Source organism: Pelophylax lessonae, assembly GCF_965119305.1.
Source record: "Pelophylax lessonae genome assembly, chromosome: 12".
NCBI lineage: Eukaryota > Metazoa > Chordata > Amphibia > Anura > Ranidae > Pelophylax > Pelophylax lessonae.
Window position 1 is genome coordinate 126,862,328 of NC_138779.1, and position 288,358 is coordinate 127,150,685.

At 42.6% G+C, this 288,358-nt stretch overlaps 3 protein-coding genes across 4 annotated transcripts in view; 2 read left to right on the plus strand and 1 right to left on the minus strand.

Moving 5' to 3' along the window:
• Positions 1-16,873: 16,873 nt before the first annotated feature.
• MCAM (melanoma cell adhesion molecule) lies at positions 16,874-165,162 on the plus strand. Its single transcript, XM_082274546.1, has 18 exons — positions 16,874-16,979; positions 63,383-63,504; positions 68,167-68,389; positions 84,735-84,802; positions 97,064-97,151; positions 106,736-106,915; positions 112,193-112,314; positions 118,509-118,650; positions 135,146-135,261; positions 135,401-135,542; positions 141,782-141,906; positions 145,200-145,353; positions 147,516-147,551; positions 151,102-151,146; positions 160,208-160,237; positions 161,045-161,186; positions 162,486-162,594; positions 164,700-165,162. Exons 1-18 carry the CDS (start codon positions 16,934-16,936, stop codon positions 164,724-164,726), a joined length of 1,917 nt encoding a protein of 638 aa, XP_082130672.1. The 5' UTR covers positions 16,874-16,933; the 3' UTR covers positions 164,727-165,162.
• A 35,429-nt stretch (positions 165,163-200,591) lies between these two features.
• On the plus strand, positions 200,592-202,091 carry RNF26 (ring finger protein 26). Its single transcript, XM_082273199.1, has one exon. It carries the CDS (start codon positions 200,696-200,698, stop codon positions 202,028-202,030), a length of 1,335 nt encoding a protein of 444 aa, XP_082129325.1. The 5' UTR covers positions 200,592-200,695; the 3' UTR covers positions 202,031-202,091.
• A 37,832-nt stretch (positions 202,092-239,923) lies between these two features.
• The window catches only part of MFRP (membrane frizzled-related protein), a 145,646-nt gene continuing 97,211 nt past the window's right edge, over positions 239,924-288,358 (minus strand). For both annotated transcript variants that reach the window (XM_082274065.1, XM_082274066.1), the window contains exons 8-13: positions 283,294-283,419; positions 266,545-266,770; positions 265,194-265,321; positions 244,532-244,666; positions 244,282-244,409; positions 239,924-240,226 (exon numbers count right to left, since the gene is read on the minus strand). In XM_082274065.1, coding sequence (XP_082130191.1) covers positions 240,002-240,226; positions 244,282-244,409; positions 244,532-244,666; positions 265,194-265,321; positions 266,545-266,770; positions 283,294-283,419 — 968 coding nt within the window. In that variant the 3' untranslated portion in view covers positions 239,924-240,001. The remainder of the gene's footprint in view (positions 240,227-244,281; positions 244,410-244,531; positions 244,667-265,193; positions 265,322-266,544; positions 266,771-283,293; positions 283,420-288,358) is intronic.

Genomic DNA, 288,358 nt, shown 5'->3' on the forward strand with positions numbered 1-288,358 from the left:
TTGTGAGGCAACTTATGTGCCCTCAAGTCGCCCCAAGTCGCTTGACTTAACAAAAGCAATGTTAATCAATGAGTGCCGTCCTAATTGGCACTACCGAAGTTGCTCCGACTTCAGAAAAGGGTCCTGTACGACTTTGAGGCGACTTGTAACCGACTTGTCCCATAGACTTCAATGGGAGTCGCCTCCTTATCTTATTTGAAGCGACTTGTGATCCGACTTTCCATTAAAATGGTCCTGAACCAGAAAAAAAGATAATTTTTCTTAGAATTTTTAGTAGCACAGGGATGGGACTCCGCTCCTTTCACACCTGGGCGTTTTTGTTGTAGGGCATGGGCATTTTTTGGGCGTCTTTGGAGGCAGGCATGACATCTGAACTTCTGTGTAGGGGTATATATACACACACACACACACACATATATGTATTTATATACACATACACACATATAGGTGTAATAGGAGCGGAGCCACATCCCTGTAAATAATTTCATTAGCGCATGGATGTGGCTCCGCTCCTATTACACCTATATGTGTGTATGTGTATATATACATATATGTGTGTGTGTGTGTATATATACCCCTACACAGAAGTTCAGATGTCATGCCTGCCTCCAAAGACGCCCAAAAAATGCCCGATAAACGTCTGCAACAAAAACGCCCAGGTGGAGCGGAGCCCCATCCCTGCGCTAATAAAAATTCTAAGAAAAATTCTCTTTTTTTTCTGGTTCTGGACATGCTACAGAGCTAAAACTTCACAGGTACACTTTTTAGACCCCCCAGACACTAATCCAAAGAAATCTCATTTTTTTTCAATAATTTTTTCAATAATTGGCTCTTTATCAAAAACGACAATTTTTAACAACTTTTTTTTGTGTGATTGAGCATGACCCAGAACCATCATATTCTGATTGGCCAAATACAAAGTCGCACAAAGTTGTCTATCATACAAGTCGCGCTGAATTCGCGCTGAAAGTCGCGCTAACAAGTCGCCCCTTATGAGGCGACTTTCTGGTCGCGGCAGTGTGAATGGGGTCTTAAGGTTTTGTTTTTAGGAATACTAAAGAGTTGAACTACCTAACAGTTTCTTATATCTCTCAGAAACACTAATGGTGGTATTGGTGACTTCCCTGCAGTGGAGTTCCTAGGTCTGAACACCATCTGTAGCCACTATGAGGGGTTTCCACACTCCCTGATGGATTTATTTTATAATATGAACGACACAGGAGAAGCTGGATGGTCGGGAACAGCAAGAACTGCCAAAAGAAAGGGAAAAGAATTGGGGATTTTTGCACAGAGATCTCATTGCTGGATTATCTAAGACAGCATTTCTCAACCTTTTTACCCCCAAAATATTTTTTAGGTCTCAGGAAACCTCTAGTAAAGTTAGTCCCTCAGGGTTTTTTGGGCAAATGCCCCTTACATTTGTGATGGTAAGTGGGAAGAATGACCTCTTACAGGAGTGGCCACAATGACACCCTTTCTGTCATGCTTCTGGCTCTGCCAAGTGACATTTTTGCTGGAACAATAGGCGGTCAGTTATCCGCAGCTCAAGGAACCCCTAGCCACCCATGGAGGAAGCCTGTTTGAGAATGGATGATCTATAACATTACAAAGCTAAGGACTGACTAACCTCATATTGCTCTACCTATAATTAAAATATCACCTCTGAGTGGACTGGCCAAATAGTCTAGGTTCAGACCGTGTTGAGAATGAATGCAAAATCTCACGATTTTGCAAAGAAATCCAATACTCTTTAGCAGACGTGTGGTAGTGCCAACAATTGCTAATGCCACCGCCACACATCTAATTGTACAACCTCCTTTAGATTTACCGACAATGATGTAGTGCAAAGATCTGTCTGGTTGGATATAAATGTATTGGATAGATTAAAGGATACGTTTAGGAAATAAAAAACAAACATACATACTAACCTATATGGCGTTGGCGGTGGCGGCGGCGGCGGGGGCAGCAGCAGCAGAAGACCACCCCCCCAGTTCTAACCTCTGTCCCCCCCTCCGCCTTGGCGTCCACCCGAGGTTGGGAGGGATCCTGTGATGGGCCTGAAGGGCTATAAATAGGAGGGCTCAGACACCAGCCTATGCAATGCCTCCCAGGTGATGGACACACGCTATTTTTGGTCAGCATTCTTTTGAGCTTGGTAGTTACAAAACCTCTCCCTCCCTTATTTGTCACAAATATTTACTTTTTTGACCCCATTTAATCTTGCACTACTGGGGCAATCCCATGCACTGGTGTCACTGCCTCACCAAGTTGCATTTTATACCTTATAACAAATACACTAACGCTGGCCATGCACTAGCCGAAAAATTGTTCAAAAATCTGTCATTTGGTCCGTTCGTTCGTTTTTCGTCCAGCTAATGGGCACAAATAAAAAAAATGTGTAACGAAGTTACAAAAGTGCGCTAATATGTGAACAAGAGAACAAAAATGTTCAAAGATAAAAATCAATTTGAAGTGTCCATAAATAGAAAAAACAAAAATCAACAATTGGAAATAAAGTCTTTTTCATCCAGAGAAAAGTGTTCCCAAGGTGATGAGTGTAGAACAACCAACTGAAGAATGATGGGTGATGTGAAATGGATGAATTAGCCTCTTACCAAAGGGTAATCCATTAACGTGACTTTAAACAAAAATACACTCTTATGATGACACCCAGTGATGTGAATGGACTCTTACCACAACTGAGAGAGGATGAAGCATGTACTGTGGTACCACGGAATCCAACAGATCAGCCAGATAAGATGGAATCTCAAGTGGGATGGATGGATGGATCAGCGGAGCTTCCCAGTTATGGGGGTCTAGAGGCTTCCAGAGATGGGGATGCCAATACGAAGACACTTCTTCAGTCCTGAGAACATCAGCAGCAGCAGGATCATCAGGAAAATAAGATGATCCTGCTGCTGCTGATGTTCTCAGGACTGAAGAAGTGTCTTCGTATTGGCATCCCCATCTCTGGAAGCCTCTAGACCCCAATACTGGGAAGCTCCGCTGATCCATCCATCCATCCCACTTGAGATTCCATCTTATCTGGCTGATCTGTTGGATTCCCTGGTACCACAGTACATGCTTCATCCTCTCTCAGTTATGGTAAGAGTCCATTCACATCACTGGGTGTCATCATAAGAGTGTATTTTTGTTTAAAGTCACGTTAATGGATTACCCTTTGGTAAGAGGCTAATTCCTCCATTTCACATCACCCATCATTCTTCAGTTGGTTGTTCTACACTCATCACCTTGGGAACACTTTTCTCTGGATGAAAAAGACTTTATTTCCAATTGTTGATTTTTGTTTTTTCTATTTATGGACACTTCAAATTGATTTTATCTATGAACATTTTTGTTCTCTTGTTCACATATTAGTGCACTTTTGTAACTTCGTTACACATTTTTTTCATTTTATATTTATCACAGTGCTGCTTTTACATGTATTTCATATTGGTACGCGCACCTTTTTCTTCATCACCAATGGGCACAAATAGAAAATGTTTTTTTTTACTTTTCAGAGCTGAAAAATCGAAGGTAAAGCTTGGAAAATTCTGCAGAATGAACGATAAATTAAAAAAAAGAAAACTTTTTTTGAAACCACAGCGCAAACCCAATATCAATAATCAAACCTTAATAATTAATAAAGGTGCACCCAATGTGCCTAAAAAACACAAATGTGTTAATTGTGCAACAACTGATTCACCTTACGTAAAAATACATATAATATAAAGTGCACCAAACATATACATTCAATGTGCAAATAATAGTCCAAAGTAGCCAGTGAAAGTCCTCAATTCAATTCAGAAAAGTGCTTTCGTGCCAAAATGATAACAAGCCTGTGGCCAGTGAAAGTACTTGATAATGCTCAAATAAGGTGCTTCCGTGCCAAAGTGCTAAAATTGTTAAATATCTCATGCAAGGCTCAATGTTATACTCCCTAGCAGCACTTACACTCACCAGATGATGTGGACCCCTTAGCAATATAGCATGTGGGTCTACCAAGCTTTTTCTGGTAAGTTAAACCTGGGTCAGTTCTTGTACGACCTTAGCAGGACCATGGCTCATAAATGGGAAAAAGAGGGTCCAAAAATAGTGTAATCCGTCCTTTTATTGTAAACTTAAACAGTAAAATTTGCATTTACAATAATGCAGAAATCAATTCACAAAGGTTCCAAATATATGCGAGGGCAAATGTGATGTTTGAATTAATTAAAAAGCCGGCGCCGGGATTGAAAGGTAGGGTCTTCAAACTATGGCCTTCCATCTGTTCGAGAACTACAATTCCCATCATGCCTAGTTATGTCTGTGAATGTCAGAGTTTTACAATGCCTCATGGGATGTGTAGTTCCGCAACAGCTGGAGGGCCGTAGTTTGAGGATCCCTGTTAATGTGTTTCTCATATGAACAGTTTGCACTAGTCATATGTGACAAAAAGAACGAAAAATGGATTCATTTATGTCCATTGAATGATTTATCAATCAAAATTCGGTCATTACATGATGGCATGATCGTTTGTTCTCATGGCCGAGTGTTCGTTATTTGAAAACGAGTTTAACCACTTTACCACCGCCCACAGTAATATTACTGCGGCAGATTGGCTCGTTATCGTCTGACGACGTAGTACTACGTCGTCAGACACTCCCCCTTCTGGGCGGTGCTTGCGCGCCGCCGGAGGCTCGATCCCGCTGTTTTCAGTCACAGCGGGAGTCGGGCCAGGGGAGGAGCCGCCGCTCTTCCCCCGATCGTCGGGGATCTAGTGTGGAGATCCGCCCGCCTGTGTAAACACAAGCGGGCGGATCTCCATAGTGACAGGGAGTGACAGATCGGACTGTTCAGCGTAGCTGGACATCCGATCTGTCCATGACTCACTCAGTCCCCTCCCCCCCCCACACGTCAGGAAGCACCAGGCATACATTAACCCCTCCCTCTCCAATAAAATTAACCCCTTCCCTGCCAGTGTCATTTTTACAGTAACAGTGCATATATATAGCACTGATTACTGCAGTAATGCCACTGGTACCCCCAAAAGTGTCAAAAATGTCAGTCAAGGGTCCGATCTGTCCGCCGCAATGTCGCAGTCCCGCAAAAAAAATCGCAGATCGCCGCCATTACGCGTTAAAAAAAAAACACCAAAAATGACAGAAATCTTTCCCTTTATTAGTCAACGCAATAACTTTTGCGCAAACCAATCAAAATACGCTTATTGTGATTTTTTTTACCAAACATAGGTAGCAGAAAACAAATTGGCCAAAAATTTAAAAAAAAAATTGGTTTTTACATTTTTTTGGGGGGGAATTTCATATAAAAAAATGTTAAAAATATTGTTATTTTTTCAAAATAAACGCTCTTTTTTTGTTTATAGCGCAAAAAGTAAAAATCGCACAGGTGATCAAATACCACCAAAAGAAAGCTCTGTTTGTGGGAAAAAAAGGACGTAAATTTTGTTTGGGTATGGCGTCGCACGACCGCGCAATTGTCAGTTAAATTCGCACAGCGCCGAATCGCAAAAAGTGGCCTGGACGGAAGACAGCAAAATCCTCCGGTGGTAAAGTGGTTAAACGATTTTTCGGGTAGTGTATGGCCAGCATTAGGTTTACATGTGGATTCTCATTTAGGTCAGCTGTGCAGGTCACTTTCACCACTCCTAATTGTACCTTGTGGTTGCTCTTGGCCATTCATCAATCATTGTTTTAATATTTTCTCACAGATTTTTTACTTTTCTATCATTTTTTATTTTAGTTTTAATTTATTGTGCACATCACCACCCATTTACACTCCTTTTTTTCTAGCCACCATCCTGGCAGGTCATGTTGGACGGTTCTGTTTTCCCGTTCTTCCATCTGTCCTGTTTTGCCCTTGTGGCCCATTTTGGATCCTTTACCCACAGCTCCCGGGTCAGACGTCTCCGGTGGCTGCTGGTGAGATTTTGGCATGTAGCATCCTGCATCTTTGTAAAAATGGTTCCCATAGTCGGATTCCTACATTGCAATCTACCTGATACATTTCCATGTTCATTACCATGTTTTTTTTTTTTTAAACTATTTTACTTTATAGATTATGTCTATTCATCAGCCCCTGAAGAGTGAGACTGAAGTCACGAAACGTGTTTGGTCACCACAGATGCCATGACACATTTACCATGGACTATTTGATTACTGTATGTACCCATGTCATGGATTTGTATACTTGAGCCAACTGTTTGGCATTATGACACCTTTTCTCAGTTCTATTGCTGGCATGTACTCAATAAACTTGTACTATGTTTTTATTACTGGTTGTGTGGTGCTTCATCTAAGTCTCAATGGATAAAACTCTGCAATTGTATGTACAATAGGGATGGAGGCGCCTTGCAGGGTACTACCAACCATATTTTGTTTCTTTTTTTTTCCATCACAATTTAAAATTTTATTCGATTTCAAACACGGAAAATACAAATACATTTCTATAATCTTACTAAAACCTTTACCCAAGAGACCCTCCTCCCAAGATCCGTCCCACTTCCCCTTCCACTCGGTATTACTTGTCTAATCGTCTATTTTACACCCTCCCTTTATTCTTAGTCTACCCATATTCCACCATCATACCCTAATCCATCCAGATTTCTAAATATTTACTCGTCTTCTTGAACTCTGCCCACTTAACCCATTTTTTTGAGGAACTCTCTGTCTGGCCTTTCTCTCTGCTTCCCAGGTATTCTATATTGTAGATATATTCAACCTTTACACCAGTCTCTAATTGTAGGACTTTCAAGTTCTAGCCATTTTCTTGGAATTCCCCCCTTTGATGCAGTCAATAAGTTAGGGACCTTTGTACTTTTATAATGTTTTTTTAATTACCAGTTTTGTGAAATAAGCAAACCCAAGGGTCATTAGCAATATCTACTCCTGAAATTCCCCCAATGTATTGTTGCCAATAATCTCGAATCTTTGAGCAGTCCCACCAAATGTGCCACAGCTCCTCCAACATAGAGGAAACTTTTCTGGTTGATATTTTTGTACCTTTACTGGTGTTATATACCATCTCAATAGACATTTATAGTTAATTTCAATGGTATTAACATCCACCGCATAATCATGAGCAGCTTTCAACATTTAATTCTTGTTCCTTTAATCGTGTTCCTAACTTCTTTTCCCATATCTATAAATGGAGGTCTCCCCAGTCCCACTATATCTGTAGCATTTTGTATATCTGGGATAGACTATGTTTGACTTTTATTTGTGGGTGACATAGTTTTTCCACTAGGTTCAGCTCCGTCTTGGATCTGATCGATTGTGGTAAGGATCCCCCAAAATGCTTTGAGGGTACCTCCATTCATGCAGGGATATGTTCCTCCCACTCATTCTAAGCTCATTATATGATTTCATCCTCCCTCCCTGTATTACATCTTTTAATTGTGTATTTTTAATCCAACTACCAAACTGTGTCTCGTTCCCCGGAGTGAAATATCTTGTGCCATCCAGTGATAATAGTGGTGAGTTGTATTCCCATCTAACCTGCTTATGGATCATGTCCCAAACTTTATATACTAGTTTAGTTATTTCGTGTGTACGGTCATGTGTTTCCCTATATTTTGGTGGAATCTAAATATTTTTATTTAACTGTGTGCCACTTATCGTGAATTCTATCTTAACCCATCTTTTATCTGAATTACATTTTGTCCATTCTATCATTTGAGATACTACTGCAGCATTATAGTATCTTTAAATATCTGATGCCGCTAACCCCCCCCCCCCCCCCCGTGTTTTCCCTTTGCTAAGTGTCATGTACTGTATTGTTGACTTCATTCCCTGCCAAATAAACTTTAGGATCATTGTTTTAACTATTTTAACGTATGCCTGTGGGATATCTATTGGTAACATTTGGAACTTATATAAAAATTTGGGTCGTATTACCATCTTGACCTTATTTATTCATCCCGGCCATGATAGGGGTCCCATTGACAGTTTTTTAATATCTGCTTTTATCACCATACTTTGTTTCTAATCCTGAGAACTAAATGATCACATGACCACTGACCACTCAGTCCTCAGTCTGCTCTGAGCAGAGACGGGTGAATTGCAGTCACTGCTCTCCACTCTGCCCCCCGCACTCACTGAAGCATGGGGCTCTTGAGGTTGGCTCATGGGGCTCTGGAGGGGGTGGGAGCTGCTGGCTCTTGAGGTTGGCTCATGGGGCTCTGGAGGGGGTGGGAGCTGCTGGCTCTTGAGGGTGGCTCATGGGGCTCTGGAGGGGGTGGGAGCTGCTGGCTCTTGAGGGTGGCTCATGGGGCTCTGGAGGGGGTGGGAGCTGCTGGCTCTTGAGGGTGGCTCATGGGGCTCTGGAGGGGGTGGGAGCTGCTGGCTCTTGAGGGTGGCTCATGGGGCTCTGGAGGGGGTGGGAGCTGCTGGCTCTTGAGGGTGGCTCATGGGGCTCTGGAGGGTGGATCTTGACATACTCTGGATCTTGACATACTATGTGATGTCAGCTGACAGCGGGTTTTGGTCCCCTGTCAGCTGATTCTGGGTCACAGATGAGCAAAATTAAATGCACTCCTGTGACCCTCAAGAGAGGTATAGACAAAAAAAGCTTTGGCAATACTTCTCTTTTATGTAAGTCCTCATAATACATACACAGATCAGCCATATCTTTATGACCATGACAGATGAAGTGAATAACATTGATTATCTCATTATAGTGGCATATGAAAGTTGGTGGAATATATATAGGCAGTAAGTGAACATGTTGTCCTTGAAGTTGATGTGTTAAAAGCAGAAAAAATGGGCATCACAGTTTTTGTATGGGGCTGCGTAGCGGCAGATTGGTCAGGGTGCCCATGCTGACCCGTATTCACAGCCAAAAGTGCCTGCAATGGCACATGAGCATCAGAACTGGACCATGGAGCAATGGAAGAAGGTGGCCTGGGATGCTTTGGGCAATGTTCTGCTGGGAGATTTTGGGTCCTGCCATTTACGTGGATGTTACTTTGACACGTACCACCTACCTAAACATTGTTGCTGACCAAGTACACCCCTTAATGGAAATGGTATTCCCTGATGGCAGTAGCCTCTTTCACCAGGATAATGCACCCTGCCAAACTGCAAAAAATGTTCAAGAATGGTTTGAGGAGTACAACAATAAGTTTGAGGCGTTGACTTGGTCCCAAAATTCTCCAGATCTCAACCCAATCAAGCATCTGTGGGATGTGCTGGAGAAACAAGTCCAATCCATGGAGGCCTCACCTTGCTACTTACAGGACTTAAAGGATCTGCTACTGACAACTTAGTGCCAGGTGCCACAGCGTACCTTCAGAGGTCCAGTGGTGTCCATGCCTTGAAGGGTCAGGGCTGTTTTGGTGGCAAAGGGGGGACCTACTCAATATTAGGTGGGTGGCCATAAAAATTTGGTAAATTTAAACTTGAATAGACAGCCAGATCGTAATGTGTATGGTGACCCTAATGGCCCATACACATGATCAGAAAATCGTATGAAAAATACCGCTTTTGGAGCGATCGTATGATAACCTGATCGTTAGTACAGAGCTTTCATGACAATTCATGCAAAATTTTTCTGATGGAACAGGCACGAAAATTTTTCTCGTATGATTTTCGATTAATCAGTACAGTTGTCGTTCAAAAATATAACAAAATGTGGGACATCTGATGCGCCTCGACTCTTAGACCCCATTCACACTAGCGCGACTTGTCAGGCGACTTGGTCGCCTGACAAGTCGCGGTGAGTCGCCTGCCATTGATTAGCACAGGACCCGTTCTAATAGGAGCGACACAAGTCGCTCCGACTTAGAAAAAGGGTCCTGTACTACTTTGGGGCAACCTCAAGGCGACTTGCATTGACTTCAATGATATGAAGTCCGTGCATGTCGCGCCGAGGTCGCGGTGCACAGCTTCACAGGTCGCCCCAGCAAGTCGTGTCGCCCCTGTGTGAATGGGCTCTTACCCATACTTGAGAGGTATATTGTATACACCAATTGTATGGGTATCATAACATTTTTGTTTGTATATTATGTGGACTTATACAGCTACTAACCTGGCTCTAAAAATACTGGGTCATTGTCTTATTTGCTTTGCCATATATGTTCAGTTTAAATAGTTCAAATGTAACGTGAATTTCACTTGATGTTTGTGTACTGGATGTTGTGTTCCTTCATGTTAATGTTGAGCGCAATGGTTGTTATACTAATTTGTCTTTTTTGTATCTTGTCAATAAAAATTTTTTTTTAAAAAAAAAATAAAAAAATACAATACAAACACACTACAACACATTACATCATTTCCGGAATTTTATTCTGTTGTACGAGAATTTTCGTAACTTTAGTAAATTCTTCATTTTAATCAGACTAGCATGCAAAAAGAAAAAAAAAAAATCATAATGATAATTTCTCGTCATAGGTGTGTGCAGTCTATTGCATTAGGGTGTGCACCCCAAAGCTTAAACACACATGGCTTTCTCTGCAGCCTCAGTTGCACTGGACAGTGAATGAATCGGAAGTCCTCTGTGCTGAGCGGCTTCATGTTCATTCACAAATAGAAGCATGGTAAACGCAATTTACTCTGCTTCAGTTATAATTGAACACAGTGAGTGTGTTTATTTGACATGCATATCCAGTGCCTTGCGAAATTATTCAGCCCCCTTGAACTTTGCGACCTTTTGCCACATTTCAGGCTCCAAACATAAAGATAGAAAACTGTAATTTTTTGTGAAGAATCAACAAGTGGAACACAATCATGAAGTGGAACGAAATTTATTGGATATTTCAAGTTTTGTTAACAAATAAAAAACTGAAAAATTGGGCGTGCAAAATTATTCAGCCCCCTTACTTTCAGTGCAGCAAACTCTCTCCAGAAGTTCAGTGAGGATCTCTGAATGATCCAATGTTGACCTAAATGACTAATGATGATAAATAGAATCCACCTGTGTGTAATCAAGTCTCTGTATAAATGCACCTGCACTGTGATAGTCTCAGAGGTCCGTTTAAAGCGCAGAGAGCATCATGAAGAACAAGGAACACACCAGGCAGGTCCGAGATACTGTTGTGGAGAAGTTTAAAGCCGGATTTGGATACAAAAAGATTTCTCAAGCTTTAAACATCCCAAGGAGCACTGTGCAAGCGATAATATTGAAATGGAAGGAGTATCAGACCACTGCAAATCTACGAAGACCTGACCGTCCCTCTAAACTTTCAGCTCATACAAAGAGAAGACTGATCAGAGATGCAGCCAAGAGGCCCATGATCACTCTGGATGAACTGCAGAGATCTACAGCTGAGGTGGGAGACTCTGTCCATAGGACAACAATCAGTCGTATACTGCACAAATCTGGCCTTTATGGAAGAGTGGCAAGAAGAAAGACATTTCTTAAAGACATCCATAAAAAGTGTCGTTTAAAGTTTGCCACAAGCCACCTGGGAGACACCAAACATGTGGAAGAAGGTGCTCTGGTCAGATGAAACCAAAATCAAACTTTTTGGCAACAATGAAAAAGGTTATGTTTGGCGTAAAAGCAACACAGCTCACCACCCTGAACACACCATCCCCACTGTCAAACATGGTGGTGGCAGCATCATGGTTTGGGCCTGCTTTTCTTCAGCAGGGACAGGGAAGATGGGTAAAATTGATGGGAAGATGGATGGAACCAAATACAGGACCATTCTGGAAGAAAACCTGATGGAGTCTGCAAAAGACCTGAGACTGGGAAGGAGATTTGTCTTCCAACAAGACAATGATCCAAAACATAAAGCAAAATCTACAATGGAATGGTTCACAAATAAACATATCCAGGTGTTAGAATGGCCAAGTCAAAGTCCAAACCTGAATCCAATCGAGAATCTGTGGAAAGAACTGAAAACTGCTGTTCACAAGCACTCTCCATCCAACCTCACTGAGCTCGAGCTGTTTTGCAAGGAGGAATGGGCAAAAATGTCAGTCTCTCGATGTGCAAAACTGATAGAGACATACCCCAAGCGACTTACAGCTGTAATCGCAGCAAAAGGTGGCACTACAAAGTATTAACTTAAGGGGGCTGAATAATTTTGCACGCCCAATTTTTCAGTTTTTTATTTGTTAACAAAGTTTGAAATATCCAATACATTTCGTTCCACTTCATGATTGTGTCCCACTTGTTGTTGATTCTTCACAAAAAATTACAGTTTTCTATCTTTATGTTTGAAGCCTGAAATGTGGCAAAAGGTCGCAAAGTTCAAGGGGGCCGAATACTTTTCCAAGACACTGTATATGACAGGCATTGATCAGAATACCATGCACAGCCTGTGCTGGGATCTGTACTGAGCCTGGTGTGTATTGTGTACATTGATGTGTATGGAGCCCGGTGTGCATTGTGTACAGTGATGTGTATGGATCCCGGTGTGCATTGTGTACAGTGATGTGTATGGATCCCGGTGTGCATTGTGTACAGTGATGTGTATAGAGCCCAGTGTGTATTGTGTACAATGATGTGTATGGATCCCGGTATGTATTGTGTACAATGATGTGTATGGAGCCTGATGTGTACTGTATTGTGTACAATGATGTGTATGGATTCCGGTGTGTATTGTGTACAGTGATGTGTATAGAGCCCGGTGTGTATTGTGTACAATGATGTGTATGGAACCCGGTGTGTAACAGACCAGATCACTGTACACAATACACACCGGATCACTGTACACAATGCATGTACACAATACACACACCTGGCTCCACACACATCACTGTACACAATACACAACACATGTACACAATACACATCGCATGTACACAATACCCATCACTGTACACAATACACAACGCATGTACACAATACACACACACACTGGGCACCATACACATCAATGTACACAATACACAACGCATGTACACAATACACACCACTGTCCACAATACACAGCACATTTACACAATACACATCACTGGAATCCATACACATCACTGTACATGTGTTGTGTATTGTGCATAGTGATGTGTATGGAGCCTGGTATGTATTGTGTACATGCGTTGTGTACAGTGATGTGTCCAGTGATCCGGTGTGTGTTGTGTCCTGCGATCTGTGTTGTTTACAGTGTTGCATACAGTGATCTGTGTTGTGTACAGTGATCCAGTGTGTATAGTATTGTGTACAGTGATGTGTGTTTTGTACAGTGATCCGCTGTGTATAATGTACAGTGATGTGTGTTTTGTACAGTGATCCGGTGTGTGTTGTGTACAGTGTTGTGTGTTTTGTACAGTGATCCGGTGTGTGTTGTGTACAGTGATGTGTGTTTTGTACAGTGATCCGGTGTGTGTTGTGTACAGTGATGTGTGTTTTGTACAGTGATCCATTGTGTGTTGTGTACAGTGTTGTGTGTTTTGTACAGTGATCCGGTGTGTGTTGTGTACAGTGATGTGTGTCTGGTACAGTGATCCGGTGTGTGTTGTGTACAGTGATGTGTGTTTTGTACAGTGATCCAGTGTGTGTTGTGTACAGTGTTGTGTGTTTTGTACAGTGATCCGGTGTGTGTTGTGTACAGTGATGTGTGTTTGGTACAGTGATCCGATGTGTGTTGTGTACAGTGTTGTGTGTTTTGTACAGTGATCCAGTGTGTTGTGTACAGTGATGTGTGTTTTGTACAGTGATCCGGTGTGTGTTGTGTACAGTGTTGTGTGTTTTGTACAGTGATCCGGTGTGTGTTGTGTACAGTGTTGTGTGTTTTGTACAGTGATCCGGTGTGTGTTGTGTACAGTGATGTGTGTTTTGTACAGTGACTGGGTGTGTGTTGTGTACAGTGGTGTGTGTTGTGTACAGTGATGTGTGTTTTGTACAGTGATCCGGTGTGTGTTGTGTACAGTGGTGTGTGTTGTGTACAGTGATGTGTAATGTGTGTTGTGTATAGTGTTGTGTACAGTGTTGTGTATAGTGTTGTGTACAGTGTTGTGTATAGCATTGTGTGTTGTGTACAGTGTTGTTTATAGTATTGTGTGTTGTGTACAGTGATATGTATAGTGTTGTGTACAGTGATGTGAATAGTGTTGTGTACAGTGATGTGTATAGTGATGTGTATAGTGTTGTGTACAGTGATGTGTATAGTGTTGTGTATAGTGTTGTGTACAGTGATGTGTATAGTATTGTGTACAGTGATGTGTATAGTGTTGTGTACAGTGATGTGTACAGTGTTGTGTACAGTGTTGTGCGTTGTGTACAGTGTTGTGTGTAGTGTTGTGTACAGTGTTGTGCGTTGTGTACAGTGTTGTGTGTTGTGTACAGTGTTGTGCGTTGTGTACAGTGTTGTGTACAGTGCTGTGCGTTGTGTACAGTGTTGTGTACAGTGATCCAGTGTGTACAGTGATGTGTACAGTGATCCGGTGTGTACAGTGTTGTGTACAGTGTTGTGTACAGTGTTGTGCGTTGTGTACAGTGTTGTGTGCAGTGTTGTGCGTTGTGTACATTGTTGTGTGTTGTGTACAGTGATCCAGTGTGTACAGTGATGTGTGATGTGTACAGTGATCCGGTGTGTACAGTGTTGTGTGTTGTGTACAGTATTGTGTATAGTGCTGTGTACAGTGTTGTGTACAGTGTTGTGTACAGTGTTGTGCGTTGTGTACAGTGTTGTGTACAGTGTTGTGCATTGTGTACAGTGTTGTGTGTTGTGTACAGTGTTGTGTATTGTGTACAGTGTTGTGAATTGTGTACAGTGTTGTGTACAGTGATGTGTACAGTGTTGTGTACAGTGTTGTGTATAGTGTTGTGTACAGTGTTGTGTATAGTGCTGTGTACAGTGTTGTGTACAGTGATGTGTGTTGTGTACAGTGATGTGTACAGTGTTGTGTGATGTGTACAGTGATTTGTGTTGTGTACAATGATGTGTGTTGTGTACAGTGTTATGTGTTGTGTACAGTGGTGTGTGTTGTGTACAGTGTTGTGTTGTGTACAGTGTTGTATACAGTGTTGTGAATTGTGTACAGTGTTGTGTACAGTGATGTGTACAGTGTTGTGTGTTGTGTACAGTGTTGTGTACATGTTGTGAATTGTGCACAGTGTTGTGAACAGTGTTGTGTATAGTGCTGTGTACAGTGTTGTGTACAGTGATGTGTGTTGTGTACAGTGATGTGTACAGTTTTGTGTGATGTGTACAGTGATGTGTGTTGTGTACAGTGATGTGTGTTGTGTACATTGTTGTGTGTTGTGTACAGTGATGTGAATTGTATACAGTGTTGTGTACAGTGATGTGTACAGTGTTGTGTGTTGTGTACAGTGTTGTGTACAGTGTTGTGAATTGGGTACAGTGTTGTGTACAGTGATGTGTACAGTGTTGTGTACAGTGTTGTGTATAGTGTTGTGTACAGTGTTGTGTACAGTGATGTGTGTTGTGTACAGTGATGTGTACAGTTTTGTGTGATGTGTACAGTGATGTGTGTTGTGTACATTGTTGTGTGTTGTGTACAGTGATGTGTGTTGTGTACAGTGTTGTGTACAGTGTTGTGTACAGTGTTGTGTGTTGTGTACAGTGTTGTGAATTGTATACAGTGTTGTGTACAGTGATGTGTACAGTGTTGTGTGTTGTGTACAGTGTTGTGTATAGTGTTGTGAATTGGGTACAGTGTTGTGTACAGTGATGTGTACAGTGTTGTGTACAGTGTTGTGTACAGTGATGTGTGTTGTGTACAGTGATGTGTACAGTGTTGTGTGATGTGTACAGTGATTTGTGTTGTGTACAGTGATGTGTGTTGTGTACAGTGTTGTGTACAGTGATGTGTACAGTGTTGTGTGATGTGTACAGTGATTTGTGTTGTGTACAGTGATGTGTGTTGTGTACAGTGTTGTGTACAGTGATGTGTGTTGTGTACAGTGTTGTGTACAGTGTTGTATATACAGTGTTGTGAATTGTGTACAGTGTTGTGTACAGTGTTGTATGTTGTGTACAGTGTTGTGTACAGTGTTGTATATACAGTGTTGTGAATTGTGTACAGTGTTGTGTACAGTGTTGTATGTTGTGTACAGTGTTGTGTACAGTGTTGTATGTTGTGTACAGTGTTGTGTACAGTGTTGTATGTTGTGTACAGTGTTGTGTACAGTGTTGTATGTTGTGTACAGTGTTGTATGTTGTGTACAGTGTTGAGTACAGTGTTGTATGTTGTGTACACTGTTGTGTGTTGTGTACAGTGATTCCGGTGTGTACAGTGTTGTGTTGTACAGTGATGTGTACAGTGTTGTGTACAGTGTTGTGTACAGTGTTGTGTACAGTGATGTGTGTTGTGTACAGTGTTGTGTACAGTGATGTGTGTTGTGTACAGTGTTGTGTACAGTGTTGTATATACAGTGTTGTGAATTGTGTACAGTGTTGTGTACAGTGTTGTATGTTGTGTACAGTGTTGTGTACAGTGTTGTATATACAGTGTTGTGAATTGTGTACAGTGTTGTGTACAGTGTTGTATGTTGTGTACAGTGTTGTGTACAGTGTTGTATGTTGTGTACAGTGTTGTGTACAGTGTTGTATGTTGTGTACAGTGTTGTATGTTGTGTACAGTGTTGTATGTTGTGTACAGTGTTGTGTACAGTGTTGTATGTTGTGTACAGTGTTGTATGTTGTGTACAGTGTTGTATGTTGTGTACAGTGTTGTGTACAGTGTTGTATGTTGTGTACACTGTTGTGTGTTGTGTACAGTGATTCCGGTGTGTACAGTGTTGTGTTGTACAGTGATGTGTACAGTGTTGTGTACAGTGTTGTGTACAGTGATGTGTGTTGTGTTGTACAGTGATATATCCCGGCGTCCTGTCATTCACACCTCTGCCCAGCACGCGGACCCGTCCCATCTGTCATCCTTCAGCGGAGGGAATTAACCAATAGCAACAGCTGAACTCTCAGGTTCTGTCCACACCCCCTCCCCGCCCCTCCCGTGACGTCACCCTTGCCTGTACTGTCAGTGTTGATCATCCTCTGCAGGGTGCTGTGTGCTGAGGTTGGACCATGCATCTCCTGCTGCTGATCTCCGGGTGTCTGCTGGGCTGGACAGGTAATGGGGGCGGGGGAGGGGGCTCCTTCTACTTCTCATCTCACCTTTATTTCCAGCAACTTCCCTCTGTACAGGAGATGTGACAACTACACAGGAATACACAGCATAAGGCATGGCTGAGAATGTGCAGTCCTGATCAGCAAGCAGAATATACTCTCTATATATCTAAAGAGTGTGCTGCTGGTTTATGTATACTGTATGTTGTTATGTGTTTTATAGAGAAGATAGAAAATCCCTCATTTATTGGGGATGATGAGTAGAGAAATAACAGATTTCCCTCTCCCATACATTTGGGTAAGATCAGGAGATTCCAGCAAAGTCTTCCCATTCCCAGCCAATGGGAAGGAGACATGAAGATGCTTTTAGTTGCTTTGAAGGTTGCAGTGGGATTTGAATGGCTCCTGAGGATTTAAAGAGCCCAATTCCTCTCTCCTGGACCTACTGGTGCTAGGAAGACAGGACTGCACTATTCTCATCACTTTACATCCTTCACATGGATTTTGCTTTGATCTCAGTGTAGGGGGGGGGGGGGGGGGACTTTTGCTGGCTTTTATTCTCAGTTGTATTATTTATTTGCAGTATAATGAGTTCTATCATTATAACATACAACAAATGTTGAAGCTTCTGTTATTATTATTTGTTTTCAGTAGAGTGACTAAACATTATCCTTATTTTCTAAATATATTCCCATACACATCCACTACCTAATGGCTATGTAGTCTGTTTCTCATGAAACCCTTTCCTTCTGTGTTTTTCTGCCTCCTTGTAAAATCCTCTGTGATCTCCTGAACCTTTCCTTTTCCCCCACACTCCCGTTTGTTTGGGAGAAGCAGTGCACAATAGTTGGGGTCATGTGTACTGCTCTATGCACACTACAAATTCCATGGTCCATAGTCTACATGAGGAGCAAACAAGAGAGGGTGACTACCTTCCTATATACAGTGGGACCACGGAGATCGAACGTAGCCACCCTCTAAGAGGAAGCCAGATCACAGCAGCAAAAAGAAGGAATTTGGAGATTTAGAGGAGGATAAGAACAATAGAAGGTGAATACATACTGGAATAGAATTTATTTTTTAACCCAGAGTTTAGTGTCATGAAATAAACGCACAGATAAATAACATTCAGTACATGGAGGCAATGTTACATGCCAAAGGGCTTGCATTTCTGTCCATTCAGCCTTGTGATTAACCAAACTGCCAAACAGTACAGCCAGGCTGGTGACAGATCCTCTTTCTTTCACTCTGATCTCTCCTGCTATCAGCATGTTCCTTGTCAGTGCATTTGCATAAAGCACACTTAACTAGCCCTTAATGTTGCCCTTTCCTGTCCCATCTTTTATGTACATAAGGATTACAATTGACTGACTCACCTTTATGTTTGCCTTCCTTCATCAACATCAGTCCCACACCACCTCTGTTTTGAAATACTTGTAATAATTCTGTCATGATGATCTAATGCCTCGTGTCCACTGAGTGGTACGCTACGGTTCGGTTCGGTACGCAATGTTTGCTGTTTCCATTGTCAAAAGTTGTAAATGGTACCCTAATTCCGAGCCGTACCGTACCACATTTTGTTGGGGTACCAAGCACATTAGTAGCGTACCAACAGGGTGGAGCAATACTGTTGAGCTGAGGTACTGTTGGCGGTGGAAATGCAAGCCTAATCAAGGTGTACCCTACCAATCCGTACCGTACTGCTCAGTGGAAACGAGGCATAAGAGATCTGTCTGTCTGTAGATCAAATAGAAAGAAAAAAAAAAGAAATACACACAAATACAAAAAAACTATAAATTAAATCAACTAAACTACCTTAAGCATGCACACAGGGTGTGCCGGGTGTGCTAATCACCCAATGTGGCACAGATTCCCCCTGCTGCCCGGGCACCAATGTAATTTACTGGCCCCCTTCTTTTTCTGAATGAGCACAGTGAGTGATCGGTACTGATCACTCACTGTGTTCATTCATAACTAAAGCATAGTAAAAAGTTTACTAGGCTTCAGTTTGTGAATGAACAGGAAGCTGCTCAGCACACAGCAGTTCCCATTCATTCACTGTCCAATGGCTGCAGAGAAAGGAAACGGAAGGAGTCTGTTTATACCCCTGACCCCTGATATTTCACTAAAGCCCCCCAATGGGGTTCCTAAAAAAGAAATTGTAAAAAAAAAAAATAATAGTTTTGTAAAAACCAATTTGAAAAAATAAGATTGTAAAAAATCTAAAAGAAATTATATAAAATGCATCTACTACCCTACTGTCACCATCCTCTTCTTTACTGACTGACTGACACCATCCATTACCCTACTGACACCATCCTCTTCTCTACTGACTGACTGACACCATCCACTACCCTGCTGACACCATCCTCTTCTCTACTGACTGACTGACACCATCCACTACCCTACTGACACCATCCTCTTCTCTACTGACTGACTGACACCATCCACTACCCTACTGACACCAACCGTTTCTTTACTGACTGACTGACACCATCCACTACCCTACTGTCACCATCCTCTTCTTTACTGACTGACTGACACCATCCATTACCCTACTGACACCATCCTCTTCTCTACTGACTGACTGACACCATCCACTACCCTGCTGACACCATCCTCTTCTCTACTGACTGACTGACACCATCCACTACCCTACTGACACCATCCTCTTCTCTACTGACTGACTGACACCATCCACTACCCTGCTGACACCATCCTCTTCTTTACTGACTGACTGACACCATCCATTACCCTACTGACACCATCCTCTTCTCTACTGACTGACTGACACCATCCATTCTCCTACTGACACCAACCTCTTCTTTACTGACTGACTGACACCATCCATTACCCTACTGACACCATCCTCTTCTCTACTGACTGACTGACACCATCCATTACCCTACTGACACCATCCTCTTCTCTACTGACTGACTGACACCATCCATTCTCCTACTGACACCAACCTCTTCTTTACTGACTGACTGACACCATCCACTACCCTACTGACACCATCCTCTTCTTTACTGACTGACTGACACCATCCATTACCCTACTGACACCATCCTCTTCTCTACTGACTGACTGACACCATCCATTCTCCTACTGACCCCAACCTCTTCTTTACTGACTGACTGACACCATCCACTACCCTACTGACACCAACCTCTTCTTTACTGACTGACTGACACCATCCACTACCCTACTGACACCAACCTCTTCTTTACTGACTGACTGACACCATTCATTATCCTACTGACACCATCCTCTTCTCTACTGACTGACTGACACCATCCACTACCCTGCTGACACCAACCTCTTCTCTACTGACTGGCTGACACCATCCACTACCCTACTGACACCAACCTCTTCTCTACTGACTGACTGACACCATCCACTAACCTACTGACACCATCCTCTCTCTACTGACTGACTGACACCATCCACTACCCTGCTGACACCATCCTCTTCTCTACTGACTGACTGACACCATCCACTACCCTACTGACACCAACCGTTTCTTTACTGACTGACTGACACCATTCATTATCCTACTGACACCATCCTCTTCCCTACTGACTGACTGACACCATCCATTATCCTACTGACACCATCCTCTTCTCTACTGACACCATCCTCTTCTCTACTGACTGGCTGACACCATCCATTATCCTACTTGCACCATCCTCTGCTCCACTGACACATCCACTGCTGTGCTGACACCATCCACCAAACCCTAGTGCAATGGGCTGCGCACCCCTTGGTAAACCTATGTAAACTAATTACACTTAGGCACCATTCACATATAGGCATCTCGGATGGCGATTCTGCCCGCGATTCTGCCCGCGATCCCGAATCATTGAAAATTGCGAGACGCCCTTGCGATTCCCTTCACTTGCAATGGCACCCCAAACACAGAGCAATTTTGCCGCGATTGTTGCGGGACCCCTGTCACCCCAAAAAAGTACAAGAACTTCTTTTGGGTGACAAGTGTCCCCGTCGGGCGACAATCGCAGCGAAATCGCGCGGCGTTTGGGCTGCCAGTGCAAAGGGAATCACACAGGCGTCCCACAATTTGCAATGATTCGGGATCGCGGGCGGAGTTGCGGCGATTTTGCCCGTGGTCCGAGACACCTATATGTGAATGGAGCCTTAGATGAGCAAAGCATAGAGTTCATGATTTGGTAATTAAGCAGCAAAATGAATTTTGCCCAAATATCTTCGTTCCTCCCTAGACACAAGTGGCTTTATTATATGAGATAAACTTTTTGTCTCCAAAAAAATAATGGGTAGAGAATTTAGTATTTTCTTTGACTAAATGAGAACAGAGCGCCAGGAATAGATTTGTAGATGTGACTATGATGTATGTACAGAGGGAAGCATCCTTGTCTGTCTGTCCAGGAGGATCTTCTTCTTGTGTTCTCCTGAAGAACAGATCTCTGTGTGTAGATCTTCCATGCTTCATTCTGTTTCCTTCTTCAGCCCGCTCTTATGTCTTTCATGGAAAGAACTATGCAAAAGCAGATCTGGCAACATGCCTTATTAAGTCAAGTCTGCAAAGAGCTCATTCTAAACAATTGGAAGGTCTTGAGAGAAAGTTTTAAACATGTGGATCTGTGTTATTGCTAAGCGTTGGGTTTGGAAGTCAGCTCCATGGCTGTGTGACTGTCACAGGGCTATTTATATACTCGCAGACCTCCTTCTGTCTGATAAGCTGGGATTTGTATATTGCAGTAGAGGAGTGTGTGTGATTTTGGGATGTTGGAAGGCATTTGTTACTCTGCTAGTGGCGGTGTTCCTAAAAATCTACATTATGCCCTTTCTCAGCTCACATACACACGCAGACCGCTCGAGGCTGGCATTTACTGGTTGACATTAGGAAACCCCCCAAATGCAAATCCAATTCATACACTGACCCTGCACCCCTTCTGTCGTCATCATTTCCAAACTGTTTGGGCTGAATGGTGACAGTCTTCCTACCCCTTCATTACATTTCCCCCAAACAATAGGTGCTTGTGGACGCCATATAATGAAGTTATTAACAGGGCACTTAATTTACTGAATGACTAAATTAGAGGAGGAATTCCAGTAATCTGCACTTAATAGGAGATAAAATTCGAAGTAAAATTTGTCTGATTTTTTTTTGAACGCTCTTACTGTTGTAAAAATGAGTAAAAAGCAGACGGACTGGTAAAATAGAGCTTCATAGAACAAGGACAACTTTTAGACGCTACTGTTTTGCCATTTGTCTGATTTTACACAATGCAGAATAATATTTACAAGCTCATACAACTGCCAAAAACAGGAATCTGGTCTTTTTTTAATAAAATCACATTTTATATAATTTTATATGACTATACTTGTATTTGGTTTTAGTATAGTAACGTAGGCTAGATTGTGGTGTGAATGAAATTGGAGGAAAAATTTATAGGGGAGGCAATATGGTCTTACCATGGCTATACTACTGCTTCATGAAATTCTTTATTTATAGGAACAAGGGATATATTGACACATATGTGAGCAAAGTTGTTACAAAGTGGCTCACACAATCCTAAATCAACACAATTGTACAATAAAACAGACCAGCCTTTCTGAACCTCTTCAATACAGAGGAACCTTTGAAATAAATTTATGGTCTTGGGGAACCCCTGCTAAAAATTAAAAATCTACAACTCATGACACATTAGTGGGAAGAATGCTCCTTACTCTTGTCATCATTGGGAAGAATTCCCCCTTACAGACAGCTAAAAGGAACAATGGTGTCATTGGGAACTTATCTGAGAGGCAGAAATTGCCCATTTCTCAAGGAACCCCCAGCAACCTCAGGAGGAATCCTAGGGTTCCACTTGAACCCTGGTTGAGAAACCCTGAAATAGACAATCCAACCTGCCAGCAAATATGTAAAGTAGCATCAGTTTTATAGTCAGTGTTAAGTGTTGTGAAATTAACATGGGTTGAATCTTCAGCTTTTATGTTAACCGGTTGCCGACCACTAGCCTGGGAGCCAATAGCGGGCAAGCGTACCGCCGGAGGCGCGCGCCCGCCTTGGCTCGTTCACGGAAACCTCCGTGCGTGTGACCGGCGGACCCGATGTCCGCAGGTCACTCGCGATCATCCGCTGTGAAGGGAGAAAGGCAGGCGGCTAATGTAAACAAAGCCGCCTGTCATTCTTCCCTGTGTAGAAGCACTGATCTAACGGTCCTGCTATGTAAGACTGTTAATCTGTGCTGTTACACACACAGCCACATCCCTGCACAGTTAGAAGCACATCCCTAGGGACACACTTAACCACTCCTTCTCCAATAAAGTTAACCCCTTCCCTGCCAGTGTCATTTTTACAGTAGCAGTTCATATGTATAGCACTGATTACTGTAGTAATGTCACTGGTCACAACAAAAATGACAAAAATCTTTCCCTTAGTTAGTAAACGCAATAACTTTTGCGCAAACCAATCAAAATACGCTTATTGTGATTTTTTTTCTTACTAAACATAGGTAGCAGAAAACAAATTGGCCAAAAATTGAAAAAAAATTAGATTTTTACATTTTTTTGGGGGGGGAATTTCATATAAAAAATGTGAAAATTATTGGTATTTTTTGCAAAATTGTCCCTCTTTTTTTGATTATAGCGCATGATCAAAAAATCGCACAGGTGATCAAATACCCCCAAAAGAAAGCTCTGTTTGTGGGAAAAAAAAGGACGCCAAATTCGTTTAGGTACAGTGTCGCACGACCGCGCAATTGTCCGTTAAAGTCACACAGTGCCGAATCACAAAATACCCCCTGGTAAGGGAAGTGGGTAAAATCTTCCGGGGCTTAAGTGGTTAAAAGAAGGGACGGAAAGGAACTGTAGAGAATGTCAGGCAAAACATAAAGGGAATAAAGAGGAAGAGAAAAAAGGAGGGGGTGAGAAGGATGGGTAGGATCTGGGAGGGAGAGGTGTGGGGAGTATGAGGGTGGAAAGTAGGACAAGGCTGTTCAAATGCCCTCACTGTTTGGATTTGGTCCAGTAGTTCAATATTTCCATATTCATGGCTAATCCCTCAATGTCATGGATCTAATACTCCTGGGAGTGAACGCTGTCTTGTAGTAACACGTCCTCCAAAATGTTTTCTCCTGAAGTTTTAAAAATGTTCCTAAATCTTCCAAAACTTTTATTTAATTAATTATGTAGGATCATAAGCCTACTGAAGGGGTAGTTCTTGTTTCTACAGAGGGGAGGTTGTTAGACAACAGATTCTGGCAGTGTAATGTGTAATAGGGTACCCTTAAGCCTCGTACACACGCGTCGAAAATCGGCAGGGAATTTTCGTCCGACGACCGATCTGCCAATTTTCGGCTTGTTAGTATGATGCTTCCGACAACCGACTCCGACTTTTCGGCCGAAAAAAATCTGGTGTGCAGGCTATCAAATTTTTGTCCGCCATCAAAACACGGCCGATTTTCGTGCAGTCAGTACAGATTTCGACAGGGAAAAATCGAATGAGCAAGCATGGGCATGCTCAGAGAAGAAAGAACACAAAGAAAGCAACCCAACACATGACATCACTTCTGAAGTAGAATTTTGTCGGGCGAAAAAATTCCTGTACAGTCTAGGCACATTCCAACCAACAAAACACAACTCCGACCGGTCGGCCGATAATCTTTGCATGTGTACTAGGCTTTAGATCCTTTGCAACACCATCAAAGCTTATTGATACTTGGGTAAATTGCATTGAGAACCGGTGGAACCCAGTACAGGCAGTCCTCGAATTACATACATCCGACTTACATATGACTCAAACTTACAAATGGAGGAAGACAACAGGAAGTGGGAGGAAATCTAGCCATAGGAAGGGAAATTCACTCCTGTAAGAGTTATCATGCGAAAAAGTTATCTCTACTGAAGCTTTATCACCAATCCTTGTTTCCATGACAACCCATCATTTTCAAAATCCGATTGTCACAGGGACAGTAAGTGAGGTAAAAGCATAACTAAAGGCAAAACATTTTTTTTGGGTAGAGTGGAGAGGGATTAGAACACCTCTCAGTTTTATTGCTGTCTGTGTCCCCATTAGAGAGATTCACCCTCTCTATTTGTACTGTTTACCATTATCATTGAAAGTAAAAGAAAATTCAAACTTTTTGGGTTGTCCCCAGAAAAGTCATAGAGTAGAAATCTTCCAATGGGGAAACTAGTTCTGGTGACCTGGGGATCCCCAAGGAAATCCCTTAATTTGCAGGTATTTTCTTTCACTTCCTGATTGGCTGTGGGACAGGAAGTGAATGGAAAGCTGCACAATGGGACACGGATGGCGAAAAAAAAAAAAATCTGACAGGGGTTAGAACCCTTCCTTGCTCTATCCAAAAGGAAAAAAAATCGTTTTACCTAATAGTTCTACTTGAAAACTTCTGAACAGTGGCACAGACAGCAAAACAAACCTTCCAGGAGTGCTAACCCTTCCCTATGCTATCCAAAAAAACTTAAAAATGAGAAAAAGTACCTCTTCTAACTTACATACAAATTCAAACTTAAGAACAAGCCTACAGAAACTAGTTTGTTTCTAACCTGGGGACTGCCCATACTAATGTGTCTTAAAGTGGAGTTCCACCCATTTTTAATAAATTGGATTACATAGATGTATGTAATCTCCTTTAAAACGACTTTTACCAATGGAAAGTTTTTTTTTTTTTTTGTTGCTAGTAAATACCTTATTTTCTGCTTTATTTATCCTCTTCTCACTTCCGGGTCCGGTTGGCGATTATGTCATTCGGCGATTCGCAGTGTGTGCTGGGATGTATATCAGGCCATTAAATCTCGTATTATTACACAGGAGATGAGCTGCACTGCGTGCTCTGCCCCGCCTCGCCTCCTCTCAGTGAGCTGTAAGTATGTATTGTATTGAGGCCGTGCTCCGCCCCGCCTCCTCTCAGTGAGCGAAGACTGAAAGCATTATATCCTCACTGAGCTCACTGAGAGGAGGCGGAGCACGGCCTCAATACAATACATACATACAGCTCACTGAGAGGAGGCGGGGCGGAGGCGGGGCAGAACACGCAGTACAGCTCATCTCCTGTGTAATAATGGGAGATTTCATGGCCTGATATACATCCCAGCACACACTGCAAATCGCTGAATGACGTAATCGCCGACCGGACCCGGAAGTGAGAAGAGGATAAATAAAGCAGAAAATAAGGTATTTACTAGCAAAAAAAAAAAAAACTTTCCATTGGTAAAAGTCATTTTAAAGGGGATTACATAGATCTAAAGTCACTAAAATGGGTGGAACTCCACTTTAAATTCAGAATCTTGAAATCTCCTAGCTATAGTGGAATGATCGGCAAAACAAGAATGTCTTCTATTTGCTGAGGGGTAAAGGACACCTTCAGATTCTTTTCCCATTTACAAATATGAGGTGGTGTATATTCTTCTATCAGTAAAGTAAGGTAACAATACCTTCTTGAAAGTGTGTCTACTGAATTCCGTACAAAAATGAGCTGATTTACTAAAAGCAAATAAGCTGTTCACTTTTCAAGGGAAGTTGCAATTTGCAACGGAATTTGAACCAGAAATGACTGAATGTGGTACAGTATCACTTTGCAAAGAATACCCAATCACATGCAAAAAAAAAAAAAGCATTTTTGCTTGCACATGATTGGATGATGGAAGGCAGAAGAGCTTCACCTCATTCACTAAGCTCTGGGGAAAATTCCCTTTCGAAGTGAACAGCCTATATGCCTTTAGTAAGTCCACTCTAAAGTATAGGAAACAATAGTTTCAGAGAGACATTTTAGTATTAGAAAGTACAAAGTGTGACAGTTGCATTGCTCCCCACGCGACCAAAGATCCATCATCCCCTGAATTTCTGATATTTGTAAGACACCCATAGAGATTAAAAAGCCTTTCAGCCTGATTTAATAGCTTTAGGGAGGGATGTGAGATGTTTATCGCTTGGAGGGAACGTCGGATTACCCATCATAAGAGTCGTTCCCGAAATGGCTTGCATGGAAAGAGGTAACACAGTCTGTAGCAGTATGGACTTTTATGATTGGGCCAACAGTGGGATGAGTTTTGAGTAGTTTTTTCCATGCTTGTGGTCAAGCCATGGTAGTTATCGATGGGGATTTCTTTCTTGTTTCAAGGGTATTCATTGTTTCGTGAGTGACAGTCTACTATGCTGGTTAAATGTGTCGCCTGATAGTATTTATTTGGGTCTGTGAAGCCTATGTCCCCATAGACCTTGGGCAGTGTCAATGAGTTGTAAGCTAATCTGGGTTCCTTGCTGACCCAGACGTGAGTGAGCGAATTCCAGACGGAGCGTATGGAGGAACGAGGCTGGTAGCTGTCGGTAGAGTCTGAAACAAATAAAGTATGGGGGGGAGGACGTGCAATTTAGGGATGGCATTTATACCAGACTATGTATAGATGTCTTTATGCCATTCTTGCAGTTCCTTTTTGATGCAGGGGAAGTTTGCTGCAAATATTCCATCTATCCTAGGGGTCATTTTTGTTCCAATGTAAGAAAAATGTTTTTCTGCTCATCAGTAGGTGAAATTAGAGATGAAGTAGTCTGGTTGGTAGGAATAAAATGTTTATTGCCTTTGGTTTGTGGAGATTTTTCTTTAAATTGGATAGTTTTTCATATTGCTGAGTTTCCACCAGTAGATTGGGAAAAGTTCAGGTTTGGTTATAAAGAATAAAAAGTCTTTGGCATAAGCTGCTACTTAATGTTGGTGTGTTCATGATCACAGTCCTGTTATATTCAAGAGAACAGAGGGCATCCATGTCTAGTTCTATTTTTTTAGGGGAAAGGGTGTCTTATCGGCCCTCAGTGCCCTTGTAGGATGCAAATAAATGGCATCCATTTAAATATGTTTCCTTGTAGGTATATACTGTATGTTGTAATGTCCTTTTCAGGAATGACCAATCCATCCTATTATATGCCTTTTCTTCAATCAGATGTTAGTACAGCGATCTCCCCTGCTGTCCTATTCTGCTCTGGCAGGGGGGTGGCCCCCCACCAGAACACTACGGTCAGCGCTCTCAGCCATTGGCTGAGAATGCTGAACGGGAGCTGGTCGGCAGACCTTTCTCGGGCAAGAGCCAAAAGGCCATCTTCTGTCTGACCGGCTGCCATACATATAGGCCTGCTGACATTTGACCCATGCGTACCAGACTTTTGGTGTAAATCCTGATTGATCCAGGTGAACTTGAGACTAAAGATGTGGTTGCAGGAGAGAGGGGAGAATTTTGGTGAAAATGTTCAAATTGACATTTCGGTGGGAAATTGGTTGATCAATTGTACAGATACCAACACCTAAAAAAAAAAGAAAACCATTTAGAAAGCACAATCTACCAATCTATTTCTGTACAACCAGCCTGTCAGTTTTTTTTCCGATTGATCAGTGGGAGGGATTCCTGTGGTTGCAGGAAAGAAAATTGCTCCGTCTATTGCCGGCTTAAAGAGGTAGTAAACCCCAAAAAAATGTTTTTTTTATTTTTGCAAGAGAAACACATAACGAGCTAGTATGCATCTCATACTAGCTCATTATGCAATACTTACCTTAGAACGAGCCCCTGCCGTGCCGTCCGCTTACCTGTATGACGGGCGACATGTCCAGTCGCCCGTCTTCCGGGATCGCGGCATCCGGCCATCTGATTGGCTGGAGCCGCGGTGACGTCACTCCCGCGCACGCGCGCGGGAGCCAACAGTCACGGCACGGAACTCTGAAAGAACGGCACCAGCGGCCGTTCCTTCAGAGCGAATGCGCCAGTGACGTCACTGGATGCATCTAAGGTAAATATCTCCTAAACGGTGCATGTTTAGGAGATATTTACACTACCTATAGGTAAACCTTATCATAGGCTTACCTATAGGTACAAGTTACAGAGGAGGGTTTACTTACTTTTTAAGGCTACATTCGCACTGGCTATTAAGGATAAGAGAGGCTAGGTGCAGCCGTCGACCCCATTCACTCTAGTGACAGGTCGCCGGAGGCTGCAGCTACACTATATTACCAAAAGTATTGGGACGCCTGCCATTACACGCACATGAACTTTAATGGCCTCCCTGTCTTAGTCCGTAGGGTTCAATATTGAGATGGCCTACCCTTGGCAGTTATAACTGCTTCAACTATTCTGGGAAGGCTGTCCACAAGTTTTAACAGTGTGTCTATGGGAATGTTTGACCATTCTTCCAGAAGTGCATTTGTAAAGTCAGGCACTGATGTTGGGCAAGAAGGCCTGGCTCACAGTCTCTGCTCTAATTCATCCCAAAGGTGTCCTAATGGGTTAAGGTCAGGACTCTGTGCAGGCCAGTCAAGTTTTCCACCCCAAACTCGCTCAAAAATGCATTACAGTGAGCTGCAGCATTGCAGCTAATAAGTCAGGTATTGGCAGTGTGAAGGAGTGCTGTTAGGGTGAGACTATTTTCTGCCATTTAAAAGAATAATCACTTTTACCTATGGTGCACCTATTACTATTGTAACGGATGCCGGTACTCAGGTTGAGTAGATCCTCCGCTACTGCTGCCTTGCTTCAGAAACCCTGTAACCCAATGATTATATGCTCCCAGCCCACCAAGTCACTAGCCGTAACTCAGTTTAGGGTGGTAGGAGACAGACACAAGTATATATCTCTAGGGCAACCCCCCCCTCCTTGGTGGCATAGAGACACAGGGTGGGGTAAACTGAACATCCAATAACATGAGGCACAGGTACATTCAAACATTTCAACAAATCTTATAAATGAAAACTGGGCGCACAGCCAACTTTGTCAAAGGGAAGGACACTTGAGGAAACTTTCCCCTTTCTTAAGCCCCGTACACACGTACCGATTGTTGGCCGTGAATTTTCGGCCGCCGCCCGATCGGCCGATTATCGGCTTGTTAGTATGATGATTCCGACAACCGACTGCGACTTTTCGGCCGAACAAAATCTGGTGTGCATGCTATAAAATTTCTGTTGGCCGTCACCAGAACGGCCCATTGTTTGTCAGTCAGTACAGATTTCGGCCGACAAAAGTCAGATGAGCAAGACTGGGCATGCTCAGAGGAGAAAAAACACACGAAAAGTAGACCAGAACATGACATCACTTCTGCAGTTGGTTGTTGTTGGCCGACAAAATTCGTGTGCAGTCTAGAGCACATTTCAACCAACACAACAACACTGGACAAAAGACGGCCGATCGGTCGGCCAACAATCGGTATAACTCCACCTCTGGTCTTCAGGCTTGGAACATGCATAATACACACAATAAAGAGGGTGGGGTAGCGTTAGTGACCGGCATTAAATCCAAAGGCCCGGCTGGAAGAAGTGTGGCTGCCCCGTACCTTAGGAACATGGTTGGGTGGTCACACTTTATATCTAAGCAACAAAATACTGTATGGCCAGTGACAGCAATGTTATGTCCAATGTACGTGTTCCAAACATAGGCAACCTGGCTGGTTCAGGAGCCGGTATTCCAGTGAAGAAAAGGGAGTTGGGACAGATGCTAAATGGGACTGGTACTGTCACAATATTGTTGATAAATATTACTGTGCCAAGTGAAGGAGCCTCTCCAACTTTCAATACAAACCACACATATAGGACCCAGGATAACAGGGGTAAAATAAAATGCTGAGTCCAGTGTGGTTATACTGGGAGTCTGGTTTGGGCATACCAGAATGGGCTTCTCTGTCACACAGTGCCCCTAATACACACGGGGGGACTTACACGTAAGAGGGGCCTGGGGAGCTAAAAAAGGAGTTTCCTGACCTCTCTAAGGTAAGCTGGGTCCCCCCCCCCCCCACCACCAAAAGTGACTCCTGTCACAACTATGGTGCATGTGGATGATACTCATGCATGAGTACTCTAGTCTCTAGTGCGTCACAGGGCGTCCATATCCCTCTACAGCAGGGGTCTCAAACTGGAGGCCCTCCAGCTGTTGCAGAACTACTATTCTCATGAGGCATTGCAAGTCTGACAGTTACAGGCATGACTCCCATAGGCAGAGACATGATGGGACTTGCCGTTCCGCAACAGCTGGAGGGCCGCCAGTTTGAGACCCCTGCTCTACAACATGTCCAATGGTCAGGATCCCTTGTGCTACCTGCAGGATTAAGACGAGCGGCGGATACTGCCTATTCATGATGAGTGTTCTTACTACTTATTTCTTGTGAGTGTTTTTAATCTGTTGCTAACAAACTGCCTTACAACTAGTACTGCACTTAGGTGGCGCTTCCCCCCTTTCTTCTTTCCTTGACAGGAAATAAAAATGACACTGCTAGGGGCATCTGGCATTTTATTTTTATTTTTGTTATGCCTATGAGCACACCTGCATGTTATTTAATGTACCTATGCACTTTCAGGTGTTTATGTGCGTATTTGTTGATAGCGTTCAGGACCAATAAAAAAGGCCCCAAAACTGTGTTTGGTAAGGTGCTTCTGAGCACAATTTGCACACCTACACGAAAAACATGTAAAAATGTGTAGGTATGCACATAAATGTATTCTAGTGGCTAGACTAAAATTGATATTCTTGCCAGTAGAAAGGATTTCTGGTCATACGCCTATAAACACCATAAATGCTCATAAATATGTGCAAAAACAGGACATTAGAGGCATTTTTTCTGCTAACTTCTGGCAGCATATTTGGAGCATGCCCACGTGCATGAGGCCTTTGGCCGCAACATATGGCTAGAAAAAAAGTCTTAAGAGGCATTTTTTATTTCATCTTTTTAGCCTCTGAATGCAGCTCTATTTTTATTTATTTTTTTAAGTACTCTTTATTTAGAAAAATACGAATCCAGCAGAGACATAGCAACTTTGTCATATACCAAGAACAAATACAAACAACAGTATTAATTGTAATGCGCATGTGCTAGGACAATTTTCATCTGAATTTAGAACTTTTGTGGTCAAGAATATTTGTTCTTTTAAATGGCGATGTAAGGTCTAGAATTGTATGAAAGAACAATAGTAGACTCTAGTATATATACAGTGGTGATCGAAAGTTTGGGCACCCCAGGTAAAAATGTGTATTAATGTGCATAAAGAAGCCAAGGAAAGATGGAAACATCTCCAAAAGGCATCAAATTGCAGATTAGACATTCTTATAATATGTCAACAAAAGTTTGATTTTATTTCCTAATTGACACTTTCAAAATTACAGAAAACAAAAAAATGGCGTCTGCAAAAGTTTTGCCACCCTGCAGAATTTATAGCATGCACTTTGCAAGGCTGAGACCTGCCAGTGTCATGGATTGTTCTCAATCATCGTCTGGGAAGACCAGGTGATGTCAGTCTCAAAGGTTTTAAATGCCCAGACTCATCTGACCTTGCCCCAACAATCAGCACCATGGGATCTTCTAAGCAGTTGTCTAGAAAACTGAAACTGAAAATAGTTGACGCTCACAAAGCTGGAGAAGGCTATAAGAAGATAGCAAAGCGTTTTCAGATGTCAATATCCTCGGTTCGGAATGTAATTAAGAAATGGCAGTCATCAGGAACAGTGGAAGTTAAAGCAAGATCTGGAAGACCAAGAAAAATATCAGACAGAACAGCTCGCAGGATTGTGAGAAAAACAATTCAAAACCCACGTTTGACTGCAAGATCCCTCCAGAAAGATCTGGCAGACACTGGAGTTGTGGTACACTATTCTACTATAAAGACATACTTGTACAAATATGGTCTTCATGGAAGAGTCATCAGAAGAAAACCTCTTCTACGTCCTCACCACAAAAATCAGCGTTTGAACTTTGCACATGAACATATAGACAAGCCTGATGCATTTTGGAAACAAGTTCTGTGGACCGATGAGGTTAAAACTGAACTTTTTAGCCAGAATGAGCAAAGGTACGTTTGGAAAAGAAGGGGCACAGAATTTAATGAAAAGAACCTCTGTCCAACTGTTAAGCATGGGGGTGGATGAATCATGCTTTGGGGTTTAATTGCAGCCAGTGGCACAGGGAACATCTCACGAGTAGAAGGAAAAATGGATTCAATAAAATTTCACCAAATTTTGGATGGTAACTTGATGCCATCTGTGAAAAAGCTGAAGTTAAAGAGAGGATGGCTTCTACAAATGGATAATGATCCTAAACACACCTCGAAATCCCCGGGGGATTACATCAAGAGGCATAAACTGAAGGTTTTGCCATGGCCTTCACAATCTCCTGACCTCAAAATAATTGAAAATCTATGGATAGACCTTAAAAGAGCAGTGCGTGACAGACAGCCCAGAAATCTCAAAGAACTGGAAGACTTTTGTAAGGAAGAATGGGCAAAGATACCTCAAACAAGAATTGAAAGACTCTTGGCTGGCTACAAAAAGCGGTTACAAGCTGTGATACTTGCCAAAGGGGGCAGTACAAGATATTAACTCTGCAGGGTGGCAAAAACTTTTGTTTTCTGTAATTTTGAAAGTGTAAATGATGGAAATAAAATCTAACTTTAGTTGACATATTTTAAGAATGTCTATTCTGTAATTTGATGCCGTTTGGAGATTTTTCCATCTTTCCTTGGCTTCTTTATGCACATTAATACAAATTTTTACCTGGGGTGCCCAAACCTTCGATCACCACTGTACATATATACTGTATATACCCACAGTATATGTAGTAAAGAAGAAAGGAAATCCCCCTTGGTGCTGGGACTTTTAAGGCATTGTATATTAGATCATAACAAGTGTAAATAAAACAAAGATATAAAAAAATGCATAAGATACATAACAGTGTAGATAGAGCACAATAGCAATGAACTGAAAATGCACCAACTGTGGAGGGTGCAGTGATGAAATTGTGACTTCCTCCACCCAACGCGTTTCCGAGAAGGAGCTCTCCTTCATAAGGGGGTATGGGAGGTATCACTGCAAGTCAATCACAGAGCAAGACATGTGGATATTCTATGTATCTTCTTAAAAACAAGGTCTGGTATTTCTGCCTGTCCACCCAATATATGACACGCTGTATGGAGGATCATTAAGAAAGAAGACAATGGCATAGAGTTATGATCTTATAATGTTCCTCTGATTTTCTGTGGAAAAGCCACAAATCAGGAAAATAGGTATCACTGAGAGCCAATAGGACTCCGTCCATGGAAGTCCCAAATACTGATGTAGATGTACCGAAATTGGTACACCTATAAAATTCAACGGAAACCTGCTGATGTCAAAATTTTATACAATGCGGTTTCAACTGATGGTTGACAGGTGTCTTTTATTACATCTGGGAATTAATTCAAGTAACAGATCTGGAAGAAATGTTTAAAGCAGGTCTTCACCCTCCAAAACTCCAAAACTTTATCCCTCTGCTCCACACCCCTCTGGTCCTCTACACGAATAGCAAGCTTTATTTTTTTTTTAATTATCGTCTCCCCCTCACCCCCCAAAATATGCTGAACACACCACTAGGTAAGCAGGGGTTTTAAAAACTGAAAATGGGAGGGGGAGATCTGCTTTAAAGTGTTTGTAAACCTCAGACATGAAATATGAACAGAGCATATCCCTCTATAGTGTGTACTTGTCTCAATCCAGAGCACTAAGTGTTATCTCTGTCGGCTGCTTCCTTCCTCTGCTGTCAGCATGAACCACTTCTGACAAGTTTTTCTGACACCACAAGAAAAAAGGTGACTGGGGAGAGAGGCTTCAGCTCTGTTCCTGTGTGTTGTGTGAAGGGGAGAGGGGGTGTCCTTTCCTCCAATCAGATCCAAGAGCTCTCCTTACTGAGCCCTGCAGAGTGTAACTTAACCACTTGTCGACTGCCGCACGACTATTTACGTCGGCAGTCAGCCCCTCACAGGCAGAGCGACGTAGGGCTACGTCGCTAGCCTGTGAGGGTCTAGGGAGCGAGCGCGCTCCTAGGGACACACATAACCCCTCCCTCTCAAAAAAAGTTAACCCCTTCACTGCCAGTGTCATTTTACAGTAACAGTGTATATGTATAGCACTGATTACTGCAGTAATGTCACTGGTAACCCCAAAAGTGTCAAAAGTGTCAGTCAAGGGTCCGATTTGTCTGCCGCAAAGTCGCAGTACCGCAAAAAAAATCTCAGATTGCCGCCATTACGCGTTAAAAAAAAACAACAAAAATTACAAAAATCTTTCCCTTAGTTAGTAAACGCAATAACTTTTGCGCAAACCAATCAAAATACGCTTTTTGCTATTTTTTTACCAAACATATGTAGCAGAAAACAAATTGGCCTAAAATGTTAAAAAATTTTGATTTTTACATTTTTTTTTGTGAATTTCATATAAAAAAAATGTGAAAAATATTGTTATTTTTGCAAAATTGATGCTCTTTTTTTGTTTATAGCGCAAAAAGTAAAAATCGCACAGGTGATCAAATACCACCAAAAGAAAGCTCTGTTTGTGGGGAAAAAAAGGATGTCAAATTAGTTTGGGTACATCGTCGCACGACCACGCAATTGTCCATTAAATTCACGCAGTGCCGAATCGCAAAATAGGCCCTGGTCAGAAAGGGGGTAAAATCTTCCGGGGCTTAAGTGGTTAAGCTCTCCTCCCCCTTTTTTCTGAACCCTCAGGCAAGCTTTACAAATTTCTACAAAACTCAACAAAATTCTGGCCTTTGAATAGGTGTAGGGAGGAGAAGACTGCAGAATAACATGTACAACTTATGTGGGAGGATCTGTGTATCACCTGAGGCCAGTCACTTCACTGAGTATATGTAAGGGCTTACAACCACTTAAGGGACTTTTAGATGAAATTAATTGAATCAATGATGGGGTCATTGAATGTTCTGACAAAGGATTTTTCAAAACTTGATACAGACGTTGGAACGAAAAGCAAACCATGTATGGTTTGCCTGTTGGAAGTTTAGATTAGGAGGAAGTATTCTACGCTCTGCCTATGGTGACGATTGGACCGTGGTTTGTGTTTTCACATCGTGTCCTTTAATCTTCCAGGCACTGTATTTGAAAACACACTCTCCATTGTAATAAGGGTTTTCCGAACCTGTTGTAGTGACAGATGCCATAAAGACTTTCATGATTAATTCAACATATGCATTAGTTATATCATAGTAACACAGGAAAAAGGCAAATGTAAACATTAATGAAAGTGGTTGCCAGGAAATGATTGTTGGTTTAAAGTGATTTTGCTATATATTAAAGGGATTTTTCATCTGTAATTTGTAGCCACTTCTCTTTTCATTAGAACTTAACAAAAGCTGTTGATGGACATGCGGACGAGACCATTAATACACAACGCATATAATATGCGCTCTGTGTTTTTTTCTGTTTGTAAATGACCCTGTTTGAGCGTTTTTCTTCCTTAGGGTATACCATTGCATATTATTAAATAAATAAATGAATGAATGAATGAAGTGAGTGATTTTGGTACTTTTGTGATAAAAGTTATACTCCCTAGGATGCTTTCGCACCATACTAAACATAAAAATTGACTGACAATGCCTGTGCAGTAACCTGCATTTGCATGCATTTTTATGCCTTATTGAGGAGTTAACGAGACTCATAGAAAACCACCTTTGAAAAATGCAGGTCACTGGACATGGTATGTACATAATTCCTGGGTTATCAAGGGCCTTTCTCAAACATAACTTCATTAAAGAGGAATTCTAGGTATGGATATTTTATACATAGGAAGAGAATTTTTGTCTGGAAAAAGACCCAAAGGTACCACATCCCAATTACAGAGATAGGAAAACTCAACCACCTGTACATTTGACGAGGGGGAGAGAAAAATGGGTTAGGGATCTTTTTAGGTGCCAGTAAACAAGTAAATGGTTTAAAATGTGCAAAATGTATTATTAAATTTGGTTATTATTTAATAATACATTTTATACATTTTAAATGATTTACTTGTTTATTGGCACCTAAAAAATCCCCAACCCATTTTTCTCTTCCCCTCGTCAAATTTACGGGTGGTTGAGTTTTCCTATCTATTTATTTTTTACATAGTTACATTGGTGCAGTTTGGTTCTAAGCAAATATGTATATTTTTTTTTTTTTTTTAAGCCCGAAGCGTGTGAAATCACACTCAAAAAAGACTTAGCACCCGGTGCATAAAAAAGTGCACACACGCAAACGTGAACACACAAAAACTGCACAGGGTGTGCGAAAATGGTCTGGCCTCCGAAGAGGTTGGACCTATACCTTGATCCCCCGGGGCGCAAGACTCCTGACAGGGACTGAGGTACTTCCTATGGTTTGCCTGGCCGAAACCTGGCAAACCCCGTTCTCCAGGGGGACTGCCGAAACAGCCCACCCCAAGTACTGGGTGGGGCTCCCCCGAAGGGAGACCCCCATGAGAGAGGGCGAACTAAGCCAAAAGGCCATGTCCACCCCCTCCCAAGACTTTCAAGGTAGGCCCAGAGACCCACACCGTACTCGTCGTGCAGGAAGAGAAGAGTGATAGTGAAGTGACACACCACAAAGAAAAATACACACAAACAAAAAAGTGGGGAAGGGGAGGTGAAGGAGTGAATTAGTGCCTAAGTGAAAAACAAAGGCAGGCCTTCCGGCCGGAATAAAAATTCCTCTGGTCGAAGCCAAAAGGCCTTGCCCAAGAGGCAGGTGCTTAAAAAAAGTGTGTAGGTGCAGTGACCATGGTGCCGAAAAACTCAAGGCGAGCTGCCCCTCACCAGTGAGAATTAAGGCACCCCTGGGCTGCCACCCCAGGGGCACATACACTACGGGCTTTTTTCTACCCCGGCCCAATAGCCAGACCCAGTGTAGCCCTTACCTACCAGGAGGTTTGGAACGTGGACAGCTTAGGGTGAGCCTGCCTTCAACTGGGGACAAGCCTTTTGCAAGGCCAGATTCAACCCAGGAGGAAAGGCCCTCCCACCACCATCCTAATTCCTCACCAATTACATCCAGGAGCAATACAGACCGGCCTCCACGACGAACCAGCCCTCTTGCTCCCTTCAAACTGGTAGGGGCGGACCCATTCAAATCAGAAGGCAACGGACCCATCCGGCTTTCTCTGACAGTGCCTACTTCCCGGTCCCCCAGTGACGTCTGGAGCGCCCCGGTTCATTTCAGCCCCTGCCAATACTAACCCTCAGGGTCCATACCAACTGATAAGAACAGATACTACACTTGATCTTAGCCAAAAGGCCGAGAAGCGAAGCAAATATGTATATATCATACCTGCCCAATGCCCTTAGAAGCTGGAAATCATTGAGGTAGACAACTCTACTCCAGAGATCTTCATTTTCTTCTGTGTCCCATGTCAAGCGTCTGCCCTATTGCTTACTGAACGCAAAAATTTGTCAGCTCGACATGCGAGCCATTCAGAGAGTGCTTTGCATTTTCTGAATAATTTATGCAAAGTGTTCTCTGAAAGGAAGAGGGGGAGAGTGTGATGTCACTGCCCCACCTTTCCACCCAGACCAATCAGAGAACACTTTGCATTCACTCAGGAAATGCAAAGCACTCTCTGAATGGCACCTGTGCTGAGCAGCCGACCTCCTTTGCCCATAGTGCAGCAGGACATCCGCTCAGTGCAGGACTCAGAAGCAAGTAGAGATCACTGTAGTAGCTGCAGGGCTGGGACAAGGGGTGGGCAGGAGGGGTGGCTGCCCTGGGGGTGGTGGTATCATGTGAGCTGGTAGGGCGCTGCTTGGAGAGTTTCTACCTACTTTTTTCATTATAAATATTTTATTAATTTTCCAAACTACTATTAACCATAAAGACGAGAGAAATAAGCACACATTCACATAATACTGCCAACCAGGGCCCCTGAAGGCGTCATTTGCGTATGATGAAACGCGTTGCGCCATTGGTTGACGCCTGTGACGCACATGCGCAGTAGAGGACGATCGTGGCCATCTTGTTGGTGGGATTGGAACCACGCTGACTGGTGGTTTTCATGCTTGTTTGTACCAACCAAAATGTGAGTTTTATTTCATTATGCTTATTAAACCTTCTGGAAACTTACATACTGCACTATGAGGGATTATTTCTTTCCATATGCATGGTTCTCGACCGGATATTTTGACCATTTCCTTATGAGGTCCCCCCTCTTTTGAAAAGTGGATTGGGATAGTGATTCTCTGACTGCTACCTACAGCTTACGTTTTTATTGATTTGCCTATAATTTATATATGATAAGCACTACATATCTTTTATTTGTCTTCCACATATGGTCAGTATATGTTCAGTGTAGCTGCTATCTTGCTATTATAACATATATATATATTATATATTTTAAGAAAAAAATTTTACTCAGCGCAGCTACCTATATATTTTTTCCTATATATAAAATATCTATACCTGGAATTCTTCCTAAAAAGCTGAGCTCAGGCAGATATAAAAGACACAAATGATTGCAGCTCTTTATCCATTACCTACCTGTATAGTTGTGCTCCTAACAGGAAAACAGCTTCCTTTCATGCATTATAATTATGTATTTAGCAGTTTCCCTGTAGTCAGCGAGAGCGCTACCTGTAAGGCGACCTAGGCAGCCGCCTTTGCGCAAATTAGCAGGGGTTGCCGGCATCCTGCACCCTGAATCAGGATGAGGACCTCCAGTGTCACTGAAATCCCCATAGGAAAGCATTAAATAATGCTTTCCTATGGGGAGGTCTAATGCGCGTGCCCGGCCATTGCCGAGCATGCGCATTAGGTCTCCCACGTCGGCTGACGTCGACAGGGGAGGAGAGTAGGCGGAGCCTGACCCAGTGCTGAGGTAAGTCAATGAAGGGGTTTTAACCCCTTCAGCAATTTGGGATAGGGGTGGGAGGGAGATGGGCACTACAGGGTCCTGCAGTGCCAGGAAAACTAATATGTTATCCAGGGGGCGGCAATTTTTATTTTGCCTAGGGCAGCAAAAATCTGTGCACGGCCCTGCCTGTAGTTCACTTTTAAGGGTACAGGGTTACCTTTTTTTTTTTGTTTTTTTAATAAGTGGCCCAGATTAGGTGATATGTGGGCAGCTTACAATGCAGAGCAGGGTTTAATTCAGTTCAGGGCCAGTTTTCATCCAGGGATAGTTTTAATTCACTAGCGGTTGCCTGTGCATTAAAAATTGTCATACTTCCATATAATATTTTCCTACTATTGATCTTGAGTAGATCAAGTGATAACAGCCTGATAATTCAGAAGACTAGAAATGCATTTTGTGGTCTCTGGACTGATGCATGCTAAAAGCAAGATAAGGACATGGTCCAAACATTATGAGTCATCTCATTCTTACTGAACATCCACAGTTCATGCAGGTGAATGCAGGGTAAAAGTATTAGTATTTATTTTTATTTTTATTTTTTTACAAAATTCTTGAAATGGCATGCAAGTCATTTTAACGTAACAGATACATACAGTCGCTGCCAACCTGACCGCCCATACAGTGGGGATCGAAAGTTTGGGCACCCCAGGTAAAAATTTGTATTAATGTGCATAAAGAAGCCAAGGAAAGATGGAAAAATCTCCAAAAGGCATCAAATTACAGATTACACATTTTTATAATACATCAATAAAAGTTAGATTTTATTTCCATCATTGGCACTTTCAAAATTACAGAAAACAAAAAAATGGCGTCTGCAAAAGTTTGGGCACCCTGCAGAATTTAGAGCATGCACTGCCCCCTTTGCCAGTGTCATGGATTGTTCTCAATCATCGTCTGGGAAAGACCAGGTGATGTCAATTTCAAAGGTTTTAAATGCCCAGACTCATCTGACCTTGCCCCAACAATCAGCACCATGGGATCTTCTAAGCAGTTGTCTAGAAAACTGAAACTGAAAATAGTTGACGCTCGCAAAGCTGGAGAAGGCTATAAGACGATAGCAAAGCGTTTTCAGATGTCAATATCCTCTGTTCGGAATGTAATTAAGAAATGGTAGTCATCAGGAACAGTGGAAGTTAAAGCAAGATCTGCAAGACCAGAAAAATATCAGAGAACAGCTCGCAGGATTGTGAGAAAAACAATTCAAAACCCACGTTTGACTGCACGATCCCTCCAGAAAGATCTGGCAGACACTGGAGTTGTGGTACACTATTCCACTATAAACAGATACTTATACAAATATGGTCTTCATGGAAGAGTCATCAGAAGAAAAACTCTTCTACGTCCTCACCACAAAAATCAGCGTTTGAACTTTGCACATGAACATATAGACAAGCCTGATGCATTTTGGAAACAAGTTCTGTGGGCCGATGAGGTTAAAATTGAACTTTTTGGCCAGAATGAGCAAAGGTACGTTTGGAGAAGAAGGGGCACAGAATTTGATGAAAAGAACCTCTGTCCAATTGTTAAGCATGGGGGTGGATCAATCATGCTTTGGGGTTGTATTGCAGCCAGTGACACAGGGAACATCTCACGAGTAGAAGAAAAAATGGATTCAATAAAATTTCAGCAAATTTTGGATGGTAACTTGATGCCATCTGTGAAAAAGCTGAAGTTAAAGAGAGGATGGCTTCTACAAATAGATAATGATCCTAAACACACCTCGAAATGCATGGGGGATTACATCAAGAGGCGTAAACTGAAGGTTTTGCCATGGCCTTCACAATCTCCTGACCTCAACATAATTGAAAATCTATGGATAGACCTTAAAAGAGCAGTGCGTGACAGACAGCCCAGAAATCTCAAAGAACTGGAAGACTTTTGTAAGGAAGAATGGGCAAAGATACCTCAAACAAGAATTGGAAGACTCTTGGCTGGCTACAAAAAGCGTTTACAAGCTGTGATACTTGCCAAAGGGGGCAGTACAAGATATTAACTCTGCAGGGTGCCCAAACTTTTGCAGACGCCATTTTTTGTTTTCTGTTATTTTGAAAGTGTCAATGATGGAAATAAAATCGAACTTTTGTTGACATATTATAAGAATGTCTAATCTGTAATTTGATGCCTTTTGGAGATTTTTCCATCTTTCCTTGGCTTCTTTATGTACATTAATACAAATTTTTACCTGGGGTGCCCAAACTTTCGATCACCACTGTACTATATTATTGTAGTATGCTGCATTAGCAAAGAAGCCTCAGGTGTGCTGCTGCAACGCAACGTGCCGCAATGCACAGGGCCCCTGGTAAGGCAGTATAACCAGTCCTGTTGTACTGGGCCCAGGCCCCATTAGCTAAACAGGGGGGCCCAGGGTAGCTTTATTACAGGGGGGCCCAGGGTACAGGGTGTTCAGGGGCCATCAGGAAGGCTGTATGGGGCCCCATAAATTCTAACAGCGGCCCTGGCAATGCATGAAAACATGTGCGTTAGGTCCTATGCATTTCAGCAAATGTTTATTCCTACAAACATGAATATTTCACCGATATATGTTATTTGCCATGCAGTATCTTCATGTTTTTGTAACCTTTTTAATATCATGTAATTTTACCAGACACTTCCTGTGCTGGAAAGTGTTCCTTTAAATTTCTGCTAATTGCAGATAATCAGTTTAGTAACCTATTTAAAGGTTTGTAGGACATGGTTCTGTTTCACATTCTATTAACTGCTGCGTATTGATGTTCTGCAGATCCCCCTTTGAATTAGCTAGGACTAGCTCAGACGCTACATTGTTTCTTTTTTTTCTTCCTGGCAATCATACCATTTCTAATCATTCAGATTCCGGCTCTGCGATCTCTTCATAACAGAGATGCTGTACATACTATAGCCTGCTACTCCTGACCGGAGCTTCAAGAAACCTTCGAATGCAAACAATATACAGTATCTCACAAAAGTGAGTACACCCCTCACATTTTTGTAAATATTTTATAATATCTTTTTATGTGACAACACTGAAGAAATGACACTTTGCTACAATGAAAAGTAGTGAGTGTACAGATTGTATAACAGTGTAAATTTGCTGTACCCTCAAAATAACTCAACACACAGCCATTAATGTCTAAACCGCTGGCAACAAAAGTGAGTACACCCCTAAGTAAAAAGGTCCAAATTGAGCCCAATTAGCCATTTTCCTTCCCTGGTGTCATGTGACTCGTTAGTGTTAAAAGGTCTCAGGTGTGAATGGGGAGCAGGTGTGTTAAATTTGATGTTATCGCTCTCACTCATACTGGTCACTGGAAGTTCAACATGGCACCTCATGGCAAAAAAACTCTCTGGGGATCCGAAAAAAATAATAGTTGCTCTACATAAAGATGGCGTAGGCTATAAGAAGATTGCCAAGGCCCTGAAACTGAGCTGCAGCACAGTGGCCAAGATCATACAGCGGTTTAACAATACAGGTTCCACTCAGAACAGGCTTCGCCATGGTCAACCAAAGAAGTTAAGTGCACGTGCTCAGCATCATATCCAGAGGTTGTCCAGAGGAGCCCAAACACACCTCCAAGACGACCACTGCCTTGCTAAAGAAGCTGAGGGTAAAAGTGATGGACTGGCCAGGCATGTCTCCAGACCTAAACCCTATTGAGCATCTGTGGGGCATCCTCAAACGGAAGGTGGAGGAGCGCAAGGTCTCTAACATCCACCAGCTCCGTGATGTCATGGAGGAGTGGAAGAGGACTCCAGTGGCAGCCTGTGAAGCTCTGGTGAACTCCATGACCGAGAGGGTTAAGGCAGTGCTAGAAAAATTGGACATTTTGATTGAGGGATGTACTCACCTTTGTTGCCAGTGGTTTAGACATTAATGGCTGTGTGCTGAGCTATTTTGAGGGGACAGCAAATTTACACTGTTATACAAGCTGTACACTCACTATGATACATTGTAGCAAAGTGCCATTTCTTCAGTGTTGTCACATGAAAATATATAATAAAATATTTACAAAATGTGAGGGGTGTACTCACTTTTGTGAGATACTGTATTCTGTATCTACATTTTGTATAGCTGGGGATATGTAATGCATAGTAGAGCTGAAATAGACATCTGCACTGTGCAAAGCCACAGTGTCTCCTGCAATGCACTATACTGTATGTGTGCTTGTGCATTATCTCTCTGCACATTGGCTCGGGATCTGACTGAAGGACAGAGAGTTCTTCCAGAGGAGGAGGTGAGCATAGAGTAGATTCAGAAAAGCTGAAGGACAAAGAGCAGGTATAGAAGAAGAGGACTATGAGAACAAGAAGAAATTGAATGGAGAGCATGCACAGAGGCAAAAGAGGGCAAGCTTTAAGACACATACGGCTTGATTTACATGAGCAAATAGGCTGTTCATGTTGCAAGGAAAGTTGCACTTTGCAAGGGAATTTTTCCCAAACCTTGGGGAACGTGATGAAACTTCACTGTGCAAGGAATACCCAATCACACGCAAAGAAAAAAAAAAGACAACATGTTTGCTTGCACATGATTGGATGATGAACTTAGTGGAGCTTCTGTTATGGAAAAATCACTTCGCGCCTATGGTATGTTGGTGGCTGGTGGTAAGCTGCACGTTATATAACAGTTAACCGTTATTACAAATGGATAAATGAAGTAACTGCGCTAGGCCCCCCACATAAGCATATAAATATACAAATGTGTCTATATATGCATTAAAACCGGCTATTCAATACTGTTGATACACAATAAAAATATCTACTTAAAACCATCATATTGCCAAAATAATAATAAAACAGTATCAATAGTGAAGCATCAGCTGAAAACCATCAGGGTGCCAGAACAATAATATACAATATTGATGGTATCAAAAACGGTGTAAATGGTGAAAGAGGCTTCTAGTAGATAACCATCTGGAGAAGAGAAAGTGCAATAGTGCTGGGAAAAAAAGTCTCTAGTGTTATGATGACTGTGTTGTGTCCCTTCGCCGATCACCACGGGTGTTCAAATGGTAAGAAAACTCACTTACCAGATACAGTGGATTCCTTCTGGCATACGCCAACAGGAATCAAAAACGCTTGATTTTTATTCCTCCAAGGCTCCTGGTGCAAACCGGGGTCCTCTGGATGGTGACGGACATAGGGTTCTTTTTCCACTAGAGCTTGGTGGTTTAAAAGTGTTGGAATATAAAAAACACAAAGAACTTCTCCTCGTGTAGAGTGTTAAAACTCCTTTTATTTATCCACACACATAAAAATCAATAAAACCACTGCAAATTCCATAAAAACATTCCGGAAATAGGCATGCACTGTAGTTTAAAACTCCACTTCAAAATCGTGAGCAAGTATAAAAACCAGAAAAAGACAGTCTCTGCAATCACATAAAATGCTCCTGCCCTTTGCTCTGGTGTATATCCAGCGTCTCGGCTTGGTTTTACCGTGTATATTGGTGGCTCCGCCGAACCCGGAAGTGTGGTCCCGGCGTGCGTTCCACCAGCGGGCTTCAGAGCGAGGCAGCGTGCGGATCAACTTGACGCGTTTCGTCAGAGATGTGACGTCTTTAGAAGTTGTACGCACGTTAGTGGAGCTTCACCTCATTTGCTAAGCTCTAGGGAAAATCTACTTGCAATAGAACAGTCTAATTGCCTTTAGTAAATCATCCCACATTATCCTCCTATGCACACCCAGTCTTCTCTCCCCCCGTTTAGGTTTGTTTCACTATACTGTATATATACCCACTTCCTTTCCTGTGCTCGCTCTGTTCCCTTTGTCCCCTCCTTTCTACCCACTCTTCAGCTCTAGTTGGCCTTCTCTGAAATTGATCACTGGTTTTATTTCTCCTCTAAAGCTGGCCATATATGGATTTTTTTTTTTGATCCGCCAGTGGGTCGATCGAATAAAATTAATGCATTCCCTCACCCACAGAAGCGAGGTGGATGGAGGAAACCTCCCTGCTGCGCTATTGTATTCTGACTGAGGGGACTCCTCCACTGTCAAAATAGACTCACAGTGCTACAGCTGGTTGGCTGGAGGCACTGATCAAACTAACATTTACCAACAGTCCCGTTTGAGAGGAGTCAAGTACTAGATTGACTCCTCTCAAATGGGCACCGCCCTAGATACATCAAAATTTGTCTGGTTCCTTCTGAACTGACCAAATTTCAATCCATCTATGGCCAGCTTTGCTTTGTATCCACTCTATTTCTATATGCCTTATTTATAGGTTTCCGGCTCTCCACTTTCCACAAGCCTGTGCCTCACATTCTGACAATGATGTCACTTTTTTAGGAACATTGCAAACCAGAGTTAACTGAAGGGTTCTTTGTAAAGAACAGCCTAGTTGGAGTTGATGTTGTGCACTTCTGTATCTGAAAGCTAGTTGAACAGCTGGGTCTGTCTACGCAAAAATATCTCCACTTCAACACAAGTGAAGTTCAAAGAAGACCCAGACACATCTGACACGAAATATCATTGTAAAGTCAACTGTAAAGTGCACACTTCCATTTCCTTGAGTTGACAGATCATTTATCCATGGGAGACCTCTAGAAGAACTCTATGCTTTTCTAACCTTTGCATGGAGGTAGGTTTTCCCTTCATGGATTCCTTATATTTTGAATGCACCAAACAAACTTTTCATGTAGTAAGAACATACAATGCTATTAAATACTATTTAAATATTTAGTCCATGATCCTATGGCTTAGGTAGTGGAACTGCCTTCTCATTTGACTATATAATGTAATTTTACTTTGTATCTTTCAGAGGTTTACTAACACTATATTACCAAAAGTATTGGGGCACCTGCCTTTACACACTCGTGAACTTTAATGGCATCCCAGTCTTAGTCGTGGGGTTCAATATTGAGTTGACCCACCCTTTGCAGCTATAACAGCTTCAACTCTTCTGGGAAGGCTGTCCACAAGGTTTAGGAGTGTGTCTATGGGAATGTTTGATCATTCTTCCAGAAGCGCTTTTGTGAAGTCGATCACTGATGTTGGAGAGAAGGGCTGGCTCGCAGTCTGTGCGCTAATTCATCCCAAAGGTGTTCTATTGGGTTGAGGTCAGAACTCTGTGCAGGCCAGTCAAGTTCCCCCACCCCAAACTCGCTCATCCATGTCTTTATTGACCTTGCTTTGTGCACTGGTACGCAGTCATTTTGGAATAGGAAGGGGCCATCCCCAAACTGTTCCCACAAAGTTGGGAGCATGAAATTGTCCAAAATATCTTGGTATGCTGATGCCTTAAGAGTTCCCTTCATTGGAACTAAGGGGCCAAGCCTAACCCCTGAAAAACAACCCCACACCATAATCCCCCCTCCACCAAATGATTTGGATCAATGCACAAAGCAAGGTCCATAAAGACATGGATGAGCGACTTTGGGGTTGAGGAACTTGACTGACCTGCACAGAGTCCTGACCTCAACCCTATAGAACACCTTTGGGATTAATTAGAGCGGAGACTATGAGCCAGGCCTTCTCATCCAACATCAGTGCCTGATCTCACAAATGCGCTTCTGGAAGCATGGTCAAACATTCCCATAGACATGCTCTTAAACCTTGTGGACAGCCTTCCAGAAGAGTTAAAGCTGTCATAGCTGCAAAGGGTGGGCCAACTCAATTTTGAACCCTATGGACTAAGACAGGGATGCCATTAAAGTCAATGTGCGTGTAAAGGCAGGCATCCCAATACTTTTGGTGATATAGTGTATATTCCCCAATCACTTGTTGCCTACCAAACCTGCAGCGCTGCAGTTTTTTTTTTTGTATATAATTAATAATCATCAATGGAAAATTGCAACATACATCTTAGAATGGTAATGAGTATGATATTCCATATTTTTGGTGTAGTAGAGAAAAAAAAACTATTTACCATTATGTCAAGTAAAGTATACTACAGCCAACCAAACAGAAAATAAAATGCCTATTTTCTGTGCAACAAGTCAGCTGTTTCATCAGTGTCCCACATGGGTGAATTAGATTATATACTTTTTTTGTTTGGAATTTGGAGTCAATTAACTGTCTTCCTACCAAGTAATGTGACTCTTATACGACTCGAGGTCTAATGACTTGTAGATGCCTAGACCAAAGAAAGCAGTATCAGTATGCAACAGTTATTTGTCAATAAGTTTATGAATAAATTACCCACCTCCATATTTACTTTTTATTTTTTGTAAGGACAAATTAGGCTTTTGTTTGGTACACTGTTTGAAAACATACCATGTTCATGTTTTTCATTACAGGCATACAAATGGACAAATATAGATATAATGTTTTTTTTTTTTTAATAATGTAATTGTATCTAACAATTATAGTACTAAGCAGAGATGCACTGACAGCTTTTGGCTGCAGTAGCATCTTTTGTTAACAGACCTCCAGCTTGTATGTGATCAGCATGATTGACTGGAGTATTAATTACCGTTCTCATGACATGGGGACCTGTGCATAAGAATGCTATTATTCAGATTGCAAACACCTTATGGATTGTACTTATGTTATTGTGTGCCAGACTCCAATACCCTTCAGCTAGCTGCATCAGCCAAATCAGAGTAAGCCAATTGTTGAAACGCATTAAACTTCCAGGCCTGGCATTTCTGCATACCATACCTTCTTCCAAAAGAGACTTGGAATCATACCAGATTTGCAAGCCTAACATTAGAAACACCAACAAGATAAACCAATCTCACATTCCATCATTGCCAGCTAAAATAGGGAGCCCTCTTCCAGCATAAAATAAATAAATATAAGTAGTTTATGATAAAACCTTTTTATAATGCGTTGACATTTTCAGTTCATTCTGCAAGTACAAGCCTTCCTTTTCCTGCTTATCTAAGGACAGATTTCATATAGACATTTAAGTGGTTTTACTTGGGCTCTCTACCCTTTCACTGTGAACTTTTTGGGGCATTCATGAAAAAAAAAAAACAAGGTTGCGATTTACTAGTGAAAGCTCTGTTGTATGAATTAAAATACATGGTGTTGTAAAGCAGTACGACAGCTGGAAGGGTTCTGAGAGGAGCTATTGCTGAATGCAGCACTTGTTTTATACAAGAGGGGAAGGGAGGAGGGAGAACAGAATGAATAAGAGGGAAAGATGAGAGTGGTGAGACTGGTGTTTTAGAGGGTAGTATGGTTGACAGCCTAGGATTGTATACAGAATAAAATAGTATTTCTGCAAAAAAAACAGCATGAGGTTAGGACGTAGAAGTGATAGGAGTGGAGATTAGTGTATAGGGATAATGCAGTAAATGGTTTATTGCACCCATACACAAGAGGGCCATTTCTCTATCATATGTCTACCCTCAAGTTGTAAAGCGCTGCGTAAACTATCGGCGCTATATAAACACTATATAATAATAATATTCATACTGTAAGCTTGATCTCACTGTGTCTACATGATTAAATCACCACAGGGTAGTACTGTGAATGTATGCACTGTATTAGAAACAGAGTGCCCCATCCTATTCAATCTAAAGAGCGTATGGTGAAAATCATGAACTTTTTAGGCACCAAAGAACAAAGGATATTTTACAAAAGTAACAAACTTTTATTGCATATATACATCACATAGAAAAACTCTCTAAAAATTCATGGATAAAACTGAATACTCAAAGCAAGCTACAAGTGGGGTCAAAAGCCCGAACCAATCCCTAGAGGGTTTGAAGCTGCCAAAGTCCACAGGGGATTGACAAGGGTTAACGTATTTTGTTGAAGCTCAACATGTTTTGTGACAAAGCGCTTCCTCGGGAGCTTCAGTATACATCAATTCTGTATAGAATTATTCTATATTATATTTATTATTATAAATAAATAATTATATTAATAATAATAATTATAATATAATAATATAATATAATATATATATATATATATATATATTAATATAATTAATTAATTATAATTAATAATTAATTAATTATATATATATATGTAATATAATAATAATAATAATAATAATAATTATTATAAATAAATAATTTATTATTATATTATATTATTATTTTATATTTATTCTATGTATTCTGTGTAGAGCTTCAATTCTTAATTAAAAACAGCTGATGGGGCAAATCCTGATGGAGACATCAACCAAGGTGAGAATGAGTGAAAGGTGATGATGATGGAAGTAGTAGTGTGCAATCCCAGCACAGAAATAAGTTATGGGCTGTAAACCAACACAACTTCCAATATCCCACCTCCGAAGGTTAAGATACACGCATGGTCACAATGGGTGACATTTAAGGCTGGCAGGGTAATCTTTTGTGGACCTCTTGATGATTGCTATTATTGGTTTTTATATATATATATGGAGGGCTGCTTACAGACCTGACAACCTTAACCTTAGGAGGTGGGATATTAGGAGATGTGTTGGTTTACAGTCTATAACTTATTTCTGTGCTGAGATTGCATACTACTACTTCCGGCATCATCACCTTTCAGATTTTTAAACACCTGGTAGCTGTCCCCATCAGGATTTGCCACATCAGCTGTTTTTAATTTGGAATTGAAGCTCTACAGCCTGCTATTCAGAATTAATGTATACTCAAGCTCTTGAGGAAGCGCTTTGTCCTGAAACATGTTGGGCTTCAACAAGCTACGTGAACCCTTGTCAATCCCCTGTGGACTTTGGCAGCCTCACACCCTCTGGCTGGTCTAGCGATACCTCTTCAGGATTGGTTCGGCCTTTTGGCCCCTACTAGTAGCTTGCTTTGAGTATTCAATTTTATCCATGAATTTTTAGAGAGTTTTTTCTGTGTGATGTATATATGTAATAAAAGTTTTTTACTTTTGTAAAATATCCTTTGTTTGCTTCCTAAAAAGTCCATGTTTTTCATTATATTCTGTTTGTAAATATTACATTTTAAATATTTTAGTTACCGTTCCTTCTTCATATAAGTATGTTTAAGTGGTTGTAACCAAATAGAAAAAAGCTCCTGTCCCATTAAGGGACACGTAGCTCTGAAGGGACGGCGCGGTATACCTTTCTTTCAGAGCACATGCGCCGGTGACGTCACGGACTGCATGCAGTGTGAATATTTCCTTTACAGTGTTCACTGTACCTACAGGTACTGTAAGCCTTATTATAGGCTTACCTGTAGGTACAAGTAAAAAAAAAAAAAAAGACTTTCTTACCACTTTAATATAGGAAAAAACATAAAGGTATGTGAAATAAAAAAATGAATTATATAGTGAGTTTTATCAATAAAGTTATTAACCCTATAAAGTTATCAGAATACATTATTTTTTATATAGTTGTCCTTTAACCAGTTCCGGCCTGGCCTATAGTACAGTGATAATCGTGCAAGATCGCTCCAGCTCTGGGTGGACATCATATGACGTCCTCCCCAGAACGTGCCTCACGCACACCCCACAGGCCATGCTGCTGCGTATTCTGTCATTCGCTGTGTCCGCCGGACACAGTGGATGACAGATGGGTGTACCGGCCCTCTACTAGTACCATGTAATTGCTGTGACCAATGACAGCAGTTTACATGATAATTGTACACAATAAATGGCTTCCATTCATTCCATTCAGTGTTTACTATTATGTTGAATGATTGGTCTCACAGTAATCACATGGTACAGATAGGGCCAATCACAGCCCATCTGTACCATATGATTAGCTGTGGCCAATCACAGCTAATCACAATAGTAAATACCGAATGAATCAGTAAAAATGGTTGTTTATAACACTGATAACTGTTATAAGCAATCACGGTGTGCAAAAAAAAAAAAAAAAAAAAAATGGTAATGAAAAAAAAATACTATGGTAACACTGTGTTTCTCTGGTCACAGTATGAAAAAACAAAATCATTAAAAAAAAGATATAAAAAAAAAATTGAAAAAAAAATGTTTACTGTCACCACTCACCAGTCAATGTCCCTGCTCACCACCACACCAGTTATGACGATCTGAAATCTTTACAAATGTATTAAAAATAAAAAAAATGAAAAAAATCAGATGTACATAAGCATTCATAGCCTTTGTCATGGCACTCAAAATTGAGCTCAGGTTCATACTGTTTCCACTGATCATCCTTGTGATGTTTGTACAACTTGATTGGAGTCTGCCTGTAGTAAATTCAGTTGATTGGACATGATTTGGAAAGGAGCACACCTGTCTACATAAGGTCCCACAGTTAACAGTGAATGTCAGAGCGCAAATCAAGCCATGAAGTCCACGAAATTGTCTGTAGACCTCCGAGACAGGATTGTATCGAGGCACAGATCTGGAGAAGGGTACAGAAAAATTTCTGCAGCATTGAACGTCCCAATGAGCACAGTGGCCTCATCATCCGTAAATGGAAGAAGTTTGGAACCACCAGGACTCTTACTAGAGCGGGCCGCCCGGCCAAACTGAGCGAACGGGGGAGAAGAACCTTAGTCAGGGAGGTGACCAAGAACCCGATGGTCACTCTGACAGAGCTCCAGCATTTCTCAGTGGAGAGAGGAGAAGCTTCCAGAAGAACAACCATCTCTACAGCACTCCACCAATCAGGCCTGTATGGTAGAGTGACCAGACGGAAGCCACTCCTTAGTAAAATGCACATGACAGCCCGCCTGGACTTTGCCAAAAGGCACCAAAATTCTCTGGTCTGATGAAACAAAGATTGAACTCTTTGGCCTGACTGGTAAGCCTCATATCTGGAGGAAACCAGGCACCGCTCATCACCTGGCCAATACCATCCCTACAGTGAAGCATGGTGGTGGCAGCATCATGCTGTGGGGGTGTTTTTCAGCCGCAGGAACTGGGAGAATAGTCAGGATTGCAGGAAAGATGAATGCAGCAATGTACAAAGACGTCCTTGATGAAAATCTGCTCCAGAGCTCTGTGGACCTCAGACTGGGGTTAAGATTCATCTTCCAACAGGACAACAACCCTAAGCACAAAGCCAAGATAACAGGCTACAGGACAACTCTGTGAATGTCCTTGAGTGGCCCAGCCAGAACCCCAGAACTCAATTGAACATCTCTGGAGAGATCTGAAAATGGCTGTGCACTGAAACTCCCCATCCAACCTGATGGAGCTTGAGAGGTCCTGCAAAGAAGAATGGGAAAAACTGCCCAAAAATAGGTGTGCCCAGCTTGTATCATCATACTCAAAAAGTCTCGAGGCTGTAATTAGTGCCAAAGGTGCTTCAACAAAGTATTGAGCAAAGGCTGTGAATACTTATGTACATGGGATTTTTCTGTTTTTTTTATTTTTAATAAATTTGCAAAGATTTCAAACAAACTTCTTTCACTTTGTCATTATTGGGTATTGTTTGTAGAATGTTGAGGAACATAATGAATTTAATCTATTTTGGAAAAAGGCTGTAACAACCCAAAATGTGGAAGAAGTAAAATGCTGTGAATACTTTCCAGATGCACTGTATACCATAGCTTGTGGGCTCTATACCTTTCCTACATATTAAATAATAAATACTGATTGGGGTTATTTTCACCAAAGAAATGTAGCAGAATACATTTTGGCCTAAATTTACAAGGAAAGATTATTTATTTGCAACATTTTATAACAGAAACAAAGAAAAGCGCATTTTTCTTTCAAAATTTTTGGACTTTTTTCATTTATTTAGAAAAGAAAATGAAAAAACCCCATTAAATATCACCAAATAAAGCTCTAGTTGTGTGTAAAAAGATAAAAAAACTTAATATGGGTACAGTGTTGCATCAGTGTAGCACTGAAAATTGTCCTGGGCAGGAAGGGGGTGAAAGAGCCCAGTATTGAAGTGGTTAAAGAACACATTGGTTCTATCAGTGAATTTGCAAATTAAGCATTTGCCACTTTTACCTAGTATTTATCTTACCCATGGAAGTCATGGATTTGCATGTTGGGGTGTGCAGATTTTATTCCCATTATTCAACAGTGCAGCTTTGTGTGTTCTGAAAACATCCAGTTAAATCTTATCTACCAGTGATCAACTTCTCTCCTGCTCAGGCTGAGGTCATTGTGACTTCCCATATATGGCACAAAGTGGCCGTCTCTGGGATATTGGTAATAAAGAAGGTTCCTTCCTGGTTTCTAGATGCTAAGAAGGAAGCCAGTTATGGTAATTACAGCTCTGCAAACCTCTGTAGAACCTGTGAGGCGCTCCCACAAAACATTTTGTAATTCTTAATTAACAGAAAAAAATAAAGTTATATCAACTGAAGATATGAAAATCATAACCTGGAAAGCCAATGACTGTGTATTAGCTTAGTTTATATATATATATATATATATATATATATATATATATATATATATATATATATATATATATATATATATATATATATGTACTGTATACACTGCTCAAAAAAATTAAAGGAACACTTTGAAAACACATCAGATTTCAATGGGGAACAATCTCATGCTGGATATCTATACTGATAGGGACTGGGTAATGTGTTAGGAACAAAAGGATGCCACATCGTTTAATGGAAATGAAAATGATCAACCTACAGAGGGCTGAATTCAAAGGCACACAAAAATCAAAGTGAAAAAATTATGCAGCAGGTTAGTTCATTTTTGCTGAAATTTCATTGCAGCAACTCAAAATGGTACTCAGTAGTTTATATGGCCCCATGTGCTTGTATGCATGACTGATAACATCGGGGCTTACTCCTAATGAGATGACGGATGGTGTCCTGGGGTTTTTCCTCCCAGATCTGGACCAGGGCATCACTGAGCTGAACAGACTGTGGTACAACCTGATGGCGTCAGATGGACCAAAACCTATTGTCCCAAAGGTGTTCTATTGGATTTAGGTCAGGTGAGTGTGGGGGCCGTTTATTGGTATCAATTCCTTCATCCTCCAGAAACTGGCTGCATACCTTTGTCACATGAGGATGAGCATTGTTGTGCACCAAGAGGAACCCAGGACCCACTGCACCAGTGTAGGGTCCGACAATAGGTCCAAGGATTTTATCCCAATACCGAATGGCAGTCAGGGTGCCATAGTCTAGCCTGTAGAGGTCTTTGCATCCCTCCATGGATATGCCTCTCCAGACCATCACTGACCCACCACCAAACCGGTCATGCTGAACAATGTTACAGGCAGCATAATGTTCTCTATGGCTTCTCCAGACCTTTTTGCGTCTGTCACACATGCTCAGGGTGAACCTGCTCTCATCTGTGAAAAGCACAGGGCGCCAGTGGCGGACCTACCAATTCTGGTGTTCAATGGCAAATGTTAATTGAGATCCACGGTACCGGGCAGTGAGTACAGGACCCACCAGAGGACGTTGGGCCCTCAGGCCACCCTCATGAAGTTTGCTTCTGGATGTTTGGTCAGAGACATTCACACCAGTGGTCTGCTGGAGGTCATTTTTTAGGGCTCTGGCACTGCTCATCCTGTTCCTCCTTGCACAAAGGAGTAGATACCGGTCCTTATGATGGTTTAAGGACCTTCTTTGGCCCTGTCCATCTCTCCTAGAATAACTTCCTATCTTCTGGAAGCTTCTTCATGCTCCTGAGACTGTGCTGGGAGACACAGCAAACTTTCTGGCAATGGCACGTATTAATGTGCCATCCTGGAGGAGTTGGAATGCCTATGCACCCTCTATAGGTATCCCCCCCATGCTACCAGTAGTGACACTGACCGTAGCCTCATGCTACCAATAGTGACACTGACCCTAGTCCCTAGTTAAAAACAGTCAGATGAGTAGGGAAACAAAATTCAGTGCCCCTGTTGTTAATTTTATTAACACCCAAGCAGCTGAAACTGATTAACAACCCCCTCTGCTACTTAACTGACCAGATCAATATCCCAGGAGTTTAATTAACTTGATGCTATACTCTGATTAAAAAGCGTTCCTTTAATTTTTTTGAGCAGTGTACATTCACTGGCTACTTTATTAGGTACACCTTGCTAGTACCGGGTTGGACCCCTTTTTGCCCTCAGAACTGCCTTAATTCTTTGTGGCATAGATTCAACCAGGTGTTGGAAACATTCCTCTAAGATTTTGGTCCATATTGACATGATAACATCACGCAGTTGCTGCAGATTTGAAGGCTGCACATCCAAGATGCAAATCTCTCGTTCCACCACATCCCAAATGTGCTCTATTAGATTGCGATCTGCTGCTTGTTGAGTACAGTGACCTCATTGTCATGTTCAAGAAACCAGTTTAAGATGATATGAGCTTTGTGACATGGTGCATTATCCTGCTGGAAGGAGCCATCAGAAGATGGGTACACTGTAGTCATAAAGGGATGGACATGGTCAGCAACAATAATCAGGTAGGCCGTGGTATTTAACCACTTCTGGACCAGGAGGTTTTACCCCCCTAATGACCAGGCCACATATTGCAATACGGCACTGCGTTAGGTTAACTGACAATTGCGTGGTCATGCGATGCTGTACCCAAATAAAATTGATGTCCTTTTTTTCCCACAAATAGAGCTTTCTTTTGGAGGTATTTGATCACCTGTGCGATTTTTATTTTTTGCGCAATAAACAAAAAAAGAGCAACAATTCTGAAAAAAAAACTAATATTTTTTACTTTCTGCTATAAAACACAGCCAATAAAAAAAAAATTAAAAATCTAATTTTTTCATCATTTTAGGCCAATTTGTATTCTGTGTGAGAAATATACTACAGTATATACCCCGCGCCTGGTAAGTATAAATAAATAAATAGATAAATAAATAAATAAATGAATGTGCGTTTAAAGCAGCTGCTATAGAATAAATATAAAAGAGATGTAGGGAAGTAGTCTATTTAAGGCTACCTATAGCGCTTGCTCTTTAAATTATATATCTTAGTGGTAAATATCTGTGGCTAGTGATCAATAAATAAACCAATATAAAATTAATACTCCTCTGTTGATATAATAAATAAAAAATGAGTATCAATAAATAGTGAAATACATAAATTGTGATTCATATGATAAAGTCCATATTAAGTGACTGTAGTGAAAAATTCAAAAAGTTCAAATAAATAGTGAGTCTCTTGTGCAAATGATGCTTATTCACAAAAAAATGTGCAGGTGCTCAGCATGGAAATTTCCGCTTGACTCTGTGACATCAGTGCAGCTCAGGTTCCTTTTTCACCATGATAAATGGTAAGAGTGAATCACTTACTAAATGATGTGGGTCATGTATGCCTTATAGCAGTGTTCCCCAACCCCCGATCCGTGGATCAAACAGTACCGGGCCGCCCAAGGAGCTTTAAACTTTTTTTCTGTGGCGGCTGGGGCGCAGAGCACTCTGCGCCCGAGCCAGCCCATTGTGTGACAATAGCGAATGAAAATTCGCTATTGTCACACGGATCCTCCTCCTGGCCAATCAGGGAGCGGGTCCTCCCACTTCCTGATTGGCCGAAAGGTAAAACTCATGCCATTGGCCGAGGAGGAGGCAGGAGGACTGAGGACTCTAGGACACCCGGGGACTGAAGAGAAGCTGCCGTGAGGTAAGTGCACTGGTCTCGCGGGGAGAACGCTGGCATCTCTGCATTGATTGGGGGCATCCTGTGGGCACTGTGCATTGATTGGGGGCATGCTGTGGGCCCTGTGCATTGATTGGGGGCATGCTGTGGGCACTGTGCATTGATTGGGGGCATGCTGTGGGCACTGTGCATTGATTGGGGGCATGCTGTGGCCACTGTGCATTGATTGGGGGCATGCTGTGGGCACTGTGCATTGATTGGAGGCATGCTGTGGGCACTGTACATTGATGGGGGGCATGCTGTGGCCACTGTGCATTGATTGGGGCATGCTGTGACCACTGTGCATTGATTGGGGGCATGCTGTGGGCACTGTGCATTGATTGGGGGCATGCTGTGGGCACTCTGCATTGATTGGGGCATGCTGTGGGCACTGTGAATTGATTGGGGGCACGTTGTGGGCACTCTGCATTGACGTCGCCCCCTCCTCAGCGGGCCACAGAAAAATGATCAAACGTTGACTGGTCCGCAGCGATAAAAAGGTTGGGGAGCACTGCCTTTGTAGCATCAAGACCAACCAGGCATAGATAGCCTCCAGGCTAAAATAGGGGTCTCCTCGTGGCTCACTTTGGGTAGATAGGATGGCGGGCTCCCCCTCTCTCTCCTCTCACCTCAGGCCAAATAGGAAGACAAAAATGCTCCGGATAGTGTATTATTTAGATTTAAAATTTTATTCCCAAATTATGGGTTAAAAGACATTGTGGCAATAATACAAAAGAAGATAGCCAAATATCAGAAATAATTTCAGTAAAAAAGGCCACTAACGGCCGCTGGTGAGCGTGTGTATCAGCGCAAACTGTATGCAGGGTGGCGAGCGGGAGAACTTCCGGCTTGCGCTCCACCTGCGTCCCACGTGTGCCTTCCTACCTTTTGATAACGTCACAGGAAGTGACGAAACGCGTCAAGGTCTTGTCACTTATTTTCACTTTACAGCTGCTGCTATACTCTATTTATTTATTTAATATATGACCCATTTATACTGATTTTTAGCAACCATTTTTTCCTAGGCACGGGGAGATATACACTTTTAGCTTTGTGTTATCTTTTTTTCTATTTACACAGGTGTTAAGGTTGACAACCCTGGCAGGTGACACAGACTCACCCAAGGTGTATATTGTGACAACTTGGTCTTCAGCAGAGCACAACACAAGGAGTCATGGACCAGTGACCCTAGTGGCCTTGGGCTTCTTTGCTACAAGCTGACACCAGTTTGCAGTCCTCAGGTTCATCCCACCAATGGGGTTCTAAGAAGACAATGGCTACACTGTAGAGACAGGGTGTGATATAAAGAAAGGTCTAATTCAGAGCAGAGGTTGAGTCAGGCAGGAGGCAAGGGAATAGTCTGAGTCCGGGCAGAGGCCAAACCAGGCAGCAGACAACAGAATAACAGGAAGGGGCAGAGTAAGCAATGAGGGCATGGGACACAAGTAGGGTCAGGCAATCCAAGTCAGCAATGGTAAAGAAGAAACAATAGCAATCTGAGGTACAAGGTTGCTGGTAAGAAGACACAGCACTGGCTGACATAGGGGAAGATATTTACTGTATATACCCTCCAGGACATGTGTGCATGCCCAGCATCAGGGGCGCATGCCAATGCACACTAAGACACACACACCGACACATTAATGGATGTGCACCAACACTTGGACACTAAAGCCTAGGCCCCAACTAGTCATAGCCAAAATGGACACAAATCTGGTGTATACCCATGCACAGAGTTGTATAAAGTACTCGAAACCCATACTTGAGTAAAAGTACAAGTGCTCAATCAAAAAGTGACTTGAGTAGAAGTGGAAGTGCTCGATCAAAAAGTGACTTGAGTAGAAGTACTAAAGTATTTAACATTTTTTGTACTTAAGTATTGCAAGTAGTTTTTTTTTTAAATTTTGCTACTCAAGTACTGAAAGTAAAAGTACCAGTAGTTTTGAAAAAAAAATTGCTACTCAAGTACTGAAAGTAAAAGTACAAGTACTGTGTTATGTAGTTATTAAAAAAGGAGTCAAAAGTTTGAACATCATATTGTTTTTTATTATTTCGAATGCAGCTTTTATTTATACTTACAGTAGCATTTATTTTCGTATGCGCTGATAATACACATATTTTGAGCTTCATGAAACCTGCCATCTACTGTTCTGGCAGTGGTAATTTTTATAATTGTAACGAGTAACTATGCAGCACAAAAAATAAATATCTGAGTAGAAGTATTGAAATCATCGAAAAAATGTAGTGAAGTAAAAGTGGAAGTAGGAGAAAAAAATTCTACTCTAGGAAAGTACAGATACCGCCTTTCGGTACTTAAGTACAGTAGTGAAGTAGTTCTACTTAGTTACTATACATCTCTGCCCATGCATGAAACAATACATGCATACAGGACTGACCAGGTCCTGGAATAAACAGGCTTGGACCCTGTAGGTACTGTAACAGATTAGACCATACCCATTATTATATTTTGAATTTGACCCATTATTATATTTTGACTTGAGACAGATTGTACTTCATTATTTACACAATTTTAATAGTGATGCATTGGCTATGAAACATGTCTACAGCGAGGTTGATTTCTTAAGAGTTCAGTTTTCCTGTAAAAAGCAAAATTCATGTTTATTTATTTCATCTGCACATCATTGGGCATTCAAAATGGACACAGCTACAATCTATTGAGTGAATATTCTCAACTCCTTTAGTAAATCAACCCCATTGAATAACCCATGAAATGATCTCTACTGACTTAAAAAAATTAAAGGATACAAAAACACTTCCAAAGCAAGTTCTAAATCCACTAATCATACTGGTCATCCTTGGTAGCTTGTCACATGTTCTGCCTATATTTAGGCGCATCATTCATAGAGATCTACAAATCAATGACTTAGGGTCTTTTCACATGGGTGACAGGTTTATCTCCTATTACTTTGCAGAGACAGACCTGTCAGAACCCCGCTCCCCTCTATGGGACACCGTATGAAAACGGACCGCCTGTCAGTTTTCATCTGATCCGATCCTCCAGACAAAAGGAAAATAGGGTTTTCCATCCGTCTGGATTTCACGGACAGGATCAGATCGCATAGTGGCAGGTGTCAGCGCTGACTACTCCATAGGGATGCATGAAGCCTCTGATCAGGTCCACCTGAACTACTGACAGGCGGACCTGATCGGAAAGCCCGTGTGAAAGGGGCTCACAAGTCACGGAAGACAACTTGCTCATCAATGGCCACTTGTTCACTGACACTGCCTGCAGCTGAGTAACGGTCTGCCCATACGGAGGGTCTGTAGGAACCTGACACTGCACCTGCAATCCGCTCCAAGGTGAACAAAAATTATGAATCTACTTTTTTTATCTGCAAAATCATATGCAGTAATTATTATTTTTTTTACTACTGAAGGTAAACTTAGCCTTAGAAGAGCCTATAAAAATTAGACTCAATGGTTTGGAAATGACATTCTCATCTGTATAAACTTTCTGCTCCAGGTTTCTGAACCATAAACTAGATATTTATAAAATCTGTGTTCTGCTTGTCTTCAGCAAGCTACTCAGTCTTGTCATTTGTTTGAGTTCCACATTCTCATGCCTTGTCTTTTACTACTAATATTTCTAAAGATTTATTTGGATTTTTATTTTTTACTGTGTTTAACAGCCTGCATTTCATGTTAATTGTTTTCCAACCCCTTTTTCTTTTTTTTTTGGCAGATCTTGCTGTATTCTTTGTTACTTTTGAGTGACGTTTTTAAATGTTTACTTTTTTAAAATGATTTATGATATTTTAAATCTTGTAGAAATCCACTTAAATGAGTTTATAGTCCTTTATATGTTTCCATAAAATTGGTATGAAACATTTTCCATTACTATTCTGTAAAATTTTCTTCACTGTCTCTGTGTTGGCGGTTTAGCGCTGAGAAACTGTTGCTTTCAAAATTAAGTTCTTTTGTCTTTTGAGTATGTACTATTTCTGTTCCCTAGATTTGAGTAGAACTGTGGCCTCCTATTAAAAATATATGCCCTTAACTCCTAATTATACGTACATCTGCACTTAGGAGTGGTTTACACTTGGGGGCGGGTGTTAGTAAAAACAGGCAGTTGAGCTGTGTTTTAACCTTCCTCTAACTGCCCCATATGCTGCAAAGGCAGCTTGATGGGGGTGTTCATATACCACATCAAATATTATACCCAGTTTGCCTTTAACGGTTTATTAGATTTAAAAAATAAATATATTGCAGCGTACCATTCCTTTAGATAGAGTGGTATTCGTTTTTTTTTTTTTTTAGGTGTTTTATTCTTTTTTTTTTTTAACCTGGTGATCCTTCCAGTAACACACTTCCTGTCCTAGGGGGACAGCGCTCACTAAGGCCCCTTTCACATAGAGAGAACTCTGTTTTGATCAGCAGGGGAGCAACCCGCTGATCCCCTGCTGATCAGAGTAGATCGGGCAGATGACGGGTCCATGTCCACTCAGTATTCACAGAGAAGACACAGACAGAACTCGCTCTGCTCTATGGGCAGCAGGGTGTAAACAGACTCCCCTGTCCATCCCACTCCTCCCATCTGCCTAGACAGAGGAGGACAGATCACCTTCTGACTGGATCAGAAGTAGGCAGATGTAAATGGACACAAGTCTGTATACACTCACCAATATATAGACCATTCTGTCTGGTTCACCTGAAAAACTGACAGGCAGACCTGATTGGACCCTTTGTGTAAAAGGGGCCTAACTGTACTGTATTATAGGGTCACCCACAATTTGTTTAGTGTGCCGCTCGGGCTCCATTACTATGGGGAGTAGTGTGGGTGATGCTGCATGCAGACTCACTCATATATGTCTTTATGGACCTTGCTTTGCGCACTGGTGAGCAGTCATGTTGGAACAGGAAGGGGCCAACCCCAAATTGTTTGCATAAAGTTGGAAGCATAAAATTGATCAAATTGTCTCTATATGCTGACGCCCCAAGAGTTCCCTTCACTGGAACTAAGGGGCCAAGCCCAACCCCTGAAAAACAACCCCACACCATAATTACCCCTCCACCAAATGATTTGGACCAGTGCAAAAAGAAAGGTCCATAAAGACGTGCATGAGCAAGTCTGGGTTGGAGGAACTTGACTGGCCTGCACAGTCTTGACCTCAACCCAATAGAACACCTTTAGGATGAATTAGAACAAGGACTGAAAGCCAAGCCTTCTAATCCAACAGCATTGCCTGACCTCACAAATGGGCATTCCCATAAAGACACCCTTTAACCTTGTGCTCAGTCTTCCCAGAAGAGTTGAAGCTGTTATAGCTGCAAAGGGGGGGGGGGGGGGGGTCAACTCAATTTAGAACCCTACAGACTAAGACTGGGATGCCATTAAAGTTCATGTGCGTGTAAAGGCAGGCGTCCCAATACTTTTGATAATATAGTGTATTTTGTAGTCTTCTGGCTTGAGGAGATTGTAGCCGTATTAGTGCACTTGTGACAGAGACCTTTGAGTACTGTCCGTCATCACGTACATCATCATCATGTCCATCATCTTGTAAACACGGATACGGACAGTACTCAATTGTCTCTGTAGTCTTCTGGGATATCTGAGATATAATTAATAACAGCTCACATGCTTCTGATAGGTTAACAGGTATTTTGTGCTTTTTGAACTGATGTAACAAAACCCTTCCAAAAGCATGTTTACCAGACCAAGAATCAGAGAATTTCATTGTTAGGGTTTACATATTTATTTAATAAGACAGCTAAAAAAAAATAACTAAGCATTGGGTTTTGAACGATTAAAGGGACATTTCCACAATTAACACAATAATGCATATAGGTTTCATAAAAGTAAAAAGGAGTTTGAAAAAGATACTACTTGACCAGCTTGTGTGCGAATAGTTCACTAACTGTGCATAGACAGTCATTGATGGTGCGGAACATCCAGCCATGGGAAGGTCTTAAACGATCTGACCAATACTAGATTGGCGATGGTAGGAGTATGGGGGGATCATAGAAATGATGTCTCTATGAGCTGGACTTTGATACAGACTATCCAGAGGGAATGGGTAGTATGAAATGTTGCGATTTTATTAAATGCATGTATGGTAAACTCTCTTTCAGCTAACAGATTGTGAGGCACCTACCATCAAATTTATATTACATTCTTGTTCCTTTTCATGTGTTTTAATTCTGAACAAAATAAGATATTGTTGATTCTTTCATGCACTACTTCCACAAGTCAGTATGAAGTTTGCTGTGTCTTGCAATGCTTCTGCAGAAAGCCTAAGGACAGGCAGGTCTTCTGTCCAATCATGCGATGTCACATGTCTACTGCTAGTATTATGTTTTGGCCATCTTTGCTTGCATTTAGTTATATTTGACTGCATTTCTTGTAGGGGTATGGGGGCAACATGATCATCATGTGACCAAAGAAGAAAAAGTCTTACTGGGTAACAAAGTGGTTCTTCCGTGTGAAGTTTTAAAGCCTGAAGAATCGGCCACAGTACATTGGTTGTATGTAAGTGTCTGTAACTAGTATTATCATTGATTATCATGTTTTATATAATATTGGAAAAGTAATGGTAGATGCATGGCTAAATGTAATTTTTAGTATTGTTACTGTATACCAAAAAAATAAATAAAAATAAAATAACCCTACAATGTAATATCTGACTTCCGAATGACTAAATACACATTTGAAAAACACACGTGTGAAAGGTGTTATTGGACAGCGTTAAATTTGAACTCTGGGCCAATATGGAAATACACCAATGAAGGCAATGATTTATGCATTAAAATGAATTTTAAAAATTACATGTATTTTGGCAACACAGTGGCTTAGTAATTACCACTAGGGCCATTGGTTCGAATTCCAAACACAACACTACCTGCATGGAGTTTGCATGTTCTCCCTGTGCTTGTGTGGGTTTCATCCCACACTCCAAAGCAATGTTGGTGTGTTGATTGGCTCATGTTTAAATTGGCCCTAGTAGGTGTATGTATGCATGCAAAGTAGGGACCTTAGATTGCAAGCTCCTTGGTAAGCAGGGACTGATGTGAATGTACAATGTCTGTAAATTGCTACAAAAATTGCCAGCCCTATAAAAAAGCCTGAAATTATTTTGTGAAGACATCTAGAACTTAGACTGGGAGAGGGAGCAGAGGAATGAGCTCATTGGTGCGCTGCTGCTTCTTCACAGTCAGAGTAGTTTATGGATTCAGGCACATCCCATTCTTCAGGTTACAACACAGGTAAAAAACCAAAATTATTAGTATTATTATTATATGAATTACATTTCGTTTTTACTTGTAGTCCTGATTACGAGGAAGTGCAGAAACCCCTGAAACTTGTTGGATTGTTGTTCCACCCTAAAATGAACTCAATAAAGTCTTCCTAGGTGCTCTTATTGCTTTTTGTATGTTTTGGATGTTGAGGGGTAGCCTTCATTACCCACCCCAAAAATACAATTAAATAAAAGATGAGCAAAAAAATAAATATTAATGAAAAATTGAATATTTTTTAACATATACCATGTGTCCATGCTGCATAGACCATGTTCCCCAACTTAGACTAATGCCCCATACACACGCATCGAAAACTGGCAGGGAATTTTCGGCCAACGTCCGATCTGCCGATTTTCGGCTTGTTAGTATGATGCTTCCGACAACCGACTCCGACTTTTCGGCCGAAAAAAATCTGGTGTGCAGGCTATAAAATTTTTGTTGGCCGTCAACACAATGGCCGATTTTCGTGCAGTCAGTACAGATTTTGACAGGGAAAAATCTGATGAGCAAGACTGGGCATGCTCAGAGAAGAAAAAACACAAAGAAAACAAACCAACACATGACATCACTTCTGAAGTAGATTTTTGTTGGCCGAGAAAATTTGCGTGCAGTCTAGGCACATTCCAACCAACAAAACACAACTTGGACAAAAGTTGGACGATCGGTCGGCCGATAATCGTTGCATGTGTACGGGGCTTAAGTTTTGCACTTGAATAACCACTGAATGCCCTGAAGAAATCAAAGGTATCTTGAAAGCTTGCCTTTTTATAAATTGAGTTTGACAATAAGTGGTATTATTTAACTGCAAACATTCTTCAATTATGAGTTCCTAAAAAGGTACAATACTCGACTACAGTTGAACACCTAAAACTCATTGATAAATCAGTTGCAGAATGTACAAGACATATCTGCACTTAGCTCATGCTAATTTGCAAGCTCATACATTTCATGCACAAAAACAAAATAAACATTTATGAAACTGGTTTAAATACATTTTAAAATGTAAAGAATAGCACAACAATGAATGGGCTTCTCATAGTAATGAGTGAAAAATCTACACTGCATGTGTGGACAGACCAGCCAGTAAACCAGTAAAGGGACTGTGCTGTAACACATCTAGCGTCCCCACACCAAAGTTCTACACACCAAAGTTCTACAGGAACCATGAACAGGTAACTGTACTAACTGTATAGTACCAACTGCATAGTACTAAAATGTTATTAAAGCATCAGATTTTTAAAATAAAATAATAAACATGCCGTACTTACCTGCTCTGTGCAATGGCACATAACAGCCCCGATTCTCTGCTTCTGTGGGTCCCTACTGGCGCTTCTGGCCCCTCCTCTTTGGCGAGTGCCCCCCTAGAAAGCCGAATGCCTTATGGGGACACCTACGCGGGCTCGCTTTTCAGCTACCCTGTCTATAGACATAGACAGGGCTGCTCGGCCCCACTACCTCGTCACTGGGTTTAATTGACAGCAGCAGCGGCCATTCGCTGTCAGTGCTATCAATCTGCTCAGAAAGACCAAGCTCCGGCTCAGGTAAGTATAAGGCTGGGGGGTTTCTGCAGCATGGAATATTTTTTACCTTAATGCATAGAATGTAATAGGGTAAACAAAATCTTAAGGCTTTAGAACCACCTAACTGTACCATAATGTAACACAGTAAAAATTATATTAGATAGTTGTATTCAACTATACTTGTTATGTTGAAGACATTTTGCTTGCTATTCAAGCTGCTTCTAACTGCTGGTTCACACTGATCCGACTTGTCAGGCGACTTGGTCGCCTGACAAGTAGCTTCCAATGCTGTGCAAGGGAACCGTTCTAATCAGAGCGACTGAAGTTGCTCCGACTTAGAAAAAGGTTCCTGCACTATTTTTTTGCAAAGTCGGAGCGACTTGCATTGACTTCTATTATGAGAAGTCGTTCCAAGCCGCGCTGAAGTCGTACTGCACGGGCAACTTCATTAGTCGCCCAAAGTCGGGGCGACTTTGAGTCGGATTAGTGTGAACCGACTCTTAATGATAAATTCCAGGTATGGATGATTTTACATAGTTACATTGTTCCAGTTTGGACCAATGTAATTATGCATATAATATACCTATGGGATCCCTAGAAGCTCAAAATCACTGTCCTAAGCACTGCTACTATAGTAATCTCCACTAGCTTATGGGTCCCATGCCAAGCAGCTGCCCTACTGCTTTGTGAACACAGGAGGTCACCCGCTCAGCACGGGAGCCCTTTAGAGAACACTTTCAGTTTTGTCAATAAATGCACAGCGGTCTCAGATTGGATGAAGTGAAGATCGTGACATCATCACCTTGCCTCTCCAACTCTTCCAATCAAAGAACATTTTGCAAGCATTGATATAATGCAAAGTGTTTTTTATGAATGTCGTCCGTGCCAAGCGAGCAACCTGCTTTGTTTACAATGCAGCAGGGCAGCCGCTCAGTGCAAGATCCAAAAGCTTGTGGAGACCACTGAAGTTGCCGTGCCTACCACAGTGATTTCTAGTTTCTTGGGGGATCCCACAGGTATGGTAAATGCATAGTTACATTAGCCCAAGCTCGGCCATTGTGACTGCACTATATTACCAAAAGTATTGGGACGCCTGCCTTTACATGTGCATGAACTTTAATGGCATCTCAGTCTTAAGCCTCGTACACACGATCAGATTATCGAAAGATCTGTCGTCCGTTTTTTATGACATGCTAGTCTTATGTGGAAAGTGAAGAGGTTATTTTCATACGAATTTTCCCGTACGACAGAATTCTACTTCAGAAGTGATGTCATGTGTTGGATTGCTTTGTATGTGTTCTTTCGTCTCTGAGCATGCCTAGTCTTGCTCTTAAGATTTTTTTCCGTCGAAATCTGTACTAATGAGACGAAAATCGGACATTGTATTATGGACGACAAAAATCTTATAGCCTGCACATCAGGATTTGGCCAGCCGAAAAGTCAGAGTTGGCTGTCGAAAGCACCATACTAACAATCTGAAAATCAGCAGATCGGTCGTCGGACGAATTTTCCCTATAGATTTTCTTATCGTGTGTACGGGCCTTAAGTCTGTAGGGTTCTCTCCAACATCAGCGCCTGACCTAATAAATGCTCTTCTGAAAGAATGGTCAAACATTCCCATAGAAACCTTGTGGACAGCCTTCCCAGAAGGGTTGAAGCTGTTATAGCTGCAAAGTGTGGGCCAACTCAATATTGAACCCTACAGACTAAGACTGGGATGCCATTAAAGTTCACGTGCGTGTAAAGGCAGGCATCCCAATACTTTTGGTAATATAGTGTATGTAAAAATATCCATACCTGAAAGTCATCTTTAAATTCAAATGAGTGTCAGGGACATTCCCCATTATTTATAAGCACATGGGTAACCATGGAATGTTTCATAACAGATGTTGATTGTCCATGAACATGATGGAAGGTGTAACCTTTTGTCAAACTTATATATTATGCTATTTTAACATCCCTACCACAGAGATTTGACATCAATTTACACCTTTAGTCATGTAACTTGGATGATTACCACCTATCCCAGACTCCATGGGTTTGGTTTTATATAATTAGTGCAGTGTGGTTTCACAAACTTTCATTCCTGCCATTATGTCCTTGGACAAACAGTATTTACCTGTGTGATTATAAATACTGGCGTATGTTCCTAACATTCATTATTGCTGAAGGAGCTGCTTAGATAAGCTGAAAAATGTTCACCAATACAGAACAAGCCCAGTTGAATGTGACCAACTACTAGTAGCTATACCATGACCTTGTTAAATGAGAACTGTCTTAGACATAACACAGGTACAGCACTAAAGGAGTGACCGAGCTGACACGCAAGCTGGTTTCTGTTGGCTACTCCTTAACAATGTTTCGATTCCAAACAGGTAATTCCTGAGGACAAGGAAGAAAAAGTACAAAATATTTGGACTGCTGGACCAAAAGGAATAAACTTTGGAGAATCTGAATTGAAAAGTCGCATTAATGTAAAAAACAATTCCGAACTAGAAATTGTCAACTTACAAGTTCAGGATAACAAGCAGTTTATCTGCAAAGTGGAGTCCCAGAATGGCGTAACAAAAGAAAGCAGAATACAGCTTCGTGTCTACAGTAAGTTCAAAGCATGAGCTTTACATGCCATAGATGTCTAATGCCGCAAATTGTATGATACCCAGCAAATGGAACAGTAAATGATGTTCTTATATCTGTGTTATGTTACAAGTTCTAAGATTAGGCAAATCTAAATACACACAACAAAAGCTCATCAAATACTGAACCACTATTTTTATTTAGTGCCTACATTTCTTGGAAGGACAGCAAAGTTTCTGATGCGGGAGGAAAACAAAACTTTTGTCTGCTGAGGATAGATCTAACCCCTTGGACTTTCTCTGATCTACAAACCTTTTGTAAGACAGCTTAGCTTGGTCCATGTTTTCTGTAACCTTTTAATGGAGGGCTGTTATTTGGATAGAGAGTTTGCCATAGTTCCTAAACCACAGACGGACTTTTTTTCTGTAAGTATCTTGGACAATAAGCTAGGAAGGAAGTTGGAATGGTGATAATTAGGTTGAGAGATTGAAGGAGTAATGGGATCCACCATAACCATATTCTGGGAGAAGTAACAAGAAAAGTTTTTCCGTGGAAGGCCATAAACATCTGACATGTTTTAGCATTTGTCTAAAGCCTAGTACACATGGGCCAAATGGCTGCATTGGCCGGTTCCTATTGAACATTCAGCCCATTTGTCCAAAGACGCATAGCCAAAAAAGGTCTACTGATTGGCTCCCGATCAGGGCTCTCATCCAGTGACTAGGGTGTTGTAGTGGGGGGGGGGGGGGGGAATCCCCCTGTCAGAGCACAATACACAGCAGGGGAGATCGCTGTACTAACATCGCATAGTTAGTACAGCAGCTTCTCCTGAGCTGTCTGTTTTTTTTCATTCAGCCCTGCTAGGTTGAATGAAAAAAAAACTAGTAGTGTGTACCAGGTTTAAGGATGGGAGCAGAAGTTTCTGACTATTTGGTACCTCCAAACTAAAAACATTCTTATAAAGGTAAATTAAAAAGTTGTTCTTCTACTTAATGAATCCCTAAGCATAGCCTCAAACACAGGCTAAAGATGGTTCAAATCTCAGCCTGTTCAGCAGGGATCGGCTGAGATTCAAACCATCTATGGGCAGGCTGAATGTACCCAAGTCAATCCATTGATCGACTTGGATACAACAAGAATGTTGGATTTTCGGCATGTGATTATTGGCAGCAGCTATAACCTGTAGCAATAATCATATAATTACTATATTCTTCCGGCAGGGACAGCTCCCTGCTCCCCCCAGCTGGCATACCACAGTAGCTCTGTGGGAGGGATTCCATGTTAATTGGGGGATCTAGCAATTTGCAGGCTGCAGGAAAGAAAATTGCAACATCTAAGGCCTGCCTAAGGCCAAGTACACACAGGCCAAATATCAGCTGAAATCAACCGGTACAGTAGAAACCGGCAACTTTCGGCCCATGCGTACAGCTGCCTGTCCTACAGAAGGCGATCTCATGACCCGCTTCTGTTGAACAAGCATGCTAAAAAATCGTACAATGGTAAAAACGATCAGACGCCTTAGAAATTTTAAGGTAAGATCAATTAATTATACTTTGATGGAACACTCAGAAATGCTGCTGATCAGCTATAGATGAACTATGCATAGATAAAGGAATTGTAAAAATTCAGCGCAATATCTGTTGGTTCACCAATACTAAGATAAGTTATTATAGTACAATCCATGGGGCTCTGTGTAGAAGGTGCTATACCAATAAATAAAATTAAAAATATTGAATAAATCCGAAAAAATATATATATATATATAGTGCAGAATAGAAAAGTGCAAATGCAATATAACAATATAACACTGTTGCTGTGTCATATATTGTGCAAGAGGCAAAAAATATATGATAAATAGTAATCACAACCACAGCCCTCTGAAAACCTGCACAGCTAAAAAGTGCTAGTGCAATAAAATAATTTATGCTGTAATCACACCTGAAATAAATACAATGATTATTGAAAAGTGTGAATATATCAAAAATAAATAGTGTAGTAAAAAATGTGAATTATATTCCAAAGTTTATCATAAAAAAGTCCATTGAATAAATGACTATTTTATTAAATCAATAAAAATGTTACACTCACAAAGATGGTGTCTGCCTGACACTAGGAATCTGGACCTGTATGCTCCTCCAGGAGACACCATCTTTGTGAGTGTAAGATTTTTATTGACAAAGGAAAAGGAATTGGCAGCACTCCAGGTTGAGTCAAAATCCAGATTTATTGACTGGACATCCAAATATGACAATCGTGACATGGTAGACGCGTTTCACACACTGACTGTGTGCTTAATCATTAGAGTAATGATTAAGCACACAGTCAGTGTGTGAAACGCGTCTACCTTGTCACGATTGTCATATTTGGATGTCCAGTCAATAAATCTGGATTTTGACTCAGCCTGGAGTGCTGCCAATTCCTTTTCCTTTGTCAAGTTTTCACGGAGGCGAGCCGGGGCATGCACCGGTGTGAGTCATCAGGCAATAACACCACCTTGAGCAGTGAGTTCTTGTCTTTTCAATAACATTTTTTTTGATTTAATAAAATAGTCATATGGAATTACGCTATTGTGGGCATTCCTGTTTTCTTTCCTCCCTCATTTACACCATCCTTGATCCATCCGTTGTGAGCACAAATAATTGAAGAAGATTTATATATGTCTGGCCTCTGTTTTGGATGAGCGTTTCTGCTGGTTTTATAATTTTACCAGCTCCGCTTCTGGTGAGTTCTATCTAGCAGAATTAGTGGAGCACAGATGGTGGAAGTCGCTCACGCGTGGACACTGTGAACACCGATTTGGATTTCAGCACTATTTGCACTTTGTCACTGGATTTTTCTTTTTATATATGAACCTTTTTTATGATGAACTTTGGAATATAATTCACATCTTTTACTACACTATTTATTTTTGATATATTCACACTTTTTAATAAGCATTGTATTTATTTCAGGTGTGATTACAGCATAAATTATTTTATTGCACTAGCACTTTTTTGCTGTGCAGGTTTTCAGAGGGCTGTTTTTGTGATTGCTATTTATCATATATTTTTTGTCTCTTGCACAATATATGACACAGCAACAGTGTTATTTTAACATATTGGAATTTATGCACTAGCACTTTTTTGGTAATTATTGTCAGAATACCAGGTGATGTATTCGAACATATAGGAGTGGTATTTTGCATTTGCACTTTTTTATTCTGCACTATATATATATATATATATATATATTTTTTTTTTTTCGGATTTATTAGATATTTTTTATTTTATTTATTTGTATAGCACCTTATAAACAGAGCCCCACAGATTGTACTATAATAACTTATTATTGGTGAACCAACAGATATTGCGCTGAATTTTTACAATTCCTTTATGCTAGAAAAGCAGCATCTAACCGGCATCCGACCAGCAATTGCAGACAATAGTTGCGATTGCTGACCAGTATGTTTTTTTTGTTCATCCTGCTGGGTTGAACAAGTATTAGATAGACACATTGCTATCTTGCTTTTTAGTTGACCTTATTGCGAGCTGGAGGAATACTCTGACTTGCACTGCTATTTTCAGAGAATATTCTGAGTTGATTGATGAAGAGGTAACAAGCTAGATAGTTAAGCTTCACAAAGGCAGACAGTTTAGTCAGCGAGCCAAAAACAGATATCAGTACAAAAACAAGCACATGAGCAGTACGTTCATAACAATCATTCATCACTAGGCACATGCACTGACATCTCAAAATCTTGGGGGTGCCTGAAACCGCACACACTGACATTTGAGATCATGTGCATGGGTTATAGTGACAGATTGGCATAAATTCCCATGGACGTCATGGACGTCAGACCAATGCAACCCATCCTGCCATGTTTCTAACACAAAGCAAGGAGATATTTTCGTCCCATGCTGTATGGACAACATGAAGATTTTCCCTGAGCCCTTATCCTGTATTGCAGTTCTGACACTTTTGAAAAATCCTGCAAAGTGTTTTGCTGAGGTCAGTATAATCTGAGCCATCATGAGATGCAATATAAATAATAGGGTCAATAGGGATACATTATAGTGTCATACTAAGTTTTCTTTATTGACTAAGTCAGTGGTTTCCAAACCTTTTCCGTCGTGCCTCTTTTTGAAAGCAGTTGAAGGTTAATTTTTCCCCTGCATCCAGCTACAGCATATACGTAACATGAACATTAAAAACAAAAAAAAGGTTAAATGTTATTTTATTAAATTATAATACCACAAACAGCAACTACATGTTTCCTTTCACCTTTGTTTTTGTAACTTTTTATGTGCAGATAGAAAAGCAGGAGAACTCTAACAGACATGGGGACCAATTCCTATAACAGATACCTGATTTCTTTCCCCATCAACAGGCTTCCTATCAGTGGTGCATTTATCTTTTATTTATAGGGTTCAGACACCTGTCATCATAACTAACTCCGTGCAAGAACATCAAGTTCAAATAGAATTTGGGCTCACCTAAAATTGCTGCTAGAATCCACAGATGAAGGCACCTTTGGTATATGCTGTAACTGTAGTGGATGACAGCTCAACACTCGAGCACTACCCTGTTAGATTGCTACAGGACGCTGATACCTCTTTGACCATGCTACTTGCATTGGCACCACTGGACCAGGGACATGTCATGTACATCTACATATGCCCCCCCCCCCCACCCCCACAAGTTCCACTTTACCCATCAGCAGGGCTTCTGTTAGAAATCATGGGGGGGGGGGTCATTAAGCAGCCCGCCCAGGGCTGGGACAAGGGGTGGGCAGGAGGAGCGGTTGCCCTGGGTGCAATGGTTTATTGCAGGAAAGGAGGGGTGCCTTGACACTAACCCTAAGGGAAGGGGGGGGGCGCAGTTTGGCATCCTTGCCCTGGGCGCTGGATGACTTTGTCCTGGCACTGAGCCCACCTTACATATATTAAGACAATATTTACCCTAAAATCATTATTAGCAGACACAATCATAACATACCTTACAAAGATTAAACTGTATTGAGTTAAGAAATAAAGTTCTGTGTGTAAATGAGATCTTGGGGCTCATTCACTTAGGCGCTGTGAGTAAATCAGTGTGTTTTTTTCTTTTTTTAATGTGGCTTTTGCTGTGTGCAGGCAGCCTATGAGGATGCAATAGCTGTACCAACACAGCCGCAGGTCCTAATTTGACAGTCATGCACATGCAGGTGTATGGCCCCAAACACTGACAGTGTGCATTCGGGGCCATTCAGCCAATGCCTGCACACCTGTCAATGGAGGACCTGCGGTTGTGTTCATACAGCCGCTGCATTCTCATAGAGCAACAGATGGTTCCACCCACACTAACAAACCAATCTTTCACACTATATGGTCCAGAGAACCCATGTGAATTAGCCCTTAATTTTTTAAATTATTTTTTTACTATTTTATTAATGCTTTTTTACAATTTTTTAAATTATTTTTTACAATTTTTAAAAATTATTTTTTACAATTTGGTACTATTTTTTTTTCTACATTTTTTTCATGTTTTTTTTTTCACAAAGCTTTTGGTGGGGCTTGGGTGACCTTTGAGACAAAGAAAATAATTGAGGACACAGGTTCTTCAATTCCATTCACAATCTGAAACATAGAAAACACAGTTTACTATCCTTCAATTATGAATTTTTTACAATTTTATAATATTTTTTTACAATTTTTTACTTTTTTTTTTACATTATTTCATGTTTTTTTGTTTTTACAAAGCTTTTGGTGGGGCTTGGGTGACCTTTGAGACAAAGAAAAGAATTGAGGAAACAGGTTCTTCAATTCCTTTCTCTGGAGCCTTAGCTGCACTGAAGATGAATGAACAGGAGGCTCTTGTTCATTCACAATCTGAAACATAGAAAACACAGTTTACTATCCTTTAATTATGAATATACACAGAAGCAATCGATAACGATCACTCACTGTGTTCAATCACTAAATGAGGGGGCTGCTAAATGACATATTAACCAGCCCCTTCCCCCGCTCTCCATCTTTAACATTCTCCTGTGCACCCGCATCAGGCGCTGGGAGAGGGAAGCCGCAGTGCTGCAGGGGAGCACACAGGGGGGGCACACAGCGGGGGGAATCAGATGTGGACAGAACAGGGAGAGGGATCGGTATGACTGGGGGGACACTTACCAGAACAATGACCTGTGTGTCTCTCCCTGCAGCAGCTGAATGTCAGCGGGAAGGAGAGGGGGAGAAACCTGCTTTCAGCTTCAACAGAAAGCCACGCAGGGCACCGATCCTGTAATTGCCCCCGCTGCACCGGTTCCCCTCTTTGTATTGCCCACATCTGATTCCCCCTGCTGTCCCGGCTCCCCTCTGTGCCTAGCCTCCCTACAGGAGGGCCGGTAGTATCCCCTTATCGGTGGCCCTGCTCACCAGTATAAGATTGGCTGGCCTATATTTATATGAAATTTGACTTAATTAATGTAATTCATACAATAAAAAATATAGATATCCACAAATGAATGGGAGAACAAAGAGAGGACTGGGAGAAGCCATAAAGTTCTATACAGTGATGCTCTCTATAAATATAAGAGCATCTTGACATATTATTTTAAAGGGGCGTGTGGAAAGCCCATGAGCTCTAAGCAGTTAAACCAGCAGAGCTGAAGCCAAGAGGTCATAGAGAGTCCCAGGTTCTAAGCTGTGCCTGCACAACAGCTGGAATAACTTCTGGAAAAGCCATGAGACGTATTGTTTTGGAAGTGTGCACACTGGCACTATTTTTAACATGCAAATTTAGAGTGTTTTCATTAAAAAAGAAAAAATTAGTTCTACTTTAGTATTGAAGAAAGAATTCCGCGCTAATGGATCTAATTGTGTGGTTGGCTGCAGCCTACCCCAAAAATATAGTAAAACTATATCTGAAAGTGGAGAAGATATTAGGGTAATTGGCGCTGCCAAATGCTAAATTAAAATGTAAAAGTGTGTCTCATAGATCTAGGTACATTAAAATGTAACTAATGGTCTTGATGGTAAGCCACAATGAATATTTGAAGATGTCAATAAATTAATAATAAAAATTGACCATTCATCAATAAATATCACAAATAAATACTTGGTAGCAATACATTAATAAGGCAACCCAATCAATAAAAGCAGTGAAGTATCTCAAAGTTCAAAGGGTAGTGACTCTTAAAACAATTGGTGTGAACACTAGGTGGCAGTGTTGATCAAAATTAAGTAGAGATGTCTGAGTGACTGGAAAGTGCCAGGTGCTATAATTAAGTCACAAATCTAAGTGAAGTGCCAAAAAATGGGTGTCTAAGTGAAATCAAATAAATATAGAAACAAGCCAAGTAGTATAAAAATGCATATGATGTGCCAAGTGGATGATAAAAAACAATTAAATAGGTGAATTTATAGTGGTTGAATAAATATTAATATAAATAATAATAAATTAGTCCATGTTAAAAATGAAAAAAAGTCCAAAGCAAAATATATGCTCAATATAATAGTCCAAAAACGTGCAATATGGTGATAGGACGTGCCAAAGAAAATCGCATGGATAGAGGGGGTGTCTCCTGGTGTGGATCAGGATGTGGGTGCTGGGTGAGGGAATTCCGTGCTCCCCTTCCTAAAAAGCCCGCACTCACCAGAGAGCGGCACCCCTACAGGGGTAACCAGCGTTGGATAATTGGGGTAAACCCCGATGAACCTCGGTGAGCCTCTCCTTTCCTGGTGGGACCAGTGGTATTTCCTCCCTCAAATGGTAGGTAATGGGGATGAGCGATGTACAAATAGGGTAATGAGCAGCGCTCCAGCAAGGATGATGTCCGGGATTATATGGGTAAAGAAACACTCATATAGTGAAGTACCGTAATGTATATTCTTTTATTAAACAGATAAAATCAAGTACTCACATTTAAAAACCGGATAAAACGTCTGTAAGAAAGTAGGGACCGCGAACCCCTCGTATAGCGGTATATCCGGACGCCGTGCGCCTCAACGGCCGGATGTGCGTCTCAAGGTGCGGAACTGACGTGCCTACGCTCTACGCGTTTCGTCATAAGACTGACGTCATCAGGAGCAGCGTGAGGCTACGTGAGTCCCGCTAGTATAAATCCTAAAACGTTGCCCGGCAACCGGAACAAGCGCCCAATCAGAAAAAGTATACTAGCGCGTCATCAGTTGGTGGGCAGATGTGGTTAATGCAAAACTGCATAGAACTTGAAGCTCCACCCGAATTGGATTTTTCGACCAATGGGTTTTTAAATAGAGCCATAATCAGCAGTTGCTATGTAAAAGAGGAAAAACTGTTTATTTATTTACCGATAATTTAAATAGGTGACAGAGGAATATGTCGGGACCGTCCGAATTAGTGGTTGAGTATTAAGTGATAAATATGAGGAATTAAAATAAAAGAACCATTAAAAGATAAAAGATATAATCGGGAAGATAAAAACTTTGTCATATGTGTTTTGAATCTAATTAAAACCTATGATACAAATGGTAAGTATTAAGGAGAAAGGTAAAAAATTGTCTATATGTATATATATGTTATAAGACTAAGTATACGGTAAAAGTGGGCATATATAAAGAGAATAAAATGTGAAATTGATGTAATATTGTGGCTTAAAATATGATAATATAATTACAATATAGTTCCAATGGCCTAATTAGTCTGGTGATGGCACTAATGACAAGGGGAATATTACAACTTTTCTAATTCTCTAAATACAAAAGCCAAGTTGAGTAAGTGTATATACTATTATAATACAGTATATTAGCGGGAATAAATATATTAAATAATGAGTCTTATAAAAGGGATAATATAGACCTCTAGCTATGTATAAACAACTAATAATAACATATTAAATGTAAAATGACCCAAATGATGTTTAAAAATGGTAATGGTGTTAGAAATACAAGGGATCTTGTATATGCATCGGGATACCATGAGTATCACGGTGTAATGTATATTATTATTAATGAGATATTGGAAGGCAATTGTGTTCCTGTGGACAGGCAACTGTGATACATACTATATAAAACAAATAGCAGAAAAAATGATAACAGGATATCATATAAGTATGCATAAAGGCATATATATCATTATTAAATATCTCATGTGCTAATACCTAGGTGACATGTGGTATACCATAAAGACCAAACCATAAATAACAATTAAATTGGTTCAAAGGGTGTGTCAAAAAATAAAATAAAATAAAAATAATAAGCTGTAGTGTGTTGCACTGTATAGTGTTAATCTCTGTTTTATCTAAATGTGCTCGATGGTGAGACCAAGATAAAGTGGATTATTGACAAGTATATTAGTGAATGATTCTATAGTGATGGGTGTATCTATATTAAGATATTAGTATGTGAAAGGAGTGGTATATAAAAAATATGTATAAGTGTTGCCATATAGTGATGTTAGTCCAATTGGAGCTTAAGACCACTGATATTGGTAAATTAAGAACATAGAAAAACTTTATTAAAAAGACTAAAAACGTGTAGCTGCACTAAAAATCAGAGATAAAGCAATTCAAGTCAATATCAAGGTTAAGTCCTCCGGGTTGAAGAGATTCGAGCAAGTAAATCCACTTAGTTTCGTTTTGTGAGATTTTTCTAGTTTTATTCTCACCTCTCCAATGTTCCTTTATACTGTCTATACCATAGAAAATCAGCCCTCTAGGGTTCCGATTGTGAACCTCCTTAAAATGTCTTGATAAACTGTGTTTGGGAAAACCCCTCTTTATATTTCCAATATGTTCTCTGATACGAACCATTAAAGGCCTAGTGGTCCTCCCTATATATTGAAGTTTACAAGGACATTCGACAATATAAGTTACATGTGTACTATGGCATGTGATCAGATTTTTTATTTTAAAAGTTTTCTTGTTTACATTGGACTTAAATTGTGTGATCTTCTTTTTCTGTGCTGTGTTATTTCTGCAGGCTAAACAATTACGACAGCGAACGAATCCTTTCATATCTGGAAAGAGTTTCACTTCCTTTGGGGGATTAATGACATTATGAACAAGTCTGTTTCTCAGTGTAGGTGCCCTACGATATATAAATTTCGGCCTACTTGGTAATATTTTGGAGAAGACTTTGTCCGATTTTAAAATAGGCCAGTACTTTTTAAAAATCTTTTCTAATGACTTATATTGTTTATTAAAACCAGTTATAAAAGCATATTCCAAGTTGTTGTCATTATTTCGAATTTTCGTTTTTAATAGTTCGTCTCTAGGCATATTTTTAATATTATCTATTGTTTTCTCCAAAATCAGTCTGTCGTATCCTTTTTCCTCAAATCGTTTAGTTAGTTTTTCTGCTTGTGTCTCGAAATCCTCAATATTAGTGCAATTTCTTCTAATCCTCATGTATTGTCCTTTGGGTATGTTTTGTTTCCATTTTGGATGGTGGCAGCTGGAGGTCGGGATATAACCATTTTTATCCGTGGGCTTAAAAAAGGTTCTGGTCTGTATTCTGTCTTCCTTTTTGAAAATCTGTAAATCCAAAAAATCGATTTGTTGTTGGTCATAATTGGCTGTAAATTTAATCCCATAGGGGTTATTATTAAGTTGTTCTATAAAATTGTCTAAAGTGTCTTGTGCTCCTTCCCATACTAAAAAAATGTCATCTATGTATCTACGGTAAAACTGTAATTGTGGAATATTTTTTCCGTAGACCATCCTCTCCTCTAGCATATTCATAAAAATGTTGGCCACGCTGGGGGCATAACGTGCCCCCATGGCCACACCTTTTGTTTGTAGATAAAATGTCTTGTTATACCAGAAATAGTTTTTCTCCATGGCAAGTTGTAGTCCTTCTAAAATGTAGTTGATCTGTACTTGTCTTAGGTCTGTTTCCTCCGATAAAGCCTTTCTAACACTCTCAATTCCATCCTTCTGGTCTATGCTGGTGTAAAGTGAATTTGCGTCAATAGTCACCAGGATCTGTGTTTCTGTTGTTGTAAATCCTTGCAATTCTTTGATCAGTTGGGTGCTATCTTTTAAATATGATGTTCCGTTACTAACTAGTGGTTGAAGAAATGTATCCAAATATTCACCAAGTCGTGAGAAAAGTGACTCGATCCCGCTAACTATTGGCCTCCCTGGTGGTTTGTCCAACCTTTTGTGAAGTTTGGGGAGATAGTAGATGACGGGTGTCTTTGCTGCTTTTGGGAGTAGGTATGTGGCTTCCTTTTCTGTTAGTATTCCCAATTTCGTGCCTTTCTTGATGTAGGCTTCTAATTTTTTCTTGTATTCCCTCTTTGGGTTCTTGGATAATTGTTTATATGTACCAGGAACACTCAAGAGATTATGCATCTCATTTTCATAATCCTGTTTTCTAATAATCACAAGACCCCCTCCCTTGTCGGCTGGGCGTATAATCACATTTTTCTTCTTTTCAATTTCTGCTATGGTATTCCAGATTTTATTTTCTTTATTGTTATATGTTTTTAGGTTCTTAATATCATGTTCTACCATCTTCTTGAATGCCTGCATGCATTCATTATTTGGAACTTTGGGGTTGAAAGTGGAGCGGTTCCTTAATTTGGTATGTTTAAAAGAGTCGTTGTTGTCGGTGGCCCTCTGAGTTCCATTCATGTTAATGAACTTTTTAATATTTAATTTCCTTAAAAATCTCTGTACATCAATATATGCTTCAAATTTGTCTAAATTCTTGTTGGGGGCATACTTTAATCCTAAATCTAAAATTTCTAATTCCTCTTGTGTAAAAACAGTGTCAGTGAGATTAAAAATTCCTTCTCCTAATATTCTCTTCTTCGTTTTCTTTCTCCCCCCACGTTTCCCTCTGGTCCGTTTCCTCCTTCCCATCGGTTGTTCCAAGTATTCGGCCTCCCAATATTCTGTTGGAAAGAGTTGGGATTCCTCCAACCTCTCTGGTATGGTATTCCTTGGTGGTAGGTGTTGCCTATAGGTCTGTTGTAATCCATGGGTCTTGGGGGTCCTCTCCAGTTTTGTACTCGTGGTTGGTTGTACCAACCTCCCTGTCTGGGGGGTCTCCCTCTGTTTCTTCCTTGAAAAAAATTCCCTTGTTCATAGGGTCCTTCATTCCTCCTGAATCCTCGGGGTGGGTAGGATCCCCTCTCCATCAAGGGAGAGAATCTATTTGAAGTGGGAATCTGATATCTTGGAGACTCGTAATTTTGGGGGTGTTGATATCTTGGAGATTCATATCTTTGGGGGTATTGGTATCTTGGAGATTCGTATCTCTGGTTGAACGGTCTCCTTGGTTGGTTTCCACGGGGTGTTCTAGGGGGTTCATAGTTTTCCCTGGTTCTCGGTGTTTCCTCTACACGGCTCTCTACGTCCCTCATTGGTCTGAAGGAAAATTCTCTCGGAGTTCTGGGAGTAGGTGCTTCAGATTCGTCCTCTTCTTCGTCTTCATCGGGTGTAGTTTCTCTAGATCCGGTAGGTGGTAAGGTGTTATCTGTAACTTCCATATTCTCATCCACTATGGAGCTTTGCCATTTATAGACCTTGTTATTTTTATAGTCCAGAATATCTCTATTAAATTTCTTCTGTTTTTTCGCTTGTAAGTCTTTATCATACTTGGCTATAATTGTGGATAGTTCTTTCTCTTTTTCTTTATATTCATTTTGTGTCGAAAAAGGCGTGAGGAGGGTCTTTAGTCTGGTGATGTTGGTTTCTACTTCCTTTAATTTAAATTTTCTTCTTCCAATGATTTGTGTCAATAATTCTGACTCACATCTGTTAAAAACTTGGAACCATTCTTCCATTAGGCCTGGATCGTATATACCGCTATACGAGGGGTTCGCGGTCCCTACTTTCTTACAGACGTTTTATCCGGTTTTTAAATGTGAGTACTTGATTTTATCTGTTTAATAAAAGAATATACATTACGGTACTTCACTATATGAGTGTTTCTTTACCCATATAATCCCGGACATCATCCTTGCTGGAGCGCTGCTCATTACCCTATTTGTACATCGCTCATCCCCATTACCTACCATTTGAGGGAGGAAATACCACTGGTCCCACCAGGAAAGGAGAGGCTCACCGAGGTTCATCGGGGTTTACCCCAATTATCCAACGCTGGTTACCCCTGTAGGGGTGCCGCTCTCTGGTGAGTGCGGGCTTTTTAGGAAGGGGAGCACGGAATTCCCTCACCCAGCACCCACATCCTGATCCACACCAGGAGACACCCCCTCTATCCATGCGATTTTCTTTGGCACGTCCTATCACCATATTGCACGTTTTTGGACTATTATATTGAGCATATATTTTGCTTTGGACTTTTTTTCATTTTTAACATGGACTAATTTATTATTATTTATATTAATATTTATTCAACCACTATAAATTCACCTATTTAATTGTTTTTTATCATCCACTTGGCACATCATATGCATTTTTATACTACTTGGCTTGTTTCTATATTTATTTGATTTCACTTAGACACCCATTTTTTGGCACTTCACTTAGATTTGTGACTTAATTATAGCACCTGGCACTTTCCAGTCACTCAGACATCTCTACTTAATTTTGATCAACACTGCCACCTAGTGTTCACACCAATTGTTTTAAGAGTCACTACCCTTTGAACTTTGAGATACTTCACTGCTTTTATTGATTGGGTTGCCTTATTAATGTATTGCTACCAAGTATTTATTTGTGATATTTATTGATGAATGGTCAATTTTTATTATTAATTTATTGACATCTTCAAATATTCATTGTGGCTTACCATCAAGACCATTAGTTACATTTTAATGTACCTAGATCTATGAGACACACTTTTACATTTTAATTTAGCATTTGGCAGCGCCAATTACCCTAATATCTTCTCCACTAGTTCTACTTTAGGGTCGTAATTTCAGGGGTGGGAAGTTCTGCAGTGGGATTTGTCCCCTGGCAGCTGGTGGAATGACTGCTGCAGTGAGAATAGTAGGACAAGGAAGGCAAGGCTGGTGAAGGGAATCTATTATTAGGACAGATAGGGCGAGCTATCATCCAGACTGTGAAAGTGAAACATTGTGTTGTGTCCAAATGAAGCATATCAAGGATTGTCAGATTGTTGAGTAGGGCTGGGAAGGACACAGTATCAAATTAAGGAAAAAGAGAAAGTCCTCAAAAAAATTTTAGGTAAAAAGGATATACTGTATACCAGGGGTCTCCAAACTTTCTAAACAAAGGGCCGGTTTATTGTTCTTCAGACTTTAAGAGGGCTGGACTGTGACCAGTGGAAGTTTTCCTGGCATCAGTGGGAGTAAACATCACCACATTTGGCATTAGGGGAAGGAATAGTTCCCCATCATTGGTATCATAGGGATAAATAGTGCCCCATTATTGGTGTCAGTGGGAGAAATGATGTCCTATTGTTGTCAGATGGCAGAAAAGTGTCTCATATACATGAGAGGAATAGCGCCCCAAGGGCCGGATAAGGGCAAGCAAAGGGCCAGATCTGGCCCTCGGGCCACAGTTGGGAGATCACTGCTGTATACTCATATTTTGGACTTCCTAGGTAGGTATTTTGGGTTTGTTACAAGCCAACTCATATAAAGAATACTGGAGATGTTCAAAAGCTGCTACTAGTTGAAAAGACATCAGACAGAAATGTAGCCCTTATGAACGATTTCCTAATTTCAGACACCAACTGGGAGATTGAAGCTGGGGACTTAGGCATATGATGTGCATTTTAGGGAACAAAAGAAACCATGAATGCAATATGGCAACATTTGAGTTAATATTAAATAAAAAGAGGGTTACAAAAATGTATCATCTGTTGGAAAGTGAATTCTAATCAACTCAGAGAAGCACTTTTGTTGGCTGAGAACGTACTGTTAGAGACATGGAAACCAAAAGAGAATTTTTAAAGAATATTTGGAGAAAATACTGTAAAAACTACACTGCTGTGGGAAAAAAATCTCTAGGAATAAAAGAAAACATGTTTGACTTAGTAGGGCAGCTTTAGATATGATAAGGCAGAAAAGGAAACCATTTTAATTCCTCAGGGTTGAGGTTACTAATATTTAATTAATGAAACATAAGGAATGCAATGACAACGACATAAAGGGAAACAATGAATGCAGACTGAATTTAGAAAAAAAAAAAAAAATGATTGCCTAGGATAATAAAATAAAGCTGAACTCTGAAAAATGCATCTCCCGTCTATGACCTTAAGCATTCACTAAATGTTAATTGTAGTCCTTTAGTTTTGTTAGAGGCTGCACTTGAGGCCTGCTAGATCAAGAAAGTTCACCAACATTGATCCAGACTGTATGAAAAACATTCTCTCCTATGAATTATATAGAATATATAGTAAATTGCAGCCTTTAATGGGTTTTAAAAAAATGATTGCCTAGGATATTAAAATAAAGCCGAACTATATATATATTTTAGATACCATACTGGATAAGTAAGATAGCCCTAAAATATGTATACTGTGTGTCGATGGCTGCTGCATAATATAAAAATCATACCTTGCTGCAATCTGGCTCCTACACACAGCACAGGATTTTCAGGGGGTACAGGAAGTAGAGATGCAGCTACCGCAATGAAGGGCTCCAGTTGTATCTTCACATCCTCATTTTTCCTCATCCATTCACAAAAAGCTTGCTTTATTTTTCACAAAATACAAGGAGTTCTGTGAATGAAGGACGGGAGGGGAGTGAAGGGGCGGGCATGCATCATGATCTCTACAATATATATTTAAGGGCTTATGCAATGATCTGTAGCAGTAAGGTAAATGCATCTCCCATCTATGAATATCTGCTAAAGCTATTTACTAAATGTTACTTGGGGTCCTTTAGCAATGTTAGAGGCCGCACTTGAGCCCTGCTTTATCAAGAAGGTTGACCAACGTTGATCCAGACTGTATAAAAAAGCATTGTCTCCTATAAATGAAATGAAATATATAGAAATAAATTGCAACCTTTAATGGGGAAAAAAAAATCACTTTATGGTGTAATTGTACCTTCATCTACTATGTACACATGTGGAAATGTGTGGCTATTCCCATTTTTGCCATAAAAATCTAAATTAAACAATGTTTGCCTGCTCTGCTTATGTATGAGCTGTGTGATATAGTGGAAGACTGTGGCACAGGTTTAGTTTATAGGTTTTTGTTCAAAGTGTTAAAGGCTGGAAAGTTGCTATTTTACGTAATAGTCACATTACCCTGGAAAAAAAGTAAATGGTATTGTTAATTGTCTTTTTTTTTTTAAATTAATTATCTTAAATAAAACAGTTTGCGTTAATGAAATTGTATTTGTATTGTATAAGATATTCAGTAAGTGTGTATTTCAGTTCATAGTATCTGGTCTTGGTTAGTTGATTTGGTAAGTATGTATTTATTTAAATATGTTGTAAACACATGCTTTATTATGTTGCATGTTTTATTTTGTTTCTTTCTTTATTTAGAGAGTCCATCAGTACCAGAACTAAAAATGGAACAGAATGGAATATCAGTGACAAATGAATCTGTCCAGGTAAATGTAAAAGCAAAAATGTATTAGTATTTTATATTTATAAGAAGAGAGGTAAATAGGGTCACAAGAAATCCTGTCTGAACAGTAAGAGCCGGTTCACACTGGGGCGACCTGTCAGGCGACCTGTCAGGCGATCTGGTCGCCTGACAGGTCGCCATAGGTCGCCTGCCATAGAGAAGCTGTGGACCCGTTCTAATAGGAGCGACACAAGTCGCTCCGACTTAGAAAAAGGGTCCGTAGCTTCTTTGGGGCCACCCGGAGCGACCTGCATTGACTTCAATGTTATGAAGTCCGTGCCGGCCGCTCCGAGGTCGCGGTGCGAGCTGCGCGCCGTGACCTGTGAGGTCGCCCTGGCAAGTCGGATTGCTCTAATGTGAACCGGCTCTTAAAGAAAATCACAAGGCAAAAAAGACCAACACAAAGGGGTTGATTTACTGAAGGCAAACAAACTGTGCACTTTGCAACGTGCAGTTGAACTCGGCATGGGCAATTGCTCCACATCTTAGTAAATGAGGTAAAACTTAATTTTACAAAGAATACCCAATCACGTGCAAGGAAAAAAAAAAAACAAACCTGCATTTTTGCTTGCACCTGATTGGATGATGGAAGTCAGCAAAGCTTCTGCTCATTTACTAAGCTCTGGAGCAACTGTACTTGCGGAGTGCAACTCCATTTTACAACGTGCACAGTCTATTTGCCTTTAGTAAATCAACCCCAAAGTGTTATCACAGAGTGATGTATACAGCCTTCAGGTATCCTTCAGAACTGTCAAAAATAATTAACAAGCAACAAAAAAGAGTATGGGTTGATTTGCTGAAGGCAAATAAGCTTTTCACTTTGCAAGGGATGTTGCACTTTGCAAGTGAATTTTCTCAAGAGTTTACTATATATAGATATTATATATCCATCATGTAGCCATCATACTGTACCCTGAGCCTCACAACTCTCATCATAAATAGCCAGCCTTCAACGTACAAGGCTCACTAGCTACAAAAGCTTTGCAATTCGCCAGTTCTTTACCCAAAAATGTGGCCACAGAAGCAACCCTTGGGCATTCTGTTGTATATTATATTATATTATATTATATTATATTATATTATATTATATTATATTATATTATATTATATTATATTATAATATATTCATTTATTTATTTATTTTATGGATTGTACTTGATGAACACCAGTTTGATAGATATGCCCATCTACCTTTTATGTCCATCATGCTATTCAGACTTCACACATTCTTTCCCAGAATGACACTATGAATTAGGTAAATGTAGAGCGGATCCTCCTCACTAAGCTGAACAGTGGTAGTGTGTCACAGTCCCTGGAAGCATCATAGAAGTATTCTGGCACAGTCCCCATTTGGTGATTCATACAGAGGAAATGTTCTTCTGGCAAGCACTCAGTGGGGGTCCCATAACTGGTAGCAACTGCTGACAAACCACAGCGATGAGACAAGATGGGTAGATAAGATAAATAGGAGCATACTGGCCTTCACTTGGAAACATTACAGATATAACAAAATTGTTTATAGGTTATTTAAGTACAGAAATCTTGACTTGAGATCACTAGTACTCTCTCAGTTCACTTTCCCTTCGATAATATATTTTGTTTTACCATTCTAAAACAATGCAGTATTATGTAGCAAAGCTTAATAAATGGGACATACTTGTGTTCCCTCCAGTCACCAAACCTATAGCAAGGAGAAGATGTAAAAATTAGAATGTGTTTCAAAGTGTCCCCAACATCTTATCTGTGTGAAGTGTATCTAAGCCCCATTTTTTTTTAGTTTTGGATTGAGTAGGGCAGGATTAAAATCTGTCTGTGTCCCCGCTAGAAATACTTACTCTGTTTGTCCTGGGGACCACCAACAATGGGACTGCAATTAATGGATGCTGAGTTGTTACCAAAACAGCAATAAAAGGGAGATCTAATGGGGACACTTGATTCAATGACAACTGTCTAATGGGATACTTTCCCTTTACCTTAGAGAGATTTCCTCCCACTTTCTGTTGCATTTACAGGGGAGAATGTAAAGAACAGTTTCTACAATTGGACACAGATGGCAAAAAACAGGGGTTTTAAAAATTGTATCTTACTCTATCCAACATGAATCCTACATGAATCCTCGATCCTAACTAGATACATTCACAAGCATAAAACCTAATACGACCCTTAAGATCAACCCTTAACTCTTATGCCCCGTACACACGTGCAGATTATCTGAAGACTTTTGTCTGTAGACTTACCAAAACCATATAATATGAGGTCAAACCTAAACACTTTCAATTTGTATGCAATCCGGCAGGCCCTTGCACTACATAGAAAAGGTAAATCTGCAGACAAAAGTCTTCAGATAATCTGCACGTGTGTACGGGGCATAAATCTTCACCCTACCAAAAAATCTTAAACTGGTTCTAAAGTTACGAGGTTTTTTACCTAAGTGCATTCTATGCATTATGGTAAAAAACCTTCTGCACTCCCCCCCCCTCCCCTCAGCCCTCCCTAAATAGTTACCTGAGCCACGTCTTGATCCAGCGAAGTGCTGGATCAAGTCTGTTGCTGGATCAAGTCCATTGGCTCCTGCTGCTGTCAATCACAGCCAGTGAGTGAGTAGGGTACTGGGGAGTCAAATTCTGCATGTCTTATGGACTCAGTAGCGAGCACCCATAATTGCCTCTATAGCAAGTGGCTTGCCAGGGGGGCACTTGGCAATGGGGGAGGGGCAGGAGGTTCCGGCTGGGGACCTGAGAAGAGGAGGATGTGGGCTTCCCTGCACAAAACCATTGCAGCCCTGATGCAAGTGGTAGGCTGTCTATTGGGAGTTATGAAATTATCAAAAGAATCTTCGGCCATTGCCTAATATTATGGTTTTTTTTTTATGTATATTTCAGCCTGGATGATGGAAATGCTATTGGTGTGATATGTCTAAGTTTAGCAAAATCATATGATCGGTCCCTCATAATATCTCTGTGTATCAAATGTTGAGAATTTTAGGAATAGTGGGGATCGTATAAATCTCCTTATTAGAGTGACCGAACAAAATGGTTTTGTTGTTTCTTTTCTAGCAATGTTTCTAAGCTGCATTCTAGACACACCTAGTGTAACCTAACTCTGTGAGCATATTGATTTTATAATGGACAATAATATACACTAGAATGTACTGTTCTATACTGCTATTGACTACATGTCATCTTACTTTAAATACTGTGGTGCATACACATATTTTTATAAGAAGTAAAATTAGTTAAGGAACAAAAATTGCAGCAGTTTGCTAGAAGCTGAACATGATGGACATGTGTCTTTTTCAGCCTGGTCAGCTATTCTTATTATTTTAGTCTTAAAAAGTGTCTAAATATGAAACAATGTTGTACTTCAACTAAAGTACTAATGAACGGGTACAATTACAATCTCCAGACTAACACATTCAGATACAAGAAACGGGAGATGAGGGACCTGCCCAAACGAGTGTAAAATCTAAGACGGAAGAAATTTAGCAGCTTCAGTATGTGTTGGTCAACTTGGCTATAACATTGTTCTTAAAGTCCAGACCATACACTTAATATTTAGATAATGACATGACTAGTATCTCCGGCCCCTTTGCATTTAGCTTTTGGCCAGAGAATCTCTTGGCTGCCAGGTGAATGAAGCCAAGGATAGAGCCCTGTTCAGGAAGGTCTAACATTAATGAAGGCTTCCCGCACAGACATGCCCCACTTTAATCACTGTCATCTCTCTGTATGCCAGCTCAGAGCTGGTCTTAATTACTGATAGCTTGCTTACTTACAAATTAATGTTAATACTTATTGAATCTGTCAAAGCTATAGTGACAATTTTCCAAAGTGACAGCACCTGAATTTGTTGTACGTGATAGTACTGCTACTGAAACTGGTGCAAGTACATAGTTACATAGTAGTTGAGGTTGAATAAAGACTATAGTCCATAAAGTTCAACCTGTGTAGGTGTGTGTGGATGCAATCATCTCACATACCCTTGTATGTTATGATCCTTGAGATGTACGTCCAAGAGTCTTTTAAAAATAGCCATACTCCCTGCAGTTACTACCACTTGTGATAGAGAATTCCACAATCTTGTAGCCCTTACTGTAAAAAACCCTCCACGCAGCCTAAGGTTAAATCTCTTCTCCTCTAATCGCATTGAATTGCCACGTGTCCTCATGCATTCGTTGAGACTGAACAGTTTTTTTTCTATGCTGAGATCACCGTTGAGGTACTTGTATATCGCTATCATGTCCCCTCTCAGGCGTCTCCTTTCCAGGGGGAATAAATCAAGTGCTTGTAAGCGCGCTTCATAACTAAGATCCTCCAATCCCCTAATTAGTTTCGTTGCTCTCCTCTGGACTCTCTCGAGCTCCAACACATCCCTTCTGAGTACCGGCGGCCAGAACTGGACAGAATACTCCAGATGTGGTCGGACCAGTGATATATAAAGTGGTAGGATTATAGATTTATCTCTGGAATACATCCCCTCCTTATGCAAGCTAATATTCTGCCAGCTTTGGCAGCTGCAGCTTGACATTGCATGCTATTACTAAGTCTATCTTCCACTAAGACTACCAGATCTTTCTCCATTTTTGATTCCCCAGGGGTTCCCCCCCAAAGTGTATTGGGCATTTATGTTATTAGTCCCCAAGTGCAATACCTTACACTTCTCCACATTAAACCTCATTTTCCATGTCGTTGCCCACTCTGTTATTTTGTTCAGGTCATTCTGTAAGATTTCTGCCTCACTATGTGAAGTTAAGTACCTGCCTGACTTAAGCTTGAGTAGTTTTGAAGGGACCTACCACTAGCAAACTGTTGTAAAAGGTTTATGGAGATCCCCAGTAAGTGTCATCTGTAAGCAGGAGAGGTTTCTTCATAAGCAAACTTCTAGCTTGCATGTGATCACCGCATAGTCTGAGAGCTATGGATGTCAGTTCAGTTTCTCAACTAGCAGCATGCAAGGTGTGCACTTGTAGTTCACAGCTGCAATTTAAGTTAAAAGAGAAGTATGTCTAAAGCTTTTTTTGACCATACTTCTCTTGTGGGTCACAGGAATACACTTAGTTTCATTATCCTGTGACCCAGAACTAGCTGATAGCTAGTTGTTTCCTGCATTAACTGGCAGGGCAGAGCCGAGGCAGACTCTGGAAGGATCTGGACAATATTGTCGGGATCCACCCATCTGCCTGACCAATAGCGGGCTCCATATTTAATTGTGCAGCTGAGAGGCAAGGCCAGCCACGCCCACCTGGCAGAGCTGGAGGAGCAGAGAAGAGAGCAGTAACTGACAGTCACTGCTCTCTGCTTGGAGCAAACCAAGAACAGAGCTGTCAGCGGTCATGTGATCGATCAATTCTTGATCTTAGAGCCAGTGTAGGACAGCTGCATCTAAACAGTGATGCTGCACCATGGAAGTAGGTATGAAGGATTGTTTTTTCACATGCCACATTTCTGCTTTAATGTCCTCTCAGCATGAGGATCTGCGCCTGAGAACATTAATCTAAAGACTGCAGTACATGAATAAATAAAATGGATAGCATGAGAAAGGGAAAACCAGAAAAAAGAAGTTGTAGGAGAGAAATCTTGTAGTAATTCTTCAGATGGGAATTATATTATTATTGGAATGATGGTGTAGTGGTGTCAGGAAAGATTTCACCTGCTGGTGGCACTGTAGCTCCCAGATCTATAGGCTGCAGTTCCGGTATCCACCAGCGGGTGTCCCTCAGAAGCCAGAAGCTGACATCATCTTATGCAATCAGTCATCACCTGATGCTGGTTGCAGGAAGTGTATTTAGGCCCGGTGCATGCACCTCCTTGGTGTTGTCACCATGACCTGCGTTCCAGTGTTCCTGTATCCTGCATCCCGTTTCCTGTTCCTGGACCCTGATCCCGACCCTGCAGCCTGATACCTTCCGACCTGCTCTCTCCGTCTCCTGTTACCATCTCCCTGTCCTGTTTTGCTCTCAGCACCTTCTGCTTGAGCTCCTGTGTATGACCCTGGCTCTGTTACAATTATGCCTTGCATTCCCCATTTGTTGTATACATTTGGTTTAGGCAGTTATTCATTTTGTGTTTCTATTTGTTTGGTTATCTGGTTTGTTTTACTCAGTTTGGTATTTTGGAGGTACATTTACATTTATGTTGTTCATTTATCTTTTAAATTATTCTTTTACACTGTATTTGTGCCTGATATTCTCTGTGGTAGTCCACACATTTCTGGTCACACCTGTTACTGACACGTGGAGAACACTGCTTGGAATGTATTCATGGATAAGGTCAGGGTCAGAATGAGTTGGAAAGTGACTTGAAGGCAAATATACTCATTTAGATTTAAAACCTAGTTGCCGACTCAGTCTAGGAGCAAGGGAGACAGTGGGATTCCAGTGTTCCAGGAGAAGCAAGAGCTAAAGGACACCTACACCTCAAAGCATTTTGTGCCTCTTCTCAATTTGAAGTCAGTCAAGATGATTTTTGCCTGAAGATCTGTTAAAGAGGATAAGAAACAACATACTTGGCTAAGACATACAAAAAGATACTTGAGTTCATGACACAATAGAGGAGACACAATGTGATGAAAGAGATGGTGACAGCTTTCCAGAGACTACTGCCTTAACTGTGGTTTCAATACCCCTATGCTTGAACGACTCTTTGCCACTGGCAGTTGAGTCCAGTGATTCTGGAAAGCGTTTTGACTCTCTTTCTTGGGTGGTGGATACACACCTGTCCTGGTGGCCCTTTAATTGGAGTACGGAACTTTCCTTAATGCCCCATACACACGTGCAGATTATCTGCAGACTTTTGTCTGCAGACTTACCTTTTCTATGTAGTGCAAGGGCCTGCCAGATTGCATACAAATTGAAAATGTTTAGGTTTGACCTCATATTATATGGTTTTGGTAAGTCTGCAGACAAAAGTCTGCAGATAATCTGCATGTGTGTATGGGGCATTAGAATTGGACTCTATCCTCCTCTTGTATTCCTGTCTGAACACACAGGGGTTGGTTTACTAAAGGGAAATAGACTGTGCACTTGGCAAAGTGCAGTTGCATTCTGCAAGTGCAGTTGCTCCAGAGCTTAGTAAATATGCAGAAGCTCTGCTGACTTCCATCATCCAATCCTGTGCAAGCGAAAATGCTGTTTTTTTTTTGTTTTTTTTTCCTTGCATGTGTGATTGGCTATTCTCTGCTAAGTGAAGCCTTACCTCATTTACTAAGCCCTGGAGCAACTGCACTTTGCAAAATGCACAATCTATTTCCCTTTAGTAAATCAACCCCACAGTATGAGCTTGGTATTCACTTCTCTGTGGACTTTGTTTCAATTTTCGTTTTTGCATTTGATTTATTTATTTTTTGCACATTTGCATTTTGCACTTTTGTGTGGCTATGAAATATGAATTTCTTTACATATTTATGTATTGAACACAATATGTTTATTGCATGTTGCACTTTATTGTGTGACATTATATACTGTATATATTTTTTATGTAAACTTGCATATACACGAGGTACACTTCTTTGAGCGTGACACTTTTCCCCCTTATAGTCTCTGAGCAGACTGTGAACCAGTCTGCGACAGGCCTCAATGGACATCCTGTCCCTCTGGTAGATAGGGCGCTTTTCTGGCGCACCATAAAGCGTTTTTAAAGCAGCACAACACCCGCCAGGCGTTGTCAAAATCCTCCTTGGAAAAAGTTCCACCAATGTGTGATGGCAGTCTGTTGTACAAAGTCTTTGGGTTCTGGTTCCAAGGCCCTCAACAGGCCCTGAGTGCAGGAGCACTCCCTTTACTCTGATGCAGTAGATGAGAGAGATAGATAAGTCTTTAAGCAGAATACGTGATTGGTTCTCAAGTTAAGGCCACTTTCACACTAGCGGACTGTTCAGACCCGCCTGTTAGTTTTTCAGGCAGATCGGAACGGATGCCCCATGCATCTCTATGGGGCATCGGATGTCAGTGGAGACATGTCCGCTGACATCCGGTCCGTTAAATCTGGACGGATGGAAACCGATGGACCCTAAGTTTGAAAGGGGCCTCAGAGTGTAGTTAGAAGAGCAGGCTTTGCCATTATTGAGAGTTGTGTTATTGATGAGTAAACATCCTGGCCTGGTCATAATTGGCTTTGAGTATGTATTATTGTTTTAGATTAAATGAAATAGCTTCTTGATTGACAGAGAATGATGTGACTGGTTCTTTGTGCTCTGTTTTGTTTTATGTAATATGGTAAAACTTTCTAAATGCAATAAAGAAATATAAATAAGAAATTAATTAAGTAGTTGTACCAATTTTATCTAGTGAATATATGGAGAGAGAAGAACCCCTTTATAAAGGATTTTTTATTTAGCTGTACATAAGTAGTACCCTACAATAAATCATTTTTTCACCCATACTCTTAATCCCTTTGGTAACCAGTGCACAAATACTATCTTTGCCGCGGTCAGATCATAACCTGGTTATGATTTGTCTTTCAGGTTTGTACTTAAAGCTAGCTCCATTTAGTTGCAGACCACAAGTCCCTTTTGGGAAATGAAACATTCTGTATCCATATCTCCATCTACATCACAGAATATTTTTGTACAAATAAAGCAGAGTTTATATCCTCTCTTATTAACTGCTCTGCACAGTAGCCTACGTGCATATACTGTATATTACAACTATTGTCTAGATTTAAAAAGAAATAATAATAAAGATTTAATAGTGAGTAAATCTTAAGAATATCAGACGACTCAGGCAGAATGCACTTTGAGAGCAAACTTAGAATTTTTTTCACCCAAGGGGATAGGCCTGGCTGGAACTTTGTTGGCTTGTAACAGGAATCCCAATACTACCTTGACAGCTTTACCCAAAATTAGGCTGTTTTGGGGTGTAGTTTTTCTAAATCCTCAATCTCAAGAAATTTTTATATTTTTATACTAATATTTACCAGTGCTCTCCATTATAGAAAGAGGAGTTTCCCCAGGGCTTACATTATATGACTATCTAAAAAGAATGTATAGATTTATAAGATGAGGATTTGCACAAACTAAGATCCTTATATTTATAAAAAAAAAAAGTTGAAAAGCAAGAAAGTGCCAGGTACAGACTGTTTTTCTAATGTCTATTACAAAAATATGCAAATTTTCTGGTTCCCGATCTAGAGGGCAATCGGTTGAATCAGATTGATTATATTGTATATATAAATGCGGTTGGTACCTAAGCCAGCTAAAGACAGATGTGGCTAACTTTGGACACATATCTCTTTTTAATTGTGATATTAAAGTATGAATAGTATTTTACTCGTGTGCTTGAACTCCTTTCTAGTGGAATATATCCACCCTGTCTAGGTTGGCTTTGTAAGTAATAGACAGGTACCAGATCAGACAAGGAGGCGATTGATCTTGTTTCTGTCATTTACACCAAGTGGAATGCTCTGTCAATTGACCCACATAAGGCTTTTGATATTCCTTCCTGGGATTACATTTTAGCCCTTCCAAAATCCTATGGCTTTGGCAAATAAAATATTTTTTGTGGGTTATTTATGATGCCCCAGGGCCTCAGATTTCCATGAAGGGATTTTTCTTGTCATTTTTAGATATACAGTATGTAGAGGAGCTAGGCAGGGGTGTCCACTGTCCTCCTATTATTTGAATTAGCTATAGAGCCTTTGGAAATACTTTACATAAAGGTCCTTGTATATAGGTAGTGCAGCATGGTCCTGTTGAACATAAGTGTGTATTTCTTGCAGATGACATATTACTGTTTATAATGTCACCTATCACCACACTCCCTAACTTGATCATCCTGTCTCTGTATTCTCTGGGCTACAAGTAAATAAGTCCAAATCTCAAGTGCTAAAACTTTCTTAAGCTACAGAGACTGTGGACAATCCTAAAACCAATTATGATTTTCAATAGGCAAAAACCTACCTTTCCTTATCTGGGCATTAACCTGATGCCTAATGTGCAATCCTTCTATTCATTAAATTATCTGACGATCATTAAACTATTAACACAAGACTGTTTGAGGTGATCAGTTTTGATGCCCTGTTTTGCAGAATTTATGCCATAAAGATTAATCTCCTTCCATGGATTTTGTCCTTTTTATCTTCAATTGTTTTTTATTAACTTTTAAGAAACATACAGTAACAAACATGACACTGTAATAAGTACACAATTAACAATATAACAGGTGGGGATTACAATAATGAGGCATGCAATGAAAAGTCCATCCAAGAGAGGGAGATCGTATCTACCTCAGATTGTTCATAGGATCCCTCACTGGTCTCTCACAATAGCCAGGTGGACTTGCTGTGCTGGAGTTAGGAAAGATCAATCTGGTCTCTTAGAGAATTGGAGTAAGCAGGTAATTGAACTTCGTCTCTTGTGTAATATGTGTACTATGTCTTAATGATACCCATGGTACCGATATAACTAATAGAAAGGAGGAACAATAGGTTTGGGTGATTGGGATACAGCACCAGAGGAAATTGAGTGTATCGTCCAGGGATGGAAGATCTGCGGTAAGTAGATTGAGCCTTATTGAGTAGTGCTATAGTGGAGGTAAAGCTTATTTCAGTCAATCCAGTTGGGAGTTATATTTGTATGAGCCAGGTCGACACGTGTGTTTATTGGCAATCATGGATTATAGGTGGAGTGGGAGGTATGTGAGATCCACAGGGACCATGCGGATAGAAAGTTCTAGAGATTGTCATTTTGTTGAGCGTATAGACATTCTAGGGAGCATATATGGTTCAAGTCTGATATAACGTCAGAAACATTAGGGGTAGATATCGAATTCCGATTTTGTCCTTTTTAATGGTGCTCACTAGCACTTTGAGACAGATTCAATACTAGCTAGAGTTTGGAGTCCTCCTTGCTACCATAAGCTCCATTATTTGGGAACCCAAGCTTTATAGCAGCGATGAATGTGAGTTTTTTGCAGTTGTGGAACAACAAAAGTTACTACACAAAAATGTGCTTTTTTGCAAAGGCATTTGTGATTTTAGCTATTTTAGGACAAAGCATCACTTATCCCCTCAAGAGATATTTAGATTTATGCAGATACATGACATGAAATTGTCGCAGATATAGCCAAGATTTCAATCAACATCACATTAATAGAAGGAAATTACAAGCTGATTTTTTAATGGTATTATAATCCTCATGAGGGTACTAGGGTAGGGTGCTGTGATGTTTTCAGAAAGTTATATACAGCACCATGCTTGCCTTTTCCACCACACTTGATCTGCCTGCATTGAACGGAAATGCTCTGGGTCTAAAATAAATTATGCAATGAAAATGGAAAGGTTTTATTTAAAAAAATGTATTACCATTTCGATGATGGGGGAAAACAAGGAACCAGGGAAGGCAAAATATAAGTGAGCAATAGTCAGAAAGAGGTGCAGTGCCTAAAATCTCCAGTATTGTAGGTGGCAAAAAAGGAATAATTTCGCTAGTTCCATATATTAAAATTTATACTAGGTGCTTATATACATGTCCTACATTGAAGCGGACTTTCACCAAAAATTACACCTTATTCCTCCCTCCAGCTTCTAACACATTAGCAGTTTTTTGGGGGGGGAGAGGGGGCACCCACTTCCTTAATCCTTGCCTAGGTAAGAATGACATGCATGCGTTTGCAGCCTCCTAGAACATGTCACTTGTCCCAGTAGACTGCAGGACCAGTCTCACTGCACTGTCAGGCCATGTGGATCCATAGTGGGGAGCCAGTGGTGGATATCAAAAAGTCACATCTGGCTCCAAACTGCACAAATGCGGCACCAGAAAGCCGAAGCCCAGTAAAGAATCAGTTGCAGGGCAAGACAGTGCTGGACTCCATGGACTAGTGAGTATCTGTATTTTTTTTAAAAGTAAGTAGCGGCTGCTATCTGCTAGCTTTTTTTTTTTTTTTTTTTTTTTACAGCTTCACTGAAGTGCCTATTTAGATTTGAAAAAACATAATTTGCAGTGATGCACTTATTTTGCATGAAAATAATAAATTGGAGATAGAAAACCCTTTTTTTTATCAGATAGATATTTCATAGAACAAAACATTACAAATGGTGAAAACAGGCAGTACTCTTTAGCCTTGTAGGTGAGTATAATAGCTTCACTAGTTCCCTATATGAAACTATACAATTGTGTGCCTATGTATACACGTCATACATTGTAAAGTATAAAAAAAAACATAATTTGCAGCTATAAATCAAAGTGACATTTTGTAAATGTGGATACATAAAAAGTATACCGTTCCTCTAACACAGTTCTTTTGTTGCAGATCGGTACATGTGAAAGTAAGAATGGTTTCCCAACTCCAGCTATCAAATGGTATAAGAATGACAAACCTCTAAGAGATGGAGAAGACGGTATGAACTACAATAATGATGCAGTCATGTGTGCAGTTTTAAAACATAACTCTGGGCAAACAGTGAAATAGAAATATAAAATGCATACTGTATATGGGAACTGTTTTATTTCCCAAAGGATTTGGAAAGTATTCCTGTCCATTCACTCTTGATATTTATACAGCCCTACCAGACAATATAGCCAGCCTGGGGAGCTGACATTTCGCTGCTAAGTAATATATTGTGGCCTTGTCCATGGCCACAGCCCGTGATTGGACAGTAAAGGAGAGACAGCAGACTGGTGAGCTCATTTCTTTGTCACTGTGCTCTCTCTCCTCCTATCAATATGTCCCTTGTTAGCAAATGAGCATGACTGATTGGTTCCTTGTGCTGCTTATCTCTCTCCAAGGCTTATCTCTGCTTTACAGGGGATTGTAATAGACTGATACCAAGTTGGACTCAATGCTACTGCTTGAACTGGTTGCATATCTGCATTAATATTTTTAAATTTAAAAGAGAAGTTCTGGATTTAGAAAAAAAAATCATACTCACCTAGGTGGATGTAGCATCAATCTGCCCCCTGCTGGCTCTGCACTGAAAACTAAGCGACTCCCTTACAGACAGCCTTTATCTGCACACTGTGTATCCGCTGCTATGCAGCAGTTATGACCTGTGCAGCATAGAATCCAGCTACACAGTGTGAGAATAAAGGGAGTCTGTAAGAGAACCCGATTTGAGCTGTGTATCGTGAAACAAGGAGGAGGTAGGGGGAGAGGAACTGTGCTGTGCGAAGTCTCTGGAGAGCAGAGAGCCCAGAACTGAGACGGAAATGGGGGTGAATACCGACAAGATTGTCAGCATGAGAATCCAGAGAAGACTATAGTCCTCCCACTGGTAATTACCTGTATTTTAACAGGAAGGGTGCACTGCTCAGAGGACTGGAAATATTTGTATGTACTATCTGCTCACAAGCAATAGGATAAAGCTAAAAAAGTAAACCCACACTTCTCTTCTATTGCCAGTGGCAATTGTTTTAGTTAGGCTTAAGCTACACGGGTGTTTTTCTAGTTAAATCACGTTACTATATCTGCTAATGAATAGGTGGAAAGAGTAGACAGTAAATTGAACCGTGTTGTGCTAGTGAATCATCTAAAACCCAATCTCAGACTTTTGCTTAAAGCTCAATAAAAGCCTGTGTATAAAAGTCTAATCAAGTGCCAAATTCTGTGATGTACAATCCTCATAAAGAGACCTTCCCTGACTGAGCCAAATCTTCTTTTATTTGTGTCTCACATGCCTCCCCTTCCAGATACTGTCGCTCATAGTGGGAGGGTTTCTGCAACAGTGGCAGTTCCACCAATCCAGAAAGCAATGGGCAGGACTAGGTGTGGCCAGGTGATGATTGACAAGCTTGTGATTTAGCTGATACCGGTAGTCATGTCCTGGCAACATTTTTTTCATCCCACTGTAGGGCAGCCAGCCCCAGTCTAGTGGTTGAATTCCCTAGCTAGTTTTTGTCCCATTTCAGGATTTAAAAAAAAAATTGTTTAAGAGAAAAAAATGGAAGTCATTTTAAAATTTTTCTGTTCATTTATCATTTTTTTTAACCACGTCCCGCAAATCGACGTAACTATACATAGGTTTGAAGAAGTGGTTGTACCAGGGTGATGCCTGCAGCTAGAGGCATCACCCCGGTAGCATTTTTTATAACTACCGGTCGGCTTTCTAGGGATAACAACGGATGTGGCTCAGCAGCCACTTGGCTATTATCACAAGGAGTGGGAGGGGACGTCCCCCCCTTCCACTGCTCCCCTCCAGGTCTCCCATCCCACCGGCTGCCTGGAGTCCCGAACGAAGCCAGATTTGGCTTTGATTAGGCCTCCGGTGTAGTAACCTGGAAATGACTACACGTTGTCATTTCCGGTTTACTAGGCTGGCAATGACGCAGATTAAAAAAAATTACAGTATTCAAAAACCCAGATTTGGGCATTTTGAATACTTTTGAGTGCAAAGGTGGTATTTGGGATTTTTTGGACCACAGATCCTTCCATAAAGAATACCTGTCACTGCCTATTACTGTCACAAGGGATGTTTACATTCCTTGTGAGATGAATAAAAGTGATCCGATTATTATTTTTTTTAAAGGGACAGTGAAAAAATAAATAGATAAAAACAAAATTTTTAAAGCGCCCCCGTCCCAGCATGCACCCGCAAATGTAAATGGTGTTCAAATCACACATGTGAGGTATTGCCGTGACCATCAGAGCGGGAACAATAATTCTAGTAAAAGACCTCCTCTGTTACTCAGAACTGGTTACCGTTGAAAATTTTTAAAGCGTTACCTATGGAAATTTTTAGGTATTGTAGTTTGACGCCATTCCATGAGTGTGCGCAATTTTAACCACTTGCCTACAGTGCACTTTCACCCCCTTCCTGCCAAGACCGATTTTCAGCTTTCAGCACTCTCACACTTTGACTGAGAATTACTCAGTCATGCAACACTGTACCCATACAAAAATTGTGTCCTTTTTTTCACACAAATAGAGCTTTCTTTTGATGGTATTTGATCAATACTGGGTTTTTTATTTTTTGTGCTATAAATAAAAAAAGACTGAAAATATTGTGAAAAAAAGCATTTTTCTTTGTTTCTGTCATAAAATTTTGAAAAATAGTCATTTTTCTTCACAAATTTTGGCCAAAATTTATACTGCTACTTATCTTTGGTAAAAATAACCCAAGTAAGTGTATATTATTTGGTCTTTGTGAAAGTTATAGAGTCCACAAGCTATGGTGCGAATCATTGAAAATTGATCACACTTGATCACACCTGATGTACTGAAGGCCTATCTCATTTCTTGAGACACTAAAAAGTCAGGAAAGTACAAATACCCCCCAAATGACCCCTTTTTGGAAAGTAGACATTCCAATGTATTTAATAAGGGGCATGGTGAGTTTTTTGAAGTTGTAATTTTTTCCCACAATGCTTTGCAAAATGAAGATTTTTTTTTTTTTTTTTTTTTTTTTTACAAATTGCCGTATTAACAGGTTATTTCTCTCACACAGCACATGTATACTTGCAACTACACCCCAAAACACATTCTACTACTCCTCCTAAGTATGGCGATACCACATGTGTGAGACTTTTTCACAGCCTGGCCACATACAGAGGCCTAACATCCAAGTAGCAGCGTCCGGCATTCTAGGAGCACAAATTACACATATAATTTCCTGACAACCTATCGCACTTTTGAAGGCCCTGGAGTACCAGGACAATGGAAACCCCCATAAAATGACCCCATTTTGGAAAGCAAACACCCCAACGTATAATTTTTGAGGCATAATGAGTCTTTTGAATATGTCATTTTTTTTTACAAGTTTTTGGAAAATGTGGAAAGAAAATGAAAACACATTTTTTTAAACAAAGCTGTCCATTTATGCAATATTTCTAAAACATAGCATGTACATAGCAAAAATTGCACCCCAAAATACATTCTGCTATTCCTCCTGAGTATGGCGATACCACATGTGTAACACTTTTTCACAGCCTGGCCACATACATAGGCCTAACATCCAAGTAGCGCTTTACACAAAGTTGTCCATTTATCCACTTTAAGACTGGGCCTATTTTTGACACTTGGTGTTTACAAGCTAAAATCATTTTTTTTGCTAGAAAACTACTTGGAACCCCCAAACATTATATATTTTTTTTAGCAGAGACCCTAGAGAATAAAATGGAGATCGTTGCAATATTTTTTATCACACCATATTTGCGCAGCAGTCTTCCAAATGCGATTTTTTTGAAAAAAATTCACTTTTTTTAACTAAAAAATAAGAAAACTGTGAAAGATAATGTTACGCCGAGTAATTAGATACCCAACATGTCATGCTTCAAAATTGCGCATGCTCACAGAATGGCGCCAAACATTGGTACTTAAAAATCCCCATAGGCAACATTTTAAAAATTTCTGCAGGTTAATAGCTTAGAGTTACAGAGGAGGTCTAGGGCTCAAATTATTGCTCTCGCTCTAAAGATCGCGGAGATACCTCACATGTATGGTTTGAACACCGTTTGCATATGTGGGCGGGACTTGCGTATGCGTTTGCTTCTGCACGCGAGCTAACGGGGACAGGGCGCTTTAATTTTTTTTTTTTTCCTATTTATTTTATTTATTATTTTTTTATTTTTACACAGTTTAAAAAAAAAATGTTTTGATCATTTTTATTCCTATTACAAGTAGGGATGTAACGATATCAAAATCTCACGGTACGATACAATTTCGATATTGACCTCACGGTACGATATTTATTGCGATATTGTGGAAAAGCTCATGGTATTGTTAAATAGCTCATGATAGTGTTTGTGATGATAATAGCAAAAAAATACCGACATTTATTCTGCTTTTGCCAGTCAATAGGCAATTTATTGTTGTATTTATGGATCCATGACAACATAAAACACTGATTTGTTCCGCGGGACTGTGTTTACTCCTCTTGCTTTTTGACGGACACCTGTCCTTTTAATATTGTAACCCAACCACGACGATATCGCGATACGACCACGACGATATCGAGACGACCACGACGATACGATATCGCGATATCTTCGATATCGTTACATCCCTAATTACAAGGAATGTAAACATCCCTTGTAATAGAAATAGGCATGACAGGTCCTCTTTATTGTGAGATCTGGGGTCAAAAAGACCTCACACCTCACAACTACACTAAAAAAGAAAAAAAAAAAATTGTTAAAAGAGGAAAAAAGAAAAAGAAAAAAAAAAAAGCGGCCCTTTAAACCGGTTGCTAGGCAACGTCTTTTGACGTAGCTCCGGTCCTCCAAGACCATAGAGTCGAGTGAGGGCCATCTTGCCCTCACTCGACTTCCTGTCTCTGAGGATCCGGGACCGGATAGTTTTCCCCGCTGCCGGCGGGTCCGGTAAGCTGGGAAAACGTCTGGGACGCGGCAGGAGGGGGGGGGGGGCACCTCTTCCCCTGCACCGTAAGGGTAATTCCGCGGCGAATCCGCCACTGGGACCACCCTTATCTAAAAGCCGACCGCCCGCCGTTTCAAAAAATACCGGGGTTATGGGGGCTATCTGCTGCCATAACCCCAGTATTTAGCTTTTAATGGCCAACGCATATAGTCGTTAGGCGGTCAGTAAGTGATTGCATGTATATGGCAAACAGGTGACGATGACTGATGGGGTGACAGGTGACGATGACTGATGGGGTGACAGGTGACAATGACTGATGGGGTGACAGGTGACGATGACTGATGGGTGACAGGTGACGATGACTGATGGGGTGACAGGTGATGATGATTGATGAGGTGACAGGTGATGATGATTGATGAGGTGACAAGTGACGATGGTTGATGGGGTGACAGATGACAATCACTGACGGGGTGACAAGTGACGATGATTGATGGGGTGACAAGTGACGATCACTGATGGGGTGTCAAGTGACGATGATTGATAGGGTGACAGATGATGATGACTGATGGGGTGACAGGTGACGATGACTGATGGGGTGACAGGTGACGGTGATTGATGGGGTGACAGGTGACGGGCGATGGTCACTGATGGGTGACAGGTGACGGGCGATGGTGCACGGCGGTACTGATGGCAGTCTCTGGTGACCGGTGAACTTTAGGCTGCGATTCTGCCCGTGATCCAGAAATCATTGCAAATCGCGGGGCGCCTGTGCGTTGCCCGTGATTTGAAATAGCACCCCAAACGCTGTGCGATGTTGCTGCAATTTCCACCTGCCGAATCGCGGTAACATCACGCAAACAACGCATGACGCCCCAAAGAAGCTCTTGTACCTTTTTTGGGCGTCATGCGATGTTTGTGCGCGATGTTACCGCGATTCGGCAGGTGGAAATCGCAGCAACATCGCACAGCGTTTGGGGTGCTATTGCAAATCACGGGCAACGCACAGGCGTCCCGCGATTTGCAATGATTTCCGGATCGTGGGCAGAATCGCGGTGATTCTGCCTGCGATCGCTGCGCTCACATGTGAACGTTATGGGTGTCAATTTCTGGGCACTGATGAGGTGACTGTTGGGTGACAGGTGACATTGGGGGGGGGGGGGGGCTAAGGACTGTGTGGGGACATTTTATTTTTGTGATTTTTACTTTTTTACAGGTACACAGAGCAGTAACTCACTATTTCTAGCTCTTCTCCCCTCATACTGGAAACTGTATGAGGGGAGAAGAGCTAGTAACAGTCAGTTACTGCTCTTTGTTTACATTTTGTGATCGGCTGTGAATGGATTCACAGCCAATCACTTAGTAAACTGTCAGTGACTGTTTACTACCGCCGATGACAGCTGTGTTCCTACGGAACACAGTGCCACCGACAAGACCGCGCTGCGCGCTCCCGATCGCGCATGCGCGGTCATCTCCCAGGCGCCTCCATTGTGATCGGCTGTGTCATTGGAACACAGCCGATCACGTGGGAAACAGCCACGCCCATTGGCTGTTTCCCCCCTGCCGGTGACGGGGGGTGTCCCAGGGACACCGCGACACCGGCAGTGCAGGGCGGCGCACACGCGATCACGCGCCTGCCCTGCTATTCTGGGATCACGTCATATGACGTCTTCCCAGAATAATGGTCGCACCGCTCCGCCGTCAATTGACGGCGGGCGGGCGGCAAGTGGTTAAACCATAACATGTTAGATATCTATTTATTTGGCGTGACATCATTTTTTATAATATACAAAAAAATTGGGCTAACTTTGCTGTTTTTTTTTAATTCAGTGAAGTGTATTTTTGCTAAAAAAAAAAAAGACCGCTGAGCAAATACCGTGTGACAAAATATTGCAACAACTGCAATTTTATTCTCCAGAGTCTTTGCTAAAATATATATATATATATATATATAATGTTTTGGGGTTCTAAGTAATTTTCTAGTAAAAAATACTGATTTTAATGTCAACAAGTGCCAGAAAAAGTCTTGGTCTTTGAGTGGTAAACAGTGACAGGATATCTTTAACCGCTTGCCGACCGCCGCAAGTAAATTTACTGCGGCGGTCAGCCCCTGCCAGGCAGAGTGACGTTAATTAACGTCACTAGCCTGGGAGGGTCTGGGGAGCGAGCGCGCGCCGCCGGAGGCGCGCTCCCGCTCCCGCGTGGTCACGGACCCCCCCCCCCGCGCGTGTGACCGGCGGACCCGATGTCCGCCGCTCACTCGGCGATCGTCGGGGGAGAGGGAGAAAGTCAGGCAGCTAGTGTAAACAAGCTGCCTGTTAAAACACTGATCATACAGATCTACTATGTAGATCTGTTGACCAGTGTCCTTTCACCTCAAGCCACAGCCAATCACAGTAGAAAGCACGCCCCTAGGGACACACACAGCCCCTTCCTCCCAAATAAAGTTAACCCCTTCACTACCAGTGTATTTTTACAGTAACAGTGCATATATATAGCACTGATTACTGTAGAAATGTCACTGGTAACCCCAAAAGTGTCAAAAATTTCAGTCAAGGGTCCGATCTGTCCGCCGCAATGTCGCAGTACCGCAAAAAAAATCGCAGATCGCCGCCATTACGCGTTTAAAAAAAAACAACAAAAATGACAAAAATCTTTCCCTTTGTTTGTAAACGCGATAACTTTTGCGCAAACCAATAAAAATACGCTTTTTGCGATTTTTTTTACCAAACATAGGTAGGATAAAACAAATTGGCCGAAAATGTTAAAAAATTTTGATTTTTACATTTTTTTTGGGGGGAATTTCATATAAAAAAATGTGAAAAATATTGTTAATTTTGCAAAATTTACGCTATTTTTGTTTATAGCGCAAAAAGTAAAAATCGCACAGGTGATCAAATACCACCAAAAGAAAGCTCTGTTTGTGGGAAAAAAAGGACGTCAAATTCGTTTAGGTACAGCGTTGCACGACCGCGCAATTGTCCGTTAAAGTCACGCAGTGCCGAATCGCAAAATACCCCCTGGTCGTTTAGCAGGAAAATCCTCCGGGGGTTAAGTGGTAAAGAGAAGCAGAGCCCAACAAAAATAGCAGGCAGAGGGCAAAGGATGCCAGCATTGGCTGTGGCCCTACTGCAGCTGTTTTTACCCCAATCCAGACTTACCAAGCTTTGCTTGTTACTGTGTCCCTGTGTGGAGGTGGCCATCACGTTATAGGCACAGGGCTTTGCTTCTTCTTGTCAAAAACAATAGAGAAGTGAGCCCCAGAGTATTGACATCATCAAACACCATTCCAAGTCTCCTGGGACCAGAAGTCATAGGCTGCAGTGCCTTAGATCTCCCACTGCAGATATAAAGCTATGATTGTGTATGCACTAAAGTGCCAAGGCACGCTTACATGCCAGTAGGTGCACTGCTATTTTGTAGAAGGAATTAAAGACAAAAGGTACATTTGTCAGAGTAAAATATTTCCAAGGTACCCCTGCGCTATCAATGATAAAGTAATCAACTAGTTTGACTGCTGCATGCATCAGTCAGCATATCCCTGGCCAAAAAGGAATCAAAATTAAATAAAGGTGGTACTGCGCTGTCTGTGAAATCCCAAAAATATATAGAACATAAGTAACTGTGACATAAAAGGAATAACCAACCGTGACAATTGAAGAGGAATAAGCAACTACATGTGGACAAAAAAATATATAAATGTGAAGATAATTTACAGTGAGACACTCTTCTGAATGCTATAACGTGAAACAATGTGATATAATGTGATATAAAATGTTATATAGATCTCAAGTGATGGACACCTCTTGATAATGGAGCATGAATACACAGCAACTGAACATGAACAAATAGAATAAAAAAGAAAAAGGTATATATAAAAGTAAAAAAAATAATTAAAGAAAATAAAAAATAAAAAGTCCTTTGGCGCAAGGTGGATAAACGACTGGTAATCTCAATGTATATCTCCCAACACCATGTGAAATAATAGCGACTGATGTCTCAATGGTCCAATACAGTGACACCTCAGTGCCTGCTATTCTCTTACCTCACAGCTGTAAGGTAACAGCATGAATAAGATTCTGTAGGCATGTGGTGAACAAGTGGTGGAACGAATGCCTGTAAAGGGTTTCCAATAGTAATGTTCTGGGGTTGGTGATATCTGGTGCAATCAGCGGAAGCTCACTGGATGGTCCGAAAATCCACTCAATATATATAGTATGTAGAGAAGGAAGGCTCCACATAGTATAATTCTGTATACTTATTTTTATTTAAAAAAGGTTAAAAAACTCATATTTGGAAAAACAGATGCCATACATAAAATCCACGTGAGCTGCAGCACTTCCGGTTTTGCCTATCGGGCACAGTCCCGACGCGTAGCGTCACACACACCTGACTTCATCGCAGTGTTTCACATTATAGCATTCAGGAAGTGTGTTTCACTGTAAATTATCTTCACGTTTATATTTTTTTTATCTACATGTAGTTGGTTATTCTTCTTCATGTCACAGTTGGTTATTCCTTTTATGTCACAGTTACTTACATTCTATATATTTTTTGGATGTCACATTTATTTAATTTTGATTCCATTTAATAAAAATGTAAAAAAATAAAACCTGTGACTTGTGTGATTTGCCTCATTTAAAAGATATTCTCCTGATTTTTGTCTGTACATAGGTGTTAAAATTCATATTCAGGTCGCAACAGGATCTGAAGGTTTAATCACAGTGAAGAGTAATTTACGGGCCCCTGTGCAGCAATCTGATGCCAGTGCTTTCTTTTACTGCGATGTCTCATACAGTCTTCCAAAGGGGGATCATATGCTGGAATCTGAGAGAAAAAATATCATAGTGCATTGTGAGTATGTTTTTTGGCCACTTACGTGCCGTCATTAACTAAATATGGTTATTTCTAGGGTACATTCTTTTTTTGTGAATACTCGTTCAAATAGGGGTGGGGCCCCCTTATTATGCCTGCAGGTTCTGATAAGCCTCCCGCCAGCAGACCCCCACAACCACCAGGCCAGGGTTGTGGGGAACAGGCCCTTATCCTCATCAATATGAGGACAGGATGTTTTGTTAACCAAGAATCCTGGCTGACAGGTGAAAGACCAGGGCAAGGACTAGTCACTGGCTATTACATTTACTGTAAAATTTTGCAGGTGGTAGGAATGGTAGTGGTATTGCTGTTATGCTGAAATGTGACTGAAATTGTATTGCACTTGGATTACCAGTAAAATAGTGTTTGCATTTATTGGATATTACATCCTCTGTGCAGGCAAGTCCGGTTCCTTCACCCCAAACTTGCTCATCCATGTCTTTATGGACCTTGCTTCGTGCACTGGTCCAAATAATTTGGTGGAGGGGGGATTATGGCGTGGGGTTGTTTTTCAGGGGTTGGGCTTGGCCCCTTAGTTCCAGTGAAGGGAACTCTTTAAGATGTCATCATAGCAAGACATTTTGGACAATTTCATGCTCCCAAATTTGTGGGAACAGTTTGGGGATGGCCCCTTCCTGTTCTAATATGACTTCACACCAGTGCACAAAGCAAGGTCCATAAAGACATGGATAAGCGAGTTTGGGGTGGAGGAACTTGACTGGCCTGCCTGATGGAACACCTTTAGGATGAATTAGAGCGGAGACTGCAAGCCATGCCTTCTCGTCCAACATCAGTGCCTGACTTCACAAATGCGCATCTGGAAGAATGGTCAAACATTCCCATGGACACACTCCTAAACCTTTTGGACAGCCTGCCCAGAAGAGTTAAAGCTGTAAAATTTGCAAAGGGTGGGCAAACTCAATAGTGAACCCTATGGACTAAGACTGGGATGCCTTTAAAGTTCATGTGCGTGTAAAGGCAGGCACCCCAAAACTTTTGGTGACATAGTGTGTGTGTGTGTGTATATATATATATATATATATATATATATATATATATATATATATATATATATATATATAGTTAATTTATTTTAGTAATTCAATTAGAAAAGTGAAACTCATATATTTTATATAGATGCAATACACACAGAGTTATATATTTCAAGCATTTCTTTATTTTAATTTTGATGATTATGGCTTACAGCTAGTGAAAACCCAACATTTTGTATCTCAGAAAATTAGAATATTACATCAAGACCAATAAAAATAAAAGGTTTTTTATGCAGAAATGTTGGCTTACTGAAAAGTATGTCCATGTAGAGTATAGTAGGCACTCAATACTGGTTTGGGGCTCCTTTTGCATGAATTACTGCATCAATGCGGCATGTCATGGAGGGGATCAGCCTGTGGCACTGCTGAGGTGTTATGGAAGCCCAGGTTTCTTTGATAACGGTCTTCAACTTGTCTGCATTGTTGGGCCTGGTGTCTCTCATCTTCCCCTTGACAATACCTGCCAAGTCCTGCTGGAAAATTAAATCAGCGTCCCCATAAAGCCGGTCAGCAGAGGGAAGCATGAAGTGCTCTAGAATTTCCTGGTAGAGGGTTGCTCTTACTTTGAACTTCATAAAACACAGTGGACCAACAGCAGCAGATGACATGGCTCCCTAAATCATCACTGACTGGAAAATTTTGCATTTCATTTGGAAATCAAGGTCCCAGAGTCTGAGGGAAGAGTGGAGAGGCACAGAATCCAAGTTGTATGAGGTCCCGTGTGAAGTTTCCACAGTCAGTGATGATTGAATTACTTAAATACAGGCGGTCCCTGGGTTACAAACAAGATAGGGACTGTAGGTTTGCTCTTAAATCTAATTTGTTTGTAAGTCGGAACAGGTACATTTTTTAAGTTTACCCCCAGCCAAAATAATAATTTCTCTATCGTCCATTGACAGACGCAGCCTCCATCTTCATTAGCCACTGGGTTATGCTGCCTCCTGCAGAAGTAGTTCTAGGCAGGAAAAATTTAAATGTCCACACCCACAGGGCTGTCCCCACAGCCATAACCCACACACCCTCTGCTCAGCAAACCAGTTTGTTTCTGCCTAGAGAAGGAGTAGGACCTAGGTTTCCTGCTGGGACTTTTATTCTTTTCAGAATATTTAGTTTTATTTCTCTTTACTCACTTTGCTAGCTAGTGTTCAGGGGGATTCACCTGGTGATCTACAATATTCTGGTTTGGGCGGAAGACAATGTTCCGGCTCTTTCCGCAGTCCACATCCCGGATGTGAAGAATTGGCAAGCGGATTACCTGAGTCATCAGGTGCTGGATCAAGGGGAATGGTCCATTCATCCAGGGGTGTTTCATCTCCTGTGTGTCCGGTGGGGGACTACGGAGGTGGATCTGTTTGCGTCTCGTCTCAACAGAAAAGTCCAGCTGTTTGTGGCCAGGTCTTGGGATCCACTGGCTGATTCCACAGACGCTCTGGTGGCTCCTTGGAGCCACTATCGGCTGATTTATGCCTTCCCTCCGCTCGTCCTCTTGCCGAGGTTTCTTCGCCGGGTGGCAGTGGAAGGCATTCCAGTAGTTCTGGTGGCACCAGACTGGCCTCGGCAGGCTTGGTACACGGACCTGGTAAAAATGGTCCTAGATCCTCCGTGGAGACTTCTTCCTCTGCGGGAAGATCTGCTGTCTCAGGGACAGATCTTCCAACCTGCTTTACGGTCGCTGGCTTTAAAGGCTTGGCTGTTGAAAGCAAAGTGTTGAGGGATAGAGGCCTTTCTGACTCGGTGATTCCTACCCTTTTGAAGGCCAGGAAGTCAACGTCTAGGAAGATCTATCATCGTACGTGGAAACCCTACATTTTATGGTGTGAATCGCTGCAGCTGCACCCTGGCTTGTTTTCTATAGCTAGGGTTCTAGCCTTTTTACAAAAGGGGGTTGAGCAGCGATTGGCGTTGGGTACTATCAAGGGCCAGATGTCAGCCTTGGCTATTTACTTCCAACGTCCGTTGGCTGCTAATAGTTTGATTCGCACTTTCATTCAGGGGGTGCGTAATCTGGCTCCTCTGAGGAGATCCCCGTTGCCTCCGTAGGTTTTGTCTGTTCTTCAAAAGCCTCCTTTTGAGAATATTAGGGAGATTTCTCTGCTTTCTTTGTCGCAGAAGGTGTCTTTGTCCTAGTGGCTATTACTTCTGCTTGCAGAGTATTTGAGTTGGTGGTGCTATCCTGTCGTTCGCCTTATTTGGTGGTCTACAGAGATAAAGTGGTTCTCTGTCCTAATCCGTCCTTCCTCCCTACGGTGGTGTCAGATTTTCATCTTAATGAAGACATTGTGTTGCCTTCCTTATGTCCTAAGCCTAAGCATCCCCAGGAAATTGCCTTACACTCCTTGATGTGGTTTGGGCGATAAAGGTTTATCTAATGATTACTGAGTCTTTTAGAAAATCAGACTCTCTCTTTGTCCTTACGGACGGACCTCAGAAAGGTTTGGCTGCGTTTGTTGTGACCATATCCAGATGGATTAGGCAGACGGTTGTTCAGGCTTATTCACTCAAGGGTCATGTTCCTCCTTTCCCTGTGAAGCTTGCATTCTACTAGAGCGCTGAGTGCCTGTTGGGCTTTTCGCCATCAGGCCTCTGTTGTACAAGATTGTAAGGAAGCGACTAGGTCATCTGTGCACACTTTTACCAAATTCTACAAGGTAGATTTGTTGGCATCTTCGGATGCCTCTTTTGGCCGTAAGGTTTTGCAAGCTGCTGTTTCATAAGAGAATTTTTTTGTTTCTCTTAGGGATTTTTTTGCCTGGATGAGCTCCTGTTGTTTTTTGAATGAGCTTCCTGTTACCCAGCTGGCTAAGTTTAGGCTTTGGAGTTTACGTTACTTTCTGGTTGCGTTCTTCCCACCCCTCATACCTACACTTTGGGACGTCCCAATGGCTAATGAAGATGGAGGCTGCATCTGTCAATGGACAATAGAGAACGCAAGATTTTTGTAAGATCTTAAAAATCTTGTAAGATCTTAAAAATCTGTTTCTCTGAAGTCCATTGACAGACGCAGCACCTGCCCCTCTGATATGGGGATGGTTTTTGTCTCTTCTTCACTGCTTACAACTAAACTGGTTTGCTGAGCAGAGGGTTGTGTGGGTTACACCTGTGGGGACAGCCCCGTGGGCGTGGACATTTAAATTTTTCCTGCCTAGAACTACTCCTGCAGGGGGCAGCATAACCCAATGGCTAATGAAGATGGAGGCTGCGCCTGTCACTGGATTTCAGAGAAACAGATTTTATGGTAAGATCTTACAAAAATCTTGTTTTTTACATTTTTTGGATAGCATAGGGAATGGCTAACACCCCAATACCATTTGTTTTGCTGTCTCTACCCCTGTTCAGAAGATTTCACCTCACTTTCTGTCCCTGTGACAACTGTATTTTGAAAATGTTGAGTTGTGGAAGCAAGGATTAGTGATAAAGTTTCAGTGGAGACACCTTTTTCCATGAGAACTCTTACAGGAGTGAATTTCCCTTCCTGGGGGTAGATTTCTCCTCACTTCCTGTTATCTCACTCTGTAAGTAGGAGTCGTTTGTAAGTCGGATGTTTGCAACCCGGGGACCGCCAGTAAATTAACTTTTTGATGATATTCTAATTTTACTAGATGCACCTGTATGTATGTATGTGTGTGTGTATATATATATATATACGATACTGTGGTCTTGAAACTACAAATCCACCACCAGATAGAATGGCCTCTCCCCTCAAAGCACTGACCACAAAGGGTCAAAAACGCCAGGACAATTTCCACTTGCAACTGAACACTGACGATAACACCTCTGGAGCAGCTGGGATCATCCCATCCATCCATTCTGCCAAAGGTGTTATCGTCAGTGTTCAGTTGCAAGTGGAAATTGTCCTGCCGTTTTTGACCCTTTGTGGTCAGTGCTTTGAGGTGAGAGGCCATTCTATCTGGTGGTGGATTTGTAGTTTCAAGACCACAGTATCGTCTTTGAGTGCATCTTTATCCACACGGGCCCCTTCCTCCTTTGCATGGACTATATTTCCTATTCAATTTATTTTTAGGGCGGCACTAATTCCTATTATTGATATATATATATATATATATATATATATATATATATATATATATATATATATATATACTGTATATATATAGTGCATTTTCCCTCTAGGTCAGAAACAAATGTGTTATGCACCATTGAGATTTGAATCTATCTAGCATCTGACAGGTTTCCTGCTTTACAGACCCTACTACCTCAATAAAAGTATATTTTAAAAGCCCATCTGAAATCATAAAGGAGGGGGATACCGTGGAGCTAATCTGTGAGGGTAATGGAAATCCACAACCCTCATACGAACTGCAAAAGGTAAGGAGCATTTATCATTTTTAAAAGATTGACTCATGAAAACAGTGGGGTTGATTTACTAAAACTGGAGAGTGTATAATGTGGTGCAGCTCTGCATAGAAACCAATAAGTTTCCAGATTTTATTGTCAAAGCCTAATTCAACAAATTGAAGTTAGAAGCTGATTGGCTACCATGTACAGCTGCTCCAGATTTTGCACTCTCCAGTTTTAGTAAATCAACCCCTTTGCCTTGTTTCTTTATACAGGTGCTAATTATAGGGTGAAGTGCATAAAAAAGTCAGAAATATATTTCAATTATTTTAGCAAATTTATTGGTCAAGCTCTAGTCTCCCCTTAGAGTTTTAGCATTCTGAGTAAATATCACAGTAGAAGTGGTACTACTGGTACAGTAAACTTCTTAAAGTTTCAGTCCATGAAAAACTGATACTTTGTTATAGGTAGAACCAGGAAGCAGTTCATGGATATTCCAACAGTCAGGTGGGCCTAACACAGTTTCTGGTCACTGCAAACGATCCTGTCTACGTTTTGCAGGTTCCGGCAACATTTTTTTTTTTTTTTAGTATTTACCGAAGAACTGAAATATCAGATTGGGGTGAACTAACCATTTGGGCCCATTAACCTCCCTGGCGGTATGATTCTGTCTGTACCAAAAGCGGTACAATTCTTTTCATGGAAATTTGGTGTTATGTATTATAGGCCTACAATTCTTAGTAATTACTGACTTAAAGAGGAAGTAAACCCTCCTCAGGAAGTTGTACCTATAGGTAAGCCTATATTAAGGCTTACCTATAGGTACTGTAAATATCTCCTAAACATGCACCGTTTAGGAGATATTTACCTTTAATGCAGCCAGTGACGTCACTGGCGCATGCGCTCTGAAGGAACGGCAGATCGTGCCGTTCCTTCAGAGCCCCGTGCCGTGACCGTCGGCTCCCGCGCGCGTGCGCGGGAGTGACGTCACCGCGGCTCCGGCCAATCAGATGGCCGGATGCCGCGATCCCGGAAGACGGGCGACTATACATGTCGCCCGTCATACAGGTAAGCGGACGGCACGGCGGGGGCTCGTTCTAAGGTAAGTATTTCATAATGAGCTAGTATGCGATGCATACTAGCTCATTATGGGTTTCTCTTTCAGGATTTAAAGAAGAGAAAAAAAAAAAATCTCGGTGTACAACCTCTTTAAACCTGACCAAAACAAGACTCTAGTAGACATCCCAGATGTGATAAATTTGAAACACAAACGCATGAATTATAATCAAATCAATAATATAATTTTATTATATAATATATATAATAAAATTATATTATTGATTAGATTATAATTCATGCATTATATATTATATATATATATGTGTGTATATATATATATATGTGTGTGTGTATATATATATATATATATATATATATATATATATATATAAAACGCATGAATTATAATCGAATCAATAATATAATTTTATATATATATATGTGTGTGTATATAGGTATATATATATATACACATATATACATATATATACACACATATATATATATATATATATATATATATGTATGTATATGTATATATATATATATATATATATATATATATATGCATATATATATATATATATATATGCATATATATATATAATATAAAATGTGTTATGTGTTTTGTGCAACTTTTTTTTTTTTTAATTTCCCTCCCTAGTTCCGCTCCCATGCAGCATTGCTGCTGCAGGGAACGGAACTAGGAAGTCCTCCTACCGACAGACGAGCGGCGGAGATCTCGGCTGGCGGTCACAGCAATGAGAGCTCATCGCTGGATCGCCAGGATAAGGTAAGACACTCCGCTGCGCTCTCTGCATAGCTCTGCCATTCACCCCGAGCGGGACTCGGGGATACCGATAATAGCAGAAAATTCCTACCCCGAGTCACGCTTGGGTTTACCGCTAGCGGGGTTAAGATTACTGTGGCCCACTGTGGTGTATTTCTGAAGCATAGGCTACCAACACACTTCAATGAAAAAAAAAATGCATAACCCATCTAACCAATGCAGTGTACCACAACACTATATATTATATGTATTGTGGTGGTCTTTGTTGTGCATTTGCTACTACTGTTCATAATGAATGGCACCACACATAAAACCGTGCATTATGGTAACACTGGGTAACTGAAATGTACAAGTGTGAAGGGGCCCTTTAAAGTGTTACTAAACCCAAGAGCCTGCATTCACTATATCTGGTCTCCCACAGTACACAGAACATGGAAATGCAATTATTTTAGTAAATATAAACTGTAAATTACCTTTACTTATCAGCAGTATAGAGCAGTCTTGTTACTTCTATCAGTGCCTGGTAAAGCTTTTAGGAAGAGTTTTCATACTGCACTGAGCTGTCAGGATGCAGGACCCTTGACCCTCTGTCTGGACAGTGCTGATTGGCCCTGTGCTGATCACATGCACTCTCCCAAGAGAAAATAAAAACCCTCTAGCAATATACACTAAACTGAGCTTGTTCAGCCTGACTCCAGTAACTCTGTCTTATCCAGACATGTTATGGGGACAATGCAAGAAGAGGAGGATTTGTGCATACAGGATCAAACAGCCTGTTTACACAATGCAGAGGATTAACCCCTTAGGTTTCACATTGAGTATAACATTCATGCTTTACTGCATATACAGCCTATTTTTACTGTTGTGGGTTCAGTAACACTTTGTTTGACATTCTTACTTGGGGAATCATGGTTCATTAGAAAGTTTTGCTAGAATGGCATTTTGAGCTTTAATTGCTTCTAGGGAAATACAAAGGATAATAGTTACATAAAATGTATTTTTAAACTGTAATACAAATTAAAGATAAACCATTCCAAAATACTGACATCCCATAACCCCCTCATTAAGATTAAACTCTACACTAAATCTAAGACTTCAGATTAGACACATAGCTCCCAAATCTCCCTCATTTGAAAGGACTGTCCCTCTTTTGCAACCGCAGCACATCAGTGTGGAAGCAGCCTTATAGGGGGCTCAGGACAGTGAGGGCTCATTTACATCTGCGATGTGAGGGGCAGTAAAACCCCATCGTTTTTTGTTGCCCAAGTCCGGTTACCAAATCAATTAAGTGTCCCTCGTTCTTCAAAAGGTTGAGCACCCCTGCTCTAGATAATTTCATTTGCATTCTGAAAAGCCACTATAAAGGAAATAGATTCGTGAATAAGGGGACTTGTGAGTTTAAAGAGACCATTTTTGGCTTAATCATTTTTCATAGACCCACTTCATAACTAGAGAATATGTAGACATTCTAGAGGTTTCAACTCTCCTGCACATAAGTGTGATCACCTGGTACTAGTTATGGTGCAAATTCCATATCCCAGGGATATTTCTTCAAGCCTTGCTGCCCTCTAAGAACTGGGGATGTCCTGAAGCAACTACAAAACACACAGAAAAGAAGGCGCACTAGCCTAGTACATTATCCCACAACATCTAATAAAAATTCACATAAAATGTACTCACAAATGTGAATAAAGGCAGCTTATCGAGCTCCTCGTCCGTAGCCCAGTAGTCCATAAAGCTCAGTAACTCCAGGGTATAGGGGGACCCCACCTGGATCCTAACTGGCTAATGCATTTTGAAGGATGTACCTTCTTCATCAGAGCCAAAGAATCCTAAATATTTGGCAGTGATGAAGAGGGTGCATCCTTCAAAATGAATACTAAAATGTGCCTCTAAATCAAGGCAAAAATAATAAATAGAAAGTGACAAAAAAAAAAGACTAAATAGGTAAGTGTTTCAAATATATAAAGTGCCAGTGCAAATGAAATCAATAAACAAACATATCATGCAAAAAAGGCCAATGAAATAAATAATAAAGCTTCTTAACCTTCTTAGCGGTATTTCCGAGCGTGGCTCGGGTTACATTTCAGAGCCAAAAGCGGTAACCCCGAGCCACACTCTGGGTACCACCAGAAGCATCGCTGGATCCTGTAAAAGAGGTTACTTACCTTGTCACCGGGATCCAGCGATGTGTCTCGGCGATGTTTCGCGGCGGATCTTCCTCCCGATCGTCTCCGTGCCCCGGCTTCCGTCTCCTGCGATGTGACGTTCGCAGGGGGGTGGAACCGGCGGCAAATTCAAATGTAAAAACACACCAAACACACTGATACCATTCAAAATAAAATAAATTCACATTACATTGCCCCCCAGTGCCCTTTCCTGCAGTTTTACTGTACTTTTTATGTATATATATATATATATATATATATATATATATATATACGTAATTCTTGTGAATGAGCAGCCCAAACAACTGTATACATTTATATGTATACATACATACATATATATATATATATATATATATATATATATATATAATATATATAATAAATGTATACAGTTGGTTTGGGCTGCTCATTCACAAGAATTACATGCAAAATAATGGTACCGCTTTCAGCACCTAAAATCCAAAAGAATCATACCGCCAGGGAGGTTAAAGATTGTGCAACCAAAAAAAGTCTTTATTTGATAAGGTGCTTCAAATAGATGACACCACAGTGTAATGACAATTTTCCACTTGTGCTCCTTTCACCAGGTAAAGTGCAAGCTTACCTCCATGATAGACCCCTAAGGGTCAACAATGCATAAACACAGATCAATCTGATGGACCAAACTCTGGTGTTCAGGTTCCTTTAAGAACAATTGAATGCCCTCTCCAAGATGGCTCCACACAGCTCACACATCGGTCAAAGGCAACAAACAGAAAAAACAGCCTCCAATAGTGCAGTACCTGGGTTATTAGGCTCAATGGGACCTGCTTCATAAAACGTGCTCACATTTTTTAGGTAAAAAACAAGCATATAATAAAATACAGCTTCTCACGTAATCCAGTAAAAACTCCCACCACCAAGCTCATCCTCTATGCGTTAAGCCACCAACACACATGGCTTCATCTATAGGGGACATCCTTCAAAATGCCTCAGCCAGTTAGAATTCACCCCCCCCCCCTATACTCAGGGGCATATCTATCGTGAGGCAAACAAGGCGTTTGCCTTGCGTGGCATTTTTCAGGGGGGCGGCGCCTGTACCAGGGCACTACCCTGCTATAGTTTTCTAGAGATGGCAGTCGGCTTTCTTGTAATAGCAAACTGAGCAGCTTACTAGCTGCTTGATTGCTATTACAAGCAGCTGGTAGGGACTCCCCTCCCCCCTCCTCCTTCCGTGGCTCTCTCGGGCTCTCCCTTCCCCCACCGGGAGACCTGTGTGACCAGCCGGTGCGTCCGGGATCAACATTGATCTGCTGTTCAGAACAGTAAACCGGAAGCGATGACATGACATTACTTCCAATTTACTCTGAAAAAAATCAGCTCCATTTTTTTTTTTTTTTAATCTGAAGCATTCAAAAACACTGATCTTGGTGTTTTGAATGCTTTTAAGTGCAGAGGAGGGATTTGACCCCAGATCCCTCCATAAAGAGGGCCTATCACATGCCTATCGCTGTCACAAGGATCTTTACATTCCTTGTGACAGTAATAAAAGTGAAAAAAAGAAAACAGTGTAAAATAAATAAATTAATTAATTAATGAATAATAATAAAAAAAAATGTAAACTACCCCCATTCTCCTGTGCATGCAAAGGCGAAGGCGTGTGTCGGTCACGCACACAAACAGTGATCGTCCCACGCATGTTGGCGCTCTTGCTTTTTGCTTTCTGCTCTGAGAAGAGTCTCTCAATGATGGACTACTGCCAACCAGCCCAAAAATAAAGTAGTAGCAGTATCTTGTCCCATTTCATCCTTCACAGGCTGACCAGATCTAAAGCTTTAAATATAAATGTGAAACGGTGATCCTTTTTATGCACTTTCCTTTTTTATACTGCCCACACATTTGGAGATGTGACTGTTTTGTCTTTATTTTGACAATGGTTATGAATTGTTGTCTACGTTGGATACAAGAACTACATGAAAGATGTGATTATGAAAGCTGCATTAACACAAATAAAGAGTTCATACATTGATGTCAGATTGCTCAAATTAATGAGAGTACTGCAATATTTTCTACTTTTTTTACATGTTTTACATTTTTTATATTTAAAACTTAAAAAAAAAAAACTATAACCATGTTGGAAAAGGATTTTTTTTAAGGCTTATTACACATACTGTATATTTTTATTTTACACCTCTGACTGTCTAAACTCTCCCGCTTGTTCCCAGAAAGGTAATGATACCGTACTGTCAGACAGTTTGCCATATTCTTGGAGAGTTTCACGTAAAGATTCTGGGGTTTATGTCTGTACCTCACTTGATATGGAAACTTTTTTGGAGTTAAAAGATGAGACCACACTCAATGTCTACTGTAAGTTGAATTATTTGCCATGTATGCCTTTGTTTTGAAAAGTGTAGTCATGCATTTTATTTTAGTGCTCATGTGTAATTTTAATGTTTGAAAAATTGTTTCTTTTTTTAATACATTTATTAACTACTTCCAGTCCGGGTCTTTCCTGGCACTTTTTGTTCACATGTAACAATCAATGTTTTTTTGCCAGAAAATTGCTTAGAACCCCCAAACGTTATATATATTTTTTTAATGCAGAGGACCTAGAGAATACATTTTTGCAATTTTTTAAGTCGCATGGTATTTGCAACAGTTTTTCAAACACTGTTTTTTGGAAAAACATTTACTTTTTTGAATTTTAATGCAAAAAAACATTATACAAAACCCAATTTTTTGTGAAATATAAAAGATGAAATTACGCTGAGTAAATAGATAGCAAACATGTCACGCTTTAAATTGCCCAAGCCTGTGCAACGGCCACAAACAATGTAAATTTTACTATCCATAGGCAACGTTTTAAAAGCCTTTACAGGTTACCACTTTAGATTTACAGAGGAGGTCTAGTGTTAGAATTACTGCCCATGATCTAATGTTGGGGGTGATACCTCACATGTGTGGCACGATGGCTGTTTAAGTGCGTGTGTGCGGGACAAAAGAGCATGTTCACCTTTGGGCGCAAGCATGGGATGATAGGGGCACTTTACTATTTATTTTTTTTTAATTATTAATTTATTTTATTTTTTTATTTTATTTTTACACTGTTGCTTTCATTTTTTATTTTTTTTTTATCACTTTTAATGCTGTATGTAAATGCTGTATGTAAACATCCTTGTGACAGCAATAGGCCTGTGACAGGTCCTCCTTATGGACAGATTTGGGGTCTATAAGACCCCAAATCCCTCCTCTGCACTTAAAAGCATTCAAAACACCAAGATCGGTGTTTTCGAATGCTTTTGATTTTTTAAAAATGTCGCCGGTGGTTTCCAAGTAAACCGGTAGTAATGTTATGTCATCGCTTCCGGGTTACTATTACGAACAGCTGATCCCAGCTTTGCTTGGCTGTCCAGCCAACCAGCCAATACAATACACAAAAACACTGGCTAGGCACACAGTTAACCCTTTGATCGCCCCTTATGGTTAACCCCTTCCCAGCCAGTGTCATTAGTACAGTGACAGTGCACATTTTTTAGCACAGATCACTGTATTAGTAGCACTGGTTCCCACAAAGTACCAAAAGTATCAGTTAGTGTCTGATTGTCAGCTGCAATATCGCAGTCCTGCTATAAGTCGCTGATCGCCACCATTACTAATACAAAAATAAATAAATAAAAATTCCAGTATATATCCCATAGTTTGTACACACTATAATGTTCGCGTAAATCAATCAATATACGCTTATTAGGAATTTTTTTTACCCGAAAAAAACATGTAGCAGAATACATATTAGCCTAAATTTATGAAGAAATTTGATTTTTTTAAAAAAAAAAAATGTTGGATAGGTTTTATAGCAGAAAGTAAAAAATATTGTTGTTTTTTTTTTTTTTTTTAAATTGTCAGTATTTTTTTGTTTATAGTACAAAAAATAAAAATTGCAGTGGTGATTAAATACTACCATACTTTTCCATTACAAATACTACTACTTTTTCCATTTGTGGGGGGAAAAAATTACACAAATTGTATTTAGGTACAGTGTTGCATGACCGTGTAAATGTCAGTTAAGGTAATACGGTGCCATAAAGCAAAAAGTGGCCTGGTCATCTCCCAGAGGTCAATTGGTTAAACCAATAATTTTGTGTGTATTAATTATCATAGTCAGAGTTACTGAGGGCATGGCAGGGTGTGTGTATATTTTCAACATACTTTGTGCTGGGAAGTATGATTAACCAATGTGTGTTACCTAGGGATATGTCTTTATTCTTAGTTTTGTATAGAGTAGAGAAGGGCTAGAACCCTAGGTCTGGTTTGTACTGCTCTTGCTGGAGCAGTAGAAAACTTTCCAACAGCAATGCAGACTTAAACAAAAATGCCTTTTTTAATATAGCACAGGAAGGCTAGAACCCGTGGCAGATTTAAAGTTGTAGTGTATGCATCCCATTCCTTACAGACTCACCCACAGTTCATGGTGCTGTAGTGAACTAAGGATCTTTACCAGTACACCTTGGTATAAAGATAATCTTGTCCTTTATTCACTTAAAGTAACAGGCATCACATGCTGACATTTCAGGACTTCATTGAGGGAACACTTATTTAGGCATAATCGTGGGTAAAAACACACACAAAAAAGGGATAACTTTTAGAGCAGGAGGTACTATCATGTCATTCTTACACCACGGCTTTGAACATATGTCTGTTTCTGATTGGTTGCTTGTACTTGTTTTTCTTCTGTCTGGTGAAACTGTTGTCAACAGGACAGGAAGCAAAGGAAAGATTGAGTCAATGCATGATCCAGTTCGCTCCAGTGGGGGGAAAAGATTCCCTCCTGATCCCCCAGGAGGCAATTTGAATATTCCCTGGATAAACTACCCCTTGGTGTTACTACCAATAAATGCTAGTATCTAATTATATTTTGTGCATTCAGGAATGCATCCAGCTCATTTTTAAAACAATCTACTGAGCTGGTCAGAACTAGTTCTTGTAGGAGTCTATTCCACATTTTCACAGCTCTTACTGTGAAGAAGCCTTTCTGTATGTGAAGGTTAAATCCCTCTTCCTCCAGATGTAAACAGTATCTCCTTGTCCTCTGTAATGACTTGAAGGTGAATAACTCTACACCGAGTTCACTATATGGATTCATTCAGTTCCTCTAGTCTTTCCTCATAGCTGAGGTCCTCCATGCCTCTCATAGCTGAGGTCCTCCTTGCCTCTTATCAGTTTGGTTGCCCTTCTCTGCATTTTCTCCAGTTCCCCGATATCCTTTTTGTGAACTGGTGCCCATAACTGAACTGCGTATTCCAGATGAGGTCTTACTAATGATTAGTATGGAGGCAAAGTAATGTCTCTCTCTCTGGAGTCCATACCTCCTTATAGTCAAAGACAGTATTTTGCTTGCTTTGGAAACTGTAGCTTGGCATTGCATGCTATTATTAAGCTTATGATCTACCAGAACACCAAGATCCTTCTCCACCATTGACTCCCCAAGCTGTTCTCCTCCTAGAATGTATCATGCATGTTTTTAACCCCAAGTACATTTATCAACATTAAACTTCAGCGGCCACATATGCCTCGTTTCCACTGAGTGGATCGGTTCGGGTCAGTTCGGTACGGTACGCTAATTTGAGTGTTTCCATTATGAAAGTGGCCCATACAACCGAACCAAACCGCACCATTCCTGGTCCTGTTTCAGATGTAGGGCCATAGGAAATGGTACGGTACGGTTAGGGCGGAGCTACTGGCGTCACACGATAGATTCCACTGATTGGTGGACAGGAAAAACTGGCTCCTCAATTTTTTAGCTGGCTTCTAGATTAAAAGCAAATTTGTCAAGCCCTGGCTTCAAATATTATTTTCTAGTAAAAACTCTTCTATGTGGTCTATTATGAAACTCTTAAATATCTTCCGGACTATAGAAAGTAAATAAACTGGTCTGTAGTTCATTGGTAAAGACTTTGATCCCTTTTTAAATATAGGCACCACATTAAAGAGTCCATAAACTTAGAAACAATGGCTTAGAAATAACAAAGCTCAACTCTTTGAGGACCCATGGGTGTAAGCCATCTCATCCAGGTGCTTTGCTCACCCTTATTTTGTCTAGGTGTTTCTGAACCATGTAAATTTTAAGCCACTGTGGATTATTTGGGGCTGTGTCAATATCATCCCCATTAAGGACTTAAGCTTCCCAATTTTCCTTTATATACACAGAGCTGAAGAAGATATTAATAGATTTGCCTACTCTTTGTGCCCAGTCACCCACTCCAGATTATTCTGTAAAGGGCCTACATGCTCAGACCTAACCTTTTTACTATTAATATATTTTAAAATGTTTCGCCATTCCCTCCCAGTCTAAATCTTGGAAAGCAGCCCTCAGCCTTGAAATATTTGCTGTCCTAAAATTAGGTGTTTTTATCTTTCCTTTGACTTATTTAGTTCTTTGAAATATCAGCTACCTTAGGGCTAGATTCCACTAGTGTTGGCCCTCTGAATCACTTTTCAGAGGGCGTTTGACAGGTGGTGAGGAGACATTATGTCACCTGTTTTAACCCCCAAAAGCCTGCATCACCACATTGCACATGGTTTTGGCACGGCCCCATTCACTTGAATGGATCGTGTTCAGCAGTATTGCCTTCCAGATGTATCAGGTTTCATTCTTGTATAAACCCCCACTTGCTGCTTTAAGGCTGGTAAAAACACAGTAAAAATGCCTGTCACCCCCCCCCCCCCCAACTGCAAATGCAAATGAGCACTTAGGTAGTAAATAGAGCAGGTACTCTTGGTGGTCTGGTGGATAGGGGTACTAGATTCCTATTTTCTTAGCAAACTCTTGATGAAGTCATGTAACAAAACCAGTAGGACCTACCGTACACTTGGTCAAAAGATCGGGTCAGCTAGGAAGGAGGCTGGAAGTATGTCCACCACTAACGAAAAATTGTCAGATTGCATCTGGCTCTCAAATATAAAGATCAGGTGCTTTTGTGACATTCTTTCATCAAAAGATCAATCAACTCTGGTGAGTTGTTCCTACTGTCAGTTGGCGGAGCTTGCACAAGAAAAACAGCACAATGGGCATGTGAAACATTCACAGTTTGTCAACTTATGAAGTATAGGGGGCCTCACATAAGGCCCCCTTTACACAGGGCAGACTTTGATTACATCAGTGGGGGATCTGTCCTCTGATCCTCTGTTGATTAGAGCAGAACGGTGGATGACACGTCTGTTTTCAATCAGTTTATGCAGAGCAGACACAAACAGAGCCCGCTCTGCTATATAGGCGGTCGATTGTAAATGGACCTGTCCATAGGGGTGAATGGACCTTCTGATCAGAGCAGTCGTGTGAAAGGGGCCTTATCTTCAATATATGTAATGCTGGAAAGTATTGTGAGAGGCTGCATACATACTAGAGGAAATTATGTTGAGAGACTGTGGATATGGTGGAGGTTTAGTTGGACACTGGAAATGTGCTGCAGAATACAGTGAGAGACTGGTGTCAAATGAGACTAGCAGAGATTACTGATGCTACATTTTTACAAATCAATAATCCCACTCCCCACACCTCACTGGTGGGGTCTGAGGGCTGCACAACAAGTGCCGAGGGGTCGCATGTGGTCCTTGGGCACAAAATATAGACATTGTTATTGATATGTATGAAGCCCCCAGCACCAAAAAAAGGTAAAAGGCCACAGCTCCCCAATAGTTATTCTCTATCTCAAGTGGCTCTGAGGCCACGGCCTGGTAGATTCTTCCCCAACATTCGATGCCCTGTCAGTAAAAAAAAACAAAAAATGTAATACTCAATAAAAGTATAGAAATACAAACTATGTACTAAAGGTGGGGCTGGGTGTCACTTTGGGGGGATAAAGGTTCGGGGGTGGGGGGGGTTTGGCAAACTCTGCAGCAGACTCGGTGGTCCTATAGGGGATAAGGTTTCTGGAGGGAGAAAGGGGCAGTTGTGGCAGATGGGGTCTTTGGAGGGGCTGGGGGTCTCTTTGGAAGGCTGGGGATTTTGCAGGGGCAATGTGGAAGACTGAATGTTAGTGCAGGGGATGGGGAGGGGCACTGTTGGACATTGTTGGGGCCACCATGGGGGACTGGAGACTCTGCAGTAAGCTAGAGGGCACTGTGGGCAACTATGGAAGATTGGTGCCCTTTGGGTGCTCAGATGCACTCTGGGATCTTAGGGGATCTGTAGCTGGCTAGAGGTCCAGGAGAAAGGTGGCAATGGCCCAGTGGTGGAGAACCACGGCTCTAACATAATCCCTAAAACAAGCACAAAGGAAATGTATTGTCATTTCGTGCATACTTTATTATGGTCTTGAAAAATACTTTATAAAGAGGATGTCTGAATGATGGAAGCTCTTGGTTAAACACATGGGTATTTTGCAACACAGTGCAATTTCTGTTTGCAAGTGAGTAAGACCATAATGATTTATATAGAAAAAGAATCACAGCAGAGACCGCAGTTAGTTTTAGTTGTGTGTGTAATTGTTCAATGGAAGAGTAAAAACAAGCGTTGTGAAAGAACTGATATACACATTAGCGAGCAGTTGTAAATGAACACAAACTACATTGTGTGTTACTGTGAGTTGTGCCAGCTTATTCAATATGAATGGGCTGCCAAAACATGGTCACAAGCAAAAAAAAAAAAAAAACATAACCCTTTCTTTCCAAAGGAGTGGACCACAACGCGTGGCATGTACCTTGTGGGGTTCTGCTTTGCATTGATCTCTGCTGTACAGTTATTGGAGTGCCATTGATAATAGAACAGGTGCTTTTCATGTTGCCACAACTAACATGTGTAAATAGAGCCCCGATGTTGTTTGAAACAACCAGGCTTTATAAAATATAAGTAAAAAAAACACTGCTAAATATTTGAGGCAATATTTTTTGAGCCAGTTTTCCACTTTTCAATAGTGAAAGGTACCAAAACCTAAATATTTGACCACCTACAACTTGGTTGAGTTGGAAAGAATATCATGCTTGGTCTCAGTGTCATGAAGAAACAGAAGTAAGAAACCCTCTAGTGGGACTTTACCGGCCTGTAAAAATACTTTAAATCATAACAACAAGTAATTTGTCAGAGGAGTATTAAAAGTATAATACAAATTTTATTAGAAAAAATCATTAAAATCACTGAAAGGCTGATGTACAATCAGGTTAACAAAATACAGAATACACAGTGGCACACAGTTCTACATATCCTTCGGACTACTGAATATCACCATGGCAAGATGACCATGGAAAAAAACATACAACGCGTTTCAGAAATTGCTTTTCTTTTCTCAGGGGTGTAAATTTGAGAGACCAGAGCACTTCTAGAGTGGCGCAAACAAACAAGAAGAATTATAAACCCCCTAATAAACAAATAACTGCTTATCATTGTTTGCTTAATTACAAAAGAGTACTTTACAGTACATGTTAGTACCAATAAACCAAATGTATATCAGCCAGAATGAATAAAAAACCATCGATAATATCCATCATATTGCCCAAAAATGGAATGATTACACTATGCATGTAGGAGTCGTCAGATGGGATCTAGCAAGACCTGCCAGAGCACACGCCATAGAGATGGAAAGCGTAGAGATGAAAATAAATAGTCTACAAAAGAAAAAATGTATATATGATAGAAAATTGGAAAAAAAAAATAAAAACATGTTTTACATTTATGAATATCTATGTATATCAAAATATACATCCCTATGTTGATGTAAGTTGGATATTTAAGGGATGTGTGTATGTAAGTATAAGGAGAGTCTCAGCATTATTAACATCTCCATTGAAATAGGGGGAAGAGTACTAAAGTGACCAAATAGCAATGGGTAATTCCTTAGAAATACTAATATATGCATATATACATTTTAAAGCTCCTATGTAAAGGAATGAATATAAAAATATATATAGAAATAGTGGCATGAGAGTCATTGGAAGACAGGATAACGTCTCAATGTCTTACATAGTTACTGAGGTTGAAAAAAGACACCAGTCCATCCAGTTCAACCTATGATTGTGTGTATTTGCTTTTAACCGTTCATTGTATATCCCTGTATGTTGTGGTCTTTAAGGTTCCCATCTAATAGTTTTTTTAAACTATCGATGCTCCCTGCTGACACCACTGCATGTGGAAGAGAATTCCACATCCTTACCGCTCTGACAGTAAAGAACCCTTTATTGTTTGTCCTGATCTGGTGTCCCCTGCAAATCTGGAGAGGCTTTATAAGAAATTCTGGGCTGTTGTTAAAGTATTCTGAAGTTAATACCATTGGCAGCATCAAATAGTGCCTACTAACAATGTATAGAGTCTTTTTAATACGTTGTATACAGGTTTGTTTGCAATCTATACAGATTGCCACCTGTTTGGGATAAAAAAGAGCAAGGAATGGTTGCTACAAAGTCTTAAAATGTTTACACAATCTGGTGAAAGAATGAACAATGGATGAAGGAGCACTAGTTATTCTTAGTTTTATAGCTTACAGTTGAAGAACATGGTAATCAATTATGTCAGTTGGGTAGCATTAAAAATGAAAAAGATAACCGTCAACAGCTGTTTAATGACATATACAAAGTATTGCCAGGTGCACTGTGTATTTGATACTTAGTTAAATTTCCCACAGCAGTTGCATTATTAGCATATGGAGCTACATGGATAAATTCATTCTTTCCTTTAACCCCCTATCATCTGGGACAAATTGAAAGGAACATACACTGGGATTCCTATTTTGATACCTTTTAGATATTGATTCTGAAATATTAAAGATACAATGTATATAAATATTTCTTTCCTCTGCTCTTGCTGTTGTAAACTAAAAAGTACACAGATTGCTTGATACCTAACCTGAGCAAATAAAATGCTAACCGAAAAACAAGTCTCTAAAGGAGTGATCTAAAAATGCCCACATGTATTATTTTCCTATGAAAAAATTGCACAATTATGAATATAACAAAAAGGCAAATAGATAATTTATAACCCACATTTACAGCACCAACTGCTGATGCAGATTGCCTAGTCTGAACGAAAAAAAGTTTTCATTTTTTTTTTCGTTCAAAAACTAAATATGAGTCAGATATATATTCTTTAAGGTATTTTAAAATATATGCAGTTACCTGCAATCCTCCGGGCTCTTTCACACTATCCGTCCGTTGGACGGACTCCGCAGGAGGATGACAGCTGTTCTCCGCGCTGTGTGCGGAGACACAGCTGTCAGTTCCCCATCCGATCTACTGGACGGATGGAAAATAGTTCCATCCGTCCAGATTTAACAGATCAGGTTGGATCGGATGTCAGCGGACATGTCTCCGCTGACATCGGCTGCCCCATAGGGATGCATGGGGGGACCGTTCAGATCCGCCTAAAAAACGGACAGGCCGATCTGAAGGGTCCGCCTGTGTGAAAGGGGCCTTCTTCAAATAATATTGCATCCATTGTTTGCTTATCAGCTTGAATTGCAGATCAGACTTAGCCTAGATGTGACTATACAGACTGCGCAGATATGAAAACAGAAAGAATTGAGATAAGTGCTTGTAATGGCTGCTGAAATGTTGGGTAGTAAAAGAGGAAACACTGACACAAAACCATATTTGCAGCTATAGAGTCACACATTTGGGGAGCTGGGAGGAGGTAGAACTGAAAAAAACTTTAAAGCTGAACTCTAAGAATTCAGACACTTTCTGAAATGTACTAGATTACCATCAGTAAAGTCTGAAGAGGTGCATGCCACCTCATGGACTTATCTCTTTAATCTACACTTTACATTTTTACTGAGCGCTGGGAGAATAGCTATCACTATACTGGACCTTGTGGTTCAGCCCCTTCCCTCCTCATGCCCAATTACAGAGTGCTTTGTAATATTAGAATCTATTTATAAAATACAATGTCTTATGTGAATGGACAGCAGAGGGAAGGGGTGGGCAGAGCTGCTGCTGTGTGAGCAAGCAGCGTCTCACCTGTCAGAGTGCCAAGAGTTTAGTCATAGCAGAATAAAACGGTCAGTTGTAGATAGGCAATATGTCCACAAAGTGGCATAGTTAGCCAGCACATATTTAAAAGTGGCTGAATTCCTGAAATTCAGCTGTAGAAAGCCAAATGATTCAGATTCATCTTCAGAATACTTTATTAATCCCAAAGAGCATAATACTGAATGCTGCTTAACCACTTGCTGACAGCTCTATTGCAGTTTTACTGCTACAGGGCGGCAGCTCTGCGCAGGATCAAGTATATATACGTGATTCTGCACTTCTACCTGCAGGGGGCATGTGCGCGTCACCAACGGGCCAGTTCTGTGATTATTCACAGCAGAAGCCGATCTGTGGGTGCTGGGCACTTGATGTACCCAACACCTGCCGATCGTCGGTAATACACACAGAACAGGGATCTCCCTATGCAAAGCAGGGACTAGAATCCATCTCTTCCCCTAGTAAAAGCAGAAGACAGTTTACACAAAAACACTGGCTAGGCACACATTTAACCCTTTGATTTCCCTAGATGTTTAACCCCTTCCCAGCAAGTGTCATTAGTACAGTAACAGAGCATATTTTTAGAACTGATCACTGTATTACTGTCACTGGTTCCCGCAAAGTGTCAAAAGCATCAATTAGTGTCTGCATGTCCGCTGCAATATGGCAGTCTCACTGTAAGTCACCGATCGCCGCCATTACTAGAAAAAAATTATTAAATGAATAAAAGTTCCATACATTTTTACAAAAAATATGTAGCAGAATAAATATTGGCCTCAATTTGTGAAAAAAATAGATTTTTTAAATTTTGATTGGATGTGTTTTATAGCAGAAAGTAAAAAATATTGTTTTTTTTCTTACGTCCTCCGACAGTCGCCGCCCCTTCCCAAGTCTTCACCAATGGGTATTGACCTTTGCTCCGCAGGAGTAGCTAGGCAACAAGAATTGTTAATACAAAAGCTTTTAGCATAGACACACCCCTAGGGGCTGTCCCCTCAGTCAATACCTCCCTGCACCAGCATTCCCAACTCAGTTTGATCTTGCCTAGCTTAGGAGTAGCAGGCTTTCCTGTGCTGGGGCTTTAGTCTCAGCCTTCTACCCTTTTTGATTTTATTTCAAGTATTTTTCTTTTCTTTACTAGCTGTTATTTTGTCAGCTTTAGTTTAGGGTTCTTCGGATGAAGATGTTCATGCGGAGCTGGGTCTCGGACTGGCCGCCCTGGATCTCAGGGCTAAGTGCCAGATGGATCCCCAGCCTGCCATCGAGCGTTCAGCTTAGGTTTGCCCTGGCACATTGAACGACCCATCCCTGTTCGCTGCAGGGATGCTACCTGTGAGGTGGCTACCTCACTGAACGCCATGCTGCGGTCTATGGCTGCGGTCCACAAGCGTCCTGGCTGCGGCACTCCCTGTCTGCCTTGATAGCGGTTTGTCGCTGGAGACGGTTCCCCACGCCATCTGGTACGGTAAGCACCTTCTGTGTGGGGACCTTCTGTGTGGGTGTCAGTCTGTGGCTGTGTAGTACCCCCCATGTCTGTGTAAATGCGGGCTCCCTATCAGATCCCTGTATGGCTGCATTGCCTGTGGGCTGCGAGGGGGGGCCATCCTACTCTGCTGTGAGTTATGCTCTGGGTGCAGATTTAGGTACAGACATGTGTTGTGCGGCGGCCGCTGCTGCGATCCGCCATTTTTTTGCATATATGCTGTGGCCGTCCCTGTCCCTGTACAGCGCCGTGTTTTGGCACCATTCGCCGCCATTTTGGCGGGCCGCGCTCATTCGAGCACATGTCGGCGCCATTTTCCTGTAGCCTCATCCCTCAGCCGAGCGGCCATGTTTGTGGAGCCTCATAGGCTATATCAGTCAGCCAGCTATTGCATCACTTCCTCTTTCTCTGGGAACAGCGATCGGTGGCAGCGGCCTGTTGTGCTCTCTCCAGGTTTTTACCTTCTTGTCCTGTCATTCCTTGCTCAGTGTTCTCTATCCCTGCGGGATCGGTGCATACTGTAGTGTACGGTGGGCTGCGTTCGCCGTGGTGTTAAAGGGCCAGTACCTTTTTTTCCCTTTTCATTGCTGTGGCATGGATTCTCAGGATAGCAAGTTTCCCCCCGCCCTGGTGGGGGACCAGGGGGCTGATGCACCCCCCGAGGGGGCTGATCTGGCCGCGGTGGTGGCGTCCTTGGTTTCTCAGGTGCAGATGCTGATGGCTGATCGATCCGCAAAAAGGGCCAGGTTATCCATTTCCTCTGATTCAGAGGGCGATGTGGCTGCTGTGGCTGGCGTACCCTTCTCGGGGTCCCGCTCATCTTTGGACCTTATGGGGTCTGAGGGGGAGGCAGAGGTGGAGGGGGTTGATGTTTCTCCCCCTGGCTCGCCTGAAGAGCTTGCACTCATGAATGAGCTGATTGCCTCCATTAAAGATACCTTGCACCTAGAGGATGAGCCTACTCCTCCTGCTAGGGTGTCCTCTTTTGGAACGCAGAGAACTCGAAAATCAGCGCAGGTTTTTCCCTGCCCTGCGGAATTTCATCATACTGTTAATGAGCAGTGGCGCAATTTAAAGAAGCCCTTTACTGTGCCAAGTAAGTTTAAACTGCTTTATCCGTTTGCGCCCTCCCCCGACGAGCGTTAGTGTGTGGCGCCTCAGGTGGATCACGCGGTGGCCATTTTGAACAAGGCTACTGCGGTTCCTTCTGAGGATACCCCGGTTTTCCGGGACCCTACGGACAGGAGAATGGAGTCTCTTGCCCGTCATGCCTATATGGTTGCTGGTTCTATGCTGAAGCCTATTTTTGCTTCCATTATGGCGGCACAGGCTGTTCCAGATTGGACGAAGATGCTCAGGCGCACCCTGGTGGCTGATTCGGCTCCGCCTACCACGTTGGCTATGGTGGATCAGATCCATCAGGGTGTCATGTACTTGTGTGATGCAGACTTGAATTTAGCTCCCTTGGCTGCGCGACTGTCCAGCGTGGCGATACTGAACCGTCGTCTGATATGGCTGAAAAATTGGTCGGTCGACCAATCTTCTCGCAAGACGCTGGCGGATTTTCCCTACCAGGGATCTCGCCTTTTTGGCGAGGCTTTGGATACTCTGATAAAAGGGGTTACGGGGGGCAAGAGTACTCTCTTACCCCAGTCTCACAAGCATAAGTCCTTCCGTGGTAAACGGAATTCCTCGTTTAGACCCTCTCAGGGGTCCTTTCGTGCCTTTAGGTCGCAATCCAAGGGCAAGCCCTTCAAAGGCCAAGGCTCCCAGAAGAAGCCGTGGGCAGGGAAGCAGAAGTCCGGCCAGTCCGGTTCGACTTCCCATACCACTTCCGCCTGAAGGGGCGCCCTCGCCCGTTTCTGGGGTGGGGGGACATCTGCGCGGTTTCCTACAACCTTGGCTGACCCACATTCGGGACAGATGGTGCTGGCGCCGGTTCTGGCCCTGTTGCGAGCACAGGGCATTGCTGTCTTGGGGTATCTGGACGATATCCTGATAAGGTCAAACGCCAGTCAGAGCCTGGTGACCGACCTGTCCACCACGATGCGGACACTGCAGGAGTTCGGTTGGACTATAAACATTCCGAAGTCGACTCTGTGTCCTTCGGTTCGTCTTCCCTACCTGGGAATGATTCTGGACTCTGTCCAAGCGAAGGTCTTCCTACCGGAAGACAAGCTTCGGACACTTCAGGACGAGGTCAGGTCCCTCAGGGACAACCGGCACTCGTCTCTCTGGACATGCATGAGATGTCTAGGTTTAATGGTCTCGGCTTTTGAGGCGATCCCCTTTGCCCAGTTTCACACGCGGGGTCTCCAAGCGGAGATTCTTGCCGAATGGGACGGACGGCCGCAATCCCTGGATCTGCGGATCTCGTTGAGCCACAGCACCAGAAGGGATCTTCTGTGGTGGCTCCAGTCCCCGGCGATGTCGGGGGGCAAGTCTTTTCGTCCATTGTTGTGGACGGTGATCACCACGGATGCCAGCCTGTCAGGCTGGGGTGGTGTTCTGGGCGTTTTGTCCGCCCAGGGAACTTGGTCGGAGGAGGAGTCCTCCCTTCCGATCAACATTCTGGAATTGAGGGCGATAAAGCTTTGTCTTCTGCGATGGACGGACCGGCTTTGGGGCCGTCCAGTTCGGGTTCAGACAGACAATGCCACTGCGGTGGCCTATGTCAACCATCAAGGGGGCACCAGGAGTGCCCGGGCGGCTCGGGAAGTGGCCGACATTCTGTCTTGGGCCGAGACGCACGTCCCAGCGATAACGGCAGTTCACATACCGGGGGTGGAGAACTGGCAGGCGGACTATCTGAGTCGCCAGACCCTGGACCAGGGGGAATGGTCCCTTCACCCGGATGTCTTCCAGATGTTGTGCGCGAAGTGGGGTTCTCCAGATGTGGACCTGTTCGCGTCTCGTCTAAACAACAAGGTGGAAAGGTTCGTGGCAAGAACGCGCGATCCTCGGGCGGACGCCTCGGATGCGTTAGTGGCGCCCTGGCATCAGTATCGTCTGATGTATGCCTTTCCCCCGATTCAACTACTGTCCAGGCTGCTTCGCAGATTGGCCTCGGAACAGCATGCGGTGATTCTGGTGGCACCCGACTGGCCTCGCCGGTCTTGGTACGCAGACCTCGTAAATCTGGCAGTCGACGCTCCGTGGCACCTGCCGCTTCGGGAAGACCTTCTGTCTCAAGGGCCGATATTCCATCCTGCTTTACAGTCGCTGGCTTTAACGGCCTGGCTGTTGAAAGCCAGGTCCTGAAGGATAGGGGTCTCTCCCCTGAGGTCATTCCCACTTTGATCAAGGCTAGAAAAGCCTCTTCTGGGAAAATTTACTACCGTACTTGGAAAGCATACTTTGCCTGGTGTGAGTCCAGGGGGTATTCCCCTCGCTCATACTCGTGTCGAGAGTGTTGGCTTTCCTCCAAACTGGAGTGGACCAGCGTTTGGCGTTGGCCACGATTAAGAGTCAGATTTCTGCGCTGGCCGTTCTCTTTCAACGCCCTGTGGCGTCTAATTCATTGGTTAGCACCTTTGTTCAGGGGGTGCGACATTTGGCCCCTCCTAGGAGGGAACCTTTGCCTCCATGGGACTTGAACATGGTTCTGTCCGTGTTACAACAGGCTCCCTTTGAAAAGATCAGGGAGATCTCGTTGTCTCTGTTGTCCAAGAAGGTTGCCTTTTTGGTGGCGATCACTTCGGCTCGCAGGGTGTCGGAGCTGGCGGCTTTGTCCTGCAGCTCTCCCTACCTGGTGATTCACAAGGATAAGGTGGTCTTGCGACCTAACCCATCCTTTCTTCCGAAAAGGATCTCAGAGTTTCACCTTAATGAAGACATTGTCTTGCCTTCACTCTGCGCGAAGCCTAAGCATCCAAAGGAGGTTGCCTTACATTCCTTGGATGTTGTCCGGGCGATCAGGTTTTACCTGTCGTCCACTAAATCTTTTCGCAAGTCGGATTCCCTCTTTGTCCTTCCTGAGGGACCTCGGAAGGGCATGGCGGCGTCGGCTGCGACCATCGCCAAATGGATCAGACAGACCATTGAGCAAGCCTATGCCTTGAAGGGGAAGGTTCCTCCTTTCCCTGTGAAGGCGCACTCTACCAGATCTTTGAGTATGTCTTGGGCTTACTGTCATCAGGCTTCTGTGGCCCAGGAGTGTAAGGCGGCGACTTGGTCGTCCGTTCACACCTTCTCAAAATTCTATAAGGTGGATGTTCAGGCATCGGCCGATGCCTCCTTTGGCCGTAAAGTTCTCAATGCGACAGTTTCTTAGGGACCCTTGTTTTTGTGGGCCCTTGGTTATTGGGGTGTTTTACCCCTGGGTTACTTGTTTTCCTGGGTTGTTGCTCCTGTTGAGCACGTTTTCCTGTTGCCCAGTTGGTTCTCTTACTGTGGTAAGGTTCCTTTCTCTGATGTGGGTACTGCGTTGCCTTTTCTACGGTTGCGTCTCCCACCCCTCATGTCTACACTGCTTTGGGACGTCCCATTGGTGAAGACTTGGGAAGGGGCGGCGACTGTCGGAGGACGTAAGAGAAAACGGAATTTTTGTAAAATCTTACCGTAAAATTCCTTTCTCTGAGTCCTCCGACAGTCGCCGCCCCCCGCCCCTCTTTTGGGATTTTTGTGTACTCTTACTGCTATGCTACCAAACTGAGTTGGGAATGCTGGTGCAGGGAGGTATTGACTGAGGGGACAGCCCCTAGGGGTGTGTCTATGCTAAAAGCTTTTGTATTAACAATTCTTGTTGCCTAGCTACTCCTGCGGAGAAAAGGTCAATACCCATTGGTGAAGACTTGGGAAGGGGCGGCGACTGTCGGAGGACTCAGAGAAAGGAATTTTACGGTAAAATTTTACAAAAATTCCGTTTTTTTTTGTTTTTTTTTTTCAAGAATTGTCTTTTTTTTGTTTGTAGCGCAAAAATAATAATAAACACAGTGGTGCCCAAATACCACCAAAAGAAAGCTCTACTTGTGGGTGAAAAAAATGACATACGTTTTATTTGGGTACAGCATTGCATGGCCGCACAATTTTTTTTGCTGTATTGCAAAAAAAGACCACGAAAAGGGGGGGGGGGGGTAAATCTCCTGGAGTTTAAGTAGTTAAGAATTTTTTTTTTTTTTTACAAAATGCGTTCCTTTTTTATTCAGAGACACAGGAAGTCCTTCATTTTCGGGTTATATTTCCATATTCATGAGGATGGGGTGAATGGCTTCCTGTGTCCCTCAATGGACTCAAAAAGAAGGATTTGATGGAGAGTACAAACATCGTATTATTTTTAAACAAATTGAAATATTATTTGACAACTAAACATTTTTCAAAAGTAGCTTGCATAACCATTTGTTTCGATGTTCTCACTGTTACTTTAGACTACAATTATCTTCAGGTCTTCAAACATTTATAATTTAATGAATTATCTCTTTTTTTTTCTAGTCCTGGATCCTCCTATGCTGTCCCTTGAGTCCCCTGTTACTGTTGATCTTCAAAGTAAATTGATGGTTTCCTGTGAAGTGAATGCATCGAATGAAGCTGTAATCCACTGGAAACAAGTTAGTGAATCTCTAGTTTAAAAGCCATCAGCAGCATACAGTGTTCCATTAACCAGTCTTATACTGGTATTGACCAGACTAATGTACATGTCAAGGCAACAAACCTTTGAACTGAAAATGTATTTTTTATGTCTACTAGGACGGAAAAACCATTGCAAATGGGCCTGTGTTAAACTTGGATTTTGTAGATTACAGTGCTACAGGACTTTATACCTGTGTGGCCGAGCTTCCCAATGTACCAGGAATGACTTCGAGCAAAGACATAAGTATCACTGTGCAAGGTACCTGAAGTTGTTATTCATGATAGATACATAGATGAATTCAGGAAATAGCAAAAATCAGGGCGCTGAGGTTAAAGTAGAAGTCCGCCTGTAATAATTGTGGGAACATCAAAATTTATAATGAAGGTAAACTGGACAGCCACTGAAATATCTAGTGAATTTTTAAAATGAACAGACACACAAAGAGCAGTTTTGATTAAAAAAAAGCATAAAACCAAACTTTACTAGACATCAAAATACATAAAGTTCCTTACACATAAAAGTTACCATAAACATTACCAAGACTCAAACATAAACTCCTATTTCCAATATCCCAAAGAAAGGTCAAATAATACTTAACTCCGCCAACAGCTTGCACTCGATATCTGGAACAGGACAATGAAATCCTGGATGAATCTTTCCACAGCTCCAAATAGGAACCCCTCCCCCCATGCTAGAGACTCTATTTATAGTCCTGTATTACCAGAGACCACCCACAGGATTCCTCTTGACCACTCACAGGTCCTTTTGTGAATGATGTCAGCAACACATGGTTGCACTTCCCCTCAAAACCACATGGTCAATTGGATATGCAGCAGCCATCTTTACACACGATGTCAAAAGCTCACTAAACCACCTGCAGGTGAGAGATATTATTACACATGTATGGGAACATTTGTCATGAAACAGTAAAAAAATATCCACAACTGATACACCACCCTAACACTAAAATCCCTTCATCTGCAGACCTCCATGACCTAACACTAACCTATCTAGCCCTGTAAAGAAGAAGTCCGTATTCATACCTTTTTTTAAGCCGATCTGATCCCACGCTGAGCTGTCGGCCGCGGCTTCGCTGTGGAGGCGGGTGCAGAGGACACAACCAATAATGGAAGCCCCATAGTAACTCTATGGGTGAGGTCACTTCCCGTTCATTTCACAGCCGTTGTCGGCTGTGTCCTCTGCAGAGCTTCCGCAACTGGAGACCGGACCGGATCGGCTTAGATCATAGAGATCTATGGATGCAGGGATTTTAGTTTTAGGGTGGACTTACACTTTAATACCACGCAAAAAAGACCTTTATTAAAAGCAGCACACTTACATGTCAAAAATCACCAGTCCACCACTGGATAATAACACAGCAGGTTGAGACACCCGAGCTGATCAGCTGAAGGTACACAGAGGCAACGGATGGCTGCCAGGCATGCAGTAGCTGGGGCTCCAAAGCTCCAGCAGATAGAATGGAGAGAAAGAGACGGCGGTGTCTCCAGCTCCACTATGAAGGTGACATCTGTCAAAATCCTGGTGATGTCAGGAGGGGGTGAGCATTATGAGGTGATCCTGCCAAGATCTTACGGGAGCTGCAGTGGTGAACCACATTCTATCCATCCACTCTTCGTTCATCCATCTATTTTTCATCCACCCCTCTACCATTCATCTACTCTTGCTATAATTGATGTTATACCACAGACTCTAAGGGGTTGATGATTTCTTAAAGGCAAATGGACTGTGCACTTTGCACTGTCCAGTTGCCCTCTGCATGTGCAGCTGCTCCAGAGCTTAATAAATGAGATAAGGCTTCACTTTGCAAAGAGTAACCAATCACATGCAAGGAAAATCAATAAAAACAGAGCTTTTGCTCATTTACTAAGCTCTGGAGCAACTGCTCTTGCAGAGTGCAACTGCACTTTGAAAAGTGCACATTTTTTTTGCTTTTAGTAAACCAACCCCTAAGTCTCAGTTCACACTAGCGCGGCTCAAAGTCGCCCAACTTTAAAGCCACGCCACACAGCATGACTTCATCGCGGCTTGCAAATTACTTTTTTAACAGAAGTCAATGCAAGTCGCTCTGAATTCACCCCCAAGTAGTGCAGGAACCTTTTTTAAATCGGATCGACTTGAGTCGCTCCGATTAGAACAGTTCCATTGCACTGAATAGGGTGCGACTTGTTCGGGGACAAGTCGCCCGACAGGTGGCCCCAGTGTGAACCGAGCCTTAGGCCTCATGTGCACTGGACGTTTTCACAGCTGCTGTTAGGGGCGTCTCACATTTTTTTTTTTACTGCCTCTAAACGCCCCACTATGTTAGCCTATGTGCTCATGCACACATAAACTTTCAGAGGTGTTTGGAGGCATAAGCATTTAGGGTCAGTAGAAGAAAACACCAGCCTGTGCAACCAGGAGCAGAGGCAGTTGAGCTATAAAAATGCAAAATGTCAAAAAATGCTGCTAAGCGTGGCTAAACGCTGTAATGCTGTGATGTTTTTAGGGATTTTTACATGATAGGGAGTGTTTGTAAAGAAAAAAGAAAAAACACTAACGCCAAAAAACGTGGAAAGATGCCAATAAGCGTTATTCAACAACGTGGCTAACTGCACGCTTTCAAAGCTGCTTTTTACTGGAAGTAGCGCTGGCTTTTTAAAACGTCCTGTGTGCATGAGGCCTTAGTGTGTTTATCCATGGACTAATTGTCAAAAACGTGGAAAGACTCCAATAAGCACTATTCAACAACGCGGCTAACCGCATGCTTTTAAAGCTGCTTTTTACTGGCATTTTTTTAAACGTCTTGTATGCATGAGGCCTTAGTGTGTTTATCCATGGACTAATTGTCATTACATTGTACAGAGTAGCACGGGATGTTCTGCGTAATTTTTACATGTTTCTTTTGTTTTGTTTGTGCAAATATAGATCAATTCACTGTTTTTGTTACATGTATTTGTTACATATCTCTTGATGATGTTTAGCATCAAAGTGTTCAGTTTACAAAAATAAATTATACATTGATGCAGAATTGGTATTTTTCTTATGAAAAAAATCATCCAACTATAGAAAGCCTAGATTTCATTCAAAGAAAGTCAGTATTTTATTTCCCTATGAAATGTCTCCTTTTTCGGGCCCGTAGACACCTGATAGAAACGCACTGGTAATGTTAGCAGTGTTTGTAGAAGTGTGTTATTTGTGTGAATTGGCTTTTACATAAACAATTCAACAAAATCAATAGTATAACATACAGATCTATGTACTAAACCCGGTAGTAAATAAAAATAAAATAAAAAAAAGTTATAAAAAAAAGAAATTGACTAATTACACATAGTATGAAAATGATGAAAAAAAATACTGTAAAAGTACTAAAATAAGTATAGTCCAGCACTTAATTGCATCCAGCAGCGCTCAATATATCAAACATATATCATAGATCATAAAGTCCTCAAAAGGAAAAAAACTGTCTAAAGACTCAATGAAATGTTCTTAAAATCCCCCGACAGTTCATATGATAATAATAATCCCCGGTGTATTGATGTCCGTAATCAGGTTCCAACCTTCACCACACCAAACGTGACCCCCCTAGTAGTGGGCACTCACCGGAAATATTATAAATATACGCCTGTAAGCATAGGTAGCTTGGACCCTTGACACCTTTGGATATCCCCATCAATGCCTGATGACTTCCACATAGGTATTCCAATCATGGATTCAGAAGTGTCATGGAAATAAAGATGGGGGCACAATAGTGTGATACCATCTCAACATTTATTGTACAAATCACTCCAAGTTAAAAACCCCAAATCCAATATGCTTACATAAGAACAGATCTTTCAAGCAGAATAATAGTAACCTATTGGTTATGGCCAGCTCACCACTGCTGCGTGAAAATATTCAAGCCTCCACTGAAGCATGCTGTTTCCCTTGTAACCACAAGAAGTTCTGGCTGGCATCCGGATCTCACCCTGAAGGAGGCTTGAATATTTTCACGCAGCAGTGGTGAGCTGGCCATAACCAATGGGTTACTATTATTCTGCTTGAAAGATCTGTTCTTATGTAAGCATATTGGATTTGGGGTTTTTAACTTGGAGTGATTTGTACAATAAATGTTGAAACGGTATCACACTATTGTGCCCCCATCTTTATTTCCATGACACTTCTGAATCCATGATTGGAATACCTATGTGGAAGTCATCAGGCATTGACAGGGATATCCAAAGATGTCAAGGGTCCAAGCTACCTATGCTTACAGGCGTATATTTATAATATTTCCGGTGAGTGCCCAATACTAGGGGGGTCACGTTTGGTGTGGTGAAGGTTGGAACCTGATTACGGACATCAATACACCGGGGATTATTATTATTATCATATGAACTGTCGGGGGATTTTAAGAACATTTCATTGAGTATTTAGACAGTTTTTTTCCTTTTGAGGACTTTATGATCTATGATATATGTTTGATATATTGAGCGCTGCTGGATGCAATCAAGTGCTGGACTATACTTATTTTAGTACTTTTACAGTATTTTTTTTTCATCATTTTCATACATTGTTCTTATCACAGTAGCTGCGATCAGCAAATTTTTATGCATTTTATGTATTTTATTATTATCTATATCTAGTGTGTGGTCTTATCCCTTTTATAAGGAGCGCTGGGCGAGTGTTTGTAGTCCTACCCTGGTCTCAACCACTTTTTACTAATTACACATAGTAATGAAAATACTGCATGCACTATGCTTTTATAAATTAATTGACAGTATACAGGCCCAAAGAGCCAAAGTGACAGTGCCTCCTACTAGCCCACTACATGAGCAAAATATTGTCACCCTTCTGAGCTCCCCCCTCACTGCCTCCCTGCCTCCCCAGGTAGGTAGTAAGGTATTGGGGTATATGTGACCCAACTGGCCCATGGCAAGGCCCTTACACTGTGTTGTCATGGGTCAGTGACATCATCCACCTGGGTAGGCTTTAACACCATATAACACTAAAACTAATTGCATAGGTGTGCACAGGGGGTGTACTGGATGTGCCTGGGCACACCCTAATCACCCCGTGCGGTGCTGATACTTCACCAAAGCCCCCCAAAGGGACTACTAAAAAAATTGTAAAAAGTAAAATAATAAAAATAAAAAACGAACACTGTCCACTGACCTACTGACACCAACCTCTGCCCTACTGACAGGGCCACTTCTCTACTGATACCATCCACTGCCCCACTAACACATTTGGGGTGCACACCCTAATGCAATAGGCAGCGCACACCTATGACTTATTGGAGAGATGGCAAGGGAGCGAAGATCCGTACCTTGCTGGAGGGATTGCTGACAGGAGACACTGTCACTCTGAATGGGTAGGTGACAGTGTCCCTTACAGCAAAGCTTTGCATCCAAAGCACCATAAATCATAGCAACTACCAGAATTCACTATTGAGGTCAGGCCATTGCAAGATGGCATCTGAATGCTTTTATGGGCAACACACTTTGTACTTGGTGTTTTGCTCCTTGCTTGTATTTTATTGTAGAGCTCTGAAGGAATCACTTAATCCAAACATGAAGCACTTTTCATAACTCATGACTATGCAAACTATTTTTCCTTGTAAATGGCATAAATAACTTGTGCTTCAGTCTGCTGTCAGTATCTTGCCAGCAATTATCAGATATTGAGTATTAGTCATGCTCATATGATGAACATATCAGTCCCTGCATGTGTTCATAGTAAAGTCACTTGTTTTACTGAGGACATGGCATGGTCCTTCTCATGAATTTCTTCATGTTGTATCTTTAGTCCTATGGCTTTACAATTAGTCCTAACACCCAAAACGGCTGCTTGGTATAAGGAGAACTTTAAAATTCAATACAAGCCAGCAGGTGGATCAAGCCTCCCTTTTAGTTACACAAAGACACCGGTTTTCATTATGCACCATTACGACTTTCTAGACCAGGGGTCTCCAAACTATGACCCCCCAGTTGTTCAGGAACTACAATTCCCATCATGCCTAGTCATGTATGTGAATGTCAGAGTTTTACAATGCCTCATGGGATGTGTAGTTCAGCAACAGCTGGAGGGCCCCAGTTTGGAGATTCCTGTTTTAGACAATGGCGTCCGAACAATCAATGATGTCATCAGTTGATTAGGAGGATGTCGGTCGCCTCCACAGCATCCTTGTTTGACCCTCCTCTGCCTCTCTCCCTCCACACTGGGTTCACATTAGCTGACCGATGGAGAGAAACTGAGGGAGAAGAGAAACACTAGAATACTAGTCAGTACCAGTGTGCACAAGTGTATTTGCTTTGGAAGTAAAAAAAAAATCACCTCTAATGTTGGGTGTCCTACATGGGTGGATATTGGTTTATTATGTAAAACTATTAGAGTAGTTTTTTTACGTTTTAGAATGGGGTGCCTCCAGACTGTCCATAATTTTAATGAGTGCCTTGACTGACAAATGGTTGGGAAACAATGTCCTAGATCATGCATCTTGTTTTTCATATTCATTGCAGGAAGTCCTCAGGCAACTGTGACTTCACAATTTATAGAAGTGCAAGATGGTAAAACTGTGACTGCAAATTGCACAGTATTTGGTTATCCACGACCTCAGATCGCTTGGTATTTCAATGAAACAGAGGTAATTGAGCTCTCCCCTATTTGTAAAGCAAAGTTGCAGGCAAACAGCTACATATATGGTCTAAATCTCATCTACGGTATGTGCCATAATTATTATTCACCTGCCAAAGGATTTGTGATTATGATTAGCCAATCTTGTGATTTAAATACCTCTGCCACACTGCCCAGCCATCACCTCTGTACAAGAAGCATTAAAGTGGATGTAAATCCTCACATATACCTAGTGAGGCCTAAGATGATACACAGAGATGAAACTAATCTCACTGCATACCTTTTACTTGTATATGTGCTGTCTCCAGCTTTCTATACTGTTTAGAAATTGCATGTCCTGTTAGAATTGTTTCATCCTGATTCACCTGTGGGTGTAGATTCTTGCCATACACTGTGAGACAGCTGATTGGAGGAAAGGCACACACCCCCTCTCCACATAGGCGGAAACATGAAGAGCTGTGCTGTAAATAGACCAGCTCTCTGTTAATCTATTTATAGCACCCACCCAGACACAAAGTTCAGCCTGGTTTTATTCTCAGAGAACTTGTCAGAAGTTATAATGCTAATAACAGAAGAACTGAGCAGGAAAAAGCCACAGCACTTAAGACTTTGTAGAGAGATAAATAAACACTACAGATAGATGTGCCCAGGTCAAATTTTATGAATGGGGTTTACATCCACTTTAAGCTTACTACCAGCCTGCTCAATGAACAGTGAATCAACCCTTATTATTTCTCTCCAATAGGCAGGGAGCTGACGTAGGAAGAGGTAATGGTAAATCCATAAGTAACAGAGTGTCCTTCCCTAGCAGAGGTATTTATCTCCCAAGAATGACTGGTCCAACTTACAAATAGAAGTATTTTAATTGTATTTAGCGCTTTGCCTAATGTGTTTCATTTTATTCTGACTTGTGTTTTTACAAAATCTAAGAAAAAACATTTCTGTGACAGTTTTGCATCTTTTGCTCTTTTTAGTGGTGTTTACCAAAGTATGAGATGTGTGAGTTTGTTGTACTAGTATGGCTTTGAAAGCAGCTACATATTACTATATGACTTACTTACAACAGGATCTTTATGGCGATACTTAGCTGGTGTGGTGCTTTATAGAGAATTAGAAGATTAAAATAGTGGCTGTGTCTAGTAGAGCATAATCAGAACATGAACAATTTTACTAGCAATCTAGAAATGTTCATAACCAAGGACTGTATTGGCCACTTTAGAGACAACCAATGGACAAAGTAGGACCAGAGAGTATACTGTGCACAGTCAAAGTTTTGGAAATTTTACTTTACAATATTAGTCCCCTTCATTTGCATGCATTGCTGTTATTATTTGAGACCTGGCACATGTAAAGCCTAACAATTTTAATTTTAAATTTTAAAGCTTAATTTAAAATTTTAATTTTAAAGCTAAACTTCTCCACATTTGGTTTATATACTGTTGCCCCAGTAAATATTAATGATTCACTGGCAGAAACCTGAGACAGGAGCTTCGGTAATCCCAGATAGAGAGAAGACTGTAAGTGATGGGACTGTAAATTTAAAGTAAAGAAGAATCGGACATGGCCTAAATAATTTCCAAGGTGACAATAACGCTGAAGTGCACAGACCTTATGTTGCTTTCAAGTACCTGAGTACATTTCCAAATAAATCCCTGTGCCCCTAGTTTAATAGATATACAACTATTAACAAAAAAAAAGTTATAAAACTATATAAGTTGTTAAATGTAAAATGCTAATTTTTTCACATTTGTGTCCATTTGTCGCCTAAGCATGGTGCTGGTAAATCAGTATTACAAAAAAGAATCTTTTGTTATCCATGCAAATTACATTATATTGTCAAAAATATTGGGACACTTGCCTTTACATGCACCTGAACTTTAATGGCATCCCGGTCTTAGTCCGTAGGATTCAATATTGAGTTGGCCCACTCTTTGCAGCTATAACAGCTTCAACTCTTCTGGGAATGCTGTCCACAAGGTTTAGGAGTGTGTCTATGGGCATGTTTAAACATTCTTCCAGAAGCGCATTTGTGAGGTCAGGCACTGATTTTGGACGAGGCGGTCTGGCTCGCATTCTCCGCTCAAATTTATCCCAACGGTGTTCTATCAGGTTGAGGTCAGGACTCTGTGCAGGCCAGTCCAATTCCTCCACCCCAAACTCCCTCATCCATGTCTTTATGGACCTTGCTTTGTGCACTGGTCCAAATAATTTGGTGGAAGGGGAATTATGCTGTGGGGATGTTTTTCACGGGTTGGGCTTGGCCCTGTAGTTCCAGTGAAGGGAACTCTTAAGACATCGGCATACCAAGACATTTTGGACAATTCCATGCTCCCCACTTTGTGGGAACAGTTTGGGGATGGCCCTTTCCTGTTCCAACATGACTGCGCACCAGTGCACAAACAAGGTCCTTAAAGACATGGATGACATGGATGAGGGAGTTTGGGGGGAGAAACTTGACTGGCCTGCACAGAGTCTTGACCTCAACCCGATATAACACTTTTGGGATGAATTCAAAGGGGAGGGCCTGGCCTTCTCGCCCACATCAATGCCTGACCTAACAAATATGCTCCTGGAAGAATGGTCAAACATTCCTCTACCTTGTGGACAGCCATCCCAGAAGAGTTGAAGCTGTTATAGCTGCAAAGGGTGGGCCAACTCAATATTGAACTCTACGAACAAAGACTGGGATGCCATTAAAGTTCATGTGTATGGAAAGGCAGACATCCAAATACCTTTGGCAATATAGTGTATTTGAGTAGGCAAATCGGTAAGAGTTAGGCCAGGTTCACACTGGTGTACTGCGGTTTGGCTGCAGAACAGGTGTATCCATGATAGATTGTATGTTTTTGCCACATTTTCTGAAAGTACACAAAATATTAAGTATGCATAACTTTTGTTGCGCCTTTAGAAAATGCAGCAAAAATGCGTTCCATAGAAGTCTATAGGTCCGCAGCTAAAAATGTTGGTAAAATGCACAAAACCACGTATACATCTGCATTGCGGCCAAACCGCAGGGCACCGATGTGGACCTGGACCTTCAGCCAAGACCACCAATGCATACTGGATGCTGCTAAATGTAACTTGGGCATCTAAACTTCGTTGACCTTTGGTCACGAATGGGATAAAGCAGACACGCTCTTTGTTGGTATGTTTGATTGACTAATTCTATTTTAGTCTAAGAATTTTTCATTAATACACATGATCACATTTACTTAATAACATTATTTGGTATATTGTAATGTCTGTGTTAGTAGCTGTTCTAATTAGTGTATTGCAGGGATTTCATGCTGTGTGTTTTGACAGGTAAAGTCTGGAGCTGTCATTTATAGCATCAAAGATTATGAAGTGACAAGCGAACTCACTTTTATGGTCCACAAAGATTTCTTTAATCAAAGTCTCAAATGCGTGGCCTTAAATCGTTTCAACAGCAGCACTGCATATATCCAGCTATTGAAAAGTGAGTCGCTGTATGTTTGCTTGCATGTATGTGTATGTTGGCATGTAATATTACTTTTGCCATCTGAAAATAAATGCTTGTGTCCAATTTCTGTGGTTTGTTTGTTAGCTAAGAACGTTGAATAGAAAAGAGGTGGGTAGGCAAGCGCTGTGGCAGGTCTGATGTGACTAGGGTACTGTGATGGGGATGATAACAATAGCAAGGAGGGGGCTGTTGAAGAGACCCATATAAAGGGTTCAGTTCAAAGTAAATGAAGTACAATCCAGTCAATTTAGGCCAATATATATTCGGCTACATAATTTTGGTAAAAAAAAAAAATTGATTTGCGCAAACGTTATAGCATCTACAATGGGATATATTTATAGACTTTTTATTTTTTTCATTATTTTTACCAGTAATGGCAGCGATCAGTGATATTTACCGGTACTGCGACATTGCAACTGACAAATCTGACACTAATTGACACTCTTTGGGGACCAGGGACACTAATACAGTGATCAGTGCTAAAAAAATGCACTGTCACTGTATAAATGACACTGGCAAGGAAGGGGTGATTAAGGGGTTAAGTGTGCTCCTAGGGTGTGCTTTCGAACTGTGGGGGGAGTGGATGTACTAGAGGAAAAGAGAGATCTGTTTTTTTTTTTTTGCTTAGCTAAAACACAAGATCTCTCTTTTTCTTTCCCGACAGAACAGCGGTCTGCCTTGTTTAAATAGCGGCGTTCTGCCTTTCCTCCGAATGATCGGTGAGTCCTGTTAGCCACTGCAGCCCCTGAACCTGCTGATTGGCCCCCACTGTGTCCACTCACAATGGGAACAATGCTCCGGTGGCACACGTGCACGCCGCAGATCGCGTACACAAAATCACGTACAGGTACATGATTTTGCGTAGCCGGGCCGCCCTGTGGTTAAGTCCCCAGATCTCTCCTCTATGCTGGAAAGTCTGAGATAAAAAAAAAAATCAGTCACAGCCTTTCCAAAAGTTAGGGTTTACATCTTCAGGCCTCCGAGGGTCATAGAGATGGCCGGGGACCATCTGGTCCTTGGTCAGCATTATGGTAAACAGCTGCCGCCGGTAGTTTTAGTCTCCGGCTCCCCGATCGAACGGGAGAGACCAGAGAAGCCCCAAAGTGCGGTAGGAGGGGTGTTCCCTCCTGCCGCCTGTAAAAGCAATCAAACGGCTGAACCGGTTCAGCCGCTATGATTGCTTTTATATTGCAGGGAACCACCAGCTGAAAAAAACACTATCTGAATGATGCCTGCCCCTGCAGGCATCATTCAGATATCACCACTTAAAGCCCAGGACGTCATATGATGGCCAACAGTGGGCAAGTGGTTAATGGATAGCAATGGTTTTCATTAGCCTAAGCCTCATAGTCCAATTTTCCCTCTTCTTATGTACATACTTGAAATCAGAATACAACATGGTGCAGGAGCCCATGCTGGACTGAGCTCCTGTCCTTTTCCAAGGTGGTGGGTCCTAGCAGTATTGACTATCCTTTATCAATTTTAGTTACGGCAGGAAAGGGTTAGAACTTCAGTTAGGTTTCAATTATTGTCTGTTTCCCAGGGAGGAGTTCTTTAAAAAAAAAAAAAAGAGCCCCATAGAAGAGATTTATCTTCAATTTCTGTTCTGTCAGTTATGTGTACAGGAAGTGAGGGTAAATCTCCCTACTGGGGATACAGACAGAAATTCAATTAGGACAGCACTTCTAAACCTTACTTACACTACTAGAAGAAACATTTACTTTGCTGCCTGTGTCCCAAGTGGGAGATTCAAAATGTATTATATATATTATATTATATAATAGTTTACAGTGCACCAGGAAAGTATTCACAGCGCTTCAATTTTTACCCATTTTATGTTACAGCCTTATTCCAAAATGGATTAAATTAATTATTTTCCTCAAAATTCTACAAACAATACCGCATAATGAGAACTTGAAAGAAGTTTGTTTGAAATCTTTTTTTGAAGAAAATAATACATTTAATTCCCTTTTGGAATAAGGCTGTAACATAACAAAATGTGGAAAAAGTGAATACTTTATAGATGCACTGTATGTAAAGTTTACAGTAAATTTATAAATATATAAAGGTTGTGCACATAGAAGGTTAAAGAGTGAAAGATACATATCTAACTAAATTCAATGATATTCTTTGAACAGAATCCACGACTACACCTGTTTCAGTCACCAGCGCTGGTATGTATGTGATCAATGTGATGAATGATATTCAGAATTATTTGACCACGGATTATATGCTAAACAGTGCAAAAATAGACAAAACTGAGTCCTATTTTCTGACTAATATAAAGAAATCTGCACATGTTACAACAGAGCAATGCTGTAGCTAATACATTTGAACCATCATATTTCAATATAATTGATATCTGAATCTAAGAATGTCAAATTGGGTTTCATCTTGTAGTAGTATATTCCATATAGCATTGGGACCCAGCAGGAGGTGCAGGAATGGGGGTGGGAAAATGTTCATTTTATCTATGGAGACGGTAAGTTACAACTTGTAGTGAAATAGAGAAAAGGGTTTGATAGGTGCTTTACATGTACGTTGTACACTGCAGTGGCGTAGCGTGGGGGGTGCAGGGGGGGCCGGCCGCACCGGGCGCAACATCTGGGGGGGGCGCATCTGCAGTGTCACTCTGTCTGTCTGACATACACAGTTCACACACTGCGGCTGCCTCCATCTTTAGGCTGGAAGATGTCCAGCGCGGCCGCCCTATGGCTGAAAATGATGGGTCGGGGCGGGGCTGGACTGTGCCTCACCTGTCCATTGGTGTAGGGTGGGGTGGCATTGCAAGCCAAGCCCCGCCTATGCCGCCTCTCCTCACTGCTCAGTCAGTTTAGCAGCGAGTGAGTCAGCAGCCTGGCGCTGTCACAGAGTGGGTGTCCAGAGGCTCTAATAGGCTTCAAAAAAGGGTGGACCCGGGGCAGTGCGCCCCGAGCCCACCCATTGTGTGACAATAGCGAATAAAAAATTTGCTATTGTCACACGGATCCTCCTCCTGGCCAATCAGGAATTGGGTCCGAGACCCGCTTCCTGATTGGCCGAAAGGCAAACACATGCCATTGGCAGAGGAGGAGGCGGGAGGACTCGAGGAGACGCGGGGAACTGAGGAGAAGCCGCCGCTGCAAGTAAGTATCTCTGCATTGAAGGGGGCACGCTGATCTCTCTGCATTGAAGGGGGGCACGGCACTTTGGTCACTCTGCATTGAATGGGGCACGCTGGTCTCTCTGCTTTGAAAAGGGGCACGCTGGTCTCTCTGCATTGAAAGGGGGCACGCTGGTCACTCTGCATTGAAGGGGGCACGTTGATCTCTCTGCATTGAAGGGGGGCACGCTGGTCATTCTGCATTGAAAGGGGGCACACTGGTCATTCTGCATTGAAAGGGGGCACACTGGTCATTCTGCATTGAAAGGGGGCACGCTGGTCACTCTGCATTGATGGGGGCACGATGATCTCTCTGCATTGAAGGGGGGCACGCTGGTCATTCTGCATTGAAAGGGGGCACGCTGGTCTCTCTGCATTGAAAGGGGGCGCGCTGGTCACTCTGCATTGATGTAGGCATGATGATCTCCCTGCATTGAAGGGGGCACGCTGGTCATTCTGCATTGAAAGGGGGCACGCTGGTCATTCTGCATTGAAAGGGGGCACGTTGGTCATTCTGCATCGAAAGGGGGCACGCTGGTCATTCTGCATTGAAAGGGGGCACGCTGGTCATTCTGCATTGAAAGGGGGCACGCTGTGGTCATTTTGCATTGAAAGGGGGCACGCTGGTCTCTCTGCATTGAAAGGGGGCACGCTGGTCTCTCTGCATTGAAAGGGGGAACGCTGATCTCTCTGCATTGAAGGGGGGCACGGCACGCTGGTCACTCTGCATTGAATGGGGCACGCTGGTCTCTCTGCATTGAAAGGGGGCACGCTTGTCTCTCTGCATTGAAAGGGGGCCCGCTGGTCACTCTGCATTGATGGGGGCACGCTGGTCACTCTGCATTGATGGGGGCACAATGATCTCTCTGCATTGAAGGGGGGCACACTGGTCATTCTGCATTGAAAGGGGCCACGCTGGTCATTCTGCATTGAAAGGGGGCACGCTGGTCATTCTGCATTGAAAGGGGACATGCTGTGGTCTTTCTGCATTGAAAGGGGGCACGCTGGTCTCTCTGCATTGAAAGGGGGCACGCTGGTCTCTCTGCATTGAAAGGGGGCACACTATACCTTGATTACTGGAGGCCCCTTTCACACTTTTGTGACCTCAAAGTCGGGTTAGGGGGCGCAAATTACTTGCCTTGCCCCAGGTGCTGACAACCCACGCTACGCCACTGGTACACTGCAATGTGTTTTCATCTCCATATTGTCTTGTATCCCTGCATGTTATGATTTGTGAATGATTTTTGCATGTTATGATTTGTAAATGATTTTTGCATGTTATGATTTGTAAATGATTTTTGCATGTTATGATTTGTAAATGATTTTTGCATGTTATGATTTGTAAATGATTTTTGCATGTTATGATTTGTAAATGATTTTTGCTTGTCAGTGCTTGCTTCTAGTTCTTCTCTTTAGTGCCCAATGCTGGCACAGCTGAGTAATGAAGATGGCCATACATGGACAGAAATTCTGCCAGCTCAACAGGGACCGGACTAATCCATGTATGGCCTTTCCCACACAGCAAATCGTCTGCAGCATTGATCAGTGTATTCGCATAGCGGGGGAATCCTGTTGTCAGAATACGGGGACACAGCGGGGAGGGTTCCTGCATCCGCATCCAATATATGGCCAGCTTAACAGCTACACTCATTAGCACAAGCTTCTTCTCACTGACTTGTATTGCAGAGAAGTGAAGGGGACATGGCAGACCAGGTCTGTTACTGTTTGCTGATTACTGAGAGCACTGGGTCTTATTCTGGCGCCTATTAGACTGCATGATACCCTAAAAATTCTAAATATAATATACTGTCCATGTATCCCACTAATTCTGAAAAAGGTTAAAATATCAGGAATATGTCAGGAATATTTTATTTTTCCAGTCCTTCAATAGATGTGTCCTTTATAGTATAGTATGTAAGAATGTAAAATTGAACTCCCCTTTTATTGAATTTTATTATTCTATATAGTACCGACTGACTGGTGAAATCATTCCTTGCTCCTCATTCTCTAATTTGGATGTTATTAGACCAGTTCATCTCTCATACATGTATACTGCCAGGGACATTTTTCATTTCATTTCAATACGTTTTTATTTCTTTTTTGTTCAAATAGTCATAGAAAATAAAATAACTGTGGCTTGGTACAATGACAAATTAGTCAAATACAGACCATGGTCCTATTGATATGCCAATATTTTGTCAGTACAAAAGATAATGAAATAATACATATATGTTTTGTTTTTGGGACAAACAATATTTCTTTATTGCAAAATAACTTTCATTTCTCTGCAATCTAAAGTCAAAAAGGTATAACAAAACAATACAGTGCAGTTTTTTTTTCTAGTTTGGCCAGTGTTAGTTCTAAAACAATTAGTGTTAATGTAGATAAAAAGTTTTCATTTTGTTGCATAATTTATTCCACTCGTATTAGGACTAAAATTACATTTCTTGCACAAAGTATTGCAAAGTTTTTTACAAATGAAATTAAGTTTTTTTTTTTTTCAATTTTGTGCATTTTTTAAAAATCTCACAGTAAAAAAAAAAAAAAAGTTAACAAAAAAATGAATATCTAATTTGTTTTAGAGTTTTTTACAACTTGGATAGACGAAGGAGACTGGAGTACAGAAGGTATTGTACCATATATATATAGGAGAAAACTAACATCGGTTTATTAAAGTAAATTTAAACCTTTTTTTTTTAAATTTAAAATAACAAATAGGTTTACACGTACTTGCTTCGTTCAATGGTAGGTGGCCGCCTACCTCCTCTTCTGGGGTCCCCTGCTGGCATTCTCCGCTCCTCCTCTTCTCCGTGTGCCTCCATAGCAAGCCTCTTGCTGGGGAGGCACACATGTGGGCTTGCTGTAAGTTTCTATAGACACACACAATGCAGATCAGCTCCGCCTCCTGCTTCCTCATTGCAGGGCTTGATTGACAGCAGCAGGAGCCAATGGCTTCCACTGCTATCAGCAAAGCCTGTGAGAGGCCTGCAGCCAAGCGCAGCACTGGATTGATAGGTACGGGTTTGAGGGGGAGGTGGGGGAAAACTAGTATTTGGAGGATTTTTATCTTAATGCTGGAAATGCATTAAGGTAAAAAAAATCTTTAGAACTTAGAACCACTTTAAAGAAAGGTTGTCGTTTAAGTGTCATGATCGGTGTTTATGAATGAATTCATTGTTTATGGATGCTAAACCTGTACATTGGAAATGCTGATGTTGAGATGCATGTTGAAATGCATGTTGAGATGATATTTGGATTTGGATTTCGCTAAACCCTTTGATACTGTAACTCATAATAGCCCTATATAAGGTTTGAAGATCGGTTAAAACATTGAAGACAAAGGTTTTTATAAACAGAACATTTTCAAAATGGGATAAGTTAGCTGCAGTATGCCACAGAAACTGTTGTCAGCTTTTTCAGTCAATATGTTAATGACCTGGAGGAAAAAATAAATAGTAATGTTGACCTAAAATTTTGTAGAACTTTTAAACTTTAACTATATAGTGAACTATTGAAGAAGAATCAAGTAAACATGTGCAGCTAAATTGCAAATTAAATTTATGGTTGAAAAATGAAAACGTAAAGTGGTTGTTAACCTCAAACATGAAATATGAACAAAGCATATCCCTCTGTAGTGTGTACTTATCTTAATTATGAGCAGTAAGTGTCATTTCTGTCTGCTGCCTTGTTCCTCTGCCATCTGCATGAATTATATCTGACAAGTTTTCCTGACACCTGACTCCTGATTGACAGCCTCAGCTCTGTTCCCCTGTGCTGTGTGGAGGGGGGGTGTCTTTCTTCCTCCAATGAGCTCTCCCCCCTGAGTGTAACTTCAGCTTTACGCCCCCTTTTTCTGTGCTCTCAGAAAAGCTTTAAAATTCAGCACTTTGAATGGATGTAGAGAAGTGAAAGCTGCAGATGGACAGGTACAACTTATGTGGGAGGATTTGTTTCATCTCTGTGTATCAGCTGAGGCCAGTCACTTCACTGGGTATATGTAAGGGTTTAGGTACTTAGGTAATGTGAATAAAAAAGAAAGAAGGATGGGGACCCCCTAGTGGGACTTTAGCGGCCTGTCATAGTAATCAAATCATATGAAAGTACAAGAGAACATACAGATATATAAAAAGTTTAATACAAATTTTATTTAGAAAAAGTCCTTAAAAGCAATTAAAGGCTGATGTTCATAGGGTTCAACAGTGTATACAATGGACAAGTGTAAACAATTCTGCATGATCCAGAAGCTACCGCTATGACTGACATCACTGCTAAGCAGCCCTGGAAAATAACATGTTTCAGAAATTCCATTATTTCCTCAGTGGTGTGCAGGGCTGGGACAAGGTCATTTGGTGCCCAGGGCGAAGATGGCAAACTGCGCCCCCCCCCCCCCCGTCCCGACCCGGGTGTAATACAACTTAAAACAATACAAATTCAATTAGGTTTAGTGCCGGTTCACACTTCTGCGATGCGGGAAGGCTGCGAATATACAGCCTGTTCCCGCATCGCAAACGCACCCCTGGCAGTTCACACTGCCATATGCGATACGCTGGGGGTGTCAATTACATGTTAACGACACCCCCAGTTGCGATCGCATATCGCAGTGCGATCTGACAGTTCGCACAGGATCGGATCGCACAAGTGTGAACCACTGTGCCATCCGATCCTGATGCAGCTGAAAAAAAGGGTCCTGTGCGTGTTTGGTGCGGATACAGTGCGAATTTAGCCATACAAAGTGTATGGCTGAACTCGCATCCGCACATCAGATCGCATGTAATGAAGGAGCAGTGCGCTCCGAATTACATGCGATCTCCGCAGTCGCACATATGTGAACCGGCACTTAATGCGATAGGAACATAGTTCACTCACACATTTTAATTATATGTATTTTTATGTTAGGCACTGAGTGCCGATTCACACTAGTGCGGCTTGTGAGATCGCATGTAATTCGGAGCACACTGCTCCTTCATTACATGCGATCTCCTGTGCGGATGCGAGTTCAGCCATTTACTTTGTATGGCTAAATTCGCACTGTATCCGCACCAAAGATGCACAGGAGGCATTTTGTCAGCCACATCAGGATCGGATCGCACAGTGGTTCACACTTGTGCGATCCGATCCTGTGCGAACTGTCAGATCGCACTGCGATATGCGATCAAACTGGGGGTGTCGTTAACATTTAATTGACACCCCCAGCGTATCACATATGGCAGTGTGAACTGCCTCTTGTGCGGATGTGATGTGGGAACAGGCTGCATATTCGCAGCCTTCCTGCATCGCACAAGTCTGACCCGGCAAACTGTTTTTTCTGTCATACCAATTTGTATTTATCATCTCACCAGACAGACCCCCCTCCCCCCCCCCCATCTGAATATAGTTAGTCACCAATTTGTTATCTCCTCACCAGACAAACCCCCCCCCCCCCCATCTGAATATACTGTAGTTAGTTAACAACTTGTAGAGATCTCCTCACCAGGCAGGCTTCACACGCTGCAGACAGAGAGGTCAGTGTGAGTGTGTGTACAAGCCAGGCTGTGCTGTGACTTCAGTTCTTCTTGGCTCCTCGTGGTTGGTATGCTCCTCCCATACAGTGAATGACATCACGGCCGGGACTACGGAGCTCCTGTCAGGGGGGGGGGGGGGAGTTTTCTCCTCCGCTCCGCTGACAGAAGAACAGAAGGGAATGCTTCAGGCTGTGTCGAGTGCAGGAGCGCACTCGACACATTCCAGGCAGTGACACACAGAGCTTTTGCCGGCCAGAATTACACACACACAGTCAGTGTGTGAAAGAAGTTGTCCAGCCACTTTTGGCGCCCCCATATCTCCAATAAATGTTACCGCCCAGGGCACCCGTCCCTTCCGCCCACCCCTTGTACCGGCTCTGGTGGTGTGTATTAAGCTAGAATGAAGCACTTATGCCAATACAAATGAACCATAAGCACAGCAGCCAAGCTATTAAAACCCAATAGTGATGTCCATCCTTTCACTCGAAAATGAGGGGAGTAATTGCGATGTTACTGGCCCCCCCAGAGCAGCCCACTGAAATTCAGCAAGACCACAACAGAAGTGTACAGAAGAAGCGTGGAAAGATGTTGAAAGCTTAATCTTTCTTCTTTCTTTAGCTCTTTTGGATCTTCCTATTCAGCCATCATTTGCCTTGAATTGTTTTTAGGGAATTTTTCCAAATACATTTTTTTTTTACTTTTTATATATTTGTATGTTCTATTGTACTTTAGGTCCCTTTCACACGGGCTTTCCGATCCGGTCCACCTGTCAGTTTTTCAAGCGGACCGGATCGGATGCTCCGTGCACCTCTATGGAGCAGCGGATATCAGTTGAGACATCTCTGCTGACACCCACTGCTATATGATCCGATCTTGTCTGTGAAATCTGGACGGATTGAAACCCTATTTTCAATCCGTCAAGAGGATCGGATCAGATGGAATTGGATAAAAATGGGCAGGTGGTCCGTTTTCATCGGAGCTTCCATAGAGGAGAGCGGGGATCTGACAGTTCCGTCTCTGCAAAGTAAGCGAAGATGGAGCTGTCATCCACCTGCTCAGCGGGGATTGGCGGATCGATCCCTGCTGAGCAAAACTGAGTCTGCCAGGTGCACCGCCCGTGTGAAAGGGGCCTTATGTATGATTTGATTACTATCACAGGCCGCTAAAGTCCCACTAGGGGGTCCCCATCCTTCTTTCTTTTTTCATTACAATATGGATGTTGCCCTGACAACTTATATCGATGCTACCCCCATTCCCTAGGTAATGTGAATACTGTATTTGAAAAAATATCAAGCATGCAATAATACATAAAATGCACCATTCTGGGTGTATATAGAGGCAGTGAACACATACTGGATAGTATATAGCAAGAATCTTTAACAGTGGCGACAAGGGCCTAGAGAAAGTGCAGCATGATCTGTAAGTAAACTATGCAATGTACAGCTACCCAGCCAAACGTATGACTGGCAAAATGTATTAGATAAACAGAAAAGTCTGGTGAGAAAAAGAGGCAGGAATTAGGGCCAATGTTGTGAGGATTCAAATAGGGAACTATTTTGAGAAAAGGGAGCGAGTGAGAGCTAAGCAGAGTCACAATGCATTTTGTTTTATTTTTTTGCACCTCCCCCCCCAAAAAATAAAGGTAACTAACAAAACTGTAAAATAAATTGTTTATATGTGAACAGTTAAAAACTGAAAAATTGCCAAGGAACGAGGGTACGGAAGGGAATCATCAGGGCTGTTTGGATCTTACTAGAGTTTAAACAGGAAATAATTTATAAAGTTATTTTTTATTACAATGTGAGGAAATGGTTACAATGTATTAAGCTAGCTATTTGGCTAGTTACCATATAACTAATTGTGAAATATATCTATTAATATAACACACTGTTACACTAATCCATGAGAAAGGACATTCTGTCAGCATCCGTGACACAAAAACTGTCAGGACACGCAATCTGGAACCTTCAACTGTCAAACTGACCAGAAGGACCAGTAGTTACTCCTGTCGGAGCACATCTAACAGAGGACGTACAAGGTATGCCCATTGTACTCAGATGACCATAAAGTGGGCTTGCTCCATATGTCTTAAGTATATTAGACAGCTGCTTATTTCACAGATAGCAAGCAATGGAGCTGCAAGTTTGAAAATGACTTGCTAAGCTATTGCTAGACTTAAAGCGGAGTTCCGTCCAAAAAACATTTTTGAGATAAAAATACCTCCCTAATCCTAAGCTATCCCCAATTACACTAATACTATTTCCACAGTACAGAAGAGTACAGTAAATGAATATAGATAAAATCTTACCTTTAAAATTGATTGAAGAGCGTGGCCATCTCTGGTGTGGACGTCTGAAGCCGCTATGTCCCCCGCTGTGTCAGCATAGCAGCTGGCCATTCCCATTGCATCCTGGGATGGATGACACACATCTACCAGGACGCAATGCTAAACCGGAAGTGACTTCTGGGGCCGCGGCCACAGAAGGAGGCAGTCGGACAGAGATGCCCCTAAAATAAGGTAAGTGACCCCAAAAAAAAAAAAAATGAATGCCCAATTGTTTTTTAACATGCTTTTCCCTACCGGAATCAGAAAAGAAGAAAATGAGGCCGGAACTCCGCTTTAACAAAATAAATAGTTAATTACTATTAGCAGTGCAAATTCCTCAGATAAATAAACCAATCCCAGTGTAAGATGTTGTGATACAAAACCATACCATATAGGTAAGGTGTTCAAGTGCAATATATACACATAAATACATTATAATAAATTTGGGAGAAAATAGTGAAAATTCATTCAAAAGAAATATGATTAGAAGACTTGCCTGGCTTCACAAGTTTGTTGCATAATTGCAGCAAGTCTGCATTGCATGACTCCAGATCAACTTTATTTGCAAACATTCTGCAAGTATGCTGCAAGTTCTGGTTCAGTTATGTTGTGCAATAGTCATCCCACCACAGGGGGCAATGTGGCTGAATTTTCATGCTGTAGACTTGCAGAGCTCATGCTGTAGACTCGCAACTGAAACTTTGCTCTTGTTAGAGACTTGCCACACAAATTTGCTACAAATTGGAAACGTGTCAGCTAGAATTTGTACTTCAAGTTCTCTGCAAGTGTACAACTTGCCAGTGAAAATGTGCAGCAAGTTACCAGACTTACAATTCAACACTGCCGCAAATTTGTGACAAGTTATCCTTGCTGTCTGGGCTGTAGCTGCAAGTCCGAAAGAAAAATGTTTTTTAACCACTTCCCACCCGCCATATAGCAGAATAATGGCCAGAAAGTGGTTAAGTTATCCTGACCGAGCGTCATATGACGTCCAGCAAGAGAGTCCGCGCGCGCCTACCCGCAAGGGCGCGCACAACGGCGAGCAGTGGTGCGGTGTGTCACTCTCACACACCGCATCTCCGATCCCGGTAAAGAGCCTATGACGTAGGCTCTTTACCATGTGATCAGCTGTGTCCAATCACAGCTTAACACATCGTAACCAGGAAGTGCTGTTTATCGGCATTCCTCCATTCGCGCTGACAATGCACGAGTAGAGGAGAGCCGATCGGGGGCTCTCCTAACTATTAATTAAATAGTAAAAGTGTGAATACTTATGCGCTGCTATGTGCAGAAAATAATAAAAGTAATCTAAATCTCAGTGCTAATGATCAAAAAACAGAACAGCAGCAACTGTTGTAATAGTGACCTCTAAGACTACAATACAGCAATATAGAACAAAAGGAACAGTGTGCTTGTTCATAAACAAACCCTATATGTGTTCATAAAATAGGTCCAAATAATGAAACATTCAATAAAATGATGAAACATTCAATAAAAGTGGGTGTGGCCATACAATCAAAGTAATATAAAAAAAGAAAAAAAACATTGAAAAAAGGAGAAAAAAATATAAGTCCACAGAATGTGCTCAAGAGTTCACATGCATATGATCTGCAAAATGTTGTTTGTAATCATTCATCCAGCGATATATATAACAATCCTTGAGAAAATTTTAATGATAGAGCAGAACCACCACCAGCAGGTGAAATCACTGCTTACCTTACGGAAAGTCCACTTGGTCAAAACACGCTTAATCACCAGAGAGCTCAAGGAACTGATCCCTTCCACTGCAGTGGTCTCCCTCCCTAGATCACCGGAAAAATCTTAGGATCAATCTCTGTGGGTTTTCAGGATCCTTACTTCCAATTTTGGTGAATCACTCAGAATAAAGGAAAGTGCAATATTGCCAGCTTCCTGCTAATTTTATTTAAAAACAATCCATAAAGGCTGCTCACATTAAAAACATATTTAAAGTGCATGTAAGGATAAACATCGAGGGAACTCCTCCTCACTGCACTTCCGTGTATCGCAGTCATCGGAGATGATGTCCCAGGCTCCACCTGACGCGTTGCGTCACTGGTCACGTGAAGGAAATAGTGTTTTCAGTTTGTGAAGCTCAGATACAGTTTGGTTCCACTATAAGCACTTAACAAAAGCCATATTTTAAAAACATTTATTTTATGATTTAAAATTGTGTAACCACAAAGACCTTTGCTAGAATTCAAACGTTTGTGTCTCCTTCCAGAGGTACCCCACCATACCTTATCAGTGATATAGAAATCAATATTGGCTCACACCCCAAATACACTCCCCACATTCACTAAACTGTGGTCTAGGAAGCTAGGGGTTTGAGGTCCCAGCTGGAGATTGGCACACAGCATTCTTATTCACTCACAAATCTTCTATCTCAGATTATGCTCAAGAGCAGAACTACAAATTATTATACAGATGGTACCATGACCCAGTTACAATTAACCGGATCTTTCCAACGTCCACAGTCACATGCTGGCACTGTCACATGAGGACAGGAACGTACTCTCACATCCGGTGGGAGTGTGACTGTATCTGCCCCTTTTGGTCACTGGATCTTATAGATCTACACAGAGTTCTATCATGAACCCCTTACCCCTTCTCCCTCCATAGCTCTGTTATCCACCCCCCGGGCATGGTTAAAGCCTACAAATCTAGCCTACTAAGATTTTGCCTCTCTGTTGCTAGACAATTAATATCCAGACATTGGAAAAGTTCCTCCACCCCACCCTTATCTTCCTGGGTAAGCGAAATGAAGACATCAGTGCTCATGGAGGAGATGCAAGCGAGAGAACTTGATAAGTGGGAAAAGGTTACCAAGCTTTGGTACATATGGATTCATTATTCCTCATCAGAGAAATTGAGTAATAAAATCCATTGAAAACTCTAACCTCATGAGTGCATTATACCCTGAGAGAACTCGTCCCTACCTTTTTTTTTATTTCTCTTTCTTTCTATTTTTCCATCTTTTCTATTCCTTCTTCTGACTATGCTTTCCTCTTTACCTCTTGACTCTTGCCATGAATATTGGTATACATTTGCTGAGTACGGGTCTCATGCTTTTGCACCGATTATGTGCATTGTTTGGTTATCCTTACATGTGTTTTATTCTCATATATGTTTATCCTCGGAACAGTGTTTTTTTTTTATAGATATTAACCCCCTCTTTTCTCCTTTTTTTTTTTTTTTTTTTTGAGAATCCGTTTTTTCAACTCTTTGTTGTTTACCATGGCAGTGAATTTTCTGCTTTTTTTAATAATATTCATGTGCATTTGTTTTCACTCATTTTGAGTGAATGTCTTTGTCTCTCTTCAAATATTGTTTATTTAATAAAATTATATTCAGCCTTAAAATTGTGTAACAATGTATTATATCTGGTGACTAGCTTTATTTTTTAATGCTGCGTTACAGCTTTGATAAATGTTTGCATTGCATGTACCAGTGAAAATTACTTTTTCTTTATGATATTGCATTATATCAGTAAAACTATAAGGAAGATAGTCAATAGATGAGGTCTGAGAAATGAAAATGTTCATTTTCCAAAATTTTTCTAATAAGTGAACTAAAAGTAGATTGTAAGCTCAGATTTCATATAGTGCTATAGAGCAGTGGTTCTCAATTCCGGTCCTCGGGACCCACTAACAGGCCAGATTTTAAGTATTACCTTGGGGGATGCAGACTAGAGTACTGCAATCACTGAGCAGCAAATGAGATCACCTGTGATGTAATTTAGTTATCTTGCAAACCTGGCCTGTTGGTGGGTCCCGAGGACCGGAGTTAAGAACCACTGCTATAGAGGTCTAATGGATTCCAATGTTTCACTTTATCTTGCAGAGCCAATAACACCAAGAGCTCCTGAACCTGGTAAGCAAATATAGATTTTAAAGCCTATAGATATTGTGATATTGTGTACACCTTTCGACTGGTCCTGCAATATTAAAGCTGAACTCCAGAAAAATAACAAAGACAAAAATGAATCCATCATTTACATTTTTAATGCAGTTTAAGAACTTAAAGAGGAACAGCAGTCTGCTCACATAATTTTTATTAAAAACATCTTTGCCATTCTGAAGCTTCCCTCCAACCACATTGCATCAATATTTTGTATATACTGTGATTCTGTACTTGCCAAATATGCTGCAGCTCCCTCCACCAAGTCTGGCTGCAGCCATTTTAACTGTGGGCAGCTGAAGCCTGTTTTTTTCAGAAGTTTTTTTTTTCTGTATGTATTTGCGTGTATTTTCATGCATATGTGTTCACGCAAATGCGCATAATGCACTTACATGAATTCAGATTAAAATATGCCTTTAAAAACTGAATAAGCAGCCCCATTCCGACAATCGGCAGCTACGGTGTCACCCGGGTCCTCCCACGCGTTACATCTCGTAGTCATTGTTAATGGGAGAGCCGCATAATCACCACTTCGTTTATCATACCTTCGGGAACGCATATATATGTGAGCAGCACCCACTACATACACAGATTTTCAGAATTAGGTAAAGGTAGCGTGGAAGTGTCCACAAACTTATTGATGTAATGAGGTGTCTTCCTTCCATGTCTTGGTAGTAAAATGTCATACATACTAAAATGATAATTTTCTTATAACATGATCCATTGTTTCAGCAAAGAAAATGTATGTTACCTTTGTGGTTTTCTCTATTATTTCTGCAGAATCCAGAACTGAGAAAAGCTATGGCATAGTGATTGTAATCGTCATCATCTGTATTCTGCTTCTGGCCTTTCTTGGAGCTGTGCTGTACTTCCTTTACAAAAAAGGACATATTCCATGTGGACGCTCTGGTAAAAAAGACATGTAAGTAGTAGTTGTCACACTAACTGAAAATCATATCTCCAATTTAAAGTGAAAATGGGCTTTACCGATGTAAGTCAAAGTAACAGATTCACTTAACTTGGTGCCCTCTCCATTTGCACATACTCACCTTCCTTTTGGCCTTTGGAAGTGCAATGTATAACCCTTTAAACAGAGCTAAGGACTTACTCTCCACCCCCAACAGACAGTGCTTGGTTCTTTATCAGCCAATCCCCAATCAGATATTTTCCTAGCATAGTCATAGCATGGTATGAGTTTAATTACTCTCATGCTGAGCTTGTACCTCCTAACTTTTACATTGGATTTTCATGACCTTGCAAGGATTTGCATGACTGTATTATCACGGAGTCCATAAAGTAGATGCTAACCCTGGATGATGTCTGAACAAGGATCAGAGTTGTATAAAGTACTTGAAACCCATACTTGAGTAAAAGTACAAGTGCTCGATCAAAAAGTGACTTGAGTAGAAGTACTAAAGTATTCAACATTTTATGTACTTAAGTATTGCAAGTAGTTTTTTAAACATTTTGCTACTCAAGTACTGAAAGTAAAAGTACCAGTAGTTTTTTTTTTAAAAAATTCTACTCAAGTACTGAAAGTAAAAGTACAGGTACTGTGTTATGTAGTTATTAAAGAAAGAAGTCAAAAGTATATTAAAGTTAAAGTTATTAAAGTTATTAAAGAAAGAAGTCAAAAGTCAAAAGTACACATGACATTATACACATTTTTTTGAGCTTCATGAAACCTGCCAGCTACTGTTCTGGCAGCGGTAATTTTTATAATTGTAACGAGTAACTATGCAGCACTAAAAAAAACTATCAGAGTAGAAGTATTGAAATCATCGAAAAAATGTAGTGAAGTAGAAGTGGAAGTAGGAGAAAAAAATTCTACTCTAGGAAAGTACAGATACCGCCTTTCGGTACTTAAGTACAGTAGTGAAGTAGTTCTACTTAGTTACTATACATCTCTGACAAGGATGGCACCATTCTGATGAAGAGAGAAGCAGACATAGGTATTGTCAGGCATTGTGAATGCTGAGTACCAGAACAACATATAAATGCCCAACATTTTGTAAAACATGACACATTACTATCCAGACACACAACAAAAATATTACCGTGGCTCCTTTTAGCTTCCATTTAATCAATTCCATGTTGTTTTTTTTAACTTACATTGTTTGTATTGCTTACGTAAAATTATCCTAAAATGCACACTTTAAATATCTGGCCTATTTTTCCTTTACAATGCATCCATTTTTGTTTCTTCTCGATATATTTGTAGTACAAATCCTGATGCTAAAGATAAAATAATTGTGGAAATGAAGCCTGATTCTCCAGCAGAAGAGTCTGTTTTACTTACTGGATCTCAAGAGAAGAACCCGTCAGATCAGGTACTTTACTCCTTCCAGTTCTAGTTGCACAATAATGAGTAGAGAGCATTACTGCTTACAGCTTGTAGTTTTTCCTGCTTTGCTGGCTATATGGTTATTTATGGGCAAAGGTCTTAAAATGACAGTGGATAACAAAGGGTTAAAGGTATAGCTAGATGAATATTTTTTTTCGTCCTGATCATTTATCACTAGATCATTTTCTCATTACTCATCATTTTCCATTGCTTATGCATACACAACGATTGGAACAGGGAGGAGAAAGTAGCAGCAGCAGCTGTTCTGTGGAAAGGAAATAAGTAATATATACAGCAGATAACACTGTGATGAACAGATGAGCCATGTATGCACTTTTTCTACAATTGCTATACTTTAAACTTGTACCAAAGAAAACACCAAAATGTTTAAAAATTTGGTTTTCAAATGAAAAACTGTCAATGCACTTATGTAACCAAAAACCTGGCACAACTGGCACTTGGAGAAGTAACCAGAAACAGGAACTACCGGTTAGGGCAGGACTACAGGCCCTTTACATGGTAGCACAAGTTGCTGAGGGTTAGGCCTGGGTCACATAGTCTCAGAAGAATCAAGATATTATCATTATCGACAACATGGAGGATTGGTACTTGGCTGCTAGGATACTACCCAAGTTGATGTTTACCAGCTGGTAGCAAAGAACGTTATGAGAAGAAGATGAGCTTGAGCTAGCTAAAGTTAGGTACAACCGCCGTCCATTTTAACAACAGACCATATTCTTATAGAAGTGATCACATAGGGAGCTGAGCTCACAAACTGAGCCAGTCACCAAAATATGGGATACATATCACAAGTGCAAATGGTGACACAGATACCCTGAGGATAAGCCAGCTCCTAGCCCATCTTTGACATCTAAAACTATGTAATGTAAAAGACTATGTACATATGTGCATAAGAATTTGTGCACTTCTTGGAAAGGTGTTTTTCTAATACAAAGCATGGTTGTTTCCAGAGTGCCTACTTTCATATGTTATCAAAGACTTCCTTGACTGAAGGTTTCTCTGGGTTTCTTCTGTACAATTATTCACAAAATAACGATGGCCATGGGTTCCAACAAATTTTCTTCTTCTGCCTTGTATTTCTTTCACTGGGTACAGTTTTGGATTGCTTATCATCATCAATCATAGTTGGGCTCAGAGGGGGTAAATGTCTATCAAAAAGAGAATCTGATAAAGTGAAGTCTGGATTTATTAACATGAGCCTTACATGTAAACAGTAAACCTCTGCCAGTCAATAATACAGTCCAATATGTATAAATATCTTTTTAAGGCTGAAAATTGATGGTAAGCAGCTATAAGGGATAGGGTATACCCAACTTATTCTTCAGACATTCAGGTAGCCCAGAACCCTTCTTCCATGATAACACTTTTCTTGTTGGGTGAGCTCTGGCTTATGTATATGCAGTAACCGATAGCCTTAAAAGGTGTGCACTCCTTCAATGCATCAAGCTGATCAACAGCACAGTTTACAGAAAAATGGAAGCTACTATTTTTTATTGATGGGCTCAGACCATCTCAGCTGAGACAAGATGAGGAGAACAGGGGACAATGCATGAACTGAGATTCATGACCAACATAAATTATATTTATAGTCTTTAGGTATAGTCTTTTTGAAAGAAAGAGTTGCCATTGTATTAAATTATAATAGGAACAGTGCTGCTTGCTTAGATACAAGTAGCACTTAGCGAAGTTCTAAAATGGTATGGAAAATAATGTTTTTGTCCCTTGAGTGTCCATTCACACTGCCACGACTTGTCAGGCGACTGGTCAGCCTGACAAGTCGCGGGCCATTGTGTGCTACGGGAACCGTTCTAATAGGAGCCACTCAAGTCGCTCCGACTTAGAAAAAGGTTCCTGTACTACTTCGGGCGACATCGGAGAGACTTGCATAGACATTCATTATATGAAGTCCATGCAAGTCGCGCCGAAGTCGCGGTGCACGTGACTTCACAGGTCGCCCCTTAAGTCGTGCCTCGTTAGTGTGAACTGGCACTAAATGTTTTATTTTTTTAATCTGTTATATTTGCCATCAAGTTTACATTCTGTAATTTTTCTTTTGTTTTTTTTTTTAAGGAAAAATATATTGATTTAAGAAACTAAATTGTCTCATGGACAAGGAACTCCAGAAAGTGTGTCCATGTCTTTATATAACTGTGGATGTTGAAGAGATCACCAGAGGCCTATCCTACGTTGGGAAGCATCATAACTATAAACCTAAGTGGCACAGATATGAATATATCATGGATATCTACTGTATGCTTCAACTGGGTATCATTACCCCTTCAGATTTTTGACTCTGTATCAATCTTCATAGCCTTAATTATTGGACCATAAACCTTAAGAGAAGTGTACTTAACTTAAAAAATCCACTAAAGCAAAGCTCATGCAGTATTTTCATTAGCATGTGATATTTTCTTTAAATTAAAATTTGAACATTATTTGATATATTTATAGAATATTTTGACTGTGAAAATGAAGATAATTTCCCAAGTTATCACTCCTGAAAATGATAAAAAAAGAACCATATTAGATCATAATATTTTGAGGTATAAAATAATGATATATCCTAAAATAAGGCCCATTTCACATAAAAATTAAATATACTATAAAATATTGTTGTTTTTATTTTATTACCAATATTTATGTTTGTAAATTGAAAATTTTTAGGGGAAAATTTTAATGAGTTAAAATAACTCAGCTATCTTAGACCCCTTTCACACTTGTGTGACTTGTCCTGCTACTTGGGACTGCAAAGTTGCATGACAAGTCGTACTCTATGATTTCCAATGAGTACCGTTCATATCCGTACGACTTCAAGTCGCAACAACTTCAAAGTAGTCCCTGCACTACTTTGGGCCGATTTTAATGTGTTTTGAGGTCCAAAGACATAGGCATTGATTCAAGTCCAGTCAAAATCGCGTCAAATCGTGGTAAAATCGGGGCAAAAAAAATTGCGGTAAACTTGCATGACTTTTAGGTCGCATAAGTGTGAAAGGGGCCTTAATGAACAGAGCCTGTTTAAGGGTATTTGGCCAAGACTGAATATATTTCAGCCAAGGTTTTGACTGCATGGACAGTTATTGTCTGTGTAGTCTGCTTATGCACAGTACGCCTGTACAGTTTGGGGGGTGTGTATGTATGTTAGTACATATTTTATATAAGACCATTTTTTTTTATGTTTTCCTAAGTTTAAACATGGCCTTAAGCAATGTAATTCAGTAAACTGTCTCTTCATTGTATAGCTTTAGCTGTCTATAGTAACCACAATGCAGCAATCATTCTTCCAATGTAGGCAAGATATCTAAAGAATGGATTATGCTGGATCCTATAGAATCATATACAATTTCCCTTATTTAAACATAATAAATGGGGCTGTTTGTTGGAACAGAAATAGGGCTTACCTGCCAGTAAAACTGCCATTTTTTTGTATTTTTTGTATTGTCCCACGTTATCTTGTCAGTCTCAAAATGCTTTCTATCCCAAAGAATTGCATATGTATGGCAAAGAGTGGTTAATTTAACCTTGCAGAGGTAACTGCATTGTATTACAGATCTTTCTTTGAGGAAACATAATACCCCTGATCATTAATCTCATCATCTGGTAAATTATAAATCTACATCGACATATAGAATGTAGGCAATCATTGGTATAACCCGGGACTCAGCCCAGTATATCACATGACCCAGACAAAAGTATTCATTGAGAGTACGGACTTTTTACCATGCCTCTCAGCATTTATAAAAGAAAGCACATGACAGTTACGGAATTTAGGATCTCAATTTTTATAACCCTTTCAAGCAAAGTTTAGCTAAAGTAGCTTCACTTAGATCCCCTTTTGTTGATGGACCTTGTAGTTGTGTTTTTTATTAACTGCTGTTTCAAGGTTCTGATCTTACAAAATAAGCACAATGTGGTTTTTACAGCCATTTATTAAGCTCTACATTTTATTAAATAGACGTTTGTTGTAATGTAAGAGCACACAGCTCATTGTATGTAGAAACAAAAAGTCCCGTTGTCCACTAATGCTATTTCTACTTTAAAAAGTAAGCTCAATGGACAATGATGAAGCGGCATAGCTTCCAAACAAATATCAACCTTATGTAGTAAAATCAGTAAAATGTACTCTTTGGTTGGTGTGGCTTACTGCACTGCATATAGTGTTTGCACTCTGCTCTTGCGTATTTAGGGGAAAACTTCAGTCTTGGTAAAAAAAAAAAAAAAAAATACTATCTGTAAATGCTAAACAAGTTTTTTTTTTGTTTTTTGTTTTTTTAATTTAACATTATTAAATAACTTTTTTTCTATTTGGTTTCCAGCTAATTTTAGTTTCCTAAAATTAAAAAATTAGAATGTCTACTCCTTGCTTTATTATGACAATAATATTAATAGCTGGGAGATGGAATTTCCCAAATTTTACCGCTTAGTGGTCTTGTGATTGGCTTACTGCCTTTCCCAGAAGTCTGCACAGGTCAGAGTACAGGCATTGCCGTCAATGTTTTTGTCTTCGAGAGAGATTTGCATTATTGCTCAATGGTTAAAGGAGAGATGTGATGTTTCCTATTACAGATCTTAGTAAGATAGGCCCTTTTACTTTTAGAAAGTGCACTGGAAACAAATTATCTACAAAAAAAGCAAGTAAGGATTTGCAGTAATAGCTACATTTCTTGCAATGAATAAAGCTGATTTGAGGGGAGGGGGGGGGGGGGTATTTTTTAACACTGGAGTTTCACATTAAATGAGCCTGCAAGAAATGTAAAAAAAAATGTCTGGAGAAATAGGGCAAACTGCTGTAGTGCTTGCTTCTGCCAGGCCTCCCTCATCCCCAGACATGTCCACTAGCCCATTACTGTGATGGGCAACCTCGCTGGCCAATCATAATATGCAGGAGGCAAAAAGGGGCAAGCAAACCTCAGCGCTATTAGTAAGTGGCAAAGCTTTGCCTGTCAGAAAGGCCTCAGATTTAGCAGACTGCTGCAATTATGTGCGGATACCTCTAGGTGTCTGCGCCACATGGCCGCAGCAAGTTCCCTTAGGCCCCTTCCTATTCCTCCAGTGATAAAGTCTCTTAAAGGGTAACTCCACTTTTGCAGGGGAAAAAATCAGCAAATAAAGAAAAAACAATATTGCGTATACAATTGCCACACAAATCATATTGTAATTGAATGTTATTAAAAATGACCTTTCCTTTTTAATCTGCAGCTGTTGTAATTTTCTGAAAATGCAATGCAATATGGCCACCTGGAGCTGTTCTGTACACAGAATGTATACTGACCACACCCCAGAAACATAATTTCCTGCTTGTGTGATTGGCACACAAATTTTCCCAAAAGTCTGCCTAAGATACAAGTCAGATTTCAGGCATCCCCTGCAACAAAAATGTCATTTTTGGTGAGATACTCCCAATAGGAACATGTCTAAAGGGATGCAGATCCAGCAGATTTCCTCATTAGAGCTCTGCAGCTGCCACAGCTGATAAATAATTATGAAACCACTCCGATTTGACCCACTCAGTACAGAGGAACAAACAGTGATTTCTTCAGGATAACAAAAGATAGGAATCTGCAACAGAGTTTGTTAAAATCTTTGCAATGTAAAGAGATCACCCAGAGGAGAATGTTTCTTTCTCAGCAAAAGTGGAGTTACGCTTTTATTACTGAATCATAATCTCTTAACAAAACACTTCATATAAGTGATGTGTTTAGTAACTGTTGGAACTTGAAACTGTCACTTATGGAGACAAAACAAACAATTGATTACGCTATTGCAGGGATTCCTAAACTACGGCCCTGCAGTTGTTCAGGAACTACAATTCCCATCATGCCTAGTCATGTATGTGAATGTCAGTTTTACAATGCCTCATGGGATGTGTAGTTCTGCAACAGTTAGACCGCATTCTCACTGAAGCGACACGACTCCTGCACGACTTTGGGGACGACCTGTCAAGTCCCGTGCACCGCGACTTCGGCACGACTTGCACGGACTTCATATAATGAATGTCTATGCAAGTCGCTCTGAGGTCGCCCCGAAGTAGTACAGAACCCTTTTTCTAAGTCGGAGCGACTTGTGTCGCTCCTATTAGAACGGGTCCTGTAGCAGTGCATGGACCGCGACTTGTCAGGCTGACAAGTCGCCTGACAAGTCGCGGTGGTGTGAATGGAGCCTTAGAGGGCCGTAGTTTGGGAATTCTTGTGCTATTGCATAACAAGACCCAAAACCAAGCAGGCACAAGTAGTAGAAAAGCCCTCCATGTGATTTTATAACGGCACACAGAGCGGGGAATGCGGAGTGCCATTATATTTGTAAATCCTTACTGACTTTGAATCTTAGCCTGATGCAGCATCAACGGGTGCGTCAATATTCCCACTGAGTATAAGAGGAACTTCGGAGAGTAGACCGCCTGTGTTACAGCACAGAGATATCTGCAGCACAAGTCCTTCTTAAAAATCTTGTATGATCATACACTGAAAGGAAGCACTAACAATACTTTCTTGAACTTCTAACCCTTTGTCCTATGCACTGTTTCTACTGTCTTATCAATGTATATGATACACTGTATTCCAAAGAATTGTATAGCTATCAACCTCAGGACAAGAAGGGACTTGTTTCTTCAGAAAAAGCTCATGGCTTCATAGTACAGGGTTTTCTCTTTTGAAATGTAATGATCCCCTTCAGCCACATATGCTGAAAAATCTCTTTTATCTTACTATATGTAATAAATATGTACTTCTATATATTTGCATCAGTTTGTGTAAATTTAAGCAATCAAATGTTGCTTTGCCTATTTTTATTTAAGGATGTGAAAATAAAATATAAGATGATCGATTAATTTGTTGTATGTATGTTCAATTAAATGACCAGTATGTTACATGCTTTAGATGTTAGGAATATACAGTATGACAGTGATACTTTACACATTTACCCAAACTTTTTTTATTGTTACCCACCATAGTTAATATACATTTACACTAGGGATCGACCGATTATCGGCAAAATCGATATATCGAGAGCCGATATGCACTTTCCCCGATATATCGGAATCGGCCACCAAGGTGACCGATATTGCTGATATTTTGGGAAAGTGTTGTACCGGAGTGATGCCTGCAGCTAGAGGCATCACCCCGTTACTGGCATCCATAGCCGAGGGCCGGCTGTCTTGTAATGACAACCGATGCGGCTGAGAAGCCACTTGGCTGTCATTACAAGGAGAGGGAGGGGGCATCCCCCCCCCTCCTGCCGCCTTCTGCGGCTCGCCCGGGTCTCCCGTCCCACCAGGAGACCCGGACAACCAGCCTGCACGGCCACCGAAGACCCGATCAAAGCCGCATTTGGCTCTGATCGGAACTCCATGCAAAAACCCGGAAGCGATGTCATGGCATCACTTCTGGGTACTGGTGCCAGATTAAAAAAATGACAGCATTCAAAACAGCCAAACTTGGCTTTTTGAATGCTTAAAAGTGCAGAGGAGGGGTTTGGGGTATTTTAGACCCCCCCCCAGATCCCTCCACAAGAGTACCTGTCAAAGAAAAAAAAATGGAAAAAAAAAATGTTTTAAATGCACGAAAATATTGGCGCATATCGGCCGATACCGATATGCATTGACCAAAATATCGGTATCGGCAACGAAAAACCAATATTGGTCGATCACTCATTTACACTACTGACAAAAGAGTCCCAACTTATTACATTGTTCAGCAGCACAGTGTTCCTCTATACAATAAGTGACTGTGGTCCCGAATCTGGCACATAATACTAAGAAATGTGTAGTAAATGCACTCATGGCAACAATTTCAGTTTATGAGGATAGGACTCAGCTTTGCACATCTGAACACTGCAATTTTCTTTCTTTGCCAAATTGCTCAAGCTCTGCCAGGTTACAAGGGAAATGTGAGTAAACAGACATTTTCTCCAGCCACCAATTCTATACCGGATAAGGATCTGGACTCTAAATAAGCCATTCCAGGACATTAACACTGTTGTTTTTAAGCCATTCTTGTTTAGTTTTGGCTTTGTACTTTTGGTCATAGCTTTGCTGGAAGAAAAAAAGCTTCCCTTATATTTTGCTGTATTCATTTAACACTTACAACCCTTTCAAGGTCTGCTGCAGAGAAACATCTCCACAACACGATGATGCCTCCACCATGCTTCACAATGCTGGTGGTGTGTTTTTAATTGCATACAGGTGTTGATTTACTCAGGGCCGGCCTTTGGGGTCTGCGAGCTGTGCGGCCGCACAGGGCACCATGGGCAACAGGGGCGCCGTGCGGCCATCACAGCTCGCAGATGATCAGGCCGCACAGCGGGAGGTAAGCAGCGACCGCGGCCTGGAGGTTCAGTGTGGGGGTCTCTGATGTAAGGGGGGCTCTGTGTGAGGGGGTCTCTGATGTAAGGGGAGCTCTGTGGGGGTCTCTAATGTAAGGGGGTCTTTGATGTAAGGGGGGCTCTGTGAGGGGTCTCTAATGTAAGCGGGGCTAAGTTATTAGTGATCATAAAAAAGAAAAGTCAAACAAAGTGCAAGAAAATGTGCTGGGGGTGGGGGTGTCACGCGCGGTGGGGGGACGCCGCAGGATTAGCTCGCACAGGGCGCCTGAACACCTAAGGCCGGCCCTGGATTTACTAAGGGCAAATACGCTGTGCACTTTGTAAAGTTCAGTTGCACTCTGCAAGAGCAGTTGCTCCAGAGCTTAGTAAATGAGCAGAAGCTCTGCTGACTTCCATAATCCAATAATGTGCAAGCAAAAATTCCGTTTGTTTCATTTTCCTTGCACGTGGTTGGGTATTGTTTGCAAAATGAAGATTTATCTAATTTTCTAAGCTCTGGAGCCAACTGCACTTTGCAAAGTGCACAATCTATCTGCCTTTAGTAAATCAACCCCACAGTGTTTGGTTTAGGACAAAGTTTAGTCTGATGGCCCAAAAGCTAAATTTTGAACTGCAAGAATATTTTGACCTTTTACAGAACTACAGAGATGAGATTTCTGTTTAGTTAGTGGCAGGTGTTGGGGAAAGAATCAATGAAATTTCACCATGGCCAAAGACCAACATAATAATTTTACCTAACTACTTACCGACCGCCCGCCGAAGATAAACTGCGGCAGCCTAACTCGGCTGCGCAAACCGCCGTACCTGTACGGCGGTTCACTGGAACGCTCCTGGGGCACACGCGATTGCTCCCCATGGAGAGAGAACGATGCTCTGCTGTTGTAAAAACAGCAGACCATTGTTCTCTCACGAATCAGCACAGCTCCTGTAACCCCCCTATTTAGGATGACAGGTCTCTGTGTTGATTCCACAAGCCCCTCCCCCTCACAGTTAGAAAACACTCCCCTAGGCATATACTTAACCCTTTGATCGCCTTCCCTGTCAGTTAATCCCTTCCCTGTCAGTGTCATTATTGGAGTAACATGCATATTTTTAGCACTGCTTACTGTAGTAATGTCACTGGTGTCCCCAAAAATGTCAGTTAGGGGTCCGATCTGTCCGCAGTCCCGCTAAAAATCGCAGATCGCAACCATTACTAATAAATAAATAAATAAAAATGACATAGATCTTTCCCCTAGTTTGTAAACACAATAACTTTTGCGCAAAGCAATCAAAATACGCTTATTGGGATTTTTTTTTACCAAAAATATGTAGCAGAATACAAATTGGGCTAAAATAATGAAAAAATTAGATTTTTACATTTTTTTTTATTTTTATGTTATATAGCAGAAAGTGAAAAATATTGTTTTTTTTTTCCAGAATTGTCGCTTTCTTTGTTTATAGCGCAAAAAATAAAAATCACACAGGTGATCAAATACCACCAAAAGAAAGCTCTATTTGTTTGAAAAAAAGGACATCAAATTTATTTGGGTGCAGTGCCGCGCGACCGTGCAATTGTCTGTTAAAGTAACGCATTGCCAAATCGCAAAAAATGGCCTGGCCATCAAGGGGGTAAAACCTTTCGGGGCTGAATTGGTTAAACCAATACAAACTGGACATCTGTAAAGGACATGTTGAAAATAAACTGACTCTACAAGCCCTGACTGTAATGCTGCACTGTGTTGTATATACTATACTCCATGCCCCTCCACTCTGTACACTGGGCTGTACATGCTATAATCCACACCCCTCCATAATGTGCTGCACATGCTCTAATCCACACCCCTCCATTATGTGCTGTACATGTTATAATCCACACCCCTCCATTATGTGCTGTACATGTTATAATCCACACCCCTCCATTATGTGCTGTACATTCTATAATCCACACCCCTCCATTATGTGCTGTACATGTTATAATCCACACCCCTCCATTATGTGCTGTACATGTTATAATCCACACCCCTCCATTATGTGCTGTACATGTTATAATCCACACCCCTCCATTATGTGCTGTACATTCTATAATCCACACCCCTCCATTATGTGCTGTACATGCTCTAATCCACACCCCTCCATTATGTGCTGTACATGCTCTAATCCACACCCCTCCATTATGTGCTGTACATGCTCTAATCCACACCCCTCCATTATGTGCTGTACATGCTCTAATCCACACCCCTCCACTATGTGCTGTACATGCTCTAATCCACACCCCTCCATTATGTGCTGTACATGCTCTAATCCACGCCCCTCCATTATGTGCTGTACACGCTATAATCCACACCCCTCCATTATGTGCTGTACACGCTCTAATCCACACCCCTCCACTATGTGCTGTACATGCTCTAATCCACACCCCTCCATTATGTGCTGTACATGCTCTAATCCACGCCCCTCCATTATGTGCTGTACACGCTATAATCCACACCCCTCCATTATGTGCTGTACATGCTCTAATCCACGCCCCTCCATTATGTGCTGTACACGCTATAATCCACACCCCTCCATTATGTGCTGTACATGCTCTAATCCACACCCCTCCGTTATGTGCTGTACACGCTCTAATCCACACCCCTCCATTATGTGCTGTACATGCTCTAATCCACACCCCTCCATTATGTGCTGTACATGCTCTAATCCACACCCCTCCATTATGTGCTGTACATGCTCTAATCCACACCCCTCCATTATGTGCTGTACACGCTATAATCCACACCCCTCCGTTATGTGCTGTACATGCTCTAATCCACACCCCTCCATTATGTGCTGTACATGCTCTAATCCACACCCCTCCGTTATGTGCTGTACATGCTCTAATCCACACCCCTCCATTATGTGCTGTACATGCTATAATCCACACCCCTCCATTATGTGCTGTACATGCTCTAATCCACACCCCTCCATTATGTGCTGTACATGCTCTAATCCACACCCCTCCATTATGTGCTGTACATGCTCTAATCCACACCCCTCCATTATGTGCTGTACATGCTATAATCCACACCTCTCCATTATGTGCTGTACATGCTATAATCCACACCTCTCCATTATGTGCTGTACACGCTATAATACACACCCCTCCATTATGTGCTTTACATGCTCTAATCCACACCCCTCCATTATGTGCTGTACATGCTCTAATCCACACCCCTCCATTATGTGCTGTACATGCTATAATCCACACCCCTCCATTATGTGCTGTATACGCTATAATCCAAACCCCTCCATTATGTGCTGTACACGCTATAATCCACACCCCTCCATTATGTGCTGTACATGCTCTAATCCACACCCCTCCATTATGTGCTGTACATGCTCTAATCCACACCCCTCCATTATGTGCTGTACATGCTATAATCCACACCTCTCCATTATGTGCTGTACATGCTCTAATCCACACCCCTCCATTATGTGCTGTACATGCTCTAATCCACACCCCTCCATTATGTGCTGTACATGCTATAATCCACACCCCTCCATTATGTGCTGTACATGTTATAATCCACACCCCTCCATTATGTGCTGTACATGCTATAATCCACACCCCTCCATTATGTGCTGTACATGCTCTAATCCACACCCCTCCATTATGTGCTGTACATGCTATAATCCACACCCCTCCATTATGTGCTGTACATGCTATAATCCACACCCCTCCATTATGTGCTGTACATGCTATAATCCACACCCCTCCATTATGTGCTGTACATGCTATAATCCACACCCCTCCATTATGTGCTGTACATGCTATAATCCACACCCCTCCATTATGTGCTGTACATGCTATAATCTCTGCTTTGTGTTGAAAATGCGTTAATCCTCAGCTTTCCACATGTACAGACACAGTGCAGAGGAAAACTTTATTGGTTTTGGATCAATTTTTCTTTGTAAGCACTTTCAAATTGATGTTTTATTTTAACTACAGGTAAACAGTATTTTCCTGGCAAATACACATTAAGGGTGGGTTTACACTATTGCGAATTGGATGCGGATTTCTCCGCATCCAATTTGCATGTGAGGTGATTGTGACTGGCTCTCTATGGAGCGGGTTCACATATCTCCGGAGTGGCTCCAGTGCGAATTGCACAGGAGTCGTGTGCGTCTTCTGTCCCGTTTTGAGGTCCGAATTAAGACATAAATTCAGACTGAAATCGGACATTAAACAAAGAACAGGGACACACCAGACACCTGCTGTTAGCCACTCCATGCGGCAGTGTGAACCCAGTCTTAAAGTGATTGTAAAACTCTCTGATATACCCACTGAAGTGAAAAGCCTCATATGATTCACAGAGATTAAACAAATCCTCCTTACATAGTTACATAGTTAGTGAGGTTGAAAAAAGACATCAGTCCATCCAGTTCAACCTATGATGTGTGTGTGTGTTTGCTTTTAACCGTACATTGTATACCCCTCTATGTTGTGGTCTCTAAGGTGCCCATCTAATAGTTTTTTGAAACTATCAATGCTCCCTGCTGATACCACTGCTTGTGGAAGAGAATTCCACATCCTTACCGCTCTTACAGCTCTTACAGTGAAGAACCCCTTACGCACTTTAAGGTTAAACCGCCTTTCCTCTAGTTTTAGTGAGTAGCCATGTGTCTTATTGTATCTCCTTTCTCTGAATAGTTTGTTCCTTATGCTAGGGTCGCCAGTACAGTATTTGTACATTGATATCATATCCCCCCTCAATCGTCTCTTCTCCAGAGAGAATAAGTTCAGTGCTTGTAGTCTTTCCTCATAGCTGATGTCCTCCATTCCCCTAATTATTTTTGTTGCCCTTCTCTGGACTCTTTCCAGTTCCAGCACATCCTTCCTGAGGACCGATGCCCAGAACTGGACAGCATACTCCAGATGTGGCCGGACCAGAGTCTTGTAGAGTGGGAGAATAATCTCTTTATTTCTGGAGTGAATCCCCTTTTTTATACATCCCAGTATTCTGTTGGCTTTGCTTGCAGCGGCTTGGCATTGCATGCCACTGCCAAGCCTGTTGTCTACCAGTACCCCCAGGTCCTTTTCCATCCTAGACTCACCCAGAGGTCCCCCCCCCCCCCCAGTGAGTAGCTTGCTTTCTGGTTTCTGGCCCCCAAGTGCATTACTTTACATTTTTCAACATTAAACCTCATCTGCCATGTAGTTGCCCACCCCGTTATTTTGTTCAGGTCCGCTTGCAAGGTTTCCACATCCTGCATAGAAGATATTGGCAAGCCTAGTTTAGTATCATCTGCAAATACTGAGATTGTACTAGATATGCCCTCCTCTAGATGATTTATGAATAAATTAAACAGGATTGGTCCCAGGACAGAACCCTGGGGGACCCCACTTTCCACACCCGCCCAATCCGAGTACTCCCCATTAATCATCACCCTCTGGACTCTCCCCTGGAGCCAGTTCTCTATCCAGGTACTCACCTTATGGTCCATACCTACCTTCCTTAGTTTGTACAGTAAGCATTTGTGGGGAACGGTGTCAAAGGCCTTTGCAAAGTCCAGATACACCACATCCACAGGCTTACCTTTATCTAGGTGGCAGCTCACTTCATCATAGAAGGTTAATAGATTGGTTTGGCAAGAACGATTTTTCATGAATCCATGCTGATTACTACTAATAATACAGTTTTCATTACTAAAGTCTTGTATGTGATCCCTTAACATCCCCTCCAAAATCTTGCAGACTACAGATGTTAGGCTGACCGGCCTATAGTTACCCAGGATACATCTCGGCCCCTTTTTAAATATTGGTACCACTTTGGCTTTTTTCCAATCAGCTGGCACCATACCCGTCTGTAAACTATCCTTAAAGATCAAGAATAATGGTCTGGCAATCACCTGGCTGAGCTCTTTAAGAACCCTCGGGTGCAAGCCATCTGGTCCCGGGGATTTATTTATGTTAAGTTTCTCTAGTTTAGTTTTAAGTCTATCTTCTGTTAGCCATGGCGGCACTTCCTGAGGTGTGTTGTTTAGTTCGGCCTTACAAGCTAGGTTCGTGTAGCCCCCCGATTCTTTTGTGAAGACTGAAGAGAAGAAATTATTTAACACTTTCTCTGTCCTCAGTGGCCATATTTCCTTTGTCATCTTTTATGGGGCCAATGTGTTCTGGCCTCGCTTTCTTATTGTTTATATACTTAAAGAATTTCTTGGGGTTCTTTTTACTCTCCTCCGCTATATGTCTCTCCTGTTCTATTTTAGCCGCCCTGATTTCATCTTTACATTTCTTATTACACTCTTTGTAATGCTTAAATGCTGCCAATGACCCCTCAGCCTTGTATTTTTTGAAGGCCTTTTCTTTAGCACTAATATGCATTTTTATGTTGGAGTTTAGCCACCCAGGGTTTAGTTTTGCTCTTTTAAATTTATTTCCCTTTGGAATGCACTGGCCAATCCCCTTGTTAAGTATGCTCTTGAAGCACTTCCATTTTTCCTCCATGTTCTTTGTTCCCAGGGTTCTATCCCATTTGATATTTTCTAGCAGCGAGCGCAGTTTAGGGAAATTGGCTCTTTTGAAATTCAGTGTCCTTATATTACCCTTGTGTTTCCTATTACTGTAATTAATACTGAAACTTATTAACCTATGGTCACTGTTTCCTAAGTTGTCCCGTATTTCTATATCCGTGAGCAGGTCTGTATTGTTGGTAATCAGTAGGTCAAGTACCGCATTGTTTCTTGTCGGTGCATTCACCATCTGACCCATGAAATTGTCCTGCAAAACATTTAGGAACTGCCTAGCCTTGGCTGAGTGTGCGGTTCCTTCTGCTCAGTCTATATCAGGATAATTAAAGTCCCCCATTATAATGACATTTCCCATCCTTGCTGCCAATCCTATCTGTAAAATGAGGTCCGCCTCCCCCTCCTCCCTCTGGTTGGGGGGGCCTATAGCATACGCCCAATATTACCTTCCCCACCGTGCCTTCCCTTTGAAGCTCTACCCATAGGGATTCTGCCTCGTCCATAGCTCCATTATTAATATCATCCCTCATATTTACCTGTATACTGTTCTTAATATACAGACATACCCCTCCCCCTTTTTTACCTTCTCTATCTCTGCGATAAAGGGAATACCCCTGAATGGTCGCCATCCAGTCATGAGACCTGTCAAACCAAGTCTCTGTTATTCCCACAAAATCTAAGTCCTCCTCAAACATCAGTAGCTCCAGCTCTCCCATCTTGTTGGCCAGGCTTCTGGCATTGGTAAACAAACCTCTTAATTTTGACTGGTTACATATATCCTCATTTGATGTTTTTAGGCTGCTCTCTTGATTTTTCCCCATACCCACCCTGGGTTTAGGAGCTCCGAACACCCTACCGCTAATGCCCCCATTTGTGCCCTCTGAATCTTGCTTTCCACTGTCTAATTCTACAACTGTACCCTCCCCCCGTCACCTAGTTTAAAAGCCCCTCTAACTTTGTGGCCATCCTCTCACCCAGTACGGCTGCACCCTCCCCATTTAGGTGCAATCCGTCCCTACCAAAGAGCCGGTGGCCAACTGAGAAGTCGGCCCAGTTCTTTAGGAACCCGAAACCCTCATTACTACACCAGCTCCTGTCCCTACATAAGTTTTACTTGTTTATCTGCAGTCTTCTCTTTTTTTACATCCTTCCAAAAGTGCTACATTTAGATAAAATCCTTCTTCATCTGTCAGGAGCACAGAGGAGCTGCAGTTAGAGGTCTTTAGGGCCTCATGCACACTGGGTGTTTTTACAGTAGTTAGTCATTTTTCCTGCCTCTAAACTCCCCTGCATGTTATCTTATGTGTTCATGCAAACATGGGCTTTTATCAGCTTTTTTTGGCAGGAGAGTTTAGTAGAAGAAAAAACCCTCTGTCAGCACATTCTGGAGCAGAAGAAAAAAACACTGACAGCTCCTAAATTCTACTAAAATCTCCTAAACTCCTAAAGAGTTTTTTTTTTTCAGCCACTGACAGCTAAATGTAAAAAAAATCATTGCCAGCAATAAAAAAAATTTGAAAAAAATGACATGGGGGCCCCCCCCTTATGGATTTAAAGGGGTACCCTAAGCCAAAATTAAATAAAAAACTGAATGGGATCACTCCCAAATCTCTACCAGACCCTGGGGTCTGGTATGGATTTTGAAGGGAATCCCCATGGCAATTTTTTTTTCCCGCATGGGGTCCCCCCCAAAATCTATACAAGACACTTATCTGAGCATGCAGCCTGGCAGGCCAGGAAAGGAGGGGAAGCGAGAGAGCGCCCCTCCCTCCTGAACCATACCAGGCCACATGTCCTCAATATAGGGGGGTGCTTAAGGGCAGGGGGGCTCCCCCCTTAAACACAGTGTCCCTATGTTGATGGGGACAAGGGCCTTTTCCCCACAACCTTGGGAGGTGGTTGTGAGGGTTTGCAGGCCGGTGGCTTATCGGAATCTGAAAGCCCCCTTTAACAAGGGGGACATTATTTATTTTTTTTTTTTTTAAAGGACTTGTCAAAAACTTTTGTTGCGTTTTTCTTTACTTTTTACACTTTTCTGGTGAATGAGTAGGGGTACCTGCCCCATATTCAGTCACATGGGGGGCAGGGATCTGGGGGCCCCCTTGTTAAAGGGGGCTTCCAGATTCCAATAAGCCTCCCACATGCAAACCCCCACAACTGTCTGCCAGGGTTGTGGGGAAGAGGCCCTTTTCCCCATCAACATGGGGACAAGGTGCTTTGGGGGGGGGGGGCTGACCCCCCCCCAGCACCGAAACACCCCCTCGTCCCTCCCCTTTCCTGCCAGACTGCATGCTTTAATAAGGGTCTGTTTTTTTCACATTTTTTTAATGACAGCTGATTATTCATCCACTGTTAAGGATGCGGCAACCGACTTCCCTTGCCTGCTCCTTAACAACCAGCTCCTTAACAGAAGCTACTAAACATAGCTTACACTCTAAGCTAAACACTGCTAAGTGCCAGCAAAAAAGGCTAAAACATTAGCCTTTTTTGTCCAGCATTTCTAAAGCAGTTTTTAGGTTTGTAGTGTGCATGAAGCCTTACAGTGTGTGAGAGCTGATTGGAGGAAAGGGACACACTGCCCTTTACCCATGGCTCAGAAACAAAGGAAGGATACAGAGCTGTATTGTGAACAGACAAGCTGTGTGCTGTCCCCTGTCATCATTTTATCTCTGGTGTTGGAGAACTTTCTAGAAGTGACTCATGATAACAGAGGAGTGAAGCACCAGAGGGAAACGGCACTCAGAGCTTTGGAGAGAAATAGGTAGATTTCATGACTGAGGTTTAGAACCACTTTAATACATAACAAAGGATTCCCAGAGCTCTGAGTTATTAAAAGAGACAGCACAGTATTAGCCTGTGGCTAAGAAGTTCCAAACTGTAAACTGCTAGTAAAGAGTCCAGGTTAGTTTAAAAATCCAACAAGCCAGGCAAATATGTTTGGAGGATTAGAGGGCCGTTGTCAAGACCTAAAAGTAGCACTAGAGATGAAAGGTACTTGTCTCAAAATGACTTAACTTGTTGGGGATCAAAGTAATATGTTGAAATGTTTTAAAAGGCAGGCTTCAGCAGATGGTTTCAGCCCTAGAGGCCCCTTTGTGTACATTTTTTTTTTTTTAAATTAAGAAAAGTATAGCTAGATCAAGGTTTGATCTAGGCAAGTGTCTGGGTTAGTGTTAGGGTCAAGGTAAGGGTCAGTTAGTGTCAGTGTGCTTTAGGTAGGATAAAAAGCAAAATGCGCACTATTGTTTCTGGGCCATATTATTGGTACAAACAACATACACATATGTGGTATCGCTGCAATCATCAGGAGCAGGAGAGTTAATTTAGTGTTGTTCTTTGGTGTTAAGTTATAGTAATAGCAAGAAGTATATATTTTTTTTACTATTTTGGGTCAGTTTTTCTTTGAAAAGAATAAAAAAGAAGATATCCGTTTACCATTTACCACCAAATGAAAGCTCAATTTGTCCTAAAAAAAACAAGATATACTCCACCTGGATGCACAAAGTAGTTGCGATCATATGTACAGTTTTCCTAACACATGTCCAAGTTGCAAAATTGGGTCTGGGCATTAAGGTTTGTTTTACCTTCAGTCATGATTCAGGGGTTGAAATTATGTTACTATACTGCTTTTCTCAGTTTGAGCTATTGAACTTTGTTTTGAGAACATGTGAAAAAGAGCCTAAAGTGCCACTTACACTAAAGACCACATCATATTCATAAACTATAATTTATTTTAACCCTAAAAAATAAAAATATATACAAACCCCCATACATTTTTAAGGATAAATGTCCCAAAGCAGGAACCTAAAAACAAGTTAGCATCCCCTAGTTCTATCCTGAAAATCCCCTTACTTTTCACTAGTACTGTAAGGACCTTAGCTGGAAATCTTTGCTGTTATTGTTTCCTGCAATCTATATTTTCATGCAAATAGCGCTATTCCATGAACAATGTTACCTTGCAGCAGTTTTGCGTTTTCCATTTGACAAGAATGTTAATCTATGTAATAATTTAAATTAGGCCTAAAACATTCAGCATAATTATAATAGCCCTTAATTAAGTCAGGAAAATTAGAGCTGGACATTATATTTTTTAATAGATTGCATGATTCCAAAATACTTAAAGTGGATCTAAACTTCCTGGTATACTCAATTCCACCTTCCAGCGATGCGAAGGTTACATACGGTTCAGAACCTAATTCCTAAGGCGGATGAGGCAGAGAATAGGCTACAAAACAGTAATGTTCAGGTCTTTGGCTTTCCGGAAAGGAGCAGAGGGGTCAAAGCTGGCAGAATTTGTGGACATTTTTTAAGGAGCTTCTGCCTTTGAATGAGGTGTCGCCTATCTATGTGGTAGAAAGTGTGCACAGAGTACCCAGGGGAAAGAAAACGCCAGGTGTGCCAACACAACCTTTATTAGTCCGCTTACTGTATGATAACACCACGGTTCCTCTGTGTCCGGATTTCTCTGCTAAGGTACAATAGAAGCGCAAATCCTTCACTGAAATCTGGCAGAAAATTTGTGACAGAAAATCCCCTACAGTATGCTGTACACATTCCTCACGGGGGTTCTGTTTAGTTCTTTGAGAGTCCAGAGGCTGAGGGTGACTGGTTGGCCACACAACAATAATTATTGGAAGGAACAGAGCATTCCAATTCATCTTGGTCCTATGTTCCTGTTACTTGTTCTGATCACATGATCCGGATTGGTAAGTTGTGACACTCCTCAGTTTCCCACATACTTGCATTGTGAGAGCCCCTATATGTCTCCACTATAAAGATTTCCCCTGTTGTGGGTTGCTTCCACTATTGGGGTGCCCCTCAAGAAGATTTTGGGTTCTACTATAAAGCTCCTGTTTGCACCGGATATATGTACCTTTTCTACTGCCCCTTTTAATTGACCTGAAGTTTGCCACCAGTATTTCCCTTTATTGGTTTCTGCTCTTTAACCTCACATATAAATGTATTTGGGAGCTCCACTTTCAGGTTGATATGCAGCTTCCAACCCTTCACTTCACATGAGTTTGTTCACTGGGAGCTTGGATTTGGAGAGGGACTTCGCCATCTAGTGGACACAGTTAGCACTATGTTTTGGGACTCACTGTGAAAGCTATTTAATGTTGGTTGTTAGACGCTAGGGAGTTTAGGTTGCTTTCTTTTGCTCAACTTCCGTGCTTTCTGGTCAGGCAGTTTTTTTTTATTTTGGAGGGGCTCTAGAATCTTCAGGCTGGAGGAATGGCAACCCCCTTTATTATCTGGAGGGCCCTTGGGCTTTCCTGATCTTTCCTGTAATTTGCTTCACAACCTCTGATTATGGCCCTTCGATTGATTTAATTGAAAAACAGGGGTCTTAATGACAAAATGAAATGTTCCCTAATGTTCAAGTATCTACAGACCCATAAACCCCACAATTTATTTTTACAGGAAACTCATCTTATGGGTAATAAAATCCTAGCCCTCCGCAGGGCCTGGGTCAAACAGGATTTTCATGCCACTTACTCTGCCTATGCTAGGGGGGTTGCCATTTAATTTCCATAAATTTCTCCCATATACAGCTGTGAAGGTGATGACTGACTCTAGGGGCCGATATATTATTTTACTATTGGAGTTCAATGCAATTGTATGGGCATTTGTAAATGTATATCTTTCACCTCCCTTTGATATTACCATCCCTTATCCCATTCAGGAAAGACTAGCCTTCTACCTGCAAAGGCAGGGATAGAAAGAGATTTTAATTTCATACTTGATAATGTTTTAGACCATCCAATCCTAATAGGGATGCCTCTCAGGATTTAGTAGGTTGGGTAGATGCTTTCCAGCTTGCAGAGATTTGACACAGAAAATATCCATAAGATAAACGTTATTCCTATCTCTCTGTGCCTCATAGATTTGGTTCATATATTGATTTAGTATTTGGGACCTCCTCTTTCTGTGGAATATGTGTCATACCTGCCAGGGGGACTGTCAGCTCACTCTCCCCTCAAACTTGTTTTGAAGGTTGGGGATCGGTGGGACCCTGGCTGATGGAGGCTCTCCACTGGGTGGATTCAGAACCCTGAGGTCAAGGAACTGGTGGGCAAGAATATGTCAGATTTCTGGATCCTAAACATGGAATCTAGCTCCTTGGCGACAGTCCAGGAGGCTTATAAGGCCATCACGGGGGAGAATTTTATCTCTGCATTTAAAGAAGAGCGAAAAGAATATGCTTCTCGAACCACCCAGTTCGCGGAACAAGAAGTGGAAGCTGCAGCTGCCTTTGCAGCTATGGCAACCCCAGAAAATTATTCTTGCTTAGAACAAACTAGGCGAGATTTGAGAATACATTTCACCAATATTGCCCAGTCAAACGCCAGGACCTTGGCAAGATAACTCATTGAATCTGGAAACCAAAATTCGAAACTCCTTGCCAACTCAGTTGCAGAACCTTGCTACCAAATGGTGGTCCTTAAAATATACTCAGCCTTGGAGGTTGTAATTGCCTTACCCTCGGATATTCTGAGGGAACTGGTACAATTTTATAGCACTCTTTACGCACAGATTTTGTCTATTTCCCTTCATACACTGTCTATTGAATCTGTCTGGAGGCCCCTTTGTCACCCTTGGAAATTGAAACAGCTATTTATTCTTTCCCGAAAAACAAGGCCCTAGGACCAGATGGCCTTCCTGGGGAGCGGTACAAAGAAAACACCCCTGTGGTCCTGATTCCAAGACAAGGCAAAGACACCAGATATTGTGCCTCTTTTAGACACATCACTTTTTCCCATCCGGCGTGGCACGATGGCAGGGGTGCCAGCTATCCCCTGCCCTGTATGCACTGCCTATTGCTGAGGCTGTAATTGGTATAAAGGTTGGTTCGATTACGAAAAAACTGGCATTATATGCAGAAGATTTTATGTATTTTCTCAATGACTCTGTGTCATTTGGCTGCTCTAGTATTCTATCTCCTTTGCCAATCTCTGAGGTCTCTGCACTAATTCAGAAATATCCCAAATTTTTCCCATAGACCCAGAAAGCGGAGAGTGGTGGACTTGGCTAGTCTATTGACCTGGGTATTACCATTTCTACTCATGTACAAGACTATTGTCAGCTTAATTTATACCCGATGGTGCAGGTCATTAGGCAGAGGTTGAGAGCCTGGAGGAATCTTTCTTTAACCACTATTGGTCGAAATATTTTAATTAAAATGAAAGTACTTTCTGTACTCTTGTACTCTGACACTCACCTATGTGGATAGCTAAGGATTTTTTCAACCAACTCCATTCCCTTATCAGTTCTTTCCTATGGCAGTCCCATCCACCCAGGTTCAGTAAACAAGTTCTTCTTAGACCATGAACTCAAGGTGGTTTGGCGTGTCCTGACCTTCATACATATTTTCTAGCTGATCTCCTTACTCATGACCACAATTGGCTGATTTCAGATGATACCAATTCCTCGGTCGTCTTAGAGGCGACATATAGAGACTCATTTGAAATGCTCCACAATTTGTTATACCAAGGGGAGCGGGTGGCGTTCCTGCCTCTTACCTCGTCGATGAAAATGGTCGTTAGCGCTTGCCATTTAACCATGCCTAAAATGCTCCTCAACCCCTGCCTTTTGGTCTTCCTACACACCGTTATGGTGTAACCCTAAATTGCCAGAATTTGAGACTATCTCTGATCCCTTAATTTGGGCCTTCGAAAGCTATTAAATATTTAGAATACATATGTGACAGGACAGGGGATCACTGGTTACTATTGACCATTTAAAAGTACAATATGAGCTTCTGAACTCTAATTTCTTCCGATTTCTGCAACTCTGCCATGCCTTTTGTTCCCAATTTGGGGCGAACCCCATTCATCTACAACTGACAATTTGGAGTCTCTCCTATGTGACTCCTTCCTAAAAAAAAAAAAAAAAATTGTTGATTTATAGGTCGCGGTTGCCCTCAATTCATGTGGGTCTTGACTCCTTGCATTCGAAGTGGCAGGCAGAAGTTGCAGAACTAGATGGAGAAGACTGGGAAGATGTTTGGGACTATCCCCTTTCTCAACTAATGGCCACAAGTGACAAGCTAATACAGTTTAAAATATTGCAATATCCCAGGAGGCCCTCTAATTGCTGGCACTGCAGTTCCTGGGACTCGCCAATGCTGATGAATACCGCGAAATTTGACTGTGCACAGCACTGATTTTAAATGTAAGTTACTTTAATAAACCTTGCTATTATCCTAAATACTGCACTATGAGCCAATTTTCTTTTTGGGGTTTGTGCTGAATCGTCTATCAATACCACTGGACTTGTGATATGGTCTGGGAGGAGAGTGTAATCACCCTGATAGAAGAGGATTTCTGCTGACTATTACCACCAGGATTGTCTGCTCCAAAATTAGTGTGTCTGGTAAGCAGTTTGATTGGACACACTGAGGTGTGGAGTGCTTTTATTCATTCAACCTCTGGGTGGTGGTTTCTCTGTATTGCATTATTTGTTTAAATTACTACACTATGTGCCAATTTTCTTTCTGGTTATTACGCTGAGTCTTCTGGCTTTCTCATCTGACCTATGGTGTTGCTCGGGATGAGAGTTTAATCACAAAGTTGGACGAATTTCATGCCCACCTGTATTGTCTGCAAAATTATTGTGTCTAGTAAGCAGCCTGTTAGGACATTCTGAGGTGTTGAGTGCTCCTGGTATTACAGGTTTTTTGGTGGTGCACTTTTCTGGGTTAATTTCCAATTTGCCTAATATACTGCACCATGAGATTCGTTTTTGTTTTTCATATGCGATTCCATGCATCATGCCTCTCTCACTGAGTGGATCCGGCTGATATTAAGAAAAACATACATCGAATATTGTCTACTGACAGGCCTTTTACCCCTTTCCGTCTGGTAAGCAGTTTGGATTGCACCCTATTGCAGAAAAAGATTGATTTATACCAGTGACACATGCAAATCTCTTATACAATTTTTTCTGATTGTCAATATGGGACTCTGCTGGCAGCTTCATTTGGAACTTTTATAGTATTTTTAAGTGCAGATTTGTCTACTTTTTATTGTATCCATTATGTACTATGAACATTAGTTATATAGTCAAAAAATGAAATCAGATTAGTCTAACATGATCTGCCCTTTGTAAGGGGTCCAGCAAGTTGTGTGTTTTTAAGTGATCAATGATCTCTTGTTTCAGGAGTGATAATTTAACCTAACTACAACATATTAAACTCACTGGCCTGTTTTTTACCAGTTTCTTCCTTGCTACCCTTCTTGTGAATAGGTAAAATATTAGTTGTCCATCAGTCATGGGGAACTCCTTCTGTTAGAAGAGATTGATTAAAAAAAATGTTAATGATCCAACAACTTTATCTCAAAGTTCTCTTAGAACTCTGGGATGAATACCATCAGGACCCATTGCTTTATTAAGCTTTAACCAACCCAGTTCCTCTGCTACCTCTGTCTCCAGAAATCCTAAAAATAAACTGTTGTTGCTAGAGCAAAAATGATCCCCCAGCTTGTTATTGTTAGAACAATTTATTTCTTAGAAGGCTCCTTTCACATTGACAGACCGATCAGACCATCCATTGCTCTCTATGGAGCTGTGGATGTCAACGGACATGTGTCCGTTGACCCCCGCCAACATCCGATTCAGTCAGTGGCTCCCCATCTATTAGGGGCGCAGGGGCGCTGCCCCCCCATCCATGCATCAGGCCCCCTAATCTATATGTAGGGCGCCGAATGCATGGATTCCAATGGGGTTTTTTTTTTTGAAGCACGTGATTAGAGCCAGAGGCTCTAATAGGCTTCAAAAAAGGGTGGGCTCGGGGCACAGTGCCCAATCAGTTGTGTGACAATAGCTAAAGAATATTCGCTATTGCCACACTGATTCTCCTCTCAGCCAATCAGGAAGCGGGTCTTGAGACCTGTTTCCCGATTGGCTGAAAGGACAAGGCATCCTTCAGGCAGATCTGCTGGTGGCCGACTCTGTCAGTGTGAAAGGGGCCGAAGAATGAACAGAAGTAATTGTTTAAATTGATTGCTACATCCAGGTCTCCATGCCCAGTTTTCATTTTAGTAAACAAATTGTATTTTTTCTTTTAATTGCTGATTTTCCCTAAAAACAGTCTTGTCTTCTTTCTTACTAGATTTAGCCATTTCATTCTCTCTCTCTGCTTTGGCAGCACTGATAATGTGTTTGGCCTCCTTTTTCCTATTTTTATATACTTTTTTACACGCTGATTTTTTTTCTCCTTTATTATCCTACTAAACTCTTTAGTGAATCATATTGTTTTTTTTCTCCATTTACACTTACTGATTTGCCTGACATATAATCTAGTTGCCTTTAGAAAGGTAGACTTTACCAGTGCCTACTGATTACTTACTCCTGTCATTTTATTCCAACCTTTCAATTCATTTTTTTAGAAGTTCTTGATTTCATATCAAAGCAAAAGACATTGGTGATCAATAGAATCCAATCCAATATCTGGCATTTATATTTTAACAAAAAGTAAGGGAAATTGTTTGTTTTTTTTGTTCTTTTTTCCTTTTTATAGTAAAACAATAAAAACCCCAGAAGTTATTAAATAACACCAAAAGATTAAAATTCATATATTTCTATATAATTCAATACAAAATTAATTTGGGTACAGCGTTGGGTGACAGAGTAATTATCAGTCAAATCATCGCAGCACTGAAAACTGAAATATGCCTGTTTTGAAGGAGTAATACAGGCTGGCAAATAGTTAAAGTACTCATCAAGAGGGCCGTATTGGTTTGATTTTTTCTGTTTATAACCAGTACTTCTTCCCCTTTCTGTCTAAAGTATTGTGTTTTAGTTAATTGTGGACTTGTGGTGCATATGTTTATTATTTGCTGTGAAATGTCTGTCTGAGGTCTGCAATAATACCAATTATTATAGCACTTTATATTGCAAATTTTGTTTTTATGAACTTGTTATGTGTGGCAATTAATTTGTCTTTATATATATTGTAATCATGTGGACATTTTATGAGATTTATTAAGTCCTTCATGATGGAAGTAAAACAAATCCTAAGGCCTGAACACCATTTTGCAACTATGACATTTGTTTTTAAAACTGTACATACCATAGCAACTACTTGTAGTATATCTAGGTGAATTATACCTTGTTTTTCTCAGGGCAAATTGAGCTTTCATTTGGCGGTAAGTTTTTTGGATATCTCCAGATTTTTTATTATCATAAAAAGAAAACTGGCACCAAATTGTAAAAAATGTAACAAAATGTGAAATGTGTGTGTGGAGAAGGTTGTTTGGTAGATACATGTTCTAGTGGAGGGTCTTATCCATAGATCAATAGATAGTACAGCTATATATAAAATAGGATTTTATATACCACGCTAGTGAGTACAAATTCCATAACTCATGTTAAAAAAATATACAAATTATTATTTTATCCAATAAAAACATTTATATTAAAAACATGTGCTTCCTGTATATATTTGTACAATACTATCCTCGATTGTCATCCACCAAATGGATATGAACCATGGTGGTTAAGTTGAATCAGGCAAGAAGTAAGGTCGATGCATTTCGTGGGGTTACCACTTCTTCAGGACCTTCTGTTTCTTACTTATGCATAAGAGGATCAATAAGCTCTCAAAGCGAAAATATATGCTCAGTTACATAATGTCATTATATAATGGCTATCCCCAGAGTGGAGAGAGAGAGAAGAGAAGGGAGGGGGGAGGAAGAAAAGAAAAAAAGGGGGGGGGGGAGAAAGACAGAGTATATCTTTCAATAAGGTGTAAATCTCTGCACTTGTGCAATTCCTCTGTTCAAATCATCAAAGATAATATAGCATTGCAGTAAGGAGAACTCATGTGAATCTAGTCCCTCCAGCCCGTGGGAGAGTGACTACACCAGGAGTGGATGCTAAAGGGAGTATGAAAATGGAAGTAAAGTAATCTTATACTCATTTATAGAAAAAGTAATGCAGCTATGTAGCTACAAAAAATGAATAAATCACACCTCAAATAACAATTGAGTGGATATTCAGATTGCAAGGATTACCTGAGGGCTGACAGATGTAACAAGGGCATAAGATGTTGCAATGTATAACTTCTAGTGACCATTAAGCAATGGATTGATGGAAGGTGGCTATTGCATGCTGCAAGAAAAGTATACACTATATCACAAAAGTGAGTACATCCCTCACATTTTTGTAAATATTTTATTGTATCTTTTCATGTGACAACACTGAAGAAATGACACTTTGCTACAATGTAAAGTAGTTAGTGTACAGCTTGTATAACAGTGTCAATTTGTTGTCCCCTCAAAATAATGCAACATGCAGCCATTAATGTCTAAACCGCTGGCAACAGAAGTGAGCACACCCCTAAGTGAAAATGTCCAAATTGGGCCCAATTAGTTATTTTCCTTACCCGTTGTGATGTTACTCATTAGTGCTACAAGGTCTCAGGTGTGAATTGGGAGGAGGTGTGTTAAATTTGGTGTTATCGCTCTTACTTTCTCACACTGGTCACAGGAAGTTCAATAGGACTCCTCATGGCAAACAAACAAATATAAAGAGAGAACAGAGCAGCGCCACCTGAGTGTAGTATTAAAACAGTCCTTTATTGACATAAAAGGTAATGCACTCACATGAGTGATAGGAAAGCAGGCTTTAAAGCAAGTCATCTGATCTGCTGCAGGGGAGGCAGGAGACGTGTTGACAGCCCTGGGCCCTGCCTCCCCTGCAGCGGATCGGATGACTTGCTGTAAAGCCTGCTTTCCTATCACTCATGTGAGTGCATTACCTTTTATGTCAATAAAGGATTGTTTTAATACTACACTCAGGTGGTGCTGCTCTGTTCTCTCTTTTTATTTGTCTACCATGCACAGAGTCCTCTCCTAACCCTGATAGAGCCGGTGGCCACCCAACCATCCATCTCTACATAGACTCTACTCCATTGAGTTGGTATTTATATACATCTGAAATATGTATCATTATTGTGTTTTTATTATTATTTTTTGATTCTCTATATCTGTTTTTATATCTATTGTTTACATTTGTTTTTATAATTCTCCCCTCACATTGTGGGTTTAATAGCGCTGGTCCAGCATCTGTTATACACCTCATGGCAAAGAACTCTCTGAGGATCTGAAAAAAAGAATTGTTGCTCTACATAAAGATGGCCTAGGCTATAAGAAGATTGCCAAGATCCTGAAACAGAGCTGCAGCACGGTGGCCAAGACCATACAGCGGTTTAATAGAACAGGTTTCAATCAGAACAGGCCTCACCATGGTTGACCAAAGATGTTGAGTGCACTTGCTCAGCGTCATATCCAGAGGTTGTCTTTGGGAAATACACGTATGAGTGCTGCCAGCATTGCTGCAGAGGTTGAAGGGGTGGGGGGGTCAGCCCGTCAGTGCTCAGACCATACACCGCACACTGCATCAAATTGGTCTGCATTGCTGTCTTCCCAGATGGAAGCGTCTTCTAAAAAAGGTTGCACAAGAAAGCCTGCAAACAGTTTGCTGAAGACAAGCAGACTAAGGACATGGAATACTGGAACCGTGTCCTGTGGTCTGGTGAGACCAAGATAAACCTATTTGGTTCAGATGGTGTCAAGCGTGTGTGGCTACAACCAGGTAAGGAGTACAAAGACAAGTGTGTCTTGACTACAGTTGTAAGAGTGTCATGGTCTGGGGCTGTATGAGTGTTGCTTGGCACTTGGGAGCTACAATTCATTGAGAGGACCATGAATTCCAACATGAACTGTGACAGAAGCAAAGCACGATTCCCTCCCTTCGGAGACTGGGCCGTAAGGCAGTATTCCAACATGATAACGACCCCAAACACACCTCCAAGATGCCCACTGCCTTGCTAAAGAAGCTGAGGGTAAAGGTGATGGACTGGCCAAGCATGTCTACAGACCTAAACCCTATTGAGCAGCTGTGGGGCATCCTCAAATGTGGAGGAGCGCAAGGTCTCTAACATCCACCAGCTCTGTGATGTCATCATGGAGGACTGGAAGAGGACTCACTATTTAACCACTTAAGCCCCGGAAGATTTTACCCCCTTCCTGACCAGGGGGTTTTTTGCGTTTTTTTACTGCGTGACTTTAACGGACAATTGCGCGGTCGTGCGACGCTGTACCCAAACGAATTTCACTTCCTTTTTTTCCCCACAAACAGAGCTTTCTTTTGGTGGTATTTGATCACCTGTGCGATTTTTTGATCATGTGCTATAAACAAAAAAACAGCGTAATTTTTGCAAAAATAACAATATTTTTCACTTTTTTTATATGAAATTCCCCCAAAAAAATGTAAAAATCAAAATTTTTTAACATTTTCGGCCAAATTGTTTTATGCTACATATGTTTGGTAAAAAAAAAAAATCGCAAAAAGCGTATTTTGATTGGTTTGCGCAAAAGTTATTGCGTTTACTAACAAAGGGAAAGATTTTTGTAATTTTTGGTGTTTTTTTTTTTTTTTAACGAGTAATGGCGGCGATCTGCTATTTTTTTTGCGGTACTGCGACATTGCGGTGGACAGATCGCACCCTTGACTGACATTTTTGACACTTTTGGGGGTACCAGTGACATTACTGCAGTAATCAGTGCTATATATATGCACGGTTACTGCAAAAATGACACTGGCAGGGTAGGGGTTAACTGTATTGGACAGGGAGGGGTTAAGTGTGTTCTAGGGGCATGATTCTAACTGTAGTGGGACAATGCTATTGGTGTAAAAACAAAGATCAATGGTTCTACATAGTAGAACCGTCTGATCTTCATTTTTACACAGGGGAGAATGACAGGCGGCTTGTTTACATAAGCCGCTCTGCCTTTCTCCCGCTGTACCGACGATCGGCGAGTGACCGGCGGACATCGGGTCCGCCGGTCACACGCCCGCACTCCTCCCTGAACAAGCGCTCGCCCGCTATTGGCTCTAATAGCAGTGCCAGGCGAGCGACGTAGACCTACGTCACTCTGCCTGGCTGGGGCTGACTGCTGCAGTAAATATATAAAATATTTACAAAAATGTGAGGGGTGTACTCACTATTGTGAGATGCTGTATATATGTAAACATACATTTTTTGCTAGGTGATTGTACATATATTAATCTGGCAGCATCCTTCAAACAGCACAACGAATAGCCTTTTCTAAAGATATTAAATCCAGTGATCTAGGATAAAATAGCACAATCGAAACAAGTAATTAGCCAACGTGTGAGGCAGTGGCGGAACTACCAGGGTCGCAGCAGTCGCAGTTGCGACGGGGCCCTGGCGTTCCACCACTGTAGGGGGGCCCGCCGCCTCCCGGGAGATGGGCATTGCACTATCTGCATACACTCCCCGCCCTGTCCCGCTGAGTGCACTGTCTGCACTTCCGAGTCCCAGGCAGGCACACACTCCCCGCCCCGTCCTGTCCCGCCCCGCTCCGCTGAGTGCACTGTCTGCAATCCCAGGCACACACTCCCCGCTCCGCCCTTCGTCTCCGCCCTGCCTCTTCCAGCCCATCTCCTCCGCCCGCACTCACGGGCACTGACATTTACACGGCCCCGCCCATTGAGTTCCCTGAAGCAGAGAGATGCAATGTCGGGACTCGGGAAACTCAGGGCAACAGAAAATCAGCTGACCCGGGCCGGCCCAGTGAAGTGAAGGAGCTGGAACAGAGTGATCTGCAAGTGAGTGACTGTCAGTGACACTGATCCCATCCCTCTACTAGCACTGCCACTGATTCCCCCACACCACCCCCCACTGCTGCCACTGACCCCCCCCACACCACCACCACTGGTGCCACTGCCCCCCCCACGCCACCACCACTGGTGCCACTGACCCCCTCCCACACCACCACCACTGGTGCCACTGCCCCCCCCCCACGCCACCACCACTGCTGCCACTGACCTCCCCCCCACCGCTGCCACTGCCGCCCCCCACACCACCACCACTGCTGCCACTGACCCCCCCCCCCACACCACCACCACTGTTGCCACTGACCCCCCACACCACCACCACTGCTGCCACTGACCCACCCCCCCCACACCACCACCACTGCTGCCACTGACCCCCCCCCCCCACACCACCACCACTTTTGCCACTGACCCCCCACAACACCACCACTGCTACCACTGACCCCCCACACCACCACCACTGCTAGCACTGACCCCCCACACCAACACCACTGCTACCACTGACCCCCCACACCAACACCACTGCTACCACTGACCCCCCACACCAACACCACTGCTACCACTGACCCCCCACTCCACCACCACTGCTACCACTGACCCCCCACTCCACCACCACTGCTGCCACTGACCCCCCACACCACCATCACTGCTGCCACTGACCCCCCCCCACACCACCACCACTGCTGCCACTGACCCCCCACACCACCACCACTGCTACCACTGACCCCCCACACCAACACCACTGCTACCACTGACCCCCCACTCCACCACCACTGCTACCACTGACCCCCCACTCCACCACCACTGCTACCACTGACCCCCCACTCCACCACCACTGCTGCCACTGACCCCCCACACCACCATCACTGCTGCCACTGACCCCCCCCACCATCACCACTGTTGCCACTGACCCCCCCCCCACCACCACCACTGCTGCCACTGACCCCCCCACACCACCACCACTGCTACCACTGACCCCCCACACCACCACCACTGCTACCACTGACCCCCCACACCACCACCACTGCTACCACTGCCCCCCACACTGCTACCACTGCCCCCCCCCACACCACCACCACTGCTGCCACTGATACCCCCCCCCCCCACACCACCACTGCTGCCACTCATCTCAGGGGTGTAACTACAGGGGTCACAATTGCAATGGCCAATGTGTTGCCCCTGTACACCTGGATGGGGGGGGGAGGCAGAATATAGAGGAAAAATCCCCTCCATTTTTCTACTGCAGCTGCTAAAAGCCAGCTTCTCCTCCTCTCCATCCCATAGGCATTCAGAGACTGCAGGAGGAAAATGGAGGGGATTTGTTCCTCTATATATCCCCCCTACGCCACCCCTCTTATCCAGGTCCTGCTGCCCTCACGCCCGGGATCAATGGGAAGGGCCCTGACCGGGGGGGCCCTTCATGGTTTCTTGCACCAGGGCCCTGAAGGTTGTAGTTACGCCTCTGGTGTGAGGACTGAGGTGCAGCACCAACAATTTAACATAAAGCCCAGTCACTCACCTTGTGATAGAGAGCGAACAGGATGGAAAATGTTAAATGTACCAAGCAGAGCTAACAGGATAAGCTGACAGCCTGACATCTGACCCTAATATGACAAAGGCCCCTCTCTCTATCTATCTATCTATCTATATATACTGTATATATATATATATATATATATATATATATATATATATATATATATATATACAGTATATATATATATATATATATACAGTATATATATATATATACACGACTGCAATGGGAATGGTCGCCTTCAGAGGCCTCCCATAGTCACCGGGATGAGGTCAGGACCAGTCAAGTTCCTCCACCCCAAACTCGCTCATCCATGTCTTAAGGAACCTTGCTTTGTGCACTGGTGTGCAGTCAGGTTGGAACAGGAAGGGGCCATCCCCAAACTGTTCCCACAAAGTTGGGAGCAGGAAATTGTCCAAAATGTCTTAGTATGCTGACGCCTTAAAGGAGTTGTAAAGGCAGAAGGTTTTTTTATCTTACTGCATTCTATGCAGTAAGATAAAAAGCCTTTGTCTTTAGCAGCCTCCCCAGCAACCCCTATTAACTTACCTGAGCCCCATCTGTATCCAGCGATGTCCACGAGTCCTTCAGCCATCTGGGGCATCCTGATTGGCTGAGACACAGCAGAATTGCCATTGGCTCCTGCTGCTGTCAGTCAAAGTCAGTTAGCCAATCAGGAGAGAGAGGGGGGCAGGGTCGAACGTCAGTTCTGTGTCTGAATGGACACACGGTGCTAAAAATTGGCTCGGGTGCCCCCATAGCAAGCTGCTTGCTGTGGGGGTACTCGACAGGAGGGAGGGGCAAGGAACAGCGATGATGGACCCAAGAGGAGAATCTGGGCTGCTCTCTGCAAAACCAGCTGCCCAGAGGAGGGAAGTATAACATGTTTGTTATTTAAAAAAAAAAAAAATTATCAGACTTTACAATCACTTTTAGAGTTCCCTTCACTGGAACTAAGGGGCCAAGCCCAACCCCTGAAAAGCAACCCAAACCATAATCCCCCTTCACCAAATGATTTGGACCAGTGCACAAAGCAAGGACGCTAAAGACATAGATGAGGGAGTTTTGAGGTGGATGAACTTGACTGGCCTGCACAAAGTCCTGACCTCAACCCGAAAGAACACACGTGGGATGAATTAAAACGGAGACTGGGAGCCAGGCTGTCTCGTTTAACATCAGTGCCTGATCTCACAAATGCACTTCTGGAAGAATGGTCAAACATTCCCATAGACACACTCCTAAACCTTGTGGACAGCCTTCCAGAAGAGTTGAAGCCGTTATAGCTGCAAAGAGTGGGCCAACTCAATATTGAACCCTACGGACTAAGACTGGGATGCCATTAAAGTGGTTGTAAACCCACTTTAACCACATACTACCCGCCCACCATCAAATGACGGCGGAGCAGTGTAGCTATTATCCTGGGACGCCATCATATGACGGCACACCAGAGCAGCCTCTCTCACGCCCCCCGCGTGACCGCACCTTGTTGCTAGGACACGGCATGATCCCAATCTCCGTAAAGAGTCAATGACATAACTCTTTACCCATGTGATCGGCTGTCAGTGTGTGAGGGGAGGAGAGCCGATCAGCGGCTCCTCCTCATAGGAGAGACAAGTACAAGTAATAAGAGCACTGATCATCAGTGCCCTGATTACCCAAAATGTAAATAAAGTGCCAATTACTGCCTACCATCAGTGCCCATAGTGCTGCCAGTCAGTGCCCATCAGTGCCTGCTCATCTAGGCACTGATGGGCACTGACTGGCAGCACTATGGGCACTGATGGTGCTGCCCATCAGTGCTCGTCAGTGCCACCCATCAGTGTCCATCAGTGCCGCCTGTCAGTGCCACCTCTCAGTGCTCATCAGTGCCACCTCTCAGTGCTCATCAGTGCCCATCAGTGCGGCATGTTAGTACCTGCTCATCAGTGCTACCTCATCAGTGCCCATCAGAAAGAAAAACAAAAGAAAGCTCTATTTGTGTGAAAAAAATGATAAAAATTTCATATGGGTCCAGTGTAGCATGACCACGCAATTGTCATTCAAAGTGTGACAGCGCTGAAAATTGGCCTGGGCAGGAAAGGGGTGAAAGTGCACTGTAGGCAAGTGGTTAATGACTTTTACCTATAGGTAAGCCTATATTAAGGCCAGTGTTGGGGTAGTTACTCAGAAAATGTAACTAGTTACTTCTGTAAAAAGTAATGAAATTACTTTACTAGTTACTGCATTTGAAAAGTAACTTCACTACTTATTACTTTACTTTTGAAAAAAAATATGAACAAATTCCAATGCGCATATTTATTTGTAGTGCACAAAAAAAATTACAATATTTATTGTTTTACTTATATAACACCAGAGCGAGCCCCCTTTCAATGCCAGAGTGACCACAGCGTGCCCCCTTTCAATGCCAGAATGACCACAGCGTGCCCCCTTTCAATGCCAGAGTGACCACAGCGTGCCCCCTTTCGATGCCAGAGTGGCCACAGCGTGCCTCCTTTTAATGCCAGAGTGGCCCCAGTGTGCCCCCTTTCAATGCCAGAGTGACCACAGTGTGCCCCCTTTCAATGCCAGAGTGACCACAGCATGCCCCCTTTCAATGTCACAGTGACCACAGCGTGCCTCCTTTCAATGCCAGAGTGACCACAGCGTGCCCCCAGATTGACCACAGTGTGCCCCAGAGTGACCACAGTGTGCACCCTTTCATTGCCAGAATGACCAGTGTGCCCCCAGATTGACCACATCGTGCCCCAGATTGACCACAGCATGCCCCTTTCAATGCCAGTGACCAGTGTGCCCCCAGATTGACCATAGTGTGCCCCAGAGTGACCACAGCGTGCCCCCAGATTGACCACAATGTGCACCCATTCAATGCCAGAGTGACCAGTGTGCCCCCATATTGACCACAGTGTGCACTCTTTCAATGCCAGAGTGACCAGTGTGCCCCCAGATTGACCACAGCGCACCCCCAGATTGACCACAGTGTGCAGCCTTTCAATGCCAGAGTGACCAGTGTGCCCTCAGATTGACCACAGTGTGCACCCAGAGTGACCACAGTGTGCCCCCAGATTGACCACAGTGTGCACCCATTCAATGCCAGAGTGACCAGTGTGCCCCCAGATTGAACACAGTGTGCACCCTTTCAATGCCAGAGTGACCAGTGTGCCCCCAGATTGACAGCAGCGTGCCCCCAGAGTGACCACAGTGTGTCCCCAGAGTGACCACAGTGTGCACCCTTTCAATGCCAGAATGACCAGTGTGCCCCCAGATTGACCACATCGTGCCCCAGATTGACCACAGCGTGCCCCCAGAGTGACCACAGTGTGCACCCTTTCAATGCCAGAGTGACCACAGCGTGCCCCCTTTCAATGCCAGTGACCAGTGTGCCCCCAGATTGACCACAGTGTGCCCCAGAGTGACCACAGCGTGCCCCCAGATTGACCACAGTGTGCACCCATTCAATGCCAGAGTGACCAGTGTGCCCCCATATTGACCACAGTGTGCACTCTTTCAATGCCAGAGTGACCAGTGTTCCCCCAGATTGACCACAGCGTGCCCCCAGATTGACCACAGCGCACCCCCAGATTGACCACAGTCTGCAGCCTTTCAATGCCAGAGCGACCAGTGTGCCCCCAGAGTGACCACAGTGTGCCCCCAGAGTGACCACAGTGTGCCCCCAGAGTGACCACAGTGTGCACCCATTCAATGCCAGAGTGACCAGTGTGCCCCCAGATTGACCACAGCGTGCCCCCAGAGTGACCAGTGTGTCCCCAGATTGACCACAGCGTGCCCCCAGAGTGACCACAGTGTGTCCCCAGAGTGACCAAAGTGTGTACCCTTTCAATGCCAGAGTGACCAGTGTGTCCCCAGATTGACCACATCGTGCCCCAGATTGACCACAGCGTGCCCCCAGAGTGACCACAGTGTGCACCCTTTCAATGCCAGAGTGACCACAGCGTGCCCCCTTTCAATGCCAGTGACCAGTGTGCCCCCAGATTGACCACAGTGTGCCCCAGAGTGACCACAGCGTGCCCCCAGATTGACCACAGTGTGCACCTATTCAATGCCAGAGTGACCAGTGTGCCCCCATATTGACCACAGTGTGCACTCTTTCAATGCCAGAGTGACCAGTGTGCCCCCAGATTGACCACAGCGTGCCCCCAGATTGACCACAGCGCACCCCCAGATTGACCACAGTGTGCAGTCTTTCAATGCCAGAGTGACCAGTGTGCCCCCAGAGTGACCACAGTGTGCCCCCAGAGTGACCACAGTGTGCACCCATTCAATGCCAGAGTGACCAGTGTGCCCCCAGATTGACCACAGCGTGCCCCCAGAGTGACCAGTGTGTCCCCAGATTGACCACAGCGTGCCCCCAGAGTGACCACAGTGTGTCCCCAGAGTGACCAAAGTGTGCACCCTTTCAATGCCAGAGTGACCACAGCGTGCCCCCTTTCAAAGCCAGTGACCAGTGTGCCCCCAGATTGACCACAGTGTGCCCCAGAGTGACCACAGCGTGCCCCCAGATTGACCACAGTGTGCACCCATTCAATGCCAGAGTGACCAGTGTGCCCCCATATTGACCACAGTGTGCACTCTTTCAATGCCAGAGTGACCAGTGTGCCCCCAGATTGACCACAGCGTGCCCCCAGATTGACCACAGCGCACCCCCAGATTGACCACAGTGTGCAGTCTTTCAATGCCAGAGTGACCAGTGTGCCCCCAGAGTGACCACAGTGTGCCCCCAGAGTGACCACAGTGTGCACCCATTCAATGCCAGAGTGACCAGTGTGCCCCCAGATTGACCACAGCGTGCCCCCAGTGACCACAGTGTGTCCCCAGAGTGACCAAAGTGTGCACCCTTTCAATGCCAGAGTGACCAGTGTGTCCCCAGAGTTACCACAGCGTGCCCCCAGATTGACCACAGTGTGCACCCTTTCAATGCCAGATTGACCAGTACACTTACCTGCAGTGGCAGGCGTCTTCTCCTCGGTCCTCCCGCCTCCTTCGCAGCCCCCGCTCTCCTCGGTCCTCCCGCCTCCTTCGAGTCCTCGGCCACATACGATACCCCGCTCTCCTCGGTCCTCCCGCCTCCTCCTTGGCCGCGCGAGATGTCGGCTTGGGTAACGCAGGAAAGCGCGTTACTCAAGCCGTGTAAAGTAACATAGTTACCGATGTTACGGATGTAACGCGTTACGTTAATGTGTTACCAAAAAAAGTTACGTAGTTAACGTAACGCGTTACATTGTAACTCGTTACCCCCAACACTGATTAAGGCTTACCTATAGGTAGGGTTGTCACCTTATCCTTTTAAACCAGAACACATATTATTTACACAGGTTCTGAGGCTGATATAATGCACATAAGTCACTGAGTTTAATTACCACCTTAATCAGCCACGGAACCTGTGTAATAATGTGTGTCCTGGTGTAAAGGGATGAGGTGACAACCCTAGTAGTGTGAAGGCAGGCGTCCCCATACCATTGATAATATAGTGTAGGTTTGTACACTCGGACAGGCCGCCTGCACTATTATCCGGAGTTACATAAACAAGCAAACACGTTTTCCTCCTTCGTCCGCATTCAGGCCCCGCCCAACAGCTACCCAGCTGACCAATCACGCGGTTGAAGATTTAAATTTCTCCACACGTTAAGCGGATACTTCTAACCAATCACGAGCGCACTGATTAACTCTCTATGACCCGGATGAGCAGCTGTTTGGCTGTAGCGGATCTCGGTGTTCTTCCTATCGGTTGCTTTGGTCTGAGCCCCAGCCCTTGGTTCGTCCTATACGTCGCTGGAGGAGCAACATGGCGGCGCTCAGCCGTTACCGTGCTGCAGAGCGGTGCTGACAGACAAGTAGGAAGTGCGGGAGTGTACAGAGGGGGTCCCCCGTTACTAAGGCTCAGGTGTGTACAGAGGGGGTCCCCCGTGACTGAGGCTCGGGTCTGTATGGAGGGGGTCCCCGTGACTGAAACATTCTGGGTTACAGGTGCAAAGTTTGGGTGTCCTTTGTAAAGCTCCCCCTCTGGACTATGCCATGTAAGTGAGGACCCCCTGAAATGCCTTGCTGAGGAGTGTACCAGGCTGGAAGCATGCAGGGGTTGCTGCTGATCCTCACTGGTCTGGGCAGGACGGTGGAATTTGTTCTGCTGGTTCTGGAGTTGAATTATTGGCTGGTGTCCTCCCTCCTCTCATTCCTGTTTTGGACCATTCACTTTATCTTCAGCCTTCCCGGGACCATCTCCCTCACCTTACTACAATGCTGGGACTCTGCATGTCTGGGCCTGGCGGTGGCGGGGGAATCCAGCTGGGTCCTTGTTGTGGGGACCCTGCAGGCGGTGGGGAACGTGCTGAGGGGTGCCTTGGCTGGCCTGGACTCCCTACAGCTGGCCTGGAATTTGTTGTGTCACGTAGCGATCCGCAGCAAAGAGATCATGCAGCGCGGCCTCCTGAACATCGCCTTGTCTGGGCAGAACCTTCACCGCCAGGTCTGGGAAGCTCTGACCATCACGGCTAGTTTAGCCACCTACCTGGTGAACACCTTGCTCAATCTCATCCTGATTGCTGTGCAATACGTCTTCTCAGCGCTCCTGTCTTTCTGGTTTTGTCTGGTAAACGTGCTGTTCACAAGTAAAGAATGGATCCTCACCATGATCTCTCAACTTTCCAACACCGGGGGTGCCATGGTCATCCTCCTGTGGGCGCCATTCCAGATGGCTGCGGATGCCCTGGTGTACTGCAGCACGGGGGTCGGAGCCATAGTGACCAAACACCTCTACGAAGTTCTCCTACTTCTCTTCCTGATCTGCATCTCCCGTATGATATTCAGGCCTTCACCTGCAATACGCTTTCTGCAAGAAAAGCTAAGCATGTTCTACCAATCTCTGCTCATGTGTCTTCACATCGTTCTAAGTTCTAATGTCTGGAGGAGGGTGGCTGAACGGAGTCTTCATCTTCTCAGAATGTATGGAGCAGCCTGGTACAGAAGCATGAATGCCATGAGGACCAGAACACAGAACGTACAACCGAGGGTCAACAGGGTGCAAAACCCCCCGGAGCCCGCCCGGCAGGCTGACCTGCCGCCTGCCAGGTTAATCTTTCACATTCAACCTGATTCACAACGAAATTCAGCGAGTGATAGGGCACAGACTTCACAGCGAGCACCCCCTGCACCCCAGGGCGGTGCATCCACCTCAAGGAAGAAAGAGGCAGCAACAGAGGATCCCTGGAAACTGCTAAAACAGCAGGAGGAGAGCCGAAAATGTGTTATCTGCCAGGATGAGGCCAAAAGTATTCTTTTATTACCATGCCGTCACCTTTGTTTATGTGCTCAGTGCTCTCAAATTCTGCTGCAACAGCCTATCCTTCAGCGGAACTGTCCACTGTGCCGGCACTATATACTTCAGGCCCTGAATGTTTACATGTAAAGCAGTAACATTGCATGGACAAAGACTAAAAGATACTCTGTTCTGGGCGGGAAAAAAAATGTGATCATCTTTTTTAAAGGAAAGTAAAAACTTTATCAAGTCTTACCTGTGCTGACATCAGACTTTGCTTTCTTGAAGAGTTACATTGGCTAAAGAAACACAGTAGTGATATACTATAGGAAAGTGATGGCGAACCTTGGCACCCCAGATGTTTTGAACTACATTTCCCATGAAGCTCATCCACTCTGCAGTGTAGTGGAGCATCATGGGAAATATAGTTCCAAAACATCTGGGGTGCCAAGGTTCGCCATCACCGCTATAGGAGCTAGTGGATGAAACCACTGTGTGCAGAAGGGGACATAGGCATCAGACCCACCCTAACAAATCTCTGCCGGTTCACCAGGGACCAGCTGAGATTTGATTCATCTATGGGCAGGCTAGTTATACCCATGTCGATCCATTGATCAACTTGGGTACAATCAGCCTGTCAGATTTTTTTACATGTAATTGGTGTTAGCAGCTGTAACCGCCGGCCGTAATCATTGGTGGTGTTTTACTAAAACTGGAGAGTGCAAAATCTGGTGCAGCTCTGCATGGAAACCAATCCGCTTCCAGGTTTTATTGTCAAAGCTTAATTGAACAAGCTGGAGTTAGAGGTTGATTTGGCTACCATGCACAGCTGCACCAGAGTTTGCGCTCTCCAGTTTTAGTAAATCAACACCAATGATTAATGTGGCGAGAGGGAAATCAGTCAAGTGTTGATGGGGGAATCAAGCAATTTATATATAATTTTTTTTTTTTTTTCCTGTAATCAGTTGTTGCAGGAAAAAAAAATTTGAATCATCTGTGGCTTGCCTAACTCTTCAAGAGAGCGAAAATCGAATTCACAAGTGGCCGGACTTTAGGTGTTTACTTTTTTTTTTTTTTTTAACCTGGCAGTCGCTTTAACAAAACTGTGAAAAGCCATATGTGAATTTTTTATGTGCCAAATTTGTTGGAGCAGCCATCGGTTCTAAAAGCTTGTTACCCTTTACACGCTTCAAAAGAGGAAAAATAAATATTTTTTGTGACACCATTTTGGAACAGTATATTGAACAGAATGCACAATTCTTTTCTTCTAACTCAAGAGGCAGCGACTTTGCTATGTATTACTTCAGTCCATGATATTCGTTAAATGAGCATTCCATCAATCTTGGAAAATATTTTTCCTTTTTCAAGTTTATTCTCCCAATATAAAAAATGTTTATCTGTTAAGGGTCATTGCTTTTTTTTTATTAGTTCATCTTGAATTAACATTTCAGGGCTTAAAAGGTTTGTAATGGGCCATACACACTATAAGATTTTCTGAAGACTTTTTCCTTTAGACTTCCCAAAACCATATAATATGAGGTCAAACCTAAACACTTTCAATTTGTATGCACTCTGGAAGGCCCTTGCACTACATAGAAAAGGTAAATCTGAAGGAAAAAGTCTTCAGAAAATCTTATAGTGTGTATGGCCCTTTAGCCTATTGTTTGTCAGTGGTACAGGTACCTTACAGTAGATGAAAACACATACCTTAAAGACTTGAAGGCAAAACTACTTTTTTTTTTTTTTTTTTTACATTTTGGATAGAGTAAGGGAGGGTTAAATACCTTGACAGTTGTTTGCCATCTGTATCACATTAGGGAGGTTTCCCCACAGCTAAACAGGAAATTGGAGGAAACCCCTAGTTGTCACCAGAACTTGTCCTAATTGGAACATTCTATTACTCTTCTTATGATCATCCCCTTTTTTTTTTTTTTTTTTTAGGGTGCCCTCCCCATGGTGGGTGTCACTGACAAAATAAAACCTGACAGTTTTTCTACTCCCTCTTTAAGCTAACTAAAAAAAAAAGGTTTTGATTCAATTGTACTTTAATCTTAACCACTTCCCACCCGCCCTATAGGCAATTGACGGCAGGAAGGTGGTTGCATTATCCTGACCCACCGTCATGACATCGAGCAGGATAATGCACTCTGCGCGCCGATAGGTGCTGCGGTGTCACTCTGACGTAGGCTCTTTACCATGTGACCAGCTGTGTCCAATCACGGCTGGTCACATAGTAAATAGGAAGATGTACGAGTAGAGGAGAGCCGATCTGCGGCTCTCCTGATGGGGGGGGGGGGGGGGGGTCTGTGCTGGTAATCAGAGAGCATTGATTACCAGTGCAGACCCTTGGGGGGGGTGCCCACCCATGACCACCAGGAATGGCAGTCAGGGAGCCTGCCAGTGGTGCCAGCCTCCCCATCAGTGCTGTCCACCATTGTCACCTATCAGTGCTGCCCACCAGTGCCCACCAATGCTGAATATTAGTGCCAACCCATCAGTGCCTCCTCATCAGTGCAGGAAAAAACGTATCTATTTACAAAATTTTATAACCTAAACAAAACTTTTTTGAAAAAAAAAAAAAAAAAAAAAAACTTTTTTTCTGTCTTTTTTTTTTTCTTTTTTTTTTATTTGTGTAGCAAAAAAGAAAAAAAACTTGCAGTGATTAAATAGCACCAAAATAAATTTCTATTTGTGGGAAAAAAAATACCTAAATTTGGTTTAGGTACAGTGTTGCATGACCGTGCAATTTGTGATTCAAAATGCAACAGCACTAAAAGCTGAAAATTGGCCTGGGCAGGAGGGGGTGAAAGTGCCCTGTATTGAAGTGGTTAAAGTGTTACTGGACCCACAACAGTAAAACCAGTCTGTATGAAGTAAAGAATGCTTGTTATACTCACTGCAGAACATAAGGGGTTAATCCTCCACATTGTGTAAACAGTCTGTTTGATCCGGTCTTCTCTGATCCTCCCCCTTTTTTTTTTTTCTGTCCCCAATCTATCTGCTGATAGAACAGACCATTGGAGGCACTCTGCACATGCTCAGTTTGGTGTTTATTCCTAGAGTTTTTTTTTTTTTTTTGGGAGGGTGAATGTGATCAGCTGAGGGCCAATCAGTACTGTCCAGACAGTCATGGTTCATGCAGCCTCATAGGACCGAGGCGAATGGTAACTCCTACAAGCTTTAACCAGTGCTCGGCCAGACACTGATAGAAATCACAATTGCTATATACTGCTGATGAGAAAAGGTATTTAGCAGTTTGTTTACTAAAATAATTGCATTTCTGTGTACTGTGGAGACCGGATATAGTGAATGCAGGCTCCTGGGTTAAGTAACACATTGGGATTGATCTACTAAAGGCAACGCTACTGTGCAGTCGCTGTAAATCTGAGGGGAAGCTCTACTGATTTCTATCATCCAATCATGTGCAAGCAAAAATGCTGTGTTTTTTTTTTTTTTTTTTTTTTTTTTTTTATTGTTCTCCCCCTCAGATCTACAACTACATCACTTGCAGTTCACTGTCAAGTGCACAGTGAATTTGCCTTTAGTAAATAACCCCTTTAGTTAAATTCCTGTGTTTCTCTTACGTCCTCCGACAGTCGCCGCCTCTTCATATTCGTCACATATGGGGTATTAGACTTTGCTCCGAAGGAGTAGCTAGGCAACAGAATATGTTAACAATAAAGCTTTAACATATCCCACCCTCAAGGGGTGGTCCCCTCAGTCAATACCCTCCTACTTCCTGCAACCATATCTCAGTTTTAATGTCTAGCTTGTCAGGAGTGGCTGGCTCTCTCTGTGCTGGGACTTTCTGTCCCAGACTCTTTCTTCTTTTTAATATTTTGTTTGAGTTTTTCTCTCTACCTTTAATTAGCTGTTATTTTGTCAGCGTTAGTTAGTTCTTCGGACGAAGAGGATCATGCGGACTGGGTCTCGGGCTGATCCCCCTGGTCGCAGGTCGTGGGTCAGTGGCTTCCCAGTCTGCCATTGAGCGTTCAGCCAGGTAACGCTCCTGGCATAGTGAACGACCCATCCCTGTTCGGTGCAGGGATGATTGGTGAGGTGGCTACCTCGCTGGACGCTGTGCGGTTTCTTAACCCCCATTTTGTGCGTCTTGAATTGCGACTCTCCCTGCCTCATGTGCAGCGGCTTGTTCGCCTGTGCGGGTCCCCCACGCCATGTGAGGTAAGTGTATTTATGTGGGGACCTGTCTGTCTGGGGGGGTGTCAGTCTGGGACTGTGTAACCTGCCTCTATTCACACTGCTTGTCTCCCTATCTCTCGGCTGCATGCTGTGGGCTGCAAGGGGGGGGGGGGGGAGCTGTATGACACTGTGTGTGTCAGACTGGGCAGTGTGAGAAGCTGTGTGCTGTGGGGCATGTTTTTTTGGCATGTTTGGGCATATACAGCGATCGCTGCGGCGATCTGACATGTATTCTTATATTGGAATGTAATGTGTGTTTTAATGCACTGTGGAGCGGCGGTTTCGGCGCCAAACGACGCCATTTTGCCTACACCCGCTCCGGCCGCATGGTTTGCATGCATGGCGGCCATTTTCTTGTAGCCTCCATAGGCTTACATAGAGCGCCCTGGCAGCATCACTTCCTCTTTCCAGGAACACCGATCGAGGCAGCAGCAGCGGCGGCGAGGGTCTCCTCAGGTTTTATCCTTCTGTTCTTGCTATCCATTGCCTGTGTTCAGTTTGCATATTCCCTGTGGGGGTCTCATTGTGCTTGAGTGTGGTGCGGTGGGCTGCGCTTGCCGCGCTTGCTAAAAAGGGGCAGTTAACCCTTGGTTGTCTGGCATTACAGGGGCAATGGATTCTCAGGAGGGCAAATTTCCTACAGTATTGGTGGAAAGCCAGGGGACCGCTGTTTCCCCCCCAGGGGGGGATTTAGCCACTATTGTGGCTGGCCTTGCTGCTCAGGTGCAAATGCTGGTGGCTGCTCAATCTACTAAAAGGCCCAGAGTTGCTCTTTCCTCTGATTCTGAGGGTGAAGGTGATGGGGCTGTTCTGGCAGGGGCCTCCTTATCGGGGTCCCGCTCCTCTCTTGATCTAGTGGGGTCTGAGGTGGAGGCTGAAGTTGAGGGGGTCGATAATTCTCCCCCTGGCTCGCCTGAAGAGCTTGCAATCATGGATGAGTTGATTGCTTCCATTAAGCAAACGCTGCGTTTGCAGGACGAAGTGTGTCCCCCCGCTGCCTTGGCGGCTTATGGGACGCAGAGAAAACGCAGGACGCCGCAGGTTTTTCCCTGCAATGCTGATTTTCAGCGCGCTGTTAAGGATCAATGGCGCGATCTGCGCAAACCTTTTGCGGTACCAAGTAAATTCAAGCTGCGTTATCCTTTTTCGCCTGCCACTGATGAAAGGTGGTGTGTGCCTCCACCAGTGGATCATGCAATTGCGGTTTTGAACAAAGCCACTGCGATTCCTGCAGAGGGTTCCCCTGTTTTCCGTGATGCCACGGATAGGAGACTGGAGTCTCTTGCCCGTCATACTTATTCTGTTACGGGTTCTATGCTTAAGGCTCTGTTTGCTTCTCTCATGGCGGCCCAGGTGATCGCAAGTTGGACGCAGATGCTTAGGCGCGTCCTAGTGGCCGATTCGGCCTCGCCGGCGACCCTGGATATGGTGGATCAGATCCACCAGGGGGTCATGTATCTGTGTGATGCGGACCTGGACCTGATTCCGTTGGCTGCACGTGTGCACAGCGTGGCGGTGTTGTCTCGCCGCCTGGTTTGGTTAAAATGTTGGTCGGTGGACCAATCTTCACGTAAGACCTTAGCCAATCTGCCTTATGATGGGTCTCGCCTTTTTGGGGAGTCCCTGGATGTGTTGATTAAGGGGATCACCGGGGGTAAGAGCACTCTCTTGCCCCATTTCCCCAAGGCTAAGGGGGCTTCTGGGAAGAAGCATGCAAATTTTCGGCCCCCTCAGGGGTCCTTTCGTGCCTTTCGGCCGCACTACAAGGGCAAACCGTTCAAAGGTCAAGGCTCTCAGAAGAAGCCCTGGTCTGGGAAACAGAAGTCCGGCCAATCCGGACCTGCAGCCCATAACAGTTCGGCCTGAAGGGGCGCCCTCACCCAGTTTTGGGGTGGGGGGACGCTTGCTCGGTTTTCTTCAGCCCTGGTTGGCCCGTGTGCGGGACAGATGGGTTCTGGAAATCGTTCGATCTGGTTACAAGATCGAGTTTCTCTCTCGGCCGGAGGGCAGATTTTTTTCCCTCAAATCTTCAACTGTCTCCAGAGCGCCTGCGGGACCTGCACCTGGCGGTGCGGGACCTGAGGGCTCAGGGAGTGGTGGTTCCGGTGCCTCATCGGGACTGGTTTCAGGGGTTTTATTCCAATCTGTTCACCGTGCCCAGAAAGGAGGGCAAGGTTCGTCCGATTTGGGACTTGAAGGCTCTGAACCGCTCTGTGCGGGTTCGCAAGTTCCGCATGGAATCCCTGCGGTCGGTGGTGGCTGCCCTGGTTCCGGGGGAATTCATGGCCTCCATCGATTTGAAGGATGCGTACCTTCACATCCCCATATTCGAGGGTCATCAGAGGTACCTTCGATTTGCCATTGCGGAGGATCACTACCAGTTCGTGGCGTTGCCCTTTGGCCTCGCCTCGGCTCCGCGGGTCTTCACCAAGGTGCTTGCACCGGTTCTGGCATTGTTGAGGGCCCAGGGCGTTTCTGTCCTGGGATATCTGGACGACATTCTGGTTCGGTCTGCGACCAGACAGGGTCTGGAGGAGGACCTGTCTGTCACGATGCAAACTCTGCAGGAGTTTGGTTGGACGATAAATTTTCCAAAGTCAACACTGAGTGCGTCGGTTCGTCTCCCCTATCTGGGAATGATACTGGACTCGGTGCAGGCGAAGGTCTTCCTGCCGGAAGACAAACTCAGGACTCTCCGGGAGGAAGTCAGGTCCCTCAGGGACGTTCCGAACTCGTCTCTGCGGACGTGTATGAGATGTCTGGGATTGATGGTCTCGGCCTTCGAGGCGATTCCTTTCGCACAGTTTCACACGCGGGGTCTCCAAGCGGAGATCCTGTCCAGGTGGGACAGGCGACCTCAATCTCTGGATCTTCAAATCTCGTTGAGTCTTCGCACCAGGGAAAACCTTCTGTGGTGGCTCCAGTCCCCGTTGGTGTCCGGGGGCAAGTCGTTTCGTCCGATCTCGTGGACGGTAATCACCACGGATGCCAGCCTGTCGGGCTGGGGTGGAGTTCTGGGCGTTCTGTCCGCTCAGGGGACTTGGTCGGAGGGGGAGTCTTCCCTTCCGATCAACATTCTGGAATTGCGTGCGATAAATCTCTGTCTTCATCGCTGGACGGACCGGCTGCAGGGTTGCCCGGTTCGGGTGCAGACGGACAATGCCACGGCGGTGGCCTACATCAACCACCAAGGGGGCACCAGGAGTGCCCGAGCGGCTCGAGAAGTGGCCGACATTCTGTCTTGGGCCGAGACTCATGTCCCGGCGATAACGGCGGTTCACATTCCGGGAGTGGAGAACTGGCAGGCGGACTATCTGAGTCGCCAGGCCCTGGATCAGGGGGAATGGTCTCTCCATCCGGCTGTCTTCCAGACGTTGTGCGCGAAGTGGGGTCTTCCAGATGTGGACCTGTTCGCGTCTCGCCTCAACAACAAGGTGAGGAGGTTCGTGGCAAGGACGCGCGACCCTCGGGCAGACGCGTCGGACGCGTTAGTGGCCCCGTGGCATCAGTACAGGCTGATGTACGCGTTTCCACCGATTCAGTTGCTGTCCAGGTTCCTTCGCAGGTTACACTCGGAACGCAACACGGTGATTCTTGTGGCACCGGACTGGCCTCGCCGGTCCTGGTACGCAGACCTCCTGAATCTGGCGGTCGACGCCCCGTGGCGTCTGCCTCTTCGAGACGATCTACTGTCTCAAGGACCGATATACCATCCTGCTTTACAGTCGCTGGCTTTGACGGCCTGGCTGTTGAGACCGAGGTCCTGAAGGAGAGGGGTCTCTCTCCGGAGGTCGTTCATACTTTAATCAACGCGAGGAAGTCTTCCTCGGGGAAGGTTTATTACCGTACTTGGAAGGCCTATTTTGCCTGGTGTGAGTCCAAGGGGTTTTCACCCCGCACGTACTCGGTGTCCCGTGTGCTGTCTTTCCTTCAAACGGGGGTTGATCAGCGTTTGGCGCTGGCTACGATAAAGGGTCAGGTGTCTGCTCTGGCCGTTCTGTTTCAACGTCCCGTGGCTTCCAACCCATTGGTTGGCACCTTTGTTCAGGGTGTGCGGCATCTGGTTCCCCCGAGGCGGGATCCTCTGCCCCCTTGGGACTTGAATCTCGTTCTCTCTGTGTTACAACGTGCTCCTTTTGAACAGATCAGGGAGATCTCGTTGTCTATGTTGTCCAAAAAGGTCGCCTTTTTGGTGGCGATCACTTCGGCTCGCAGAGTGTCGGAACTGGCGGCTTTGTCCTGCAAGTCTCCGTACCTGGTTATTCATTTGGATAAGGTGGTCTTGCGACCTAATCCTTCTTTTCTGCCGAAACGAGTTTCGGAATTCCATCTTAATGAGGATATTGTCTTGCCTTCGTTGTGCACGAAGCCTAAACATCCAAAGGAGGTGAGATTGCACTCTCTGGATGTTGTTCGGGCGATAAGGGTTTACCTTAAATCGACTGAGTCTTTTCGAAAGACGGACTCCTTGTTTGTTCTTCCAGAGGGTCCTCGGAAGGGCATGGCGGCTTCGGCCTCTACCATCGCCAAATGGATCAGGCAGACCATTGAACAGGCCTATGCTTTGCGGGGGAAGGTTCCCCCTGTGCCTGTGAAGGCGCACTCTACTAGATCTCTGAGTACGTCTTGGGCCTGTCGTCATGGGGCTTCTGTAGCCCAGGTGTGTAAGGCGGCGACTTGGTCGACCGTGCACACTTTCACAAAATTCTACAAAGTAGATGTTCAGGCATCGGCGGATGCTTCCTTTGGCCGCAAGGTTCTTAGTGCGGCTGTTCCCTAGGGTCCCTTGTTGGGGGACTCCTGGCGGTTGGGATAAGTTTTGTATCCCCTGTTTTTTTTGTCTTTTCCTGGGTTGTTGCTCCTGTTGAGCACTTATTGTTGCTGTTGCCCAGCTGGTTTCCTTCCTTTGGTAAGGTTCCTTTCTTTGATGTGGAGACTGCGTTGCCTTTCGGCGCGGATGCGTTTCCCACCCCTCATGTTTGCACTGCTTTGGGACGTCCCCATATGTGACGAATATGAAGAGGCGGCGACTGTCGGAGGACGTAAGAGAAAACGGAATTTTTGTAAAATCTTACCTGTAAAATTCCTTTCTCTGAGTCCTCCGACAGTCGCCGCCCCCGCCCCTCTTTTGGGGTTTGATTGTATACTCTACTGCTATTCCACTAAAACTGAGATATGGTTGCAGGAAGTAGGAGGGTATTGACTGAGGGGACCACCCCTTGAGGGTGGGATATGTTAAAGCTTTATTGTTAACATATTCTGTTGCCTAGCTACTCCTTCGGAGCAAAGTCTAATACCCCATATGTGACGAATATGAAGAGGCGGCGACTGTCGGAGGACTCAGAGAAAGGAATTTTACAGGTAAGATTTTACAAAAATTCCGTTTTTTTTTTATTTTGCCCTCACATCTAGACCTGGGCTGTACACAGTGCCGTGATTAGGAGGTCACTAAGACCGGTTCTTTCCCTGTACTAAGCTTTACCCCTGCCATTCAATAGTCCAGTGACAAAACCTTGGTAGCCAGTAAAGGCTTTGAGATTTAAACCCTAACTCCAGGACCGGTGTTTTTAAAGTGGAACTTTACCCATAACCACTTTATAAAAAATAATGTTCTTTAGCAAAGAACATGGAGTACATTCCACATTAATAATTATGCCTTCAGCATTGCTCCTGTTTCTTCTTGCTGGAGGCTGCCATTTTCCTGAAGCCTGAGCCCCTGAGAAGCAATAAATTTAAAGGCTGTCAGCAAATCTGCCTCTACTTTTTTTGGCACATTGCAGAAAAATGGAAAGCAACTGAGCATGTGTAGAGCAGGGTAAGAGTGTATTAATGGATTTTAAACGGTATACATACCTATATTTAATGTTTTACATGGCTGGCCCCTTTTGCAGGTATAGCTTAAAGTGATTCAGCACGGCTTAACACGGACCTATGCAAAAATGTGGCCCCACTGGCCTGGGCTTTTTTTAATGGGACAGTATATTTGCGGGGTCTCACAGAGGGCCCTGTACGAACGATTGGGACCCGGAACTCCCGATTCCGGGTCACCTGATTGCTGTGATAGCCTCTGATTGGCTATCACAGTGATCAGTCACTGTGAAGCCCGTCTGTTTTGTTTCTCTGTGAATGGAGAAGAGAGATACTTAGGCTCCATGTACACGGGATGTTGTTAAAAGTCCCTTTGAATGCTGGAATTTTTAGAACGTTTGAAACGTCCGTTCGGTCGCGTAACCGCGTTTGTACCTGCGTTTGCGGGCGTTTGCCTTTAGAAGCGTTCCTAGAGGTCAAAAAAATTATTCCCCTTTAAAATGGAAAACCGCGAACGCTAAACGCGGGTCATTGCGTTCGGACGCGTTCAGACGCGTTTGAAACGCCGGGAAACACACGTTCGAACGCAAATAATTGCGTTCTAAAAACAGTCCCTGAACGCAACTGCCTGCAAATGACTGTAAACGACCTGGTGTACATGGACAGATAAGATAACTTGGAGCTGCGTTCAGGGGCTCCTGAAAAAAACATCCAACTGCTCCTAAACGGCCATTTCCAGCGTCCCGTGTACATGGAGCCTAAGTATCTCTTTCTCTCTCTCTCCTTGCAGCAAAAAAAAACCTATATCAAGGTTTGGTCTAGGTCAGTGTCGGAGTCGGTTCACACTGGGGCGACTCAAAGTTGCCCCGACTTTTGAAGCCACCGTTGCAGCACGACTTCATCGCGGCTTGCAAACGACTTTTCTAATAGAAGTCAATGCAAGCCGCTCCGACTTCACCCCAAAGTAGTGCAGGAACCTTTTTCTAAGTCGGAGCGACTTGAGTCGCTCTGATTAGAATGGTTCCATTGCACAGAATGGAGCGCTACTTGTCAGGCAACCAAGTCGCCAGTCAAGTCGTGGCAGTGTGAAGCGGCTCTTACTGTTTGGGTCAGTATTTATTTAAATTTTTTGACCTGATTTTATTTATACATTTTTTTTTTTTTTTTTTTTTTTTAGTGTCCGTGTGTAAGGTAAGATTACTTTTGCTTTGGTATGGTAGTAGCAAGAAATAAACCGCTAAATTTGAAAGTGTGTGTGTGTGTGTGTGTGTATATATATAATATATATATATATGTGTATATATATAATATATATATATATATATATATATATATATATATATATATATATATATATATATAATCTCACAAAACTGAGTACACCTCTTACATTTTTTGTAAATATTTATTATATCTTTTCATGTGACAACACTGAAGAAATTACACTTTGCTACAATGTAAAGTAGTGAGTGTACAGCTTGCATAACAGTGTAAATTTGCTGTCCCCTCAAAATAAATCAAGACACAGCCATTAATGTCTAAACCGCTGGCAACAAAAGTGAGTACACCCCTAAGTGACAATGTTTAAATTGGGTCTAAAGTGTCAATATTGTGTGGCCACCATTATTTTCCAGCACTGCCTTAACCCTCTTGGACATGAAGTTCACCAGAGCTTCACAGATTACCACTGGAGTCCTCTTCCACTCCTCCATGATGACATCACGGAGCTAATGGATGTTGGAGACCTTGTGCTCCTCTACCTTCTGTTGAGGATGCCCCACAGATGCTCATGAGGGTTTAGGTCTGGAGACATGCTTGGCCAGTTCATCACCTTTACCCTCAGCTTCTTTAGCAAGGCAGTAGTTGTCTTGGAGGTGTGTTTAGGGTCGTTATCATGTTGGAATACTGCCCTGCGGCCCAGTCTCTGAAGGGAGGAGATCATGCACTGCTTCAGTATGTCACAGTACATGTTGGCATTCATGGTTCCCTCAATGAACTGTAGCTCACCAGTGCCTGCAGCACTCATGCTGCCCCAGATCATGACACTCCCACCACCATGCTTGACTGTAGGCAAGACACATTTGTCTTTATATTCCTCACATGGTTGCTGCCACGCTTGACCCAATCAAGTTTATCTTGGTCTCCTCAGAGCACAGGACATGGTTCCAGTAATCCATGTCATTAGTCTGCTTGTTTTCAGCAAACTTTGCAGGCTTTCTTGTGCATCATCTTTAGGAGAGGCTTCCTTCTGGGACGACAGCCATGCAGACCAATTTGATGCAGTGTGCTGCGTATGGTCTGAGCACTGACAGGCTGACCCCCCCCCCACCCCCTTCAACCTCTGCAGCAATGCTGGCAGTACTCATACATCTATTTCCCAAAGTAGAACCTCTGGATATGATGCTGAGCACGTGCACTCAACTTCTTTGGTTGACCATAGTGAGGCCTGTCCTGAGTGGAACCTGTCCTGTTCAACCACTTTATGGTCTTGGCCACTGTGCTGCAGCTCAGTTTCAGGGTCTTGGCAATCTTCTTATAGCCTAGGCCATTTTTATGTGGAGCAACAATTCTTTTTTCAGATCCTCAGTGACCAGTATGAGAGAGTGAGAGCGAGAACACCAAAATTTAACACACCTGCTCCCCATTCACACCAGATACCTTGTAACACTAATGAGTCACATGACACTGGGGAGGGCTAATTTAGCCCAATTTGGACATTTTCACTTAGGGGTGTACTCACTTTTGTTGCCAGCGGTTTAGACATTAATGGCTGTGTGTTGAGTTATTTTGAGGGGCAGCAAATTTACACTGTTATACAATCTGTAAACTCACTACTTTACATTGTAGCAAAGTACATTGTGTCATTTCTTCAGTGTTGACACATGAAAAGATATAAAATATCTACAAAAAATGGGAGGGGTGTACTCACTTTTGTGAGTGTGTGTAATTTTTTTTTTTATTTTGGGCCAGTTTTCCTTTTGATATTTAACAAAAAAAAAAAGGAGATAGCCATTACCATTTACCACCAAAAGAATGCTGAAGCTGAAAAAAAAATGGGGTATTATCCACCTCGATGCACAAAGTACGGTAGTTCTGATAGTATGTATAATTTTATTATTGCACTTCTAAGTTTCAAAATTGTGCTTGGGCATTTAGATTTGTTTTACCCTTAGGCACAAAGGGGTTCATTTTCTGACTAAATTTCCACTTTAGTGGACAGATGTGAGAAGAAAAATAAATTTTAAAAAGTGGTTGTGCAATGTGCACTGTCTAGGCCCTGAAGCCTGGTAGCAAAAATTGTCCTGGACCTTGGCCAAAAGGTCTAGCCCTTGGAGATGCAGTGCAGAAAAGTTTGTGGTGCTGTGACCATGTGCCTGTTCACACAGTGGGGTCACACACCCAAGTGTTACTAAGAGCACCTCTAGGGCCACCACTCTTAGTGGGCACAGACTCCATGGACTCTCTTCCTTCCCAGCCCATGGCCAGTTTTCCTGGGAGGAAATAACTGCTGTGCCCCAACTGCCTGTGGGTGCCCCACTTTCCCTTCCAACCAGGACTAGCCTTCAGAGCCAAAAGGCCAAAATGAAGTGGACACTGATAAGAACAGAAACTACACTTGATTTTGGCCAAAAGGTCACTACTCTTCTTTCCAGTAGGAGCTGAAAATGCTGCAGCAATAGTGCCCTGTCATTGGTGTCAGTGGAAGGATTTGTGCTGCATTGATTGTATCAGTGGGAAGAAAAGTGCCCCGTCTTTAGTGTTAGTGGGAGTAATAGTGTTCTAGAGTTTGTATCAGTGGGAGGAATTATGCCCCAAAGTTGGTGTTAGTGAAAGGATCAGTGCTTCATCTTTGGTGTCAGTTGGAGGGGTAGTGCCTCACATCACTGGGAGGAATGGTACCCCAAGGGCTGGATATAGGCAAGCAAAGGGCCGCGTCCAGCCGGCGAGCCACAGTTTGGAGGCCAATGCTCCAGAGAAAATAGTAACCAATCACAAATCAAGGGTTTCAAGTAAGGCTGGATTCACGCTTTTTTTTGTTTCTCTTCCCAATGCTTCTCTATTAAAAGTGATAGAAACTAGTGATCGACCTATATCAGTTTTTTAATGCCGATACCGATATTTTGGGAATCGTCCGATGTTTTCGGACATTAAAATTTTTTTTTTTTTTGGGTACTCCTTGTGGAGGAATCTGGGGGTCTAAAAGTCCCCCAAACCCCTCCTCGGCACTGAAAAGCTTTCAAAACGCCAAAGTTTGGCTGTTTTGAATGCTGTCAGTTTTAATTTGGCGCCAAGGTCTTCCCTTCGGCGGTGGTGGAGGTAGGATGCCCGGCGAGCCATGGAAGGGGATGGAAGTGGGGGGGACGTGTCTCCCCCCCCCCCACCCCCCGCCTCCTTGTAATGACAGCCGAGCAGCTTCTCAGCTGCATCGGTTGTCATTACAAGTCAGCCAACCGTCGGCTATGGACACCGGTACGGGGGTGATGCCTCTAGCTGCCGGCTAGAGGCACCCCGGTACATGCACTTTCCCTAAATATCTGCAATATCGGTAACCTCAGGGGCCAATTCCGATATATCGGGGAAAGTGCACATCGGCCCCCAAAATATCGGTGTTGCCGATAATCGGTTGATCTCTACTAGAAACTAATCAAAATGCAGGGCAACGTGTCGTGATGCACATTAGTGTTTGTAGGCAATGCATTGCAAATCATGTTTAACCACTTGCCGACCTCAATACGTATATATACGTTGTGGTTTACCTGGATTACGGCTGAAGATATCAGCCATAACCCTGGGTATTGGGTTTTTCTTCAGATGGTGGCTGGCTTTCTCTAGATTGTGTTCTGAGTGGCTCATGGAACTCTTCCACCCCCGCCCCTTGCCAGTGTTTCTCGGGCTTACCATTTCCACCCACTCGCCCGAGATACAATCCAGCGAGTTCAACCGGCTAGTCACAGGTGATAAAAGACTAGATTTTCTTTGATCGCCTCTATGGCCTTAGAGGATCTGAGCAATGTCCCTTCCGGTAAAGGGTATAAGTAAACTATTTTTCATTTATTCATTAATTTTTTTTAAGTAAAAGATCAAAAAATGGGACAGTGTAAGAAAAAGATAATTTAAAGCTCCCCCATCCCTCTGTGCTCTCGTGCACATGTGAGGTGTCACGAACGTTCGAGCGAGAGCAGAGTTTCCAGTACTAGACCTCTTCTGTAACTCTCAACAGGTAACCTGTAAAAGTGTTTATAGCTTCTCCTATGGAGATTAAGTACCGTAGTTTGTCGCCATTCAAGGTGCGTACGCAATTTTAAAGCATGGCATCTTTCATATTATACAAAAAAATTGGTATATATTGCATTTTTTATTTTTCATTTTTATAAATGCGCTGCGCAAATACCGTGTGACATAAAAAAGTGCAGTGATCACCATTTTATTTCCTATGGTCTCTGCTTAAAAATATGTTTAGGGGTTATAAGTAAATTTCTAGCAAAAAATACTGATTTAAACTTGTAAAGTGCCAGAAAAGGCGTGGTCTTTAAGTGATTAAACTTTGTCATGTTTTTGTTCCCATTTCATAGGAAATATAATGGAGGACAAAAACGCCCTATTAACCACTTGCCAACCAGCCGCGCAGATATACTGTGGAAGGTCGGTAGGTTCCTGCGAAACGACGTACCTGTACGTCACTTCTCAGGAGCGATTGTGGGGGCGCCCATTCGCCAGTGGGGAAGCTGATCGGCGGATCGCTCCCCGTGGAGACAGAACGGCGGTCTGCTGTTGTAAACACGGCAGACTCTTGCTCTGTCGGCAATGAACACAGGGCTCCTGTGTTCCACCTATTTAGGAACACAGGTCCCTGTGTTGATTACATGAGTCCATCCCCCCACAGTTAGAAAACACCCCCTGGGGCATACATTTAACCCATTGATTGCCCCTGGTGTTAACCCCTTCCCTGCCAGTGTTGGTATAGTAACAGTGCATATTTTTAGCACTGATTACTGTAGTAATGTCACTGGTACCCCAAAATGTCACCCGTTTGATCTGTCCGCCGCAATGTCGCAGTCCCGCTAAAAATCGCTGATCGCTGCCATTACTAGTAAAAAAAAGATGAATAAATAAATTAAAAATGACATAAATCTTTCCCCTAATTTGTAGACACAATAACTTTTGCGCAAACCACTCAAAATACGCTTATTGGGATTTTTTTTTTTTTTTTTTATTACAAAAAATATGTAGCAGAATACATATTTGCTTAAAATGATGAAGGAATTGATTTTTACATTTTTTTCTATTGTGAATGTTATGTAGCTGAAAATGAATATTTTTTTTATTTTTTTTTTTTTTTTCAGAATTGTCTCTGTTATTTTTTTGTGCTATATACAAAAAAAAAATAAAAATCGCAGAGGTGGGTACAGTGTCGCACGACTGTGCAGTTGTCAGTTAAAATAACACATTGCCAAATTGAAAAAAAATAAATGGCCTAGTCATTAAAGCGAAGTTCTGCCCCCCCTTCCAAAAATTAAAAGTTAGCAGCTACACATACTGTACACATACTGTAGCTGCTGCCTTTTAATATTAGGACACTTGCCTGTCCTGGAGTCCAGCGATTGCAGCACCGCAGCCAATGTTTCCATAGGGTGCTGCCATTGCCGGTAAGGGAACCAGGCAGTGAAGCCTTGCGGCTTCAATGGCGGACCCCTACTGCGCATGCCCGAAGCACGCTGTGCATTCGGATTGGCTCGGTGGCGGGGGAAGGAGGAGGGGGCCAAAGTTCAGAGGGGCGGCGCCGTCTCCCGGAAGTGGGGAAGGGTACCTGTCAAAAACAGGTACCCGTTCCCCCCCCCTCCCCCCTGAAAGGTGCCAAATGTGGCACCAGAGGGGGGAAGGAAGCAAATGAGTGGAAGTTCTACTTTTGGGTGGAACTCTACTTTAAGGGGGAAAATCTTCCGGTCCAGAAGTGGTTAAGTTGTGTTTTTTAATTTCTTTATGCTGTCTTGTGTCCGTCACTCATATTGTGTGTGGAAATCTCTCCGTAGTTTTAAGAAATCCCCTGTTGGACTGCTGTCACGGGAACAAGTGTCTTCTCCGCGGTAACATTTTGCATTCTGTCATTTTGTGCCCCGGTGGCAATGTTCACTATACAAATAGATAGGGTAAATGTCCACATGTGTGGCAGCACGTAAAGTAATTTCCTACCTTTGTCACTACTGAACGGGGAAAAAAAAGCTTCCACTAAAGGATAAACTGTAATATTGATGTGCATTTTTCACGTGTCAAAGAATACCATGCTACAAAATATCATATATTGCTGCTGGTGTGAACAATCTACAAGACTTAGTGGCCTAGGTCAGGGGTGGAAGAATCTTGTCACTCTAGTATGCAGGAAATAGGGCTAAGTGAAAAAGTCTTGTCTTATAAGCTGGAGATGCGTTTATTCACTCAAACACAAAGTCATTAACCACTTAAGGTCCACGCTGTAGCAGTTTTACTGCTACAGGGTGGCACCTGTTCGCCAGATCATGTATATACGTGATCTGACCTTTCCGGGTAGGGGGTGCGCATGCGCGCCGCCAGGAGTTCGCTTTCACTGTGATTACACACAGCAGAAGCCAATTGGCAGGTGCTCAGGACTCGAAGTCCCCTTGCACCCGCCGATCGTTAGGCGGAGAGACAGAACTGCGATCTGCCTATGTAAAGAAGGCAGATCGCCGTTCTGACAGGAGGGACTAGGATCAATCTCTTCCCCTAGTAAAAGCACCTCACACAGTATAGTAAAACACTGGCTAGGCACATCTTAAACCCTTTTATCGCTCCTGATGTTAACTTCTTCCCAGCCAGTGTCAGTATATTGACAGTGTATTTTTTTTTTTTTTTTTCTAGCACTGATCACTGTATTAGTATCACTGGTCCCCAAAAAGTGTCAAAAGCATCAGAATGTCTGCCGCAATATCTCAGTCCCGCTAAAAGTCACTGACCACCACCATTACTAGTTAAAAATAAATATATCCCATAGTTTGTAGATGCTATAACTTTTGTGCAAACCAATCAATATACGCTTATTGGAATTTTTTCTTTTTACCAAAAATATGTAGCAGAATACATATTGGCCTATGTTTTTTTGAAGAAATTTGATTTTTAAAAACATTTTGTATTGGATATGCTTTATAGCAGAAAATGAGAAAAATTTTTTTTATATATATATAATTTATAAATGTCCTTTTTTTTTTTTTTTTTTTTTTTTTTTTGTGTATAGTGAAAAAGAAAATTCAGAGCTGATCAAATAACATCCACAGAAAGCTCTAGTTGTAGGGGAAAAGATTACATACATTTTATTTGGGTAGAGTGTTGCATGACAGTGCAATTGTCAGTTAAATTAACGCAGTGCTGTGTCTCACATAATAGCCTGGTTATGAAGGGGGGGGGGGGGGTCAGTCTTCCAGAGCTCAAGTGGTTATAGTGGAACTATAGGCAAAAAATACTGATTTTAACTTGTAAACAAGTGTCAGAAATAGGCCTTGCCCTTAAGTGGTTAAGTGATTGTAAAGGCTTATGGTTTTTTGTTTTAAAATGAAAAAAGACAAACCTCTGATTCTTGAAGAAATGCCGGTACATGGGTAAAATCCAAAAGCAGATAACCTTGAAGTAGAACAATCCAAAAATCCACACGCGTTTCAGCCATTAGGCCTTAGTTTAGCATTCCTGGCTGGCATTTCTTTAGCATACAGACGCTACAGGGCATACAGCAGCCGATAGCTTGAGTACTGGTGAACACATTCAACATGATTAGGAAGAGGAGGTAGCAGTGCTTTCTTTGTTTTTGTTTTCAAAACAACAAACATGTTATACTTACTTGCTCTGTGCAATCGTATTGCACAAAGTGGCCCAAAGACTCCTCTTCTGGGATCCTCGGCCAGTGCTCTAGGCTCCTCCTCTTCTCGGAGTGCCCCTATAGCAAGCCACTTACTATGGGGCACTCATGCTGGCACGCTCTTGAGCTGAGCTGTTTGTTTTCATAGACTTGCTCAGCCTCTTGCTGGATGTGGATCTGCTTGCTGCATCTGTTAGTATAAGCCCCTGGTGGCTTTTTTTTTCTAGGGTGGGATTCCTCCCTTCTCCTCACTTAGTAAGTGGATGTACAAGTTAAAATTTTTACTGTCCAGTTTCCCTATCCCATCTCTCCTATTAGTATAGTGACAGGAAAGGCCTATTTTCCCAGGTGGGCAGCTCAGGGTTTAACTCTGCTGCTTGGGCACTTCTGCGGACAACCCTAGGCAGTCCTAATGCTCTCCCTGCGGACAACCCTAGGCAGTCCTAATGCTCTCCCTGCGGACAACCCTAGGCAGTCCTAATGCTCTCCCTGCGGACAACCCTAGGCAGTCCTAATGCTCTCCCTGTGGGCAACCCTAGCATTAAGATAATAAAAACCTTCTGTGTGCAGCAGCCCCCCCCCCAATACTTATTTGAACCCATCTTTATCCAGCAATGTTGCTGGAGTGTATCAGCTGCCCTGGACTCCCCTCATTGGCTGAGACAGCAGCGTGATGCGATTGGCTCCTGCTGCTGTCGATCAAAATTCAGTCAGCCAATCAGGAGAGAGAGAGGGGTGGGGCCTAGTCACGGCTCTGTAAAGAAATAAAAAGTGGAGGAGAACCCTCCAACTGTGTAGGTGGACTTTTAAGGATATGGGGTTGTCATATTGGGTTGAGCACATAAACAATTATTTATTATATAAAAGGATACATTTTATTGTACAAACAATATTAAAATCTCAATAAAAGATACATGTACAAAAATAGACATAGCTATGTGCTAAGTGTGATTACACAAGTAGTTAACTAGAATTTCGGAAGGTCCAACGCGTTTTGCCAAACATATTGTTCATATGTCGCTTCTTCAGGGACCCTCACTATTAGTCTTATACACTTCAAAAGGGGGAAAAAGAATAAGCATATTATACATATGAACTTCTATTGCATGTACAAAATATTACAATTTACTTTAACCACTTCCCGCAAACTCATGTAGATCTACATGATTTGCAAGAAGTGGTTGTACCGGGGTGATGCCTGCAGCAAGGGGAGACCCGAGCAACCAGCCAGCACCTCCACCTGCTGGTTGGAGTCTTGAACGATGCCGGATTCGGCTTCGATGGGGTTTCCGATGATGTAACCCGGAAGCAGCGTTCATGATGTCGTGTCCGGATTACTCGGCGACTAAAGGCGTCAAATTTTAAAAAGTGACAATACATTGAAGTGCAGTGGAGTGATCTTTTAGACCCCCGATCCCTCCATAAAGAGTACCTGTAACTGCCTACTGCTGTCACAGGGGATGTTTACATTGCTTGTGACAGCAATAAAAGTGATCCATTTTTTTTTTTTTTTTTTTAAACCTGTGCTAAAATTCAAAAATTAAATAAAATAGGAAAAAAAAAAAAAATTTAAAGCGCCCCCATGGCTTTGAGCTCGTGCACGAAAGAAAACGTATACGGTAGTTGTGCCTGCAAATGAAAGTGCTGTTCAAACTACATGTGAGGTGTCGCCGCGATTGCCAGAGCGAGAGCAATAATTAAAAAAAAAAAGAGCTACTTTGTAACACTAAACAGGTAACCGTTAAATAATTTTAAAGCATCATCTATGGAGATTGTTATTGACCGTAGTTTGTCGCCATTCTGCTGGTGTGTGCAATTTTAGGTATCTATTTACTCGGCGTGACATCTTTCACAATATACAAAAAAATGGGCTAACTTTACTGTTAATTTTTTTTTAAATGCAGTGAAATGTATTTTTTTTTTAAAATGGTGTTTGAAAGACTGCTGCGCAAATATCGCGGGACAAAAAATATTGCAATGACCGCCATTTTATTCTCCAGAGTCTTTTCTGAAAAAATATATATAATATTTGGGGGTTCTAAGTAATTTTCTAGCAAAAAATACAGATTTTAACTTGTAAACCATGTCAGAAATGGGCTCGGTCCAGAAGTGGTTAAACAACTTGTGCTCGCCAACTCCCACCCTGTGGAAATACTTCAACCACTCGAACATGTGCCCACAATAAAAAAACACATCCATATCCCACGATTGCGGGGGGATGGTGTTCCCTTTTTCTAGGTTTTCCTCACCATAGTATTTGTCGCTTGTAGTACGAGCAGTATCACAGATACTGTCGGGCAGTAGCCCCTATCAGGACCTAATGCCCAAACTACTAGCAAAGCTAATTTTTAGCCCCCCTGACTTCTTGGATATAGGGGCCCCATTCTGCGAAATACTCCAAGCTATTTATAATCCAGTATAACAGACCACCCACCATGTCCATAAATCTAAAGAGAGAAAAAACGCTTATACCTCATATTGCTTCATCATATGTAGCCAGTACCCCTTCCAGGAGCCGTGTCTGGCACTTGATCACGCCGGACGTCTTTTTAGCGCGGTCCTACCAGATGTGACGAGTCAGGAAACCAACCCATTAGGTCACATCCGGTATGGGCACCACATTAGTGCGCATTCGTGCGGGCCAGCGTGGACCGCAAATGTATTACGGAAGCCACCCTGAACCACTCCACAGCGCTAATCCCGGCTGGAGGATAAACAGCAGCCAGGTCAGGATAATTAAGGGGAAAATAAAAGTTATGGGCTGTATTGACCCCCCCCCCCCTTTTTCTGTATGGAAGCTTCATGTATGTAATGCCTTGGATTTATGCAGTGTATTGACCTCCTCCTGTATGCAAACTTGAGGTATATAATGTCATATACGTCTATTGATTGTGTTTTTTAAATAATGGAGCTACTGTTTTGATTTGAATATGTATTATTGTTATGCAATAGACCATTGGCTGTATGGAGCACACATGGTATACGATAGTCGGGGTCTCTGCTTTGGTGGATACTCGGGCGCCAAGCCAGGAGAGGGGGAAGGGGGAATTTCAGTTTCCCCTTAATTTTCCTGACCCCGCTGTTGTTTATCCTCCAGCCAGGATTAGCGCTGTGGAGCTACTCAGGGTGGCTTCCTTAATACATTTGCGGTCCAGGCTGGCGCACTAATGTGGTGCTCGCACAGGATGTGACCTAATGGGTCATTTGTCTGGCCCTGTCACATCCAGTTGTACCACGTTAAAAAGATAACCAGCATGATTGGATGCAAGACGCGGAGGGGTACATATTGACCTCACAAACGTTTACTGCATAAACTAAGGTACGTAGGTATGGACCATAGTATCAGTACCTTAATAGAGAACTGGCTCCAGGGGCGAGTCCAGAGGGTGGTGATAAATGGGGAGTACTCGGATTGGGCGGGCGTGGAAAGTGGGGTCCCCCAAGGATCTGTCCTGGGACCAATCCTGTTTAATTTATTCATAAACGACCTAGAGGATGGGCTATTTGTGAGGGTGAAGAGATTGATTTCTGGACTTATCTTGGATGTGGGTTATAAGGGAGAAGGTAGCTTTGGATTTAGGGAGCGGGCTAAAGGTCTACCACATTTGCCTTGTAATTTATATTGGTGAAAAGCTAGCTTGTCTGCATACGTACTTGCAGACGGCTCATATACAATTCCCGGAGTTGAGACCGGGCCAAGGAAACATCAGTAAGAGTTTCCACTGTGAGAGCACGCTTGTGTTCTGTTTCCAAGGTTCGCGGCCCAGCCTCCTTTCTTCAATTGGGCCCCTTTTTGAAAAAAAAAAAAAACTGCCCCCCAGGACATCTTTAAGTGCCTCCCATTGAATGGGTAGCAAAGTGGTGTCCGTAGCGTGATCCGCAAAAAAAATTAGAAACGGTCTCCGAAACCCGTGCAACGCATTCTGAGTTCAAAAGCAGCGAGTCGTTCGAATGCCAGGTCCACTCCTTAAAGCGGAGTTCCGGGCTAAAAAAAAATTTTAAGCTAAAAATACCCCCGGGACAGTCAGGGCTAGTGCATTTAAGCAAAGGTAGCCTCTGAACTGTCCCCTGTTTCACTTACCTGTAAGAAGAAATACTTACCTTGAAAATATCTTGTCCAGCACTGCCATCTCAGGTGTGGGCAGTTGAAGCCAGAGCGTGTCCTCTTTGATGACGTTGGAGTCCCAAAATTCCCTGTTCGTCACTTCTGGTGCAGGCGCCTCATCCCTGAACAGCTTCTGCGCATGCTCAGAAGCTGTACAGCAGGGATGACGCACCTGCACCGGAAGTGACGAGTGACTCCTGTGCAGGCGCATTGACTCCTGGGATCGATGACGCTCATCTCCCAATGTCAATGCAAGGAGGAAGTGACGTCGTGGGCTGCGGCCGCAGAGGGAGGAAGAGGAAGGAAGGTAAGTATATTTTCTTTAAAAACAAGGTAAGTGAAACAAAAAAAATTTTGAATTATTCAATTCTTTTTCAGGTTCATCTAAGCTAACGGACAGTGCAAAGATAGTATTTGGGGTGGAACTCCGCTTTAACAATGAAGAGAGAGAACACCACTCAGGCTAGTCAAAGTCCACGATTCAAGGTGGGTGCTGAACCTCGGCTCGCCACCAGGAGAAGCATAAAAGAAGAAAATGGTTGCACACCACCACGGAATCCAATGAAGAAAAGTTCCTTTATTCACATAAGTGGTACAAGGTACAGCAGGGTAGGACAGTAGATGCGTTTCACACTAGTCTACTGTTCTTACCTTGCTGTACCTTGTACCACCTATGTGAATAAAGGAACTTTTTTTCATTGGATTCAGTGGTGGTGTGCGATCATTTTCTTATTTTATAGGTCCACTCCTTTACCGGTGTGGAGGGAATCAAAAATGTTAAATATATGGGGGAGTGGTCTGACTAAACCATAGAATCTTTTTCACATTCGGGAGAACAATCCAAACAGCTATGAGCTATTAAAAAGTAATCAATACGACTATATGAGTGATGGACATGAGAGAAATTTGTGTAATTCCAGGATTTTGGATACAAATACAAAATAGGATACAAAACCCCCCATACATCAACAAGATGCAGATTAAAAATGGCACGCTTTAGAGTCTTCAGCTTCGAGAAAGTGAGGATGATGAATCCAGAAGTGGCTCCAGTGGGATAATAAAATCCCCTCCTAGGATGAGCTTGCCCTCTTTGAAACCTGACAGATGCTTTAGGTACTGCAGGACCAATGGGACCTGGTTAACGTTCGGTAGGTATATGTTAGCTATCGGGAATTTAGTTCCCCAGAGGGAGAATTTCACAAAAACACACCTTCCCTGTGGGTCAATGATCTATCATTTCAATGGGGAGCATTTTTTGGAAGGCAATGGAGAATCCCTTGGATTTCTGCAACGGATTGGTATTGTGGATCCACCTGTTGAAATATGTTAGAACAGGAAGGGGTAGAGTTAGAGTGAAAGTGCGTCTCTTGCAGGAGGAGCACATTACCCTGGCATCTGTGCATTTGATAGATGATTTGTCCTCGTTTAGCGGCAACATTGAGGCCATTAACGTTATATGAGCCAAATTTCAGCCAGGGGCGAGAGCTCACCGTATGGGCCATAATGGTGTGGGTTGGAGGAGCAGGGGTGGAGGAAAAGAGAGGAGGAGGAAAAGGTAGAAAGAGGAAAAAGAGAGATTCACAAAGGAGAGAAAAAAGTAAGATTAGAGAAAGGGACACCAAGGGGGGTTGCTTGAAGGAAACGACGTGTGTAATCACGCTTCAGGCTCAAACCGTGCCAATCCTATTGTGAGAGAGAGGTTGAAGGAAAGAAATCCAGGTTGTAATCCCGACAGCATAGCAGGCATATGTATCATATATATAGCACACCCATCATTAAAACATAAAAAAGTGTGAAAACAGAAGAAACAATGGAATAATGAAAAACAAAAACCAAAGGGAAGCTATCAATTCACAGCACACCAAGTGGGTAGCCCAACAAACGAAGCAGGATCGGAAGCACGTCTACTCAGCCAGGCATAGGTAAGGGTGATACCAAAAGTAGAAGTATCCGCAGCAATAGTCCTATTGATATCATGGTAACAGTATAGCTGTAAATCATTCACGAACTGTCTATAAAGAATTCAGTAAAACCTAAAGTGTAAGGGGAGGCAAACTTGGAACCGACATACACCGGAAAGGCCCAAACAATTGTTAGAGGTACAGCTTAGAAAAGATTAGTCATGCTTCCGGATCAGTAACCAGGGTTGCCAACTGTTCCGTAAAATACGGAATCGTCCCGTATTTTAAACAGACAAGTGCTGTTCCGTATCAAACTGATACGGAACGCACTTTGTTCCGTATTCCGCGGTACCTTATTGGTGTTCGTCACTTTCATCATGTAGTGACTGTGCGTCCCCTCCCCTCCGCCTTCTGACCAATTCCGCAATGCCGTGCCGATGATGTCGTGACGTCACAACGTAACCCCTCCCTGCATTCTCCGCCCGGCGCCCGCGGTACCAAGAAGAAGAAGAAAGAAAACTAGCTGCTGCTGCAAGAAAGCGAGCAGAGCACAAGAGAAAAAAAGGTAAGCAGAAGAGAGAAAAGGGGAGAAGAGCAGAGGAAAGGGGAAGGTTGAGCAAAGAAAAGGGATATTAGTCAAAGCAGCAGATAAGAGGAAGGAGAGCATCCCATCAGGAGAGCAAATAAAATGGGAAGAAGAGACAACAAAATGGGACTGAGAGCAGAAAAATGGGAAAGAGGAGCAGAGGGAGGAGAGCAAAGGGAAGGAGAGCAGAGAAAATGGAAGGAGATTAAAAAAAGGGGAAGAGGAGCAGAGAAAAGGGATAAGAGAGCAAAGAAAAAATGGAAGGACATCAGAAGGAGCAAAGAAAAGGGGAAGAAGAGCAAAGAAAATGGAAGGACAGCAGAAGGAGCAAAGAAAAGGGGAAGGAGAGCAAAAAAAGGGGAATGAGAGCAGATAAAAGGGAAGGAGAGCAAAGAGAAAAGGGGAAGGAGAGCAAAGAGAAAAGGGGAAGGAGAGCAAAGAAAAGGGGAATAAGAGCAGAGAAAAGGGAAGGAGAGCAATAAAAAGGGGAAGGAGAGCAAAGAAAATGGATGGACAGCAGAAGGAGAGCAAAGAAAAGGGAAGGATAGCAGAGAAAAGGGGAAGGAGAGCAAAAAGAAAAGGGGGGGGGGGAGAGTAGCAGATAAAATGGTAAGGAAAGCAAAGAAAAAGTTATGGAAGTATAATTATATAAAGATATTTGCACTACACTTCCTTAAAATGTTCTTATTTTTTGCACTGGAAAAAACATCCCCCGCCCCCTCCCCCCGTTCCTTATTTCCATTTCAGAAAGTTGGCAACCCTATCAGTAACCCCTGATAAGGCAGGAATCAGCTTCCACATTGGATATCCCACCTTTCAAATGTATGTCTACACATAGATCCAGATCTCTCTCTCCTAAAGGAATTAATAGGTATACATACATAGGTATGAAGGGGGAGGATATCCTGCAAATACCAGGTCTATCTATTGTAGGACATATATAGGGAGAGAGGGTGGAAAAGTACCTAAGTTGGTCTAAAACTAAATACATAGTAAAAGAGTGTGTGAATGTACTAAGTCCCCACTGTCCTCTCCAAACCCCAGCCAGACAAATCACACTAGCAAAGGGCAGTGATAGGACCTGTAGTTCCTGTAACCCATCCCCTACTAAATAACAACATAATGAGGTATGTGATTGTATCCAAGAGGAAGGAGAGAGCATAGAAGAGAGGATATAGCCAATGCAAACCTGACGGGAAGGGGGGGGTTCTGGCTGCTGGAGGGTCTATTAATGCTGGATGCTGGGAGATCTATTGTCGCTGGTGGGGTCTTTGTTCCTGGGCTGGGTCTGTTGTTGCAAGGCCATATTTTGTTACAAGTGATCTATTGTTGCTGGGAAGATTTTTTATTGTTGGGGTTGTCTATTATTGCGAGGGGGTCTATTTTTGCTTGGGGGGGGGGGGGCTATTCTTGCTGGCTGCATGGAATCCATTTTACTGATTTTCTTATTATAATTACCAAATCCCATACAGATTAGCACCACAAAATGATACTTGGTTCTGTTTTCTCTAAAAGAGGTGGTACTGGGAGTTGGGAATGGGGTGGAAACAAGGGACGATGCTTGGAGGTGGGTAGGGATCAGAGAAGAGGGGGGTAATGGGATATTTTTTATCTAATTACAGAGAATGCATTAGGGTGAAGAAATGCACAGCCTTTAGAACCACTTTAGGTGATGCTGGGAGCCATTTAACCTGGAACACCAAAGACACCCTGTGGGAACAAAGAGGTACTGCAAGGGACAGTTTTAAATTAAAGCCTATGGTGCTTTTTTAACACTGCCAGGAAACAAAACATGAGCTCAGAGATGGCCTCTAAGGATATATTATTGCTTACAGAATCTGCAGTCATCTTTAAAAACTATTTTTGGTGAACCACAAAATGAAGACAGATAATACAAATCAACCACTCATATTATGGTAATTAATTTGCTAAAAATGTAAATGTGAGATAAATATCTAATTTGCCATGGCAAGAACCCATTAATTACAAAATTAGGTTTATAATAAATAGAAAAACAAAAACTACTTAAAACAGTATATAGAAACAAAACATATTTAATCTAATGTGTAAAAAGGAATAGCTATTTACACTCTGGGTTTTACATTTTTTTTACCTATATATATAAAATGTTAGAAAGACATTATTATTAATATATGTAATCTCAATAATTTCCCAAATCGTCACAAGAAGGCACCAAGAAAGGAAATCTGTACTGAGAGAAATGTGAAGGCTACAATTGCGGATCTCCTCTTTAGAGTACTGGTTCCCTAATTTGCTCTAGCTTCTTTTCTTCAGATTCCCTGTCCTGGATGAAGCATGCAGATTAGAAAGTCGAAGATCTTTGTACACACTTGTTCCAGGTCAGTGCTTCAGAAAGTTTTGATGTCTCTGAATCCCATAAAGAGCCAGGAAGCTAGCTCTTTCAGAAACAAGGTTAATGGTGGCAAACGTCACGCTGGCAGGACATATCTGTGTATATTTTCTGATGCATTTAAGTATTCCTTATAGCAGTAGTCCCCAACTTTTTTGGCACCGGGGACCAGGAATGTGGAAGAAAATTGTGCCACGGCCCGGGGGGGGGGGGGGGTGTATGTGGTCTTTTACGGGCACTTTGTCAAGGAAGTGGCTGTTATTAGGGCTGCAATCATCATGACACCATGGTTGATAGGGTGTCAGGATTATTGAAGCAAACTATTTCTATTATTACATTGTAATGTAAAATTGGGTAGTTCAACTCAACATAATGCAGAATCTGCCACCAGATGCAGCATGTCACTTGCCACGTCGCCTGCCTTTAGATGCAGGTTGTCACTTGCCACATCTCCTGCCACCAGATGCAGCTTGCCACATCACTTGCCACACCGTCTGCCACCAGATGCGGATTGTCCCTTGCCCTGTCACCTGCCACCAGATGTGGATTGTCACTTGCCACCTTCGCCTGCCACCAGATTGTCCCTTACCACATCTCCTGCCATTAGATGCAGCTTGTCAATTGCTACGTTGCCTGCCACCAGATGTGGATTGTCATGTGCCATGTCACCTGCCACCAGATGCGGATTGTTACTTGTCACCGTTGTCTGCCACCAGATGTGGATTGTCACTTGCCACTTTCGCCTGCCACCAGATTGTTACTTGCCACATCGCCTGCCACCAGATGCAGTTTGTCACTTGCCAGGTCATTTGCCACGTTGCCTGCCACCAGATTGTCACTTGCCGCATCACCTGCCATGAGATGCAGCTTGTCACTTGCCGCGTCGCCTGCCAGCAGATGTGGATTGTCACTTGCCACGTCGCCTGCCACCAGATGTGGATTGTCACTTGCCACGTCGCCTGCCACCAGATGTGGATTGTCACTTGCCATCTTGCCTGCCACCAGATGTGGATTGTCACTTGCCACCATCGCCATCAACCGACAGTGATTGTGCTGTCTAATCTGCCACTTTATATGCTGTAAAAAACCTAGTTGATCCTGCCTATTCCTGTGTCCCCCTCTTTGTCTTGACCACGATAATCATGGCTGCTGAGCCCTGACTACTGGGGTCAGTTTAAGTGCCTTCATCATCCCCTGATCTCCCCTCTTCCCCTCCCTTTCAGCTCCTGTGTGTGTGAGCCCTCTCTGCCTCCCTCCCCCTCCTGCCACTATTTGTAGCAAAGTAAACTGTAAAAAAATTCACTGCCAGCCCCTCTCTTTTATGCAACAATAACACACTGTTATAAACAAAGCCTCTAAATACTTTTGTTAAGATCTCTTTAGGCTGGTGACGTGATTCCTGGCTGCTCTCCTCCCCCAACTAAGGGCTACAGCGGGATGGGCTGAGCGGCCAGCAAAGCGGTCACGTGACCTCCCCAGCTGATGTCAGAGGGAGATCTTGGTCCCTCCCACTGTAGCCCGTAGATGAAGTAGGAGAGCAGCCAGAAGTCACATGACCGGCCTGAAGAAATCTGAAAAAAAGGTATTTATAAGCTTTTATACTGTGTGTTATGACTGGATAAAAGAGAGTGGCTGGCATTGAATTTTATTTAAAGGCTACAAACATGTTATCTGTATTCTGCAAAAATCCTGGTTGATCCTGCTGTTTTCTATCTCACCCTTCTGTCTGTGTCCCTACTGCAGTTGGGTATTTTGCAGAGCACTGTTGGCAACTAGCATACACACTCAGTTTTTAGTGTGTTTCTACCCTGAGCAATTCCTCCTAGACCACATCTGAGCAGCCCATTTGATTATACAGCCACACATGTGGGCATATACATAGTGGTAAATGACAGCCCACTCCCTCCATGCTCCCTAACCAGCTAAACAAAATGTAGGTGGGCTATTACGTCTTGATTGATGGAGGCTTCACCTCCCTCCTATTCTAAGACGCAGTCATGTGACAGCTGTATATCAATTAGGAAGAAAGGTACTTAGGTTTTTTCTTTTATTAAAATAATTACAGTGCCATCATCCATATACAGAAAGAGAAGGGATAATGTAAATTAAACTGTTTGTATAAGTGTCACTTTAAACAAGCCTATATTTAATGCTGTGGAGATTTCTGATCTTACAGTAACACTTGAGGCCCTTTCACACTGGTCTTTAGCAAATATGTGGTAAAAATGCATATGCATTTTTACTGTGATTTTGCTGGGCTTCAGATGCATTTCCAGTGCGTTTTTGGGTTGCCTGCACCTGTGAAAAATTGCATTTTTATCGCAATTTAGCAGCGATTTCCATTCATTTCAATGGGAAGCAGTGTTTTTGGTGCGGTTTTTAAAACCACAGCAAAGATGTAGCATGCAAGACTTTTCAAAATGCACCCACAGCACAGTGGTGTAAAAAGTCCCATAGGATTGAAAGGGAAACATTTTTCTTGCGTTTTTCTTGCAAGGTAAAAACTCAGGAAAAACGTATCATTGTACAAGGGGCCTTAGCAAACAGGGGACTTTACAACAGATTTCACATGTAGAAACCCCAGTAGATTTTTATTTCAGGAGTCTTCAAGTGGAAGAATGTTTCTTCACTAAGAAGTTTATCATTTAACATTATTTGAAGACAAGGTTAAGTTGAAGGGTTGAGTTGAAGGAGCACACCACCATTCAGCCTTGTGGCATAACCGGAAATCATACTTATTTACTGTAAATTTGTTGCAATAACAAGACATTGTTTTATTGAACCACTTGGCCCTTGGCCAGCAGGAGAAGGAAGTGTCAAAATTCAAGTCATTTTTGTAAGATTCCTACCATTGTCTACAGTAACATTTGACCTCTGATTCTTTGAATGCAATGCTCAGATTTGAATTTCAGGAATCTTTGTTTCAAAGAGCTGGGAGAGCCTAATGAAGCATGTATCCCACATATCTAATGTCTGAAAAGAGTTGAGTTTAGTGTATTGTGCCTCATTTGTTTCCTCTACTTCAATTGTGGTGACAATGTGTACAGTAAAATGATAAATCAGTAACGGAAAAATGCTTCTGGTGCCTATATTTTAAAGCCCAACTTAAATTCCAGTTAACCACTTGACCCCTAGGCCAATTCTGATATTTCTCACATACATGTAAAAATCAGCATTTTTTTTTTCTAAAGAATTACTCAAACTCCCAAACATTATATTTTTTTTTTTTTACCGCTTCCTGCCCGCCGTATAGTAAAATGACGGTGGGTGGGATGCACTCTGGTTCTAAGACAACGTCATATGAGGGCACTCCATAACCACCGCTCTCACACGCCCCCACGACACGGCGCAACCCCAATCCCAGGTAAAGGGCCGATGGTGCAGTTCTTTACCAATGTGATCGGCTGTGTCCAATCATAGCCGGCAACACGTAAACAAGGAAGTGCTGCTTAACGGTGTTCCGTGAGAATTACCTACCCCGTGTGAAAAACCTACCCTGGCAGTGCGCATGCTCACAGCCCCTAGTGCGCATGCGCACTAGTATGAAATGATGATTGTTCCGTGAAAAAAAACTACCATCGCGGCGGGTACATTAAAACAGCTGTGCTGCAATATGAGTAAGCTCCGCTCCTGTCCCTGTCACTTCCCTGATCTTGTCTACTAAATATAAAAGCGGCTCTCGGCTCCGTGATTAATGTTGTCATACAGCCGCCGCCGGTTTTATTTTTAGTAGCCAAGACCAGGGAAGTGTCAGGGATAGCAGCGGAGATGACTCATATTTCTGGCGAGCTGTTTTAATGTAAAGCGCCGCGTTACAGACACTTTCGTACACCGGAAGTGACGAGGGGTAGGTTTTTCTCACGGGTAGGTAATTCTCACGGAACAACGGCTCTCCTTTGCTCATACTGACAGAGTTTATGGTGAGGACAGCTGATCAGTGGTAGACCTGTACAGGTAATCAGGGCACTTATCATTAGTGCCCTGATTACAGTAAAGCCCCAGCAGTGCCCATCAGTGACATAATTCAGTGCCCAATAGTGATGCCAGTCAGTGCTGCCTTTCAGTGCCTATCAGTGCCACCTATTCATGTCGCCTATCATTTCCCACCAGTGCAGCCTATCAGTGTCCATCAGTGCTCATCAGTGCTGCATATCAGTGCCACCTATCAGTGCCCATCAGTGTCGCATATTAGTGCCACCTAATCAGTGCCCTTCAGTGCCTCCTCATCAGTGCCCATCAGTGCAGCCTATAAGTGCACATCAGTAAAGGAGAAAAAGTACCTATTTACAAAATTTACTGACAGAAACTTTTTTTCAAAATGTTCGGTCTTTTTTCGTTTTTTTTTTTTTTTTTTTTTTTTTTTTTTAGCAAAAAATAAAAAACCCAGCAGTGAAAAAATGTCACTTTATTTGTGTGGAAAAAAATTATAAAAATATATTTTGGGTACAGTGTTGCATGACCGCGCAATTGTCATTCAAAGCGTGACAGCGCTGAAAGCTGAAAATTGGCCTGGGCAGGAAGGGGGTAAAAGTGCCCAGTAGGTAGGTGGTTAAGCAGAATTCCCGGAGAATAAAATTTTGTTGTTGCAATTTTTTGTTATGTCGCGCAATATTTGTACATCGGTTAATTAAACACAAATTTTCAGGAAAAAAAACACTTGAAATGTAAACTTATCCTTCAAACATGTTACACCCATATTTAGGCTGTAACATAACAACATGTTATTGTAGCACCGGCCCCGCACCCTCCTCCCCCCCTCCCCAAACCCCCGCTTAAATTTAAAAAGACCACAGCCGATCGAGGAGCTGTTCATTCACAGAGTTCTGTGAATGTAACATAGTGAAGTTGAAAAAAGTCTACCTCCAGTTCAACCTATGATGAGTATGTGTATAAGTGTTTATGTCAATAGTACATTGTATACCCCTGTATGTTGTGGTCGTTAAGGTGCACATCTAATAGTTTTTTAAAACTATCAATGCTCCCTGCTGACACCACTGCTTGTGAAAAAAGAATTCCACATCCTTACCCCTCTGACGCTATAGAACCCTTTACGCAATTTAAGGTTAAACCGCTTTTCTTCTAATTTTAGTGAATGGCCGCGAGTTCTTTTATATTCCCTTTCGCTGAATAGTTTGTTCCCTATGATAGGATGGTAAGTACGGTATTTGTACATTGATATCATATCCCCTCTCAAGCATCTCTTCTCCAGAGAGAATAAGTTCAGTGCTTGTAGTCTTTCCTCATAGCTGAGATCATCCAGTCCCTTTATTAGCTTTGTTGCCCTTCTCTGGACTCTCTCCAGTTCCAGCACATCCTTCCTGAGGACTGGTGCCCAGAACTGGACAGCATACTCCAGATGCAGCTGGACCAGAGTCTTGTAGAGTGGGAGAATTATCGTTTTATCTCTGGAGTGAATCCCCTTTTTTATGCAAGCCAGTAGGCTTTGGTTGCAGCAGCTTGGCATTGGATGCCATTGCTGAGCTTGTCATCTACTAGGACCCCCAGGTCCTTTTCCATCTTAGATTCCCCCAAAGGCTCTCCCCCTAGTGAGTAACTTGCCTTCGTATTTCTGGTCCCAAATGCATTACCTTACATTTTTCAAAAATAAACCTCATTTGCCATGTAGATGCCCACCCCATTATTTTGTTTGGGTCTTTCCACATCCTGCGTATAAGTTATTGCCCTGCCTAATTTAGTATCGTCCACAAATACAGGGATTGAGCTGTTTATCCCATTCTCTAGGTCGTGTGTGAATAAACTTAATAGGATTGGTCCCAGGACGGATCCTTGGGGGACCCACTTTCCTCACCAGACAATTCTGAGAACTTATCACCACCCTTTGGACTCACCCCTGAAGCCAGCTTTTAATCCAGGTGCTCACTCTATGGTCCATACCTACGTACCTTAGTTTGTACAGTAAGTTTTTGTGGGGAACTGTATCAAATGCCTTTGCAAAATCCAGATACACCACATCCACAGGCCTTCCTTTATCTAGATGGCAGCTCACTTCTTCATAGAAGGTTAATAGATTGGTCTGGCAAGATCATTTTTTCATGAATCAATGCTGATTACTACTAATGATACAGTTTTCATTACTATAGTCTTGTATATATCCCCTTATCACCCCTTCCAATATCTTACAGACTATTGATGTTAGGCTAACTAGCCTGTAGTTCCCAGGGATATATTGTGGCCCTTTTTTGAGTATAGGTACCATGTTGGCTTTTTTCCAATCAGCTGGTACCATTCCTGTCAGTAGACTATCCATAGAAATTAGGAACAATGGTCTGGCTATAACCTGGCTGAGTTCTTTAGGAACCCTCGGGTGTAAGCCGTCTGGTCCCAGTGACTTATTTATGTTAAGTTTTTCAAGTCTAGTTCTGAGTCTGTCTTCTGTTAACCATGAGGGTGCTTCCTGTGACGTGGTATTAACTTTAACATTACAACATATTATAAAACCCCCACGCTTGAACAATGAGCAGCTGCTGTTCATCCAATAGGGAAAATTCACTGAAAAGGATTAATAATCACAGCGCTTGCTAAAAGTGAAACCACATAAATTGCTAACAATAATAAATAAATATGAATTAATAGAAAGTGCTGGCAGTGCTATATAAAATGTGCTAAATACAATATTTAACAGTATAAATGTTAGTGCAAAAAAAATATATGAAAATATAAAAAGGTGCAATAATGCACCATCCAGCAATAAACGCGCACTCATTAGTAAAAAGACTCTTCTTTAGCGGGCTCACCCAAATGAAATCAATAGATCATAGTGAAGTACCGCTTAAACTGGAATTTATTGGCGCAAGTAGCAAAATACTTACAAGACAAAAGGATAAAAATTGCAGTGATTCCTGGAACATTGTAATTCCTTGAACATCGTCTCTCATGCGTTCCACGGAGAGACAGGAAGCGACGTAGGTGGTTTGGTAAACCAGAAGTTTTGTCAAGCGTTTCGCCCGCCCTCCCGAGCGTCATCAAAGGACAACCATTATACATGAATTGCACATTATAAATTTATTAGAAGTTCTTTAATTATTTAGTGCACTATTGCACATTTTTATATATTTTTTTGCACTAACATTTAGACTGTAAAATATTGTATTTAGCACATTTTATAAAGCACTGCCAGCACTTTCTATTTATTCATATTTATTTATTTTTGTTGCTAGCAATCTATGTGGTTTCACTTTTAGCAAACTTTAACATTACAGTCTAGGTTACTGTATCCCCCCAATTATTTTTGAAGAACGAGAAGAATTTATTTAGCACCTTCGCCTTCTCTATGTCCTTTGTAGCCAAATTCCCTTCGTCGTCCCTTATGAGCCAATGTGTTCTGGCCTCACTTTCTTACTATTTATATACTTAAAAAAAACCCAAGAAATTCTTTAACAAAACAGGGTTGCTCTTTATTGAAAAAAAAAAAAAAAGGGATGATACAGAATACAAACAAAGATTGGAACCAGTGTACAACACATTGAAACAGGAGATACTCAAATGCTATAGCAAGACATTGATGCAAACATCACACGCCATACATCCAATACGAGAGTCAGGATACGGTCACAGCACATCAACAGTCCAGCCATGGTTGCCAGATTTTTCCAAATTTCTGGGGGCAATTCCTATTAATATAAGTCAGTTTGTACATTGGTAAGGCCCCATTGACGATGGCCACCCACAATGTTGTTAAGTATAATCTCTTTCTTTGAGTTATAAAGCAGAAAGGAGATCAGCAGTTTAGTATACTTAGGTCGCTGAATACCATCTGGCATGCCCAGGAGCGCCATCTCCGGAGTGCAGGGGACTGAAAGTAATAAACGGGTGTTGATGACATCAAACACCTCCCTCCAGAACTTGGCCACCCGTGGGCATGTCCAGAACCCTCCGATGTAAGACATCTAGTACAAGCAGGGGACCTGCGGGGGTAAATTCTGTGCAGCCTCTGGGGCGTATAATACACTCTGTGCAGGAACTTTGTCTGAATAAGCTTGTCTATGGACGCTATCATCAGTCTGGAACAGTCCCCAAGGCAGTCCTCCCATTATGTCAGTCAGCCACCTCTGCCAGAGCCTATCCAGCCCAGGGGAGTCCACCCTCATCAAGGTAGCATAAATCGCCAACAAGGGTTTAGATAGTGTTTCTTGCGCTAACAGGCCCTCCAATAGTCAGTCTCATGCACAGGAGAGACAGGGAATTGAGCCCGAACCGCATGCCGAAACTGAAAGTATCGAAAGCCCATCTGAGGGGGCAGGCCAAAAGCCTTTCGCAAGTCTAAAAATGAAAGGAGCACCCCGGAAAGGCATAACATCCTTCAATCTTCGTATTCCATACCTAGCCCATAAATGTGGATCAGGGATCATCCAGAGGTGAGGCAGTGAGGGGTTGCCCCACAAGGGCTAAAACGGGGACCAATGAGGAGGTTTAAGAAAGCGAGCCATGGACACAGTCCACACCCTAAGGGTCGTCCCGGTGGGGTGCGGGAGGGAAGTATATGCACCTGAATCCCAATAAGCTAAGTTGCTAAGTTTGAAATTGGGGAGGGCCAGCCCCCTGCAATCGGGAGCTGCAGGGTGGCCCTTGCCAGACGAGGGCTAGCACCTGCCCAAACAAATGAGCTAACGCATCACTCTACTTCTACTAAAAAAGGCGTTATTAATCCAGCAAGGGGAGTTGCGAAAAACAGAGAAAATTTGGTAAAAATATAATTTTGATGATGTTAATTATGTTACGTACGTCACCCTAGATGAGTAGAGGATCTAGTAGTACTGTCGGAACCGATCGTTAATAGCATCCTGGTCCAGTAATAGTTCCCCCCTGTCACCGTTCGGACATGTCCTATATGTGTGGAGGCAGTCTGTTCCCTCGACAGCCAGACCAGAAGTCGCCCATTTTTGTCCCCATATTCAAATATGCGTTGAGCCGTCGAGAGGAGAGACTTGTGGGTCAGAGCCGCCCTACATACCGAGAGCTCCCTAAGTGCGTGTTGCCAAGACACATACTTGTCCTCATCCAATGAGGCCACATAGGCTTGCTCAGCACTGCGGAGATCAGCCTCCAACTGCTCCAGAGACCGCTCAGAATCCCTCTTAACAGTAGCAATCCGGGCGATATATTCCCCCCCGGAGCCAAGCCCTAAAAGCATCCCACAGCATAAGCGGGTTCGTATGATCAGCATTATGGAACCAGTATTGGCACAATTCCTCCGGCATAGCTCTTGGGGTTTTTTTTACTCTCTTCCGTTATGTGTTTTTGTGTTCTATTTTAGCCGCCTTGATTGCGCCCTTACATTTCTTATTGCATTCTTTGTAATGTTGGAATGCTGCCAATGACCCCTCAGCTTTGTATTTTTTGAAGGCCTTTTCTTTATTTTTTTTATTTGCATTTTTACGTTGGAGTTTAGCCACCCAGGGTTTATTTTAGTTCTTTGAAACTTATTTCCCATTGGAATACACTGGCCAATACCTTAATTTAGTTTGTTCTTAAAGCACTCCCATTATTCCCAGGTTTCCATGGTAGCCGTGTCAGTGGGTACCATGGAAACCAGTAGCGACGCTGTGGTCACAAATGGATTATGGATCCGATATCCAGCAGACTGTTATGGGGCTGTCGTCATGATGATGCGTTTTCGGGCGTGACCCTTCTTCTGGTCATGTGACATGAACAGCCAATAAAGGTTTATATAGGCAAGTACTATGGGAGTTAGGTGTTTCTTAAAGTCAAATTACTTCCTTCTCTCTCACCCAATTCAGAACCTATATAATAGACAATTATTATACATTGTACATAGGCTGTTGGTTAACTAAAAAATTGGATAAACTTTGTATATTTTTATCATCTATCTGTGGATTCATCCAACTTTGTAGGACTACAGGTAACAGCCAGCAAGATCATTTATCTTGGCTGTATAGACTCACATCGCCTAGCGCTACATTTTGAGGTATTCTTTGTTGTTCTCTTGTGTATTGGCACCATCCTTGGTGCGATATATGTTCCTCTTAGAGGCGGGTGGATATTTTCTTTATTAATTTTTCTATTGCTGGATTATAACATATCAGCTTATTTTTTCTTCCATCTATTACTTGTTTTCTATGGTCCACTATATAGAGCCTGAAAAATTTGTTTGTGGTTCAAGGCAAGGTGGAAACACATCCCAATCTACTCATAAAAGATGCCACCTGAGACAAAAGGTAGACTTCAGACTGATAAATAATATGCATTTATTGATTTCATATTTTACATGTACAGCCAGTCTAAACTCAGTCAATATACTAGAGCTTATCAGGGAATCACACAGTCTGGTTGCTGGCTACGCGGTGGTAGATGGTCACACTTGAAAGGCCACGAGAAGCCAAGTTGCTCGATTTGAGTCAAGCATAGGTGCATTGCATTCAAACATACTGAACGACAAGGCTGTAAAGCTCCACCATCAGAAGAACAGCTGGGAACCAACAGGGCACACAGTAATGGGCGCATAGCAGGAAAGCATGGCAGATCCTGGAGAATCTGTTGGGAGAAAATAAGAATAATTTTACCAATTAAAAATGTAAATTATAATAATGTTGATAATTAATAAAAACGTAAAGGAAACTGTAAATTATTATAGCTAAGATTAGCAGGCTGCATAATATATTAGCACATATATACAGCATGCATTCCAGCAATTCCTGATCAAATATATACAAGAGTAAATTCCCATTAAAAAATCCTATGGATGGCCCCTGCCCCTTAGTTAGTAAAACAATACATTTTCCTAATTTTGCATGTGCTGCTGTGTATACCGCAGAGTTTATATAACACAGCATGAACACCAAGCTAATGCTTCAGCGGCCATCTGGATGAAATTACTATATAGTTATCAATAAGGAGGTAAGAACATTAAAAATGAATCCTTCCTTTAAGGCTTACATATGTCTAACTCTATATATATCTGTAAGGAAGTGTTAATTCTGATACACAAATTTAATCTATGCTTTCTTCATGTATTCTCTTTATGTAGCAATGGCTCTACCCACAAAATATTAGCAGATTCCAAGTGGAAGTTAGCCCTGCCTCTGGTTAATGTTATTCTTTCTGATATAATATTGCATTGGTTCATAATCTCCTGTCATTGCAATTCCATTAAAAGCAGTTTTAGCAGAATAATATCCTAACCCTAAAGCTAATTCTAACACTTGTATACCCAACCAGATTCTCTCAGAGTTGCCTTTAGATTTAGGATTTCTCACTAAACACAAAGCTGCACACCTGACCTGATCTTTTGTTTCTCTGAGAATTCTCATATTCTAGGGCCAGATGCAGAGGCGTAACTAGAACCTTCAGGGCCCTGATGCAAGAAACCATGAAGGGCCCCCCAGACCCCTGGCCGGGGCCCTTACCTTCAAGCCCAGGGCTCTTCCCACTAATCCTGGGGCTCTTTACACTTGTTGCATGGCCTTTTATTACGGTCCCGCAGCAGGATTCTTTCACAAGTTCTGCAGTGGGCCCCCTTCCTGCAATCTTGTGGGCCCCCTTCCTGCAATCTTGGGGCCTCCCCACAGTGGTGCAATGCCAGGGTCCGGTTGCAAGTGTGACCTTTGCAATCCTGGAAGTTCACCCACTGGTTTGCTACCGGGCCCCCTGGAGCATGGGGCCCGGTAGCGATTGCAACCCCTGCAACCCCTGTAGTTACGCCCCTGGCCAGATGCGGCCCTTTCCTTGCCTTTATTTGGCCCTTAGGAAACTATTGCATCCATTGACACCAACGATGGAGCAAAATTCTTCTCACTGATGCCAAGGATGGGGCACTATTCTTTCCACTGACACCAGCAATGGGACGCTATTCCTCCCCTAATACCAAAGACGGGTCATTGTTTACTCTCCCTGACATGAGGACATTTTCTACTCCGACTTGCCACAGTCTGGCCCCCCCTAAGGTCTGAAGGACTATAAAATGGCACTTTGCTTAGAAAGTTTGGAGACCCCTGCTCTAGGGCAATGGATCTGATTATGCTAAACTGATTATGTTAAATTATGCTAATTGTTTGACCAGTAGTGTCCCACCCCCTCCCTCTAAGCAGCCAAAGGCAAGCCCGGCCAATGCTTATCTGTAGGGATGCTAAGGATGCTGTGAAAACACAGCCCCCGCAGCAGCCTACATGGAAAAGCCAGACAAATACACGTCTGGGGAGATACTGGGGCTGCCATGTTTTTAATACCAACGACAGCAACGAATGCAGGGGTGCCAGGTAAGTAAATGCTGTATGACTGAATTGAGAAGGATGCAGGGGTGGGCCGAACCCCACCCTCCAAATCCCCCCACCCACAACCTCCCCAACCCGCACACACATACATACACACACACACACGCTACATGCACACAGCCGATTAGGATCGGTGCGATCTGTAGCAGCTCTCATCGGGTAAGTGCAGCTGTCGGCCCCGTTCACTCTAATGACAGTTTGCCAGTGGCCGCCCCTGTTCACGGCTCTCTACACAGCCAGCGATTACCTGTGGTAAACACCGCTGTATGACTTTTTCACAAAGACAGGCCCAGCTGCTCTGTACTAAAATTTTGCAACTCCATTTTGTGATGTGCTGCCACACACAGGTCAAGAGCACAGCAGACTGCATGCTGAATGACAGCAGCTCTAGCAGGCTTATGTTCTGGAACCCCTCGCTGTCAGTAACTGCTGCAGTCCAGCACTAAGCCCCGGAGCTGCATCAATCAGATCCTGGGCTTCTGATACTGAGAACTCAAAAATGTGCCATATGTCAGTAAAATGTGTAGCTGCTCAGTGGCAGCTTTCACCCTCAACCCAGCCACAATCATTCATTGTGCCACCGGGCTGTCGAGACCCGAAGCTTTGCAGCATAACTGCGCACCCGCAGAATCTGGGAGGGGAATGGGGGGATGCATTCGCGCCTAGCCAAAAAATTGCGGAAGTGCTGCTTTGTGTTTCAGCACAATAAATGTTTAAAATAATATAAAAATGAAAAATATATTCAATATAAACGGTGGAAGGAGGGAAAGGGGAGATTTAGGGCCAAGGTGCGTTTTATTGAAGCATTAAATTGTTCTCTAAACTCAAAGCATTTCTGACATAAAAATCAAAAGTTATATAGCAGGTTTCATAGCACCATTACTGAAGCTCTTTACAATTGCAATGCCATTGTTTCATTGGTAAATAAAGCTATCAATCCAAGCTTTAAAAGAGAAGTATGGGAATGTTTTTTTTTGTTTGTTTTTTTAAATTATACTTACCTAGATGGATGCAGCATCAGTCTAATGCTGCATCTCTCCCCCGCTGTCTCTAAGACTGAGAACCGAGAAATCAAACACCGTGGATCGCTTGGTTCTGAGAGCTCCCTGAGCAGAAAGGTGGTGACTGTCACTTACCAACTCTCTGCTCTGCTCCTACAAAGCTCAACTGGATCGCTGGGCTGTAGAGGGAGGCGGGAGCAGCCAGCTCAGGCTCTCACGAGAGGCTGAGCCAGGTGTCGGTCCAGGCATGTGGGCGGTTCCCGGCCATATGGTCGCAATCTTTCCTGAGCCTGGACTGACTCTGTAATGTCAGCCGACAGCAGGCTTCAGCTCCCTGTCTGCTAAAAATGGGTCACAGGAGTGCAGAATGAACTGCACTCCTGTGATCCACAGGAGAAGTACAGCCAAACGAGCTTTGGCTGTACTTCTCCTTTAAATACTCGTATTAATAGTGGCAAAACTTCCTCTTATTATCAGCAGCTGCCATTATGGTTAAAATGCTGAAATATAAGTAAATGCACAACATTCAGTTCTTTGGCATCACTCTTTTCGCTATGGGTGTACTCACTAGCTCTCTAACAGAGCTTGAGGTACGTGTCCTCTCTGGCTCTCCAACAGACACAACACAAAAAATGCTGATAAACATGTTCAGTGACAACATACAGCTGATACAACTCGAGGCCGCTGACGCTGGCAGCTGGCCATCTATTGCGAAGTAACACTGCCTTTCTGCTAGCCAGCTCACCTTCAGAAATTTAGGCTGGCGCAGCGCTCTATAGAGAACTTTATAGAGAAATGATTCATTGACCTCCATCAACCTTTCATCATTTATTGACCGATTGACCGCCAGATATTTACTCACCCTGTTTCACTCCAAAACATTTTATTGATCCCTTGAATAGCCCAATTGACTACTTTAGGGAACTCTGGTTTAAATCCAGCCACTAGATAAGATGTAAGCTATGAAAAATGGCTTTTGGCCCACTAGAAACTAGACTAAAAACACCCCTTGTAAACCTAAGACGCGAATCACACTTCATTGGATGGCACTTTCGTGTCTCCTTGATGAGTTTGTCTATCTTGTGATCCAATCAGATAATATATTACAAATAGGGCCCTTTGGGGGGGAGGGAGGTTCTGTAGAAGACAGTGTCTGTAGAGAACTGGTAAGTGGACCACTATTTACCATTTTGGTAAAAAGAAAAATAATGGCGCCAAATTTTCCGAATAGCCAGTAGAGTGGATTTTCTATTTTTGCTTATCTGCATACAAAGTTTCAACTAATGTTTAGTTAAATTAAAAATGGCAACCACACTACCTTATATCCTTTGAGCAGCTCACTGGCAGCTGGTTGTTCCAGAAGAGACACCCAGAGATTAGGAAACACTGTGAGAGAATATGATAGACCTTGACACAATGGTACATTTAGTGGGCGACATGGGTTCTCTAGGACAAAAGAAAAAATAAGTAACAACGTTCATTATAGCCAGTTATTGGACATGTCAGAAACAAATGTGTGGTACGTAATTAGCATATGGTAACTGATAAACAGAGTGTGAAATTATTACCTGATTCAGGATCAGGTATCTCGGGACAGTCCAGTTCATCCCTTCCATCAGAGCAGTCGTGCCATCCATCACAAGCCCATTGCAGAGATACACATTTTCCATCGCCACATCTTAAATCCATGAAACTGCATTCAACTAACATAAGAAAGAAGACATTTGACACAATTCTCCATGCTGCAAGAACATTAAACTGTATATATAAACCCAAACACTAATATCCTATGCAAGCTTTAGTATAGTAAAATAATTTCAAATTGAATGTTCAATCTTTGTAATCTGCAGCTCTCACTGACATAATACCTCATTATCTTGTCATGAAGCTCCTGTGCGCCATCAAAGTAAGCAGAGATAGGACTGGGGGTGGGGGGTCACTAACTCCCAAATTTTTTATCTTTAACCACTTCAATACCGGACACTCTTACCGCCTTCCTGCCCAGGCCAATTTTCAGATTTTAGTGCTCTCACAGTTTGAATGACAATTACTCGGTCATACAACACTTTACCCCCCCCCTGTCAGAACACAATAGCACAGCGGGGGAGATCACTGTACTAACAAAACTTGTGTTAGTACAGTGATCTGTCAGGTTTTCTTTTCCTGCAGCCCCCTGGGTTGAACAAAAAAAGTGTAGAGTGTGTAACAGGCTTTATACAGCCTTGATGGCTGCATAAGCAATTATTTCTGACAGTCCTTGGCTGCATTTAGAACTACTGTGAGAGCTGTGATTGGCTACAGCTATTACATGGTGCAGGGAGACAGTGCTTGGCCCTGTACCATGTGACCCCCGTGACCGATCACAGAGACCACAATAGTTCTCAATGGCTGTATGAATGGCAGCCATGTTTACTACTGGACATGTAATCACTGTGATTGGGCACAGTGATCACATGGTACCAGGGCGGAGCATCACCAAAATTGTGGGTGAAAGCACAGTTCTGAGAGGAGTGGAGAGGGATTAGAACATCTGTCAGGTTTTTGTGCTGTCTGTGCCCCCTCTCTGTTTGTCCTGTTTAATGAAAATGAAAATAAATCCCAAAAACTTAACAGACCTATGTAATTCTGGAAGGAGCCATGGTTGCCACCCAGGCTAGACTACATGTCTGCCTTCATCTCCACTACATTGGGTGGAAAGCGTTAGTAATTTACACAAGAAGGATAACATTGTTTTTGCTTTCAGTTAGTCTGACAGGGAGTGACAAACACACTACATTTCTGGCACGATCAACAGGGATTTTCTGTACTTGCTGAAAATGTTCTTAGCCTGAAAAAAGAAAATGAATGCAACCACCACATCTAAGGACTTGTAATCTGCAATGTATTACATTTTTGTTCTTGGGTATAGTTATGTTTCAACACTTTTCACTTTTTCAAACACATGCTAAAATTATTGACTTATAAATGTACCTCCAAAAAGTACCTTCAAACCAGCTGGAAAATTATATTATTTTAATGTCACATGATATATGGGCAAACGGTTATCAAATCTTTATGTTGAAAAAAAATCATTAAAAATAATTTTAGTGCATGCAAACCCAATATAATCACCACATATTCTGTTAAATAAAAAGCTATGAGTAAAAAAATACCAAATATGTCAAATATAAAAATGGTGAGCACCCACAAAACAGCAAAAAACTACGATACTGTTATTAGGCACTGCTTTACAAATCTTTCAGCTTATCAAATTGGAGTTAATCATAAATGATATACCTAGAAATATTCCTCTGCTGGTGTGTACATGATACCTGATACGTATTGTGCAATCAGCATTTACATAGGAATGTCTTATGTAATGCAGGCTTTCTTGTACTTAATGCAAATCTGCTTGTTTACATTCGGGGGAAAGTACAGCTTACACTGTACTTCTGGGTTGCTTGGATGTAAGTGCTGCAGGGCTCATAGTTCCCAGCCCTATGACTGTGTCTCTGCCTCCCTCTCCTCCAGGCCATTTACAAAACACATAGATCCAGGTGAATGGGCAGAATATACCTTAGGGTAGGACTGTGTGTTCATCTAACTATCCTAACGTCATGGTACAAACAAACTGCCACTCCCAATTTCCTGTTTCCTGCAAACATTTTACAAAAAAAACAAAAAAAACAGATAAAATGTAAAAGAAGGATTTCCTTTATTATTCACAGCAACACTTTTTTAAAATGTGTTTATTGATAGTTTTTCCTTACCCACTTCCCGCACATAGGGCGTACCTGTATGTCCTTGGGTTGAACTGGTTATACTGTGGCCACGGATAGTAAAACATATAAAATATACTCATAAAACAGGTGTGAAAAATACACACATCGACATAAGCAATAAGAAATCTCCAAGGTAGCCAGGACACTGCGTGATGCTGGTTGGCATGCAGTGAGCCGCATAGAGCTGCTGTGGCTGGGCTGACGTGTTTCGAGGGCGAGCCCCCTTCCTCAGAGCCAAGAGATGCTGCTGAACCCCACATTGCACAGGCAGGGGGCTAAATAGAGGCTGGCTCCACCCACTACTGTCTCGCCCCACAGGGGGCAAAGGTCCACAGGCAGGGGATGGTGGGACCACCCACCAATACCAGCACCATCCGCCCAACCCCCCAACTGTACTAGGTTGTGGCAGCAGCACTAATACTAAACAGCATCTGAAACACTCATATAAGGAATTCAAATACAGACAGATGGCAACGTAAATGCAACCTTAGTATATACAATGCACAACCATATATACACATATATAAATGTATATACATTGTACGTGGCTATACTCAATCATGTTACAACCAAACTATCACTTGTTCACATTTGGATGGGTGGATGGATGTGCCTATATACAGTATATAGAATATACTGGCCTTCAGATCAGATGCCTCTGTGCTGTTATCAGGTTGCTTTATTTATGTGAATGCAGCGATCCTCCATCATTAATGTAAGATACAGGGGGAGAGAGGGAGCAAGATGACAGGTGTCCTTTCCAGACCCTGTTGGCCGTGCTGTCAGTTGACACGCACGCTGACCGGAGTCCGGAAACCGGGAAGTGCGGGTGGAAGCGTACCACCGCATTCTGCGTCACTTCCGGGGGATGGAGACCGCCCACATCATGCACACACTCCTCCGGACTCTGTCAGTATCACAGGCTGCTGACACTGTAGGCTGAACCAGATCGTAACGTCACAAGCAGCCACTAATACCCGCCCACCTGCCCGGATACCAACACAGGGACCCACGCAAGCGGCGGGGAGGACTAATGGCACTTTTTAACTGCAAGTACTGGCTCAGCTCCACTTGGCCCTGCTTGGCTCTGTTTGGTTTTCCACTGCATGGTACCGCATGGTACGGTGTTAGAACGGTTCGGTACGGTTTACTTTTCCACTAAAGTAAAGTGGGTGGGATAACAACGATTCTCTGACCAATCAGTGGCTAGTAGTGACAAACAGTCAAGGCTGCATGCAAAGGATTGTGGGATATGGTACCGGTACGGCCCTCTTGGAACCACAACTGAGGTGGTACTGTTTAAGCGAGCCGTACCGTTCGGTTCCATGTAGTGGAAAAGCGCCGCTGTACCGTACCGTTCCAACACCGTACAATGCGGTACCATGCAGTGGAAAAGCGCAAAAGCGAGCCGAACCGTTCGGTTCCATGCAGTGGAAAAGCGCCATAAATGACCTGGGCAACGAGTGTCTAAGAGGCCATACCAAAAACTAAATGGCACACAGATGTCAATGAAAGAAATGGTGACTGACTTGTAATAAAAGTGATGTTGATTGTGAAAATGGGAGGTCAAGCAGAAGTTGTTAAAAAGGGGACAAACTAGTGCTAGGTGACCATGTGGGGCTATGACGGTGACCTCACCATACACACGCAAATATATGGGTTACGCGTGTGCAAAGCCCACCACTACTGGAGGACAAGCAGGGGGGGGGGGGGGAAGAAGAAGGCAAAGTACACGGGCAATAAATGGACTCGACAGTGTCGACACAGATTGTCAGAGCCAAGAAATGCTGCTGAACCCCACATTGCACAGGCAGGGGGCTAAATAGAGGCTGGCTCCACCTACTCCTGTCCCGCCCCACAGATCCGCCCAACCCCCCAACTGTACTAGGCTGTGGCAGCAGCACTAATGGTAATGCACTAGGTCGGTGCGCCCCTCCTTTTTTTTTTCCATTTTCTTCCAGTTTGTATTGGATACCCTTGGTCCCGAGGTGGCAGCAAGACCTTTAGTCATACCCTTCCGAGCCTGTTGGAAACATTCCTCTTTCTTCCATTATACTGCACTTGAGCGCAGGAGAATTGGACTATACTGAGGCCATGGCTGCTGCTGCAGTCATGATGACTCCAGTAGTTTTTTCAGCCAGCGATGCAGAATAATGCTGAAGAGTAGATAGTTCCCTCTCCAGCCACCTTTCCAGGCTCTCCTGAAGAAGCGTGCATTCTTTATAGCCTCTGCTTAAAAAAATAACGGAATTTTTGTAAAATCTTACCTGTAAAATTCCTTTCTCTGAGTCCTTCGACAGTCGCCGCCTCTTCATATTCGTCACTAATGGGGGTTATTGACCTTTGCTCCGTAGGAGTAGCTAGGCAACAAAATATATTAATATCAAAGCATTTAGCATATCCCACCCCCAGGGGGTGGTCCCCTCAGTCAATACCTCCCTGCTTCCTGCATACCAACTTAGTTTCAGTAGAATAGCAGTAGAGTACATAAACAAACCCCAAAAGAGGGGCGGGGGCGGCGACTGTCGGAGGACTCAGAGAAAGGAATTTTACAGGTAAGATTTTACAAAAATTCCATTTTCTCTTACGTCCTCCAACAGTCGCCGCCTCTTCATATTCGTCACTAATGGGGACGTCCCAAAGCAGTGTAGACATGAGGGGTGGGAAAACAGCAGCCGCGCCTAAAGCAACGCAATACCCACATCAGAGAAAGGAACCCTACCAAAGTAAGAGAACCAACTGGGCAACAGGAAAAACGTGCTCAACAGGAGCAACAATCCAGGAAAAAACAAGTAACCTAGGGGTAAAAACACCCCAACAGCCAAGGACCCAAACAAGGGACCCTAAGGCACTGCCGCACTAAGAACTTTACTGCCAAAAGAAGCATCTGCCGATGCCTGAACATCCACCTTGTAAAATTTTGAGAAGGTGTGAACGGACGACCAAGTCGCCGCCTTACACACCTGGGCCACAGAAACCCGATGATGACAGGCCCAAGACGTACTCAAAGATCTGGTAGAGTGCGCCTTCACAGGCACCTTCCCCCTCAAAGCATAGGCCTGCTCAATGGTCTGTCTGATCCATTGGGCAATGGTAGAAGCCGACGCCGACATGCCCTGCCGAGGTCCCTCAGGAAGGACAAGGAGAGAATCCGACTTGCGAAAGGATTTAGTCGATGACATGTAAACCCTGATCGCCCTAACAACATCCAAGGAATGTAAGGCCACCTCCTTCGGATGCTTAGGCTTCGCGCAAAGCGAAGGCAAGACAATGTCCTCATTGAGGTGAAATTCAGAGATCCTTTTCGGAAGAAAAGATGGGTTAGGTCGCAAGACCACCTTATCCAAGTGAATCACTAAATACGGAGACTTGCAGGACAAGGCCGCCAGCTCTGACACCCTGCGAGCCGAAGTGATCGCCACTAAGAAGGCAACCTCCTTGGACAACAAAGACAACGAGATCTCCCTGATATTTTCAAAAGGAGCTTGTTGCAACACGGACAGAACAAGGTTCAAATCCCATGGAGGCAAAGGCCCCCTCCTAGGAGGGACCAAATTTCGCACCCCTTGAACAAAGGTGCTAACCAAAGAGTTAGACGCCACAGGACGTTGAAAGAGAACGGCCAGCGCAGAAATCTGACCCTTAATCGTGGCCAACGCCAAACGCTGGTCCACGCCCGTTTGAAGGAAAGCCAACACTCTCGACACCGAGTATGAGCGAGGGTAATACCCCCTGGACTCACACCAGGCAAAGTAAGCCTTCCAAGTACGGTAGTAAATCTTCCCCGAAGAGGCCTCAGGGGAATGACCTCAGGGGAAAGACCCCTATCCTTCAGGACCTGGCTTTCAACAGCCAGGCCGTTAAAGCCAGCGACTGTAAAGCAGGATGGAATATCGGTTCTTGAGACAGGAGATCTTCTCGAAGTGGCAGATGCCACGGAGCGTCGACCGCCAGATTCACGAGATCTGCGTACCAAGACCGGCGAGGCCAGTCCGGTGCCACCAGAATCACCGTTTTTGGTTCCGAGGCCAACCTGCAAAGGAACCTGGACAGCAGCTGAATCGGTGGAAAGGCATACATCAGGCGATACTGATGCCAGGGCGTCACTAACGCGTCCGAGGCGTCCGCCCGAGGATCGCGCGTCCTTGCCACGAACCTTTCCACCTTGTTGTTTAGACGAGACGCGAACAGGTCCACATCTGGGGACCCCCACTTCGCGCACAACATCTGGAAGACATCCGGGTGAAGGGACCATTCTCCCTGGTCCAGGGTCTGGCGGCTCAGATAATCCGCCTGCCAGTTCTCCACCCCTGGAATGTGAACTGCAGAGATCGCCGGGACGTACGTCTCGGCCCAAGACAGAATGTCGGCTACTTCCCGAGCCGCCCGGGCACTCCTGGTGCCCCCTTGGTGGTTGATGTAGGCCACCGCCGTGGCATTGTCCGTCTGCACCCGAACTGGACAGCCGTGAAGCCTGACCGTCCAACGTAGAAGACAGAGATTTAACGCTCGCAATTCAAGAATGTTGATCGGAAGGGAGGATTCCTCCTCCGACCAAGTTCCCTGGGCGGACAAAACGCCCAGAACACCACCCCAGCCCGACAGGCTGGCATCCGTGGTGATCACCGTCCACGACAAAGGACGAAAGGACTTGCCCCCCGACACCGCCGGGGACTGGAGCCACCACAAAAGACCCCTGCGGGTGAGATGGCTTAACGACAGCCGCAGATCCAGAGATTGCGGACGCCCGTCCCATTTGGCCAGGACCTCCGCCTGAAGCTCCCGTGTGTGAAACTGAGCGAAGGGAATCACCTTGAAGGCGACCATCAATCCCAGACACCTCATACACGTCCGGAGGGACGAGCACTGATTGTCCCTGAGGGACCTGACTTTGCACTGAAGTGTCCGAAGCTTGTCTTCCGGCAGGAAGACCTTTGCCTGAACAGAGTCCAGAATCATCCCCAGGTAGGGAAGACGAACCGACGGACACAACGTCGATTTTGGAAAATTTATCGTCCAGCCGAATTCCTGCAGAGTCTGCATCGTGATGGACAGGTCGTTCACCAGACCCTGCCTGGTCGCGGACCGAATCAGGATATCGTCCAGATACCCCAGGACAGAAATGCCCTGGGCTCTCAGTAAAGCCAGAACCGGCGCAAGCACCTTGGTGAAAACCCGCGGAGCTGAAGCGAGACCGAATTGATAATGATCCTCCGCAATGGCAAATCGAAGGTACCTCTGGTGACCCTCGAAAATGGGGATGTGTAGGTACGCATCCTTTAAGTCGATGGAGGCCATGAATTCCCCCGGAACCAGGGTAGCCACCACCGAGCGCAGGGATTCCACGCGAAACTTGCGAACCTGCACAAAGCGGTTCAGAGCTTTTAAGTCCAGAATCGGACGTACTTTGCCCTCCTTTCTGGGCACAGTGAACAGATTGGAATAGAACCCCCGAAATCTGTCCCGATGAGGCACCGGAACCACCACTCCCTGGGCCCGCAGGTCCCGCACCACCAGGTGCAGATCCTGCAAGCGCTCCGGAGTCAGCTGAAGGTTTGAGGGGAAAAATCTGCCCGCCGGCCGAGAGAGAAACTCGATCTTGTATCCAGATTGAACGATTTCCTGAACCCACCTTTCCCGAACGCGGTCCAGCCAGGGTTGAAGAAAACCGAGCAAACGCCCCCCACCCCAGAAATGGGTGAGGGCGCCCCTTCAGGCCGTATTGTTATGGGTAGCGGATCCGGACTGGCCGGACTTCTGCTTACCTGCCCACGGCTTCTTCTGGGAGCCTTGGCCTTTGAAGGGCTTGCCCCTATAGTGCGACCGAAAGGCACGAAAGGACCCCTGAGAGGGCCTAAACAAAGCATTCTTCTTACCGCGAACAAACTTATTCTTGTGAGATTGGGGCAAGAGAGTGCTCTTACCCCCAGAAATACCCTTTATCAGAGTATCCAAAGAGTCGCCAAAAAGGCGCGATCCCGCGTAGGGCAAATTAGCCAAAGTCTTGCGGGAAGATTGACCAACCAACCAACATTTCAGCCATATCAGGCGACGGTTCAATACCGCCACACTAGAAAGACGCGCAGCCAAAGGGACCATATCTAAGTCCGCATCACACAAATACATGACACCCTGATGAATCTGATCCACCATAGCCAAAGTTGTCGGCGGGGCAGAGTCAGCCACCAGGGTGCGCCTGAGCACCTGCGTCCAATCCGCAATAGCCTGGGCTGCCATAATGGAAGCAAAAATAGGCTTCAGCATAGAGCCAGCAACCGTATAGGCATGACGGGCCAGAGATTCCAATCTCCTGTCCGTAGGGTCCCGGAACACCGGGGTATCCTCAGCAGGGATCGCAGTCGATTTATTCAAAATCTCCACCGCGTGATCCACCTGAGGCGGCACACACCAACGCTCATCAGTAGCTGGTGTAAAGGGATAACGCAGCTTGAACCTACTTGGCACAGCAAAAGGCTTTTTTAAATTGCGCCATTGCTCATCAACAGCGCGCTGAAATTCCGTAGAGCAAGGAAAAACCTGTGATGTTTTGCGTTTCCTTTGCGTCCCATAAGAGGACATCAAAGCAGGAGGACATGGTTCATCCTGCAAATGCAGCGTTTGCTTGATAGAAGCAACTAACTCATCCATGAGTGCAAGCTCTTCAGACGAGCCAGGGGGAGAATTATCAACCCCTTCCACCTCAGCCTCCCCGTCAGACCCCACAAGGTCTAGGGATGAGTGAGACCCTGAGAAGGGCACTCCAGCCATAGCAGCCCCATCGCCCTCTGAATCAGAGGAAATAGACACCCTGGGCCTTTTTGTGGATCGATCAGCCACCAGCATCTGCACCTGAGCAGCTAAGTTAGCCACAATAGTGGCCAGATCAGCCCCCTCGGGGGAAGCAGCAGCCCCTTGGCCCCCCACCAGGGTGGGAGGAAACTTGCAATCCTGAGAATCCATGCCCCAGCAAAAAAATTAATAAAGGATACTGCCCCTTTAAGATCGCGGTGAGCGCTGCCCACCGCACCCACTGAACACACTGACCCCCACAGGGATAAGAAACTGGGCAAGGAATACAGGAAAAAAGGAGATATAAAACCTGGAGAGCTCACACAGGCTGCTGCACCGATCGCTGTCCCAGAGGAAAAGGAAGCGATGCAAGACTGACCGCCCCTATGAAGCCTCTGCAAGGCTACACAAACATGGCCGCTGGCTGAGGACAAAACCCTGGGCAAAGAGAACATGGCGCTGACATGTGGGATCGATCGCCACTCAAAATGGCGGCGTTTGGCGCCAAAAACGTGTGCAGTACCTCACAGGACCTGCCACCATAATTTTTGCCCCAGAAAAAATGGCGGATCGCCGCACAGCATGTCTAAAATCTTACTGCTTCATCTGACACCCAGCAGAGCGGGAGAGCCCCCCCCCCCCCCCCCCTCACAGCCCACACACAGGCAGCAAGTGCACACAGGAGCTGACAGGGAGCACAGCAGCCACACAGACATGCAGAGTCACACAGTCCCAGACTGACACCCAAAAAAGACAGGTCCCCACATAGAGATACACTTACCAGTCCGGATGACGTGGGGAGCCTGCTCCAGCGACCAAACCGCAGTACTGAGGACAAGGAGTGTCGCAAGCATGACGCAGTGGAGTTGCGGTGCGAAACCGCAATGGCGTCCAGTGAGGTAGCCACCTCACCGATAGCATCCCTGCAGCGAACAGGGATGGGTCGTTCAATGTGCCAGGGCAAAACCTAAGCTGAACGCTCGATGGCAGGCTGGGAAGCCCCTGGCTCTGAGCCCTGGGATCCAGGGTGGCCAGACTGAGACCCAGCTCCGCACGATCATCTTCATCAGAAGAACTAACTAATGCTGGAAATAAACAGCTAAGTAAAAGAAAGAGAAAAAACTTCAAATAAAATCAAAAAATAGAAAAGTGGCTGAGACTAAGAGCCCTAGCACAGGAACAGCCTGCGTACTCCTGAGCTAGGCAAGTGAAACTGAGTTGGTATGCAGGAAGCAGGGAGGTATTGACTGAGGGGACCACCCCCTGGGGGTGGGATATGCTAAAAGCTTTGATATTAATATATTCTGTTGCCTAGCTACTCCTACGGAGCAAAGGTCAATAACCCCCATTAGTGACGAATATGAAGAGGCGGCGACTGTCGGAGGACGTAAGAGAAATATAATTTTTGGTGGTTCTAAGTAGTTTTCTAGCTCAAAAAATGCTGATTTTTACATGTAGGAGAGGAATGTCAGAATTGGCCCGGTAGGCAAGTGGGTAAAGCCAATAACAAAAATGAATTATATTGTAGCTTATGTGGTGAATGCACTAGTTTTCTTAAATTTTTTTTTCAACTTTTTTTTACCTGGTGATCTGTTATTTTAACTCCCTTTTAACAAATCAAGCTATCCAGCAGAGAAACAAACCATTTAACACTGACAATGGTGTTTACAATGGTCAGCTAATATTCATTTACGTAAAACCTTTATTCCAAAAGGAAAAATTTTTTTTACTGTAGCTGCTTAGCCAGTGAGCATATCAACGGAAGGACATCTGAAATAACAATAATTATCAATGTGTTCTATTCACACCATAACGTTGTGCATGCATGTCAACGGACATCAAAATGTATGTCAACGGATGTCAGCGCACGTTATAATGCGACTAATTGATAGAAATATACATGCATTTTCTATACATACTGGATATATATATATATACATATACTGGAGTTCTGGTTTAATTTGTCAAGTCCGTCTAAATTTGCTAGTGCATCAAATAATAGCCTCTCCCAGACTGCCAATGTTACTGTCCAAATGTGTCTTTATTGCCCCTCCATCCAGAATGCAGACACCTAAGACAGGAAGTGTGATGCTGGCCCGATTACCAGGTGAAAATAAATGGGAAAAAAGCATAAATAAGAAAACAAATGCAGCCACTTGGCAACCTGCAAAATATCAATGTTTTGTTTTTGGGTTATGTACTGCTTTAGGCAACATCAACATCCTGCAAGCCACTGCTTATGCCCCAAGATCAACTACACATAACCACATCTTTCCCCTTAAGCCACATTTCACCCCTGCCTGAAGCACTATGTCCCTCCTCGGTTTACTTTTCATGCCCCCAAGCTACAATTCCCCCTTAGTACCCCCCATAGGGTACTTCCTATCCCTCAAAGACACATCTCCTCCAGACCATGAAGATACTTCTAGTTCCTAAAAGCCAGCACACACCTTTTTTTTTTAACCTGCGGCGTTGCTGAAAATGAAAAACTGCCAATCAGCACTGTCCAGACTGAGGATCAGGGGAGAATGAAAACCTTAACTTTATATTTGACTGTTGTTCATATGCTAAAATAAACAATGTTTTAGCGGATGCCCATAGCACCAGCCTTTCTCCTTTTTTGTATGGACTTAGCCAGAAGGCCTAGCCTATGGAGGCGCAGTGCAGAAAAAGATTTTAGCGATGTGACCATGTGCGTCTTTTCCCACACCCAAATGTTACTAAGAGCATCCCTAGGGTGACCACTTCCAGGGGAAAAGACACCACGGACTCTCTGCCTTCCCAGCCCATTGCCAGACAAGGTCGATCTACTCAAACCAGGAGGAACTGGGCCCATCCAGTTTTCCCAGGGAATTACTCCTGTGCCCCATTTGCCCCGTACAAGCCTTCACAGCTCCCTTGATATCAGCAGGGATACTATATAGCCAGCCATCCCAGCCCTACTTAAGGCCAGAATGACAGCACAGCACCCCTACTGGACATTGATAAGAACAGACACTACACTTGATCTTAGCCAAATGGCCGATAAGCAAGCACACACCTAGACCTATTTCATCTTCTCCAAGTTACATACATAAAATCATTTTCATTTCTCAACCCCTCCACCCAGCCCAGGTACACCTATGGTAAGCTTGACTGTGCTTTGTGCCAGTGTTACTTGGAGATCTGAGGAGACCACTGAGCAGACCAATGGGCTAAAGAAGAGTGTTAGGATCAAACATAAAAAAACTGGCGCAACAGGACTCAAAAATGAACCTCAATAACCTCCTATATTAAAATATTAATGGGAAGATGCACGGACCTGGATGTTGTGTGGCAAAGTCCAAAAAGTCCATAAAAAGCACCGGTCTGTGCACTCCAGAAGGCTGCTGATTCTCAAGACGAGAAGGAACTTGCAATATACTGGAAGATAAGAACAGCGCCACTCTAAGTGCAGTAAAACCAATACTTTATTTGACATATAATAATGCTGGGTACTCACAAGATAAAACGTTTAAAAAGCATGGTAAACGTATGTAGAAAGATCCATTAATCCAGTGCCTGGGCAAGGAGGGGCTGATGTGCTCCAAATAGATCCGTCCGACTGCGGGAGTGAGTAGTATCCGGACCCCGAGGACACCTGCAACGCCTCCGGCGGCGGACTTCCGGGTTGGGCGTAGAGCGTGGGCGTGATGACGTAGGCCTTTTGACGCGTTGTCGGAGCATGCGCTCCTTCCTCAGGCCTATGAACCCGCCATCTTGGAGAAGGGCATTATATAGGGGAGGAATGCTCGACTGCCGCAGGGTCCTAAGAGGAGTCCTGTGCGGCAAATACCCACACTGAGGACACCTGGACGGCAGTTCTAACCTAAGAGCTAAGCGGATATGGTAGAATATATGCACACAGGGTATACATCAATAGATAAAAGTGGTCATATAATACAAACTATAGAATTTACTAAAAGAAGGAAATAGACATGATGAATAAAAACCTAATAGTAGGAAATATTGTATCTGGAACCGATCCTAATGGCAGCAACAAATAATAATAATAATGATAAATAATAAATATAATGATAAATAAAAATTGAATAATAAAATAAATAAATAATAAAAAAAAAAATATATATATAATTCTGAAATAATAATAATTAAATGAAAATTAAAAAATTAAATTAAAAAATACTAATTAATAAAAATGAAAAAAATAAAATAAACAAACAAACTAAATGAAACCTGATGGAATAACTTTGAATGGATGGAGCTAGTGACAATTTAGATAAAAAGAAGGGGAGTAGTAGGCTATAGAATACACTCTCGCAACCTACTTTTAGATGTGAAGAAGGGGAACTGTGTGCACATGCAAACAGTGTCGCAACCTTCATTCACTATCAAGTTTAAAATACCAACTAGACTTGTATAAAAACTATCATATACCGCCTAAAAAAATACACATACATATATGTATATATGCACATATACACATATATATATAAAGGCATGATAGTAAAATGGTAAAACATATGGGTTGTGAATTATAAATGGAAGTTGAAATAAAAATAAATAAGATGGTAATATTAAAAAATTCTGATATTAAAAAAGGAGTGATAGGTGGTGTCCAATTCAAGAGAAACTAAATATATCATAGCACATGTAACAGAGGATCATCTCTCTCCCACTCTCCGTTAGCGTGACCCTATTCTTCCACATGGCTGGTCAAACCCCAATGGGTCAGGAGCCTCATACCAGGGAGTTGGTCTCTACTTCCTCGTTAAGGCCCCCAGGTGCTAAAGTATCTAATGTATATCCTACGTCATCACGCCCACGCTCTACGCCCAACCCGGAAGTCCGCCGCCGGAGGCGTTGCAGGTGTCCTCGGGGTCCGGATACTGCTCACTCCCGCAGTCGGACAGATCTATTTGGAGCACATCAGCCCCTCCTTGCCCAGGCACTGGATTAATGGATCTTTCTACATACGTTTACCATGCTTTTTAAACGTTTTATCTTGTGAGTACCCAGCATTATTATATGTCAAATAAAGTATTGGTTTTACTGCACTTAGAGTGGCGCTGTTCTTATCTTCCAAGAGTGTTAGGATGCCTACAGGAAGAAACCTGACATGACAGAATCCCTCATCACAGAGCAGACACTAACAGTCAAAGAGATACAAATTTAGGCAGCTTCTGTCCACCATTACCATTTGTGCTGCCTGCATCCAATCCCCTCTCGGCATCGGGGATTTCGATGCACGGGGCAGGCGGCTCCAATTGCCGTTTTGCACCCCCGATCGTTCCCCTTTGAGAGAGAAGAACAGTCAGCTGTTGTAAACACAGCTGACCGTTCTCTCTGAAATGATCATAGAGCTCCTGTGATCCTTATATATAGGATCACAGGTCTCTGTAATCATTTCACAAGCCCAACCCCCATACAGTTAGTAACACGCCCCTAGGTACAGATTTAACTCATTGATCACCCACAGTGTTAACCTCTTCCCTGCCAGTGTCATTATTACAGTAACAGTGCATATTTTTAGCACTTATTACTGTAGTAATGTCACTGGTCCCCCCAAAAGTGTCAAAAATGTCAGTTAGGGGTCTGATCTGTCCGCCGCAATGTCACGGTCCCGCTAAAACTCGCAGATCGCCGCCATTACAAGTAAAAAAGAAAAAAAACAATAAAAATGACATAAATCTTTCCCGTAGTTAGTAGAAGGGATTTTTGCACAAACCAAACAAAATACGCCTATTGCCATTTTTTTTTTTTTTTTTTACCAAAAATATGTAGCCGAAAACAAATTGGCCTAAAATGTTAAAAAATTTTGATATAAAATTTTTTTTTTTGGGAATGTTATATAGCAGAAAGTGAAACATATTGGGGTTTTTTTTTTTTCAGAATTGTCGCTCTTTTTTGTTTATAGCACAAAAAATAAAAATCGCAGAGGTGATCAAAATCCACCAAAAGAAAGCTCTATTTATGGGAAAAAAAGGAAATCAATTTTATTTGGGTACATCGTTGCACGACCGCGCAATTGTGGCCTGGTCATTAAGGGGGAAAATCTTCCGATCCAGAAGTGGTTAAAGGTACCCTGACACCAACCTAAATATTTACAAGTAAAAGCACAGAAAGTTCAAATAATTTAAATGCTTTCTTGTAGCATTTTTCCCTTCTATAAACTATTTTTATTGACTTGCAATGTGCCTCCTATGTTTCTAGGGAATAGACATGCCACTTAAGTATAGTAAGGATACTGACATCACATCCAAGATGGCGAAACCTAGAAGCAGTTTCAGATCTTTTGGGAGGCTTTGACAGGTAAATAGCATGTAAAAATACATTAAATGCACATAGAATGGTATGGGTATATTGTTTCAGGTCTCCAAGATTAAATGATTTAAACACATTTTTGATATACAGTATATATATTGTTATATTATATATTATAAATATATATTGTTAATCAGTTTCAGTTGCTTTGGTGTTAATGAAACAGATGCACTAGATGGGCAACAATGAGACGACCTCCAAAAACAGAAAGGGTTTTACAGGTGGAGGCCACTGACATTTTTTTTTCTACCCATCTTTTCTGGCTGTTTTTCACTAGATTTGCATTTGGCTAGGGTCAGTGTCACTACTGGTAGCATGAGACGATACCTGGACCCTGTAGAAGTTGCACAGGCAGTCCAACTCCCCCAGGATGGCACATCAATCTGTGCCATTGCCAGAAGGTTTGCTGTGTCTCCCAGCACAGTCCCAAGAGCATGCAGAAGATTCCAGGAGACAGGCAGTTACTCTAGGAGAGCTGGACAGGGTCATAGAAGGTCCTTAACCCATCAGCAGGACCGGTATCTGCTCCTTTGTGTAAGGAGGAACAGGATGAGCACTGCCAGAGCCCTACAAAATGACCTCCAGCAGGCCACTGGTGTGAATGTCTCTGTCCAAACAATCAGAAACAGACTTCATGAGGGTGGCCTGAGGGCCAGACATCCTCTAGTGGGCCTTGTGCTCACTGCTCGACACAGTGGAGCTTGATTAGCATTTGCCATTGAACACCAGAATTGGCAGGTCTGTGCTTTTTACAGATGAGAGCAGGTTCACCCTAATCACATGTGACAGACATGAAAGGGTCTGGAGAAGCCGTGGAGAATGTTATGCTGTATGATGATGTAACATCGTTGAGCATGACCGGTTTGGCGGTGGGTCTGTGATGGTCTGGGGAGGTATATCCATGGAGGGACACACAGACCTCTACAGACTAGACAATGGCACCCTGACTGCCATTAGGTATGGGGATGAAATCCTTCGACCCATTGTCAGACCCTACACTGGTGCAGTGGGTTTCCCCTGGTGCACGACAATGCCTGGCCTCATGTGGTGAGAGTATGCAGCCAGTTCCTGGAGGATGAAGGAATTTATACCACTGAATGGCCCCCACGCTCGCCTGACCTAAATCCAATAGAACACCTCTGGGACATTATGTTTTGGTCTATCCAATGCCAAAGGTTGCACCTCAGTCTGTTTAGAAGATCAGTGATGCCCTGGTTCAGATCTGGGAGGAAATACCAAAGGAAACCATCCGTCGTCTCATTAGGAGCATGCCCCGATGTTGTCAGGCATGCGTACAAGCATGTGGGGGTCACACAAATTACTGGATACCATTCAAACAATGTGGCATCCTTTCTTTCCTAACACATTACCCAGTCCATATCAGTATAGATATCCAGCTTGATATTTTTACCCATTGAGATCTGATGTGTTTTCACACTGTAATTTTTTTGAGCAGTATATATACACAAAAAAGTGGGTTTGCAGCACAGAAATGATATACTTTGTATATATATACATATATATATATATATATATATATATATATATATATATATATATATATATATATAGAATATATCTATCTATCTATCTATCTATCTATCTATCTATCTATCTATCTATCTATCTATCTATCTATCTATCTATCTATCTATCTATCTGTCTATCTATCGTGCATTCATAGTGTATTTTGCCCCCCCCTTCACTTTTCTCGATTTTGTTATGTTGCAGCCTGATTACAAACTACAGTTGTTTAAATATTTTTTTTTCTCATTTCTAATATACACTCAGTAACCCATAATGAATTTATTAAAAAGAAAAAAAAATGAAATATCACATTGGCATAAGTACAGTATTTAGGCCCTTTGCAACAAAACTTGAAATTTAGCTCAGGTGCCTCTCATTTCCCTGGATCGTTGCTGAGATGTTTCTACTCCTTGATTGGAGTCCATCTGTGGTAAAATAAATTGATTTAACATAATTTGGAAAGGCACACACCTCCCTTTAAAAGGCCTTACAGCTAACAATGCATAATGTATCTGAGCAAAAGCCATGAGGTCTAAGGAACTGCCTGCAGTGCTCAGAGAAAGGATTATTGCAAGGCACAGATCTAGGGAAGGCTACAAAAAAAGTTCTGCTGCACTGAAGAATCTCAAGAGCACAGTGGCCTCCATAATTGTCAAATGGAAGAAGTTTGGCACAACCAGGACTGAGCTGTTACACTGATATGTAAGATATAATATAATGCATAGTTATGATAATGTATATATAATTGGGTATTATACTGCCATCTTGTGGTTATTTCAGTTGTTGCAATTGCCTGTCTGTTTTTCCTTTCCTGTGTTCCCTCCTGTCCCCTCCCATTTATGATGTATTTCCTGTTTCTGCTTCTTTATGCTTGTGGGGATTAGTGATGGGAAGTTCGAATCTTTTATGTAAATTGGTTCATTTCGAATCACTCATTGAAATTAACCGATTCATTAATCGATTCTTCGGTTCATTTGCTGAGTCTGCTGACAAGCAAGTAAACTGAAGCTCTGGATCTGACTCAGAAGAGTGTGATTCACTGAAGGCAACTTCTTTTGGGCGACAGGCGTTCCGTATTTCTGTTCGTGCGATTTTACCCCTAATCATCAGGCAACAATCGTGGCAAAATTGCACCACAATTAGAGTGCTGCTGAAAGTAACGGGGGATTGCAAGCGCAACCCGCAATTTGCTGCGATTTAGCATCATGGCCAAAATTGCGATCTGGAATTCCATGGTGTGAATGGAGCTTAAGGCTGTCTGTACTTTATCACTGCTGCTATCTGATCATTGATTTAGTGTATTGTTGTACTGGTAGTGACTCTTTGATTCTTTCAGTGTACTGTGTTCTAACTGAGGCTCCTGATTCTTTGACTCAGTAACTGTTCTGGAGACTCATATGATTCTTTGACTCCGTGTACTGGTGTACTCGTGACTCAGAACTGTTGTAAGTTTGTATCCAGTTCTTGAGTGTCAGTGTGCTGTGAGTCGTCTGATTGGTTGCAGGGAGGGGCTGAGCTCTCTCACTCTAGGATCATATTACCAGACTTGTCTCCTATTGCGTCAATAGTGAACTTGTTCTAATAAACCTGTTCAGTCAGATGAATCGATTCATCCAGTTCACAGAAACAAATCGATTCAAAAGAGCAGTTTGCTCATAAACTGGACATCACTAGTGGGAATAGAGATGGCCACATCTGTCTAGGCCTTCCATACAATCTGCTCGCATCCGGAAACACATTACCATGTTTTGACCTGCAAATACCATCTTTCAATCATCTGCCACATTTTGTTGTCTGCTATACCTATTGCTTGCAATAAAACCTACATGGATGGAAAAAATGGTGTTTGGTGAGTTCAGCTATCTGATAAACATTGTCCACAGTGAATATATCTGCTTATACAGGCCAGGTATAGGTCTCTGCAAGAGATAAGTCACTATTACAACAATTGTTGTCAGAAGAAGGACTCTCCCAAGAGCTAGTCGCCTAGCCAAAGTGAGCAATTGGGAAAGAAGAGCTTTGGTAAGAGAGGTGACCAAGACCCAGATGGTCACCCTGACTGAGTTTAAAAGATCCTGTGTGGTGATAGGACATAGTTTAATCACTGCAGCCCTCCACTGATCTGGACTTTATGGCAGAGTGGCTAGATGGAAGCCTCTCTTCAGTGCAAATCACATATAAGCCTGCTTGGAGTTTGCAAAAAAGCAGCTGAAGGACTCTCAGACTGTGAGGAAAAAGATTCTCTGGTCTGATGAAACCGAAACTGAACTTTTTAGCCTCAATTATAAAAGTTATGTCTGGAGGAGACCAGGCACGGCTTATTGCCTGCCCAATACCATCCCAACAGTGAAGCATGGTGGTGGCACCATCATGCAGTGGGGGTGTTTTTTTTAGCAGCAGGGACTGGGAGACTGGTCAGGGTTGAGGGAAAGCTGAATGGAGCAAAGTACAGAGATATCTTCAATGAAAACCTATTCCACATTGCTAAAGACCTCAGACTGGGTAAAAGGTTCACCTTCCAATGCGACAATGATCCTAAGCACACAGTCAAGACAACACAGGAGCGGCTTAGGGACAACACTGTGATTGTCCTAGAGTGACCCATCCAGAGCCTTGACTTGAACCTTATTAAATATCTCTGGAAAGACCTTAAATGGCTGTCCACTGATGGTCCCCATCCAACCTGACCAAGCTTGAGAGGATTTGCAAAGAGGAATAGCAGAAAAACCCCCAATCCAGGTGTGAAAAGCTTGTTGCGTCATATCCAAAAAGACTCTGCCAAAGGTGCTTCAACAAAGTACTTAGTAAGGAGTCTGAATACTTAAAGCGTAACTCCACTTTTGTTGAGAAAAAAAACATTCCCCTCTGGGTGATCTGTACATTGCAGGAATTTTAACAAACGTTGTTGCAGATTCCTACCTTTTGTTATTCTGAAGAAATCATTGTTTGTTCCTCTGTGCTGAATGGGTCAAATGGGAGTGGTTTCATAATTATCTATCAGCTGTGGCAGCTGCAGGCCTCTAATGAGGAAATCCGCTGGGCCTGCATCCCCTTAGACATGCTTCTATTGGGAGTATCTCACCAAAATAAAATTTTTAATGCAGGGGATGCCAGAAATCTGACTTGTATCTTAAGCAGACTTCTGGGAAAATTGGTGAGCCAATCACACAAGCAGGAAATTATGTTTCTGGGATGTGGTCAGTATACATTCTGTGTACAGAACAGCTCCAGGAAGTCATATTGCATTGCATTTACAGAAAATGACAATAGTTGCAGATTGAAAAGGAAAGGTCATTTTAATAACATTCAATTACAATACGATTTGTGTGGCAATTGTATACGCTATATTGTTTTTCTTTATTTGCTGATTTTTTTCCCCCACAAAAGTGGAGTTATCCTTTAAGTACATGTAACATTTCCGTTTTTCTTTTTAATAAATTCACAGACATTTCTAAATTCTGTTTACATTTTGTCATGGGGTACTGAGTATATATTAATAAGAAAAAACTTTAAAACACCCCTCGGATCAGGCGGCAACACAACAAAAAAGAAAAAAAAAGTAAAGGAGGTCTAAATACTTTCTGAATGCACTATATATATATATATATATATATATATATATAATATATATATATATATATATATATATATATATATATATATATATATCTCGGTAACCATGAAAGAAAACCCAAGAAAAAAAAAACCTTGAATATGGAAATTAAGACTTCATGTCCACGCCCTGTTCTTTCTGAATAGTGAATAATTATGGCATTAAAAATATAATAATAAAAAAGTTCAGGAAAACAAAAATCAGTAGATACCATGAAAAAAAAAAAAAAAAACGTACCTTCTGTAGCATTCAAAGCTTGATATGTTGCAAAGAATCCTATATCTGATACTGTACTGGCCACAAATAGAATAGTCATCTGAGCCCCAGAAGAAGTAAGGGTTGGAGGGATTTCAGAACCACAGAACCTAAATAAACAGATTAGTATATATAACATTGTGCATGCTGAGGGAGAGTAAAAACTACGTTGTCTGATTTATTGAGGTTATTTGACTTCAAGGACAATAAGCAGATATTTTAAAGGCCTGTCCAATGTCCATTAATGATTACAATGATACAGTGAAAATATAGCAATAATTATTTTTAAGTTGAAGCCATATATCTGGCTTTCAGAAACAAAACAAGTAATCTACCACCTTAAGCAGGAATAACTTTGTTAAAAGGAAAAGCAAAAGTATTGAGAAAGTGATGTTTTTAAAGGAATATATAGTCGTTTTCTATATATTTGATTTCTTTATTATGTTAGAACTAAAATAATATTAATCAAAGTATTTTTAGTTAATTATTTATAAAATACTGCATATTATTATTATGAACTAATATTTTTAGCCAACAGGGGGAGCTTTAGGCTCCATTTCACATGTTTTCCGCTGTTTCCTTTATTTCTTTGTTGTATAAAGCCTTGATAGAGGTCAATAGCTAAAGTTGAAATTTACACACACGTGCAAGTGAGTCAGAGCAGTGACTCCTCTTTTATTGGACAGCTCTGTCTATGGTTTAAATTGGACAAATCTAGCCCCACTGCAGGCAGCTCCTGCTGTGCACTGTCTTTAGCTAACCCATAGTGCTTTGGGACTCAATTGTCTCACATAATAAATGTTTATTTATAAAACAAGGAATGCATACATATTATAATACAAAATATCAAATTAGTGGCAAAAACATTAGAATTAAAAGCTTTGAAAAAAAATTGAATTGATCCCAATTAATGGCTATCGTTACACTTTGTAGTATAAGCCTTAAGAGTACTTAATGCAATCCCTCATAGGGCAGGATTTTAATTTCCTGCCTGCCCCTCTTCCTAAAAGTAACTGGCTGGTGCTGCCCAGACTATTATCCTTTTTAAATGGTTAATCTAAGTATCACATTAACAAGAGATCATTGCTACACAAGGCACACAGATGCTAAAGGTGGAGTTTTGCCCACTCTGCAATAAAAATTCTAGAACCAATGTGAAGAAATGTATGACAAACTAACATCCTAAACTGAAAAAAGCAGGTAGAAAGGTAGCCTGATTAGACCAAACGTAATACACACAGTAAGGAGGTATTCCAGATGACTAATTTACATGCCTGTGTATTTTTGGAAGAAAATGTGCCACAAAAAGTCCTGTCTAGCAGAATTTACCTACCTTCCCATCAAACTGACAATTCCAAATCCAGCACTGTCATGGACCTCAACATAATCATATTCGCAGCCTTTCTGGGACACCAGGCTAAAGTTGTGGAACTGCAACTGGATAGCCAGTCCATCTGATACAGAGATGAGCCACCGACAAACAGTCTTACCGAGATAAAGTTCAGGATGGCTGGGGGAGAAGAGAGACCCTTGGAGTTCATTTAAAGAGCCCCCACAGTCTGAAAGAACAGAAATAAATGACTGTATATTTTCTTCCTTTATAAAAAACGAAAAGTGGTGTGTTAGCGGCAATTAGGTGTCAGTCCAGACATCATGGGGAGATGGGGAGGGGAACAGCACAGCTCCTTGAGATCAGGGATGATTCAGCACTACCATGGGAAACAGAAGGGAGCAGGACTGGTGTAGTAAAAGGAGTTTCATTTTACAGACAAGCATAAAATCACTTACATCAAAGGTAATACTGGAGCACTTACACCAGGACAATCATGATGGCAGCCAGTTGTGTAAAGATTAACTGCAGCAGTAGTCAGAGGTGAAACCAGACTCTAGCTTGTGCAGTATCTTCCTAGCAGGATCCACTTAAAAGGTGTGAAAAAATCTCTTGGCCAGTAAGGCTATGGGAATGTTGACCATGCAAGGCAATGAGTTTTGGGGCTCTGCCCTTTTCTCAAGCCTAACGAGTAGGCAGCAAAGGGCTATTTTAACTCTAATTAGCATGGGGGACACAACATTATATATCTTGATAAACTTACAATAAAAACTTGTGTACAATGTGGAAAGTGAGAATAATTGAGAATAATACTAAAACGATTATTTAATTCAAAATAGTATAAAAATGGGAGGAGAACTAATGTGGAAATCCTAAATATACCATGCAATTCCAGAAGGAGTATTAGGCATAGTTTATATGTGACGCTCTATACCTTCTGGACACTGAAATCCAACAAATGGGACCCCAACTATAGATGGCTGTTATTAGATGTAAACTCTAGCTATACCACTATTCACCACGAAGTAGGCTTTACAGGTCTTAATCAGTTACTGGCCACTTACCTGGACATCGACTACATACAAGCTTTGTAATTTAAATCTGATTGTATAAAGATTGCCCTTGAACACAATTAATTTTAATTTCAAAATTAGTATTAGCTATAGGTAAAAGGCACACTGATGGGCATGAAGTTAAGAGTACACGGTATGGGGAATATCTGTACATCACCGACAACCATCCATTTGCCTCTCATACTGTTTTTTTTCATGGGCGCTACATTGATGATATCCTTATTCAGGGCAGCCCCCTTGAACACATCCCTTTATTTGGAGAATTCTATAATGATAACACACTTGGTCTTAGCTTTACATGTATCTCTAGTGTTCCTTGATTTAGAGTTTAGTCATCAAAATACCAAGGTAACATCTGCTAACCACCACAAGGAACTATTATCCCAAATTTGTCACCATACCAAGTGGAAAGAGAACAACCCTAAAGACACTTATTCCAACTACATTAACTGATTACTACATTACACAAAGTATTATGCTTAAATAATAATTCACTGAAAAGGGATATCTTCTGGAAGTTAAAAAGGGAGCTTAAAATACATACCTACCCCCAAGACCACAGCACAGGATAAAAACTCTACTTCTGATATCAAATCCATTGCCCAGTTCAATAAAAAAAAAAATACTGCTCTATAAAATGCATTATCAAAAAATATTATCACCTTTTCCTCCAAGGTCCAAAATTAGGTCCTATTCCACCACCAAAACCTAGATTTCTTTAAAGGAAAACCCCCACCATCAAAAACAAGGCTGCACTCATTCAACTAAAAATAAGCACAAAAATCAAGCAGCCACCACTACTGTACAAATGTAGAAAACTGCTGTATTCTCCACCTGCCAGTGAAGAATACACTATTAAAGAATGATATACTAGTTCTAGTGCATATGTGTAGGTTAATTGGATCCTGTTTAAATTGGTCACAGTATGTGTATGTATGAATGTGAGTTAGGGACCCGATATTGTAAGCTCTTTGAGGGGCAGGGACTGATGTAAATAAAAAAGTAGAGATCGACCGATTATCGGCAACACCGATATGCCAATATGCCTTTTCCCCGATATATCGGAATCGGCCCCTGAGGTTATCAATATTGCCGATATTTAGGGAAAGTGCATGTCGTGGGGTGATGCCTGCAGCTAGAAGCATCACCCCGGTACCGGTGTCCATAGCCGACGGTCGGCTGACTTGTAAAGACAACCGATGCGGCTGAGAAGCCGCTCGGCTGTCATTACAAGGAGTGGAAGGGGATGTCCCCCCCCCCTTTAACGGCTCACCCGGGTCTCCCGTCCCACCGGGAGACCCGAGCATCCTACCTCCCGTCGCTGCCGAAGAGAAGACCCGGTGTAGCATGAAGATGTGCCCCCGTGAAAGCCGGTATCCCTGCCGCAAGTGCGCATGCGCCGGTCTCCATGTAAAAAACCCAGAAGTGATGTCATGACATCCCTTCGGCGTACTCGGCGTCGAATTAAAAAAACTCAGCGCATTCAAAACAGCCAAACTTGACGTTTTGAATGCTTTTCAGTCCAGAGGAGGGGTTTGGGGTCTTTAAGACCCCCAGATCCCTCCACAAGGAGAACCTTTAGAAAAAAACAAAACATTTTTTTTACATGTCCGAAAATATCGGCCGATATCGGCCGATACGGATATCCGATGACTAAAATATCGGTATCAGTATCGGCATTAAAAAAACGATATCGGCCGATCACTAGTAAAAAGCTGCATAAATTGTCAGAACTACATAAGTACTTATTATAAACAAATAAGTATATCATCTACTGTACAGGTCCGAGCTCTCATTTTAACCTGGGTTACACCATAATACTCCTTTGGAGTCGCACTTAAAACTTTAACCAGGCAGCCTTGACCACAACATGTACGTAGTTTTTAGGAAGCATCAAAAATCCACAGAAATTTCAGGATTAGCATAAAAAAAATCCATTCCCTCCCTCTTCTTCATCAGCATAAAAGTTTAAAACTATGACACAGGGCCATTTTTTTTTCATTTATATACTGAACACTTTAGCTAACATATCTTTTAGCTGCAATTTTATAATGAACTATGTCTCCCCCCAGTGGGTCCCTTCTACAATTGCATGGTATCTGGCACACAGAATTTTCCACATTAGTTCTCCTCCCAGTTTTTACTACTTGTTTTGTATAATTTTTGTTTATTTATTGTTATTGTTTTAGCTTCATTCGCAATGATTCTCACTGTCCAAGCTTTTTTTTTTTTTTTTAACTCTTATCAAAACATATGATAAGTCTACTTACACTGCCATAAACTAATTAGATTTAAGGTATATGTAAACCCCACCTTGTAAAACAACCCATACGGTTTAAAATAGGAATGAGAGGTAAAACATTTGTGTATAGATATAAAAAAAAAAAAAAAATTATAAATACCTTTTTTCACCTTTTTTTTTTTCAATAAATTTTTATTGAGAGAAAAGGAATAACAAAACAATGATGATATAAGTCAACAATTAGACATTGTAAGTACAAACAAAATCCAACAACTATGATATCAACCAGGAGTTCCCAAACTGTGTGTCGGAACCCACTGGTGGGTAACGAGCTGCATTTGATGGGTCGCGCTGAGCCGAAAATCACTGAGAGCAGGCCCTGCTTAAATTGTGCTGTGCGAGCCCGCGCAAATTACAGAGAGCCAGAGCAGTCAAATCGTGATGGATTCAGGACAGCGCCCACGGCAATTTATTGAGGCTGGTCTGCAGTTCCCAAGAGGAGGATACTTGCATCAGTGAGTACAAATGTGGGCTGTTATGTAGGATATGTTCATGGGGTGCAGAGCCAGCTCCTTGGTCCTGCTGGCAGCAGCAGTGGTGGCTAGAATGGCGGCGGGATTCTCTCAACTATAGCGGGCAGAGATTGCAGCCTCTGTGTCATAGGAGTACCAGGTGGCCCGGCGGTGTCAGGACTCAGGAGTTCATGGCAGCTTCTGTGACCCCAGTAGTGGATCTGAAGAAGAAGAGCCAGGACACCAAGACCAGCATAGAGCTCATCATGGAGACTCTGGGTGAGGTGTGCTGGGCCCTGGAGAGGGCAAACAGGGGCTTCACCTTTAGGGATAGCCTTGCGGTTCGCCTGGCGGTCGGTTCGCGGCAAACTTTGCTTGTTCGCAGCCAGCCGATTTTGCGAACATATGGCGTTGTTCACGGCGGCCATATTGTTTACATTGGGGAGAATTTTGACCCATGACACAGCCATCAGGTGGAACGAGACAGCAAATTGAAACATTTCAGCACATGGACATACCCCCTACCTTATAAATAGACCTGACCTGGAGGCCATTTCACATTCTGCTTTTTGTCAGTGACACAGATCGCTCTGTTAAGATCCACAAAAGTCCTTTTAAGGGCTGGTATTTGGTATAGGTGTACTGTCTCTTTTGTCAGTGTAGGGAGAGGTTTGCTGTGTGCACCAGGGACAGATCGTCAGTGACACAAATCGCTCTGTTAAGGTCCACAAAAGTAATTTTAAGGACTGGTAGTTGTTATAGGTGTGCAGTGCACTATATAGGGGTGTAATCCCCTTATAATATACTTTCTAATGTAGAAAGCATATTATAGTGGATTTGTATTGTGCACTGTGACTGGTGTGTTGAGCGTTTCTGCAGCAATACTACAAACAGTGACAAAAGCACTTTTAAAGTATTATAACTGGTGTGATAGACCAGTGGCCCCCCAATACCATATATTGAAGTGGGGTGTTATCAGAGTATACTTTTATAAGTGTATTTGTGTCCTGCAACAATATTGCCTCTATTGCTGCGGTAACTCTGCTACACACAGTGCCAAAATCACTGGCCAATGTTTTGAACAACTGGTGAGATAAACCAGTGGCCCCCCAATACCACATATTAAAGTGGGGTGTCATCTGAGTATACTTTCATAAGTGTATTTGTGTCCTGCAGAAATATTGCCTCTTTTGGAGTGTTAACTCTGCTACATACAGTGCCAAACTCCCTGGCCAATTTTTTGAACAACTGGTGTACTAAACCAGTGGCCCCCAATACCACATATTGAAGTGGGGAGTTATTTAACAGTATACTTTTCTAAGAGTGTATTTTAGTCCTGCAAAATTTACCTCTTTTGCTGTGTTAACTGTGCTACACACAGTAACAACAGTCACTGGCCAATTATTTGTAGAACTGGTGTGATAAACCTGTGGCCCCCCCAATACCACAGATTGAAGCGGGTGTTATCTGAGTATACTTTTATACGTGTATTTGTGTCCTGCAACAATATTGCCTCTTTTGCTGTGTTAACTCTGATACACACAGTGCCAAACTCACTGGCCAATTTTTTGAACAAATGGTGTGATAAACCAGTGACCCCCCCCAATACCACATATTGAAGTGGGGTGTTATTTAACAGTATACTTTTCTAACAGTGTGTTTTAGTCCTTCAAAAATGTGGCCTCTTTTGCTGTGTTAACTGTGCTACACACAGTAACAACAGTTACTGGCCAATTATTTGTAGAACAGGTGTGATAAACCAGTGGCCCCCAATACCACATATTGAAGTGGGGTGTTATCTGAGTATACTTTTATAAGTGTATTTGTGTCCTGCAACAATATTGCCTCTTTTGCTGCGTTAACTCTGCTACACACAGTGCCAAACTTACTGGCCAATTTTTTGTACAACTCAGCGACAAACTGATTATATAGTGAAATAGTCTATTCCAGTCTATAAGGTGAGTTTACTGCTAAAATCAATGTAGAATTCAAGACTTGCATGGGTGTAGGAAGATGCTCGCCGCTGCCTCGTTTTCTGCCACATTAGATAACCTATTGGAACACATAGTGGCCATGTTGAAACGCATGGCGCATGCGCAGTAAGTTGTTCTCGTCCGACAGTCACTTCCGCCTGCTGATAGGTAGCGGTATGCTGATAGAACAGCGGTATTCTGACAGGACACCATACAAAGAGCAACATTCTTCTCACTGCCGATTGCTGTCCTCTTGTTTATTATGGAATGTCGCTGCTTTTACAGGATGATGCAGCAACGTTTGTGAAGGTGACCAACTGCAAGTATTCTAAGTGACAAAAACAAGCACTTCCTTCATGTGATACATCGATGTGCTCCGGAGAGAACAAACGGGACGCAACAGAGGAGAGAAAATGAGAGCCTCCCCCCTTCCTACACCCGTCGGTCACTACACGCCCCAGTACGATATTTTTCCTCCATATCAGTCCTCCGACGCGCCCGCCATGTTGTAGACCAAAATAAACCACTCCCCTTTCTTCTACGTATCTAGTGACGACACACGGTATTCAAATGAAGGGAAATCTGGGGACCAGCATGCATTTCACTTCAATACTACGTTGTGTGGCAACAATATAGGAAACCTATTACTTTTTTATGTGTATGCTCTTAGTAAAAGCGGGAAGAATGAGCATTTAGAGGCCCCCAATATCCCATATTGAAGTGGGGTGTCATCTGAGTATACTTTCATAAGTGTATTTGTGTCCTGCAACAATATTGCCTCTTTTGCTGTGTAACTCTGATACACACAGTGCCAAACTCACTGGCCAATGTTTTGAACAACTGGTGTGATAAACCAGTGGCCCCCCAATACCACATATTAAAGTGGGGTGTTATCTGAGTATACTTTTATAAAAGTGTATTTGTGTCCTGCAACAATATTGCCTCTTTTGCTGTGTTAACTCTGATACACACAGTGCCAAACTCACTGGCTAATTTTTTGAACAACTGGTGTGACAAACCAGTGACCCCCCAATACCACATATTGAAGTGGGGTGTTATTTAACAGTATACTTTTCTAAGAGTGTGTTTGAGTCCTTCAAAAATGTGGCCTCTTTTGCTGTGTTAACTGTGCTACACACAGTAACAACAGTTACTGGCCAATTATTTGTAGAACTGGTGTGATAAACCTGTGGCCCCCAATACCACAGATTGAAGAGGGGTGTTATATACTTTTTTCCAGATATACTTCGATTCTCTAGAGACTTTTGTCACAGGGTAATTTAAAAAAATGACAGGCAGAGGAAGAGGCAGGCCCTTCCGCAAGGGTGGTAGGGATAGGGCAGGAGCAGTAGGCCGGAGCCAAACTGTGAAGTTTCAGAAGGTGCATTCGATTACATCAAAGGACGCACCAGACTTGGTTGAGTGGCTCACTCAGCCTTCCTCTTCTACACCCTCCTCATCCTCTCTATCTGCACCCTCTTCACTCTCTGCTGTGTGCACCTCCAAAGACACCACCACAAACACCACCACCACCTACCCTTGAGTCACTGGAATTATTTTTCGATCCATCACAAGGCATTTGCGATGCGCAGCCATTCTTGGCATCGGAGAGATCAGGGAGAGGAGGTAGCAACAGCCGCCACTCAGCAGTCTGACGACAGTACCCAGATCAGCCCAAGGAGGTTGGTCCCCGCTGTTGCTGCCTATGCCGAGATCTCGAATGTTAGTGGTGGGGAAGGTGATGTGGATGATGACGTGTGTATGGACATCACGTGGGTAGCCACAAGAGAGGAAGAGGAGGGGAGTTCAGAGGTAGAGACGGACCAGCAGATAGGGAGGAGAGGCAGGCGGAACTTTTTTGCACAAGAGGTACAAAGCAGACTGCAAATGTATCAGGAGCGAGCCATCAACCATGTACAGTCACATCTGGCGCTCCCAGGATGCCGGCACATGGCTCCACAGTGTGGGCTTTTCTTTATGTGTCTGCTGCTGACAACAGTGTTGCCATCTGCAGCCTTTGCAGTCAACGGTAAGCCCAACACTCACCTAGGGACGACCGCCTTAAGAAGGCACCTGAACTCCCATCACCGAGCCCAGTGGGAGCAACGCTGTCAGAACCCACAAAGCCACACTCAAGGCTTTCACCGTCCAGCCTCTTCTCCTTCTCCTCACTCCCCACAATTGTCCTCCACTCCACCTTCCATCATGCCGTCCTCACGTTGTTCTGGAAAAAAGCAGGCTTCCGTGGCCCAAATGTTGGAGCATAAGAAAATGATGACGCCGGATAACCCTCTTGCCCAACGGTTGACTGCTGGCTTGTCGGAACTGATAGCCTGCCAACTACTGCCATATCAACTGGTGGACTCGGAGGCCTTTTGGAAATTTGTGGCCATTGGAACACCACAATGGAAGGTCCCAGGCAGGAAATATTTCTTGCAGAAGGGCATTCCAGAGCTGTATGGCCATGTTCAGCGGCAAGTGAATGTATTTCTGGCACACAGTGTCGGTGCCAAGATACATCTGACCACAGACACATGGTCTAGCAAACACAGGCAGGGAAGGTATAACACTTTTACTGCAAACTGGGTGAACCTTCTGACGGCCGTCAAGCATGTAAACCGTGGCACCCGTGCAGATTTGGTTTTACCGCCACGGATTGCATGCAGGCCTGCCTCTTCTTCTCCTCCTCCTACTCCATCCTCCCTCTCCTCCTTTGCTGACTCCTCCTTTTCTGCTGCTACCGTCTCTTCTGCTGCGCCGCCCAAGATCCTCAGAACCTATTCCACATGCCAGGTGAGATGTCGCCATGCTGTGCTGTGTCTGTTGTGCCTGAAAGCCAAAAGCCACACTGGTCCTGCACTCCTTTCAGCTTTGCATTCACAGGCAGATCAGTAGCTGACACCGCACAATTTAACAGTTGGTAAAGTGGTGTGCGACAATGGTGCCAATCTGCTGAGCGCGCTGAAACAAGGCAAAATAACACACGGGCCATGCATGGCACACATCCTGAACTTCATTGTGCAGTGATTCGTTGCCAAATACCCTGGGGTCCAGGACATCTTGCGGCAGGCAAGGAAAATCTCGGGCCATTTCAGAAGATCTTACACAGCCATGGCTCGCCTTGCTGACATTCAACAGCGACACAACCTGCCCGTCAGGCGTCTTATTTGTGACTGCCCGACACGATGGAACTCAACGTTGCATATGCTTGATAGGCTGCTCCAGCAGAAACGTGCAGTTAACGGCTACCTGTACGAACTCTGCTCGCCAGTGGCTGCTCATGCGCGATGCATGCAGACTTCTGCGGCCATTTGATGAGATCACCAAATTGGTCAGTCACGGCCAGGCCACATCAGTAACATCGTACCTTATGCCTTCTTTCTGGAGCGTGCATTGCGTCATGTCATTGACAAACAAATGCCGGAAATGTTACTACCATCACAGAGGGCGGTCAGAATGCAGCACTTCCAGGCCTTGCTGCGAGAAATGCTGCATTCTGCTTTTCGTGCGCTGGCAGGGGAATTTCCAGTCACAGAGAGACAGTTGCGGGTAGCAATCCAGCAGCGCCTGCAAGAAGAGGGCGGTTTGAAGATGTGTTGGTCACTTCAGATATGAGATCCTTCTTTCAGCCGACCCATCGACAGCTGTACTTCGGATCCAGCATCAGGGAACGCCTAGACGGACAGGTGTTTTACTACATTGGGTTAACGGCCGATGTGGACACTCTGAGGAGTGATGAACCCCTGGATTACTGGGTGGGCAGGCTTGACCTCTGGCCAGAGCTTTCACAATTTGCAATGGAACTGTTGACTGTTGGCGTCCAGTGTCCTGTCCAAAAAGACGTTCATCGCAGCAGGGGGGATCGTGACCGATAAGCGCACTTGCCTAGCTCATGACAGTGTTGACTACCTCACATTTATAAAAATTAATGAGGCATGGATCTCAGAGGAATTCAACTCATGTGACCAGTAGACCATGTTTGATTACAATTCCTAATGACAGGCCACAAATATCCGCCAGACCACCATCCACCCACAACAATTAATGGTCCTTGTCTTCGGTAAATACAGCGGCAGAAGAGGCATTTCATGTCCATTGAATGCCTAATTTTTGGGGCCTATACTGGCCGACACTTATTTATCCTGTGATTGCCTAATGTACCTTCAGCCACAGAATACAACGTTCTTAGCTGTCAGGTAAACCCATGTGGGCTAATTTTTGGGGCCTATACTGGCCGACACTTACTTCTGTATCCTATGAATGCCTAATGTACCTTCAGCCACAGAATACAACGTTCTTAGTTGTCAGGTAAACCCATGTGGGCTAATTTTTGGGGCCTATACTGGCCGACACATACTTCTGTATCCTATGAATTCCTATTGTACCTCCAGCCACAGAATACAACATTCTTAGCTGTCAGGTAAACCCATGTGGGCTTATTTGTGGGGCCTTCCATGGCCGACACTTACTTATTTATCCTGTGAATGCCTAATGTACCTTCAGCCACAGAATACAATGTTCTTAGCTGTCAGGTAAACCCATGTGGGATAATTTTTGGGGCCTTTCATGGCCGACACTTACTTATGTATCCTGTGAATGCCTAATGTACCTTCAGCCACAGAATACAACGTTCTTAGCTGTCAGGTAAACCCATGTGGGCTAATTTTTGGGGCCTGGAATGGCCGACGCTTACTTTTTTATCCTGTGAATGCCTAATTTTTCAGACTGGAATTGAAAATCAATGGGTCTGTAAATGTTCCGCCAAATTGTGGAATGGATGCTGACCCATTTTGCAGATGCGTGAATGGACCCTATATGTATTTGACATGTATTTACCGGCTGCTGTCAGTTCTGGCTGATTTAGGAAAAAAAGAAAATTTTTTTGCTGTAAAAAAAAAAATAATTTTTACGGCAACTTTTCCAATTGCAATACTTCTGTTATGACAGTGTCCATGTGGTGGGACTATTTGTGTACAGCTAGTAAGTCTTTTGTGGCTGCAAATATGACCTAAAGGTTTTTAAAGTTCGCCCCCATTAAAGTCAATTGGACCCACCACAAACTTACGGTTCGCAGACATTTGAGAAAGTTTGCGGCTTACGTTCGCAAACCGCCCCGGCCGATGTTCGTCCATCACTATTCACCTTCACTGTGGACTGCTGGGAGAGGAAGGAGGGTGAGTGCCATATAGTCTGCTGTTCACTGTCCTGGGGTGGTTGATTTCTGTCCTCTGCCTGCCTTGTACTGTCTGAGGGTGCTGATTACTTACAACTCCGCCGTTTCTGACCCCTCACTTAGAACATCTGGCAAGTGTATTCCATAATAAATTGAAAAGTAGTAAATTGATATTTTTAGTTTAACATCCCCCTCCCTTTATGCATTATTATTATTTGTATTTATTTATGTATTTATTTAGCACCAACAAATTACAAGCAAGTGGGTCCCGAAAAGTAACTGTATTCAGAAGTGGATCACGGCCCAAATAAGTTTGGGAAGCCCTGGTATAAACCATTGACAAAGATAGCACATTTGGTTAGACATGCAGCGTAATAATGTAATAACACAGAAAGGTTATGGTAGGGAGGTCCGAGACCCACATGAAATACAATATAGTAATATATGGGTATTTGGAGCATCAAAAAAAAAAAGAAAGAAAACCTGGAAAAATAACAAAAGAAAAAGAATAGAAATAGAGAGGAAAGAGATAGAAAAGAGAGGAGGTGGGAGGAGAGAGGAAGGGCAAAGGAGGGGGAGGGGGGGTATGGGACGTTTTTTCACCTTTTTTATAAGTGACCACATACCCACTGTTCTCAGCTGCATAGAGAGGTGAGGGTGGAGAAACAGCAGCACACAGCACCATTGAATGGCCGTGTACGGGGGGGGGGGGGGGTGAGCGCAATTAGCTTCCAGCACAGCCAGAAAACTGACCATGCTGTGCTCCCCTGCCTAGTGTGGTCAGTTTTTTTTAATTTTTTTTAATTTATTTTTTATAGGAAAGTAGAGGGACACACAACAACACCAGGATTTCCTACAAAGGAAACAATACAAAGAGAACAGGATACTTTTAGTTACAAGTATATGGTACACCAGGCACAAATTAGGAATATAAAATGTTGGGTTTACATATTATAAGGCAGCCATCTGTTGTCTTCCCATCAGGCTTGAGAAATGCATTACCATGTTTGACCAATACTGATCAGATTGAAGCCCCTGTGAATGCTGACAGTTTACACCTTTAAGTGGGTTCTGCTCTGAAGATACACCATGAGCTTGCTGCTGGTTTCACCTCTTCTCACCACTGCTGCTGATATTACATGGCTTCCTGCTATCCTGATATTTCTGGTAAAAGTGTTCCAGTATTAGCTTTGATGTAAGTGATTTTATGCTTTTCTGTCAATTTAAAATTGATTTTACTAAACCAGATCTGCGGTCTTCCCCTATTTTTTTTTTTTTTTACTGCTGTCATCAATACAGACATACGTTTTTATCCTAGAAATAGGAAGTCATAATATATACCCATACATTTAGTTATTCGGTTTCAATATTAAGCAGTGTATTAGCTATTAGCATGTTTTACTGTGTGTGGATGGCTGCTGCATAATATAAAGAGTTAGGGTTACAAGATTGTGGAATTCTCTACCACAAGAGGTGGTTACTGTGGGAAGTATGGCTACATTCAAAAGACTCTTGGACGTACATCTCAAGGATCAGAACATTCAGGGGTTTGAGAAATGATTACGGCCACACACACCTACACAGGTTGAACTGGATGGACTATGGTCTTTATTCAACCTCAACTATTATGTAACTATATAACTATAAAATTACACTTAGCTGCAAGCCGGCTTCTACACACAGTGCTTGATTTCCTGGACCCGCAGGGGTGAGAGCTGTGACTATAGCGGGGAAGGAGAGGGGAGGGAAGTGATTGGGACCCTTCACTCCTATAGATGCATCTCTCAACTCTGAAGCACCAAGAAATCCAGTGCTGTGTGTACTGAACCATTTTGCAGCAAGATATACGGACAGTAAACATGTACTTAGGGATACTAAGCTAGTAAAGAATCTAATAAAATTTTTGTCCTGGAGTTCAGCTTTAAAGTGTTACTAAACCCACAGCAGTCTGTATATGCAGTAAAGCATGCTTGTTATACTCACTGTGGAACCTAAGGAGTTAATCCTCTACATTGTGTAAAAAGGCTGTTTGATCCTGTCTTCTCAGATCCTCCCCTTCTTCCACTGTCCCTAATCCATCTCCTGATAAGGCAGAGCCTTCGGAGCCACTCTGCAGATGCTCAGTTTGATGTGTATTGTTAGAGAGTTTTATTTGTTTTTTTTGTTTTATTTTGGGGGGGGGGGGGTGCATGAGATCAGCACAGGGTCAATCAGCACTGTCCAGACAGAGGGTCAACCTCATAGGACCATCAGATAAGAATGAATACTCCTCCTACAAGCGTTAGTGCTCAGCTGGATACTGATATAAGTCACAAAACTGATATATACTGCTGATGAGAAAATGTATTTAGAAGTTTAAATTTAATAAAATAATTGCATTCCATGTTCTGTGTACTGTAGGAGACCAGATATAATAAATGCAGGCTCCTGGGTTTAGTAACACTTTAAAGCCCACGTGCAGCCAAAAGATTGGATGGAGTGGAGAAGGGTTATAGATGTGTTTATTGACACACACAGTGCAGCCCAGCCCTACATCCCTCTGCTTACAGGATTTGACTGACAGCAGCAGGAGCCAATGGCTCCCACTGCTGCCTCTTTAAGCAGAGAGAGGAGAGAGCCACTACAGCACAGCTCTGGATCAATGGGGACAACACAAATACAGGGACATTGTTTTTCTTAATGCAGGGGATGCATTAAGGTAATTCATATCCGGCCTTTTAAACCACCTTCATTTTTGTTTGCCCATTGAACTGTAGGATGAAAAATTCACCCGGCGTCCAGTTCTCAGGTTTTAAACATTAAAAGAAAGGGACTCAAAGAACTAATTGAGCAATACCCACACACTACTGAAACACAAATTGTACACAGATTTCAAGCTTCACTAGGAATGTTCTACAGCCTACATCGCCATTTGTAGCTTACCAACTTGCAAATTTATAGTGGTTGTAAACCCTAAATTTGTTTTTAAATACAAATAACAAACATGCCTATACTTACCTGCTCTGTGCAATGGTTTTGCACAGAGCAGCCCCGATTCTCTTCTTCTGGGGTCCCCCACCGGCGCTCCAGGCTCCTCCACTTCCCACTTCATCGGGTGCCCCCAAGGAAAGCCGATTTCCCTGGAGGCACTCGTGCAGGCTTGCTCTTGAATCCTGCTGCCACATCCATTGACACAGACTCGACCCCACGCCCTGCTCCCGTGTCACAGGACTTGATTGACAGCAATGGGAGTCAATGGTTTCTGCTGCTATCAATCTGTCCAATGAGGAGAGAGACAGCGGCTGGAGCCACTGTGCTTGTGCACATGGCTGGATAGAAGCAGGTTCAGGTAAGAAAAAGGAGGTAGGGTCTGGGAGGAGCTGCAGCACAGAAGGTTTTTCACCTTAATGCATAGAATGCATTAAGGTGAAAAACCTTGAGTATTTAAAACCACTTTAACCACTTAAGCCCCGGAAGATTTTACCCCCTTCCTGACCAGGGCCTATTTTGCGATTCGGCACTGCGTGACTTTAATGGACAATTGCGCGGTTGTGCGACGCTGTACCTAAACAAATTTGACGTCCTTTTTTTCCCACAAACAGAGCTTTCTTTTGGTGGTATTTGATCACCTGTGCGATTTTTACTTTTTGCGCTATAAACAAAAAACAGCGTCAATTTTGCAAAAATAACAATATTTTTCACATTTTTTTATATGAAATTCCCCCCCAAAAAAAAGTAAAAATCAAAATTTTTTAACATTTTGGGCCAATATTTTTTTTTTACCATATGTTTGTTAAAAAAAATCACAAAAAGCGTATTTTAATTGGTTTGCGCAAAAGTTATTGCGTTTACTAACAAAGGGAAAGATTTTTGTCATTTTTGTTGGTTTTTTTTAACGCGTAATGGCGGCGATCTGCGATTTTTTTTGCGGGACTGCGACATTGCGGTGGACAGATCAGACCCTTGACTGACATTTCTGACACTTTTAGGGTTACCAGTGACATTTCTACAGTAATCAGTGCTATACATATGCACTGTTACTGTAAAATGACACTGGGTTTATGTGTGTCCTTAGGGGCGTGATTCTAACTGTGATTGGCTGTGGCTTGAGGTGTAGGAACAGTGATCAACGGTCCTACATAGTAGAACCGTATGATCACCATTCCTACACAGGGGAGAATGACAGGCGGCTTGTTTACATTAGCCGCCTGCCTTTCTCCCGCTCTAACGGACGATCGCGAGTGACCGGCGGACATCGGGTCCGCCGGTCACACACACAGGGGGGTCCGTGACCACGCGGGAGCGCGCCTCCGGCGGCGCACGCTCGCACCCTAGACCCTCACAGGCTAGCGACGTAGCCCTACGTCGCTCTGCCTGTGAGGGGCTGACCGCCGACGTAAATAGTCGTGCGGCGGTCGGCAAGTGGTTAATTTAACCTGACAACAAGTTGGTGTAATACGATCACGTATGTATTGTATACTACAATTAAAAAATGTTATAGGCAGTAAATCTCCTAGTGTGCCAGGACCCTGGCTGCAAAAATATGTAATTTAGTGTCTGTTTACACCATATCCATTGAGCGCCATTTTTCTGCACACCGCCGCACATATATGGTGTGAACAGGGCACATAGAAAACAGTTATTACATTGAAAGTTTGATTGGCTAAATACATTACAGATGCATCAAAACAAAAGGTGTTCAGGGTCTGCGAAGTCAGAGCAAGAATTCTCCAATCAGCTGGGAGTATGGGTTTTGCTGATTGAAAAGCTCTATACCATAAGGCCGACGTGTGTTGGACTGTCACAGAGGGGCCCCTGCTTCCCAACAGAGAGAATTGGTCCTTCTTTACAGCATACAGGCAGAGGACAGGCTTTGCTACTCAGGCTGTGGCTGATTTCTAAGAAAATGAATTGTAAGACTTTGCACTCCTTTGGTTTTATTGCAGCAGAAATGTATTAAGCTGATTTAACCTGAAAGTTCAACTGTACTCCAAAGCTGAACTCCGGGCTAAACAAATATTATCCAAGGGCAAAGGGCCATGTTTCTTCTTATCTGAACCTCTGAGTTCTTTTGCACTTTGGCTTTGTTCAGGAGTTTCTTTTTATGAAGACCAGTTACTGCTGTCCTCTCTAATCATACAGAATGACTGGTCTCGTCTCCACCCCCTACCTGTAGTTTTCTGCAGGCAGCCTGTAGTGGGTGGAGCTTCTGGGCCCCTCCCACAGCTGTGCTCTCGGCAATGGCTATGTGCAGCAGGGTAATATCTGAGTCTGCAAATGCATTTACTACACACAAAGTGAATTTAAATAGTTTGTGACTATTAAGAAATATATTTAGATAAAGATTTATATGCATAGAGTTCAGCCTCAATAATGGTAATAAGCACCTTGTCATGTGTATTAGGCCCCTTTCACACTTATGCAACGCGATTTTGACGCGACTTTGCCACGATTTTGAAAGCAATGGCTATGGCTATGGCTCAAAACGCAATCAAATCATGGCAAAGTAGTGCAGGAACTACTTTGAAGTCGGTGCGACTTCAAAATGCACTGATATGAATGGGGCTCATTGAAAATAATGGAAAACGACTTGTCATGCGATTTTGCAGTCCAAAATCGTGGGACAAGTCGCACTAGTGTGAAAGGGGCCTTATAGTCACAGTGTTTATATAATTGTGGCAATAAACATTCTTTACATTTGAAGGTGAGCTACAAGTCAGGCTTGCAGCGGCACATTGTATGGATGCGAGGGGGAGACTGCTTGGAGCAGCTTGTATTCAACTGTTTATCAGAGACATACCCCATTGGCTCTGACTGCAGTTCTCTTCATCTGTCCTATCAATGCAGTCAAAGATTCCATCACAGAGGGCTGGAAGCAAGACACATCGCCGTCCATCACATAGGAATTCATCCCAGGAACAGCTTCCTACCAAAACACAAAGTTCCACATTCTGAAAAGTACCTCAAACACATTTAAAAGGTTTTTTTACATGACGTATAATCTCACCGTGTATCACTGACCGCTGGGATAGAGAAAATTAAAGGAGTTGTAAAGTCAGGATGTTTTTTTTTATCCCTAATGTATTCTATGCATTAAGAAAAAAAGCCTTCTGTGTGTAGCAGCCTCCCCAGCACCCCCTAATACTTACCTGAGCTCCCTCTTTGTCCAGCGATATCCAAGAGTCCCTCAGCTGTCCTGGGACTCTCCCTCCTGCTTGGCTGAGATACAGCTCTGGCATCATTGGCTCCCGCGGCTGTCAATCAAAGTCAGTAAGCCAATCGGGAGAGAGAGGGGTGGGTCCAAATGTCAGCTCCCTGTCTGAATGGACACACGGATCTGCAGCTTGGCTCGGGTGCCCCCATAGCAAGCTGCTTGCTGTGGGGGCACTCAATAGGAGGGAGGGGCCAGGAACAGAAACGAGGGACCCGAGAAGAGGAGGATCTGGGCTGCTCTTTGCAAAACCACTTCACAGAGCAGGTAAGTATAACATGTTTGTTATTTTATTTTTTTTTAAACAAGACTTTACAATCACTTTAAAGTAGATGTTTTTTTTAAACGAGACTTTAAAATCCCTGTAAAGTAGATGTAAACCCTCACAGTGAAGTAAACAGCCTCAGGTGATTCACAGAGATGAGACAAATCTCCCTACATAAGTTGTATTTGAAAGATATAAAATTTCCGCGCTAATGGTCTATTTGGTTGTGAATTTAGAGGGGAGGATAAGTGTACAAGCTGTATGTGCAAATGCAAAAAAGGTGTATTGCCTAAGTGTGAACGTGATATATAAATATATATATAGGCTGCAGCCTCCCTAGATAATAGTCCGAAGACTATAGCTGTGAATGAAAAAAAGGAGGGATGGTGGCGCTGCCTATGAAAGGAAACTTGATATAAAGTGCAGCAATGAAATGCTAGTAATGTATCTTCAGTTTGCAAAGATATAAATATAAAGTGACTGATGCATATAAATATTAAACCATGTGATGCAGTGTGGTAAATATCAGACAAAATTAGCAACCAACAGTATAGATATTATTACTAGCAGCAAGCAATTGTAAATATTATAGGTGCAATATCTAAGGTGCTTGAAAAAAGGTTATAAATTATAAAGTGACTGGTGCATATAAATATTGAATCCTGTGATATAATGTGATAGATATCAAGTGAAAATGGCAATAAACAGTAAATAGCAGCAAGCAATAATTAAATGTTATTAGTGCAATTTGTAAAGTGCTTATCAAAAAAGTGCTCTAGTGTGTATAAAAAACCCCAACTTTACCATATAATATGGTATGGGGGTGAAATAAAGTGCCAACAACAAATGGTAATAAATATGCACACCAAAGAAAGTCCAATATAAGTTAACAGACTCTATGTCACATGCAGTGATCAAATGCAGGTGTAAGATTCCAAATCAATATAGGTGACAACACTCTGGTGGTGGTTTATAAGGAGTGACCCCGTGGTGGACCTTATCCACTGCTAGGAGCCTAGTAGGATCCACCAACACCCTAAGGGATACCTTATACTAGGACCGCCCAGGTTTCCTGTAGGACGCCCTTATCCAGGAATAGGTGGAAATACAGAGAGCGTTGGGTCGCTGGATATATTTTACACACCCGCTATATACCCCTGTGTGGGGTGGGTGTTTCTGGTAAGTGTGTTTTTCTACCAGAAGGATCACCCAGCACCTCACCGCCCACCACGGGGTCACTCCTTATAAACCACCACCAGAGTGTTGTCACCTATATTGATTTGGAATCTTACACCTGCATTTGGTCACTGCATGTGACATAGAGACTGTTAACTTATATTGGACTTTCTTTGGTGTGCATATTTATTACCATTTGTTGTTGGCACTTTATTTCACCCCCATACCATATTATATGGTAAAGTTGGGGTTTTTTATACACACTAGAGCACTTTTTTGATAAGCACTTTACAAATTGCACTAATAACATTTAATTATTGCTTGCTGCTATTTACTGTTTATTGCCATTTTCGCTTGATATCTATCACATTATATCACAGGATTCAATATTTATATGCACCAGTCACTTTATAATTTATAACCTTTTTTCAAGCACCTTAGATATTGCACCTATAATATTTACAATTGCTTGCTGCTAGTAATAATATCTATACTGTTGGTTGCTAATTTTGTCTGATATTTACCACACTGCATCACATGGTTTAATATTTATATGCATCAGTCACTTTATATTTATATCTTTGCAAACTGAAGATACATTACTAGCATTTCATTGCTGCACTTTATATCAAGTTTCCTTTCATAGGCAGCGCCACCATCCCTCCTTTTTTTCATAAGTTGTATTTGTATATCTGCTGTCTTCAGCTTTCTACACTGTTTAGAAAGTAAACATCTTGTTAGAACTGTTTCTTCCTGTTCCAGCACTGGGTGTGGAGTTTTGGCATACAATGTGAAATCTGATTGGAGGAAAAGCACCCCCCCCCCTTCCCCTTTCCCCCTCTATATAGGCAGATGAAGGAAGAAACATGTAGAGTTGTGCTGTGAATAGACCAGCTCACTGCTAATCTATCTCTATGCACCCACCCTGACATAAATTTCCAGCTGCTTTTATCTCCTGTGTCCGAGAACTTGTCAAAAGTTATCATGCTGATAACAGAGGAACGGAGCAGCAGAAAGACACAGGCCTTAGGGCTTTGGAGAGAGATAAGTAAGCACTACAGAAATATGTGCCCAGGTCAGATTTCATAAGCGGGGTGTACATCCACTTTAAGGCCTAGTTTACACGGGGAATACAAAACCGTATGTCTGTTGAAGCTGTGTTTACCTGCACAAAGATGCACAGATGTTCAGTGCATCCCCGTTCAGGCAGTCCCATTGCTGTCAGTTGGGACACAGCTGCTGTTGCCAATCTGATATCTGTGTTCATGCACAGCCACAAAAACACCCAGGCAGCGCAGCTGTGTTCTATGCATCCCGGTACAGTCTCACTGCCGTCTGTACAGGGATGCACGGAACACCTGCACATCCCCATGTGGGAAAACACGGTCCTCCATGGGGGTATGCTTATGTACATGTCATTCTGTCAAATATTAAGAATGAGGCAGTAACCTTTGACTTGTATCTGGTGTAAAATAACTGCAAGAACCAATACTCATATTTTACCAACAACAACGTGAGGCTCTTTTTCTTCAGATATGGTGTCTTTAGTAATGTCTATTGGAATTAGCTTTCATCACACCGCTACTATAAATTCTAAAATTTGGAAAAAAGTTTTCTCTGTTTTTGTAATGTTCTGGTACCTCTAGTACCCTTGTTCCATATTTCTCTCTTACTAAATTGCGTCCCTTTTTGCGTCATTTTAGGCCAATTTGTTTTCTGCTAAATCTTTTTGGTTAAAAAAAAAAATCGCAATAAGCGTATTTTGATTGGTTTGCGCAAAATTATCACGTCTACTAACTACGGGAAGGATTTATGTCTTTTTTTTTTTTTTTTTTTACTAGTAATGGCGGCGATCTGCGATTTTTAGCGGGACTGCGACATTTTCGGCGGACAGATCGGACACCTTTACTGAAAGTCGGAACTGGTTACTAAAATTTTTGAATCCCACCACTGATCAGAACCTATCTGCTTTACCATCACCTGCAACTCTCCTAATACCACTCCTAGTGCTCACCATACAATAGCCTGTCTCTCATCTATACATTCTCATATATTCTATCCCTCCATTAAACATCTGATTGAGTATATGTATATTGCATAACAGGCTGTGCACGGTGATGAAGTCCTGAGAGTTGGATATGTTTGTTCAACAGAATCTCTACAAGGCTACTGAGTGTAATAATTCTGCAGCTGTAAATCCATCCACTAACAAAAACGCATGAACGTTACAGTTTTATTGTATGTAATTTAAGATTTACCCCAATGACATACAATAAAATATATTTTCAAACATTGACATTAATTCAGAATCCTTCTGTTAAATGCAGTGTGATAATTTTAATTTATAAATGTATTTCCTCATTATGTAGTCAAAATATTGCTCAAAAGCCACAAATCCGATTCAAATTTTAAAGCGGTATTAAATTCCAAAACCCCAAAAATTATTTTTACCTGGTGATTGGGCCACTAGCACACTTCTTGTTTTAACCACTTTGTGCAAAATCATGTATTTGTATGTCATTTTGAGGAAGTGGTTGTACCGGGGTGATGCCTGCAGCTAGAGGCATCACCCTGGTACCGATTTTTAGAGCGTTTTAGGCTTTTATGTGATAACACCTGATGCAGCTAAGCAGCCACTCAGCCATTATCACAAGCAGTGGGAGGGAATCGACCCCCCCCCCCCTTCCGCCGGCTGGCCTGAGAGCTGAACAAAGATGGAATTGGCTTTGATCGGGTCTCCGATATAGTAACCCCGAAGGGACGCCACAACGTGACTTCTAGTTTATGGCGCCAATTTAAAATAAAGTCTGAAGTATTCAAAAATGCAGATTTCGGCGCTTTGAATACTTTGAAGTGTAAGAGGAGGGGTTTGGGGTTTAGTAGACCCCAGATTCCTCCATAAAGAGTACCTGTCACTGCCCATTACTGTCACAAAGCATGTTTACATTGCTTAAGACAGCAATAAAAGTGATCAGATTTTTTTTTTTAAAGGGACAGTGAAAAAATAAAAAAATAAATCAATAAGAAACAAAAATTAATTTTAAAGCACCCCCATCCTCGCTGGCTTTGCACTGGTAGATATTCAAATGAACATTCGTTCAAAAATTCACCGCATATTCAAAGACTTGGTGAATGTTGTTCGAAAGAACTTAAACAATAATTTTGTTGAAGATGCATTTGAAGAAGACCGACATCCACCAGGCATTTTGACAG

What these genes read in the sequence shown, in the direction of transcription:
- MCAM (XM_082274546.1), top strand. Translation starts at nt 16,934, where the DNA reads ATGCATCTCCTGCTGCTGATCTCCGGGTGTCTGCTGGGCTGGACAG. An exon ending in GTGTCTGCTGGGCTGGACAG is followed by an intron (nt 16,980 to 63,382) that starts GTAATGGGGGCG and finishes CATTTCTTGTAG; the next exon opens with GGGTATGGGGGCAACATGAT. An exon ending in CCACAGTACATTGGTTGTAT is followed by an intron (nt 63,505 to 68,166) that starts GTAAGTGTCTGT and finishes GATTCCAAACAG; the next exon opens with GTAATTCCTGAGGACAAGGA.
- RNF26 (XM_082273199.1), top strand. Translation starts at nt 200,696, where the DNA reads ATGCAGGGGTTGCTGCTGATCCTCACTGGTCTGGGCAGGACGGTGGAA.